Source organism: Excalfactoria chinensis, chromosome Z (genome assembly GCF_039878825.1).
Source record: "Excalfactoria chinensis isolate bCotChi1 chromosome Z, bCotChi1.hap2, whole genome shotgun sequence".
NCBI lineage: Eukaryota > Metazoa > Chordata > Aves > Galliformes > Phasianidae > Excalfactoria > Excalfactoria chinensis.
The window spans coordinates 62,196,576-62,475,550 of NC_092857.1; the positions used below are offsets into that span (position 1 = coordinate 62,196,576).

The 278,975-nt window shown below is 44.7% G+C and overlaps 7 protein-coding genes across 17 annotated transcripts; 4 read left to right on the forward strand and 3 right to left on the reverse strand.

The window, feature by feature from the left end:
* Positions 1-3,911: 3,911 nt before the first annotated feature.
* Positions 3,912-39,319, reverse strand: ACO1 (aconitase 1). 3 transcript variants are annotated; one of them, XM_072360056.1, is made up of 21 exons: positions 39,185-39,319; positions 27,843-27,963; positions 25,485-25,653; positions 22,727-22,864; positions 20,924-20,993; positions 20,634-20,817; positions 19,860-19,999; positions 18,942-19,113; positions 18,391-18,491; positions 17,250-17,366; positions 15,800-15,959; positions 11,261-11,396; positions 10,679-10,763; positions 10,293-10,449; positions 9,604-9,728; positions 9,388-9,492; positions 8,555-8,697; positions 7,058-7,205; positions 6,744-6,866; positions 5,517-5,702; positions 3,912-4,690 (listed from the first exon to the last, which is right to left on the reverse strand). In XM_072360056.1, exons 2-21 carry the CDS (start codon positions 27,937-27,939, stop codon positions 4,577-4,579), a joined length of 2,670 nt encoding a protein of 889 aa, XP_072216157.1. In that variant the 5' UTR covers positions 27,940-27,963; positions 39,185-39,319; the 3' UTR covers positions 3,912-4,576. The 3 variants fall into 3 exon arrangements, with proteins under 3 accessions (XP_072216157.1, XP_072216158.1, XP_072216159.1); XM_072360057.1 differs by lacking the exon at positions 39,185-39,319 and adding an exon at positions 38,816-39,023; XM_072360058.1 differs by lacking the exon at positions 39,185-39,319 and adding an exon at positions 31,241-31,329.
* Positions 39,320-59,180: 19,861 nt separating this feature from the next.
* DGKQ (diacylglycerol kinase theta) lies at positions 59,181-129,238 on the forward strand. Its single transcript, XM_072359435.1, is given in 24 exon segments — positions 59,181-59,446; positions 76,380-76,459; positions 82,390-82,489; positions 85,802-85,887; positions 86,643-86,768; positions 88,082-88,235; positions 91,005-91,073; positions 96,313-96,413; positions 97,720-97,943; positions 98,735-98,825; positions 100,280-100,334; positions 101,342-101,403; positions 101,542-101,692; positions 102,362-102,400; positions 103,651-103,766; positions 111,353-111,504; positions 112,787-112,935; positions 113,890-114,071; positions 115,328-115,428; positions 119,188-119,334; positions 120,025-120,136; positions 121,194-121,346; positions 122,424-122,451; positions 122,454-129,238. Coding segments are annotated over 24 exon segments (2,793 nt in total). The 5' UTR covers positions 59,181-59,238; the 3' UTR covers positions 122,561-129,238.
* A 4,967-nt stretch (positions 129,239-134,205) lies between these two features.
* TDRD7 (tudor domain containing 7) lies at positions 134,206-168,676 on the forward strand. Of its 5 annotated transcripts, none has more exons than XM_072359734.1 (17): positions 134,206-134,387; positions 136,441-136,662; positions 140,835-140,976; positions 141,639-141,852; positions 145,210-145,295; positions 147,519-147,736; positions 155,618-156,198; positions 158,884-159,067; positions 159,587-159,698; positions 160,458-160,660; positions 160,818-160,952; positions 162,304-162,387; positions 162,518-162,652; positions 163,506-163,616; positions 165,101-165,576; positions 165,978-166,138; positions 168,190-168,676. In XM_072359734.1, the coding sequence occupies exons 2-17, from the start codon at positions 136,456-136,458 to the stop codon at positions 168,408-168,410; spliced, it is 3,270 nt and encodes a 1,089-aa protein (XP_072215835.1). In that variant the 5' UTR covers positions 134,206-134,387; positions 136,441-136,455; the 3' UTR covers positions 168,411-168,676. The 5 variants fall into 5 exon arrangements, with proteins under 5 accessions (XP_072215835.1, XP_072215834.1, XP_072215836.1 ...); XM_072359733.1 differs by having other exon boundaries at positions 134,206-134,377; XM_072359735.1 differs by lacking the exon at positions 134,206-134,387 and adding an exon at positions 134,623-134,779.
* On the forward strand, positions 166,022-185,817 carry TMOD1 (tropomodulin 1). 5 transcript variants are annotated; one of them, XM_072359743.1, is made up of 10 exons: positions 166,022-166,138; positions 173,598-173,761; positions 175,600-175,756; positions 177,634-177,753; positions 178,676-178,765; positions 179,367-179,497; positions 180,955-181,062; positions 181,557-181,700; positions 182,607-182,751; positions 185,679-185,817. In XM_072359743.1, exons 2-10 carry the CDS (start codon positions 173,642-173,644, stop codon positions 185,741-185,743), a joined length of 1,080 nt encoding a protein of 359 aa, XP_072215844.1. In that variant the 5' UTR covers positions 166,022-166,138; positions 173,598-173,641; the 3' UTR covers positions 185,744-185,817. The 5 variants fall into 5 exon arrangements, with proteins under 5 accessions (XP_072215844.1, XP_072215845.1, XP_072215841.1 ...); XM_072359744.1 differs by lacking the exon at positions 166,022-166,138 and adding an exon at positions 170,152-170,173; XM_072359740.1 differs by lacking the exon at positions 166,022-166,138 and adding an exon at positions 170,367-170,483.
* A 6,735-nt stretch (positions 185,818-192,552) lies between these two features.
* On the reverse strand, positions 192,553-206,404 carry TSTD2 (thiosulfate sulfurtransferase like domain containing 2). Its single transcript, XM_072359738.1, has 9 exons — positions 206,216-206,404; positions 205,876-206,147; positions 203,585-203,693; positions 199,933-200,058; positions 197,484-197,589; positions 195,293-195,411; positions 194,484-194,642; positions 193,706-193,844; positions 192,553-192,812 (listed from the first exon to the last, which is right to left on the reverse strand). The coding sequence occupies exons 1-9, from the start codon at positions 206,318-206,320 to the stop codon at positions 192,553-192,555; spliced, it is 1,395 nt and encodes a 464-aa protein (XP_072215839.1). The 5' UTR covers positions 206,321-206,404.
* On the forward strand, positions 206,366-236,223 carry NCBP1 (nuclear cap binding protein subunit 1). Its single transcript, XM_072359737.1, has 23 exons — positions 206,366-206,512; positions 206,659-206,744; positions 207,005-207,105; positions 208,305-208,461; positions 210,405-210,512; positions 211,049-211,170; positions 211,689-211,758; positions 213,353-213,568; positions 214,507-214,604; positions 215,645-215,708; positions 220,077-220,187; positions 221,939-222,003; positions 222,615-222,677; positions 223,985-224,059; positions 225,580-225,683; positions 226,190-226,312; positions 226,647-226,749; positions 227,696-227,789; positions 230,286-230,389; positions 230,646-230,760; positions 232,789-232,920; positions 233,332-233,445; positions 233,927-236,223. The coding sequence occupies exons 1-23, from the start codon at positions 206,470-206,472 to the stop codon at positions 234,038-234,040; spliced, it is 2,382 nt and encodes a 793-aa protein (XP_072215838.1). The 5' UTR covers positions 206,366-206,469; the 3' UTR covers positions 234,041-236,223.
* A 932-nt stretch (positions 236,224-237,155) lies between these two features.
* XPA (XPA, DNA damage recognition and repair factor) lies at positions 237,156-243,069 on the reverse strand. Its single transcript, XM_072359364.1, has 6 exons — positions 242,830-243,069; positions 242,341-242,463; positions 240,537-240,642; positions 239,184-239,349; positions 238,897-239,014; positions 237,156-237,895 (listed from the first exon to the last, which is right to left on the reverse strand). Exons 1-6 carry the CDS (start codon positions 242,987-242,989, stop codon positions 237,747-237,749), a joined length of 822 nt encoding a protein of 273 aa, XP_072215465.1. The 5' UTR covers positions 242,990-243,069; the 3' UTR covers positions 237,156-237,746.
* Between the last annotated feature and the right edge of the window lie 35,906 nt (positions 243,070-278,975).

Sequence of the window (278,975 nt, forward strand, 5' to 3'; positions counted from 1 at the left end):
CAGCGTTCCTGCAGTTCCTCTTCTGGTATCAGAAAGCCTCTTTCTTGAAGTTCAGTATCTTTGTTACTGATCTTTTTCACACTTTTACAAGTCATTCTTTGCAGATTTTTTTCCAAGAAGCTCAGAATTTATTCCTTTTTCTCTGCTGTTAATTTTATCCTAGACTATTCGTAATACCTTGATTCCCTCTAGCGCATTTATTATGAACTCAAAATAAATGTGTATAGCAATCTACTCTGCATATATAGTTAATGAGTACTGGAATGCACAGCTGTGGAAGATACTTTCAATAGCAAACAATTCAGGAGCTCAGGATCCTGCTTTAGGTGTCATTTGAGGGAACTTAGTTATCTTTAGATGGAACATCTAACTATGAGGAGTTTGTGCTCTTCTTCCCTGAGAAAATGAAGTAAAGTTTGGGGAAGAATGCCTAATAAAATCGACACCCCTGGGCATAGAGGCTGTTAAAGGTTAGAATTCTTGTAAAAATACCCAATCCCAGAGCAAAACTGGAATCATTAAGTAACTTTATACCCATTGCTGAGTATAAATCGAAACTCATGATTCGATTCATTAACTTGCAAAACAATCCTTGATTTCATCATGTTTGCTGCCAACATCTGAGCAGTCTGAGATCCTATTTGAGGTAATTCCTTCCTGTTCACTGATTGTACGCTGGTTGTGTACAGTTTGATCAGAGACCCCGTGATTCGTTGTGCAGAAATACCATCTCACTGGGCTGCGTAAGTCCCAACGGAGATGTCAAACACAGCTTTCTGTATTGAGCAATGTAATGTTTAATGTAAAGGAAAGGATGTTTCTGAAAGCCAGTGCCTGTAGCAGATTCCCTCCTTCTGGTTATGTATTCCATTCTGCTTCTGCAACATGAAGCGATGTATTGACAGCTGTACTTGATTTTCAAAGCCATAAAAGGGAAGAGTAAGCAGCATGAACTTATTATCAGGTGGGATAAAGGTCAGGGTGTGAAAAGAGCTGTAAACCTTAATGTAAAGCAGGCTCCAAGGTTTTAAATGGAGATAGAGATTGGCAACTACACTGAAAAATCTGCAGTTACAGCATAAAACCAAGTATTCCTTTACTGATAACACAAAGACTCTCCAGCCACCCAGCTGCTGAAAGTGTTCAGTCACACGTGCTTGTCTGAAGGAGGTTATTTAAAACTGCGGGTCTAATTTCAAGCACTGGCCATTTAACTTTTTGTGTTTTATTTTTTTTTTCAATATTATATTGCTGTTTCTAGCTCTTCCTTCCACAGAAGTCAGTACTTGAGTACTACAGGTGCATGGGAGAGCTCCTAGAGCAGGCACTGTGCTGGAGGTGCAGCTCAGCCACAGGGCCCGTCATGTCCAGATCCAAGACTTACACGTTACAGAAGTTGCATCCAGCAGCAAAATGTGGATCAGGTCTGAACTGTTAACAAGACATCTTGTTATGCATCTGTTATAACTATGAAACCTACTCCACCATTACATGGGTTTTCTACTTTGACTCCATTCCATTTTCTCATTTTTGGATTTGGGATGTTATTTTTGAGTCGCACAACCTCACTAGCTTCACTGACACCGAATCTGATGCACAGTGGTGCAGTTACAGTAGAGTTAAAGCAGCGTTTTGACATACTGATTGATAAGGTTGGTCTTACTGCACAAAAGTCAGATTTCCGTTTACTGCCACTGTAGCAACATCTAATGACTTGCTGTGACAGCATGAGCAAGAGGGGAGAGCTGTGCAAAAAAGAAACTGAGCTGTAAGACATCTGCCATGGCAACAAATGAAGTCTGAATAGAGCCATATTACTGTTTTTGTCCGTACATCTATCTTTTTCACACTATTTTTGCTCCGGATTGTTAAAGACAAGTTGTTGCTGTCTCTAAGCTATGTGATGCATAAGATTTTCCTTCAGTACCTTTAAGCTGAGAGAGTGCTGATGCACCTTTCTACGTGTTGCTCACCTTAGTTAGCCCCATGGGAGAAAAGGCAGTGCCCTGTAAGATGGGTGAAGGCTCAATTTTGATGGTGAGTAGTATTTACGCTGTTATCCTGTTGTCCTCACGTGTTGGCATTTGATATCACTCAAGATACCAATACAAATTCTGCAGGTCTCCTGTCAGAGCACAGAATTAGATTTGAGTCTAAATATCAGTGTTTAAATGCCTTCTCCCTCCCTCCATCTCAGTCTTTGCTTAGAAAAACAGAAGTTGATCCAGAAGCAAGTAAGAAACTGTTAAATCCGTACACTTCAAAGCATTTAATCTTCAGTGTTTCTGGAACCAAAATGACGCACAGGTTACTTTTTATGGTTCACCACAGAATTGCAGGAGTTGGAAGGGACCTCAAGAGGTCAGCAAGTCCAGCCCCCAATAATAGTGCAGTAATGTATCTATGTAGAAGAATTATAATCTTAAACACTTAACTCTGAAGGAAAAATCACCTTGAACAACAAACAACTCAGATTCCAAAAGTTGCTTAAGCTAGCAAGATCCCAGTCAGTGAGATCTCAAGCTTTCTTTTAAACATTGCCATATGGCATTAAAAGCAATAAACTTCCTAGGCACTGTTGTGTGTTCTGTCCTGGTCCCTATCCTTTATTGTGAGAGCTGTGTGCACAGTACAGGAAGTCAGCAATTCAGTCCTACAATGAGTCCTTTATTCTGGGCTTTGATTTTAACCCAGTAAACTTCTTCATACAGCTGCTTCCGAAAAGAAACGTGGAAGAATGGATGATTTACAGTATGATAATGCCTCCCCTTCACAAATGTTAGGAACAAAGACTTTGAAAAACACTGGCATGTCATCAGGTCACCGATTTATTTTTTCCACAGTTTGAACCAAAAGTTGCATATTTCTTACCAAACGGCGCTGAAGATGATGACCACATTAACAGCTCTCAAGATGTTTCACAGAATGGCAGAGGTTAGCAGGAATCTCCTGAGGTCATCCTCTCCAACGTCTCTGCTCCCACCTGCAGCAAGATGCTCAGCACTTTGTCCATATGCCTTTTGGATACCACCACCAATGGAGCACCCAGAACCCCTCAGGGCAACCTGTGAATGCGTGCGGTCACCCTCAATGAGAAACTGTTTCTTGAACTTCAGACAGAACCTCCTGTGTCTTACTGTGTGCCCATTGCTTCCAGTCCTGTTGCTGTACCAATAAGAGCCTGCATCCATTTTCTGTGTGCTCTCTCCTTAGGTATCTGTACACACAGCTGGCCCTACACCTAAGCTGAACAGACCCAGCCTTTCTTTCTCTCAGGGAGTCCATAACTAGAGATATCCATACCTCAAGTGTGGCCTCAGCAGTGCTGTTGTCATCAATAGGCTGTTGCAGGTACAATGTAATTACTGTCCCCTCCTCAAGTCCTTTCATTTCCTCCAAAACTAATTGCATTGCTCCCCACCCCAACACAGCAGGAGCAAAGAGCGCTGGAAATACAAGTATTAAAGAGATTACTCTGAAAGAATTTCTCCACTGTTAATTGTTTTGGCAGTTGCTCTACATACAGTTAGGAATGAGAGTTAGTGCTATCACCTTGTTATCACTGTACACAGGCATGACTTCAGTGACCTATTACTATGATCACTGGTTGCTCAGTGTCATAAACTTGCTGATGTAGATCTTGAAAGTGTGGTAAATTATTTTCTTGAGGACACAAAACAGGGGAAGGCATTAGATCAGCAGTATCATGCTGAGCTACAGAAGACTGTTGGTGTTGGACAGTTTTCATTGCCACCCTGTCTCATGTTGATTATTCAGAGAAGCAAGTGAGAATTAAAACATGACAGGCTACAATTGGTGGGGTCCTGCTCCAGTAGGGACAATGAGGAAATAAATCCGAAGCTTTCTTCTATATCTTAGTACCTAGGATAACACGAAACAACACATTGAACTCCTTGAAAATAAGTTTAATTTTATCCATTAGAAATGTTATCCCCAGAGGTCCACCTTTTCACAAAGGCTTAGATTTTAAAGGAACAGAGTTCACATTTTCTTTTGAATTAACAAACAGCTAGATGATTAATTTCAGTATTAGATTCAGAATCTGCTCACAACTGAATAAGAAAGGAAGTCAATATCAGATAATCAGGAAGGAATAGAAATTAAACATATACTGTCCGTTAGTTTCCGGACCACTAATATAACGCAGAACAGAACTTAGCAGTCAAAGGAAATGGCACAAATACATATAACCAGCATACGATCTTCAATAGTTCCACAGATTCTGTCAGTATTTTAATGACTTTTGCAGAATGTTCTAAGGTAAGTCAAGCCAACTGCAACTTTCAATTGCCGTTCAAAACTAATAACAAGTTGTTTTATAAATGGGCAAAACAGTGACGAGTTTCCTGATACACAGAATCATTCAGCATGGTCAGCAAGCCTTCCAAAAGGCTTGTTTAAAAGAAGAAAAAGAAGAAACAAACAAACAAAAAAAAATCCAACAAACCACTGTTCACTTCATGGTTCACTCTTCTGACTTCATTATTACTGATTAGTTTTGTCGTGCTCAACAGAAGCAGGCCTGGACCTGCAAGGCTGTGCTCAGTACTTTAGATTACGATGCCATCTTACGAATCATGTAGTTCAGAATGCCGCCATTGTGGAAGTAAGTGAGCTCCACGTCAGTGTCAAACCTCATGATGGCGTGAAAGGTTTTCCCAGTATCCAGCTGTTGAGGTCAAAGAAAGTTGTTCAATCAGTAGAACTAACCACATGACAGTAAGATACAGGCTACTATGATAGTTTTCTAATCTTCACAGCTCAAATGAACAGCAACTGGACACCAGTATGTTATTATTTTAAGACAAGGTGCCACACCAGACCACAGCCAACTGCCTCAGAGCAAGTTGGCTTGAAACAAGCCATAATAAGCAGAATATGGAGACTCCTTGCACTGCACTTACTGTCTCTAACAGATTTAAGGTCAACACAAGCCTAGTGGCATGTAAGCTGACCACTCAATCAAGCAGTTATAGTAACTGTTAATGTTTTTACGAGTAGTCATTCTCCTGGCTTAGCTACAGCAGCAAAACTAACTGTATTAGCATTCACTGGAGCTCTGCATGGGAAGGAGAAAAGCAGAAAGACAGGAGCAGGAAGTGAATCAAACTACATCAGTTATGCTGAAAGCTGTTTTCATCAGTTACTTTACAAAGAACTGTTGAACACACTGGGATCTATGCTTTCCCCATTTCAGGACATTAATTAGGCCTACATAGACAGCAGTTGTAGGCTACCCAAGGACACAGGACTGCTTTGTGCTGAATGAAGCAGTTTGGGAATGCTGCTTTTATCTCCCATCGTTGCTCTTTCAGAGTTACTGCTTTTTCAGAATAACAGTGTCAGGGATTGGAAAGAACATCAAAAGGTCACCTAGCCTGATCCCCTGCCCTCAATTGTTTTGCCTTCCTGAAAAGAGAGATTACTGGAAAAGACAGTGATTGAAGAGACAGTTAATTCAAGAGAAACCATGGCAGCCCTCAGGCATTTCATACCTTGATCTGGATATTCATCTGTGGTTTTAGATTTTCAGGAATTACAATTGTGTAGCGTTCTCTTCCAGTCAGTCCTAAAGTCCTCGCATCCTCCCCAGGTAAATATTGCAGAGGAATCACTCCCATCCCTACAAGGTTGCTCCGATGAATTCTCTCATAGCTTTCAGCAAGCACAGCCTTGACGCCCTGGGAAGTACACGATGGGTTATACTTATCCACATAGCTCAGCATAGACTTTCTGTTCTCATAGGAATAAAAACGGTATGTTTGAGGTCTCCACCTTTCATTTACCAACTACTGCTAGCTAGGTACTGCTGCTCAGTGGACTGACCACTATAACTTGATTATATGTCAACTTTCAAACATCTTAAAAAAAAAAGATTGTCAAAAAAGTACAAGCACTTTTTTGGGAATGCTGTGTAAATTTCCTGTATGTTTTTGTAGACTTCTTTGTGATATATGTAGAGTACCTGCCATTATTCTTGTAATTTTTGCTACTTCAGGATTCTCCTCCTATCCTACATGTTCCAGGGTGCAGTGTTATTGATCTTTACATGTCTACGTGCAAATACAGTTTACAAAAAATTCACCATTACAATAGTAATTTTAAAACCTTGGGCAAATGAAATCCTAAACACTAACCCTATTAACACGTTGTTTAAAAATGCACAGCAACACTGCATGTAAAAATTGCATACCAAGAAAACTTGAATCTCTTTGAAAAGTCTGCTGAATAATGCAGGACAGGATACAGAACAAGACAGATACTCCACTGTGCCTGGATTTATACCATGATCCTATAACAGTACTGATAGGAATTCCTGAAACCTTCATGGGGAAGCAATGATAAATTTCAAGTTCACTAATACTCCACTTAATACACTTTATATCTTCTCTGATAAGCAAGATGAAGAAAGAAGCCTAAAGCATACCCAAGGTTTATTGAGCTGTATGATGCAAGACTAAAGAAAATGGCCTTTCTGGTGTATGGAAAGCTAGCTGAAGTTCCGTCACATTTTCCTGCCTGAATGGGCTATATGAATATTTAAATATATTTGCAAATCTACTATGGCACTTGGACTCAGCTTATACTTCAGAATAGCTTCTGATATCAAGAATGAGAATAAGCTACCTAGGACAGTGTTGTAAGCTACTCTTCCTGAAGGAAAAAAACATGAATGAACTTCTCAGTATTACCCTCCTCCTAGTTTTACTTTAGTTACTTACCAGGAGGAACGGCCCTTTGGCTGCCCAGTCTCTTGAGCTTCCTGCACCATATTCCTTCCCAGCCAGCACAATCAAAGGATGTCCAGCCTGCTTGTATCTTTCTGCAGCATCAAACACGTCCAGCTGCAATGAAAATATCAAACACATTATATACTACTGTGGGTGGAAATGAGAAAATTGTGTTTTCTTCTTGTCCCCACATTATCTTTACTTACGAGGCACTGGAGTAAATGACTTAAGCTGTAAGAAGGAAAGCCAATGCTAATCCAACCTACTACCAAGGAGCCTCTTTTTAAAGCAGTGAGTATACTTACTGTTTCTCCTGAAGGGAAATGGACAGTCTGAGGTCCCTGTTTATCAATAAATTTGTTCACCAGACGAATGTTTGCAAATGTTCCTCTGGCCATGACAGCATCATTCCCTCTGCGAGAACCATAGGAATTGAACTCTCGAGGAGTCAAGCTATTAATGGAAAAGAAAAACAAGACAGCGTTGGTGTAAATACAGTCATGAGCAACTGTCCCTGAGGCAGCTATGGATTGCTCTCACCATGGAAGCAGCACCCAGTTCTCTGGTGTTTCTACAGTTATTTAAAGAAGAAAAAAAGAATAGAAGTCTGCCTACTTAGCCTGGACACAGAAAGCAGCTTTACTGGTATTCTCATCCTGTGCCCTAAAAAACATATCTGACAGTGATGCAGAGATACAGCTGTGTTGGGTCAGAAGAAGCAATAAGATCCTTTCTTACGAACTGTGAAACAGCTTTTCTCAGCTTCACTTAACAGCTGACTACTGAAATTCATGACAGTTATTTATATTACCACAACATCTAGAAACAAGATAAAGACATCACTGTGATCAATACCTGTAAGGCAAAGAGAGAGTTTGCTGGAAGTTATAACTGAGGGAGAAAAATTTTGTTCGAAAATATGGATGTGGGAATGAAGGGAGACTCCATCCTAGTCAGTAAAGAAAAAAAAAAGATCACAATAACATGACATAAAATGGAACTGTTTATACTGGACTACATTCAGAATGGAGCTAAGATTTCCAAGTGGGCCAAAGAATCCAAAAGCATTAATCATCAGTAGACCGTACAGTTTTAATCAATTTTCTCTCCAAATTTATTAAATCTAATGAAAATACTTAATTCCAAACTGTCAGAACTGTTCCTCAGAACTCCACAGAATTTGCCAGAAGAGCTAAACCAGCCAATAAACATCATATTACATGTGAAGAGTGAACAGGGAGATTCAGTAAGGCCTGGATTTGTCTTAAATTGAATCCACAGTACTGAACTGACAGGCTGTCCATAGCAAAAGAACAGTTTACAGATGCTTATGGGCTGAACACAATAGCTCTGCCAGTCATTGCAGCTGCACTGAAACCTAAACTTCTGTAGTTCATGATACCCTAGCTATATGAAATTGCTGTACATGCTATAAATGAATGTAGAACCAGTTTCTGGCCCCAAGGACTATGGCCATTCTGCTTTGATAGGGGACAAAATAACTCATTCCTTTATTTATGAATTGACTTTCTAAAAAAAACTAGTCTGAGCCATCGTCTTCCATACAAATATCTTCAGTTCTCAAGTCGAATAGATCTGCATACCCTACACAAGCTTTTAGAACCCGTGTCAAATGCTGAAACAACACAGGAATGCTTCCCCCTCTTATTTTACACATTCTCCAGGTACCACCCAAAGTATACAAGTGTCTATGAACAGACAGCTAATAGCATACCCATAACATGGTATAGTAACTGTGGCTTGTTTCCAGTTTGTAACAGGAACAAGGATGTACTGCTTACCCTCTGCTGGTCAAATAACGGGCTGCAGGACTATTCCTTGCTATATTCCCAGCTGGAGATATGTGGTCCGTTGTCACAGAATCTCCAAAATTCAACAGGACATAAGCATCTTCTATAGTTTTGGGCGTCTGCAGAGCCAAAGTCTAAGCCACCACAAGTACAAAGAACATGACTTTAAAATGACACGCAATTCCCTTACCTTTCTCAAAAAGACACAATACACAGAAAAAATCTGCAAAATAGAGCTTCTCTTCTCATGTAAGTCAGGATAAAGAAAAAAATTGTATGGGAGACATAGACGTTCTTAAACCAAGTATGATGTCCTGACTGCCTGTCAGCAAACATGTGTATGTATAAAATAGATGAGGCAAAAAAGTTAGCTGAGGGCTTCAACAGCACATGCATGAACACAGGAAAATCCACGATTCCTGGATATCTTTACACACTGAAATTTGCATTTTCTTTTAAACGGTGCTGAAGCTGCATCTGAGTTCTGAATTACTTAGTGCAAAATGCAGGCAAGAAGATCTATGGCCTCCTTTCCTATTCTTTCATTTGCTTTGATACTACTTAAGACTACCCCATCTTAACAAGAAAGGGGAATTTTCAAAAACCTTGAAGCAATAGAGAATTCCTGCAATTTTTTAGATTTGCTTGTGCCTTTGTACTGAAGTGAATACAATAAGTGTGATGATAACATCTCAGAAATGAAGTCTCAGCAGGCTATCATAGATGCTTTCAGGACCCTTGGTGTGCTTCTGCTTCATCCTCCAGATTAGTCACAGTTGCTACTAAGGACAAACAGTTGTTTCTAAGGAGAAACGCACACTTACCAGACCATCAAAGAAAGGTGGGGACTTGATATATGTTGACTTTGGATTCCAAGTATACAGCTTGTCTGAGGGAGCATCTAAGGCATTCCAAGATTCATTTACTGTCTGAAAAACACATAAACATTCCATTTCTAAGTTTCCACAAGCAACAGATTTGATTTCTGCAAAAGATAGCACAGCATATAAATGAAACCACTTCCCTGAGAATTAGTTTACCTCTATTTTTTGGTAGACCTCCTTGAACATCCCAGGAATAACAAACTGACGCTCAACAGCCTGTATCTCATCTCGTGTTGGCCAGATGTCTTTCAGGAAAATCTTCTTCCCTGAAGCATTTATTCCTGTATAAATTGACAATGTTATACCTACTACATACATATTTCATTAAGAAAAATAAACAGAAGTGTATATTGCACCCTTCAGTTGTGTGTTCCTTCTAACCCTACAAAAACTCACAAGAAACACCCTTATTCAACTACAGGAGCCTGACAGACAATAACCTCGTGAACTTGATGCCTGTACACATGCCTACTTTTGTGATTTCTACTGGTCTTTCAGAATATTTGTACAATAATTTAGGTTAGAAAAGATCTTTAAAGGGTTGCCTAGTTGAACTGCCTACTCAAAGAAAGTCTACTAGATCAGGCTGCTGATGAAAAACCACCACCCATATATAACCAAAACATCTCCCACAGAATTAGAATATAGGGCAAACATAGCTTTCCCCTTCCTCCAACACAGACTCTGTTTTTACATTTTTACTTGTTGTCTGACTATTGCATGCTTAATATCTCAGATGTACTCACACACTTCAAGTACCTGCTTGGGGTAAACGTTTCCTAAAAGCTTAATTCCAATTACTTCCATTTATAAGGTATGAGAAGAAGCATTCCATAATGTCTTACCCAAAGGCTCTTTCTCAAAGTCAATCCGGACAGTTCCTGCAATGGCGTAGGCTATCACTAGTGGTGGAGAGGCTAGGTAGTTAGCACGGGTGTTGGGATGCACACGCCCTTCAAAGTTCCTGTTGCCAGACAAAACACCCACTGCTACGAGGTCTCCCTGCAAGGGTTTGAAACAAGAAAGATGGTGAAGCATGTTTGCAGAGTTGCATCATGCTGCAACATCAATAAGAGGACAAAGAACTGTCTCCTTCCAGATGATCCCCAAGTACCTCCCACAGAAAATGAACTGCATTTACTTCATACACACCTGACAAGGTTTAGCTCAATACTGCACAGAGAATAACTTACCTATGTTAGATGCACATGAAAATCTGACTGATGCATACCTGTATAATGGCTTCAACAACAGAGTCTGGCAGGGGTCCACTATTGCCAATACAAGTCATACAGCCATAACCCACTACATCAAACCTAGACAGAACATGAAAATCATCAAGGAATTAAAAAACTATTTTGGAGCTAGGTGTTTAACTCCTTAATGACTGGTAAGGCTTACTTTCAGAAGACATACTTTTTAACAAATCCACTACTGCTGAAAACAGCATTTTTAAGAAGATTACTTTATTATTGCAGTGATGCTCCATGTATACAGAGCAAAGAGCTGCTGTTATCTAGCAAGATAAACAACAACATATTGCCATTTTAAAACATTGCTATTTTAAAACATTTATTCTTGAAAAAGAATCTATTTTCCTGCAGAGGAACATGAGTCTTCAGAAAGGCAGCAAGCCCTTTCCCCCACTTGGCACTAAGTCAGCCAGTGCAACAGCAATGCATTAATTCATGCAGGAGCATGTTGTAGCGCATCTGCCATATCTTTTAATCTGTACAGATAAAGAGTTATTCCACTGCAACACTTGGCAGTGCTTACAGTTAAGCACTGGACAACAGTAAGAAAAAAAACTCACCCTAGCTGAGAAAGGTAACTCATGACTCCACTCTCTCTCAGATAGTAAGTGACAACGCCACTTCCTGGGGACAGGCTAGTTTTAATGTAAGGCTTCACAGTCAAACCAGCTTCAACAGCTTTCTTGGCAAGCAATCCTGAAAAATGCAAAGGATAGTTCCAGTTTTTCCTGGAAGTGAATAGTTTGATCAACAGGCTAATAGCAGCATAATTAAATAGCTGGAAAGCAGAGACTACAGCACTCATTCCAGGGTAACCAGCTAGAGTGCAAGTGCACTGTGGAACTATAAATCCAGTCTGCAATTTCTGTTTCATTAAAACGTCACAGGAAATTACCTTCAACAAAACACACACAGATGGGGGCAGCATGCAGACATTCAGAACTCAAATGGTAAACAAACACTAGCCATAAGACAAACATCTCACCAAAAACACAATGAAGGACTGTTACCTTCCTACCTCTGGAAGTTTAGTGCTAAATTAACAACCAACCTTTCGGTGCACACATACAAATTGCTTCTAAGCGCAGCATCTGGTTCTCATAATAATTTGTTAACAGAGTGCTATTTTACCAGCTCTTATTTGCAATGTGCATAGAGATGATCTAGCGGAATCGACATGTTGCCAGAAACATATTTATTCTGACCTTCTTCTATTTAAATTAGTAGTTCACATACAGAGGAATGTTCAGAAAACAAACCCTCTCCATCTCCTTACCAGGACAGTAAGACTTTTAAATGGAAAGGTTTTTCCTCACACACCTTTGTTGTATCTGCTTTGATACAACATGAGCTCCAGCAGAAAGATTATCATTGCACTAGCTTGTTTTTTGTCAGCTGTTTGACATTCTGCTAGACATGTCCTGGTGACCTCCTCTTATTTTGTGAGAAGGCACAGACTGTTACGTTTGCAGGCCTAACAGTAGATCCTATATCAAAAAAAAAACAACCCCATTCTTGAAATTGCTGAGGCCACCTCACTGTCAGAGATCACTGTTGTAAACTGGAGGTCTTGGATGCTCAGTAACCATGAACAGATGATCGTCCTAAGGCCTGAGAGGCTGACAACCCCTCTGAAAGCACCGGCTTCTGCTTTCCTGAAAATACCAGCTCTGAAAAGAAGGCAAAAATCAAACTCCAAACCAGGCAACAAAATGACAGAAACTTAAATTACTCTGAGAAATCCTAATCCAATGCTTTTTCAAAGTCAGAGTAGGCTGTGAAGGCTACTACAGGACATGCACATTGTCCCTACAGATATACAGCCCTCCCATAGGATAGGATATACTTCTGTAGATTGAAAGAACTACCCATATTTTGGATTTCTTGTAGCGCTGTATGTTTATTTAATTTCAAACTCCACTTTGAATAAGGAATTATCATCTTTCCTGACGGTTTTCAACAAGGTAGTGTATAAACAGTTACCAGAGACTGAGAGAACTGATCTTTCCCTGCTTGACAAAGCCAAAGAGTAAGGCAGCAAAAGTTACAGCTCCTAGTGAATCTGAGTGAATATGTTGAGATCCTTGGTACTGCATTTTTTCAAGGTGCTGTGTATTACACTGTACTGAATGCATTCAGAATACTAACTCGACAGTATTTGCAGACACTTTAGTGCATTAAACGTTTTGAGCTAGCAAGCTAATTAGGCTGAAAGACCAGAATCTCCTTGCCACAGCAAAGAGGAGTAAGATGCACACCATTAGCCTGGAAGCCAAAGGCTTGAGGAAACTATACTACACTGGTGGAACAACTGAGGGATACACCCACCTAGAACTAAAGGAAAAAAACTGAGTAAAGATAGTCTGCCTGAAGGAAACCCGCTTCTCAACCCTCAGAAGAAAGAAACACAGCTCAACAACTGTGAACATTATCCAGATGGATCTGATCCAGTTGTCCCATTAAGGGCAAGTGAACCAGGAAACATTAACACTGTTCCTCTCAAAGGTGCAAGAAGGAGAGACCACTTGTGATGCTGCTGGAGAGCTGAAGATGGAAGAAAACAAATCACAAATTCTTGCAGATGAAAACAAATGTTTACCTCATGTTTCTTCCAAGGAGAGCTCTGACAAATAAAGTATCTTCTCAGCCATCAGCTTTCCACAGAATCTCTGGGTACTGGTTGAGAGTGACCAATTTAAGACCACTGGATAGTCTTACTTATTTACTGTGCTGTAATCTATGAATAAATGTTTAAGGTTTAAGTACTGGGTAGGAAAGGACCTTTGAGAGTTTTTCAGACTGAAACCAAGAAATTTTGATTCATTGATTTAATCTGCACAGATTCACCAAAATAAAGTGTGACTGCAAAAGGCCTTCCTCACTTCCTGAATTTCCAACAGGGGAAGAAGCACTTGCTGCTCATAGGAAGGTACTTCAGTTGCTCCAAAATGAACCGACTCCCACAGTATTCCGGTGGAAGGGATGGAGAGCCCAATAACATAAGCCCTGGCAACATAGAAGATGAGGACGACAGAAAACATTCTGATCTTTCTTTCTAGTTGTTTTCAGGCACTTCAGGTATCTTTAAGGTAGCTAGCATTGCTGAGTAGTAGAAATACAGATAAAAAATATTTGAGTTGTATCAAATATATCAAAGATAAATAAGAATATGATTATTCTATTTACATATAGCTGCAACATATCTTTTTTTAGTCAGCCTAAGGTGTAGCATTAGACTGACCAACATACATTCTAATAACAACACTAGTCTCTAGCAATTTAAAGTCTTACTTCCTGTATCTTCCTGTCTTTCAACCTCAAAATGACAGCAGCTCTTCCCCTTTGCATTTTTTTAGTTACTCTTCTACTGTAACTGTGCTTCAAGAGAGATTATCCACAGCTACTTGAACAATGCAAACCAAGAGTTACCCAGTAGAAACAGGCTCTGGCTGCACCTGCCTTGCAGAGATTTCTGAACACAAACCAGCAGCCTAGGTACCCAGCCCATAGGGGAGCAGCAGCAGAGCAGAAGAGGAGCCTGCTGCTGGCAGAAAAGGAAGAAAGCCACCACCTGAGCCCCAAAGAGCACTTCTCCAACGCCACCAGACCATGCTGCTGCAGCAGGGAGGGAAAAGTACCAGCCTTTGGCCCCCACCCTGCTACCACCAAATAGCAGCCAGACTTTGGGTACCATTTCTGCTCCTCCACCACACAACGCTCTGTCTTTCATAGCACCCAGTTTTACAGCTGGCTCACCACCATTGGAGCTTCTCCAGATCCCACAAGCAACAGAGCTGCAGGCTCCTGGGCCACCCTGTATTTCCATAATCAATCCTTTGCAATGTGGGCAGCTGCCATTCTTAGGACACCTGCATGGTAGCCCTGGGCAACCCAGCACTACTCAACTTGCACCTGCAGCTCCAACAGGGCAGATACAGGTAATGATCTTGTGCCTCAGTAAAAACAGTGGGGACAGACACACCAATACAGGTTCCTAACTTACTAATTCACAGTTCTAGAAATAATATGTGTGAGTAATAAACCTTCTCAGTGTCATCATGACCTTTTATTTCTCTATTTATTTAATGGTTCTGCAAATGAAATGGCTTCAGCTGCCATGTCCTTTTAATCATGCTTTCATTAATTTACTTGATGGTGAAATAGCAGCTTGAATTTATGTTACACCTCTCAAGAGGAAGCAGAAGTAATGGTTCTAACATCAACTGGATGACTTTCTGTAAGAGTTAAGTTCTAGATTCTTAGCAGTAGAGATGTACAAATTAATAACAACAACAACCAAATACTATTAATTTCAAGAGACAGTTTCCCTTATGAACCCTTTCAACTGCTATCAACCATGAGTTTTACTATGGCATTGCTGATAGCTACAATGGGATACGTCCAATCACTTCAAAACATCTGAAGATCACCTTAAAGATACAATACATTGCTGAAACATGAGCTGCATCTTACTGACAGACAAATGTATAAGGGAGCTTGTTTGGTACAGCTATCTTAGCTCAACTTTTATCTATTCATATTCGCACCAATTGTATTATATTATAGTATTTGGTGATAAGCAAGAGAGTGGGAGAAACAAAGTCCACTTATGACCACTTCTTGGATACAGTTCATGTGAAAATGACAAGGCTCTGGAAGACAGAAATTCCAGAACACATTTTTCCTCATTTACTTGTCCCTACCTGCCCTCAGACACTTGTTCAGATAGCTAAGCATACACTTCATACACTGTTGATAGATAAGAGCACCTCCAGATTTAAGCTAACAGACCCTTCTTCACTGACCCTTTCTTTCAGAAGCCCCTCCCCAGCTCCAATCACAGAACTACAGAGCAGATTTTGTACATCTAATCAGGTGTCAAAGGTGCTGGTTAATTCAGCTCCAGTTTGACCTGGAGAGAAAATAGTGCAGGAAAAATACACTTAACTTCAACCCACATTTCTGTTACTCCTTAGGGACTAATCTCAATTCTAGTTTGCCAAATGATGAAAACAGAGTTAGCATTGTCTTTGTCTTCACAGAACACAGCCAGAGACATAGAAAGACTACTGCGCATAAAATCATGCAGATATACTTACCTGCTCCCAACATGACTGAGGGGTTACTGGTATTAGTACAGCTTGTAATGGCAGCAATCACTACCGAACCATGACCCAGCTCGAAGTCACAGCCCTCAAAGTTAAACTTGATTACACTGTTGTGTCGATCTGGAGCAATCTGGAATCCCTTGAAACCTTGCTGTAAGATGAAAAAGAAAGAATCAAAAAAGATCCCTCTAATGTCAATATTTTGACTGGAAATCAGCTGCAGACTTCATGGATGAGAAGTGTCAGCAGTCACACCACTGCTCGCATTGGTGGTGGAGGTTTGCATATTTGGTAAAAGTGGTGGGCAAAGATAATTTCTATGGCTCTATATCCCATTCTCTTTTTAACTGGTAAAACAGATAACTTTCAAAGCAAAAGTATTTGTGTTTTCCTCCTGCATAAATTTATCCCCCTTTAGTTTGCTCAGATGCTTCTGACCTACTTGGTCTGGATTCCTGATCACATATTGCAAAGCAAAGATTCCCCAAGACAGTCTTGCTATACAGTCTTATTCTGAGATTTTAGCCCTAATACGTAAGACTTAACCAGTGAATAACAACAAATGCAAATATATGTTACAGGATGATTTGAGAGGCAAAAGTCTGACAACTGATAAAAAGCAGGAATATACCATTTGCAGCATAAAGCAGTAAGTTTTGAGATTTGGAAGGATAAGGTCCTTTAATGCAATTATAAATATGTAACAATCACTGCAGTTTAAACTTCTTGATTTAAATCATTAAAGGTCTGCACTGCTGTTTTAGCAGGTAGAGTTATTGATATGATATCCCTCCCTGATAACCTTGTACAAGTAAAGACTCAAACTTATTTTATAAGCTTACAAGTCTAGGCATAATAACTTGAACTAAAATCTTGTTTTTCTTTCAATGACCATTTTTCATTGTATGATGTAGAGAGAAATATTTAATTCTCCAGATGTCTTTTTTTCTGTCATCCACATCGATGTCAAAGAGACAAAGAGACACAAGTAGCTTTGAACTGCTGAATCTAGCTTGAGTAGTGTATGCAAAACTACCTTGTAGAGCTCAAGTCTTAACACACTTTGAAAGCTCTGATGTTGAGCTGGCCAGTCATCACACAGGTTAGTACAGCAGCTACATGATCCAGACTACAAAAATAACCCAATGCAGCTTTTTTTTTTGTTTAAGAGATCCCTATCACACACTGAACCTGTGTTAGGTTTAAGACTGGTCTAAAATCAGAAGGAATTCTACTTCAATAGGATTGCAACAGCTTCAGGTGAAAGAACATTCAAAAGGAACACTGACATCATTTTCTATACTGAATCAAAACACCAGTCATATACTTTCACTCAATTTTCAACAGAAAAGCAAGGAACAAACTAGTCAACCCCAGAATGTAGTTCCTAAACTATTTTAGAAGCATGTATTAGGTTGTACACACATATGTTCCCAGTCACCTTTGCTCCCAGACAAGTTTCGAAGTCTTTCTTCATATCTGACACAGCAACTTTGTCCTGGGGTCTTTTTGGTCCACTGCAGCAAGGCACAACAGTATGAAGATCCAACTCAACAACCTATTCAGTAAGAATAGCAGAGAGGGATTCAGCACTTATGACAAGCAGAAGCCAGTCAAGTCAAAGGTGATCTTAGCATTCATTCAGCAGAGAAGCCTGCACATTTTTATATCTGTAGAAATTAGGAGAGGTATATGAGATGGGAAAGATCAGAAGAGAAGGCACAGTTCTACACTGAGACCCTGCTAGCTCCCAGGTGTGGCTCCCAATCATTGAAAACTCAATGTGTCACAATTATCTGAACAATGCTGATGGTGTAAAAAATTCTGTCCTTTCACATACTAGCAGCAGGATCCTTTTCAGAAAACAATGCTGTGGAGAAATTCTGATACTGGCATAAACCAGAACAGGCTATTTATGTGCACCCTAGGGAAAATATTCAGAGCCTATTAGGAAACACAAGAAATTATCATAGTTTCTTATTCCCCACCCATGTTTCAACTTTGTTTTTATAATGTTTCGTTCTATTTTTATTTATTTATTTTTTTTATAAGCATGCAAAACTGACCATAAGTTACAAAACTGGAACTAATCTTAGAGTTGCCTAGATACAGACCGTGATCTCGATTTTGTTGCACAGAAAACAGATTGTCTGGTATGCAGTTAGCAAACGAAGCTTCTAACTGTCCTTATCATGCAGTAAAATACATTGCTGAACGTAAAAAGGGAAAAAATGAGACAAGGCCTACAGAGAATACATCTGAATTATCTTTAAAAGCTCTGCTAATTTCTGGACCAGAGTTCTTAAAAATACATTAATCCAGTCACACAATCTGCAGTAGCTAGAGTTCAGCAGACAGTTAGTCTATACTGATGATCAAATTATCGTATCTGGAGACTGAGCTAGCTGGCTTAATTCCGAACTCAGTGGAATAAGACAGCTGTACAGATAATGTCAAAGGAACAGAAAGAGTACCTTTATTAGTTTCAGTTTCTTTAAAAAAGAGACAACAATCATTAAAATATGGCAAAGCATAAAAAAGAAAAAAAAAAAAAAAGGAGTGAAAAGACAGTAATTTCTAACCTGTGAGAAGTCTGGATCCTGAGAGGAGTTCTTGAAATCTCTCAGCATTCCCACAGCCTCAAGGTACTTTTTAGTGCACAGAACTTTCTCTTTATCACGGCCTATAGCAAAAGCCAGATTAAAGGAGAAAAAACAAAAAAAAAAAAACCACAAGTGGACCTGAGAAAGTACAACGTGACAGAAAGTAAAGCAGACTATTTCATACTGTTCACACTACACTGTGCACGAAAGGACTCTTTCAACACATGTACTAGGGACTCACTAGAAACAAAGAAATTGAGCAGACAGTGGCTTTTGCAGAACAAAAGCAGTTTAGGTTCCTGCTTCTGTAATCTGGACAGCTCATGTTCAAGGAGGGCTAAGCTGACAGTTACAAGACAACCTAAAATTTTGTTCTTCCTCATTATAGGTACTAACACTAAAAGCAAGAAACAAGCTGAGTAATCAAATACATGATAAAAACAAATGATAAAAGATTCAAGCTTAAAAGGCTTCACCATGTATACTTTAGGCTTCTACACCTTTAATTCATGTCTCTTCTTGTAACTAACCTGTTTGCACCAGGTATCCAATGCTAATATCATCCACTGGGAAATAGGCGGCTGTTGCTCCATACTCTGGACACATATTGGCAATGGTGGCTCGGTCAGCAATTGACAGCTGGGCTACACCAGGACCAAAAAACTCCACAAATTTACCCACAACTCCAACTTGGCGAAGGTGCTGTTATAAAAAATACAGTGACTGCATCATCAACAGGTACCAAGAGACTTCTATAAAAATTCTATACACATTTTAAAGCAGGAAATTATATGTAGCAAGCTATATTAGAAAAACAAGGACACAGAGCTGTAAAGTCCCAAGAAGATAAAACGCAGGCATACACTGTCCCTTCTGAACACAGTCTTCCTCTCACGCGTAAACACAGTTATTTGAAGATAGACACAAATTTATCTTAATTTGACTCTCTGTGGAGAAAAGAGTATGCACTTTTTTGCCAGTGAATTCTTGCAGACAGGGGAACAAAAACACAAATCAAACAAATCAAATGTCTGAAAATATACAACATTTGGATCAGCTCAAAAAAAAAATTAACTTTCCCCAGCTGGAGGTTCTCTCTAGAGCCATTAATGCATGATGAACATATCTACCAGATTGCTGAGCTTCAACTCAACACTACTGCTGACTCAGTTAATACTCTGAATTCAGTCACAAGCCACAGAGTGAATAAATACATTACGAGCATGTGAGCAAAATGCCCGTAAATCAAAGAACTCAAACTGCAATACCTACTGTTTTCAGCTTCTATATTGCTTCATTTTAAGTGTGACCTTCAAAAGAGAGCCCTTCTGTTTATTTTGAGATAATAAAGAATCGAGCACTTTGTACAAATACTGCTGTTCCAAAATGGGCCTACAACATGAGGAATTAAACAGGCCTTTAGGTATCAGCAGAGAGCTGTTCATTACCTTGGTAATGGTGAGCACTATGTCAGTGGATGTTACCAATGGCTGAGGGTTTCCTAGCAGTTTATAGCCAACCACTTCTGGAAGCACCATGCTGATCGGTTGGCCCAACATCACTGCTTCTGCTTCAATGCCACCAACACCTGGAAGCAATAGAACTAAATCATCAGACCATCCGAAAGACACAAAAGAGTCAAATAAACCCATGAGATAAGTATTTTATGGTGACTTGATTTAAGGTGAGAGAAGGCAGAAAGTAAAACAGGACTGAGACTTCTACGAACAGATATTTGTCTTCTTCAGTTTTTGCAAGGCAGTTTTGCTTTTTGGTTGTTTTTCTCTGCAAGGTTAAGCTTCAGTTTCATACTTTTAGACTTGATCCTCAGCCATCAGATGACATATGAGATAAATCTAAGTACCTCACTCTGATGAAACTTTCACAGTAAGCGTGTAGAAATTTCATTTAATGACTTAACCATGTCATGAATAAATAAAGAAAAAAAAAAACCCTGACATGGCACAGAACATTGGTGTGCTGTTTGTGAAATATATTTTAACTACTGGTTATCAATCAAAGGCAGAAAAGTTGTTTTACAGGAAAGAAAGTTTACTATACTCAAAGGTACAGGTCATTCCCTGCTCATGGAATTGGGTAGGATCCTTGAGGTCCATTCCTAACCCAAGCTATTCTACGTTTCTATAATTTTGAAGCATACAGACTGTTCTAAAGAATACTGATCAGCCACCAGACTATTCACTGAGAGCTACTGCACATACCCCAGCCAAGTACTCCCAAGCCATCTACCATGGTGGTGTGTGAGTCAGTGCCCACCACACTGTCGGGATAGTAGTAGCCATCCTGATCCATCACCACTCTTGCTAAGTATTCCAGGTTGACTTGGTGGATGATCCCAGAGCCTGGAGGAATAATCCTCATGTTTTTAAAAGCCTGAGAGCCCCACTGAAACAAAAAAATAGAGTCAAACATTTTTAACACATGTGAGCACTGGACAAATTTATGTTTGTTCCATCTTTGGTCATGCAAATAAGATTAACTAGTTCAGTACCTTTAAGAACTCAAACCTTTCTTTGTTCCTTTCAAATTCCAAATCCTGATTCTTTTGCAAGCTGTCTGATCTGAAAATGAAAATAATCATCTGTCACAATCAAAAGGGTTCACCTGACACTTATGTGTGGTCAAATATGCCCAAATGGTGAGAGAAGAGTTATTAGCTAATTTTAATGCTGATCAATCTCAGCTTTTAATGTCATCACAGCAGCAAAACAAAGGTAATCAATGTTGCTTGTATTATTCAAGAAGTTTAGTTTAAATCTGAGCACTAGTCTGCATATCATACAGATGGCTGGCTTGAAACTTGTATTTTGGGAAAACATAGATAACACACTAGAGCAGTGTGAAGTTCTCAAGGCCTCAAAAAATACAAGGAAATCAGAAAAGCAGAAAACTGGAACACAACTACCTTGCAGCTTAAATTAAGCAATAGCTACCCCTGTGGTTTAAGACAGAAAGGGTTAACAAAGTTTCCACTTACACCAGCTCTCTAACCTAGGGCTGAAGAGTTTGAAAGAACTAAAGCACAGGACTGGCCAATGTTCTCTACACACATACAAGGTCCTAGTAGAATTAAAAGAAGGCTGGGACAAAAAAGTAACTATTAGAAAAAAGGATATCCAAGTCCTGTATATGACTGATAAAATGAAAGTTATTAAAACAGACAGAAAAAAAAATGATCAAAACAGTGTGAAAGTAGAAAAAAAAATTGCACTACTTCCCAAGGATCTAATAAAAATGATACAGATGTCAGTTACAAACTTTAAAATGTTAGGATTCACAATAACACCTCTACAAAAACTTAAGGGGAGTTTATTTTTGACTGGAGTGCATGTCAAAATTTTTTGGCCTTTTTTCTCCCATCAGTTATGAAACAGAAAGGAAGAAAAAGGTTACATTTACAAACTTTCCGTCAACATTCTGCTCTGAAACAAGTTCTGTGTTACATCTCTGCTCAGAAGCTCAGTATTTTTATTCAGCAGAGCCCTTGAAATATTGGCAGTGCTAAAATGTCCGTTGCATTCTGTAATTTCTACTTGAAATTTTTTTGAGCTCTGCTTCAAAAGTATCTCTTACAGAGGACAATAAATACAGAGCATTTATGCAGGCAAGGCAACTGCAGACTAACAAACATCAGAAGTCTGGTACGCAGAAGGAAATCACAAGGAAACATGCAGTGGCAGGATCTGCCTCAAGGAGTATTTGGGTAGGCTCACGTTTACATATTAGGGTAAAAGGAACCCCTCTGTAGAGGTCTCAGATTTAGCTGCAAGTCTAGTGAATATTTGTCTGCCTGTAGCACTTTCAGAATCAGCTTGCATTGTACTTCTTTCCTATACTTATAGCAGTCATACTAATCAATATCTTGTGCTCTTTCCTGTGGAGGCAGAGAATCAGCAAACAGCTGAGTCAGGGCAGCTCAGGTCTACTCTTACACAAATAAGGAAGGAAAGAGACAGTCTAGCCTATCCTTTCCAGGAAGCCCCACAAGGTCAAAAAGTGCAAGTGGAAAAAAGCTATTTTTGAACAACTAATAACAATGTAGTATTATTATGGAAAACTTTGATCACTACAGGTCTGGACTGAGCCTGTTTCTATTAACATTCAGTCCAGGCTTGCGCTGCTGAGAAAGGCACTACAGAAAGAGTAAAATTTCTATTTTCTTCATAGCAGTCAATGCACTGCTTTAACTTCATCACTTCTCAGGTTCTACAATGTAGTTCAAATGCACAGAATATCAACAATTACATTACCAGCTTACTAACATTAAGAACTAATAGATGTTTTGTATCCTTACCGCCTGTTAAAATCAACCTGGATGGAGTGATCTATCACTAAGTCAGCCGGACAGATAGGATTGATTTTTTCAGGATCCCCACCAAGTTTCTTCACAGCATCACGCATTGCAGCAAAGTCAACAACAGCAGGTACCCCACTATAACAGAAGATAATTGGGCAATGTGAAAGGAGGAAAAAAAGGCAAAACAAACTCTGTCTAAACCCTCAGACTCAGAACAGACACATACAACCATGCAGGAAGCAAACTGTGGCCTCACCCTAAGCCTTGGGATCATTACATCAGAGACCGTACTCTTAGGAAGGTGAATTAAGAAGAACAGGAGAGACAGAATTGCATCCACATTCTGAGTGCTGTAACAGTGAAAAACTAAGACCAAATTCTAAGTTCATCAAGGAGATCAAAATGCTTGGCTGGGACTCTAAGAAAAATAGTTCAATTCACCAATTCCTTTGGGACCTTGAATTTGTTTATCTTCTTTTGCTCTGTTTTTCTCTCCTTTCCAGTATGCTTTAAAGGAAAACAAAAGGTTTTTTTTTCACTCCACCTGCCCCAACCAACAGTATCCTCCTTTCCATTCTCAGCTGTGTTTTTTCAGCTGATTTCAAGGCAAAGACCATCTCTTCCAAGGTCTGGGAAATGCAGGAGAACCTTCTCCCTGATTTGAAAAGTACCTTCCACACTTCTGCTGGTATTACTGGCAGAACAGGGTATTCAAGACTTCTTAAAGAACAAAGGACATGACTACAGAACACCACTATTTTCAGAAGTGGATTTAATTTTCTTGCATATCACCATGCTATCAACAATTGTGCTAGTTGCTGAGACAAAAAAGTTGTGCCTGTAATGATTTAAAATCATTCAGTATCTCATAAAGAACAAGTTTCTGCAAGAATAGTCCAAAGTAGCAAGAATTTGTTCTCAACTCCTGATTATAAGAATGCTATTAAAAGTTTAAAACATAGCAGAAACACTGCAGGAAGAATCTGGGGGTCCCCTCTGGTCCAACACCCTTCTCAAGCAGGGCCCTCTAAAGCAGGTTGCCTAGACTTATGGCTCCAAGGACAGGAACTCTGCAGTGTCTCCTGGCAATCTGTGCCAATGCTCCTCCTCCCTCAAAGATAGTAAGAAAGCATTTACTCACATTCAGAGGGAACCATTATTTTTTGTCAGTCTGTCACTGGCACTGCAGGTAAGAGCCTTGCTCCACTCCCTTTGCACTCTCCATCCAGGCACGTCCATAAACTGATAAGAACCACCACCCCATCCCCCTCCCCGAGCCTTCTTTTCTCCAAGCAAAAAAAGGCTCCACATTTTCTAGCACTCAACACTATAAGCTGTTGATGTTCAGTAGCTTGAAACAGGTTTTGTTGTGGGGTTTTTTTGTTAGGTTTTTTTTCATTGCAAAATATGTACACATCATGGAAAGTAGCAGATGCTGCATTATGGGTGGATTTGAGGGAGGGCAGAGGTGGCAGCAGGTGAGAGGGAGGTTTATTTACCAACTTACAAAACTCATGTAACTGAAAAGAAACAGAGACAATACTCAACTATATACTCAGAGGAACTCAGCACAATTACAGAACAGTGAGATCTAGTAAATTCAGTAATCCTAATCCATGACCTACGAATGTAATTGTTATACGGCTTCTGTAAGGCTGCCAAAGGCCTCGTTTTCTAAAAGCTCCCACACTCAGGAGCATGTTCAAGACCTTGTTTTTTATACAGCTGTTCTGCAGACTTCAAGCAAAATTTTTTTAACTCAGTTGGAGAGAAAGGAGTATGAAAGTAAAGCAATAACAAGGGGAACAAAGCTTGCGTGTAAACTATTTCCTCCGTATTCTTTTATTCAAGGTTAGCAACAACCAAGAAACAAAAATAAGTATCTAGGAAATCAGCACTTTTCTTAAATTGAAGCTATGCTAGTTTTCCAAACATCGTCAGAAGTTGAGCTGCATTGGGCCTCCAGCACATGTCCAACCTTTGGGGAAATATGACAGGCAAGACACTTTACATTCCTGAAGACAAAAATAAGTGACAGCTTAGCAGCTCAGGGCTTACCACAGAAGAACTGAAATCTCTGCTTCTGTACAAAGGTACAGGCCAAAGGTACAAAGTAAAGTGGACTTTCACGTCAAAAGCCCTATTAAAAACAGTTAGAAGTTACTGTTTCACTTGAAAATTTACTTTCCACATCTATCAGGGACACACTGACATATGGGTATTACCACCACTGCAATAACAGGGCCCCGTTTCAGAGTCCATCAGGTAGGAATCTCAACCGACATTTTTTGGGGAAAAGTAGACATTCATTTTTTCAAAAATCCTCAAAAATATATGTTTGGATTAATAGTGATTTAGAATAGAAAGCAATGATGGGTCTTATAAGTGAGGACTGAGAAGTGTAAAATATTAAAAGCAAGAGCCCCTCCAAAAATAAATTAAAAAAAAGAAAACAAGGGGAAAAAAAATGAAACCAGCAAAATCTCTTATTCCAAATTTCTTCATTTGCATGCAAATGTATCTGTCTTATTTTCTCTCCATTTTTAAGGAACTTCATGAAGATATATATTTCTGCACCTCAGAAGTGCTTCATCTATGCTTTAATTACATGTATTTGCCTCATAATAACATGCAGGAAAGCTGAACATAGTCCCTCCTAACATTTCATTGCTATTATTTCTTTCAGCTCAACCCCTCCATCCCAAGCTGAGCACTGCTGCAGTTTCTTACTAGCTGTGGAGACCATCAGACTCACGTGAAATCTTGCAGAATAACTCGTGCGGGCTTAAATGGCACTTCAACATTCTTGTGCTGCATCACCTTCCAGTTGAGAATATTCTCAACATCTTCCTTCTTCACCAGGAATTCATCACAGTTTCGGATTGCTGCTTCCAAGAGCACTCGAATAGAAAATGGAAGACGTGCTGCATGGGCAAGAGGTAATAAACAAGTAGTATGTAAATGCAATAGAAAAACACAATTTTCTACCTAAAATAACTGAAAATAGCCACTCCAAAAGTAATGACGCCTATTTATTTCCACAGAGACTACAACAGATACAAAGAGAACAATAACGCTGTTGTAGGAGAAAGGTTGTCTTCTCTCTGGCCTGACTGTAGAACCCTGAGCCTTCAGCTTAGTCAGCATGTTGTCAATGTTGATGGTATGTCCAGGTACCATGAACTCCAGAAGGATCACCCCTTTCCTATCCCAAAAGCCAGCACACATCACTTTACCTGCTGAGGGCTGCATCTTGAACTTTTTCTTCTATGGGCTACTCACACACCATCCCTCCACAGAATGCCATTTTGACTATGGCTTATGGAGGTGACACCCCATCCTGTCACCAGTATTATCATCCATGAAACTGTTCCTTTCACCCTCATACTGGTTAAATAGGTCCTGACAGACTTGTTTGCAGTATTCTTTCCATTCCTATCTAAGTAATCCTGGGACCCACCTGCCAAAACTTTGTGATATTCCAACACTGCCACCACTGTCTCCAAGGTATTGGAGCCGACATTCAGCTCCGTACACAGATCCCTGATTGCAATCCACCAATTCACATGGATGACCTGATCAAGATACTCTTCATTTCAAGGCGTGACAGCTGTGCAAGGCCATTCAAAACGTGGCTTGTCTTTCACATCACTGCTGCAACTGCTGAAACACATCACTCACCACCTCACTGTGCTCATGCCCACTGTTTGGTGTCCATAAACATTCAGAAAGCATCAGTGAATGCCATTGGATGCAATGTTTTCCCACAGAGAGGAATTCAGTGACACACCTTTGCTTCATCTTCCACACCAGACACCATTCTGTCAGACCGCCCTTCTGCTGCCATTTGTTGCACAGCAACAAAATGAAAGGGAATATTGGTGGGAAGATTCAACAACCACTGCCCTACCACCAACATCTGCCCATGATATCAGGAGTCAACATAATAAAATAGGAAGCATTACTTTTGGTTCATTCCTTGTATACGTGAGATGTTACCAAAGATTAGAATAGCTTTAACAGCTCTACCATAAGTAATGGGTATGAAGAATAGAGAAAAGTTTATCTGCAATAATGGATGTTCGAGATCCTCTCTTTAAATATTTCAATTAAAAAACAAAAGCAAAAACAACCTGAGAAGTCTATTGTAACATTCTATCCAAGGTCCTGGAGACAAATAAGTCATCTAATCACTTAGAATCACTTGCACTTGTGGTTTTTTTGTTGGTTGGTAATTCACCACCACTGTCAGCTGGTACGTTATTCCATCATTCTGCTGGACTGTGAGAATTTCAACCATGTTGTTTTCTTTACAGAACATGGAGCTTATTCCTCTTGGGATTTTGAAATAAGTCAACTGCTAATAACTTACATGCATGCATTTGCCTGTTTCTCAAGACTCATCTCTGCTTTCCGGAGACCAGGTCCAGTGTTACTCCTGGACCTGGAGTCCTCAATCCTCATTTACGTACTATCTGCGCTTGCAATGGATATGTATTTAACATTCAAACAAAACATTCCTCCTCTTCCAAGCCTGTTTCCTGAATTCTTCCTAATCACTTGCTTTCTCTTTAAAAGAAGAGAAATGCTCCACACATAGGCAGCTAAAAGCTATGGATACTGGCTTTCTATGTCAGCGGCATGGGTTGCAAGGTTTTTACCAGTGACACACAGAAGTTGCCTAAGTGTATTCCTGAAGAGTCAGTGAGAAAAAGCTAGAAACAATTCTCACCTGTATTCATTGCTCCTTTTATATTTGAACAATTTTTCTGGATGACTTTGCCATATCACAATCAGGTTGTTTCCAGCCTTTCACAGCTGTGGAGTGAAAACTTAGATCTGTCTAGCCCTCCTCATTCATTTTGGAAAAACACAACTGCAACATGCAGTTTGCATGCACAACATGTTGAGAAAAATAACCCTATCAACTTGTTGGTACTTCTGTAATTCTGAGTTTCCAAAAATAAACTCTACTTTTTTGTTTTCAAGAAATAATTCCTGACTTCATAGTTCTCTCAATGACATTCACAGATTCGTTATCATCCAATGCTGCAGTGTCTCTGGTACTGTTCATCAAAGCTAACCAAATGCTTTCCCCTTGTAGTCAACGTACCATATCTCACATCTCCCAGTTTGCTCAGATTAAAGAACTTCTTCAGAGGCTGTTTAGCATCGAGTGGCTCCACAATCTGTATAAAGGGGTTGCTCATGGTTGTTAAAGACACCTCGTGTCCCTAAAATACAAAAGAAAAAGAATTAGCACTATTTTCACAGTCTCTGTCCCACGTGCAAAAGACACACTCTATAGCCCCACAAAAGGTCTGTCCCACATACCTGCAAAGCCTATGCCAGATAAAAGAAAATTAAAGCTGACTTCACTGTAAACATCCTGAGATCATTTCTATGGCTATCCTAGCAGTTCAATGGGCAGAATACTTCACTAGGATATAGGACTTTTAACATGCACTTACATAAGACAAGGTGTCCATGAATATTTCCAATATCAATGCCAACAAACACAAAAATGAGCTGAATTCACACTGGAAATATCTCTCAATTTTCAGAAAAGTTTAGCTGCATGTGAACTACCTACTGAGACAGTCCCTAGGACACTAACACCTGAATTATATCCAAAGCTCTTTTGGGAACACTGCTTTAGGCTAATATATGTAATATATGCCTGGGAACAAGCCAATGATAAGTTACTGTATTCATGCATCACTGCTCCTATCTTCTTTCAAGTAACATTTATCTCTCTGTGTCTCAGTCCACGCAGGAGGTGTTCCAACTGCTTGTGTAGGATTCTTAAAGCACTCCAGCACAATTCACATCTCACAGATTTTCAAGTTAACAACAGTTTGGAGTGAGACAGGTAGAGACAGGGAAAAATGAAGGTCTGGGGAATAAAGTATTAGGATATTGTATAAGAAAGGAAAATACCCAGTATTCCATCACACAGAACAAGGGAAACTTCTAAAGAAAATATTGAGTGTCCAAGGAAGTTAGAAAGGTAGGATAATGAACAGATTGCAACCATTAAAACAACTGAAATTAAAATGAGGCATTGCTTACTACAGACTACAAAGCTGTACTAGGAAATTCACAGAAGCTTCCCTCTTCTGGGAAAAAAAAAAAGAAAGAAAAAAAAGCTTGTTCCACAGCATTCACAGACAACTTACCTTGATTTCTTTGCAATATTTTTTTTGTCCTTGCATAAGGTCAAAGACCATTTACTTTTTGCAATGGAGCCTATACTGCCCTAAAATTCCAGCTGCTACTGACATATCACCTCTCACATTCCCAACTACAAGCCATTTTCCAAGATTCCTTTTCCCAGCTCTACAATACCAGTCCCTCATACAGATTCATCACATTTTGGTCATCCTCTTCTTTGGCAAGCACAAATCATGTCCTGCCTGGTCAAAGTGACACAAACTACTCTTACAGTCTTGTAAGCTCCATGGAGCCCCAAGCAAGAATTAAAGCATACAGAATAAATACCAAAGTGCAACATTGCAGAAAATTTCACAGCACAAATCTGTCAGCAGTCTACTATTATTTCCAAATAAATTGTAAACAAAGTGGCCAAAGCACTGCACTCAAGTTGCTGACCGGCCTGAAAGTTGTGAGGAAGTAATACTTCAAAGGCTAAGTCCACTAAAAAACAAAATCATAAAACCACAGAATGAATCCTAGAATGGTTTGACTTGGAAGGGACCTTAAAAGATCATGAAGTTCCAACATCCTCCTGTAGGCAGGGTTGCCACCCACTGGATCAAGCTGCCTAGCCTCTTTCCTGTCTATAAGTTCATTTTAATACTGGGAGGCCACAATGAGGTCTCCCCAAAGCCTTCCTTTCTCCAGGCAGAAGAAGCCCAGCTCCCTCAATCCTTCTTCATAGGTTATGTCATAAGCAACTTGCTGATGGTATACTCAGTCCCATTACCTAGGTCTATGATGGGGATATTGAAAACCACTGGGCCCAAGACAGAATGCTGGGGGACACCATTCATCACCAACATCCACCTGCACATAGAGCCACTGACCACAGTCCTCTGGTTGCAACTATCCAGCCAATTCCTGCTCCATCAAGTAGTTCAGCCTCAAGATCCATATTCTTCCAATTTAGGGATAAGAATGTGGCGTGGGCCCATACTGAAGGCTTTGCACAAGTTCAAGTAGGTGACATCCTTTGCCCACTCATTCAATCACAGAAGGCCACCAGACTGACTGAAGTAATAATTGCAGTGGATACAGATTAACTTAAGATTGCAACAGAGTATTTATTCTTTCTTTTTTTTTTTTGCCTGCACTGGAACGTAAATATGACGCGGTTAGCCAGCATCTGCCTGCCAAACACAGGCTCAGTATGCAGGGGTCACAATGCACGGCCACAGCAACAGCTGAACATACAGACTGAAGAAAGCACTGGACCTACTGCCTGACGGCCTCCAAACTGTTTGCACAGAGGTCACATCTGAAATGGGGTTCTCCACGCTCACTCTCAGGAAGGCAGAAATGCAAACGAAGAGCTTTCTCATGGTAACAGCCACAAGTATCCACACAAGCCACATTTCTCCTGGCTCTGGAGGACAGCATTCACTGCAACCTACACCTAGGTCTCTGACTAGCCAGTCTCTAGACACCCATTCCCCCACCTCTGTGCAATTCTAGACATTCTCCTATGACTTCAGTGGCTTCACATGACTGATACATCTAAGAAAGGGTCAGAAGGGAAGGAACATAAAATTCCCTTCAGGCTGCTTTGCAGAGCAAAAGGAAACTATTCTAAACTCATTTTAGCATCTTCAAGGCTACATAAATGTGCAGTGGATCAGAAAACTAAGAAAATTTTACAGAATTAGATTTCAGAGCATAAGCATGCTAAGACTGGGGGCCAGACGCCATAACAGCTACAGCAAAAATAATTTCAGGCAAACTCAGAGAAAAAGAGAAAATTAGCGAGAGAAGCTTTTGAGTAGAGAAAAAAGACAAGAGTTAACAGAACGTATCATAATGGAGAAGGCCACCACAAACCCAATGACTTGCATAAAAACTGCCACATGTTCAAGAAGCTTCCTTCTGCCTCACAAAATCCATGTCTTCGTGACTACATACTTGAAGTTGGATCTGTAATAAGGATGTTTAGCATTTAGGCATTACCTGTACAAATCTGCCACTTTGCAGTATGGTAAACTCCACTTTCTTCAATCGTAACCTACTGAAGCAGCAACATTCCTTTCTTTGTACATTCCCATTCAAATACCATCTGCCAGGACACACATTCTCATTACTTTAGCCTTTTCAAAGGTTCTATGGTTTGTATAAAGCGAACAAGATAAACCACAATTTTACTTCAGTGTTTCCTGTGACAACTAACACAGATCTGCAAACAGTGGTATTGGTTTATATTAATGCTGAACATCTTTAAGTCTAAACTCCTCCATTATTAATACCGCTACCCATTCAGCATGCTATGCCAATGCAGTTGCTCAGCACTGTGTCACTCACCTTCACATCCCATTGGGGTATATCTAGAATTTTCCCACAGACCGGGCATCAGCTCCTCACAAGAAGTCTTTTCAGGCTTTCTTGTATCCCAGCCCCAGAACTCTCTCCCCCGCAGAAGCAAAAGTGCAGAAAGATTCTAAGCACAGGCATGGAAACCGTGAATACCAAGAGGGGAAAATTTATTTGGACTAACCCATAACTTTCCAAATATAAAACAAGGAAGCTGTTTTTCATGCATGTAACATTTGCCCTTCCAAGCAGAGAATGAACTCTTAACTAAAACAGCTGTTCCTTAAAGTAACACCAGATATTATGTAGGAAGATTCAAATCTCTCCAGCAACAAAACTTTGTATTGTGATACAAAGCACTCATGCTAGCAAAATACATATATGTCATCCTCACTCCATCTGTACTGAGTCGATCAGTAAACTCAGAATCCACCATGATTGATCAGACATTCCCTTGCACCAACAGACTAGTGGGACATTGGGTTGCAATGCACATGCAGATCTCTGTGGTAGACCACATCATTGGATGACCACCTCAGCAAAATGCTATCCTGGTTTCAGCAGAACTAGAGTTAATTTTCTTCACAGTGGTTGGTATGATGCTGTGTTCTGGATTCAGGAGAAAAACAATGTTGATACCACATTGGTGTTTCAGTTGTTGCTGAGCGGTGCTTGCACTGAATGAAAGCCTTTTTTGCTCTTCATTCTGCCTTGCCAGTGAGGAGCTGAGGCTGCATAAGGAGCTGGCAGGGGGACTGAATCAGTCCAGCTGACCCAAAGGGGTCAATGCTCTACATCATATAAATTCACGATGAACCATTAAAAAAATGTGGGGAATTGACTGAACAGGAAGCCACTTTGCAGGACTGAGCAGGCATTGGTCATTGAGACTTGCATTGTACATCACTTTTTCTACACATATATAGCTATCACTACTATTACTTTCTCTTCCTTTTCTGTCTTATTTAATTGTCTTTATCTCAGCCAAAGAGTTATGCCTTTTTTTTTCCCCCTGCGATTTTCTCTCCCATCCCATTGCATGGAAGTGAGAGAACAGCCTGCTGGTGCTCAGCTGCCTGCTGTGGTTAAGCCACAACAAACTCTTTAATTTCATCTTTGGTTTCTCAGCTATTGCTTTCAAATTATCCAGAGGTGCCTCCATTACAAATGGGCAAAGATGAGAAGAGAGAACTGGAGAAGGCTGAGGTACTCGACAAGTTCCTTGTCTCATTCTTCACTGGCAGTCAGGTTTCCCACAGATCCTATGTCCCTAAACCTCAAGGCAGGGGCTGGGGGGAAAAAAAATCCCCCCCATCGTAAGCAAAGAACAAGTTTGAAACTGCCATATGAGGCTGACCATGTACAAGTCTATGAGACCAAACAACACATCTCAGGGTCCTGAAGGAATAGGCCAATGTGATTGCCAAACCGCACTCCATCAAATTCAAAAAGTCATGGATGTCAGGTGAAATCCTCAGTGACTGGAAAAAGGAAGAAGTACCTCACAGTTTTAAGAAAGGGAGAAAGGAAGGCCCCTCCCAAGCTTCACCATTGTGCTTAGGAAGATCGTGGAAAAGATCCTCCTGGAAGCCATGGTAAGGCAACATAGGGATCTGGGGCAACCAGCATGGCTTCACCGATAGTGGATTGTGGCCTCCAGTGATGGAGTGACAAAGAAGAGCAACTGATGTCATCTACCTGGACATGTGCAAAACCTTCAATATGATCCCACACCATGTTCTTACCTCTAAATTAGAAATAAACGGATTTGGAGAGTTATTCAATGGATAAGGAATTGGTTGAATAGTTGCTGCCAGAGGGTTGTGGTCAATCGCTCTGTGTCCAGCTGCATACAGGTGATGAGTGGTGTCCCACAGGGATCCACCTTGGGAGTTTTCAGCATCTTAACCAATGATACAGACAGTGGGATCAAGTGTACCCTCAGCAAGATTTCCAGTGACATCAAGATGAGTGGCGCAGTTCACACATGCATGCCATCCAAAGGGACTAGATAAGCTTGGAACCTACTGAGATTCAACAAGGCAACCTGCAAGGTGTTACAGTTGGGTCTGGGCAATCCCAAGTATGCGTACAGATCAGGAGAACTCAGAAAGGAACCCTGGGGAAAACGACTTGAGGGATGAAAAGCTTTAAAAGAGCCAACAGTGCGTGCTCGTAGCTCAAAAGGCCTACTGTATCCTTGGCTGCATCAAAAGAGGTGTGGCCAACAGAGCAAGGGAGGTGACTGTCTCCCTCTGCTCCGCCCTTGTGAGGCCCCACCTGGAGCAATGCACCCAGACCTAGGATCCACAGCACAAGAAAGACATGGATTTTCTGGAATAGGTCCAGAGGAGGGCCATAAAAGTAACAGGAGGGCTAGAGCATCTTCCATCTAAGAAAGGTTGAGGGAGCTGGGTTTATTCTGCCTGGAGAAAGCTTTGACAAGACCTTGCTGTGGCCTTCAGTACTTGTTATAACCTGGGGAGAGAACAACTTTTTACATGGTCTGTCAGTGATAGGACAAGGTAGAACAGTATTAGACTAAAGCAGCGGAGATTCTGATTAGATAATAGGAAGATATTCTTCATCCAGAGGGTGGTGAGGTGCTGAACAGGTTGATCAAAGAAGCTGTGGATACCCCAAACCTGGAGGTGTTCAAAGCCAGGCTGGGTAGGACCCTGGGGAGCCTAATCTGATGCTTGGCAACCCTGCTAACAGGAGGGTGTTGGAACTACATGATCTAAGCTCCTTTCAGAGCTATGCTGTTCCAGGATTCTAAGATTTTAAACATCAGCTCATAAAACTAAGCACCTAATGGTTGGACCAACTGAAGTAAACGTCAATTACCACAAGTTCTTTTCCCTGGGCAGCTGTAAATTGAACATCACCAGTAGGAGAAATGAGATAGCATAGAATCACCTATTGGGCAGATTAAATTGAGCACCTTACAGGATGCTAAATTCACCAAATGCAATGGTGGGAGACTCAGACCTGCAAAGATTATGGGAATTCATGAAGAAACTTCCAACTGAAAACTGGGAAAAGGAGAGGTTAGCTGGCAGGACTGCTTTGGGGCAGAAGACATGGATCACTGACAGCTGCAGCAGCGCATACAACCCATGCTCAACCTGATCACATCTGTACCATCTGTACCAGCAGTTGTGATAACTGTTCCCCCTCCAGACAGTCCAAGTTACTTATCTTAGTTTTGTCCACTCACCTAACTGATGTTTTGTGTGCATATGTGGATGTAAAAATCTAAGGGGAGCTGCTGCAGAGCAGCAGATTACTGAGTTGTAAATCCATCAAGAAAATACCAAGCATGCCACTTCTGACATTGCTAAGAATTATGTATTGCTGAAGAGCACTTCTTAAACCTAGACTTACTGCTTTGTTCCCTAACAAAAAGAGTCTGCAATTTACATAGCTCTACTTACGGTTTCACATTCTGCTCAGTAATGCTCTTAATTAAAGGTGTTGATGACAACTTCCAATTTACCTGTGTGACAGAACTCCTACCTGTGAACCAAGATCAAGTGGAAGAGCACAGAAAGTATTCTTGCCTGTGTTAGTACTGGATGATCTTCAAGGTCCCTTAATCCCACACCACTTTGTGATTCTGTGATCCCTTGGCAGGTCCAGTAGGCGGGAAACTTCAGTCATGCTGGAATTTCAACATGTTCTATACGTACCTATCCTGCTTGAAAGAACGTTTTAAGTGTGCTGCCAAAAGTCTCCAAGCTTGATATGGAAAGACAGCCTGTTCAGCATGAGTAAGGGATCTGCAGCAGTAACACTTGGGTAAGCAAACCCATTCACAATTCAAGTCAGTTGTGGGGAGGGGGAATACAGATAGTTGTGTGGTAGAAAATAATTAGTTGAAAAAATCCAAGTTGCTTAAGAAAAATGTTTGTGTTATCCTGGCATCTATTTAAAAAAAAATTAAAAAAAAAAAATAGAACATCAAAAGCATAAAAGTGAAATGGCTCAGCATTTGGACAAAGTTCAACGCCACTACTAGAACAAGCAGAGTCTTGTTTTGTACAGTATCTAGCTATAATTATATTTGTATACACAGAACAGATGAGCACGACTACAGCTGCAATAAGCACACAGGTTTCTTGTTCTGATTTAAAATGCTCTTACTGTTGAATACTTGTTCTACCTGCGACAGATAAGGCCACTGTATAAGAACCACGCAGTGCTGCCCTGCTGTAAACTACCAGCAGTCAGACTTGAGTACTAGCAGAGCCTTAAGAAAGAATACATTTCTCCATTGCACAGTGAGGTCCTTAAAGAGAAGTCCACTAACTTTTCAACAGCTGAGAAACTATTCTGCTGGTATAAACCATGACACTATTGTGCCCTGGAAGAAAATGCAGCAATCTGTAATGGAGTTTATTTAAAAAAACTCTGCACAACATTTCAGGGAGCCCATTTCAGCTTAAAGGCTCAAAAGGAACTTTGTCCTGGAACTCAAGTGAGACCCTGAACTGCTGACTTTATTGCTTCCTCTTGATATCTAAGACTTTGACTGCAACACTGAAGTGTATATGTTTTCAAAGCCACAACGTGCGACACTTCAAGAACAGTGGGAAGTGTGTATTCCTATAAATGATATACTTCACCAGCTATCATAAACCTTCTGAGAATTTCACTTTGTTAGCAGTGCTGTAGTACATGCACAGGAACTGAAGATTTAGTTCAGGGACTGTGTTTCTGAAAACAAGCCTTCATCTTCTTACAGAAACTCCAACTCCAAGCAGGCTGGAAATTTAGATATGTCCAGTTTTAAGATATTAAACTCCCTCAAGTCATCCCTCTGGAAAGTTACCTCCTCCTCCCTCACTTAACAAAGCACACTTCTTGCTCAAAGGATCATTGAAACACTTCCCTTGCACACATCTCACCAGCTTTTGATGATCCAGGCAAGTACACATTATCTAGTATCTTCAGACCGCCTCCAGAACACAATCTAACCATACGGTTAGCAAAATCCAGATCCTAATTAAGCAGGCAAGAGTGTTAAGGGAACGCTATGCCAGCAGACTCACCAGCAAATGTCCTAGTAGACTAGAGACTATTTTTTTTTTCCCCGTAGGAAAACAAGCAACATTACACTTACATAGGAATTTTGACGTAACAGCACACCAAAACCTGAATCTTTAAATATTTCTTTCTCCTTAAAGAGCAACTTTAACCTATTTCCTACCTCTGCACAAACTTGCTGCTCACTTCCCCTGTCTTGGCAGTCCTGGACCATTCATTAATAAAATGCAGCATGGACTAGTTTTAACAAAGAATTGGCTTTCAGTGTTAGTACAAAAAATAAATACATCCAGCAGCACACGCAGAAGCATGTTCACAGCAATAAGTTAACATGGAAGCACTGCAAGAGAGCTGGAAATACAGAGTTCTATGAGCACCTGGAAAAGTTTAGTCCGAAATTTAGTTTCCATTTCAGAATGGGGGATTAAAATCAAAAATAAAAAGACATTTTGTTACTGGTTTTGTTTCAAAAGCCTCGCTTGAAGGTTGGGAGGACAACAGCAAAGAGCACGAGGAGGGAAAAGAAATAGGGGGTACTGCCAATTAACTCTCTTCTCACTACAGTACCACCATTTGAGTTCTGTAAACTGCTGCTTCTGCACCCCTTGGAGCCCTTCTGTGAGAAGTACCATTGCTGCAGAACAATCACAGATGTGTATGTAGGTGGAAGGATGAAGAACTGGTGAAAGAATTATTAATGTTGTGAAACAAATCTGGCACCATCAGGAAGAAGTCCCAGTTTTTCAGATCGTGGCAATTTGCACTCTGGAAATACAGCAAGAGATTGCTTATTAATACATCTCCCGCTTAAAATCTCAGCAACTCTTTGACTGTTCATACAGACAAATCCAACTTTCAACCCCCTTGGTTTCAGTCTGCGAGCAGCAGAACAGCTGGGTATCTAATAGCATTCCATCAGTTCCAACCAGCTGTTACCAGAGCTTACCAGCCATGATCCCAGAGGAACCAAATGAAGTTTCAACAAAACATTCCTAATTGGCTTTTTCAGAACAGTTTTACACAAAAAGACCAGGAAAAAAAAATAAAATAGAAGAAGAAAATAAAAAGAGAATATTTTGCAAGCTTTTGTAGTCCTTGCCCTAAAATTATTCTATGTCCTGATGCCTAAGGCAACACCCCAAATATCTAGAGAAAATGTTCTTAGCTACAGCTATGGCCACTCCACAAGCTGCACAGAAGGTAATAGATGTAAACAATTCTTCTATTCACATAAACAGGGGAAAATAGAAAGAAAGACTCATCTTTACTTTCTCATTGTTTCTATGAGGGAAAAAGACCACTCTAAGTAATCTGACACAGATCATTATTGCAGGTAGGGAGAAAATTTCCAGCTACTGCACAGTAAAAGCCCACAGTGAGAATATGTGTCAAAGAATACTAGCAAAACAAATTTCCCACTATGTTTACTGCTTAAATACCAATAATATTTATTCTGTGCATCTTCTGCAATTACTGCATAAGCACCTCAATAATTACCAGAAACACTTCATTAGAAACAGCAAAGTGGGGGTGCACCATTTGCTGTCTGACCCTCAATCCAAAGGAATCAGAGAGAAGGCAAAGGTCAAATTAAAACATCGCATGACTAGAAATGAAGTTTGAAAGACCTGAAGTCTTTGGTCCAGCACTCATCTACATTATATTCTCTGTGACACATTGCTGTAAGAAAGTGTCCGTTCTCCTACACATATTGAAAAGCTCTATACAGGAGCCTTCTCTTCTTAAACAGCCCAGGACCACCAAAGTACTGACGATTTTTCAAGTAACTCCTCACACACATCAAAAACCTGGAGGGCATAAGAGTCAGCCACATTCCCTACTTCACGTGCATTAAATTCTCCCTACGCCCTTTGAAGAACCAACAATCCCCAGAAGTTCATTAGGACATTCTGATGAACTACAATTGCTTTTAAGCCAACTGCAACAAAATAAACATCCCAGTGTTAATATTTGACCCTAGGGTGGTCTTCCTCTACTTTGGCATTATGGATTTGTAACGAGCCAGCCTGAACAATGGCAGCAGCACAGCGCACTCACAGATACTAATGCAATTCCATGTGCTTGGTGACAGAACCCTCTGTTTCAGACCAGGTTTCCTGCTGACACTAAAGCATACTTAAGTCTCTGCTCTTTTCCCCGGTCTCACACCCACACCAGCTTGGAAACTAAACATCAAAGTACAACGTCCAGTTAATAAATAAGAGGGAGCTGCTGCGGCGTTATGAAACGCAGCAGCATAGCGGGCAGACCCGGTGGGTCGTACGGGACACGAACCCACCCAAAGGCCGGAGCAGAGCAGAGCAGAGCCCGCAGCAGAGCAGAGCCCGCCCGTCCGCAGCCCCGCAGCCGCCGTGACCGTTCCCGCAGCCGAGCGCTCGCAGCCGCCCCGCGTGTCACGAGGGCAGCCAGCCACCTTAGCACAGCCTTCCCCCCGTCCCTGCTCCTCCCACCCCCCGTGCCTTTCCTCCATCCTTCCCGCTCCTCGCCCATCCATACCGCACGCCTTTTGCTTGTTCTTTTCACGACGCAGCAGCTCCAGGCTGTGTGTGCTCCAGACACACGCGGCGCGCTCCCCTACACCGAGCACAAGCAGACAAGGCCAAACCCTCCCGGCTCGCAGCCCCCGTGGCCCCGCCGCCGTTAAGCGGCCGTGCAGGAGCAGCAGGCTGCCCTCAGCGCGGCCTGGGCCGCAGGATGGCCGCTCCCCGCCCGCTCGCCTCCAGGGCGGGTCCGCGCCGCCACCGCCCGCGGCCGGCAGGGCCCGGCGCAGCACGGAGGGAGGGAGGGCGAGCGGCTCGGGGCAGCCCCGGGCAGAGTCCGCTGCTAAGCGTGGAGCGCGGCGGCCCCACCAAGCGCCGCACTCACCGAGCAGCTCGGAGGAACAGAGCACCGCCGCTTCCCCGCTGCCGCCGACGGCCTCAGGAGAGATGGGGCGGGAGCAGGCCGGTTCCGCCCGCACTCTCACAGGAGGCGGCGGCCGCGGCCCGCCCTCGCTCCCCGCCTACCGCCCGCCCCCGCGGCCGATGAAGCGGGTTGGTCTGCGCTCTCCTGATCGGCCTTTCTCCCCCGCTGGCCTTCAGCCTTTGGAGGACGGGTGTCTCTCTGGTGCAGAGCTCCAGCTCTGCTCTTCGGGAGTCAGCGCTGCGGGCCGGGCCCGGCGGAGCTCTCGGAAGGCTGGTCTGCACGCGTGACACCAAGTCCAGCCCTCAGGCCGTGGCGAAGAGCTCGCTGTCCCGGCTGTCACCATGCTACCTGTTACATACAGGCTGACCGAGATGGTGATGCCAGCCCTGAGGGAGATGCAGGAGTGCAGCGTCCCAGGGGACCGCATAACTGAATGATGTGGGGCCCTTCTAAGTGTGTAGCATGCCTGTGATGGAATAGGGTGCATTTGGGCCTTGAATAAGGCTTATTAAAGTGCGTCTAACTATAACAGAAGCATTAGATAAAGAAGAACGGGGGAGATAGAGATCTCTAAGAGTTGCATTGTTGTGTTCTTCTAGCAGGGAGGTGGACTGACCTAGGTTTGCAAATCCACTTGGTGTGGGTTAAGGTGAAATAACACTCTAGGTCCTTACATACATGTAGACTCACAGAACCGCTTGGGTCTGAAGAGAACTTAAAGCCCACCCAGTTCCAACCCCATGCTGTGGGCAGGGCTGCCCCCCACCAGCTCAGGCTGCCCAGGGCACATCCACTCTGACCTTGAGTACCTCCAGGGATGGGGCAACACAGCTGCTCTGGGCAGCTGTGCCACGGCCTACTGCTCTGAGTTTTCTCATGATTTCCTAGTAGTATCTTATCTAAATCTTTGTTTTGTACACACCCCTACTTACTGGCCTCAGTTCCCAGATTTCTGGAATCTCTTCTCACTCCAGTCCCAGAATTGGTTCTCAGGCATCATTCCGGACCCTTGGCTTCCTTCAGTTCCTGGAGTGGCTAAGACACCAGCTAAGTCTGAGGAAGACCGAGCTATTTCCCATGGTTTTACTGTATCTTGGAACACTGTCCAGGCTCACTGCTCAGTCACATGGGACTTGTGCCTTATATGGATAAAAAGAGCTTAGATGGACTCATCCCCTCCATGCATGAAAAGAGCTTAGACATCTTACCTGTCTATGGGGAGCATCTGCTGGGAAGGGCTGCTGGCACCTAGTGCAAGGCTAGAGATGGCTCTTCTGATTGTTTGTGGGGTAGTTTTCCTGCATGCTGACCTGCACTGGCAGATGTTCCTGCCTACAGACTGCTGCTTTGGGACATGTGGACCAGAGAAAATAAATGTTAGGATCTCAGGGTCCAGCAAAGAAGATACACTGGTTATTGTTTTGTTTTAACTGAATGCTGCAGTCCTGGCTCTGGCACACTTGATATTGGTTTCAGTGGTATATTTATGTTTCTTAGGGTCTCTCCGTCCTTAAACCTGCTGTTGTACTGATACCACTAGATGTCCCATCATCTACAAAATATAGTACTTTTGAGTTATCAATCTTTTACAGGGTGACTTGCTTTGTGTTCAGCGTAAATATCTCATGGAGTAATGTATATGTTCCCACTTCTCTTTTAGGATTAAATGGGTTTTGAGAACATTTGATTGGCATTGACAGATGGTTAGCTTTGGCTTGGAGATGGACATTTATTCATAATCTTGTCTTCCAACCTTTTGCTGGAGAGATTCACTAAACTGGGTTTTTCAGGATGGAGTCACAGTTGTAATTTGACAGTAGAAGGAGAAAGCCAATGTCTTCTTCAGGATGCTACAAAATAGTGATGATTTTGGTAGCAGGAGAAGATGGAGAACTTTTGAAGCCTCTTAGTGCCTTCCTTAGGATTTTGGATGATGCATTAATTGTCAGCATTCTTGATTTTTGTGCATATTTAATTATACTAATGATAGAATTTCAGTACATTCCTTTTGTTGTGATAAACTCTGGAAATAACTCTTTGGCCACTTCTCTTTAAAGAAAAGGACTTTGATTTTTGTTGCTGTTTCCAACAAAACAGAACCTATGTTCAACACCAAGTTCTGATTGATTGATGAAATCCTTCATACCTAGAATGCCAGAGCAATTGCTGCAAAATCTAATTAAGATCTCTTGACAGGAAAACAAATTATAGTAAAACAGAAGGTCAGCAACAAAAATAAGTAATCTGATTGTCAGCTCTAACTTCCCTCAGTCAATATCTGCAAGGTTTGTAATTTCTGTTCCATGTGGAAAAAGGCTACAAGACCCGCTGTGGGTGGGAAGCCTTCTTCGTGCAGGCAGAGGTAGCACTTCTGTAACATTGCTGATTGTGTGCAAGGACACAGGGGCTGTGATGGGATTGAAAGATAGGCTGTTCCTTCAAGGGTTTATAGTAATGCTCTCTGAGGGTTATTGTAGGTTGGCTTTTGCAGTAAAGAGTGTTGGAGGCTGTTATTCCACTTAGCAGTTAAGTTGGTAGTAATGTGGTTCAGGCAATTTAATGACCGTGGTTTTGTCTCTCTCCAAAGATTGCTAGGAGGTGAGTAGTAGGTTAACTCCATCGTTTGTCTATTCACTGAAATAGATTCTTGGATTAATGAGCAGATTGCAAGGACCTCCAACAGTTTTCTTGGGCAATTGTGCACTGTACTGAATCTGGGTTAAAGTTAAAAAAGAAACAAAAACAACAAGAAACAGAAAAAACCAACTTCCTTCAGTTCCTGCACCCAGGATGGACACAAATAGGAGTGTCATGCTTTTCATACTGCAATGCTGGGAGTCCCAGTGCTCCTCATGATTTCCTGTTTTTCAGGGTTTTGTGTGATATAATTTCCTGAGAGATGAGGAACTCTGTGTCAGTTCTTCGTCCTCCTCATTACTGGGCAAATCAATTCACAAGAGGCTGTTCTGACTTCAAATTGCTTCTAGAAGAGTGTTCTCTGAAGCTATTCACCAAGCGGTATACTAGGAGCCCAAGGAGTGTATCATATCTGTTCAGTTCCAAGCTGATTTGGTGGATTAGTGGACAAAAGCCTGTGAGCTAGCAGTGTGCATGACAGCCTAGGAAGCCAGCTGTACACTGTGCTACAGACAAGGGGTTGGTCGAGCAAGCTAGGCTATTCTTCCCCTATACTCCATCCTCATGAGACCCAACAGATAGTCTAGTTCTGTGTTCAGCTCTGGAGCTTATATCATAAGACAATCATGGACCTATTAGAGCAGATCCAGAGGAGGACAACAAGGGTGACCAGAGGGCTGAAGCACCACTCATGTAAATATAGGCTGAAAGAGTTGTGGCTGTGCAGCCTAGGGAAGAGTTGGTTCTGGATAGATGTCACTGATGCATTCTAGTATCTAAATGGGCCTAGAAGAAAGATGGAGACTCATTATCATGGAGTGTAGTGAAAGGAATATGTATAACGATTTTAAATAAAAAGAGGGTAGAATTAGATTAGGGCATTAGGAAGTGGATAGGAAGGCACTGGCACAGGCTGTAAACGCCCCTCCCTGGAGGCATTCAAGACCAGCCTGGATGGGGCTTTGAGTAAGCTGGTCTAGGCAGGGGTGGAACTACAGGATCCTTAAGGTCTCTTTCAATCCAGATCATTGTATGGTTCAATAACTTCACTGTCACACCTGTAAACTCATCTCATTTCTTCTTATCCTTGCAGGTGGAGAAAACCCGCTGAGTCTGGTGCAGGGAAGCAAGCAGCAGACTCAATATGAGTGATTAAACAAGCGTCCACTTTATTGCCTGAAAAGCCATACTTTTATAGCAGACAGACAAGGGTGTTCGAAAATCACACAGACTAATTGGAGGAAAGCTACTGCAATTACAACCCTAAAACCCCCCTTCAAAGCTGCGAGCCATTCATTCTTTTCCTAGAGGTGTCCTTGGTTCTCATGTTTATCCTGCTCCGCAGCTGCTGCTCTGTGAAGTCCTTATCTTGATCCATAGCTGCTGCTCTGTAAAATCCTTCTTGTACTGCAACATATCCTGTCAAGAAGTTACAGATAAGTGAGGTTCTCACAGGGAAGCTTTCAGCTCATTACAGCCTGGAAGCCTTTGCATAAAGCATTTAGCAGATTTCTGTGATGTGCATATTCCACCTCCAGCCTCAGCTGATCACTGAGGTTGCATCAACCTTCTGACTGCTGTCACCTGTTTCGAGCTAGGCTAAGACTGGTCACGGGTTACCTAGATCTACCTGTGCCCATGACAGGGGCAGCCACACCATAGGGCCCCCGGCCCGAAAGGGAAGGGAAAAGTTGATTCTGAAACACATCAGAACATCATGTGGGATAATGGGAGTCAAGGAGATACGTCTTTTCCTTTTTTTTTTCTTTTCTGTGGACTGCCTTCAATGGGCATGTGGGGAGGGGGCGGCACCGGAGGGGAGGTCAGGAAGGCGACGGGGTTTTGCCCGGTTCCCTGCAAGGGGACAGCGTGGTGGGAACTTCCCGTGTCCTGCAGCCCGTCGGTGAGATTGGGACTTGGTTTTCTCCTTGTTGAAACTCTCTCGTTGTTGTTTATTGTCATTGGGTTCATTAAACTGCCGTTCGTTCTCAGATCATTCCTTTTTTTTCCTATTTTTCCCTCCAAGACACATTCACAATCTCCCTTCCCCGCTCTCAGATCGCACATGGCCCAGCCAAGGTTTTTTTGTTTGTTTGTTTTTGGTTTTTTCTTGGATTATTAAATATAAGCTAAGAAAACAATTAGGAATGCAGAAATTCTTGTACCTGCCAGGTTACTCTGGCAAGCAGCTTAATACAACTGGAGCTAAGAGTTCAACAGTATTGACTGATTAAAAATTGTAAGTCTGCCTTTAACACAAACTGGGGAAAACAATGTTGTACCACCCAAATAGGAATCGGCAGCAATACTCAGATTCAATCCTTTGAAATCCAGTGATGAGGATAAGCCACGTGTTGCTGTTACAAAAATGCCGACGCTTTTGGAAAAGGCAAAAAGTTGATCACATGAGACGGAACAATTAAATTTAGTAATAATTTTATTGTACTTTTGGAAACAGAAATCAGAGGAACAGAGGAAGCAAAGTGTATTATCTGTGCTGTAGAGAATACAAACTGCTTCTTCAATTCCTGATTCAAAAGCCGGATTTAGCCAAATTAGGAATCCCTGAACTGAATGGTCATCTGAATGCTAGGTGAGGAGCAATTTGTACACACACAGGAAAGCCAAGCTTCTCCTCAAGCGCAGATCCCTTTCTTCTTATCTCACTAAACACAAAGGTGATGAAATGATGCAGTGATGAAGAAGGAAGAGCTGCTTGGCAGAAGTGGTACCTGAGATGATAAACAGATGTGTAGAACAGGAGATCTGCATGGGTGTTGGATCATGAGAAATGCTTTTCTGCATCATGAGAACGGCCTCTCGCATGACTTGATAGAAGCTGAAGGACGGAGGCTTGAGTGGATGTAAGCTCAAGAAGAGAGAGCAGAGGAGGCCGTGGAGCTGCTTGCCTCCGGCATCAGAGTGACGAGGGTGTTTCATTTGCAGCCCTGAGAGAGACTGAAGGGACATGCAGGGCTGGCCCACTGGTTGGCAGAGGCTGTCTCAACCTGTCAGACTTCACCCAACTGAGCACAGTCCAGTCTCTGTCTTGTTTTTTTTGTGCCTGGTGCCAACCGCTTGTGTCTTGCTCACCTCACGCTGAGGGCACACCGCCATGCCAGAAGCTGAAGGCTTGTCTTCTGCTTCCCCATAGGGGGCTCCAGACAGTCACTGCAATGTTGGCTACTTCTGCATATTCCTTTGCTCAGGGGCATCTTCCCACCAGTCCCGCAGAACAAAGCCTTCAGTGTCCCAAGACAGAGCATCCTCTGGCGACAAGGAGGGGCTAGGATCAAAGTGCCCCTCACGCCTGGCACCTGCAGACACAGCAGAAGCTGGAATCCAGGACTGTGCCTCCCCGGATGGTGTGCTTACCGGGCCTTTAGCAGCCTCTGCCACAGGGCTGTCTTCCCCCTACTCGTCCTCGTCCATCAGGCTATTGCAGGTGGAGCAGCAAAGACAGTAGGACATCGTGTCCCCTGTCATGCCAGGCAATGTCCCTTCTTCATCATCCTTGTTATCCAGCATGTCCTGAAGAGTGCCAGCTGCTCTGGCACCATCTTCTGCTGCCTGTTCTGCCTCCAGGGAATGTGATGCAGGGGCGCTGACAGCATCACCGGTGCCCTCCTGAGCACTGGGAGCTGGTGGTGTCTGATCTGTGGGGCTGCTCCCAGCCTGGGGGGTCAGCACCTGGGCTGCTTGTGCTGCTGTTTCCTCGGTGCTGGTGGCTGCACGTTGCCTTGGACTTGTTGGTTTCTGGCACGGTCCGGTGGCTATGGGACGCCTTCTGTGTGCCAAGTTGTAGAACTTGCGTGTGGCATGTGCAGGCCTGAGTGGGGGTTCAGGGACATACATGGATGGTCCACAAGTTGGCTGAGGCTGACTCCCCCCCCCTGAAATGTCACTGTGGGTGAATGTGTCCTCGAGCTCCAGCCCATCCACCTGAGAGAGAAGCAGAGCAGAAACTGAGTTAGTAGGCGCCTTTCCCTGCACAACCCACTTGTCCCTGCTGACAGGGCAAGGCCCTGCACGGAGCCTGAGGGCAGCACTCGGTTCAATGATTGCTGCAGCCCTGTTCCCTCGTGCCAAGCTGCCAGAGAGCTGCTCACTGTGACGCGCCCTCACGCCCCAGTTGTCGCCTGCAACAGCCCCTGACACACTCGGGCAGCTGCCTGGCCATGGTAGGGCTCAACCTGCCACACTTCCCTGCAGTGAGCATGATCCTGACCCTGCCCCCACTTACTTCACACCTGCTGCCCACCACCTGCATCTTGCTCACCTCGTGCTGAAGGTTTTCAGGCTCTGGAGATGCTGGAGGCAGGGCCTCTGCCCCAGGAAATGATGTGCTCACAGGCTCCTCGCCTGCCACTGCCACAGCATCTCTCTCAGCGGTGTCTTTCCCTTCTTCCTGCTCATCTGTCAGAACAGCACTGCAGGTGGAACAGCAAAGACAGCAGGGCAGGAACCTGCCCCCTCTCCTGGCGGAGCAGGCCCTCTCTTTGCTGTCCTTGGCATCCAGTATGGCCTCAGAAGTGCCAGCACCTTCGGCACCGTCATCTGCTGCCTGCTCTGCTGCCAGGTAGCGTGATGTAGAGACCCTGTCAGCCTGAGAATCAACCCTGTCAGCCTGAGAATCAACAGCACCTTCGGCACCATCGTCTGCTGCCTGCTCTGCTACCAGGGAGCGTGATGTAGAGACCCTGTCAGCCTGAGAAGTGCCAGCACCTTCGGCACCATCGTCTGCTGCCTGCTCTGCTGCCAGGGAGCGTGATGTAGAGACCCTGTCAGCATCTCCGGTGCCCTCCTGAGCGCTGGCAGTAGGTTGCTTCTCATCCTCGGGGCCTTTCTCAGCCTCAGGGACCAGCACCTGGGTTGTTGCTAATGGTGTTCTCACAGTGCTGGTGGGTGCACGTTGCCCAGGCTGTGCTGGTTTCATCCAGGGCCCTGGTCGTGAGGCTCCCAGACGCATCCAGTAGGTCAAATCGAGGCACTTGCGTGTCCTCTCTGCAGGCTTGAGGGGGAGTGCAGAGACAGACAGATCTGCCTGCCAGCCCTCAAGGCCTGGGACAGCCGCTCTGCTGGTGGCAGCTCCCACAGCACCTGCTCTGCCTCTCGGAAAGCTCCCGGAGGCTACTGGTGGCAGTGTGGGCAACCTGGGAACTTGTCCCCCAGCAGTGGCTGCGTTCCGGGGCACAGCCGTCAGTGGCACCGCCCGCAGTGGGAGAGGCGGCAAAGCTGACAGAGGCCGTCTCCCTTCTCCAGAGCCATTGCCGCGGGGCAGTCCCTGCCCGAGCTCCGGTCTGTCCGCCTGCAAGAGAAGCCGGGGGGAAACCCGAAGTTAGCGGGCTCCTTTCCTCTCACGCCGCACCGGTCCCTGTCGGAACGGCCCCGCTGCAGCCGGCTCATCCTGCTGGGAGCGGTCCCCGCCAGCAGCTGCCACCTGCTGGTTGGCCGCTCCCCGCACTCGGAAGACCTTCCCGTTTCCCTTGGGCTCCCTACCTGTGCACGGCGGCTCCCAGAGCCTCGTGCTCTCGCCATGTGGGGCAGTGGTGGCAGATGGATCCCACGGACGACCGAATCCTGGCTCCGGCTGCCAGACAGCACAGCTTGCTGCGGCCTGCGGCCCACCTGTGTAGGGAGAAGAAGGCCTGGGATGCAGGTGGCCGCATTACCACCAGCGTCCCTGGCGAAGCCCCCGTGCGGAGGCCGCTCCTGGACACGGACGGCCTCGGTGCTTCGGGTGCCGTGGCATCCCTCTCCCTCCCAGCACATCCCGCACCTGGCGCTGTTCCCGCACGCTCGGCAGGCCTTTCTCGGCCTGGGAGCGGGCCTTCTGGTCCTGCTCCTTCGCCATCTCTGTATCCGCTCACGGAGACAAAGCTACAGGCACCCAGGGAAGCTGCTACCTCCTCACGGAGCTGCTCGCCTGAGAGTGAGCAGCACGGGGACTCTGGCCCCTGAAGGCACCGACACGCCGCCATGTCACAATGGCCTTTGGGTGTGGCTGCCCGTGCATCACAAAGTCCCGGCAGTTGCCATGGAGACCCCACACGCCCTCCTGGCAGCCCCCACATGGTCAGCATCTCCACGCATCCCTTCTCACACCGTCACAGAATCTCTGGCGTTGGAAGGGACCTCTGCAGGCCGCTGGATCCAAGCCTTCTGCCAAAGCAGCGTGGTGCCATCAGCCAACTTGCCGAGAGTGCACTGAATGCCAGCATTTACGGCACTGATAAAGACACTGAAGTGCACCACACCCAGGACTGTCCCCTGCGGGACACTGCTTGTTACTGACCTCCACACAACCCTCTGTCTGTGACCTCTCAGTCAACTCCTTACCCAATGAACAGTCCACCCTTCAAATCCCCATCTGATCGACTTAGAGAGAAGGATGCGGTGGGGGACCATGGCGACAGCCTTGCAGTAGATAGATGACATCACTTGCCTTCCCCTTCTCCACTGATGCCGTCACTCCGTCACAGAAGGCCTCCAGATTGCTCAGGCAAGATGTGCCCTTGGCAAAGCTGTGCTGGCTGTCTCAGATCATCTCTTCATGTCGTATGTGCCTTAGCACGGCAAGTTGGAGGATCTGCTCCATGATCTTCCCGGGCACAAAGATGAGGCTCACCGGCCTGCAGTTCCCCATGTCCTCCTTCCTCTCCTTATAAATGGGAGTGATGTATTCCCTTTTTCCAGGCCCCACGGCCCTCTCCCGTTAGCCTCAGCTCTTCAAATACGATGGAGAGCGGCTCGGCAACTGCAAGAGCCAGCTCCCTTGGGACCTTAGCATGCATGTCATCCAGCCCCGTGGACTTGTACACATTCTGTCTCATGCCTCAGTTTCAGACTTGCTCTGCCCTTACAGCGCGGGGCAGTTTGCTCCCCCAGTTCCCACCTACACGTTCAGGTTGAGGGATGTGACTATCCCAGCTGCCAGCGAAGACTGAGGCGACGTACTACCTGTAGTAGACCCCAACCACCGGCTGTCCTTTATCAGCCCCATCCCTAAGTTTAACCCACAGGTGCTCCATCTGTTGCTCATGTTTCTCAGAGGCAGCTCCTCACAGGCTATCCGCTCCTTAACATGGTGGGAAACTGCCCTGCCCCTCCTACCTTGCCTGTCCCTTCCACAAAATGGACAGCCCTCAATGATCAGATTCCTGTTACACGAATCATCCCACCGTGCTTCCGTGGTGGCAATAAAATCAAAGTTCTCCAAGTGCACTGCGGTCTTCGACTCCCTTTGCTTATTTCCCATGCACAGCTGTTGGTACAGAGGCACTTCAGCCGGGCTGTCAGACTCACTGCCTCCGCCTCAGGAATGTCCACAGAAGTGGTCAGTGTTGCTGAAAACACTGCAGGGCCCTGGACACCGTTTGGAAAATTGTGGTATTCTGGGAATGGGTTGAAACGGACCATAATAATCAAATTGTTTCAACCCCCTGCTGTGTGCATGGTCACCAACCACCAGACCGGGCTGCCCAGAGCCACGTCCAGCCTGGCCTTGAATGCCTCCAGGGATGGGGCATCCACAGCCTCCTTGGGCAACCTGTTCCAGTGCGTCACCACCCTCTGAGTGAAAAACATCCTCCTCATATCCAACCTAAACCTCCCCGTCTCAGTTTAAAACCATTTCCCCTTGTCCTGTCACTATCCACCCTCGTAAACAGCTGATCCCCCTCTTGTTTACGCATTCCCATCAAGTACACTGTGAGGTCTCCCCAGTGCCGTCTCCAAGCTAAACAAGCCCGTTCCCTCAGCCTGTCCTCATAGGAGAGGTGCTCCAGCCCTCTGATCATCTTAGTGACCCTCCTCTGGACCCACTCCAAGAGCTCCATGCTTTCTGTGCTGGCTGCCCCAGGCCTGGATGCAGTAGTCCAGATGGGGCCTCACAAGAGCTGAGTAGCGCGGGACTATCACCTCCCTCTCCCTGCTGGCCACCCTTCTTTTAATGCTGCCCAGAACATAGTTGGCCTTCTGGGCTGCCAGTACGCACTGTGGGCTCCTGTCCAGATTCTCATCCAACTGGAATAAGTCCTTCTCCACACGGCTACACTCAATGAGATCTTCCTCCAATTTGTATAAGCACCCTGCACTTGGCCTTGTTGAACCTCATTAGACTCTCATGGGCCCAATTCTCCAGCCTCTCCAGGTCCCTCTGGATGGCTTCCCTCCCCTCCAATGTACCCACTGCACCGCTCAGCTTGGAATCACCTGCAAACCTGCTGAGGGTGTGCTCAGTGCCATCGTCTGTCATTGATGATGCTGAAGAGCAGCAGTCCCAAGAGCAACCCCTGAGGGACGCTGCTGATGACCGGCCTCCACCCTGACATGGAACCACTGATCACAACCATTGAGCTGCATCCAGCTGACCAGTTCCTTATCCACCAAACCGTCCATCCTTCACATCCATACCTCCACAGCTTAGAGAGAAGGATGTGCTGAGGGACCGTGTCAAAGGCTTTGCAGAAGCCTGGGAAGATGATATCTGTCACCCTTCCATTGGCCACCAATGCCGTCACTCCATCATAGAGGGCCACCAGATTGGTCAGGCAAGATGTGCCCTTGGTGAAGCCATGCTGGCTGTCTCAGATCACCTCTTTGCATCCTATGTGCCTGAATATAGCTTCTATGAGGATCTATCTGCTCCAAGATCTTCCCAGGCACAGAGGTGAGGCTCGCCAACCAGTAGTTCCCTGGGTCTTCCTTTCTCCCTTTCATAAACATGGGGGAAATTCCCCTTTTCCCAGTCACTGGGGATTTCACCAGACAGCCATGATTTTTCAAATATGATGGAGAGCAGCTCGGTAACCACATCAGCCATCTCTCTCAGAACCCTCGGGTGAAGATCATCCCGCCCCATGGACTTACACAGGTTCAGTATCACAAGCCGGTCTCAGTCATGTTCTGCTGTTACAGTGGGACAGAATCTACTACCCATACCCTCACGCAGGGGATTGTCTGCCTGATCAGGTGGCCTGTAGCATACCACATCCACTGCATGCCCGTTACTGGACTGATCCTTGATCTTAACCCACAAGCTCTCAGCCTGATTGTGGCTCTCACAATCCCAAATGCTCCTCAACCTTCCAACCTCCCCCTCCCTCAGAGCGTGTGGCCTGGGGCCCGCCAGGTCCCGTGGCAAAGTGCCTTTTCTTTTTCCTTTGCTCTTCTGTGTCTCTTTTTCTTTCTTGTCCCAGGGCCTGTGCCCCCTGTCATGGACTGATATGTAGGGATAACCCCGTGACAAAACACAGCAAATGTAAGTCATAAACACCTACATGTTACAGCATATAAACATACAGCTGAGGAGTTTGACATGAATAAATATCCTACATCTTACTCAATCATTTAAATCTTTAAAAACTAGCATTCTACGGGTGGCTTCTAGCATGGAAGCTGAGCATCCTGAAGGGTAACACATTTGAATTGCTGTGCCCTAATGGATTTTCACATCTATAAAAGAAGATGTATTAATGACATCCCCACGCTTTTGAGTCTGATGCAGCTCAGCATTATTTCCCTGATCGCAGGAAAGAGTTGTTCACAGGAGCCTCATCTTCCCAACTCTTGTGCCTCATCCAGTCACGTCTTGAAAAGTTCCCAGAACAGGGCATAAGCTCTGCAGATAACCTGCTTCTCCGCTGGAATATCTTTGCAGCAGGAAAGTATGTCCTTATAACCAGATTGAGGGCCTCTTGTTTGAAATTAGCCCTATTTTCTCTCATCCTCCCAGCACTCATCACTGTAAAGAGCCTTTCTAAGTCTCCTCAGAAACCTCACTATAGATAGTAGGGAACTGCCACGAGGACCCTTCGAAGGATGAGTAGTTCCCGTTCCTTCGCCTTTCCTCCCAGGGTAAGTGCTTCAGCCCCAACCATCCTGGTGGTTCTCCACTGCAATTTCTCCAATTTGTCAGTGCTCTTTCCCATCTCCCTGCTGCACAGCCCCAGTTCTCAGCCTGTCTTCATATGAGAGCTGTTCTATCTCTGGGATCATTTTTGTGATCATTTTTATTTTTTCCTGCATGTTTTGAGCACCTCCACCCCCCCAAACGTGTTCCTAAGTGTCCCAACTCTCTCTCTCAGTCTTTCACCCCTTGCAGTTGAATATGTAAATTATTCAAGCCTTTAAGGCTCGTCATTCCAATTTGCAGTAGTGCTTTACAGCGTGCCTTTGGAAGAGCTCCCGGAGCCTCCACAGCGTTGAACGGAACGGTCTGCCTGCAACTAATACCAAGCAGCCCAGCCCGGCCCTGGGATGGCACCTATTGCTCAGCAACAACCGCCACGTCGCTGCGTTGCTGACGCTGTCTCGGAACCAGGACCGTCCCATCCCGCACGTCCAGGCAGCAATGGAACCCAAATCCCTGGCCTAGGGATTGGCTCGAGCCGCCACCGCCCTTCCGCGCAGAGCAGCAAGGAGGGAAGCGCCGAACGCGCCTCGGCTGCCGTCATGGTTCCCCGCGACGTGCCGGAGGCGCCGTGAAAGCGGAGCGCGTCGCACGGGGCTGTTTGTTCACCGCCGCGGGGCCACGAGCAGCAGAGCGGTTCAGCGGGACGGCTCGGGTGCCCGAGGGTGAGCAGCCCCGAGGCGACCTCCGGCAGCGGGCGGCGCACCCGCGGTGCGGGTGCCGGCTCACAGCAGGGCGCTTTGTGTCGTGCCCGTGGAACGCCTGGGCTACCCGGCTCCGGCACGGCAGCCCCGCAGTGTCCAGGACGATGGAGAAGAAACAGTGCTCGAGCCGAGCTGCTCGTAAAGGAGCCCCCGGTTCAACCGATGCTGTTCTTCCGGAGTCCCCGACCATGTCTTCCCTGAGGACGGAGCCAGATGACCGAGAGTCGTTAGAGGAGACCCGCGGTCTCCGGACCGGTGAGTACGCAGGCGGCGCTGGGCCCGGTCGGCCTCGGCCCGGGCTCCGGGCTCCATGGCGGGCCGCGGTCGGGGCTCGATGGGCAACACCGGAGCCAGGGCACGGCTCTTCGCCTGCAGTGTGCCAGCCCCAAAGCCCTTCCCTCCTGGAGCGGGGACAAAAGTCATTTTTTAGGAGCTGGGGATGATGATCGGTGACCGCAGCAGGTCTCCACTGGGGCAGACATTCCTGAGGCTGCCAGGAGGCTTAGCTTGTATGGCTGTGCGACGTGTGAGCGCACGGTCTGTTCCTCTGCACATCTAACTGGCCTGGCCTGCGAATTCTTTTCCCACCACAGTGCCTGGCTGCATGTAGGAAACCTTTTGCTCAGTGCTCAGGCCGTTGTGCTGGGGCAGCCCCTCCCCATGTGCAGCCCTGCAGATAGATGCACACCGCGTAACGGCGCTGCCTGCACAGCTGGCCTACCGCAGCTCCCTGCTGTGAGCAGGAGAGCTACAAATGTCTGGGTCCCTGTTGGCCGGCCCACCCCCCTGCTCACCGTGGGCTTGGAGAGGGCAAGACTGAGTTCCTCCCTTGTTCTGCATCACCAGGAGTCCGGCCGCACAAGGCAGCTCTCCATCCTTCTCTGCAAGGATGCCATGAAGATTGCAGGGTACAGGGCGATGAAGAAGGAAGTGCGCAACATCCTCCTGCCTCTCTTCTTCCACCTGCACGACCAGGACCAGAGCGTGGCTCAGGTGGGCATTTCTAAGCCGTGCAGTCACTGGAGGAAGGAGGTGCTGACAGCCGTCAGGACGGCCTGAGCATCGGAAGGATCTGTGCTGCACCCCCAGCAGCATCCAGTGGCGGTCGCCCCACGCATCTGCCTGAGCGCAGAACAGATCCCTTTCCCCAGCTACTGCATCTTCCTTTCCGCCAGAGCCCAGGAAAGCCCCGAGCCGTGGCAAGGTGCAGGACGCACAGGCCCTGTTCATCGGAGGCATCCCCGGTCTCTGTTCTTTCTGCAGGCCTCTCGGGAAGCCCTTCTTTGCGCGGCCAAGCTGCTGAGGCACAAGCACCTCAAACATCTGGTGAAGAACGCGCAGCTGCAGAGCATTGGCGAGTGCCTGGTGAGGACAAGCGCCCCAGTGCCCCCGAGACCTGGCCCAAACGAGGCCTGCCAGCCCCTCAAGCGCGTGGTGGCTCGGGCTCTTCTCCGGCCTCCTCTCCTCCTGGAGGCCCTTCCTGCTCCTGCCGGTTGGCTGTCGGGGCCGGCATCCCGGCAGGCGGAGGCGGCGGAGGCCCGTCCCAGGCACGGCGTCCGCCTGCCCGAGGGGAGAGTCTGCGCCCGCCCCATCCACGTGTGCTGTCTTGCAGCTGGCGCGCCACGGCGGCAGTGCCGACCGATTCCTGGAGCAGAGCCTGCCCTACCTGCGGAGCCCCCAGGAGCCCCTGCAAGAGGCGGCCGTCAAGTTCATCGGTGAGCCGCGAGCCTCGGCCCTTCCGCGCCCTCCGGCGGCCCTGCCCGTGCGGTCCCTCCGCTGGGCTTCCCGGAAAGACACATCCCATCCCATCCCATCCCATCCCATCCCATTCTATGATTCTACGATTCACATCACAGAATGTGACTGATGAATTTTCTAATTCAAGCATTTTAACAACTCGTGCATGTAGCTGGATTTTCAAGTATCTTGGAGTAAGTGAGAATAACGTGCTGCACTCATCTCAATTGAGGGTTGATTTCTGTTTGGACACTCATGAATTCTTCAGGAATCCTGCAGAATGTAATGACACCTTCAGCTTTCTCACAGCACCAATTTGATATCACTGCCAAATCAATGAGAGATCCCCAAAATGGTGCAATTATAGAAGCTCTAGTAAATGATGTAAGATCTGCTAAAATCTGGAGAGTTAATAAATTCATTTAATACATCTTTAAACTTTGTTCTTGTATCATTGGCAATGCTGTCTTGCAGAAACTGGTATGAAGAACTGACTGGATGTCCAGGGTGGAAGAACTGTAGTGAAAGGTTCAAACACGGTGGCTGGTCAACAGTGGCATTCTCCAGGGCTCTGTCTTGGATCCCATTTTTTTACATCTTTACGAGTGATTTGAACAAGGGGATTAAGTACACCCTTAGTAAGCTTGCAGATAGCAGCAAGTTTGGCAGGACTGTTGTCCTACCTGAGAATTAGAGGGTATTTGCATCAGCTAGATGAGTGAAGTCCAGCTCTTCACAGTCATCCAGCCACTCAGCCCCATGCCTATAGTGCTGCATGGGGTTATTGTGACCAAAGTGCAGGACCCGGCACTTGGCCTTGCTGAACCTCATCCCATTCACCCCAGCCCAGCCATCCAGCCTATCCAGATCCCTCTGGAGGGCCTCCCTACTCTCAGGCAGATTGACACCACCTCCCAGCTTGGTGTCATCTGCAAACTTACTGAAGGTACACTCAATGCCCTCATCTAAGTCATCAGTAAAGATATTAAACAAGATGGGGCTCCAGTACTGACCCCTGGGGTCACCACTTGTAATGGGTCACTAGCCAGACTTAACTCCATTAACCACTACCTGTTGGACACGACTCTACCCTTACCCAAAGAAGGGTATACCTGTCCCGGCCAGGGGCAGCCAGTTTCCTCAGGAGAATACTGTGAGAGGCTGTATCAAAGGCTTTGCTGAAGTCCAGGTAGACTGCATCAACAGCCGTACCCTCATCTACCAGTCTGGTCTCCCAGTCGTAGAAGGAGATGAGGTTGGTCAAGCACAACCTGCCTTTCACAAACCTGTGCTGTCTGGGCCTGATCCCCTGAACGTCATGCACATGTCGTGCGATCTCATCCAAGATGATCTATTTGTTCCATAACTTTCCCCAGTACCCAGGTCAGACTGATAGGCCTGTAGTTCCCCAGATCCTCCTCATGGCCTTCTTGTGGATGGGAGTCACATCAACAAGCCTCCAGTCCTCCAGGACCTCTCCAGATAACCAGGAGTGCTGGTAGATGGCAGTCTTAGCAGTTAAGGCTGAAGCAAAGAATGTGCCCGGTATCTCCTCGGTGTCCTCCTTTACCAGAACAAAAACGTGTAATGGGAAAGAGACTAAAAAGATGCAGAAACGTGAGAAACTGGGATAAGGCTGCATGCTGCACTGTATTTTCATCATTGAGAAACATGGAAGGCTTTCATAGAAAACAGTATCTTTGATTTTGTTCCAGTAGGGCTTGAGCTATGTATTCTCATTTGTCAGTATGCTGAGTCACTCACTGCTTTTTAGCAAAGAAAATCAGAGTGGTTGTTCCCCAGTTGTGACGAGCAAGAATAAACAGACATCTGTGGTGAGGCTCCATGAGGCAGTAGCACAGCTTGAACGTCACAGTCCGCTTCGTCACCTGCCTCAGCTGGGTAGCAGGATCATTGATTGGGCGTTCCAGGAATGTGTGAGGAACTGAGAACAGTCCAGAAAGCCTCCTAAACATCGTGTTGCTTGTAAAATTGGCTTCTCCATCTGGGATACAAAGCTGCATAAGTACGAGGCAGGTGTCTGCATCAGTGCCCTCAATTGCTCGTATACATACGCCACTCCGAGGCAGAAAATGATGAACTTTGTAAGAAACCTGTACGTTCCAAAAAACAGAGCGGCCTGCAGTCCTTTACACAGCACTCCTAAAACAAAGAGCAGCTTCAGGTTGGCAGGTGCCAAGGGAAAAACTTGGTGCAGTGTCCAGAGTCTGTTGGACTGCCCGGCCTATCATCTACACTATGAGGGTCAAAGCGCTGCAGTGCTCTGCAGAGAAGGAATCCTTTTTATTCTGTGAACATGAAGAAATTCAGATTGGTTCAGATTGCCCACGTTCTCCACCAGTAACTGGCACAGAGTTATCTCTAGATCCATCTGTGTCCACAACAAGGTGCACAGCAGGCCCACAGCTCAGCGGCCTGGAAGAGGGGTGGGGGAAGAGGGAGAAGGGGAAGGGAACGAGATGGGAAGCAATTCCAATAATTGCTGGGTTCAGAATAATTCAGTCAAAACATTCGGTGCAAGGTAGAACTTTTTACAGAAGGAGAGAGACACTGAATGCTAATAGAAATGCTTGGAGAACTACAGTTACGTTCCCAGCTGAGGGCTATCCATCATCCGTCTGCCAGACAATGAACAGTCTTGGTTTACAGAGTTGCAGGTAAATGCTGGCTTGCAGTACCAGGTTATCTCCTTTGAGAGGAAAAACAAGGCCAGGATTGGAAATTCAGTTTCTTGTGACTGGACAGGTTCTTTAAAGAGAGTGTGCATCAAGGAAAGTTCTCCTCCATTTCTGAATCTGTCAATCTTTATTCACCTGAATAGCCATCCTTACGCTGTTACTACACCCTGAAACAGTCGAGCGTAATAAAAAGAGACCAACGGCGTTCCATTCTCATGCAAACTTTGGGCAAGAAATGCCACAGTGTCTAAATGGATGGCCTTAGATTGGGAATTGTGGTTGTTTCTGTCTGTCACTGCAACGGGAGAGGTTGAGACGATGGATCAGCGCAGCCAAGAAAAGGATGCTCAGATGTGTACACAGAGCAGATGTGTACACAGACAAAATACAACCATGCTGAATTCTGACCCTTTGCATTTTATTATTATTTTTTCCCCATGCACTGTCTTCCTTGGCCATATTTAGCTAAATTTACTGAATAAGAGATGCCATTAGCACAGCCTGTGTTGTTTCCAGCAGCTTGGTGAGTCTCAGTGAAGAAGAAACCAATCTTCCATGCAATACGTTTTTTAAACGCCCCTTTTTATGTGCTTTGGTTCTGTTTACTATGGATACTTTCATTAAGGCTTCTGTATTGCAAGCACTGATAACTTAGTTAAAGTAGAATTAGACAGTAACATCAGTAAGTGTTGGTAGGAAGAGTTCCCCAGCAGAAACTGAACAAAGTCAAGGCAAACTCTGCAGGCAAATAGTTCTGTGTGCTTTGAAGGATGTGTTTTAGTGCCATTCACAGAAACATCTCAGTCCCCAGTATGTAAATTTCTCTGGTGTGGACAGAACCGTAAACGAACTGCGTTGATCTCCATGTGCATTTTTAATGCAATACTTGGAGCAGCAGAACTCAGTGCAGCGATTTTGACAGTGAGAAATGCAACTCCTGTAAAGTCTAAAAGCACGAGGATCAAACAGAATAAGCAACAAGTCCAGAAAATAGCCAGCTCTGTAGGCTGTATCAGCTTTTATCTTGCAGCTGTCAATCAGGAAACAATAAGCATGCAGTTGAAGCAATATTTTGCAGTATTCCATATCCAGCCAGAGGATGATGCATTCAGCTGCTCACACATTAACTCAGAGTTGGCTTGCAGGAGCTGTATACGTTTTTTGTTAAAGATAGATAAGCTAATACAAAGTTTGATCCCACAATTAAGAAAAGCCTGTAAACAAATGACAGCGCTGGCCACAAACTGAGCACATCATAAGGCAGTGGGATTTGAAGACGATGCTTTTTAAGCTGTTTGATATATCGTACAGACATCGCACAGCATACGGATCTTCCTTTAATCATGACTGGTACATCTCAAATTTAAGAGAGCAGTCGTGCAGAAATGGATCTTGGGGTTCTGTTTGATGGCCAGTTGAATCTGAGCCAAAGATAGTGAAGGGTCTAGAGAGCAAGACCCATGCAGACTGGCTGTTTTGCAGTCTGATGACGGCTTCAGATCCTTCTGATTTTGCTGTACACACTGTGTATGCCTAACACTTCACTGGATCGAAATATCCTGTTGTTTCAGGACCTGCAGATATCCATGTATTTCAGTTCAGGAATACTTGTTAGCGTTAAAAATTCAGTACTAAGAATCCCCAACAACAGTAAAAAGAAGCCTATCTGCATCTAACCAATGCAAGACAATAATGGCTGATCAGTATCTTTTTGCTGTGAATCCCCTCAATGCCAAAGGCCAAGTACTTTTGCCTACAGTACATAATAAAACAATCAGGTCAGAAGTGGTTTAGCATTACTTTTTATTTCCATTTTTTATTTTCTTGATAGATCAAGGAGCATTTTTGAGGCTGCATCATCATTTTTTCTGGAAAACAAATGGAAAGAACAATCTGTTACAAGCACCTACTTTTTTTGGGTGTTTTTCTGACAAGCAAAGTCAAATTACTGGTCAAGGAACTGAATGGAATGTAGTTCTCCAGATTGCTCATGACACAAATGCCTTCCTGATAGAAATACGTAATTAAGTAGTGAGTTGTAAGGGGTCATTAGTGGTCATCTAGACCAGTACTAGGACTGCTGCTAAAGCGTCTGTCTCCTTCCTTACAGATACCCTTCTAGATACTGGCAGTCTGATCTCAGGTCTCCTGCAGCCTTCTCCCTGCTGCCCCGGCAGGGGGCAGCACAGCGCCGCTCCGCAAGGCCCCAAGCGGCGCCGCCTCCGCCCGCCGCCCCCCGCCTCCCTCCCGCCGCCGCCGCTCCGGGCGGAAGCGAGCCGAGCGGCGGCTGTTGCCGCGGCGGCTGCCGCGCGTGGAGGAGCGGGAATGGCGGACGGGGTTCGTTCGCTGCTTGGCGGCAGCCCGGCCTCCAGCCCGGTGCCGGGCAGGCGGGGTTGCGTCTCGTCGTCGTTCTCCTCCTCTTCGTCCGCCATCCCGCCGGGTCACAGCTTCCGCAGGGTGACCCTCACCAAGCCCACCTTCTGCCACTACTGCACCGACTTCATCTGGGGGCTGGCCGGATACCAGTGCGAGGGTAAGGGCGGGCGGCGCGGCCCTTCCGGGGGGGCGGTTGGCCGCGGAGGGGCATCGGCCGCGCGCCGTCGGCGGTGCCACGCGTGCCGGTACGGGGCGAGCCGCTGCTCCGCGCCCAGCGCCGGCCGAGCTGTTGTGCCGGCCGGGCCGCCGGCTGTCCGCCTCTGCCTTCAACCCCCCCGAGTTCTTCACAGATGCGCGTCGCGGTTCGGGGTGTTTTCCTAGTTGGGAAAGCGCACCCGGCCGGTGGATGCAGCCCCGGCTGCGCGCAGGGCCGCCCGCGGTCAAACCCTGCTCGGCGGAGCGCCGTCACGGTGCTCTCTGACCGGCGGGGCCGGCACCTGACCGCGCTCCGCTGCTCGGCCGGCCCTGGCAGTCCGCTCTGCCCCTTTGGTTTTGCTGTTCTCAGACGCTGCGTGCTGCGTTCTGCTTTGCTCTTCTGGTACCGTACGACCGAATGACGAACCTGACGGAACCCTGATGTGTTCTGCTCGTACCGGCTGCCTTTACCAGCTGTGTGCCTGCCTGGCTGCCTTGTGCAGTTCCCAGCTGGTTACTGCGCGCTGATGCGTTTTCCTTTGTGGTATTAAACAGGATCGGTTTATAGTAATTATCTCCTTGCCACATTTGCAGCCACTGGTGGAATTTGATCATTGTTCTGTGGAAAGTAATAAAGGGTGACCTCTAGGAGTGCCACGTTGATTATAAAACATAACCCACCCTGCTTTTAGTGAAGGAACTGTGCTCAGCAGCTTGAAGAACGAGGTGGGTTATCGCTGTCGGCTCAGGTCTTCTCTGCAGAGAAGCAGGGCTCGCAGGTGTAATGGCAGCGGGGCTGATCTCTGCTTTATTTGGACTCCTTTTTGTGTGCAGGCTTCAGAATGAACCTTGTCAGTGAACTTCCTGCAGGTAAACTGGCTGCAGCTTGTCTCCCACATCCTACATCTTCAAGTGCTCAGGCCTGATGGCCTTCTGCGTGATGCCTGTAGTGTGGAATAACCCCCTTCTTTCATTGCTCATCACTGCAGCAGCTCTTCCCTGCTGAGTGTCCCAGCCTGGCCCTGGGCACGCTCCCATCACTCAACAACAACCAGAACATTGCTGTCCTCTTGACACTGTCTGAGCTGAAGCCAAGACAGTGAATCACCTGGTCTGTGTTTTTTTACTAAGCCTGCCAGTTACTGAACACGGACTGGCATGTGCTCATGTTGGTTGTGTGGCTATTTAGCAAAGCAAAGTATAGCGAGTTCTTAACGTGTTCACAGCTGTGAGGGCTACAAAGAGTGCTTCTCTTCTTTTTTTACTGCACTGCCTGAAAAATACGTAAGAGATGCTCTGAAACCCTTCATATGTTGTAGAGTTATAGAGTCAGTAAGGTGGGAGAAAACCTCTGTGATCATCAAGTCCAACAGTCAGCTCATCAGAATCACAGGACGGCCTGGGTTGAAAAGAACCACAGCGATTATCTGGTTCCAACCCCCTGCTATGTGCAGGTCACCAACCAGCAGACCAGGCTGCCCAGAGCCACATCCAGCCTGGCCTTGAATGCCTGCAGGGATGGGGCATTCACAGCCTACCAGTGCATCCTTTTCACCCTCTGGGTGAAAAACTTCTTCCTAATATCCAACCCACACCTCCCTATCTCAGTTTAAGATCATTCCCCCAAGTCCTATCACTATCAGCTCAGGTAAGCAGCCATTCTTCTCCCTCCTGTTTATATGCTCCCTTCAGATACTGGAAGGACCAGCACCATGCCCACTCGCAGATTGATAAGAGTCACTGAAGTTGGATAAGGCCTTTAATACCATCGAGTCCAACCACCAAACCATCACCGGCATAACCACTAAACCACCTGTTGGTGCCCTGCACCATCCTGCATTTAATGCCTCTGTTTTAAAGGAGAGCTCCCTCCAGCCCTGAGGAGCCTGTTGGGTTATTGCCAGAGCTTCACAGGTGAAAGGGGGCAATCCTGCAGAGAACTGCAGCTCTTTTGCTAGAGCAGCACAAGTATTTCTTTAAATGGTGTTGTGGGTTGAGGTTTCTCACACTGACCATGCCCATTTGGATCTGAAGATGTCACTATTTTATGCTTTTGTGCACAGATCGTAGTAATCTCAGCCGACTGGACTTTTTTTGTTATTATTTTTCCTTCAGATTTGTTTTCCATAAGCCCTTTCTAAACGACTCTTTATTTTCCTTGCCACTTCACTCTCTGTAGCTGTCACTTCCTTTGATAAATGTGTGTGCGTGAAAGAATAAGCGATGTTTGGATTGTAACGTGAACAATGACTCTCTTATATTGCTCTCTCTGACACTGCTCTTGCTTTCCAGAGCCTGGTTGTTTCACTTTTGAGTAGGTTTTACATTTCCTCGGGCTCAGCAAGGAAGAAGCACCGTGACTGGGTTTCTGTGCATGTCTGTGTGCACCTTGTAAGTTCCATGCATGCAAGTGCACAAAGTTTGGAACAAAGAGCTGAGTTCCTGCAGGCAGTGCATAGTGGAACAAGCGTCACACACTTGGAAAAGAGTTGCTGAGGTTCTTTTAAGGAAAAACTTGGAGGTTTGAGTTGCTCTTCAGTCACCTGTGAATATCTTTCTTTTCACAGTGGTTTTTCTTCTGCTATAGAAGAGTTTAAAGAAGATGTATGTGAGGGAAATTGAATCTGTACATTCTGGACACTACAAATACTTCCAATGCTAGGAATCTTTCTAACGTGAAATTACTTTGTTTTACTTAGCCTAAAGGTAACGTATCGTATAAGGGGTTTAAATGAAGCTACTGTCAGGGTCTATTGTGTATCTTTTGTGCCTGTTTCTACTGGAAAAGGTCGCGTGATGAGAAGAGGCATCCTTGATTTCTGTTTGTTTGGGGCTCCTTTTATGCTTTGTATTCTAAGCAGAACATCCATGCTTACTCCAAGGAGCAGAAATGCCCATTTCTCCTAAGCTGTTCCTGTTGGTGATAACACTTCAGCTTCTGCAGAATGAAATGCGAGTGGTGACATGGGGTTCTGCTTCTGTCATAAAAGCTCACTGGAAGACATAGCCATAAGGGAGTCTTCTAGGCAAAGCTGCTGTCTTTGGATATGCATGTCCCAGTTGTGGCTGAGCTAGGCTGTGTCTTAATGCTGTTGGACAGCGTGGGAGTGTTCAGACCGTGACTCCTCATCATGCTGGAGATGCACACTCTGGATGTCTTCCCAATGCAGTCTCTTCCACTGAAAGACTGCTGCAACTAATTGCAGTCAGAGAGGGTGGATGTGTAAGCACTCTGATCCTGGTTCGGCCTGAGGCTGGGAGTTCCATCTGCAGGGAATTTCCCTCTTTGGGCATATGGAAATAATAGTGGGGAAGAGAAATGGTCCCCTTGAGCTCTCATCTCTTCTGGTTAGTTCTGTTGTCCTAATGGGCAGCTGGAACATCCTTGACCCTGCTGGTTTAGTTCAGCTCCGTTTTGAGGGAAGTAAATAAAAAATGAAAGCCTTAATGCTTGCAGCTCAAACGAAAAACAAATTATTCTGTCTTCTGATGAGCTTGGCTTGCTTTTGGTGCTTCTTAAAATAAAAGCTGCAAGGAGGTCAAACCACAGTAAAGTCTTGCTTCCATCCCAAGATCAGTAGGAACTTTCAGAACTTGTTTCTTATTCTGTGGTGTATTCCTTTGTCAGTGGCAAGGCCCTTCAGAGGAACAATAGATGTGTTTGATGTTGAGTTTGTTGCTGAGACATGGGCGAGTGGATGCGCCTCTGCTGTGTTTAAAACTCCATGTAAGGCTGAATCTGTCTGAGGAGCAAACACAAATCCTGTCCAAACAAACAAACCAGTGCCCGAAAGAAGCCCTGAGACAGAGACTTAACTCCGCTGGTGTCAAGCTAAGTCAGGTGTTGGGGAAGAGGGTTTGTGGCAGCGACCAGCATCCTGAAAGTGCAACTGAACTACTGTCTGGGTTTGAGGAATAAGCCGCTTTGTACTCAGTAGATTTTATGCTTTTCCTCCACGTCCCCTGACTGTAATTAAGGGATAAGTCTGAAAGTCCCTATTTGGTGCAAAGGAATGGCATAGGGATCTTTCTGAGGATATGCAGTTTGTGTCCTTGGAAGTCATGTTTTCTGTTGAGTCCCACATCTGAGTCCAGAAACTAAATTAGGTAGGAAATAGTTGGCTGCAGAAGGTGTCAAAGCCAGTAATGCAAGACCGGACTTTGCGCAGCACTTCTATATCATCTCTGTTAGTGCCTTGGTCTTGCTTGGTGATAAGTGACAAAGGCAGACGAGGGTGCTCAGCAATCCATCACGTTGCAGAGCAGCAGAGGGCTGCAGCTTGCTCTCTGCAGGTTTCCTTTCCAGACCTCTTTCACGTTCTGGTGCTCCTTGGTCATCTTCTAGTCTTACACCCTCTGGTTCCTTCCTGCTTGCAACCAAATTTTTCATCCTTCCTCTGTTGATTTCCCAAGTTCTTAGTGAAGGCTCTGAAAATCCCTTTATTCTTGCAGTTGTGTAGATGAATGCCTGGCTAGTTTCTGTTGTGTTCTTTTTTTTTTTTTCCTTCTTTCCCGATAAACAAAGCACACTGAACTCAGGTTTGTTCTGCAAAGCCTTTTCCAAGCACCGCACCTGAGTGCTTTAACAGCATTAAATAATAATAATAAAGCAACAACAGTTGGATAGGCAGAAAGGTCAGTGCTTCCTGACTACAAAAGCACCCTCTGCTCCTGCTCTCTGTGGTGCTTGCCAGCTGTGTGTGTACTGCTTCCAGGTCAGGTCTGGATTCTTGCTGAGAATCAATGCGTTCTGCTAGCAGCCTCCTCCTCCCTGGAGATGTGCATTCCCTGCTCTGGAATGTAGGAGTTTGTATTGAAGTGCAGTGCATCTCCTCCAGTGACGCACATCTCTCTGCCATCACTCTGTGTTCCTTTGGGCTTAGCCACCCTCACTTTATTTTAGCAGTGATTTTACCTTTATTACAGCGTTTTCCTAAAATAAGCTATGGTAGCATTAGGCATGGTGTCCCGGGGTGGGTTTCCTACATGAGATAACCTCATGAAGCAACCATTTGTATTGGCAGTTACCTTACTGCAAGGCACGTGCTGTCAGCAGCAGGCTTTTACTACCTGAGTGCAGACGCTGCTCTTAAGGTCTTTTTGCTTGTTCCAAATTCCAGGCTCTAGGACAAAGAATTTACCTGCATTATTTTCAGCGGGCAGGCTCGTGTCATGTCTGCTTCCTCCTCTTTGATTACATACACTTTATAACTCATCCCATCAGACACCTCTCTCTTACTTTGGAGCTATTTGCTCAGGTGGCAGCTTTTTTTCCTGGCTTAGCTCTGGCTCAGGTTGAACCCGATGACCTTTCTTTTTCCTTATGTTGCTTCTCTCCCAATGCTGCTTCTGATGCTGCATTTTATTCCTTCACTTTGTCATCCCTCTGGACGACTTGTTGCCCAGGGGCTCCATCCTGCTCTGTCTCAAAGTATTTCCCTGCTTATAGAAATCCCTTTGGAGAAACTGCATTTGAAGCACCTGTTGAAACCATCTGCGTAAGTAATGTATTTACTTCGACTTAGCTACAGTGGGGAATAAGCAGGATATATGTCTAGCATGCAGATCTTCCTGAGTGATAAAACAGTGTTTTTTTGATCACCTCTCCTTTATTTTTTTTCTCCAAAGCTTGTGCTCAATGGCACCTTTCAGCTGCTGTAAGGAAGCATATGCAAGCAAAGAGCAAGACCCAATCTTTGCATATCACAGTATGATAAGGAACTCACTGGAAGCCTGCTTCTCTTTTTTTTAAATATGCCCAGAATATTCTTCCCTTAAAACTGTATTTTTGCCCACTTGTGGAAGTGCCGAGTTTGTTACTCACTGCAGCAGTCAGCCTCTAATTTCATTTCCTGTTTCAAGTATTTTTATTGTCTCGAATCCCAAAGAATATGGGTGCATGTTTGCATGTCTACACTCATACATATATATACGCATATGTATATTCACATATAGATGCGTGTTTACGTGAATATATATTTAAAATAACTTGTGTTTATGTTCTTGTATATGTTTTTATTCCTTTTTCCACATTTGAGTGATCTGCATGCAGGCAGGGCTAGCATTATAAACACTGTGTGTGCTGATGTGGTTTGCCTGCTTGGCTTCTTTTTGAATACCACTTGTATGACTTACAGGTGATGCCTCTTACTATGTAAAAATAACATCATTTGAGATTTTAAAGCAACTGAAAACGAGAAAAAAGGTATGACTGCAGCAGGCTGTAATTTAATCCCTGGAGGTTTTACATACAGAAGAATGGTGGAGGCATTCTGAATACTTTGCTAAGCAGCAATGCTTGGGAGAAGCTGGATGATTTGAGCTCCTAGAGTTACACTAGGAGCAGTGTGTTCTTTGGTGAGATGGTGCTAGATTACAGTGATAAGAAGGTAGGACTTCCAGTTTTAAGTGCAGCAACTGATAGCAAAAAAATCTCTTTTCCTCATTGTGTTTTTACCGTGGCAGAATGTTCTCTGCTTTAATGCTGTGGCTTTTTCATGATGTAATTCAGGAAATTAGTGTCCCCTTTTCACAGTGCATTCTCTGTAGAGAGTGGAGATAAGAACTGGTACATCTTGCTAAGTGCTGAGTGTAGGTGTGCCCTACTAACCAGCTCCTTTAGTGTTTTTAAGGAGAATGCTGCCCTGTGCTGAAGTCATTGCATGGTTGGGAGCTTCAAAAGAAGGCAGAAGAATACAAGGAAATTGCTGAGATTCCTCTGAGTATGAAGAGGGCACGAGGGAAGGATCTGAAGGATGGAGCTGAAAATGTTACTCCTGTCTGTAGCTGTAGGGGATCTCTCAGGTTAAAAAAAGAAAAACAAAACAGAGTTTTTGGCAGTGAAAGATTTTCTTTGGAGCTTCCTGAAGGTGCCAGAGTAAGTTTGAAGGCATCATAAATACCGGTTTGCAGGGGAAATTGATTAGGGCAGGAAGTCTTGCACTGTTATCTGCTATAACAAAACAGCCTTTAGTGCAAAACAGAGGTGTGTGTTGAGCAGCATGGCTTAGGAAACAGCTCTTTCAGGTTGGCCAACCCTCAAAACAGTATTAATATAGAGGACTGGAAAAGGGGATTTCAGTCATTTTGGGTATTCACAAATATTTAGGGAATTTAAAGGTTTTGTGGTGCTCTTGCAACTTAATGCAGAAGGTTTTGATAGCCACAGAGGCCATTGCCTGCACTGATGACATGGTGCCGTGCTGGGACAGTTGTGCTGGGCTTGTGTGCACATGAATTGGGTGCAGCAGGTCTGCATTTGCTGCTGGAAAGCTGCCACAGTGTCAGTGACAGCCCTTTGAAAACACAATGACAACAGTTTAAGGAAAAATGACTACAACAGCCCCCCCTAGATGAGCTTGGGATTACAGCATGAAGAGCACTCTAGATCGCAATGCTTGGGGAGCTGGCTGGATGGTGGGGAGACTGAATTATGCAAACAGTAGATGCTGGTTCTGTGCTGTTGACTGGCATGGCTGCAGTTTCTCTTTTAGTGGTGATGAAAAACCCATGCCTCCTTTTCCCAGCGTCAGCTGAGCCCATCAGACCTTCCCAGCACAATCCTTGGCCAGAGCAGGCAAGAAAGTAGGAGGTAGAGTCCTGTGATGTTAAAAATACCCTTCAAAACAGTTATGTGTACTCATGTCTGTGCTAGTTATGGCCCGCCTTGTTCTAATCCTTTTAACTTCTTCTTGTCCCAGAGTAATTCCTCCTTTGGTGAGTGTGTTCAGATTTCATGAAAGTATTGTGTTTTTCATCCCAGTGCTGTTGTTCAGGAGGAGCAAGAAGATTATTTAAGAAGTAAATCCTTCTCTTCCTTCCCCTGGTACTTAATGATTGCTTATTCGGTTATAGTTGTTAAGTAATTTTGCTGAAATGTAACCCGATTTTATTTTATTTTTTAATAAATAAAGCATTGTGGGAAGCTGCAGAAATCTTTCAGTATGTTTTGGTAATATATGTGTAGAAATTAACCACTGATACTGTTACGTAATAAATGAAGAGCCAGTGCCAAAGCGTGCTCCAGAACGTGTCCTGCAAGGTCTGATTCAATGAGAAGTGAACACAACAGAGCAGAAACAACAACAAGAAACAGAATAAACAGAATCTTGAGGCCAGTTGGCCCCTCTTTAAGAATGATTTTAATTCCTGAGGGGTTGATTTCTGATTTACTTATTTTTTTGTGAACTGAGCTGTGGCTCTCTGAAAGGTATGATGTACTTCTGGGCGGTGTATATAACATCTCGACATTGCAGCTCTCTGTTCTCCACTTAGATGGCAATGTTCAGCTTCTGTGAATTACATATGAACTTAAATCGTGTGAAGGCGACTGTTCCTTAAATTCGAGACAAGTGCAGTCCCAGGTCTCACGGGTGATTCAGGAGGAGCTGAAATGCACACACTTTCTTAACAGGAATCTTGTTAAAATGCCTGCGATTCGTAATAACATCAAGGATGGCAATTCAAAAAAGGTGGCATTGAGTTTGGAAGCCTTTCTGTAAATAGTGCCTTGTGAATGTTTTGTTTTCCCCCTCTCATCTGGCCTTACGTGAATGAATCTATTTTCTAGCCCTTATCAGTACCCACATAATAACCACATTAAAGGAAGTATTGAGTGTACTTACCCAGCTGGCACAGGAGCCTGTTTCTTTGCGTATATGTGTAAAAATGGTTTCTAGATCCATTTTTTGTTTGTATTTCATAGTTCTATGCACTTTTGTCTGTGATGCACTTTGGAAATAGAGCCCTATAGGAATGAGAGGTGGGGTTGCCACGGCAACTGTTCTTTTTCTTTCCTCCTTTGTCATTATAAAGTGTTGAGATGTGCTAGGTAATACTGAAATTACCCACATTAAAAGAGTAAGAGCACTGACCTTGGGTTGCAAATAATAATAATTTCACCTGCGTTTAAGATATAATTGTTGCTTCTGCTAAAATTAGAAGTGTGCAATGGAGGTGCTGTTGTAGTTAGCATTACCAGTGGTTTTTATCCTACTCTTTTCATGTTGTTTTGTTGGTGGTGTTGTTTTTTTTTTTTAATTGCATCTTCACATTCTGTGCTTGCTTTCTAAGCCATGGTTATCTGCACCTGCTAGGGACCATAGCCCTCCTGCATTCTGGCTGTCTTGCTGAGAGGATGAGGCTTATTTCACATGATTATTTTTCTTTTCTTGCTTCATTCAAAGACTTCAGTGTGTTGTGGAGGGAAATCTTGCTTTTTTTTTTTTCCACTGAGAAAAACTCATTCTGGATTGTTGTGCATGCGATGCACATGCGCTGTGCATCAGTGCCCCTTGCGATGTGCCCTGTGGCTGCAGGGCTGCACTGAGACCTTTCTGCATGTTGCAGTGTTCAGAACATCTCCACATCTTGGTGTTTTGCGAGGGATCCCAGGCAGTTGTTTTTCAATACCATAGTTTACTTCCAAGGTGACACCATGGCGTGCACAGCCCTACCATGCCTTAAATTCAGTTACTTTCTGCTCTGTTCGCTTAACTCAAATTCTGCTTTTTAAGACCTGTTTGTGTGATTCTGTTATTTTTCCATTCCTAGCTTGGAGATGTTTTGGCTGGAATTATGCATAAAATTGCAGGAGCATTAACAGGACTGTTTTTTTTCCTATTTTGTAGGGGACCTCAGTGTTATCTACCTGAGTTTTCAGCAGGTATTTACTGGAGTGTGACACTGACACTGTGGAGTGTGAAAGTAATGCAGGGAACCGTGTACTCTACATGTATATGAGTGCTGGAAACTTACAATATTTATACTGGCACCATAATTGTGATGAAGATTTAGTTAAAAGGATGCTTACAGTATATGTCATATTGTTCCAGTGGAGTTGCTTAAAACTTGAAGGCTGGGGTACAACTGCCTTGTGCTTCTTACTGTGTTGTTTTCCTCTCTATTCTGAGCTCTTTGTTTTGACCAGTAACTGTGAGTCAGCTGGAGAAGGATATTAAACAATTGACAAAGTTTCTCTTTGTAAAGCATTACCCTAAAATCCAAGAAGCTGTTGCACATAACTGCTGCAGAGTGCCAAGTGCCGTGTTCTCAGTGTTTATGACTCTGGTGTGCATATCCTACAGATTGGCCAAGCCTTCCTCATCACTGTCCTGTTCTTAACCATTGCATGTTCCTCTCCTCCTGATTTTCCACTTTGGTTACAGGTACTGCAGAGCTGCCACTTCCCTTCTACAGGGAAGAGGAAGGACCTTTCTTGATAGGAATGTAGCTGGTGGGCTGCTGGGATTTCTGCTGACTGTGTTTACAGCTTAGGAAAGCCTCCTGACCAGGTGGAAATGGCATCTTTTGCCACCAGTGTAGCTTGCTTGTGTTGGTGTTATTGGCTGTCCAGAGCATGCAGCTCTGATGGAGCAGAGCACATGGTATCAGTGTCTCTCTTACATTTGCAGCTGTAGGCATTCTGGTTCTGCTTGCACAGTGGAATTTTGGAGGCCTGCTTTGGTTGAAGTCAGGAAATGGAGAGCTGTGAGGATGAAGGATGCGTAGCTGACAGGCGGAGGCCTTGTAGTTCATCTGTCAGTTCAGGCTTACTGTACCAGGCAAGATGGAGAAACAGAGTAGGGTTTGTTGTTAGATCCTGGAGTGTTTGCAGCTGACTGATGAGAGCCAGAGAAAGGTCACTGATGTAGCACAGAGGCTTCGTAAGGTTGCCATAACGCAAGCAAGCCTGCTGTAACCAAATCGGTGTTGTTTTGATCGACAGTTCACGTGTATCACTGAATTCATTTAACTGCTTTGTTATGCAGTGGCTTGTCTTGTTTTTGCTTGACTTGTTGCCATGTTATTTCCGAACAGCAAATCTGACGTACAAATGGATAGGAATTCAAATGTGCTGCCTTGAAATTGCAGAGCTCGGGTGTTACAAAAGCATTTCTTTTGTATTTGTACCTATTTATAGAGCTTGCTGTCATGTAGACAGTTTTGGAAACGTAAAATACCACAAGATTCCCACTGTGCGGGCAGAAAATGCATTTGACTAGATAGGGCATATGCTCGTAGCTCTGTTTAAAGCCAAGGCAGGCATGACTGATTAGTTGGTAAGACAAAGAGAATCTCGGAAAGGATGAAATAAGTGTATAAGTGATGTGTAAGATGCTCATTAAAAGCCAAGAAAATCAAAATAGGTGTCTTGTTTTCGTGTAGGTTTTCAGAGGAAGAGAATCCTTGGTGTGGTCTAACTGAGCTGTAGGTCCCATAGCTCCTCACTGCTGTGGGAGAAGGGGGATACTTTTAAAACTTGACTTCTTAAAGGTTTTTTTTATTCCTCCAGTGACGGCTTCTTGGTGGCATTAACAAGCATTGCACAACAGACTTCTAAGCTTATCCCAGGTTGTGTTTTGCCTAAGAGAGTGCACCAGTATTGCATACAGGTCTTTGCACGTTCCTGCTGAAATGAGAAATAAGCTGGCAAGACCTATGGTTGCATCCAGCATTCCTTTCAGTGAATAGTCGCAGTATTCAGACTGGCCTGTGGTCACAATCCTGAAGAGAAAAGCTCAATGTGTCTTTGTGGGCAAGCTGTTACAATGAAAAAGGAGCTCGTAGTTGTGTAACAAGTACAAAATTTAATCCTGCTAACTTCCTCTGGAAAGAGAGTGATGCTTTCGAGTTACTCACCTAAACAGCAAAATCCAGGAGCAAGCGCTCCTGTTTGTACAGGCTGTCTGATACCAGTCTGTTTCACTTGTTAAAGAATGTAAAATAAGATACATATATATATATATTATATATATATAATCTCCTCAGAGCTATTGTCTTCTAATTATCAGTGGATCTCTGGATCCTGCTGAGCAGAACAGCCAGTTTGCAGGACCCAGGACCACTGAAGGGTGAGTGGAAAAGCCCCTGGATAACCTGTGGTTTTGGCCTGTGTCATGCCAGGAACAAACTCTGTAAGAGCTGGAAAGGAGGAGGAAATGGCCTACCTGATCTTGACCAAAATAAAACTGTGTTTGGATTAAGAGTGGCTTGGCCTCAGTTGTCTTGGTGCTTGTATGCCCTTTAGGTCTCACCAGTCCGTTGTTTGAAAGGCAGAGACTGAGTTGGTTTGCGTAACGTCTTTGTAGCTCTAGTTTACTCCATGGCTTTGCTGAGCAGTCTTTTCTCTTGAGACGAGAGAGGTAAGAATAACCATCTGAAAGACCAGGGATGATTTCCCACTTTGTGTTTTCTGCTACGCATTCTGCTTTGTCAGAATCTGCCCAAGATAAGTCCTTTGGAACTGTCAAAATCACTACCACCCAGCCTCACTGACATACCTACCATAAAAAGAGCTAGGTAAGGAGAATAAGTGGTTCTTCAGGGCTTCAGTGTGTAGAGGAAGAACTGCTGCACGTGTGTTGTGATAGGGAGAATGAAGCACTGGGCTCCTAACAGCAGCACTTCTGAGGATGTGGAGTGGGCTGTCTACAGTCTCTCCTGGGTGGATTTTTATAGCAGGTTTTGCTGACACTTGTTGGGAATGGAGCACGGGCTGAGCCCCTGAGTCATTTTTCTGTAAAAGATTAGTGTGTTATCTCCATGCATTCAGACCTGTTATGACTCATCTTGTGCAGGAGGACACGTGTTTCGGTAGGTATCACTGTAACACCTGCTGTTGGACAAAAGTTGTCCACAATTTAAACTAGTAGAAGCATCTTTTTTTTCCTTTAATCCTGCACATTTTCCACATGTTCCAGAAAATGTAAGCAGCGTTTCCCAGTCTACCCAAAGGCTGTGGAACCATCACAGAGGTGAAACTGTAGGACCAGGCAGAGTGCTGTAGTGTGAGTCAGTTGTTTGCTGTAAGCACAACCTGTTCTTTGTCTCACTTATCTGAACATCTGACTAGAAGATAGATGTAACCAGGGTACTGCAGATGGGAAGGACCTCTCTGGAGCTGAAGGCTGGCACTGGGGATGTGTGAAATGCTGAAATAAAGCAACATGCGCTGCAGGCCTGCTTGTAGGTGGTAAAGGCAAACAGTGAACGTGACTCTTAAAGATGTCAGACAATGCATCCTATAAGCCCTCTGAAACAGTTTTCTTCCAAGGCCTAAATTTACCAGGATGCCCCAGAGAATTATCTCTTTTCATTTAGTTTTATTTATATTCACAGTAATGAGTTGAGTATGGGCTTTAATGCCTTGTGCTTAAATTTTTCTGGAAATGAGAAACGTATTGTGTGCTGATAGCTAAGGAAACAATCCTGAGCTTCTAGCCCGTTTGTGGCTAAGCTAATGTTTGTTTTAAGGACAAGAATAAGCCATTGAGTTAACTAGGTCACTCAGTAACCATCTGTAAGCATTGCTAAGAGTTTGGAAGGAACTTTGGTGCAGAGTTAGGACTTGCTCAGCTAAGCTCAGTGAAAACTAGTGAGCTTATGGCACTTGTGCAGAGTGAAAGAGAACTATTTGTCTGTACTGAGGAGCTGTGTTGCCACTTCATGATGGGAAACAAGCCCTCCCGATGCTGTCCCTGTGACAGGCAGCTGGCCAAGGCATCGTGGTGTTTTTCAGGAGTTAATGGCATTTGCTGTGGGTCTCTTGTGTGTTCGGGGCATGCGTATAGAGAGCTCCCTGCAGCAGGAAGGTGCTGCTGCCTTCAGATGCATGAGGTCTCTGTCAGTCCTTAGCCTGACCTGTCATGTGCAACAAGAAGGGTGATGGCTCCTGTGTGATTAGGGGACCTGCAAAACCCGTGGCTCAAACCAGACAGGAGCACACAGCAAGAGGGACCTGCTGAAAAAGAAGAGTGCATTACCAATTACTGATGCTTGTGATGTGAATTTGGGACAAAAGTGTGCAGGAGCAGACTGCCGGGATGAGTCCAAACTGCAGTCTAGGACCTGTTAGGGTAAGCCCTGCTTCAGCAAAGTTATGGAGGGTGTGACTGGTGGGGGAATTGAAATTTACTTTGGTTGTGCTCTTGTTAAGCTCAAACCGTGTGCCTGCTGAAATGAGAGGAATGCTCTTGGGTACAAATGCATGTGTGAGTTGGGCCAGAGAGCCTTGTGTTAAACTTATAACGCTCCCAGGAGAGGAGCCAGTGCACTTTGGTCTTTGTATTGACTTTCCTTGGTCCTATCTGGGGAGCAATTTGGTATCTCTACTTATAGAGCAACAAGTGCTAAACATTTTCATATTTAGCAAATGCAAAACCAGATTCTTATAAATAAAACTATCGAAGTTAAAAAAGGAAAGACTATTAAGTTTGTTATTCATACGTGTTATTTATAAAAGGTCACACTACTCTGAATTATGTTAAACATCTCAAAACCTTCTAGGATTCTGCTCTAAACTGTGCTCTGTTCACAAGTGGGAGAAGATGGGGTGTTGAATATGGCATTTTACATGATCCTCACTGGGCCTTCGCTTGCATAGAGCACACTGATGCATTGCTGGAGTCTATACAGGACAAAACAGACCTCTTTCCTCATCCCACTTTTGAAACCTGCCATGAATTCTGACAGGAGAACAGGAAGGGAAAAAAGGCTGTGTGACAAAGTGCAGCATTTTAGAGGTTTCAGCTGCCTTTGCTGTTCTAGCTGGAGTTACACTGCAGTGCTCTGGTCCTGTGCCCTGCCATCCAGGGCAGGGGAGAAATGTTTTGTTTCCTTGCAGTGTTTGCTGGAAAGCTTTATGTCCTGCCTCATTGCCGTACACTGCCCTTTTCTGTGGTGCCCACGGGGCCACCTGGCATCTTGCTGTCCATTGCAAACATGTAGTTTATCATGTGGTTGAAGTCTCCAGTTCCTGGACAGAAGAGAATGGAGCAACAAGGACAAGCTGTCAGATGTGATTGCTGAACCTGGATATAGTGAGGTGCTCAGAGCAGTAGCTCATTAACCCTCTTCCTATAGAATACCCTCTTTGTTTCCTTTTAAATGTTTTTTCCCCTCAAAACTTTGTTCCTTCTACCTTGATTTCCCTTACTAGGCCTTCATTTTTTTACTTCCCTAAGCTCACCCCTTTGTTACCTCTTTGTTGATTCTTTCTGATCCCTATCTGTACCATTGAGCCAGGAGTACCGTCAACCATAGAGACAGATGTGACACTTACAGCAGCCAACAACAGGTTTTATCTCTTCTCTTCCCACTCTACTTTTCATTACTACGTAGGTCACAGTCTTGAGCTGCCAATGATGAATGTCTGAGCGCAGCAGTGACTTGCAGTGTAATTTTTTTTCCTGACTTGAAGACTAAAGAAAAGCAAATATCAGCCTACTAAGCACATTAGAATGTGAAAGGGGTCATTCTGGTCTTTGTGCCATCAAAAGGACAGGTTATTTGCATGGACTGGCAGTAAACCATGTAAATAAGCGAACACGAATTAAGATTGTTGTGTTGGCCTGTGAGGAAAAGGTGGAGGACTCTAAAGCCATCACTGCTTGGCTTTAGTTCCTGGTTAGTGTGAGGTTGTGGTGACCTGCGGAGCAGCCCTCAGACTCACAAGAGTCAGAATGCAAGGTAGGTTATTTAAGGTATATACACCAGCACACTTGGGGGCTTGTGCCACCCCAATTGCACAACTGGTGTCTCTCAAGCAGTCATATTTATACCACACAAAATGCACACTCATGATTCCACAAAAGCAGGTATTGCTCTAGGCTGTGGGTTGTCCTATGCTAACTAATTCCTTGAATGTTTTCTTGCTTTTCATTTCTTGGACATGTACAGTGTATAGTCAAGTCAGTTGGAATGACTTTTTCTTTATGCTGATTGATCCAGTTTCTTATCTGAAGGTTTCAGGTCTGGAATTCCAGGAGCTTCTTCCTTTGCAATGTGCTATTGATAAGCGAAAGCCTTGCCCCCATTCTACCAAACTCCCCCAAGTCCTGCCTATTTCTGCTGAGCTACACCCCAAACTCTGCCTCTGAAGTAAGGGTTCCTCCCTTCTTTAATTCCTATGGAATTCAAGCAAGACTCCCCCCCCCTGCAGTACACGTAGAGGGGGCCTCCTTGTACAACCCCCCTGTACAGGAATCATCCTAGGGTTTCTACCTTTACTCACGGGCATGAATAAAAGAATCCTTTGGTTTCCTGTGCATACCACAGTATCATGTAAATCCATTCTATGGAGCTAGGGAAGATACCATCCCCATGAGAAATGGTACTGCAGATGCCATTTTGGTAAAAAAAAAACTGTTTAGAACCACAGAGTCATTTGAGTTGGAAAGGACTTTTACAGGTTATCTAGTCCAACTGCCCTGCAATGAGGAGGGACATCTACAGCCCCATCAGGTGCTCAGAGTCCAGCCTGACCTTGTCTCCAGGGACAAGACACTTAGTAAAGCGTTGGTGGAATTTTAAACCTGTTGCTGCCAAAGTAGTAATAGGAGTGGTAGTAGTAATAGTTTATAAGAAGAAACTCTTGTGTTTCAAAGCTGTACATAAAACTGGTGACTTTTGTCTCTTTCATCCACTGTGCTGTGTTCCAGAGCTGTGTTTCCTCCCATGTATTCCTGACACATGCACTTTCTTTTAGTAGAGTTTGCTCTCAAGCATGTCCTTCTAGTTTGGCCGCTTCAAAGAGCTATTTTAGGCTGTCGGCTGCTTAAAATCTCTCCTGAAAACTAAAAAGTCATTTTGGTGGTTATGGAGAGAATGGGAGGGAAGGAGCTGCTGCTGGCCTGTGATGAATTTGTATGAGCTCTCTTGTTTTTTATCATCAGCATCTTGGTAGCGAAACTGGTTGGAGTTCATGCGCCGTGAGAGATGTGACAGTTGTGTACGTACTCATAGCTAATGGAGAGCAAATGTGACTAGAATGATTTGTTCCCATTGTGTTCCACCACACGTGATATTTGTTTGTTTGTTTTCCTATTTGTTCGTGTTTCACCACAAATATCCCTTCCTTGTGAGAGACTTAATCACTGTTCTCTTTCGATTTCCAGTTTGCAACTTCATGTCCCATGAGAAGTGCCTCAAGAATGTCAACATACCTTGTTCATGTATTGCTCCCAGCCTTGTAAGGGTGAGTAAGCACACACTGTTATGTCTCTTTTTTGTCATAAGGGCACAAATTTATCACTAAGTAGTATGTGAAGTACGGTTGTGGCTTGCTGATGTTGTAATGATTGAATCAATTGTGTTAGTCATCACTGAAGCTTTTACTGCTGCTTAGAGGCAAAGTCTGACATTTCCTTGAAAACTTCCCTGCTGCAGGCGGCTGTAGACAGTCTGTCTTTGAAGAGCAATTATGTGCATTCTTTAACTACTACTAGACATTTAAAATTGTGTCATTACCTGGAAATCTCTCAGTAATGGCGTGGGGTGACTGATGGATATCAGTGCTCTCAGGAAACCGTAACGTGTGTATCATACTTAAAGAACTCAGTGTAACTCACTTCTTTTCTTGTTTACAGTAAGTGCATCTTACTGGGAAAATGCTAATTTTCTCTGCCTAGTGAAGGGGCAGTGTTTGGCTTCTGTTGATCATTGATCTTAAGAATTTGCATGCTTATTGTGCCTAGAGAATAAAGTCTTTGCATTAAAAGCACAGGATTTTAGAGTCAAATCAGGGCTTCACTAAATGGTAAGAGTTCACATGGATTTATTTTGGTTAGTAATAAAATCTTGGCTTTTTAGATGCACTGTGACTTTTTCTCCCACACAACTTTGTAAGAATTGCTTGTGAAAAAGGGACTGAAAGATAATAATATTGTCAGCTGTAAGAGTCTAAAATGTCACCACCTGGAAAAGGGGTGATGGAAAGAGTAGAGGGGAAGAAGCAGGTGAGAACCTTCCTGTACAAGTTGAGAAACGTTACAAGTATAGTAAGGAGCCATGATCAAACGTCAAATGCAGCATTATAAAATAGAAATGCGTAAGTTGGGAATGTTACAGACCTCCCTGACTAAAATCAGAGTTATGAGATATTCATTGTGTGGATCTGTGATCTGGTGAAGGGAAGCTGTATTCCCTTCTTTGTACACAGAAAAGCTTTACGGATTTCTTTGCATTGTGGAAACCTGGTTAGGGGATGGAAGGTTTAAAACAGCACGTAACTGGAGGTTACAGGAAGTTAGCCAGTCATTTGTATTTAATGTGCTTTGTCTTAGATGTTAATGCACTTCAGCCTTTGCTACGCACTTCATCTTCCCCACACATTTTCATTTTGAGAAGTATAATTTAGATTGGCAAAAAGAGAGGAGGCTGATACACAGAACGTTGCCAGTGAAATAATGAGAAGTGCTGCTGTCAGTCTTACACAATAAAGGGATGTGCAGATAGTGAGAAATGCTATTGCTAAGAATTAGCATCTATTACTGTTTCAGTGTGCTGGCAGTCATTGTAGCATGGGAAAAGGAATGGTGACTCAGACTGTGCAGGGATCTTTGCAGGAGTGGTACATAGCCAACTGAGGAGCATTTCTTTTTTCCATAGGCATTTAGACACTTGTGATTGCTTCTTTTGTGAATTTGCTGTAAATTTTAGTTCTTCAAAATAACATTTGTTCTAAGGGTGCCCTTAGAGACGTGCCATGTCTGCATCCAACCCCATATCCTTCTTGATGAATCCACTCTTCAGGCTGCCTAAAGGAGCTTTTTTCTACTCTGTTGTTAATCCTTCTCACCTGCACGTGCTGTTCCAGATTGGATCCAGGTCACGATGTTTTGAAATGAAATGTCACAGATCAGTCTTCTGAACGCATTTGTGTTTTCATGGTTTGCCAGGGATGTGAGTTGTTTCGCTGGTGAGATCTCTGCAACTCCTTCAAGTTCAGACACTTCTCCCTGTGTCCTCACAGGTATTTGCCTACCCTGAGGCATTTGTTAGGAAAGAAATATCTGAACGAAAGACAAAATGACAATGAAAACAAAAGCTTGAGAGGGTGTAAAATATGAAGTTTCCTTTGTTAGGTTGGAATGAGTTGCAAATTTGTGGCCTCTTAAATTTACCATACAAATGTGTTGTATGGGGTGTTTTGTATATTACTATACTTCAAAGTAAAATGGAAATGATAGTATAATAAAAGTAGTTCTAATGAAATGAAGCATTTGTGATGTTTGTTTCTCCTGGAATATGTTGATGCATTGCTGCAGAACCCAGTTTGGGAGAATCATTACAGTAGTTGGAGGTGTTACAAGTTCTGCCTGGGGAAAGTGTGTCAGGGAATGCTTGGTAAACATGTTCACTGCTTTCCATATCAGACTGTTGTACAAGACAGGCTGAAATGCAGTGTTTGTAATTAAGCTGGTTGGCGTACTGTTGTTAAGACTCATCTTAATTGTTGTGTGTTTGGCCTGCGTCTGACTGTGGACTTAATGCCCCACTTATCTTGTATGTAAGTGCTTTTGGAAGAAGTGGGGGAGGAGTTAGATCTGTAACATGAAATTAAAGACAAAAAATGAATGCTTAATAATTTGCTTATGCTATATGAAAAATAATTGCATGGAGAAATTTGTTTTCTTCTTTATTCTTTTGTTCCACTGCTGTGAAAGGACTTTGTTAGTTATGTGTGTGCTTTCTCACCTGTTCTTCTGTGCTTCTCCTACCTGCTGTAGGAGACCTGCTTTATTTAGCAGGTGGATTAGACTCAATGATCTCTACTGCTGTTCTGTGGTTCAGGGATTCTGTTTCTACCATAGCAATGGTTGGACTCCAGACTGATCTGATTTTGTCAGGGAGCTTCTTGGACATCCCCAACTACCTTCTGCAAGCAGGTCTGACCGCCAGGTCTTCAACACTTGGTCCATAGCTGCATTGTGATTCAAATGCAGCTGCACAGAGCATGCCAGCCACATGCCATAATTTAGCAGCCGAATAAGGTGTAAAATTGTCTGCTGGTTAATGGAATCATGGAATCACTCAGGTTAGAAAAGACCTTAAAGATCATCAAGTCCAACCTTGACCTAACCATACTACCCCAACTGTAATAACCCTCCGCTAAATCATGACCCTGAGCACCACATCCAAATGGTTTTTAAACACATCCAGGGATGGCGACTCAGCCACCTCCCTGGGGGCCTATTCCAGCACTTAACAACCCTATCTGTAAAGAAGTTTTTCCTGATATCCAACCTAAAACGTATCCTGGCACAACTTGAGGCCATTTCCCCTCGTCCTGTCACCCTGTCATGGAATGTTACTGAGTTTGTTTCTGCTAATTCATGATGTTGATCTTGATAGGAGTTAGTTTCCACTGTAGCAATAAAAGGAAGGAGTGATGGTTCTTTGCATATCAGCTTCTCTTTCCAGTATAAGGAAAGCTAGTACAAACAACTCATAATTGCAGCGCAAAGCTCTTACATGGATCTTACTTCATAATAGAAGTACAACAGGTTCCTGATTTGAAATGTAATTTAGTTTGCTGTGCAGTTCCCACCCTTTGGAGTCCTTGAGAGTTAATTTGTGTATGGGTAGCTAAGGTCTGGTGTTCTATCATGGACATCTGTAGCATGAAGAAATGGTTTCTGGATGTAGTGAGGCTACGTGTGGATATGTGCTTTATTCCCTTGCATTAGCACCAATTAATGTTTTGGTAACTAATTCTGTGTATTTAAATTACTTTTCTCTCCTGTTCTACAGTAAGTTTTGTTTCAGTTGGTATTCTTAAGTCTAAGCTTTAGATTTCTGTAGAATCAGACTTCATTGCTGGCTGATACAAACTGTTATAGAAGTGCCTAGCACTGATGCTTTGGATTTCTTACCAGGTGGCAGCAAAAAGCGTCGGGACTGGGAACATCCTGTACATCAGTGCAAGGTCATCCTGGAGATTATGCTGGAGCGTTAGCATTATATTTTCTGTTGATGGATTTCTGATCAATACTGTGAGGGCACCTAGATGTCACTCAGTGGTACTGTTAGTAGAAATTTTCTGTATCTTTCTCAGGAAATTGGTTTTAGCGGTTTGCCTAGAGTAATTTAAGGAGCTGAATTGAAGAAGAAGTTTCAGTTCTCATCAATTATTCACTTTCTTTCTGTAAGCCTCCGTCCATGTCTGTAGTTTGCTGCGCTTGTACAGGTGAATGTGAGTTAATGAATGATAGATAACATTTTGTATGGTGACATGGTGCCTCACCGGCTTTCCTTGTCTTAAGAGTTGGGTATTGTTTATATGTAGGGTGCTTGGATCTTCTTCAACGTAATGTAATGAGCTGATAGGAAAAAGCAGCGTGTGATTGATCAGCTGGCACATTGTGTTGTACTGGCTCTTTTCCATGTTTTTTTTTCCATCATCCCATCCCCTTTTCCAGCAGGCTCTGCAGTAGTTTTATACATATAATGTCTAGGGCAAATTAGAGGGAGCAGTCATAATAAACAAAGCTTTTTTGACTTGTTTCTTAAAGCAAGAAGTGGAAGGAAACTATTCTCTTTTTCTTTTTTCCGCCCCAAGCTCCAATCAGTGTTTCTTTTCTTTTGGGCGCTGATTCGAGTCTTCAGAGGAACATCACCAGGGCCAGAATAGAATTTAGGCTGCAGAATTTAGACTTGTCTCCTTCCCTTTGCCCTTCTGGGTAAGTGTGTCCAGGCTCTAGAGAAGTTTGTCTCCTGTCAAAGTTCGTTCTTGCAGGCTTTCCCAAAATAAACACTGCTTTGTGCAAAACTGTTTTGATCTGCAGTGTCCTTCTTCTTCAGATAACTTCTCTTGCTTATTTAACACAGTGGCAGTAAGGAAAAGCCTGCATTTCTGTGCTGGCTGTAAGATAAAATAGCCAGACTGAAGGCAGGGGAAGATTTAAATTTCAAATGCTGATTGTTGAAAGGATTGCAAGTCCACTCTGGGTGTCCAAAGCACGTTACTGGGCTAACAAAGGTCTCTTAATTTGCCTCTTGATTAAACTTCCACAATATTCTTTTCCTCTCAGGTTACATCTGGCAGAGTTTTATCGTGCTGATTTCACTGTGCATGCTCAAAGTACAGGGTTATTTAGCATAATTGCCTGCACTTCCAGGGACAGAAATGCAAGTGGGAATCAAGCCTTTGTAAGTTGTAGGGACATTTTAGGTCCCCAAACTCTGTTTCAGGATCTGTCAGATTTATTGCTAGTTTTTCACAGGAAAACTGGCAAGAGCCAGGAAATAAATGGGGTATGTTTGTCAGGAAGGGCTTCAGGGTTACAAAATACAAGATTAAGAATCTGAAAAGTTACTGACCTAAATCATGGCACAAACTTAAGGAAGTTGTTTGGCTTCTGACATCTTAAAGATGCAGCTACGCTTCTCTCTTACAACGTAGATGTCAGTTTTGACAAAGGTATGCATCTTGTAGGGTCTCTGGAACAGGTATAAAGCTCAGGTGCATTCCTTCATAGAATCACAGAATGCTTTTTGGACACATTCACCTTTTAGAAACTGTCTTGAATGTGTCTTTGGGATATTTTGTCTGAGGATATGTGTGTATGCAGTTGTGATTGTTTAATGGTCTTTGATTCACTGTGGGTCGGAGAGGCCTTAAAGGTCATTTAGTTCCAGTCCTGCTGCCATGGGCAGGGATGCCATGTTAGTGTTCATTTTTCTTCTTTCTTTCATTATCGTTTTCTGCCTTCCACCTCGCACTGATTCTGTAGCTTCCAGTCTTTGATATGGACTGTGGCACTAAAAGTGTCTTTAGGGTATTTTGTCTGTGTGCAGCAATCACTCTTTAATGGTCTTTGATTCAATTAAGAGTACTTAAGAGGTCAGGTGAGGTTTCAGGTAAGTTGTTTGAACACAAAGGAAGTCTATGGCATTCATGGCACTGTGAATCATCAGGACTGGCACCTAAAGCTACATTCATTTATTTACATATTTAAATGTAGATGTATGTAGATGGTTGTACATATAATTTTTGTTCTCAGTTTTACTTAAGTACACATTATATTTGCTACCCCATTTTGCACAAAGGAAGAGCTTCTGTCAGCTATAAATACTGTTCTGAAAGCTGCAGTCGATGATGGGTCATGTGTTCTTCTTTGACAGGTTCCAGTTGCACACTGTTTTGGGCCTCCAGGGCATTACAAAAGAAAGTTCTGCACAGTGTGCAGGAAGTCACTGGAGTCACCTGCCTTTCGATGCGAAGGTAATTTAAAATGCTCAGTTTGTGTAGCCATCCAGTAATTTGTATGTCGTCCAGTGATGTATGCTTTGCATACCCTGCTTGTGTGTGTACGTATACATACGTATGTACATACATGTGTGTACACATATATATATATATATAATCATAATGCCTTTACTGTGTTTTTCAGATTTTGTTATCCATTCGTTGGCAATGGAAATGCGTACATTAAATTTAAGGCACCACAAACCTGTAGTGTTGATGATGTGATTCTGTGATTCTATGTGATTTCAGGATATGCTGATTTGAAACATATGTTGGCACAAGTACTTCACTGATTTTGATGGGAGGCAACTCCTTAATTCTCCTTTGACACTCCTGTCACAAACTTCTCTTGATCTTAATCAGGTTGATGTTGTGAGGTTGAATAGAATGTGGTGTTTTAAATGAATACTAGCTGTGAACTGTTTTTTTCTTTTGGCTTTGTTTCGTTTTTTGGGGGATTGTTGTTATTGTTTTTAGGATTGAAAGCCTCCTGGGGTGGATTTGGGATGGTTTCAGGATGGGTCTTGTGCTGCAGATACTGTCTTATTTGATGCAGTCACTTAGGCGTAACTGTAGGGAAAATGTTTCTTCTTGATCCAAGAATGTAGACTTCAAATGATGCAGTGTTTTGGGTTTTTCGTTTTTTTGGTTTGGGTTATTTTGCTTCTGCTTTTATATGGTGAATTCCATCACAAATCTAAAATTTGTTCTACTGACGAAGTGGAATCTGTCACTTAATACAATTACCACGTGAGCTGGCTGCCTTGGTGGGATGATCAAGGAGCAGCAGATACCACAGAGTCTTTTCCCATGGCGTATCATCATTAGCCTTTGAAACTGGTGTGGGACATGACATAAACCAAGAATTGGAAAAGAAAATTTTCTCCTGTTTGTGTCTTAACATTTGGAAATAGCTTTAGCTTAGTGATCTGTTCTAATGCAAGCTTTCTAAATTTTACCTTCATCTTCTTAAGATCTTAGTTATATTATATTGCCTTTGTACCTGTTGCAAGTGAATATGTTTTTTTTTTTCAGAGGTTTCCATGAAATATGTGAAATCCCATTGCAGTTAGTTAATACAAATGTGTAGGCACTTTTTAGAGTCCATTGAAGATTCTGAATGATGTTCTGTGGATTCAGTGGATTGTTCTTGTTTTGCTTGGTGTGATTTTGCTGTTCCACGTTCTGACTACCAATAGCTCTGCAATTTTTGTCTCCTTGGCTTCTCAAAAATGTAGCTCAACTGAGATTAATCACATGTACCAAAAAGAAATGATCCTTCCCTTCCTCTCCAAAAGTGCTTCTAGAATTTGCTTTAGAAATCAGCTTTCAAATAGGAATGTAGATGTTAGACTTGCTTCCTTTTTTGATGATTCGTAATGGCTGTGTGTACAAGCCTGCTGTTGTTTATGATCTGCTCTGATGCTTAGGTTTGAAGAATTTGTCTTGGGAAACTTGGCTTAACTATGACAGAAAGTGCTGAACAAATGAACTAAACAAATGTCTGACGTAGCTGGATGCACTTTCAAAGCAATTGACATAGGTTGCATTAAGCTCTCCATGTCTTGCAATATCTTTTTTTTTTTGCTTTGTGTTGTTTTGTTAAAGGAAAGTTATCAGACAAATACTGCTCACCGTGTCTGTGTGATAGGGCATCTCTTTTCAGAAGCAAGCACATAGGTATCTTAGCTCCTGACAAGAATGGATACCAAATACTCTTTTTTCTTGCTTAAGAAGTGTATGAGCCAGTCTCTACTGACAATTACTAATTGCTGTGGATAGCTGTTCGTGCTGTAGAATGCACTAAAAACTCTTCAGCTCGGGCTCAGGATGCTGGCTGTTCCGTTTCATTTTCTTTCCAAGAAGGAATGGAAATAGAGGAGGAAAAGAGAGACTAACACAAACGTTTGTTAACATTGGTCGCTTTGTAGTAGTTTATTTTTAAACATCAGTCAGGAACAGTAAATTTTTACTTAATGAATGGGTCTTATTTATTTTTTGAGGAGCGTGGGTAGTATTTTAAAGCTTGTCCTGTCAAGGTTGTATTTCTGAAATGCATTCACAGCACTTCCATGATAAAGCTGAACAGAAAACCTTCTTCTTTGACGTAAAGAACAGAATGGGTTATGGAAGTGCTGCTAAAGATAGAACTGGTAGGGTGTTGATTCGAATCAGTCTTTACATGTGAGCAACCTTATCTTTCCCATCAGTGGGATTGCTGCCTAAGGGTTCAACTCCTGTGGCACTTCTGCCCCTCATATGCACGCGTTTTCTTTCTAGCTGTGAGTGGAGGTTGGAGGGAGCTCTTTCAAAGTAGGTATTACACTTTAGGAAGTTGAACACTGTTTTCAGAATGCTTTCTGGTAGCAGAGATAACATTCACAGTTCTGCCTTTTCAGTCTTTGGGTTACACTCTTCAGACTATTGCAGCATGCTTGGATCAGTCAACTGTTTTACAGGGGGAAAATTACATTTGGAGAGTCTTGACTCCTACCTCTTACTTTTGTTTACTGGACCAAGAAGCTGGATGCCTTCCCAGAGCACTTGTGTAGAGAAGTCTTTATAAAGCAGCTAGAGATATATCTTTTTCATACATCTGTGTGTCTTCTGTAGAGAAGTACCATAGCTTAGACAGGTCTCTAGGATGAACGTACCTGTTTGTTCTGGTTGAGTTTAAAATTCAGTGCTCAGTGTGTCATCCAGTGATGAAGAGGTTTTATTTCCTGAGCCAATGAGGCATTCAGGCTGTTGTACTCTACCCAGGAAGGAAGATACCTCGTGTGTTGGGGTTCCATTGGGTTTTGGAAGGGTTTGGAGCACACTTTCAGGTATATAATATACATTAGGCTCAACACTTGGTGTTCAGATGCAGAACTTTCTGTTCCTGCTTCTAACATTGAGTTCTTTGGATTTGATTAAATCAGAGTGGAATTCAGCATGATAAAAAAAAAGCATGATAGCATGCAGCTTTCCCCATAAAAAGGTGATACAAAGCTATAATAAGCCAAACAGTTGTTACAAATTCAGCTTGCTGTATGGAAGAAAAAGGGCAAGTAGTAGATCTAAGCAAAGTTATCTCAGCCTTTCCTCGTATTTGCTGCATTAACACAAAGGAAGTGGAGCAACACTCAAGGTAGTGCTGGTAATCTTTTATTGCCTACCATAGCTGAACAGAAAAGAGCATGAAGGGATGAAAATGTGTTGCAGGAAGGTACTGGAGGAGGAACAGAGGAGCTGCGGGAACCAAGGGATTCTGACTTAGAGATTTTCTTGTTTTCATCTTTTCAGTCTGTGAGCTGCACGTCCACACAGATTGCATCCTGTTTGCTTGCAGCGACTGCCGGCAGTGTCACCAGGATGGGCACCAGGACCACGTAAGTGTCAGTTTGCCTGATGCAGAAAGTGCTCGCACATTTTCACTGCAAAAATAAGGGTTAGAGGTGTAGGAGACAAAAGTCCTGACGGCTTGGTTTGTTGTTTTCTGGGTTGTTCTTTACTTTGCACAGGCTGACAGATTACAAAGCTCTTTTGCAGCCCTGTCTCTAGACAAAGACTTCTGGCTATGGAATGTGCTGCAGATAGTGAGATGAACTTAGATTCTCAAGGTTTACAGAACTCTTGCTGGAAAGTCTGTGCACTGTGTACAGTGTCCTAATTAAAAGCTGTAACCAGTATGTGGTGTCTTTCTAAGTGCTTACATTGTGGAAGCTGGAATGAAATTATGTTTTTCCTGTAGAGTAGGCTGTTCCCATTACGACATTCCTGTCTTCCTGCAGTCCGTCAGAGATGAGACTTCCTGACTTCCCACTGTCTAGTGTGTGCACAGCACTGCTCTTACAGGACTTATGTTTTAGTCTTTAAGAGTGTTTCTTTTCGGTGGACTGCAAATACAAAGCAGCATATAGTAAATGTTTGGTAGTTTGGTAAGTTCTTTCTATGATTCAAGATATAATACAAGATTGTTGAGGGTCTTATTTTTAGTAAAAACAACAACAACAACAACAACAACAACAACAAATGCTCCAGATTGTTTTCTTAGGGCTTTTTGAATTACTCGTTTTAAATTAGTTTGAAGATGTTTCTATAGCTGTTGTCAGATGCAATGCTAATCTGTGATGTTTTCTACCAGGACACTTACCATCACCACTGGAGGGAGGGAAACCTTCCTTCAGGAGCTCGTTGTGAAGTCTGCAAAAAAACCTGTGGCTCTTCCGAGGTGCTGTCTGGCATGAGATGTGAATGGTGTGGCATCCTGGTATGTTGTGCTGTTGGCCATATTTGTGGGAACCAGATATATTGTCGTATATAGAAAATGTGTGCGTATATTGAATGCTTTTGTGTGTCTGTGTTTGTGTGTGTATGTATCAGTTGGTGCCATGCCTGCCCATAGCAGGGGAATTTAAGCTAGATGGTCCTTAAGGTTCCTTCCAACCTGTTTATGAAGTAGGAAGAAAACATTTTGTTCTTTGTTTCTCGTTAGCCACTAAAATGAGCAGTTTGCAAAGTCAAACTTCACGTATGAGCAGTGGAGTTAAAATTGAACGGAGCCTAACTTATGCTTACAGATTTCAGCTTGTAAGCCTGCAGTTAATTCTGATGCACAAAAGCTGAAGGTCTTTTAGTTCACATGTGTTACAAAAGGTCAAAGAGTTACGTTCCAATATTCACATTCCTCTGCCAGTGCTGAACAGTCCTAACCTGGAATTTCATTTTTAAGTAGTGAATAAATACCAGGTTCTGTCTTTTTTTCCCTTCCAAATGACTGACAGTTCCTGTGCAGGACAACTTTGTCCTTCAGTATCTTTCATGAATGCCAGTCTGCTGTGTAGATCAGAATTAGTCCCTCAACTGAATACTACCTTTTGTTTAAAGATAATTGCAGTGTAAGCTAGTACCAGGTGCAGGTGGGAACCAAGATATGCATCTGGTGGACTAAATCAATCTGTCGCATAACGCATGGTGAAGCACACAATGTAATAATCATTTAAAATGAAAGCTTGATGCTTTGCCATATTTCAGGTATTGTTTGAATTGTTTATTTGCTTATTTATTTTAAAAGCAGTGATTTTGTATTTGGAATCCGATTCATGATTTCTCAGGTGGCAGGAGCTGTCTGCAAACAGCCTCACAAATGTGACATGCGGCACGGCCGCAGTTACAGAGCATGCATATTCAGCAGTAGCGGAGGGTCTAGGACAATTAAAAAGGCAGAAACAGTAGAGCTCCAAGCATATCTTACCCCAGAATCTTACCTAGTCTTTGCCAGCAAGTTGCTTATATGCTTACACTAATAGCAGGTTACTGCTATTTAAAAGTTCTTCAGTTTAAGCAGCGTGCCTTTCTCACGTAGATTTGTCGTGCTTGCAGTTTCTTCACTGTGAAACTTTAACAGCTTAATGGAACAGATTAAAATCTAGTGTGATAAAACGACTGATGTAAAGAAAATGATTTACAAAAGGTTCATAAACATCCTACCCAAATTTTTGCCGTTGCAGAGCGTATTTTGTTATATGCATGTTTGCTTTCATGGTGTTTCGGAAGATGTTTAACTGATGCTCGTGGTTACAGGCTCATGCTGCTTGCTATGTGGTTGTCACACCAGAATGTACCTTTGGAAGATTAAGGAGTATGATCCTTCCTCCAAGCTGCGTGCAGTTATTTTCTCGCAACTTCAGCAAACTGCACTGTTTTAGAATATCAGAAAACCTGCAAACAGAATCAGGTAAAAGCTTTTCAGTAAACACTTACTGATACACCTGTTCTTTCTTTAGCTTGTGATTTGTAAGAACATTGTTATTTGCCCCTCTTTAAGTGTTTGCCCTTCTGGGACCTGTGTGCTGGAAGTCATGTATTTGTCAGGGTAATGTTCTGCTGCCATCTAGAGTGTGTGTTTGTTTAACAGCTCTTTAGGATCAAGGGAATTCTTTGGAACCACTGAAGTATTTTTTGATTGATATTTTGATTCTGTTTCTGAATACAATATACAAGGCAGGTAAAATACAGTCCTGAAAGTCAGATGTTTACAGCTGCTCTTTTCTCAGCATGGCGGGTTGTTGTTGAGCTTTTTGCTCTGAGCTTCTTCCTAGGATTGCGTTCAGTGTGCTTGTTGGCAGTTATGTGCTGGCATATTCAGAAGGTACAGCAGCAGTGATACTACTGCAGGAGGTACATGACCCTAAGCCTACATAATGTATATGCACTGAAGTGACCTTTAAAAGTGTACAGGGCTAGAGGGAATCTTATGTGGCTTGTTTGTTGATGGACCTGACTTTACTCAGTGAATTACTTTTCTTTTTAATGAATTTGCTTCCTCGCCAGGGGAAGGTGAAGTACAGCACATACTTGGAAGTGGTGCAGTCTGTAATTCTTCCAACTTGATACCAGGAATAAGTAATGCAGATGAGCTCGTTTATACTAGGAAAGTCCTTATGAATCTTGATTTGTGTGTTGTTTGGTATTTGACAAGCTTCCCAAAAGCTTTAGTGAAGGAACATTTATGCTATTAACAAAAGTTAATCAAGAGCCTTTTAAACAGCTTGTTTTGGTATGATGTCTGTGATTTTAAACAAGTTTATCTTTTAAACAGCGGTGTACTCTTTTAGTTTGTCAGATTTAAGCTCTTTTTTTCTTAATTTATAACTCACTTCTAAACAAAACTTGAATGCAGACCATCTTGGGGGGGAGCATCCGAGGTTATAGCTGCTCTTTCTAGTTTCTTCTTCATTATTTTAAATGATGGAAGAGAAAGATTTTCACTTTGGTGTATAGGGTACTTGTTAACCATACCAATTTTATTATACGCATTCAAGTTTATTGTAGTAACAATGTTGTTTGCATTCCTTCAATTAAAGTGTAGGTCGTGTCCTTTGAATCAGAAGAATGCTGTGTCGATCAGCCCTTAGCTGGTGGTCAGGGACGGGCTTGAGGGGAAGGGGAGGTACCATGGTGCCCTTCTACAATAATGCTGTGTGGGTGGATTGATCAGTTGTCAGTATGCCCTCCCTCAGCGACCTCAGTACTTCCATGTTAAAGAAAAAAGTACATTAAAAACAACAACAACAACTCAAAAGCATTACTGTTGTTTATTCTTGACGTCTGTTGAAGCATTAACCAGATGTTCTGTAACTTACTTGGTCTCTACTTCAGGGCTCCTGCTGAGTACACTTCTTCACGTGTTGTAATTCTGCTTCTTGGAAGTATTTCCTCCATCAGGATTCTGATTTCCCTAACACCTTTATTAGTCTGAAGCTCTATCTTAATACTTTTGTGTTTATTTTTCATGTTTTGGTTTGGTTGTGTTTTTTTTTCCCATATTTTATTCCCTGATTTCCTGCGTTCTGCCTCTATGTCTGTTGTTTATAGAATCACAGAATGGCTTTGGCTGGAGTGGACCTCAAGGATCATGTATCTCCAGCCCTCCCGCTGCAGGCAGGGCCACCAACCTCCACATTTCATACCAGACCAGGCTGCCCAGGGCCCCATCCAACCTGACCTTGAACACCTGCAGGGATGGATTGGGGAATCCACAGCCTCTGTGGGCAGCTGTTCCAGCACCTCATCAGTCTCATAGTAAAGAACTTGCCCCTGATACCCAACCTAAATCTTCCCTCCTTCAACTCAAAGCCATTTCCCCTTGTCCTGCTATTTTCTGCCCTTTCAAAGAGTTCACAAAGTTAATCTGACTTGCAGACCAATCAGGACTGGCTGAGAATTTCAGCTGGTGGTAGTATGAAAACCAGGATAGCATCAGTACATTGGGTTGGCTTTTGTGGCAATGCTGCTTCCCTTAGAGAAGAAAAATATATCACTATTTGGATTTACACCAGTTTCCTTTAATGGACTGGAGTGTTGGGAATGATAACGCAGTCAGGATGTTATCTTTGTAGAATCAAATTTAAATGTTAGTAGGCTTTCTTATGGTCTTTTTAAAGTATTGAATGTGTGATTGTGCAGGCTGTGTTATAATGGGAGATGTTATCTTCCAGCTTCTGCTGAGGGAGGTGAGCTGCTTTCAAAGTCCGCTTCTGGAGCGCAGTAGTTTCTCACTTCATGTCTGCAAATTTGTTTTTCCACTTATGGAAATTACTTATATAATATCCGTGCTTTTGACTGGCAAGCTGCTACTACGGCTCCTGCACTGATTTGACAAAAGGTGAAACTTATTTGTGGAATTACTGTATGTGATTTGGTATTAGGCAGATGTCACAGTCTGAGAAAGGGATGAAACGCACTGATGGCAGTATCAGAGCTAACAGTGGAAGGGCTTCACATATGCTGTCAATGTAGTTACACAACAATGCAACGGGTAATGTTTTATTAACACTTTGTATAATATGGATCTTTATTCTAAAATAGCCAGAAGAAAACAAGCTTCTTTCTTCTGACTGGACTCTTTTGTGTCAGTCATCTATGGAAACCTGAAGCAGCAACTACTTTTATTTACCTAGTTCAGATAAAAGAGTCCTCCCTTAAAATATTCCTTTTTTCACAGATGAAGGGGATGATGTTGATGGGTCAACACAGGGACCAGCAAAAGATGTCCAAATTTCAACAGATTCAAGTAAGTAGAGTTGCAGTACGTGGTAAATATTCATTTGTTCTAGGATTTAATTCATTTAATCTTAATTTATTTTATAGCCATTCTGCTAGTGCCAGGAATCAGTTTGAGGTCCAGCACACATCCAGGGTTCTTATCATCTCATCTCTGCTTTCCACTGGCAGATTACCAGAAGCGATTCATTACCCCATCAAATCAGCCACGAAATTTAGCTTTCCTGAATTTCCTTTCTGCTCTTCAGTAATTCAGCACACAATTACTTCTGAAAAGAACATGCGACATAAATCCCAACTAGCCATTTCACTCAGCGTGGTAACCAACTAAAGGCAGGAAAATAATTTATAGGATGGACATCGTGTCTTTTCAAAACTTCTTCCTTTGAGATAGCTGGATCTGGATCTTATTAAGATGCTGGGTGCATTTATAGCTTTGATCAAGCATGCTATAGTAGAAATGAATGTGTTCCTCTGTAGCAGGATTGAGCCAGGCTGGCAACTTCCAAAGCATTTTGTAAGTGCATTAATTCTCATGTTTTCTGGGCTTTGTGTATTAGTCAAACCTTTGCTTTTCAGATGTTGACGCCAGCCATGATTTAAGGGGCATCCCAGTCCCTGTATTGTTACCAGTAAGCAGAAAAGCATGATACTTGATACCTGATGTAGCTGCCTGGGTTGCTGTAGAAACAGAAATTCAAAATAGGATTCTTATTATTTTTTAATTATTTTATTTTTGTTCGTTTGTTTAAAGCTCTTTCAACAAAAAGTCTTTAGATTAATACTAGACGAAAATTTGGATTAGTGGCTTGCAATCTGCTTTGTTACTTCGCTCTCATAGTAGGATAATTGATAATATGTTAAGTCAATCACGAAACTTAGGTACTGAAACCAAAGGCATAAGAAGGTCAGAACAACCATCCTTCACTTTGAGATGATAGATATTAAAGATCTGCTGAAAAAAAATTACAAACAGGTTTGAAAATGGACTCAGTTCTCATTCCTGGGAGCATGGGCCTCCTCCTGAGAGTTTGTCTATGTGGTGAACAAACATGTAACTCGAGAACTGAATGTTACAGTAATAGAAAGATTAACGTGATGTGAATGCTCTTTCTGGTGCAGTTACTTGCATTACATGGAAACAAGAGCTCACCCCAGAATATATGCTTGATTAAGCTGCACCTGTAGCTGGGATTAGGGGTGGGATTAAAAGTGCTCCTCAGGGGTACTTTTCAGAAGTGTGCAACACCTGTCCTGTCTGAGGTGGGATGTTGAATTTGATTTGAACCAGAGCAGATCTTCTTGGTTTCCACAGCACACAGTGCATTGGTCCCAGCTAAGTTGCTACCACAGATGTGTCCTCTCAAGCTCGAGACGCCTGAGGCAGCTTTAAGCTCGTTCACCTTATATCATGGTAGTATGAAGACACAGTGGGGGCAGTGGCTTGTTTTATACATGCAACAAATTGACCCCAGAGGAGCCGCCTCAATAGCTCCTGAAATGAAAAACGAGTCATTGCAGACTCTTACGTTTGTGTCAATGTGCAGGGATCTGGGAATGTGGAAGGACATCAGATTCTGCTTGCCAGTAATCAATAAAACACTGAGAGCACTTGAATTCTACATAGTAAGGCCTCAGCAGCTTTTATTTACTTTAAAGCTTAGCCATTATAGGTAGTGCTTGATTGATGATGTTTCTCCACGTCCTCTACTTTTTTTCTCAAAAAAGCTTATGTTTGATGGTACTTTGAGAGGCATTAACTAGCAAGCTGAAATGCTGTACAGGATGTGAAAACTTCTTCCACAAGTTAATCTGCATTTGAAGATGTTTTTGAGGTACTGGCTTGAATGCTGGAAAAGGCTGTAAGAGTTGATTTCCTTTCCTCGGCTGTAACTGCTTGGAAAAGAAAAGCAAGTCTTCTGAAAAATCACATGCTGCATTTGTTTTGTTTCCCTTTTCCTCTGCAGTGCTTTTCTTTCTTTCTTCTTCCCTCCAGCCCTCTTTGTCTGCCTTTCTGACACTTGATATGGACTGCTACTGTTCTCACTTCTGAGCTGTGTGCTCAGGTTTTTTTTGTAAGCTGTCCATCACTAGCATCTCCCAGTTCCCCTCTCTCCCCAGGAGCAACCTTTACTCCCCAGCTTTGCTGCCTGTTTGGTTTGGTTCTCTCTGAGTCACCCGGTCCCTCTCTTGCTCTATGAATGTTTTCCTCTCACCCTTGATGTCTCCTACCAGCTGGTGGTCAAAACATTTACTACTGTAGGTATTTTTTTAGGGAGGTCAAGCATTTTTCCTAGACATACTTTCTGAAAATTTAAGGAGTTTTTCTGGCAAGTATCTTTAAGAGGGAATATTGTAGGATCTCCCTGTGTCATCATTACCAGAAGGGTGTGGAAAGAATATAGCTGATGTTATTACCAGTCTTAAGGGTCCTTGTGACGAGACTTGTCAGCAGATCTCATTGCTGCTTCTCCCTCTTTTTTCTTTGCTTTCTTTTTTTTTTTCTTATCTGTTTTCTGTGTGTCAGAACCATTTGATAGTGTTCTAAAGTGGCACGTAACATTCTTTTATTGGTTTTAACCAAGACACTGACTTAGTGCTTGTTTATGTCTCCTCCCAAGCCTCCTGACAGAGCAGAGGAAGCCTTCACTGTAGTTCTTCATGCAGGAATACACCATTTTCAGCAGTGAGCAAGGGCAGCATGTATGGGTGTTTAGGGATTTTTCCTCTAAAGATGCTTAGCAAAATGTTCAGCTGCCATAAAAGGAGGCATTGTACTCTGCTAAAACCAATTCCAGGTAACTGTACCTGTCCCATGTTTTTCTGAAATCCAGTTTAAAATGGCCCAAAATTCACACATGTTGAGCACTGTATGAGATCAGAAGGCGTGCAGACAGCACACATTTTGTTTGGAAGGATGGATCTTGGTAAGCAGCATAGCTACAATTTCACTCTTTTCAGATTAAGTTCCACCAATACGTTTGATAGAATCCTGTATTTTTCTTGAATGGCAAAAACTGTCATCTTGTGCTCTGTGCCGTGAGACACACATCAGTCTTTTCAGAGGCTGTCCCCTCTGCAGGGTTTTATTTTAAGTGCAGGGATGTGAGTCAAGAAATGCTATTTATCTCTATTTTTTTCCCCAGTAAAACTTGGTACTTTAGCCTCATAAAAGTAGTTTCATAGTTCGGTAAGTTAGGCCTGCAGTTGACCTTGTAGTCGTCTTCCCCTTGAGAAGGGTAATCATGAAGAACAGCCCTGGTTTTGAGCTGAGAGTTCTGGCTGAGCTGGAGGTGATGTTCTGTTTTCTACAGTGAGCGACTCTGTGGTACACAGCTGCTTATTGAGGCTAGCCCATAAGAATCATAAGTAATAATCAATAAAATGTTTTCCAGAGAAAAAATGTGATATTCTGTAGTCTGGTGCATTTAAAGAAACATGAAAGTTCTCAAGCAAAAGCATTCTGCAGTGAAATGTTAACATTGTAAATTCGGCAATAACTCCTTGAAATTATAACATTTCAGTGCATCTGTTGTATATATGTTATAATTTTTTATACCAGAAAGTGAGACGTGCACCTCATTTCTATCATAGAATCATTCTCTTAAACTTTGTATTTGGAGCAGAAGAGTGAAAGAGCATTCTTTAATGATAAAAGTGATTATAGTTGATCTTCTTTTCCAAGGTTAGTTCGATGTATCCAGACTCACAGAAGACACCCAGTAACTTTCATGATGTGGATTTGTACTTGAATTAGTCCAGAAATGGTCTTCCAGATGACTGTGGTTAAATGAGTAGCTGTTTGGCTTTTTGTTTGTTCCCAGAAGCTCATCTGCAAGAGAGGCAGCTTTCATCAGGTTCTAGTAAAACTGGCCCCATAAGGAGGACAGTAGAAAAGAAGTGAGAAGTGTTGTGGCTTTTTTTTTCCTCCTCATAAATAGAAATTGTTTGATATGATAAATAACTTTATTATAAGAAAGCAGGATTGAGTGTACTGCAAAGCTGCGTAAGGAACATCCTTGAGATCCAAATTCTTCCCTGCAAACCAGTTTGAGTCAAGACAGCCCTTTGTACTGTTTGTCTCATCTTACAAAGCGGAAAGCTCGTAAAAACCTTCAGATAAAATTACTGAGCATTCTGTCAGCACATCTAGTATCTTACAAGCAGGCTACAAAGGCAGATTGAATGAAAACAAGCACTAAAACTTGGATGTCTGTTTTTATTCTCAGATGGTTGTCTACCATCTGGATTGCTAGAGAAAACAGTAGAGATACTGTTATGAAAGTTTAAACTCAGAACCTTGGTTGTGCCTCAGTAACATGTTTGTTGTGTTTTCCCAAGCCATATTAGCCCAAGATAAGGTCACCCAGGACACAGTGTCTTGTGGTTTAAATCTGTTCATGCTGCAGTAACCGTGCACTGTGACAGATACGTGTTTCTAAAATAATCTCACTTTTTCTGACGTTAACCCAGCAGTTTTAAAATGAGTAGTAGATCATTTTTTTACTATTAAAAAGCTGTGAACATCTTTTACCCTCTCAGCGCGGTGGTAATAGGATAGTTCAGAAGTGAGAATCGGTTGTACTGAAATGTGCTCATACTGTGACCAAAACAAAAGAGGAATGACGTCCCGTGTCCAGTTGGGTTTTGAGCATCTTCAAGAATGGAGACATACAACTTCTCTAGACAACATGTTCCAGTAATTTACCAATCTCACAGTGCATTTAAACCCAAGAAAAAATGTTTGTCTATTGCCTCTTATATCTGTTCAAATCTACACCCTTCTGTTACAAACTTAAAGATGTGGGTAAGACTCCCTGAGCATTCATTCTCTGCTATGGACACTCACAACTTCTCCTCATATGAGAGATACTCCTGTCCCTCTGTCCCTTCATCATCTTTATGAGCCATTCTGGACTTGGTACGGTACATGTCCTTCCTGTCCTGCTCACACTGTTGAACTGGCCAATAATAAGGGCAGTCATGAATGGTGAGAATGACGAAGTGATGACCCTGATAACCAAAATTCTGTGTTATTTAAGGTACCCTTCTATATTTTTCCATAAATGTATGTCTGTTCTAAATGTGCACTGACAGAACAAAGAAGTTCAGGCTTGTAAGTTGTGATGAAAAAAGCAATTAACTGGGTTAAAAGCTGGTTTTGAATAGTTCCATTGTATGATTCCTGTGCAGGTAGCTCAATGACTTGAGGGGTGTGTTATTGAAATACAGTAATTGTTTTCATCCAGGTAAACAAACATTAAAGATATTTGATGGGAGCGACGCAGTGAAACGCAATCAATTTCGACTGATTTCAGTTCCAAGGATTGCAAAAAATGAAGAAGTTGTGGTAAGGTACCCAGTGAAGGTCAATACTGCAGTGTCATGAAGGAGCAAATAATTTGTATATTGCAATATTCAAAGGCTATTGATTGTACAAATGTAACTCAACAGCAAAATCTGCAAGTGGTCTAGAATATTTTAATGTAACTTGATTTCTTCGCGTCGTGCTCTTACTGTAATACATCTGTAGATACTGTTGTCTAGAGTCTGTTGTAGCATATGCAGCATGTTAAGCAGTCTTTCTCCTTCCTGTTATGACACTGAAGTCTGATCTTACCGATGTGAGCTGGATGTATTCAGGATATATACATATATACTGTACTAGATAATCAGCTGCTTAGATCTCATTCCTCTTCTGTAGATCGGAAGTCTCCATTAATAGTTTGAAGTTGATGCTGCATAGCCACCACTGTTGTGCTTTCAGTGCTGACGTTCATTGCTCGATTGTGAAAGCAGTGAATTATTGATTACATAAAGTCTGCTGTCCAGCTGTTTCAGTGTTCTTTGCTGGGTGGGAAGATGACTCTCCTCATCCATGTGTTCTGTATAGATCTTGATTTATGACTTAAGTAGAGACCCCATGCTGTACAGAGAGTGTATGGAGAGTTGCACCTTTGAATGGTAAGGACTCCCAAGTCATAAAGCAGTTGTCATGGGGAGTCTGTAGGATACATTACCTCAGAATTACTGAAGCTTGAAGCTCATTGAAATTGTTGTCCTGATAATGTGCTTAAAATCAGCGAGAGTTCTGAGAATCACTTTTAATGTTCTACATATCAATAGTCTCCATTGAAAACTGCCCAGCAGGATGAATGTGCTTTTATTTAGGATTGTTACTTTTAAGCACATTTTGTCAGGCTGCTGCATATAATTCTAGGTCAGATTACAGCCAGTGTTCCTAAGACTTACTGGGCTGTGCACACTGCAGAGTGTGTGTGCAAAATCAAGCATAACTTGTGGGGTTGACTTTGCCTGCACTGCACGTCAGCTTTATTGGTGCTGAATTTTGCTTTTAAACATGGAGTTTAAGTGACTGTCACTTGAGAAAAGTACTGTGCTCAGATCAGTGCTTCCCACCGATTCCTTCCCTCTGGTAACTCAGGGTTGGTTGTTTTGTTGTTGTGTGTTTTTTTTTAATGTCTTCCCATGAAAATCTGTTTTTAAAGCTTTGTTGTTGTTTTTCTTTCTTATTCTGAGCTTAAAAAGTGTTGTAAAGGTTGATTCTGCAAGTAGCGTATTTGTGAATGTCAGCGACTGTGTGAGTATTGCTGTGCCATTTCATGGAAACGATAATTTATCTTTCTGTGTTGTAGGAAGCTGCTTTGAGAGCATACTATATAAATGATGACCAGCAGGAGTACGAGCTGCAGACCTTTACGCAGCAGGCACTGCTGTCTGATGACATTATCAACAGGAACGATGCTGCAGAGGACAGCAACATGGGCTCAGTATTCCGAGAGTCTGTTCCTGAAGCTTGGATTATTAGAGCCAAACCAAAGGATGAGGAGGTGATCAGAATTTATCCTGCCTGGCTGCAGTGAGTGTTTGTCTCTTTTACTATCAAGTTGTCTCGCTTAGCTGCGTTTGTCCTTTGTAGCTGTACAGAAAGTAACAGACATTGAGATCTCATTAGTGTAACAAAGTGTATTTGTCTTTTGTGCTGGTGGATTCTTTTGCTTTCTTTTCTGAGAAAGTAGTATGCACATTATTCACTGCAGTGCATGGGAGCCTGCTCGTGGGCTCTTCTAGATGTGCAGAACAAGTTATGTTCGGTCCTCTTACTGTGCATCTCACCAAAAAGATGGAACTTTACCTGAACTGCATCTGCGAACAAATGAGGACAGATACACATTGTTTGACAGCTTGATGTTCTACTGGGAGAAGTGTTAATAACAAAGAATTTAGTACAGCTTCTGGTGTGAGAATAGGAGGAAAAGCAAAACGTCTGTTCCATTTGCCACTGACATGGTACATTCTCAGTGTTTTTAGCAGTGAAGACTAGCTGATGACCTATCCGTTTCTTATGAGCAGTGAAATAAAATGTAAACGTTTGCTAATCTTAGTACTGCAGCTACATTGCCAGACTTCACCCAAGACCTTCTGTTAGTTCTGTGTATAGGAACAGATTCATTTGCAGTGCTGCAGTTTTAGTGACTGGTTCAAGTGTTTGCTTGAATTGGGGCCGATACTGAATTTGACTAAAAGAACATCTTTTAAAAGTAATCTCTTCCTAACTCTTAGTGAATTTGCCATCTAGTTTAAAAAGGGGGTGTGATTAGGTGAAATTATTGTCCTGAAAAATGTAAGTGTTGCTTTCTTTCTTCCTAGGGAGGGAATGGCATACATTTCTCTTCGAGTAAATAAGGATAGCACTACACAGACTGTGATCAAAGAAGTGCTTCCTTTACTTGGAAGGCAGGTAAATACAAGATAGTAAACATGTCTCTGTGTCACCTGGGTGACCTTCAGATCCTCAGAGGAGGATTTTTATTGCTCCGCTTGTTGTTAATGTTGCTATTGTTAACACTTTCTAGGCAGTTCTTTGTGGATGTTTCAGTCTTTCAGCAGGGGACCTAGTTGCTCTTTACTGAAAGTTACCATCAGTCTTCCCCATTCAAGCACATTTACTTGTAATGCAAGTTTTGTTGTATGCAGTATGCTTTTTCTGTCTGCATATGTCTTTAAATACTTAAAATACAGTTCTATATAATTACACTGCTTATCTTATCTTGCTGGGGAATTTCAGCAGTCATTGCTAAGACACTCATGTTTGTCTCTGCAAAGAATAAACTCAAGGCTGAATGGCACCCACATGGTTTACCTTCTGTGTTCCTTCCAGCCTCACTGGAGAATGGTTACATGCATCTTGTGTCTCTTGAAGATGCACATGGTTTCCATAGAATATGATCTCTTTTCAGTCTCTGTCTTTTATGGTTGGTGCCAAGATAGTACAACTTCTATGAAACACGTTGGTAGTATTTATGAGTGTGCCAAGACAGTGTCAGCCTGAATCAAACACACAGCTGTGGAGACGTGAATCTGTAGCTTGTGCATTTTGTTCAGCAGTTTGTGAGCTCACCAGCAATCAGCACATTTCCTCTGCTGCAGGGAGCAGCCATGCTCACAGAGGGCAGCCATCATCTTCTGCAGTTACTTACAGGGCACTTTGGGGCACGCACGTGGCTGCCTGTTGGGAGCTATTGGTACAGGGGTAAACCTGTGCCTTTGTGTACACGCTGTGAAGCTCTTTTTGCATCACAGGATAATTCTAGAATTTGTTTGTAAGTTTTCTTTGGGTGTTGCAAACCCTCTAACAGAACTTGGAAATTCTTGTCTGAAACCTCTTTTTACCTGGACAAAAGCATAAGTTGAATGAGATAGTTAGCCTTGGAAAATGTCTTCAGATGTCTGTATTTGGGAAGCTAGTTTGCAGTTGTGAGAGATTTAGTTCTTTGGAGCATTTGGCAGTTTTCTCTGATACTGTTGGTTTTTAAAGGGTTTTCTCATCAAGGTCATCAAATTTCAGGCAAAGCCAGGGTAGTAGATGAGGCTTTTAAGATCTTGATCCATGGCATGCAAACTGAGTTCATTGTGCCTCTAAGTCTGAAATGAAGATTTGCTCAGTCCTGAGCATCATGTATGTCCAGGGTGACAGAAATCCTTGCAAGTGATAGAACTCCTGGCCTTTATTCTCCAACGTTCAAGGCAATCAGGTGTTCCCTGCAATGTTAGGGATTGATTTTAATTGAGATTGATTTTAAGATGTTTAATTTTCCATGCTTTGTGTGCACGGTGGATAACATAACGTGTGAGGATCAAGCAAAACTGTGTCATGTTTGGAAACAGTTGTTTGTGTGCTCCATCTTTTGGCAGGCGGAGTGCCTCCAGAATTTCAAAGTGGTAGAAGTGCTTATGGGCAGTAAGCAAGGTAAGTGAAGGAGCACTGACCAGAGTGATCTTGAAGCACTTATTCTAACAGTTACAGTTAGTTATCTTTTTAAATGACATGCCTTCATAAATGAAACTTCATCATGTTGGAAGTGATGTAGATTATTTTCAGTCATGCTTATCCTGTGGGCATTCAGTTCCCTCCTGTGTCTTCATCATCATGCAGAGATTAATTACTGGTTTCTGATGGATGTTAATACTTTGTTCTGGGGAGCTACCTTTGACCTGCATAAATGTCCTAACTGTGGTTATTAAGGAATGCTTATGTGTAACGTTCATTTGTCTCCCTTCCTTCTCTTCTGTCTTGGCACTTGCCCTCATACAAGACCAAATTCAAGTCCTGAGGCAGTTCAGGGGACACTTTTTTCAGGTTTCCTTAGTCAGTCTGAGGAGCGTCTCTGTGCTTTATGAAATACTGTAATGTGCAGCCTGAGCACTGCTCAACAAGTCTGTGATCCCACAGGAACTGAGCAGACGTTATGCTGGTTTGCATCTATTTGTGCTACATTCTTTCATTTGTAAGTCATCGTGGAGACAGAAATAAAGCCAATGAAGTGTATAAAGAAGTAAGTAAATAATAAATAAATAATTAAGCAGTGATGTGCCAATGAAGAGTCAAGCAATGTGCCCTCACAGCCTAGAAAGCCAAACATTTCATGGGCTGCATCAAAAGAAGTGTGGCCAGCAGGTGGAGGGATGCTCTGCAGTGGTGAGGCCTCACCTGGAGCTCTACATGGGGAGTCCTCAGTACAGGAGAGACATGGAGCTGTTGGAGCACATCCAGAGAATGGCCACAAAAATAGAGTATGGAAGTTGGTTGTTTTCAGGGAATTGTTTCTCGTCAGAGAATGTAGTTTTAAAGTCTAACATGTACTCCATGTTCTGAATTTTCCCTAAAATTTTGGTGGTGTTCTTTTGTGTTTCATTTGAGCTTGATATCAACATACATTGCTTTCACACATTGACTGGTGTTCCTTCTGTCTCTAGTTCAGCGCATGGTGTTGGACAGTCAGGAGCTGATTCTGAACAGACTCGAAGACATAAGAAAGGTATGAAGTTTGTCGCTGTTTATGATCCATCCAGAGAGGATGCAGTCACTAAGTGCAGAGTCAGCTGGGGTTTTGTTGCCCGATAACCTCTGACAAAATGTCATGTCATCTGTGTATGTATTTTCTTTATTTTTGCAGATTTCCATACGTCAGATGAATCAAACAAGGTTTTACATAGTGGAAAATAGTAAATCCACGGTACAAGTGAATATGTTTGTTGGTGGGCTTCCACCCCAGCTTTCTCCTGAAGAGTACATGAATATTCTCAAGGACGAATTAGCTATCAAGAGTAAGTAAATGGGGATCTGCTCACCTTTATATACAAAGGTCATGATTCAAAGGATGACCGCTACGTTACTTGAGTGATATGTGTCTGTACCAGTTATTTAGTGAAAATAATACCACTTTTTAGAAGTGAACCAAATATACCTTACACTTTATGGCAGTGCAGTTTAATTCTTTATGTATAAACGTTCCTTGCCTGTATTTAACTATCCTTGGTATTGCCCATGCCCTCTGTCTCTGGTCACAGGGAGACGTGAGCTCTGTGTGTGCAGATACAGACAAGCACTCAGTGAAGAGATTTTCTTTTCGCTTTTCCAAGAAGTGAAATCGATTTTACTCTTCCAACCATGTGTTCTGTAAACAGAGCCAGGAGTGTATCACACTTCTTGTTTCAGGAGAGGAAGCGTTTTTACCAGTCTTTTTATATGACTTCAAGAGGAATTAAACTAAATGCCTGGGATTGTACAGAGCCATCTTTTATGAAAATCAGTTTAGCGTTTCTGAGTCGTAAAGTAAACTTAGCAGAGGGAAAGTGTTAGCTGGAGATTCTCTATGTATTTGTATAACTTTTAATATTTATTTATGTTATATTTATGTAACTTTTTAAAATATTTTAAATATTTACCCTAAGCGTACCCGAGGTTTTATGTGTTTATGTTTTTGCCCTTTGCAGCAAATGTAGTATCTCTGAGTCATGTTTATCAAGCACAAGGTAAGCATTAAGATTTTAAGTATTGCAAACAAAGTCTGTTTTCAGAACTGTAGTCTTGCAGTACTAAGCTCAGAGTACTTTACTCGTACCTCAGCCCTGTAGATTAAATGTAACACATTATATCGCATTATATTTATGGAAAGCAGGGGATAAGAGTTACCTTATTAATAAAAGGTTGGCTTTGTGCCACCGGTACCAGAACGTGGTAATAATCTGTCATAAAAATAAGGAAGTTTGCAGTGCTCCTAAAGCACTTCTGAGTGCTTTCTCTTCATTTTGGCTTTGAAACACTGAAATCGATGCTGCTCTTTAATTTCGTGGGTCAGTTTGACACAGATCACAGTTCAGCATAATGCTGGAAATCTGAAGAGAATCATTGTGCTGATCTCTGTGTTCTTCCTTGGAAAAGGCTTTTCTGAGCTGCTGCTTTGCTTTTGCTTTACAAATATTATCTGACTGAGATTTGGCAGGGCTGCTGAGAGCTGCTGAAGCACTGCCTCTGTGCAGCACTGCTGCAGCAGTCGGGTGCAGGTCAGCATCTGGTTCAGCTCACAAAGAAAAGCGTGCAGTTTCTTTCCAGAACTTTCAGGTGTTGGTGTCCATGTGCTATGGGAGGCTTACCTTCCCAGTAGCTGTTAATTGCATCTTTCTGCAGGGTGGTTTTGAAGGCTGACATGTGCTTCCTTTGTGTGTTTGCAATCTCCACATAGTAAATACTGACTTCTCATTAGGAAGAGCACAAAGCTGTCAGCTGTGTCTCCGTATCTGTGAAAGGAGAATAGTAGTGTTTGTGATAGAACCCACCTCACCACTCCATTTAACCAAGTCTTCCTGCCTGCATGTGTTTGTTCTAATGTTACTGCTAGCATGTACGTAAAATACATAAGTAAATGCTGTAAAAATTGTGAGTTTTTTTTCACTTCCTGAATATTTTTGTTTCTGATGCTTTCTGACTCTCATTTCTGTTGTCATAGCAGCCAATTTTGTTGCCAGCTTACATTTCATATGCAGTCCGTTATGTCTTTGGTCTTGTCCTGCCATGTCTTTAAAGTCTGTCCTCTTGACTGGGTATCTTACTTCAAACTAACTTGCCAGTATTTTATCTTCATTTGTTTTTCTTTGTCCTGGCTTCCAATGGAAGACCTAACTGTAAAGGCCTTGATACCCCGAGTAAACATGTGCTGTGATTCAACGCTGTTGATTTTCTAATAATAGGAAATACAAAAAGCAGCCCCAACATGTCTTTACAGGCGCTGTCGTGCTCGAAATTTCGTGCTTTTCTGAAGCTGAAAGAATATATATGCTAGCTAAGGATACGACTGTCAATGACAAGCCCCTGAACGCTGTGGTGATTCCAGAAGTTATGGTAAGAGATGTGGCTGAACTGGTGTCTCAAACTAAAAATGTTTTACCTTCATGTCTTTCAAGGGAGGCCCTGCGGTGACGCTGAGCCAAGCAGTGGGATGAGGAATCGTACTGGAGAGTTTGTACTTCATGCATTGGTTTTATTTCTGTTACTTAAGTCACTTGTCCTGCTGCTGAATTGTGAAGAACTACGTGCATAAGTACACAGCTGTAAAGGGAGGAAAAGCAGAATGTTCATTTTTCTGGTGTTTATTTCAAAGATCAGAAAGTTGGGCACAGTTTTACTTGAATTCCATAGCAGTTAAAAAACAAAAACTAAAAAACACCTCTTTCTGAAAGAAAATTTGCACCTTCATGCAGAGATTAGGCTTTGTGCAAGAGTCCTTCATAGATTCACACTTGATTTTGTTATGTTTTTGTGTTTACAGTCCACTTTCCTATGAGTCACATGGTTTCCTAGCAGGCTTTGTTTTAATGAAGCAGATTCAGGATAGAGAGTGGGAAATGGTTCACTGGGCAAAGTCATTTTGAACCCAGGTAACGTAGGTTGTGTCTAGAAGTCAGTGTAGCCCTAATTACTTTCTGCTGAGCATCTTGCACTTACTGTCTTTCTGGAGTCGTACTGTGGCAAAAGAACTGAAAGTCTTAGTTTGACCTCTTTAAAACTTCACAGAAGGATGGAAACTTCACAGCAGTGGGAACTGTGAGATTGCTGCAGGTGGGAGGATCTCAAGTGCAGTAGCAAGGCTGATAGCCGCATACCTGCATGCTTATTATATTAAGACTCCTGAGCTTGTCAGAGTTTTTCTGGTGGCTAATTTTTTTGTGTACAGTGCTTACATGTAGCTGGCAATATTACCTGATTACCTGAGAACCCCTTGTGCTTATACGTGCTGTAGGTGTTGCATTTTGTGAGACAGTTAGAAACAAATCTGATTTCTTAGTAGGTTCCAACTCTTCCTGCTGCCAGAAGCAGAACAAAAAGATGGGAGCACAAAGATAAGCCTCAGTGTGTTGTGTAGTGTGTGAAGGTGAATTAATCTGCTGTATGTGTCTGGATTTCTGACCTTAGATTTGTCGAAGTGACAATACGGATAATGCTGCCATCATTCATCTGATGCAAGTTGTTTCTTAGCAAATCTGTTTCAGGGGACTGCTTGGTTGAATTTCCAATGTATAGGAAGGAGAGAAGGACTGTACATGTACATGTACATTTTCTTTCCATTTGAGCACGTACTGTTTACACGTAGGTCACTCCAAAAGTAATGCCTCCTGTTTATTTTCATGGACACTACAACTAGATACAAAGAGCACATTAACACTGTATCTCAGAGAAGATTCCCAGACACAAACACTGTTTTTCATCATAGTCACCATCATTAGCTGTTCATTTTTGCCTGTGATGAACCAAAGCCTGAGTGCTGTGCTCATAAATATCTGCACCAATGGAGCTGACCCTCCCCTCCCCAGTTTCATAGCTGCTGTGACAGTTTTCTTGCCAGGAAGATGTTGCCCATGCAGTCCATATTTCATTAGCCCAAACAGATGGAAGCCATAAGTTGCCAAATCCAGACTATGCTGTGGGTGTATCAGGACAGTTGCACCATGATTGGCAGTGTACGTCATGCTGCTGTGAGGCCTGGTGTTAGTGTGTTGCAGGAGAAAGATCGTGTTTTTCTGCAGCCTGACTCTGGTAGTTCAACCTTTCATCTTACTCAGCCGTGACGTGGTGGTCAGAGTTGATGGTATGTCCAGGTTCCAGCAACTCCAGAAGGATCATCCCTTTCCTATCCAAAAGACAGCACACATCACTTTACCTGCTCAGGGCTCCATCTAAAACTTTATCTTTGCTGGGAATTCACGTGACACCACTCCATGCCCTGCCATTTTGACTCTGACTCTTAGACCAGTTGTTATCACTGATAAAGAAGTGATCCAGGAAAATGTTACCTTCAACTTGTATTCGTTCAGTAGGTTGTGATAAACTTGCACATGATGTTCCTTCTGTCCCTCTGAGAGCATTGTGGGACTCCCCTGCCAAAAACTCTGGAGATATTGCTGATGCTGCCGCACTGATGCTCAGCTTTTGAAACAGTTCCCTGGTCATAATTCACCAATTTGCTTGGGTGAGCTGATTGAGATGCTTTTCATTTTGTGGCATGGTAGTTGTGCATGGCTGTCCCGGACATGGCTTGTCTTCCACATCGCTATTCCCTTCTGCTGCCAGCTGTCACACAGCAACTACATTTAGTGGGAATGTTCGACCTTTACTGCCATACCTCCAACATCTGCCTCTGTCACGGGCCAAAGTAATAAAATGGGAGGCATGACTTCTGGAGCAGCAGTCATGTTTTGTCCTCTCACTCAAATGGGCCAAGAGTAAACATGAGTATCATTTCAAGTGCCGTTTGTGCTTAGGCCACACAGCTGTTGCTGTTGGCTAATTAGCCGGTGTATACTAAAGAGTGCTTGTTGATCCTGCTCTGGTAGCAGTTGGGCTGGATGAGCTGCTGAGGTCCTTCCAGCTTCCTGTTCTGTAGCACTGTCAGCCTTTGTTTGTCTTGTATGTAGGCAACCATTTAAATGCAGCAACAGGAAACGCTCTTACGAGAATTAAGGAGAATAGTGACGTATGCTCTGCTTGTCCTTCATCTTGTGAATGAAGGACGAAGGGACTGGGAATGAAGTTCTGATGTGTAGGCTGAGAAGGGGAACTGGTGGTAAGTGATAAGTGGTCATGGTGCTTTGGTTACTGAGTGATTTTTCCAAATCTTGGCTTCAGACAAACAGAACAAAAGAAGCCTCCTTAGTGCTGTGTGAAAGCACAGAAGTAAAGGAGCACGTGGGCATCTGTCATTCTCCCAGTGTGAGCTCTACTCGACACTGGTTTTGGTGCACCTACTAAAGAGCCAGCCCGGTTCTCACATGGCATGGTCACATCCGCCAGCAGCTGTTAATCACCCTGTTGGCCCTGCAAGGAGTTACTTCCCACCCTTCTGCTGGTTTCCTCCAAGATAAGAAGCAGCTGCTGGAGGTGCTGCAGTGTGGCACAGCTGCTGCCCTGATCTCTCTGACACCTCGACTACAGCGGTGGGTTCAAGGCCTCCTTTCTGGCCAGGTGTGCGGGGATCTGGTGCTAGGGGATGCAAGCTGGAGTCCTTGTGTGTGGGATGTTCTGCAGGGATTCTTCTTGCAAAAGTTCGGTTTTTGTGTTGCTGATACATTTCCAGAGCTCCTGGAAAGCAGCTCGTCGGCCTGGAAGGATTGGCCTTAAGTGTTGTGCTGGCAGGCCTGGGGTACAGAACGCCTTGTTCCTTGTTGTCGTGTGATGTGATTACACAGCATGCACAACAGAGAGGGGATTAGCATGAGTAATAGATATCTTGCTGGAGCCTGAAGCTGCGTTGTGCAGATCCTGACAAATGAAACACCGTGCAGTGACTTGCAGAGTGCCCCAATCACATGCAGTGAATTCCCTCCTGAGTGCCGGCCAGCACAGCCCCGCTGCAGGCACTGCTCCTCCAGCACAGTGAGGAAGGGAAGGGACTCCTCAGCAGTGAGTCATGCATCCCTGCTCGGAGCATCCCGCTCAGCTTTGCAGGGAGCAGAGCACAGCTCTCCTTGGGGCCTGTGCCCTGTGGGCAGTGCTGCAGCGGCTCTGCTCTCCTGTGCAAGCCTGCAAGCTTGTTCTGGGACTTCTAACCTACGTAAAAGGTGTTTTCTTACAAGTTGGTCCTTCAGTGGGATTTAGCAGCACTTCTTACCCTTTAAGCCATAAGCAGTGGTGAGAAGCACCTTAAATGTAAGGGCAACACTTCTGCCCTTGCTAGGATACTTTGTTTAGTCTGCATAGCCACTTTTCAGTCCTAAATGGTTATAACTGGGGATTTACGCTGGAAGATACTTGAACAAGGATGTGTTTGTATGGTCGGACCCTTCAGTTTATGCTGTGTGCAGATATCTTGTTTGTTCCAGGCATTCTTTGCAGCTGCTTCTGACTCCTAACAGCAGTCGAGGTAGATGTTGCCCTGTTATTTTTTCTGGTACAGTATTGACACTTGGGAAACAGGAAATTCAGATGGCAGTTTTGTGGAAACTGTACATACGTATTTGCAGCGTTACGAGTGCTGGAGCAAGATCTCACACCACATGTCTGGGCCCCGGACCACGGCAGAAGTTCCAGATAGCCTGTATTGCTCAGAAAGCTGAAAAGATTGGAGGTGAAATCCTCAAATGTAAGAAGTAAAAAAGGTCTGAAGAGATAAAAACAGCTTTTCCCTGCAGCAGCACGCTGCCTTTCGCTGCTGGCAGAGCTCTCAGAGGAGCCTTCACAGTGGCTGATAGAGCTACGAAAAGGGCTTGACTGAACAGCCAGCCTTTGTTTACTGTTTGTATAATGCCTGTGGTGGCTTGAGGGGAGGAAATCCACCCCTCTCTTTGGATGTGAGGATCCTTGAGCTGCTGACCTTGCAATGCAAGAAGTGCTTCCTTTTTGCTGCAGTGGCATGCAGTGATTAGTTTAGATTTCCTTTACTGGCTACACGTGTCCTTTCCATATACTTAACAGACATAAATGTATCATGGTTTTGGTCCATTGGGTTTTGTTCAGTGCTTTCCCTTATCCAGTGAAGCCTGAAGATGCAGGTGAGGCTCATTTGGACCCGTCATTCTTCACAGTGTGGGTGAGGGTGGTTACTCAGGGAAGCAGCGGGGTTGTCTCTCCGTGTGTCATCAGTCTTGCCAGCTTTGTCTCACCACTCTTGTTCTACCGGCAGCTCAAAAATGTTCTGGGCTCTTCTGACTCTCTTGCCCCCTAAAATAGTCACGTCTGTGGCCAAGAATGTCTCTTTTTTGTTGAACGTAAAGCAAGAGGAAGGAAGAGGCAAGAGAAGAAATGTGTTTCACCTCTGTCACCCTTCTCACTTGCTTGGCATTACACTTCTGCTGTGTTTTCTCCTTGTGCCTAGCAGTCACAACTGATGGAGTAGGATGATTCTCATGCAAGCAGGGACACAGAGGAGACAGATTTTTATGCAGCTGCAGTATCTTAATGCATCTGTCAGAGGGTTAGTGCCTGGCTCCTCCACAGAAGCACCATTTGAGGAAAGTTCTTGAATCAGTATTCAAACCCCAAAATACTGTTTGGCTCTCCAGCATCTGCGCTGGCTCACATGCTGCAGCAGCATGGCTGTCTCAGCAGTGGATGCCAGTTTCCTTCCCCACCTTTACTTGATAAAGTGGTCTCATTTCTGTAGCTTGAGGTTCAGTTCACAGTCCTGGTAGTTAGCCCGGGCAGCAGCTCCGAGCTGTGTGCTCTTTCCTCCCTCTGTTGCTGTTCAGATCTCTTCACATGTTTGCCAGTTGTTGTCATGCTGCTTCTCCACTGACCCCTGAATCATTCATGTCTAAGCTGACTTCTCTTTAGCACTGTTGTTTTTTTCCTGGGTCCTGTCAGCTGTGTGACAAATGAGCGTTCCCTGAATGCTGTCCAGTTTGTAAGTACAAATTACCGTGACTCAGAGTCTGTAGCAGACATTTCTCTTTCAAAGCACACTTGCTGAAATGCCTGGTGGACTGTTAATGTATGCCCACCTCACAGCTTGGTTTACCTGCTCACTGTGACGGGATGAATAAAAGACGCCTTCATGCTTCTTGGTCTTTCTGGAGCCATAAATCGTGTTTCTGCGTGGATGATGCAATGTTTGAAGACCAGTCTAGAAGGGATATTTCTCCCCATCATCCCCATGCAATGGATTGGCTGTCTCATTCAATCGCCACGTGCTACTTGCAGGCATTACGCTCACTGTGGCTCCTGGAAGGACATCAGGGTGCCCACAGCACTTCTGTGTTTGCAGAGCCCTTCAGCAGACTTCCACAGTGGTGTAAGGAAGGTGCCTCAGAATGCTATGGACCTCCTGAGATCATCTAGTCCAACACCACTGCTGAAGCAGGTTTCCTTCAGTAGGTTGCACAGTAGGTTGCACCTGACCTGTACTGATGCATGCGGTTATTCTTTCCAAGGTGTAGAACTCTACGTGTGCCTTTGTTGAACCTCATTAAGGTTCCTCTCCATCCAGCTCTCCAGCCTGTCCAGGTACATCATCATACTTCTCCCAGCTGTATATCATCAGCAACTTGATGAAGGTAGACTCTTGTTGTACTAAGAGACATGGTTTAGTGTACTGGTACTGGTGGCAAGTTGTCATGAGTCAGCAACACAACGCAGAGTTCTCATGCCAGGAAGGTTTCTTTATTGCTGTGCTGATTGTGATCATGATGTGTATCCCAGTCACCATGTGTATCCCCAATTACTCTTCTAAGCAAGCCTTTTATATTCTAACACGTGTATTCAGTACATTTCTACTAACAATTCATTAGCTAGAAAGCAAGCAAGTTCCATAACAAGTCTTCATAATCAGCAGAGAGTTTATCTTATGCCTACATACAAAACACCCATGTTTGTTCAGACCTTCTGTCTCCTTTCCAGAGCCTCACTATCAGCAGGTCAGCATTCAACAAGGCCGAGCTGACCTCTCCATCTCCCACAGTAGGTGGATGTTTGGACTGAGTGATCTTGGGGGTCTTTTCCAACCTTGGTGATAGTGTTTTTCTCTCCCTTCCTGTGGGTCATTGATGAAGATGTTGCACAAAACCGGTTCCAGTTCCAGCCCTTGGGCGGCAGTGCTAGCTGCAGCCTCCAGGTCACGCTTCTCCAAGCTCTGACAGTGAACCAGTTTTCAGTCCTCCTCATTGTCCCCTCATCTATCCCACACTTCCCAAGCTTACTCACAAGATGTCATAGGAAACAGGGTTAGAAGCCTTTCTGAAGTCAAGGTGTGCAACATTCGCTGCTCTCCCCTCATCTGTCCAGCCAGTCGTGTCATCCACAAGGGCTGACAGAGTGGTCAAGCATGATTTCCCCTTGAATTCCAGTAACCTTTTCTGATAACCTTACCTTGCACTTGCTTGGAGGTGACATCTGGAACAAGTTGTTCCATCACCTTCTCAAGGTGAGACTTACTGGCACATAGTTTCCCAGTTCTCCTTGCCATTATAGAAGCCTGAAGTGACACTGACTTTCCTCCAGTCTTACTGATTTAAAATAAGTATTTTTAAAAGAAGCTGTCAGCCTTTTAACTAATCATCTTTAAATTGTTTTTCCTTGTAAATCAACATGTATTTTAAGACAACTGCAAAATTTAAGTCAAAAGTTTCGATTGTTTTTGAAAGCAGTTCTGTCTTTGCAACGAAAGATCCTGGAAATGACCTTATCCTTCACACTGTTCTTTGTCATGTCATTACTGAATATGTGGAAGAAAGGCTATTTGCAATACCTTCGTTTTTAACATCAGGCCGGACTAATAGTTTGAGTGTAGCTGGAGTGGGTTAAGGAAAGATTTCTCCAGAAAGGCAATATCAGCAGATAGCCTTGTTGATTGTCGAGGTGTTGAGCCTTTCTTTTTGTATTGAATCTGGATTTCATTTCACTAAGCATCAAGGAATTATAAGGAAATACTTTTTGAGATGCAGTAGTGAATCTTCCTGCCTGGTCTTGGTTTTGGCTGATCTTTCCTTTTCTTCACTCAGGCTTCCAAGATACCACAGAACTGCTGGCCACTTCTTGTCTTTGTGAATCCAAAAAGCGGTGGTCTGAAAGGTCGGGATCTGCTCTACTGTTTTAGAAAGCTGCTGAATCCACATCAGGTCTTTGAGCTTACCAATGGTGGTCCTTTGCCTGGGTAAGTTGTGATGTTTTTTCTAGTTATTGATGTGACTTTGTTAGGTATTTTGTGGTGTTTTTTTCTTAAGGAAAGATCAGATTCTGTTCTTATAAGGATATTAATTGTGTCCTTTGCATGGATGGCAAAGTGGTGGATCGGACTGGTTCTTATTGGTATTTAAACAGACTTTCCTCTTCTCTATAGAGAACAGATTAGTTCCTGGTGTATATGCTTTAATCAAGTCTAACAGATGCCAGGTCCTGAGGAAGTCACATGTCCCTTACAATAATGCAAATATGCTTATCACTGAAAACAAGAATATTTTATAAGTAAACGGATGCCAAAAGCAAGATGTCACATTGCCTTACAAAAATGCTGATTTTTGCTTTTATTTCCTCTAACATGCTGTGGAAACAAACAGGGAAGTATAACAACATTTTCTATTTTGACTCTTGAAAGTTAGCCACAATTGCAGAATTAATGGGGCCTGCCTGATCACAGCTGCATCGTTTCTCAGTCTGAGGAGCAGAACAGAATGGGATTGCAGGGAGGCAGTAACCATCTACTGGGCTCAGCCAGCACCGTTTTGTTTGCACTTCATAAAACTGAAAGCAATGTTTGCAGCCTACTTGGAGTGGAGTAGCCTTGTTACGCAGTGCAGTTTTAACAAGGAACTCTTGTGACACAGCCTTCAAAACAAACGCTTTCGAGAGAGAAACGTAGCTGGTGCAGGCAGCGAGTAAAACAAGTTGCACAAACTTTTCGGTCTGAGTTCCGTAGTTCTGTTGTCTTTCTAGCGTTAGTTGAAGCTGCAGCTGTGGTAGTTAGTTCATTTTGCTTTACCCGCCGAGTATTTCTGTAGACGCACAGCAAAATGCTTCTGCTTGCTTACTGCTTGTCGTGAGGTGCGAGTAGAAATTACTTCGCAGGACGTTGTGTTGTGTATAGGATGACAGGCCAAAAAAGAGTGAGAACAAACAAAATAGTTCTATGAAGAAAAAGCGCTATCAAAATTCCACACCTGGCACCACAGGAATGACTACGTAAAAAAAAATCAAAGCCTCTGCAACGATTGAAAGCTCTGTGGGTGTTCAGATGGGAGCTGTCAACAATCTGGCCTGTTTGGTGAGGAAATAAGTGGTTAATAATTGATCTCCAGCTGCAAAAAGCCATAGGGGAGGGTGGTTTTCACTCTTTTTTAAGAATTCAGCAGCAATGTTACATAACACAGGTAGAGACTGCTTTGTTTTGTACTGCATTGTAATGCTTCTTTTCCCCTTTGCTTTGTTTCTAAATGGAGGTTTCATATGTTCTCCAAAGTCCCCTCTTTCCGAGTGCTGGTGTGCGGAGGTGATGGCACCGTGGGTTGGGTTCTGGGTGCGCTGGAGGAGATCAGACACAAGCTGGTGTGCTCAGAGCCTTCTGTTGCCATCCTGCCTCTGGGAACAGGTGAGAACTGGGACAAGCGCTGTGTTGAGAACTACTCAGTACGTGATGAAGGCCCCGTCTTCACTCTCCGTGGCTTTTCTGTGTTGTGTTTGGGAGCTTTAATTGCTGGGAAGAGTGACTGTCATAGGCGTAAGCTCTAGGTAATGAACATAGGAACATGTATTTGGAGGCAAACAGCAGAAACATCTTCCCACGTAGTTTGGGGTTGTATTAGCTTTTACTTTCTTGCAGCGCTGAGGTTTGAGTTCAGCAGATATTGACCTGCATTCTTTAAAAGCTTGTTTTCTAGTATAGTGTGGATCTGATCTCTCATACCCAGTTTGAAGGGGTGCCTGCACTAGGTTAAATGCATGTATGTCTTCAGTAAATATTCCCTTCATTTTGTCTCTCAGGAAGTTATCCAACTGGGATGTGGTTCAGAGAGAGGCATTCACTGGCCCAGAGTATGGGCCAGCCCACAGTGCTAGCTCACTGCTGACTGGTCTGCATGCAGCATTGGTCCAGCAGCTGGAAATCCAGGTGGATCTCCATTTGAGGCTTTGTGACTGCTCATCCTCCAGAAGGTTTGTCTTCATTTATCCACCTGACAAACCACTGCTGAGGACGCCAGGACTCAGTTGTAGCCAGCTGCAAATAGCAAGCACAGGGATCATCTCATCAGTTAGTTATGATTCCTGAGTGAGAAGGGGCTGCAATATTGCTGTGGCTGTGACTGAGTGGGTAGCTCTTAGAGAGGGCAGAATATTCTCCCCTTGACAACCACTGCTGCACTGCACACACACAGCTGCAACGCTGGGGTATGTTTTATGGTTGACTGACTTTTCAGTCCAGCTGTGCTGCTTTCATGACTTACCTGGAGCACTTTGTGGTTACTTGATTTACAGAGCAGAGCCGAAGGAGCTGTTGGTGCTTTTAGCTAACGTACAAATGCTGTCATGTTTCAATGCTGCCCAGGTAATGACTTAGGACGAGTCTTGCGCTGGGGAGCTGGCTACAGTGGGGAGGACCCCTACTCCATTTTGATTTCTGTGGATGAGGCAGACGACGTTCTGATGGATCGCTGGACTATTCTCTTGGATGCTGAAGAGCCTGCTGAAGGTGCAGAGAATGGCATGGCAGAACCTGAGCCCCCAAAGGTGAGATGAGGTTTGGCTCAGTTTTAACTCTCAGAAACACTTGTTCTCTTGAGAGTCACAAGGAGTGTAATTATTAGCATGGTTTATCTTCTGTTGCTCACTTGTCTCTGCTTGGGCCTGACTGAGCAGTTTCTTAGTGGAGGTAGCGCTGTGTCTGGATGTAGCTCTTCAGTTCAGGTGGGATGGCTGGTCACAGAACGCCTTTCTTTATTGCTTGGCAAAGAGTATCTGATGGCACATTAGTGTAAAGATTTACACGTCAGTGGCATGCCTTTTTGCTTTGCGTAGGAAGAAATGTATTTCTCAAGTAAGGAAAGCCAAACACTTCCCACAAGACCAGTGAAACTGGAGTGTTGAGCAGAAGAACTGCAAATCTAAAAAAGATGGCTTTGATCTTCTTGTTTCAGCTCAAAAAACAACTGCAAGTCATAGAAATACAGAGGCGGTGAATCCTCCTGTCGTCGTGCTGCTGTTGGGTGTCTGCATATACAGCATGTTTTATATTCTTGCAGGGGGAGGCCCTGAACTTTGGGTTGCATTTCTTGTTTAGTCCAGTTGCTGGAAAGTCACAGGCATTGTCTGTCAGAGAACTTAAGCTGCTCATGTTTGTGGTCTTTTTATTTGGTGGAGACAGGGATGGGATCGCCCTGAGTGTGCCTGATCTGCTTCTTAAAGACTAACGGTGTGAGAATCAAGGGCTGGCATAGACAAGCTGTGGAACGAGCTGGCATACAAAGGAAGAATTGGTAGGAAAAAACAGTAGAGATCTGCAGAACCTTGAGGTTGTTATATGGGGAGCTATTTAAAATGCAGCTGAGCAGGTGAAGTCAAGTTCCGTGCTCATGTGGCAGAAGGTTGCTGCCCAAAGTAATGGCAGTGTTGGTGTGTAAGTTATGTGCAGTTGTTGCATAGAATCACTTTGAGAAGTTGGGTTGGCTTAATTTCTGCCTTATCTTTATGTCTGCGTTATTATGCTTGTTTCTTGAAATTAAGAGTAAGCCTTGGAATTCGTGATAGTTTGGAAATAATGACAACACGTATAAACAGCTGCTTTATTTTTAGTGCTGTGTTTCTGGAAAGTGCTCCTGCATCTGTCACAGCGCGAGTAACTTGGAAGAATCATCCACAGCTCTTCCTTTAGTTGGGAACTTTTGGAACCTCTTCTGCATTTAGAAATGTAAGCCTTGAGGAAATAATACAAATAATAATAAGGTTTTTTTTCCTTTTTTTTTCTTTCTTTTCTTTTTTTTTTGCAGATTGTACAGATGAACAATTACTGCGGTCTTGGCATTGATGCAGAGCTGAGCTTGGACTTTCATCATGCTAGAGAAGAAGAACCAGGGAAATTTAATAGCAGGTAATCAGAACAAGGGGGAAGGGTAAGTCATGTAGCATCCCAGATTCGTGCTGTGGCTGATAATCTTGCTACAGGTATTCACAGATAACACACAGATTTCAGTGAAATCTGAAGGTAGTGTAAATGTCTTTTGTTGAAAGCCTTTAACAGGCGAGAGGGCGATGCTGCTGCACACTGTACGTTCTGCACCCTTGCGTGGTGCTGTGGTAGTATCTGCCTGCTGGTCATTCGGAGTCTTAAAATATCTCTGAGTCTCAAGTGAGGCAATGCAGTGAAGTTTTGTACTGGGGTCAGAGCAATCCTGGCTGCATGTGCAGACTGGGAGAAGAACTCCTTGGGAGCTGACCTGATGAGAAGAGCTTAGGAGTCCTGGTGGATGAAAACTGACCATGAGCAGGCAGTGTGTTCTTACAGCTTGGAAAGCAAATGGTATCCTGGGCTCCATCAGGAGAAGGGTGGCCAGCAGGGACAAGTTGGTGATTGTCCCTCTCTGCTCTGCCCTCATGAGGCCCCATCTGGAGTGCTGTGCCCTGGTCTGGGGTCCTCAGTACAGGAAAGGTGTGGGGCTGTTAGAGGGTCCGGAGGAGGGCCATGAAGATGGTCAGAGGGGCTGGAGCACCTCCCTTACAAAGAGGCTGAGGGAGCTGAGCTTGTTCAGGCTGGAGGAGAGGAGGTGGCAAAGGGACCTCATTTCAGCCTTCCAGTATTTAAAGGGAGATTATAAACAGGAGGGAAATCAAAGTTTTAAACAGGTAGATTGTGACGGGACAGGATAGCCCTAAAACCAGAGCAATTTGAAACTAAAGGAGGGGAGATTTGGGTTAGGTGTTGGGGGGAAGGTTTTCACTTACAGGGTGGTGAGGTACTGGAGCAGATTGCCCAGAGAAGTTGTGGATGCCCCATCCACAGAACCAGGTTGGATGGGACCCTGGGCAACCTGATCCAGTGTTTGGCCGGGGGGTTGGCTAGTGAAACTTGGTAGGAGGTACCTGGAACTTGATGATACTTGAGGTCCCTTCCAACCCAAGCCATTCTTTGATAAAAAGAAGGTGTGGAAAGGAGCCCTCTGTCCTTCCTGGCATGTAGATCAATCAATAACAGCACTTCTTTTTATTCCTGTAATTACTGAACCTGGTGAGGGAGAAAAATCACCTTTGTGTAATGAATCAGTACCTCTTGCAGAAATTGTTCTTGACTGCTCTTTATTCCCTTACGTTTGCGAGCTGATATCTCCTATGCTGTCTCCCAGTTGCTAGAACAAGCCATTACAGCTGCGTAGTATTCCAGTCTCATCTATTAAGAACGTTCTTTGATCTGTTCTGTGAGCAGTGATACGCAGTCTCACCTCTCTTGCATGTTTTATCAGTGCAGATGTTGCTCACGTATTTCCTAACGCATTGAATAAGATACTGGTCTTGACCTTTACATACTGACACAGTGTTTAAGAGTTATGCTTTGATCTTTATTTCTCTGTCTGCTTTTAATCTCTCTCACCTTGAGCATCACACGGTGTGCTATATCTGCAGTGCAGTGGGCAGTGACTTGATATCGTTCTTGCAGAACTTCAACGTGCATATGTGGACATGGTGCAAGCATGCCTTGGGGAAAACAGTGCTTTGGTGGTTTGGGTGGTTTTTTTTGCAAATCTGAAAGGCTGCAAGGTTCTGTGATTCAGGGTCTGAGAAAGAAGTGAGAGATACAAATGGGTGCTGAACTGTTGTTGTGCAGGGGACAAGCAGCTTGTGCAGACTAATGGTGCTGACACAACTGCTGCCTTTCGGTGTCTGTAATGGCGTTTGTTAAGTTGCTGCTCTCCCCTTTCCACAGGTTGGTCAGCATCCCGAGAGCTGTGAGCTCCCTGTTCTCCTGCCCTGCGGTGTCTTTGCAAGCTCAAGGCTCCATTCCAGGGTCTGGTAGCTCACAGTGCAACAGTGACCTCTTGCAGGGAGATCAGCTGCAAACACAGCAAGGTTGTTGAGTGTCAGGTTTTATGAGAGCATTCCCACAGTGTAAAACTGAGGATTGAGGCATCTGCCTTATTTCCTGGTATTCGTAGTATTTGAACATTGGCTGCGTTTGTAGTGCGGTGGTTGCAGAAAAACAAACCAAAGGGCCATTCCTGAGCTGAATAGGCCAAGTCTCCTCGCTTAGCAGAGCAATGGGATGTTGCCTCAGTATCTGTACTCCAAAGCTTTCCAAATAATTCTGGGGTGACATAATGGTGCAAGTGTTGCAGCTGAGCTTACGCAGAGGCTCACAGGCTGTGAACCCTGCACAGAAAGCCCTGCCCTCCTCCCTCATCCCCAGTGTCACTCACAGCAGTGGCTGCAGTGTGAGCCTTACATCGCAGCATAGACCTTGAAGCTACTGAGCACAAATAAAGTCCTTCAAAGTTGGCTTGTCTTTCCTACCTTGCCAATTAAATGTGGTGAAGCCACTATCTGCACACTATATGTAACCCAGGGTTTACTTTAGGAAATGATGCTGCTTTCTACTAAGCTGCAAGTTAGTCTGTCTGTTGTCTATGTCCTAATACAGTTCCTAGCTGAAATGGAATACATACACAGGAATGTAGTGATAGGCTTCGGTGTTTGGTAGTTTTTGCTCCTTGCTGTGTGCCGTGGGATGCCATATCCAACGTGTCCTGTGGACTCGGAGGTCTATAGCACAGTCTTTACTAGTAATTGAGAACTGTGTCTGCACTTTCCGCTCTGTGTCATGTCCTTTTAGTTTCTGAGGGCTTCTCTCTTGGTGTAACTGAAGTTCTTATTTCTTGGGGGTACTTGAAGTGTTCTGTTTCTTACCTATATTATGTTTCAGTTGTAATTAATGCATTCAAATTAGACGAAGCCTGTTGTAGCACAGACACATCTCTTGGCCTTGTCTGGAGTGGAAGCTTGTGTTAAATGGTCTTACATCAGGTACCCTTATCTCAGTACTTCTTAAAACCGATAACTTGTGCGGTGAATCATTCCCAGTATCATAGTTGGAAAGAACTAAACAGTCTCTGTCTGGAGAGCGGACTGTAAGCCCCGTGCTAAACTGTCTTCACCACATGAACGTAACTCAGACGTAATGCTGGGGATGTTCTGCGGGTTGGATTCCAGCGACAGCTCTGTGCTAATAGGGTCAAGTAGTGGAAATTCATGCTTTTTATTTCAAGGCTTTTTAAGGTTGCTATGTATCCCAGTGTTTCCATTATAGAAGAAAAGACCAGCGTTTGTTTACATAACTCTTCAAATATTTTGACATCTCTAGGGATGCCGTAAAATCTTCCTCATCTTTTTTTTTACTCCAAAATTAGATACCACAGATTCAGTCGCTGATTAACACTACGAAGCATGCTTTCAATTTCCACAGCTGAGCCTGGTTTAAATGAATGAGCAATATGTAAAGCCCAAACTCAGAAGTTTTTGTGCCTTAATTTTATGCTTTGATTCTTCTGTCAGTGCATGATGAAATGGCTTAAAATGTTCCGCGAGGATTCCTAAGTCTTAATACAGCAAGGCGATACTGCAACAGAAATACATTTTTTCAGCCCAGAAGTTTACTTCTCTAAGAGACATTGCCTCCCCGTGTCTCTGTGTCTCCACAGGCCTTCACTGTGCAGTTCCTCTCTTAATTAAAGATATATTAAGTAGCAGTACTCTGTAGTAAAGCTAGAAGAACTCAAAGAGGATTTTAGTTGAAGGACTCTTTAAACGTACCTGCTGGAGAACGGTGCTGGTGTGTGTTGACCTGATGCTTGTCTGCTCCTAGGTTTCACAACAAAGGAGTTTACGTGAAAGTCGGGCTGCAGAAGATAAGCCATACCAGAAACCTTCATAAGGACATAAAGCTTCAGGTTGACCAGCGAGAGGTGGAGCTACCAAATATAGAAGGACTCATTTTTATTAACATACCCAGGTAAAAATGAAAGTAACCTTTGTGGAGACCTGCCTGCTTATGCATGTGGCAGGGGTGCTTTCTGTTTGAGTATCTTCGCTGTATGGACTGCATGGACTGGCAGGTCATTGTTAAAGGGTGGTTTTGGTTACTGCCAAGCTCAGGGCTTGCAATGGTCCCTGAGGAGTCTCAGCACCATTCTAGTAGTGTTTTTTTTCTGACCACACTCCAATAAAAGGTGTTACTACCTTGCTTTCCCAGTGCAAACCCCTGTACACTTCTCGTGTGTCCTAACAGTAATCAGGAACTGTGTCATCACTGGAGACAGTGATATTCTGTGTGGGATATTCTGTGGTTCACTTGTATTTATATCCACAAACAGAAATGTGCTCACATGCATATACTCTTGCATATGTTGCATATGAGAGCTGTGGAGAAGATCAGAGTTAGCACAGAGCAGTGAATGCACCTAAAGAATCAGCAAATTATAGGAATGAGGAAGGTCAGTACTGCACAGAATGCAAAACCTTCTCTGTCTCCTCAATGATCTCAGCAGAATACTTCTGAATTTTAGAAGAGCATTTCTTGCTCTTAGTGCAGGAAAGCTTGACTGTCTCCCTCCCTCTGGAGAGGAACAGAGTGCTGAGCTTTTGCACCCTGACAGAGCAGGGGTCCCAGGTTTGGTGGTCACTGTGTGTGTTCTCTGCGCAGCTGGGGGTCCGGAGCTGATCTCTGGGGCACTGACAGTGATGACCGCTTTGAGAAGCCACGCATTGATGATGGGCTGCTGGAAGTTGTTGGTGTGACTGGCGTTGTTCACATGGTAGGTTGTCACCCCGCTGCAAGTAGAGGAAATACATTTCAGTGAGCCTCTCTGGTAAATACACTTTCTCAGACTGATTTACTGTCATAATAAACTGCATCTTAAAAGTCAACAGTCCTAACAAGTATGCATCACTGCCAGAATTATACCATCATTTGTTCAGTTTCTTGTTACGAAGAAATGGTTATAGACCGTAAACAGAACACGTGGCAGCATGAGCTGTCTGCAAACAAATGTTCAAGAGTCAGCTGTAACTGCTGTGCCCATTGCCGGGCCGCAGGGCCCCTTGGTAGCCTGTGTGTTAGCCTGCTTGGAAGACCCATATTTAGATGTAAGACAACAGCAGATTGGATGGAAAGCAAAGAAACTCATGGCTGCATGAGAATTATGAAGAACGTGTTAAAAGAGCGTGGTTCAAAGGTTACACATGTAAGTAGGTAAGTAGGTATAAGTTTGTAACACAAGTATGCATATACAAAGATGTTGTGGAATGCATTACTTTTGTGTTAAGGTTTTGGCCTTCATGTTTGGTATCTGCACATATGCACCAAGACACATCTTAGAAGCAGAGCTAACTTCTGTGGTTAACACTGATCCATTAGTTGAAGATGAATATGGAGTTGGGTATGGCAGGACTCCTTCTCTGTGTTTAATGATAAGGTCCTTTCAGATTTTAGAGTTCCACGTGCACCACAGTCTGTGCCTGGTTAGGTGTTCTGAAAATTCCCTTACTACTTTATGGAGGAGGGAAGTAAGAGCAAACAGGACTTTTCTGAGTGCGTGCTCCATTGCCAACAGGAAAATCCAAATGACTCCACTGTGTAAGTTATGTGGCCTCTGGCAGCATGCAGACACTGAGTTGTCCATAAAGTAACTTAAATAACTAATTTTGCATCAGTGGAGGCATCCTATGCTGACTTCACTTAAGCAATTCCTGTACTTGAAACTTAAAATATCAGTGAGAATAAAATTGTGTCCACCCAGATCTAGTGCAGCTAACATTTGTGCTTCTTGTTTGTTGGGGTGATTGATAATCTTGGCTTTTACTTCTAAACAGGGTCAAGTCCAAAGTGGTTTTCGTTCAGGCATCCGCATAGCCCAGGGCTCATATTTCCGTGTAACGCTCCTAAAGCCAATTCCAGTTCAAGTTGATGGAGAGCCCTGGATTCAAGCTCCAGGACAGATTATTATTTCTGCTGCGGGACCAAAGGTAAGGGCTGTATGCTTGTTTCAAAAAACCAGCTCTGTTCTTTCAGTTGTGTTATTCTGTTATGTTGCTCGTTGGTTCTGTTCTGATAACTTGGAGGAGCCGGTCAGCACAGCGTAGTAATTGTTGGGTACGTAAATAGTCATATCTGCAGAGTTGTTTGACAGCCTTCTCCAGTGGCTCAGATGAGGATTGCGTTCAAGAAAGTAGCACCTGAACTTCAGCCAAGTAACTCCATTTTTTCCCTTATTGGGATCTGCAGGCAGTGTTGCTTACCCTGAAGTTGATGGTATTTGTGAGGGCTGTGGTAGGACTCCAATGAGTGAGGACAAAAGAGTGTGCTGGCCATGATGGTGGAGGGGAGATCTGAGCAGCAAAGGAGAAAACTGAATAATGGAGGAGGAGAGACCTGAGAAAAAGAGGCTTTTGAGTTCGTTAGCATCTGCTTATCCCTAATATCTCAGTGTGTATATACAGAACAAAAAGAGCGTAAACTGCCTAAGCATTGACTTCTGTTTTCATGTTGAAATTGTACAGTAAGCATTTTGTCTGCAACATTAAGGAAACCTTTCTAATTCACAGAAATTTGTTGCTATGGGCAGTCTTAGAGACCGCATATCCCCGTTGGGAGAGCTACCATAAAAAAGGCACTTTTAGACAAAAAAAAAAAGGGTTACAAGGAGGGTGATAATTCAGATGTTTGGGAATATGTTAAACCTGAGGGTTGGGGGTGGGGAGGAGGAGAGTGCAGAGTTAAGTTGGCCTTCCAATGGGAAATATTTCTGTCCTTAAGGCTGGTGACTGTCAGTGTTGTCTGTATGTGTGTGTATTTATATGCTTGTACATTGATACATATGCACATACATCTATACACACTGTGTGCATATACCTACATGTGCCTGTTTGTGTAATCAGCATTTAATCCTAGCACTTTGTAAGGACAGGTGCTTCACTCAGCTGTGTGTTTTGTTTTTTGCAGTTCCAACACTTTACTCATGTATCAGTTGTCTTAGATCTGCTAATGGCTTACTCCAGATTTTTGAATGCTCATTCATTTTCATTGAAAACTTTGCATTTTAGGTTCATATGTTGAAAAAATCCAAGCAGAAAAAAAAAAAACTGGAAGCCTGAGAGAGGTGAGAGTGGACAGCATGTCAGCAGCCAAGGGGGATGAACGGAGACCTGCGCTCAGAAGCGATGCAGCACAACTACTGTAGATGCCAAGACAGTGCAGTAAAACTGAGTGCAGATAACTGGTGAAGAAGCGTTGTTTATGAGCGTGCCTTCATTACATTTTGATAGTACTGGGTTCTACTTAGTCTTTCAGAGATAGTGCCTCGCCGTTACAAGTAACTGTTAAATACCACTTGCCTCGTTTGAGATGTTTTCTTTGGGTTGCTCTTCCATAAACTGTTGCCCAGTTTTTTATGTGTGTGGACACCGAGGCCAAACAAAGATTGAGATGCCAAGATTTCTGCTTTCACAAAGACTCTTCCCATCCTCTCTGCTTTTTCTTTTAGAAAACTGTTTCATAGAAAAACTCGATGCATCTTTCCATAAATGAAACTGTGTTGATTTAAGTTAACGCCTACAGTAACCTTAAAACCAAGAAATGTAAAACATGAGCTGCTGAGAGCTCCTTGGATCAGTCCAAATAACACAGCTGAGACAGCACTACCTTAGAAGAGAGGAAATACAGGACACAGGAGAGATGATTTCTCTAAAGCCTGTTGTATTAGGAAGAAAGGAAGCACTAGAACAGTTGAGTCCTGCTATTTCAGACAGTTTATTTCAACAGCAGTTGTACAGAATGGATGAAGGGCAAACATTCTCAGATTAAGTTGAAAACAAAGCCTATTTAAAAGACATTTGAATTTCAGCAGCTACGACTCTAAAGTAGAAAAGGAACAAGAATACTTGGGGCACTATTGCAGTATACTATTTTCTGTCACTAAGAACATTATCTTTAACAGCAGGCTTTCCTTGTTGTCTTTTCTTGTATTATCTCACATTCACTTATTTGTTGGGCTGTTATTTAAAAACAAGCTCCAAGACTTGTACCTAATTAGCGTAAAGCAAGTAGCATACAGCGTTCTCTGAAGTGAATTAGCACAGCAGTAGAGCAGAGCTGAAGTGAAATGCACATTAGTTTCACTCAGATTTAGGAGGTACTGAAGTCTGTAGAGCACATGTAACATTCTGTAGGGTTCAGGACAGTGGGAATATATCTGCCATGAAAACTCACCCAGTCAGCTTTTTTGAGTACTTTGTGTGTTGTTGGTAGTTGTGGGCCCAGCAACTCAGTGACTTTTACCTTCACTTGGGATGAGTGTGTGCTCTTCTGAGTTCAGCTCTGTCTCATCTCTGTGAGACTGGCATCAGCTCTCTTTGCCTACCTGCCTGCTGCCACTGCAGGGATCCAGCAGCTCTTTCACAGCTTCCTGCTAGAGGCTAGAACTAGAGCAGATGCATTAGTCCTGTACTACACTACATATACCTGCTGTCCGTGTCCACAGTCACATTGGTCTTGTCCCACTTCAGTTCTACAACAAGTGAACCTTTCCCTTCATCCATTGTTCACTGTGCAGGAGGAGACAGTCTGGATCTTCATCTCCTGATCACTAGACATGGGATTGTCTCTGCTTCAGAACCTGAACAGGAAGGATCCACTGGAGCTCTTGTGGCATCCTGGTACCAGCATTCCAAGCAGCAGGAGCATGTTGTACTTCAGGCTGTGCTTTCAAGCTCATAAGTTAGAGAAGAAATCTTAAACACATTGCTGCTAATAGTTGTCAGGAAAGCCAAAGAAACTGCTTTTTGTCCTTGTGGTAGCTGAAACTGTATGGTCTTTCCAGTTGCTGACTCAAACGTGGAGAGCAAAGCTTTGCTTTTTGTTACAGAAGACACACACGAGCTCTTAAGCTTGTTGGTACTGACTGTCTTCTTCAGCTCAACTAAATAAACCCGTCTGGCTGTTTTTCTAGGCACACATCATCCTGCAGCATGTAACTGACAGTGTTTTGTGTTCTTGGCTTGCTAAGGGCCTGGCTGAAATAACATGAAACTCCTGGGCCAGAGTATTTTAATCGAAGGGCCCCATGCTGTGACATATCCTTCCGTGGGGATTTTCCATCTCTAACAAGGCTGACTCAGGGCGGTGTTGTGGTAGCAAGGTGACACAAACAGCCTTGTCCAGCTGCCCAGGTGGATCCTGCTGATGCATACAAAGGCTTTTGGTTTTCTTCTTTCCTTCTCTTTCCTCTTTTTTCCATAAACTGATTCCCACATGTTGTTTGAATAGATTAAGTAGATGAGTGCCAAGCTGGAATGAAAATGTATCCTAAGAAAAACACACTTGGCATTTATGGTCTCTCTGCATCATAAAATGATTCTTAGTATGTTTTGAAGGCAAAATAGATTCCTGGGCAGTTGAGATAGGAAAACTCTTGTAAAGTTTTTAAGAAAAGAAACTGTTGGGCATCTCTGTTAAGTTTCAGGTACTGTAAAGGCCAGCATATCAAAGGGATCATACATTTGTTTGTTTTTTGTTTGTTTGTTTTACATTTTTATCACACTGGGTATCTCAAAAGGCCTAATATCTTCTTCCATAGCCTGTAAAACTTCCTTGAAGAGAGGTGCTAACTCTTTACACTTAATATGAAACATCTTGACTTTGCCTTTATGTGGAGCATAACGAAGAAGTACAGTTAATATCACAGTGGGCAGATATATGGTTCTGAGAACTCAGTGGAAAGAGGAGTGCTGTTCAAATGCTTGCTGAGGTCTTAGCTTTAGACAAGTTTACAGTAAGGAAAGCAATGGGAAGGAGGCTCCAGTTGCCCAGGCAGGTATTGATCAGTCAGAAATCATAACTATAGACAGAGAGGAGGCTCAAGCTTTTCTGTCCAGGCACAATCCTTCATCCTCTCTCTGTTCTGTCTTCTCACCCACAACCATGGCCAGCACACGCAGTACTTCTACTGTCTCCCGAGGTGCCATCTCCTGACCCCTCACTTGGTGTCTCACCAAGGTTTCCTAGCATGAAGAGAGAGAGAGGTCATTGAAGCCATGGTGCTTTTCAAGTGTCCTGGTGCAGCAGACAAGAAAGATAGTGGTCAGTTGGCTAACATCTGCTTTTAAGTATATTGAATTAGGGGAACAAAATCTGAAGGGTTATCCCTGAGATGTAGATACTGCATCAGAAAATTTGATGTTTTTTTCTCCCCTGAATTTTAGACTTGATTTTTGTAGTTTAAATTGCTGATGCTTTCGTTGTATTGATTTTTATATGAAAACGGGGTATTTTATCAAAAACACTTTGTGTGTGTGTATGTTTACATACATGCTTATACATACACACACATTCTTAATGCAGTCTTTTCTAATGTCCCATGGTAGCGTGGTTTTGCAGCTTTTGCTGTGTTGCGGCACTGTGGTAGCACTCACTTGTGCTCCTTTCTCTCACCCTTGTGGTCAGGAGACAGGACAGCTTTCCTGCTGCACCTGCTGGGCCACCAGCATGTACTCATAATGGATTTGTAGTTCCAAGTATGATATGACAGCAATAGAGCCAAAGCACAACTGTATTCAGAGCACAGTATCTGCATGTGTTCCATCTGAGCTCCTCATGTTTTTTCTGCATTTTAATCATTTTAGTGTGTTTAACGTCAATGGCAGTGGCTAATGTAGTGTTTTAAAAGCCAGAAGCTGTAGCATAGTCAATATAAATAAGGAACCAAACTAAATGAACCGCTGCAGGCCGTTGCTCATTAATCTGCATAGTTACCCTTTTCAAAGTACTGCACAGATTGTGTCTCCTTCAAAGTGCAAGTAGTGCTCTTGTTCTGAGCACCAGCTCTGTGGTGGCACTGAGGGCTCAGGTGTGCATGGTATTTTGCAGCACAGCCTGATTTCATGTAACTTTCTCTGTTCCAAATGAAACCTCATTTTGTGGGAGGAGAATGTAAGGTGAACTGTGGTGGCACCAAAAATGTGCTTCTGTTGGAGACAGATGTTGCTGCATGGGTGTTCTTCAGTGTGTGAGCAGGTATACCATGTGTTGCACAGCCACCAGCCCACACCCTAGCACTGAAACCAAGAGAGCAACCAAGAGTCCTTCATTCTGCACCCCATACCTCTCTTGTACCACAGTGACAGTAAATGTGCATCTTCCCCCCCTGCTAAATTGCTGTCCTGCCCTTTGGACTCAACCTTTATGCTAAAACTGGTGACAGAGGCATGAGCACCAGGTGCTGTGTGTGCGCAAAGGGCATGGGAATGGGTTTATGCTGTCCTTCCATTTCTGTGTTAGCTTCTGCTCCAGCCATTTCACTGCTGTGCAGCAAAGGTTCAGCAGCTGCAGGGATTCACAGGGCAGCACCGCCTCATTTTCAGCCCATGACCTTGTGTTCCTCAGTGCATGTATCACTTCATGTACTTTTTGCACTTAGCAGAAGAGGTTAGGTAGTCTTAGGGTTAGATAGGCAAGTTAGATAGGCCTAGGGTGTAGCAAAATGGCAGTGTTTGTACTCTTTTGTAAATATGGGGATGATTCTGCAGATCTAAAGATGCACTTTCAGGTAATGGTGAACGCAAGTTGGTAGAATGCAACTGTTTAAAACTTCAGGAGCTTCTCTGACCACAGTGCTCCTTGGTCTCCATCTCTGATTCTGTTCTCGAGAGCTCCGCTTGGGAACAAGAGATGGCATCTTCCCCACATTGCAGTATGTATTTATATCTGACTGAAAGTTCACATGTATTTTTAAACAATTACAAATTGGCTGCTAGTCTAAGGTTTAGGCTTGTTAGTCTGATTTTATAGTGCTTTTTAAAGTGATGTTAAGGTTTATTTATAATGTCAGCGTTTTCTGACTTGATGCTTCCTCGGCTTGTAGGAGAGGTCCAGCTCAGAGCCTCTGTTCCTTTGCTGCTAGCTGTTTTGTTGAACAGTGTAGCCATTTTGTGTATGGGATGCAGTGAAATAAATGCAATTTACTGATTTTAACCTGCAGCCAGTCCAGCAGCTTCGATGTTTACAGGACAGTGACTACTGATTGTAAACCCACACACATCAGTTGATGCCATGCACCCTTTTTGCATCCTGGAAGCACTGTTTCAGCTTCCTGTGACAGCTAATGAAATAGCTGCCTTTTGGTTTAGACTCCTTGCTATGTCCCTTTAAAGAGATTTACATGTGGTTATAACTTTCCTGATGTAGATTCATAAGACAGACTTTGTACCGTTACAAGTGTTGTATTGAACTTGTTTTCCAAAATATTGGCTTTATTTTTTGTGAAGATAATTTATCACAATGTTTATGAGCAGTTTGGTGTTATTAAAGAGATTGGTCCAAAGCCCTGAAGTAAATGTATTAAAGATGTATCACAGAGCAAAGCATTTTTAGTAGGACAGTGGTGTTAGTGTAGCTACCCCTCTCAGCTCTCCTAGCAACACTCCCGTTTAACATGTCACCCTGGCTCAAGTGTGTTGCTTAGGAGAAAACTTGATTTCAGAAGATGTGGCTTCATTTACATTGTGCATGTCCCAGTTTCCCTTCTGGCAGCAATTTCAAATGTAAACACCAGCTGTAGCAGGCTGAACTTTTCCCCAGTACAAATCACTCAGTTAAAGAGCCTGCCCTGGTGCCTAACGGCAGGGGTGCAGCAGGTCTGGTGATGGTCTGGCCCTTAGAGCTGCCTCTCTCTGTCCAAAGGATGTGTCACCCACTGGTCTTTTTGCTTTCCAAAGGAAATAAGGCTCAAACCAGATCCTTCCCTGTGTTGACAGTTGCAGCTTGCCTAGCCATGGCATCTCTTCCTTTGTGCTGCTGATCTTGCCAAAGTGGGTAGCAAGAGGTGCTTGAAGAATTACTGAGAATTTATTGTGTTACTTTTAGGTGCTTATGATGCCTTCACTGCTACTTTAAAAGAAAACTGTGGGGATTTGTATCATAGCAATAGCTGTATAACTCTAGCTTTCTGAACATGCCAAAAAGAAGTAGTACCTTGAGGTAGTTGATTTAGCAATGCTGTAGATAGTAGCAACCAATACCTTGAAGAAGCTGCAAGTTCTAATAGGAGCGTCTCTGCTTTGAATGTAAAGCATCACAGAGTTTGTCATTTGCTGGAGATTTCAGTGTCTCTCCTATTTGCAAACCACCCATGACACGTTAATACTTCTCAGACTCTGCCTTGGCTATCGCTTAAATAACTGTATTTCACCTCTTGTCACTTAAATCGGCCAACTCCAAGTGGATTTCCAGTGAATGCCATTTTAATATCAAGATACTTTTACGTGTCTAATAACATCTCTTGTGAATGTTCTAATACATTGGCAGCAAATTAGGTTGGCCCAACAAGATGGGATAGGCTGACCACCAAACAGATCAGCTGTTGTCTAGTGCTTACTCTTTGTGCACTTACCTAATAGTTCTGGAAAAAAAAGAAAAAAATAAATAAATAAAGCCTAAGTGTTTTTAATTCAAGTGCTCAAAAACTGTTTCCACATTGTGTGCCTCAAACTAGTGATGCATTACCACGCCTTTACTTGTGCACTGGTCTCAGAAACAGGGTTTGTATCAGTGTAACTTGTTTCTCAGTGTCTGCCTTGCAAATCACTATGCTGTGCTAACTTGTCTACAAATAACATATCTAATGTACTAATTGATTTAAAAGAAAGTTATTTATAGAAGATGGGCTTTCCTCATATATTTAAACGTCTCTTTGTCCTTGGGTTATATTCATAGAATAATTCTGTATATATTTTGCAATATGTTTGTGTTTAATCTGATTGTACATTTTGCACTGATTTGAAATTGTGTATTCTAAGTGTTATTTACAAGTTCCAGAGATCTATAACTAGAATTTGTCTGTGAAAAATACAACATCTGTTCTGCCCTGGTTGTTTGTGGAGTAGTCATGCTTCTTTAAAAAGAGCAAGGTACACTTATTCATCAAGAAACACACTTACTTTCAGGCGGGCTCTTCTGCTGTGGAGTGTTCTGCCGTGCTGCAGGAGGCTGGTCATGCACCATGGGAGGGTGGCTGTGTGTTCTAGCAGTCTTGTTCATTTCTTTGCTGTTGGTTGCTGCCATTAATAGCTACACACAGCTGTGGTGTGCAGCACTCAGCAGTGGTCAGGCACTTCTGGAGCCATTATTTCTGTGGGTCACACTTACTCCAGCTGCTGAGATCTGAGATAGCACAGTGGGTGTTGTGTTGTTTTGAGTTACTTCAGTGACGATCCCAACTGTCCTGAGAAAAGAGGGTAAGCAAATGAAGTACCAGCCTGCACATGGGGAAAAAAAAAACCTTAAATTTTCATGATTTAGCTAAGCTGCATGCCAACTAGCCTGCTTTAACAATGGAAGGGAGATGTCCCTTTCTCTGCTACTAGAAAAGTAGCATTTTCCATTTATTCAGGCCTGAGCAATGTTGGGGCACACTAAAACAGACTGCTCTTCAAATTATATGCACTTTAACTTTTGCATATATGTTTACAGATGCAGCCTGACATCTATTTCAAATATGCAATAATGGGAGCCAGACAGGCTGCCCAGTGGGTTTAACACATGTACCTTGAAGGTCCAAGGGCATTTCTGTGGGTGCTCTGTGCAGGGAAGTCCAGACGAATGCTGTGGTGCAGCTTTGCTGTAGGTGTCCTGTGCTTCGGGATACACACAGCTTAAACTAAAGTACTCTGGTAAAGGACATAATGAAATGCAGGAAAGAGGCATGGGAGGAGGAGCTTCCTGATGGGACTCCAGGCAGCCCCAAAATTCCCTGTCAGAGTTGGGAAACAAGTGAATATTTGGGTATCCAGATGACTGCACCCCTTGTTTAAGAGCATGATGCACACTTGAAGTGCGCTGTGGAAATTAAAATAAATAAATAAATAAATAAATAAATAAAATGAAAAAAGAAAAAAAAGAAAAGAGAAGAGAAGAGAAAAGAAAAGAAAAGAAAAGAAAAGAAAAGAAAAGAAAAGAAAAGAAAAGAAAAGAAAAGAAAAGAAAAGAAAAGAAAAGAAAAGAAAAGAAAAGAAAAGAAGAAAAGAGAAATTCAGTAGCAAACCCAGAAGGCAGCTGGAGCCACTTTGCCACTTCATCTCCTTCCCTCTCATCTTTCAGGCTTCCTTGGGTTGTAAGTGAGCAAAACGCGGATTTTTTTCAGTATCTTTAAATCTGTGGTGATGGTGTGTCAGCATCTCTGTTCATAGGCTGTCTGCAACCTGCACAAAGCCCCAGTTACACCTGCCTGCAGAGGTGGGTTTCTGTTTATCAATATGTGCCAACTGTGTTCCAAGCTTTATGCTGAGTGTTGGCACACAACCAGGGAGTGTCACTGCAGCACCAAAGCACAAACCTAAATTCTGGTGATTCTGTTTGCATACAAGCAAATCCACTTGCTGCTAGGAACAGCTTTACCATTTTGGTAACTACAGTCACTGTTACATTGGAGATTGCTGCCCTCTTGCTTTCCAGCTGAAGATAGCAAAACCCAATGGCAAATCAGAAAAAGCTTTCAGGAGACCCTGGAGGGCCCAATGGTTGAAATACTATAAGAGTGACAGAGCACCATAGTTACACAAAAACACCTGTGCTGTATCTGTTTGGTCTGTGGATGCATAACTGGTTCTGTTTTTTCCTAAAGTCGCCCTCCTTTCAAACCATGAAATGTTTGGAGAGGGAAAAATAGGCAGTTGGGGTGTTAAATGTCAAGTTTGTGAAGCCATTCTACTGTGTGACTCCACAGCTTTGCTCAGTGGCCCCTCACACGCCATGTCTCCCTACTAGGACTTACTACTGAACCTGAACATCCAGGACCAGTGCTGAGCATAGAGCTGCAGCCACCCACGTGCAGCACAGAGAGCACTGGCTGGCAGCTTCTGAGTGCAAAGAGGAGAACCTGAGTGTTGGTGTACTGCCTAAAGTGGAGTGAAGGTGGACCCTTTTTCCACCACAGTATCCCAGAGTACCCTTTGCTGCTGAAACACATGTCACTGGCAGGACTTCGAGGGTCTCACAAGGCAGCTCCCAGAGCAGTATGCGGAACCACAGGCTGAGGTGCTGCCCCAGGGATGTCTTGCCTGTCCCCAGCAGCTGCTGTCCCCAGGATCCAAGGAGCAACGAGGAATACAGGGAGCTCCACCAGCACCAATGTAAGTAGGAGCTGTTGTGCAGATTGTCCAAATTCAGTTCCCCTGCTTCTGCTTGGACCACAGCAGCAGCAAAACTGAGAGCCAAGGCCAGAAAAATCTCACAGCAAAACACCACAGGACTGCTCTGAGGACAGAGAAGTGGGCTGCTCCTGCTATGTACATCTGTAACAGGCCTGCACCTGCTTCCCAAGACACCAGGATGATATGAGGGCACTGCTCTTTGCCACACTAATCATAGCCTTGGGCCCTCAAGCAGTCCATGACAGCTGAACTTAGCCAATACTTGGCTGATGCTGACAGCCCCGTGAACCACAGGGCATTACAGCACAGTGTGGCTGAGGCTGAGCACAGCCACCATGAGTGGCAACACATACTTGCTCTGCACCGTCAGCTGACAGCATGGGGAAGAGGTAAACAACCCACAAAGAGAAATGATGGCCCAGCAGCTCCATAAGCCGCCTGGATTAGAGATGCTCACACACAAGGGCTTGTAAGCAGCACAGAGTGCTATCCCAGCAAAACGGCACCTCCAGCCTCATCCCAGCTTGGCCCAACACATCCGGGCAGCTGCTGGCTTCATGTGCACCATAAAAAGCACAGAAATGCTAACGCTGCAAGGGCTGAGGTAGGCAGAGGGCAAAGAAGAGGCTGCTACAGAGAAACAGGACCACCCATTCCAGAAGGTCACAATTCTGGCAGCTGCAACCAGAGATCTCCTCAGGGTACCCTCCCACTCCCTGCAGCAACAATTCCACACACGCAGCACTCACAGCAGCCTAACCAGCACAAGGTACAGAGGGATGCTCCTCAGCTCCCTGCTCCTGGTGGCTGCACTACTTCTGGTAAAAGCCAAGATGCCATTGGCCTTCTTGGCTGCCTAGGCACACGGCTGGCTCATCTTCAGCCTGTTCTCCACTAACAACCCCAGATCCTTTTAATCCGTGCAGCTTACCAGCCACTCTGCTCCAAGCCCACAGTGCTGCCTGGGGTTGTGGCCAAAGAGCAGGACCTGGTGCTTGGTCTTGTTGGACCTCATCCTCTTGGCCTTAACCTAGCAGTCAGCCTGTCTAGATTCCTCGTGAATATATATATATATATATGAATATCTATATATGCCAGAATTCCTTCCTGCTATTGGTGGGATGTGATCTGTTTCACAGACTGAGAGCTCAACTAGCACTTTCTGTTAAGTCTATTGAGTTGTATGTACTCGAGGACACGGTATGGGAAGTTCAACAGTGTCTGCAGAAAAGGAACAATCGGGGACCGAAATCCAGAGGAAATTTTAGTTGTTGTAATACTCCCAGTACGGACTTACAAAAAAGAGAGCCAAGAATGATACCATGCTAAAAGTCAAACTAAAACCAGTAAGAATCAAACAATATCCTTTGAAATTAGAAGCTGGAATGGTCTTAGAACCATTGATGAATACTTTTATGCAACAAGCACTGTTATGAAAATGTCAGGGTATCATACTGGCATTTTGCTGGCCAAGCATCCTTGTACTCAAGACCAGCACAAGACAAGAAAGAAATCAATAAAATCATAGAGAAGGTTCACACAGCAGTACAAAACCCCACATACCTTGTTGTCAGCAATAACTGAGCATTTTAAAAAGACAGTTTCTTTTGCATTCCTTTTGATGGAGAAATCAGAATGTACCCACTCCCACATGGGAGAGTTCTGCCTCCTCAAAGGAAGTGCAGCCACACTGGGCTGTGTTGTTTGATAACTTACTTGACAACAACTGGAGAGACTGGCTAAGTATCCTTTCATCACCCTTGCTACATGCAGAGGAGATCCTACTTGGCAAAAAAAACTGAACAAGAGGCAAACACAGATGTATGGAATTTGTAGGGACCAGCTGGGTACTCAGCTCAGTATCTCAGGAAAAAGAAAAACAAAGAAAAAAGAAAAAGAAACAGAAAAAGGAAAAAGAAGAAGAAGAAGATGAAGATGAAGAAGAAAGCTGCAATCTGTACAAGACGATGCATTTTTGGCAGGGATTTGGTGTGTGACAAAGAGAATTAGGAGCAGAAAGGAAACAAGCTATTTGCTGAACAGCTTCTTGCCCATCTAAGCAGAGCCACAAAAGTTTTCAGGGACGGCTGGATGGTGCAGATGCTGGGTACCAAACTGCAGTCTGCTTGCCATGCTGTTACATGCTGCTGTCCAGGGAGAACACTGGGATGGATGCCAGAACATCAGAAAGGATTTGATCCCATTAAAACTGAATTAATGAGAGCTGCTCTAAGCCTGCCAGATAACTCTACGAAAAGGAGCTGAAGCACAGGCACTGCTGCTCTGAAACCAGAAGTATGGCCTAGAGCCTTAGAGCTATCCACAGGTAAAAGGGTAAATATCTGCACAGATTTTGAATGTGTTGTTGGAGAGCTCCACACACGGAGCTACACGAAAAAGTCACGGACTACGGTCCTTTAAACAGTGGCCAGAAGCTCTCAAACCGTTGTAAACTGTTTAGAAACCAAGAGAAGCTGCGCCTCCGAGCGACAAACTCCACCAGACAAGGAAGGCGAACGCACTCAAACGAAGCCTCCAACCCTTCCCCGCCCAGCGCCCCGCCTCCACCACAGCCCCAAGATGGCCGCCCCGCCTCCGCCACAGCCCCAAGATGGCCGCCCCGCCCGCCGCCCCGCCCCGCCCCGCCCGCTGCCCCGTGGCTGTGCGGAAGGATCGCCGCGCATGCTCTCGGGGCGGAGCTTGCGCCTCGTCCCGGCGGCGGGGCAGGGCTGTGAGGAGCGAGTTGGACGCCAAGAAGCGGTTGAGCCGCGCACGGGGCTCTGGCCCTCCCGGGCTGGACGGGTAGGCCGTGCCCGGCAGCGGGAAGCTGCTCCGCGGTGAAAGCGATTCTGCAGGTAGCGAGGGGTGCGTGCCTTCGGGGAGCGCTCGGCCCGGTGCGTCGGTTCTGGGCGGTTGCGGCGCTTCCCCGCGCTCCCTCGGAAGTTTGTGTGGGGACCGGGAGCTTTGCGGGGTTGCCGTTGCTCTGCTGCTCGTGCAGCGCGGCTCGCCTCCGTACCGACACCTGAACGGATGCACAGCTACCTCAGGGCTGCTGCTCGCGGTGTGTGCGGTGCTGTGTGCGGTTCAGTTCGGCTCCGCCGTGTTACTGCAGCCTGGAGCCATCCTGACTCCGCGCCACTCCTTGTTGGACTTTCCTCTCGTTGAGCCAGCCCTTCAGCCTGCTGTCCCGAGTCATTGGGTGTTCTTCCTTCTCACCTTTGCCCAGGTGTAACTTTTCCTGCACAGCTGTTAATGCAGTAAGTTCAGTGCGAGAAGGAAAGCTTGCAAAAGGCACGCTGAGGAAACCAGAACCTGAGTATGTTGTTTAAATGGAGGAGTAAAGCAGCAGCCCCCAGTGCTGTGTCAGCCTCCGGGAGGTGTGTGTGTGTGTGTGTGGGATGGTTTCATGTCACCAGAGGGTTACTGCTGTGTGTGTGACTGCAGCCTGCCCTGCTGCAGGACTAGGGGCCGTCTGCCTTCAGGGCCGAAATTGGCAGACTGGGATTTCTCTGTCCCTATCTGCTGACCTGTTCTTATACAATGCATTTAGCTCCGCTGTGTAAGCGAACCTTTTTAAGTACACAGATGTGCAGTGCTGTGTGCCTGTGTGGGTGTATGGGTGTGTAAATACAAGCACATGTGAACAGTGGCCAGCTGAGGTCAGTAAGACCTGGGTGAGCATTAAGTAAAGAGGCTCAAGGAGCCCAGGCAGTGTCCAGAAGGAAGAAGTGTGTGCTTCTTCTTTCTTGCTGAGCAGCTGAGCTGGGCCGTCATGTGCTTGGGGTTCACCAAGGCAGGATGCCGTTAATGCATCTGTGCAGACTGAAAATTGCTAAGGATTGGCATTCCTTTTCCTGTTCAGCTTGGTGTAGTGCCCAGGGTGATTTCTCCTCCAAAAAAAAAAGGGAAAAAGGCCTTCCCCAAAATGCATCTTCGCTGTTGTATCACAGGATAGAATCACAAAATAGCCAAGGTTGGAAAAGACCTCCAGTATCATCCATTCCAGCTGTCCGCTTACCACCAATATTTTCCCACTAAACCATGTTCCTTAGTACTTCTGTGCATGTTTCTAGAACACTTCCAGGGACAGTGACTCCCCTGTCTCTCTGTGCAGGCCATGCCAGTGCCTCACCAATCCTTCTGAGATTACATTTTGCCTGATATCCAAACTGAACCTCCCCTGGTGCAACTGAAGGCCATCACCTGTTGTTAGTTCCATGGGAGGACAACCCCTACCTCGCCACAACCTCCTTTCAGACAGTTGTAGGGAGTGATAATGTTTTCCCTGAGCTTCTCTTCTCCAGACTAAACAATTCCAGTTCTCTCAGCTGATCCCTATGGGACTTCTGTTCTAGCCCCTTACCAGCTTTGTTGCTCTTCTCTGTACACAGTCCAGGACCTCTGTCTTTTCTTGTAGTGAGGGCCCAAATTGCTTCCATCTGTGCAGTACTGTCTTTAAGCATTGGAATAGGGTTTGATTTGCTGGGTTGCTTCCTCTTGGATACATTTTTATGTAGCAGCTGAGGAGTCGCTGCCTGGAGAAGGGGAGGTGTAGTTAGTTATCTTCACTGAATGTGCTCGCCAGACTTCAGGCCTGCGTGGGCTGCCCTCAGGTCTGTACACAGCACTTTTCTTCCTCTGCACTGCTGGGCTGGATGGGTGGTCAGCAGTGTCTGAGGCTTGTGACAGCAAGTCTTGGTATGGTGGGAGGCCTGCCTTTGGCACAGCTGCCATGTTATGCGAGGTAGCTGCCATTTTGCTCAGTTTGGCCATGCTGCACTGTGACCACCGTGGTGCTCATACTGCCCTGTGGGTCCCAGAGCTGTTAAATCCTTGTTCATTAGGGGGGAGGCTGAGTAAAAAAAGCTGCTGCCAGTAGTCTGTGAATGTAAAATTGCTTTTCTCTTTTGTGATATAGGCATTATAGGTGAAGATGCAGGAGCCTGACCTGGTTGCAAAAGCACTGCGATCTGTTCTTCTTTCCTGTAAACATGGCATACCCCTGCCAGAGCTTCAGAGTGAATACAGATCACTAACTGGTGAATGGATTCCCTTCAGACACCTAGGGTATGCCACATTGGAAGCCTACGTGGCAAGCATCCCCGGAGTGGTCAGGATCGAAAGAAGTAAAACAGGAGAGGTAAGAATCTGTGATAATCAAGAGAACTGCAGCAGGCTGGAAATGGCTTTCATGTTTGTGAAGTATGAAAGTTCATAATTGTACCTCATCCCTTGTCATGGATTATTGGAGGCAAACACTGTAAAGTGTGTGGTGCACTAATGCTGTCAGAGGTAGGAGCTGTGACACAGAGTAGATGCTCTGATCTGTGTGCAGATCAGAAAGTAGTGTTTGCAAAAGGTGGAAGATTATGGAGATTTCCCCCTTATGGAGGAGTTCTTCCTGGAAAGGCACTTTGATAGCAGAGCCGTGATCCCCATCTCAAACTTCCTTCCTTTGGGGCTATATTAGTGGGTTGTCCTGAGACCTGACAGAAAGTTAAGTCTCATGCATGTGTCTGGAATGTATTTTCAGGCTGGGGTTCTGGACACTTTTTTTTTTTTCCTACAGCAAAGCTGTAGTAGTCTCTGTTGTGTACAAACCTGATATCAGTTTCTGAAGGTTTAGCACTCTTTTTGTTGTGAGTTGCAGTGCTGCAAGCTCTCAGTACAGATGTCATGGTTCCACTGTTTGTTTTTTGTTGTGGAGGAGGTGAATCCCTGCTCTACGGAAGAGTTCGGTGTTATGGAAGGGTTTTCCCTTATTCCTTGGCCTTGCTGGTATAGTCTGCTTCGCCCAGTGGGTTTCTTGTTTGGAAGCAGCTTGCTGAAACTGCAGATCTTATCTGAGAGCGTGGAGCTCCTGGTTGCACATCTGCTGGTTTGCTTCTCTTACCAGGTAAACACTGATTTTGGCAGGAACTGTGGCTGTCATACCAGATCTGGAGAGGTGGTGATAATGGCCTTACTGGGCTGGGTTGAGGTGGCATCTGGGAGCTGAGAATTAGGTCTTCATGGTTATATGTTACGTGTGTGGAGAGATATTGTGGAATTGTTTTGGTTTTCCTGGAAATGCACCTTTTCTTTAAGCAAAGGGTTCCCTTGCTGCCTTTTTGCAACTGTTAGAATTTGCCTTTTTACAGCAGGTAACTAAGTCAGAGGTTCTTTTTTGCTTGCTCCAAGGTTGTGTTGACTACAGCTATACCAATAAACATGAATTCGTATGCCTCTGGGACTGTGATGTGGCAACTTAAAGCATTCTCACAGTGGCTTCGGCAGATAGCCATCTGTTTCTAACTTGGGCCTTGCAGGATATAATCTGTTATCCTCCCTTTCCCTTGAGAGCCTTGCTTATCCTCTAATGCAGTGTGTCCTGAGAACCTTGTGGACACTTGAGTAGTGCTGGAGACATTCACTTCTCTGAGGCAACTGTAAGGAAAGATTGAAATGTAGCTATAAGAGGTAGAAAGGGGGGCTACTAAACAGGGCTGGAGGTAGTTCAGCAGAAATCATTTTGATTTTGTCATGCTGACTATGCTTTGTATGACTGAAGCAGCTAAAGGGAAGCAAAGGCCTGGGGCAGAAGAGGCTCGTGAAGACAGAGCTCATATTGCTGTTGTGTGACCTTATTGCAACTGTCTAGAAAGTGACCTGGGGAGACACTGAGCAGAGGGTGATGTGTGCAGTTGTGCCCTATCTGGACAGGCAGCATGGGGCACAGCGTGAGCTCTGTGCACATTAGCAGGGCTGTGATCACATTGGGGTCACGGAGACCCGTTGTGGTAGCTGATGCAACTGGCTGTTGGGAAGTCTGGGATGGTGAAGGGGAGTTAGCATAAGCCTCTCCTATTTGAGAGTGATGGGGGTGAACAGAGCTCTGCTGTGGGACTGATGATGAAGCAGCAAGAGCTTCTTTGTTGGGAGCTCTGGGCAGACCAGCGCATGGGTTCTCTTGTAACCTTGGTGATCAGGAAGATGTAGTAGATGAAGCAGATGATGCCTTCCTTAGATATCTGCAAGAATCCTCACTTTTGTTGGTCCTGGTTCTCATGGAGGACTAGAACTACTGGGTAAGAACACCCTCCTGACACAAACAGTAACTTATGAGGGGAAATAAAAAGAAAAAGAGAAAAAGAGTTCTTAAAAGCAAGGAAGAAGTGCTCAGGGGTGTAAAGCCTGTGGACAGCCTTGCCTACAGTGACCACAGGATGATGGTATTCAGGATTGTGAAAGGAGGGGAATGAGGCAAAAGGTAGCATCATGGTGCAGAACCTGAAAAGAGCAGACTTTGCCTTGTTCAAGAGTCTGTCTGGAAGAACCCCATAGGATGTTGAAGAGTGAAAAGAACCCCATAATAAATGAAAATCCTGTAGAGAAGAGCAGTTCAGGAGAAGTAGCCCATTTTCATCTACCATCTCCTGACTGAGGAGTTTTCCATTCCTCTAGGGAGGAAAAACAAGCAAAGGCTGTAGGAGACTGGCATGAATGAACGAGCTGCTGCTCACTAAACTTAAGAAGGAAGTATGGATGAAGTAGGAACAGGGAGAAGTAAATATCCAAAGCATGTGGGCATGGGGATAGGCAAGACTGCATTGTTGACTACTTCAACAATGTAAAACCCAAGGAAGAATGCCATCCCTTTCAGAACAACTCCCAGAGCGCTTCCACTTCGGACAGTATGCTTCTGAAGGAAGACTGAAATAGCTGGTCCAGGTGACAGGAGAAAGCAGAGGAACAGCAGAAAAATGAGAATAGCTGAAGCAACTGAAGAGCTACAGCGGTTGGCTGTGCTGCGTGTTACAGCAGCTTTACAAAGACCCTGCTCAGAGCATGGAGCACAAGTTGTCACACAGACGCCTTTGAAAAGGTGAAGCATTAAGGATTTCAGATTCATCTTTCCACAAAGCTGGGGTAGGACCTGCTCTGCCAAAGCCCACTGTAGGACCAAATTGTTGTCTTATTTCAGCAAGTCTTTTGGAAGTAAACTGTGGGCAAGTTCTACAAGAACAGGCAGCTCCTGAGCAGTTATAAAAACAAGTGAGCCTGACACCTTCACAGCAGAATTGGTAACAAAAGTCACTCTGTGTGCAGTAGTGTTACAGAGCGTGATCTCATAATAAAGCTACACTGCAGTCATTGTAAAGGAATACAGTTGGTAGGAGCTGATGACTTGCAGATTTGAAATGCACAAAGGCTTAGCAGAAAGCCACACAGAGCAGGTTCATCATGCAGTCAATAATGCACATTGTGATGGAGTTGTACCTTATGTGCTGGAGTCCAGCTTAATCTTTCAGCTTAGGAATGTTTCACAGTACTCAGGGAGGTACTGAAAACCTCATGTTCTGAATTAACACTGGAATGCAGGTGTGAAGAGCTATGCTACTTGTTTAATGGCTAAAAGGGAGAGCTGGAACTGGAGGAGCAAGGAAAAAAAAAAATAACAACAGTCCATTCCTAAGTGGTGGCTGGAAGAAGCAAGAATCCCAGGCAGAAATCCACTGTTACATATCTTGGTGCTACAGTGAAGGCCTCTTTGTAAAGACTGCAGCAAATAACTGCTTTGCAAGCATACTTCACTGATCCCTGGTTGTCTTGTAGTACCTCCTCAAGCTCAGATACACTATATTTTATACACCCATTGGACCAATCCTGACATACAGAGCATGAAACAAATGCTTCAGGAGGCATGCATGAGTGAGCTGGGAACTCTGGATCTGAATTCTGCTGCAGGAGTGGGCAGGAGTCAATCAGAAGAAGTGAGAGAAAGTGGAAAGGCTCTGGTTAAGGAGGAGAGGCAGAGCTCGAGGTGAGGAGAGGCTGAGGGGCTGGAAGTCCCATGAGTGATGGTTTGGAGGGCTGGGCCTGCTTGTCTCTTGGCTGTGGATATTGAGCAGCTGCTGGAAGCTCCTGCAGAGTCAATGTGTACTGACTGGGAAGGTGTGAGGAGACCATTGGGAATCTGCCATATTGGTTGGGGATGAAGGAAGTGCAGGGCAGTGTTGTAGAGTGGGATCTTGGATTTGTAGGATGCAGGAGAGAAGCTGGACTGCTGCCAGGTGGGCTGCAAGCTAAAGCAAAAGGGGATGAAGAGCCTTGGGTGGGTTTGGCTATTTGCTCTACTATTTTCTGAGGTGCATTGTGGTAGGAGGAGATCCTCAGAAGCCTTTGTTTCTGAAAGTTCTATTGAATCACCCACTGGCCTCTGTGAGCTATTGATTACAGGAAGTGGAAATCGCTGTCAGTCTTTTTATGACTGTGGGTGAGCTTGGACCTCAGTGCCTGTTTCTACTCCTTTCCCTTTCCTGCCCTAAACAGGTGACTTGCCATGCTGTTGTCTGCCCTGAGACCATGCAAATTGCTCAACTTGTAGCCCGGCAGAGCAGTTTGAAGAAGAAAACAGGAAAGCAAGTGAACTGCCGGATGAGACTGAAGAATACATCTCCAGTCACACCAGTAGGTAAGCCCCAGGCAGCTGCAAAAGGCCTGCTTTCACTAAAGACTTGTGCATATTTAGAAGCAAAAGTCTTTGCATTCAGGTGTGCTGCTGAAGGTAGGGAGATGTATGTTCTCACTGGAAGGTTCCAAATAATGGGGTGTGATGCTGACAGCAGTATCAGTGCTTACAAGCCACTGTCTGTGAGAGAGGCTTTCTTTCGCACACTCTTGAAACAGAAATGTTTTGGAAAGACACTTGCCTTCATTTCCATTTGGCAGTGCTTTTGTGGGAGAAATGTCTGAGATATGTGTGAGTAGACTGGTGGTAAGCCTGCTTGATTTTAAGGGATAAGCTAGCCCTTGGAGGGGTGACAGAGCTGAACTGTGCCCCCATGATGAGGAGCAGCCTGGGCAGCATCAGCTGCGGATGTTTCTGTAGTTCCTGTTCTGAGTACCTTGGTGCCCCAGCATAGCTGCTGCCCAGGTTTGCCTGCTGATGAGCTGAAGAAACCCAGCCCTAATGCCCAGCTTTGGGCATCTGTCCCAAAGTGGCCAAGTACAGGATCTCTAGTTCTGCTTGTACTGCAGTGCAACCTGTTTGTATGTCTTAGCTGTTGTCTGTAAGGAGAGCTTGCATGGAGCAGAGGAGGGCATTTCTGATGGCCACGTCTGGAAACTCTTTAGGAAAGCCGGAAGGAGCTTTGCGGCGGCCCAGGTCACTGAGCACACTGGAGGAAAGCAACAAGAAAACCATCCCTCGTGTGCCGAGAGGCAGAGGTGCACTGTGCAGCACAACAAATCCTACCGTGGAGAGTGCCTGGTCTGCCCCACCTGCAGCCACTGGGAGGGGGTTGCCCAGAGAGATCCCCATGCAGAGACATGTCACACTTGTCAACAGGTCAGTGGGATATGCGGGGACACGGGATGGTGCTTGTATGCTTCTGTGTCCAAGAATTTTCTGGACTGTGGGAATGTGGGAATCAAAGATTTGTGTGCAGGGGATGCTGAGTGCTGATGATTGTTTTCCTGCAGCAGGCTCCTTTTTGCCCTCTGCCTACCTCAGCCCTTGCAGTGTTAGCATTTCTGTGCTTTTTATGGTGCACATGAAGCCAGCAGCTGCCCGGATGTGTTGGGCCAAGCTGGGATGAGGCCGGAGGTGCCTTTTTGCTGGGATAGCACTCTGTGCTGCTTACAAGCCCTTGTGTGTGAGCATCTCTAATCCAGGCGGCTTATGGAGCTGCTGGGCCATCATTTCTCTTTGTGGGTTGTTTACCTCTTCCCCATGCTGTCAGCTGATGGTGCAGAGCAAGTATGTGTTGCCACTCATGGTGGCTGTGCTCAGCCTCAGCCACACTGTGCTGTAATGCCCTGTGGTTCACGGGGCTGTCAGCATCAGCCAAGTATTGGCTAAGTTCAGCTGTCATGGACTGCTTGAGGGCCCAAGGCTATGATTAGCGTGGCAAAGAGCAGTGCCCTCATATCATCCTGGTGTCTTGGGAAGCAGGTGCAGGCCTGTTACAGATGTACATAGCAGGAGCAGCCCACTTCTCTGTCCTCAGAGCAGTCCTGTGGTGTTTTGCTGTGAGATTTTTCTGGCCTTGGCTCTCAGGTTTGCTGCTGCTTGGTCATGGGTGAAAGGGAACTTCTTCCCACTCTGTCATGCCTAGACAATGTGGGAGAGATGTTAAAGGTAGCTGTGATTCTGGCAGGTTGTTTCCTGCTGCCATCCCAGGTCACCTTGCAGGTGCTGTTGTCGTGTAACAGCAATCAGATATCAATCTAAGTCCATGCCAGTGTGGTGCCATGGACCTGCAAGTCCACAGAATGAGAAAGACTTCACCTGTAAATCATACTGTAGGAGACATTGAAGTTGGAAAACAGTGACACAAATGAAAGCAGATGGAGGTGCTTGGTGTCCCCCTTGCCTCAATCAGCAGACAGTGTTTGCTGGTGGCTGACAACCAGCCCCACTCCTGGGATTGGTCTTTGGCCCTTGGACAGTACGGAGTAGGACGGCGTGGGCCTTACTAAGGTAAGGGGCTTAGGCATGGAAAAGCATGCATTCCCTCCTCTCTGAAGAAATGTGCCTCTGAAGAAGCCTGCCTTTCAGCTATGCATGGGTGCTTGGCAGGACAGCATGTCTAATCATGTCTTTGTGTTGGGCTGTGCTGCTGTCTTGTCTTATTAGGTAGCATGTCTGGGAGGCCTCTTGATGGAAGCACTTTTCAACAACTAGAGTGCATGAGGCCTTGCAAGCAGTTGAATTTTCTGTATCTGCATGCTGGGAAGTAGCATGTTGGCCTTATGACTGTTTGGTTCTGTGCCAGGCATGCTTGGTTCTGGACTGTTCTTCACTAATTTGCACAAAGAACTGAATCCTTTCAGCAGTACAGTACCTGCTAGTTATCCCTGCACTTGGGTCATCTCTGTCACCTGAAGTGCAGCAGTGGTGTGATGGGACACCACTGGACTGGAACACAACTGATTTCTGTTGTGAGGCAGCAGTCACTCCCAGAGTCTCTGTTAACCATGTGACTAGCTTATGGGACTGTTTTCTCAGGTGTCTGTCCAGTCTGGAGTTCTCAATGTTGGTGAATAAACACATGGAGAGATGGTTGAAGGAGGGAGGAATTCTGTCCTTTTAGGGCCTACATGGCCAGGCACAGACACCTTTGAAGCAGTCACTGCTACCAGTTTGTGTGAGGGTGTTGGCTGTGGTGTGCAAAAGGACGTTGGCTATCTTTTTGTTTTCATGTTGCAAACAAAGTATTGAAGAGACTCTTCAGATAAGAAGAGTTGTGTATGAATGTCTGTCTGGGTTTGATGTGGGTGACCTGCGCTTTAATACTTTTAAGTCAAATGTGCTTGTCCTTGAGTCGCTGATCTGTGCTCTTCTGCTATAGAAAATGCTGCACTTGACAGTGGTTGTCCCATCTATTAATACTGTAGGAACTGTCCCTGAATAGAAGTACTATTTTTGGTTGAGGTGACATCCTGTGCGTGGTGGAGGAGCAGGTTTGTCATTTCATGAGGACAGAAGGAAAGTGAAGGGTACTCGATTTTGTTAGATCTTGGAAAGGCAATATTGGTGGTAGGTGAGCGGTTGGGTTAGAAGATCTTAGTAGTGGTCTTTTCCAACCTTAATGGTTATGTGATTAGAAAGGAGTGAATGTAAGAGACCTTTTTCTGCTTTGTGATTGTGCTCTGACTAAGGGTCAGCTTGAAGACACGTAAGATTACCTTTATAACATGCTAGCCTTAGCTTTCTCTTGGCTATTGTTGCTAGCTTCAGCATAGCACTTGATAGCTGTACTATCTTCAAACATCCCAGGTGGAGCTTGGAAAGTCTCCTTTGATGTTTCTGTGCCTGGTAATTTCTTCCAGAGTTGTCTGTGGACTCTACAGGTGGTTGTTGTCCACATGTACTCCTTGGGAAGGGACTACCTGCAGAGCCTGCTTAGTGCATGTACAGCGGGTGCTCTAGCCTGAAGCTTCCTGGGTTTGCAGCAATTTGCCATGCTTCTGTGGAGAGCTATTTTAGTGCATTTGCTGCTACCTATGCTCCACTGCAATTCTTCCTTGCATAAATGCCTTTGGAAGGTGTTTGGTCTTGATCTTTGAACTCTTCTCTGAAACTCTTGCTCCCTCTTGCTTGCAGTGTAAGTGATGCAGTACATGCTGTTGTGACCTCTTTGCCGTCAGAAGCTCGTGCTGAATGTGCTCCCAGGGAACAGAAACAGATTGAGAGCTTGTTGTTTAGAATTAGGGGTAGGAGTAATAAAGACCAACTGGTGATAGGGGTGTACTGTATATTTTTTAGTGTGTTCCTGACTTCTGAAGCTGAAGGCTTTCAGGAGATGTAACAGTCAAGAAGATGGACATGTTCAGTTCAACAGCAAGACTTAGACACTGGCCAAAAGACCAAATCGTGAGGGGAATATATCAAATGTAATTAATGAGCTTAATCTGTGCTATTAGGCCCACATTATCTGTTTTTGCAAATGTCTTCCTCCTGAGTGTTTTGTTCCTCTCAGTGATCAGCATAGTTAAGTCACACTGGAAACTAGCTGTTGATTGCCTTGCTGTTGCTAGCCAAGGTGTCTTCCTTGTCAGGACAATGGGAGTTTGATCCTATGTAGAGAACTAGTTAGAAGTTTGTGGAATACATACCATCTCACATGCATGTCTTATAAGCAAATAGAATGCTCTTCGAAGTCAAGAAAGTGATTTAAAGCAATTTTCTTTTCAATTTCAGGTCTGAGAAGAGACCAACTGTCTCACCACGGTTTCAGAAGGAGCTGCAGGTTCACCTGTCCAGGAGGTCTTCTGTTGATTCAAATGGTAATCTTCCCCATTAAGTGTTGTTTTCTTGTTCACATTGCTGGTGTTAGAATGGGTATATTGCTAAGAAAAGCCTGTCTTGCTACTTGTTTTGAATGAAGATAGATTTGGGTAAAATACCAAGCTTCATGAGTGAAGCTCTCACTTTGGTTTCATGGTGCTGGGAAAATAGACGTGCCTGTAGAATCATAGAATCACAGTGTGGGAAAGGACTTATAAGATCATCTAGTCCAACCATCCTCCCATCACTGTTGCTACCACAAGCCACTAAACCAGATCTCATAGCTCCTCATCCAGACGCCTCTTGAACACTTCAGGGATGGCAACTGCACCAGCTCCCTGGGCAGCCATTCCAGTGCCTGACCACTCTCTGAGAGAAAAAGTTTTTCCTTATGTCTGATCTAAACCTCATCTTGTGGCCATTTCCTCAGGTCCTGTTTGTTGCCTGGGAGAGGAGGCCAAACCCCTCCACATTACAGCCTCCCTTCAGGAAGTTGTAGAGTACAGTGAGGTCTCCCCTGAACCTCCTCTTCTACAGACTAAACAATCTGAGTTCCCTCAGCTGCTCCTCATAAGACTTCACCAGCTCCAAACTCTTTACCGGTTTCATTTCCCTTCTCTGAATGTGTTCCAGGGCCTTAGTGTCTTTCTCATAGTGAGGAGCCCAAAACTGGACACAGTACTCAAGGTGCGGCCTCACCAGAGTTGAGTACAGGGGGATGATTACCTCTCTGCTCCTGCTAGCCACTATTTCTTATACAGGCCAGGATGCTGATGGCCCTCTTGGCCACCTGGGCACACTGTCTGTTCATGTTCAGCTGAGCATCAACCAACACCCCCAGGTCCCTTTCCTCTTCACAGTCACCCCTGCCAGCTCCTTCAGCACCCAAGAGTGGAGCCCATCTGGTCCCATGGATTTGTGACAGACCAGGTGGAGGAGGAGCTCTCTCACTGTCTCCACCCGAATCACTGGGGGTGTATTTTGCGTAGCACCCAAGACTTCCAGATCAGGGCATAAAGTGTCATAGGATAACTGATCTGCCTATTAAAGGCAGACATAAAGAAGGCGTTGAGGACCTCAGCCTTCTCCTTATCCTCAGTGGTCACGTTCTCCGCTGCATCAAGTAAAGGATGAACATTTTCTTTGGATCTTCTTTTACCACAGATAAATTTGTATAAGGATTTCTTATTCTCTTTTACTGCAATGGCCAATCTGAGTTAACGTTGGGCTTTTGCCTTCCTAATTTCCTCCCTGCATACATTAGCAGCTTTCTTGTAACCTCTGTCTTTTATTTCAGTCTTGTAGGAGAATCATTGTGTAGTAAATGTCAAAGCCAGTCACAGTATGAGCTTTGGAAATGGAGGAGAAGTATGCTTCACTTCAATGCCAGGGTATAGATAAATTAGTGGAGGGTGGAATCCTGGCTTTTGGGAGTAAACAGCCACTTGAAGGCCAGCACACTACCATAGCTGTTTAGAACATGTCCTTCTACCTGCCTGAATCCCAGCAGTTTTGTTGTTGGTTGGCTTGTCAAATGATGATCACTTTCTTTGGGACTTGCCAGGCTGATTTGTGAAGCTATGGGTCTGGTAGCAAGTGCTCCACTCTACAAGAGCAGAAAAGTTAGTAAGGTGAGCTTCCAAGTGGAGGTAATGACGTTCCTTCTCCTATAGGTGGTACACAAAGCCACATAAAGTAGCTGGACATTCAAAGAATCACAGAATTGTAAGGGTTGGAAGAGACCTCCAGCGATCATTGAGTCAAGACTGTGTGGATTCAGACTTTTACTCAGGACGTATCTTAGAATAAAAAGTGAATCTTTGGTTTATTTTGTATATCTCTTAATTTGGATGAATATACTTAGGTATTTTGCTTTATCTTTGTTGTGTGTGTACTTGGAAAAAAAAAAAAACATCCCGTGTCTGTCCTGGGAGTTGGCCTCATTGCTGCTGAGAGGCTGCACTGTTGCCAAAGATTTTTGCGTCCTCTTCCAGAATCCTTTCTGAAAAAAGGTTTAATACCCGCCTATGAAAAGAACTACAACAATTGAAAGTTCTGTTTCAGCTGTGTCTGAATGTGTGAGGCTTCCATGTGTCTTTCTAATGGAAAGTGACTTGAAACAGTTATACAAGAGAGTAGTGTTTTAGAATTGGTGTTACACAGGCAACTCCCATGATTAATTTTTAAGTAGGTTAAAATCTGTCTCTGTTTTTATTTAACAGATAACTTGAATACATCTGTTGTGGAGACACATACTGTTGCCTCTGGCCGTTCTGTTCCCAACGTCAATAAAATTCAAAACCGCATTAAGGAGATTTTGAGCAAGTACAAAAATGGTGTTTGGATGTCGAAGATAGCACAGATTTATGAGGAAGCATACACGGAGGAGCTTAGTACAACAGTGCTTCGTCAGCTTGAGCACTGGCCACATGTGTGCTCAGTAAGTATTGAATATCCTTTTTTTATTTTTTTTTTTAAGGATGCCAACACCTTTCAGATTCGAGTGCTTGTTTGACAGAAGTTATTTTTAATGTGTAACAGTTAAAATTAAAAAAAATACAATGCCTTTGAAACAGCACTCAAAAAAATCACTAGTAGGAGCTGGTATCAGGGAGCCCGCACCTAGAGGTTGTCTCACTACCAGCTTAAGATTCTTCAATCACTGTGCTTTTGTGTTTCCCCCTGCGCTGATGGTTCCATTCAGGGTACAATGCTACTTTGCTTCAAGGCTTTCTTTCTTTAACTTGTCAGTCCTGTCAGTACATGCTTCCAATTTCAGCACCAAACCAATACAACGGAAGGATATTAATGAGAATCTAGTCTCCTTGAGGTGACTTTTCATTCCATGTTGCAAAGTATTTTACATTAAATGCAAAGTAAGGGTTCCAGTGATCCTGAATACTTGCTCTTCAGTAGTTGCAGTATTTGCATGCTATTAGAGCATGGTGTTCTAACACAAACATAAAGTTTATTTGTCATATCTTATTACAGACATCAGGAACTTACTGTAAACAGCAGTGATTTGTTTTGATGGTTAATAACATCTCCTGTGTTATCTGTAGAGCAGACTCTTCTGAGTTACTTAATTCAAGCAGCAGATTTTAGTCTTCTCTTTTCAAGGTGGTATTGTTAAAGATAATGCTGTTACTAATTTGTGAATTACTTCTGCCTCTTTTGATACTTTACATTGGGAGCATCTACCTGCCTCAGAACAGGAAAATCCCTGGTGTTTCTCTCAGCACCTTCTTGAACAGACAACACACATACTCTTATTGAATGTATACTGATCAGTAGTAGCTAAGTTACAAACCATGAAGCAGTGAACTTTGTAAGATGGTTTCATTGTCACCAAAGTAAAGATTTGAGGTCTCTGCCCTGGGCAAGGTCACTTCTTAGTAATTCACATCTCTAAATTTTTCTCTAGAATGAAGTAATTTTGTTTTTTTCCTTCCAGAGAAATACTCATTTCTTTCTGTCTTTAGATTACAGTCAGGAATAGTGGAAAAACTTTGTGTCAAGTGAGCTGAAGTCTCCAGAAATCACTGTACATTACAGGCTTTTTAATGGCCTTGCTTTCAGTCTGGGGGACCTACAGAAGATTGAAGTTAACTGTGTTCTCCATTGGCATGTTACTTCCTCTCTTTAGGTTAGTTTGCTTGAGCATCTTACTTGTAGTATCACATTTTGTACAACCAAACAGAAAAGTACAAAGTATTTGTTTACTGTCTATTGCTTACAGATTGTAGCCAAGCTTCAATGAGTAATTGGGCTGGGGCTAAATACACTCACTGTTCATCCTTAGGTAGAGTCTTTGCCGAACTGGCAGTCCTCCATCAGGAAGAGGAAGGACTTTTTCAACAGTTCTATTAGTCAGATCTTCAGTTTTGTGGAACTGTCTGCTCCCATGAGTGCAAAACCTCATAACTCCTATGTCAGGATGGTGCTGGTCAGGTTCCAAAGGCTGTCTTGTCAGAGATCACAGAATCACTAAGGTTGGAAAAGACCTACAAGATCATCCAGTCCAACCATCCACCCTTCAGCAGTATTTCTCACTAGACCATGTCTCTCAACACAGCATCCAGACGTTCCTTGAACACCATCAGGGTTGGTGATTCCACCACCTCCCTGGGCATCTCGTTCCACTGCCTGACCACTCATTCAGAGATGTAGTATTTCCTAATGTCCAGCCTAAATCTCCCCTGGCACAGCTTGAAGCCATTCCCTCGAGCCCTGTCACCAGTTACACAAGAGAAGAGGCCAACCCCCAGCTCACAACAGCCTCCCTTAGTTATAGAGAGCAATAAGGTCTCCCCTGAGCCTCTTCTTCTTCAGACTGTTACCTGCTGGTAACATGCATGATTGTAAATAAATGGGTAAAAGAAAGGGAAAATACTCATGGGGTTTTGTTTGTTTTGAAGTAGTCATTACAAGTTAAAAGTTCATCATTGCAAACAGGAAGTGGAATTGTAGAATGGTTTGGGTTGGGTGGGACCTTTAAGATCACATAGTTCTGACATCTCTGCTGTAGGCAGGAATATCTCCCACTGGACCAGGGTGCTCACAGCCCCATCCAACCTGGTCTTGAACACCTCCAAGTGTGGAAATACATGCAGCTTCTCTGAGCAACCTGTTCCAGTGTCTTACCACCCTTGCAGTAAAGAATTTTCTTCCTCTTATCTAGTCTAAATCTACCCTCTTCCAACCTGAATAAATTTCTCCTTGTCCTGTCACTACCTGCTCTTATAAGAAGTCCCTCCCCAGCTTTTCTGTAGGCCCCCTTCATGTACTGGAAGGCTGCTGTAAGATCCCTTCTCCAAGCAGAAGAGCCCTAGTTCTCTTGGTCTGCCTTCATAGGGCAGGTTCTCCAGCCCTCTGATCATCTTTGTGGCTCTCCTTTGGACTGCCTTCAACAGCTGTGTCCTTCTCTTGTGTTGGGAACCCCAGAGCTGGTCACCTCCAGGTAGGATCTCACAAGAGCAAAGTAGAGGGGCAGAATCACCTTCCTGGACTGCTGATCACATTTCTCTTGATGCAACTCAGGATACAGTTGGCCTTCTGGGCAGCAAGTGCACATTGCTGGCTCATGTTGAATCTCTCATTAACTGACATCTCCAAATCCTTATCAGGTCTCATTTCATGAAATACTTACTGAAATAGGGACGTTTTCCTGCCTATAAATATTGTCTCAGTCAGCATCTATGCTGTCTTCTAAACATAGCTGGAAAACCTCAGAGTTATTGTTGGAGCTAAGAGGCTTAAAGGTCTCTAAGGATCTTCTCTTTTTGGTCTGCTGTCAATCATTAGCCTGTAAGGTTTAGTAGTCTGTCAGGTGTCATTTATTCACCTCTGTGAAACACTAGTTAAGCAGAGCTAACCAGGAGACACAGAGTGTAAAAAGGTAGCCTTGTGTTTCTAGCTTCATTCAGTATGATCTGCAGTGCATTGCAACACAGCTTCCTAGAGCAGATTATTGTCACAAGGTTTTGGTGGGAGGGCTGCCCTCTATAAGCAGAGGCCAGTGCTACCTGGGATGCTGTGGATGCCCCGTCCCTGGAGGTGTTCAAAGCCAGGTTGGATGGGGTCCCGTGCAACCTGATCTAGTAAACATGGATGTTCAGTGGCCCTGCCAGGCAGGGGGGTTGGAGCTTCATGATCCTTTAGGTCCCTTCCAACCTGGGTCATTCTGTGATACCCCTTGTCAGGGCCAAGCAGCTCCAGCTGCTCCAGAAGGAACCTACCACTGCCAGAGCTGGGCCATGAGCAGCTCTGGGTGTGCTCTGGAGAGTAGAGAAAAGGAAAACTGCTGTGCAGTGGCAACTGGGGAAGAGGGTGACCACGCTGGGGTGTTGCTTGGGGAGCTGCAGCTTCTGGGAAGCCCACATGAGATCAGCTGGGGAAGTATGGCACCCATGTGGAGCAGGGGCAGAGGGTGACCCTGGAGGAGTGGGAGAGACAAAGCACTGTGGGTGAGGTCTCCCTGTGCTGTGCCTGTTTTGCCCACAGTGACAATTGGTGAGCAGTCTCTGTATGCTTATCTCCACACTTGATCCCTTTTCCATCATGTTCTCTTCCCCTTTCCATTTGAAGAAGAAGAGTGAGAATGGTGTGGAGGAGTTTAGCTGCCTGTCATTGTGAAAACACCCCCCAGAGAGGTGATGAGAAAAGCTTTTGCTCAAACTAAGGAAGAGAAAGCAAAGGGGAGAGAATATAGAGCTAGACTTTTCTTGGTGTTACATGCACAGTAATAGGACAGAGAGCAGAAATGCTGCAGCTCAAAACATTCACAAGAGTTTGGAAGAGCTCTTTTTTCAGAAATGTAAGCCTGATGAAGTTCTGGGTTCCCTACCCTCCAAGACTTTCTCTGCTAAAATGCAGGGGGCTTTGCGTGACCAGAGTTACTGGACCCTGCTTTGAGCAAGCAGTTGTATTGCATGGCCACCAGAGGTCCCTTCTGGTTTAAATTTCAGTTTTTGATTGCTGCAGGTCTTCTGCATTTTGCAAGCCATACTTTACACTGAACCCACAGTTACTTCTCAGTAGTGATAGTGCTTATCTTTGTAGCTATATTCTGTTCTGGAGTAACTCTTCATGGAGAAAAAAATTTGATCTGTGCATGGGTAAAATGCTGTGCTTGTTGAGGGGATTTTGTATTTGCTAAGGGAGTTTAAAGTGTTTTGAAAATACGAATCCACTGCCTGCCGTCCTTTCTAGCCTAATTTCATTAGGTTGTTGTTTTGTTTTCTTTTTTAAAAAAGGATTTTTAAATCTCCTCTTAATGTGAGATTGCATTTAGAGTTTGCTATGTTGCATCTGTTTAGATTCAGATAGTGATGAGCGTCTTTACCATAGCTAGTACAAAGAACAAAGCTTACACCTAAGATTTTATTCTTAAATAGTCTGTACATGTACTCTGAACTTTCTTCTCCTTTGTTCATTGGTCACATAGCAAGGACTTTCCAGATAGTGGTATTCCATTCTTTTAATTTTTTTTCCTCACTATAAAACCAACAGGTGTCTTTCTCTTAGTAGATGCCACTTTGGCTTAAAATGCAGTGATGTAAATCTATTTTAAATGTTTTAAATCCAGAGCAGAGGAATGGCTCCTCAGTGTTACTATGTTCTAGAATAGGCAAGTTCAGTTCTTTTCTCTTGCAGGGCTGATGATCACACGAAGTTTAGCATGCAGCCTGGAGAAAAGGAAGTATTTAGTTACAGTAAAGTTACTTTAACTAAAAGTATGTAGAGAAAAGGAAGTGAAAGTATTTTGTTAGTTTTCCAAAACATAAAGGAGGAAATGGAAGCATATATGGAAGAAATGAAATCAAATGCAGAATTAAATGTCAAGAATCAACCAGCACAGGTTGCAGTGAGGAAATTTCTGTTTGTCTATGGTGAAAAATTCTTTAGTGTGTGGAAAGTTGATGGTCTCTATCTTTGGAAACCTTCTGAATTTCATTGAACGAGGACAGGAACAATTTGATTTGTGTTTGGTGTCACCCCAGTTTATGTAGGCTGGACTGGAGACCTCCAGAATTCCCTTGAACAATTTTCTTGCATTACTGGAAAATGATGAAATGTGTAGGTTCTTCCTGATGTGAATTGGTTTCACCTCTTTTATCCTTTCTATTGTATATCTGTATATGTTTTGCAATCACTTTTATCAAGGTAAATAGCAGAGATGCTTATGCACATGATGCAAGTTACACGGGTGGATTGAAGTACTTGATATAATTTTTGTGTATTCTTACATTATCCCAGATACATTCTCTTCAGTATATGGATATCTGTAGAACACTGCCTTTCACCTCCATCCAGTTAAGAGTAATCTTGCATGTGTCCTTGGCTTAGTGAGCCTATTTGGAAAGATTCAGGCCCAAAAGCTTGTGGATTCAGCATGGATTCCTGAAGCTGAGGATTCAGCCTTCTTGTTTTAACTCTTGTAATTAACTCAGCCTTCCTGAGGATCTGCCTTCTTGTAGAATCATAGAATCACATAGAGGTCTCCCCTGAGCCTCCTCCCGCCTAGACAATCCCAGCTCCCTGAGTCAGTCCCCATAAGAGCTGTGCTCCAGACCCCTCACCAGCTTCGTTGTCCTTCTCTGGACATGTTCCAGGGCCTCCATATCCTTCTTGTAGTGAGGAGCCCAAAACTGAACAGAGTACTCAAGGTGCAGCCTCACCAGAGCTGAGTACAAGGGGATGATTATCTCTCTGCATCTGCTGGCCACACTGTTTTTTACGGACTGGGATGCTGTTGGCCCTCTTGGCCACCTGGGCACACTGTTGGCTTACGTTCAGCCAACCTGAAGTTCTGAGGTCAGGCTGATGGGCCAGTAGTTCCCCGGGTCCTCCTTACTGCCCTTCATGTCATCTTCTTGCTGAGGTTCTTGCAGGAAATATTACCATGCAGGTTTTCCCTGATAAAGAAAGGTACAGATATGCTGCCTTGATTGTACAAGACTTCTAAAACATTTACAATGTCACGGTTAATTTTTATATGAGTAAAAACTTCTGCCACTTTTGGATATTATCTATTCTTGTGTATAGAAGATGAGCAAGACCAATCCCTAAGATCCGTGTACTAGTCTAGACAAAGCAATGCACAGATAGTATTATAAATGCTCTTGTATGGCTTATGGATTAACCCATCAGGCAGCTGAGCACAACACAGCCATTTGCTCATTCCTTGCTGCTTGGTGGTAAAGGGGACAGAACCGGGGAGAGGCAAGAATTCTTGGGTTTAAATAAGAAGTTAATAGGAAAGGGGGGGTAAAAAATGTTGAAAAGAAAAAAAAGAAAATTAATACATAGCGCAGTTGCTCACAGCTAGCTGACTGATGCCCAGCGGGCACCTGAGCAGCGGTAGCCTCACTCCAGCCCATTCACCCTAGTGTTTATTGCTGATACAGAATACTCCTTTGGTCCACTTGGGTCAGCTGTGCTGGTTTTGTCCCCTTCCAGATCCTTCTGCACCCCCAATGTTGCTGCTGGCAGGGCAGTGTGAAAAGCAGCAAAGTCTTTGTGTGAACACTGTTCTGCAGCAACTAAAATGTGTATATCAATGCCATTTTTGTAATAAAACCAAAACAGAGCATTGTATCAGCTGCTATGAAGAAAAATGTCTATCCGAGGATAAGCAGTAGCCCTTAACAGGTTTTACTTACTCTCTGAACTGAGCAGCGTATATCAATTCGATCTCAGTGTGAAGAGCTGTGTGTAAGAGAAGGTGCATGGTTCTTTTCACAGTAGTGGTCATCATTCTCATTTTTTTCCAATGTATTGGAACTAAGTTCTTGCCTCTCTTGATAGACATACACAGTTGTTGTGTAAGTTAATACTTCTAAATCACTGTGTTATGCTCTCAGTCTGCTAAGACAAAACAGCAAAGAGTGATTTTTGCAAGGCTTATGAAGTTGCTGATACTACGATAAAGGCAAATACTAGACCTGAAGAGTAGCAGATAATCTAGCTGTTGAACTTGTTTATTCTAGGAGTTGCTTTTGTTTCATGATCAACATGAAAACACTGATGGCTTTTATTGCCTTATTTCTACATAAATATTCCTTCTAAGCCATAGCTAGCTTATCTTAGTTGAAGCTGTGGGGCTACTGTGTTTGTTTCTGTGGTTTCCAAATGGTGTTTTCAAGGCTGTGGCTCAGACCATGTGAGATGATCATTACTGAAGTGGACAGAGAGTGGAGATGTGGACTTGTAAAACATCTGGATCTGGAGGGAGACTGAGGGCATGGTTTGAAGTGGCTTAATCAGATTTAAATGAAAGTTATTACAGTCCAGAATTCTTCTCCTTAATTTCACAACTCATTTAAAGAAAATGTTTTTCCCTGAGTGCAATGGAGGATTGCTTTTGCAGTGCTGCGTGGCAGTATCTGAAGTGTACAATCAAATCTCCTTTTCCATAGTGAACTGAAATAGAAACTTTGGTTGTTACGTGCTTATCTGTGTGGAAGAGATCAGGAAGGGAGGTTATTGTGCAGAACACTTAACTTTGTGGAGTGTGCCGTCATCATCTGCTCCTTCTTGAAAAAATGGAAGTCTGTACATTACAGTCAGGACTTGTTTTCAACTAAGTAGATTTCATATTTCCTCTCTACTATAGCAGTGTGTGCTTGATATTCCTCCCAAACAGGAGAAGGAAGCATTGCAAGAAATTATTTTGCTGTACTAATTGCCTCAAGCTTAGATCCTCACAGATGCCCACTTCCAAGTCTGTATAAAATGCATGCTCTATAAATGTAATCGTCAAAATGCTCTAGACTTAAAAGATGCAGCTCATTATTGACTCTTCTTTTTGTTTCCCAAGGTGGAGAAAGTATGCACAGGTGATCAGACATACGGAATTGTTTATCCTGCTAAAATAGTACCACCAGCAGTGAAAAGTGATACAGAGCAAGACAAGGCATTTCAGAATGTTACACCCTCAAAAGTAGACCCAGTGTTAAAAACGAGCACGGAGACTGAGTCTGCTTCATGTAGTAGTGACTTCAAGCAAAATGTTGTTAATATCTTGGTGAAGTATCCCAGTGGTCTTTGGGCTGATGCGCTTCCCAAATTGTACCAAGACGCTTACCAACAAAAATTTCCAGAAGGCATTCTAAATAATCTACAGTTGCTCTCAGATATATGCGTAGTGGACTTTGTATCTAATGCCCCTCAAAAGGCCATCCTCTATGTTAAAACCCAAAGTTGCACCGATGAGAATCTGAATGTCACTGCGAAAGTCCGGATCCCTGATGGTGCGAAGGCCACAGCTGAACAACAGCATGAATCCAAGGAGCAGTATCCAGAAAGCATATCATCTGTTCCTCCTTTGATCATACCTTCAGAAGGACCTGTATCTGTCTTGGTGATAGAAGTGAATGACACGAATGAGCTTATCATTAGGCAAGACCTTTTTTTTTTCTTCTTTCAATCCATGTAGAGTGTAGGTCTTTGGGACTTTGTTATTTATGCATGCTAACAATTAAGTCTAAGAATCTTTGTGTGTTGTGTTTAAATGGGAGCTTAAATTCTGGTGGGCTGGTAGATTTTACCATTAGCTCGACTGAGAGTCAAAGCAGATAGGACTTGCTTGTTGGAGGGCTTCTTTGAAATAATCTTACTGTAGCACTTGGTGATATTCAGATAATAATCTAACACCCGTCAAAGCAATTTTTTAGGTTTCTAACTAACTTGCTTTGGAGTTGGTATGAGTTGGGTTTGTTCAGATTGTGCTGCAGTTTTCTCTTCTGGGGACAGAGGAGCTTCCATCAAACTATTCTAGTTCTTGATGTGTGGTGGTTAATAGTATGGTCTAAGAAGTCCACTGTAGTTTCTGTATCAGTATTATTTAAGGAAATGGTATGATAAACTTTCTGTATGTCGTTACCAGGATAAAAAAACGTAAGTTCTAGGAAGATTTAAAAAAGAATAAGAAAAAAGAAACAGAAACAGAAAGTTTACCTTTTTCTGGGGGTTAATTCTGAAACTTATTTCAAATTCCAATTCATGTAGGCTTGTTTGTCACTTCAGAACATGAATTTTGTAGCTGTCAAGTAATATAGTACATTGTACTGTCTGTCTACAGTTTCATCTTACACTAGGTGGATCCTAGCCAGGACCTTTGAGCACAGCTGAACTGAGTAGGAACACTTGTGATTTACTTACAGATCCTCTTGTTAATCGTCTAGTATCCTTTTCCTCATTACTGGCTGTAAATAGCACGCTAGCCTTAAGGCTGAAATGGAGGTATCCTTCTTTTCTAGCTGTCATTGATGTATTGGCAGACTCAGCACTGAAATTTCTTCCTGTCAGTGTAGTTCACGGAGGTGGTAGAATCATAAGGGCCGATGATTTTGTGAAAATCCCCACACTTGAGACTTAAGTTAGAAATTCTTGTTTGAGAATGTTGCCATCTTTGTTTCAGCTGCTAGCCTAGTTCCTGTGTTGTGCTTTCTCTCCGTAGTTTTTCTTTGTGTGTAGATGGGTGTTCTCAGGATTGTATTTCTTTTGTTGTTGTTTTGGGGGTCTTACCCATGACCTTTTTTGAAGGCTCTGTTTCAGAACACTAAATCTGGCAGCCTTCCTGTTGTATCCATTTTTTTTTTGTCCCAGGTGAGGGAAAGGAGCTCAGTTCAGGCTAGGAGGTATTGGTTCTGTGTATCTCAGGAATGAGAAATGTAATAAATCTCTGGTTGCAGCTGCATCCTGGCTCTGGACAACTCAATCCTTTCATTTAATGAGCACGGCTGGAGGGAATAAAATGGAATACTCTGGGTCCCATGGGTTGAGCTGTGACACTGATGAGCTGATACTGCTTGTTTTAAACTTCCTCTGGAGCAGCAACTCCCAAATTTTGTACCAGAGTTTTTGTACAATATTAAACATTAAAATTCCTTGACTTGTCAGCTTGCTGTGGGTGATTGCTGCTGATCAGTGGCTTCTTAACCTCAGTGCAGGACTGAGTGCTGGCAGATCTGCCTACTTTGTGTGCCAGGTCACGTAACTTCAGGACAGAATTAGACTTCAAGGGAAAAGATTCTTGCCTTTGCAAGAAAAATCAATGCATATCTGTCCTGTGTTTCTGAATGGAAAATGTCCTAGTTTGTTTCACTGTGGAAACATACACCCCCAGTTCCTTTCACAGTGAGGGACCAGGCTTTCCTTAGTATACAGTTCAGAATAAGTGATGCGGAATGCAGACTCATCTGGCCACCTGCGTGTAACATACTTTTTTGGAGGTTGTTTTCCAATATTCTTTTCTAAAAATTATGAAAAATAGGTTTTTCTCAGTTGGCTTTTAACACACAAAATCATCGTCAGTAGATGCTTAGCTGCTGCTGGAAAGTAGCAGGGCAGGGGGGGTCTGTGCTTTCCTAAACTTTCCGTTGTGATGCTTCTCCTGTCCACATAAATATCCTGCTGAAACCAATGTCAAGAAGTAAATCTCCAAGCATTGTATACCTGTTCGTGTTGCCTGTCAAATATGGAAATATGTTTTCCTTCTGTCTGCTGCATTCTGATCTGTTCCTGATGTGTTCAGAATATTATTAAAGAGGATTCATGTGGCAGACTGCTTCAGTGTGAACTGAAGATCAGCTGCCTGATCTTGGAATTGTTCTGAAGGCTGAGAGTCAACAGCTTGGGGCTTGGCAGGGCTGTGTAAAGCTATTTTAGATGCCCTGTGCTTTCATAAGCCATAGCAAAAACATATTTAAGATAATATTTGCTAGTAACTCAGGTACTACAACAGTTATTTTGTACTTCATAATCTGCTTTTAAGGTTAAATTCTTCTGTGTGGTTGTAATGATCAAGTAAGATGTCTTTCTAAAGATTGGTTGAGCGTGTTAGGTTTTGTATTGCTGGACAGCATTTAACTCTGAACAATAATACTCTATTTTGTCAGCTAGTATTTTCCTGTAGCCCAGTTTGGATACAGTTGTGCTTAGAATGTGTTTGGGTATTTATGCATAATTTGTTCATGTATGAATTTAGAGGTTCTTAGGTTTTAATTAATCTTCTTGACATTTCATCCTAACTGTTGTTTGTTTGTTTGTTCGTTTGGTGCTTTTATACTGAAATGATTGTAGATATGTGGGCAAAGATTATTCTGGTGCTCAGGAACAAATGGAAGATAAAATGAAAGCATACTACAGTAAGAATTCCACTGTGTCACAGATTACTTTTCCAAGCGTTGGGCAACATGTTGTTGTACACACTGAAGAAGCCTGGCTCCGTGCTCAGATAATTTCTGTGGAGGACAAAAAATTAAAGGCGAGTGATTCTTTGTTTTGACATCTGTAGTAAGACTTGAAACAATTGTGTTTCTTGGATGTGCAGTCCGTTCTCAAGCATTCTGCGTTGCTTACATTCTTTGCCAACCTGAAGTACTTCTGTTTTTGATCAAATGAGAAATGAAAAGCGTTTTAAAAGTTTCTTTTAAGTTGTATGATTGTCAAAATTAAATGGTCATCTGCAAGTTGAAAGTACCACCTTTGTTCATGCAGTTTGAAGTAATGTGCTGAGTCCTTCCAGCGCTGCTCCTGTGGAGAGATTCTGTTGGAGGTGATAGTTTTACAGAAACTTTGAGAAGGCTTTTCTGGAAAACACTGAACATCCAGACAGGGAAATTAATGTGAAATTCATGGTGTTATATAGCAACAGTACAGTGAAAATTGATGTGCCCGTTCAGTGGATTCACAGAGCGCATTGTAGCTGGGCACATTTTCCATAAACTCAAGAATGTATATTTAAAAGCATAATAATCTTATTCATCTCTTTTTCTATTGTCAGGTATACTATGTTGACCATGGCTTCAGTGAGGTTATTGAAAGCAACAGGACATACAAACTCCACAAACAGTTCTGTTCAGTTCCATTTCAAGTTACAAAGTGTAAACTGGCAGGTAAGAGAAAACCAGTGTTGATTCTACAGGATTCTATGGATTGAAATGCCTGGGAGCTTTGATGCTTGTCTAGGTGCTCTGAATACTAGAATCCATCCAGAATAGCTAGGTACAGTCTCAAGCAGATACAGATAGGCACAGATAGGACTCTTCTTCACATTCTTATTTAAAGAAACCTTGATAACAGAAGACCCCAGTCTTCTAATGAAACTTAGTTATTTTTGCTCTTATCTTGGATATATTACCTTGAGGATATGCAAACCTAAAGAAAACACCCACTGTTGTATGAAATAGTATACTAGCTTAACTCTTTTTACCACAAATGTGAATTAATATGATTTCTGGTCTCATTCCTTTATTTTAAAGTGATCCTTCTCCACTTAACGCTTGCAAACTTCCTTGACCCTGATGGAAATAACTTCCTAAAACTAGTGGGCATTTCTGACTTTTTAAGCACATTTTATTTTGTTTTCAGTATATGAAATGGACAAGAATGACTTCTAATGTATTTTTTTTCACTTGGATGCGTTTATTTATTTTGTCTACATATTTGCCTTGATTCTTTGATTCTTTCTGAAGAGGATCTTCTTTTCCCCTTTGAAGGCAGCTTTCTGCCCTAAGAAGGGAGACATTGAATAGAATGCAAGTGTTAGTCCAGTACAGCATTCCAACTGCATTCTGATTCCCCTTTCAAACAGTCCTTGTTAATATATTTCCCTTCAATAAATCGATTCATAAAAATAAAGGTCTGTCTTACAGGGCTGGAAGCATTCCATGATGATCCTCTCCTAGTAAAGGCTGTAGAATCACAGACATACTGCAAAATATTTGCTGTGGAAATACTGGAAAGGAGTGATATTCCTCTCTTTGTTTTGTATGACACTTCTGGAGAAGATGATATCAACATCAATGCAACTTGTCTAAAGGCTTTGTATGACAAGTCTTTTGAACTGAACCTACAGGTACTCTATGCCTGCTTCCTATTGAATTCATTAAAAATCATTGACCACAAAGATTTTTTAATGGACAAAAAAACAGTGCTCACAGATTTGCTAACTTTGTGTTGTTGTTGTTTTTTTGTTTTGTTTTTTTTTTTTACCTTTCTTATTAAAATCTTAGACAGATACACTGTATACAGGTGTCACAGTAACCAGTATTCTCTCAGATGGAAACCTATATTGTCAGCTGCCATCTGAAGGCTTGTCTAGGCTTTCCAAAGTCTTGCAGAAGATAGAAGACTATTTACTTCAGAAGGTAAGTAATCAGTGAGGAGAGATGTCACATCACAAGGCTTTTTTCCAGTGTATCAGTCCCAGCACACTCTGAAGTGACAGTAAAAGGACTGTCCAAGTTAGAACCAAGGTCTGTATTTTTCAGCTTGACTTCAAAATTTGTCGGCTTTGATCTTAAGTGCTGCATTTCTGCACCCTTAGCTTTTAGATGTGGGTTGATTCAAACAGAGCTGATGTGTAGGAGGTGTCTTCGAAATAATAATGTTGCTGTGAAGTAGACATGTGGCAAAGAAGTCTGATATCCTGCCTGCCCTTTATAGATATGCAGCAAACCTTAGTAGACTCAAGGGTTTATGCAAAAGTGAAGAAATCTGAAGAGAATCTAATTTTTTCAGTATCCAGCTGAAATCATAAAATGCAGATCCTTGAAAAGTCAGACAATGATAGAACCACTTATTGTAAATCTACCTTTTCAGAATGTTTTTACGTGTATTCCTGTTTTGGAGCGTGCTCTATTTGGAAACATTCCAGTATGTTTTGGTTGTCACGAGTCAGTTTAAAGCAAACTGAATAATGCAGGAAGCAGTATAAAGTATACACTGAAAGGCTTAGCAACACAAAGGCAGACAACTAGTTGGATTTTCCAGACAAAGTATACTAAAGTATGCAATACTTTACATTGCTGTAAAGGACAGAAGCAATTTTGACTCCACAACTTGTCTTGAGAACTTAGTGACATTAAGATATGTGTGAGTCTCCAATGGGAGTCTCTTCACGCTTTTTCTAATGCAGCATTTGACTTGTTGTGTTACTTAGGATCATCACAAAGACCTGTGAGGCTTTATTTGAGTAAATAGTAAATTTGTTTTGTTAAATACCTTGGCAATTCTGTGAAGTTATTTATAAGTTAGGAACTTCTAAAGTTAGCTATTCCACAATAGTACAGCTTTTCAGAACATCAAGGTAGTGGTTGCTGATTTTTATATTCTTCACTTCCAAATGTGTTTTTGCTGGCAATTCATAGAATCATTATGGTTGCAAAAGACCACTAAGATCACCAAGTCCAACCATCAACACGTCCCCACAATGCCTGCTAAGCCATGTCTGTAAGTGCCACTTATCCACGTTTCTTGAACATCTCCCAGGGACAGTAACTCCACCACTTCCCTGGGCTATAAACACCTCAGAATTAAAGCTTTACTTACTGACTGGAGAAGCTTGAAAATGTGATAGGAAATACTTCTGAGGCTAGAAAAAAAAAGCTTTATATTTGAGATGAATCAATTGCTTTCCGTAACTATTTGTTCTATGAGTGGCTTTTGAGGTGTCAGTGAGGGTTCTATGTATTTTAACTTTTGGTTTTGAATTTGCAGGAGACATCTGAATTTAATGTGTCACAACCCTTCTGTGGCAAAATCTGCTTGTTTCTTTGCAAAGGAAAATGGACACGTGTAGAGGTAAGGAGGTATTCAAAGAATGGCAAAAGTTTTCCTACAGAGGAAAGACTCTTCTTACTGTTTACCAAAATCTATATTCTTACTTTCCTTGAATCGTCTCACAGTATATCATCTTCCTGTCTTATTTCAGATAACAATAATTCACAGTAGACGGGCTCTTGGTGTTCGCTTCATCGATACTGGAAGAGTTGCATATGTAAAAGTATCAGACCTTAGAGAAATCCCATCACAGTTCCTGAGAGAAGTGATCAAAATCCCTCCCCAGGTATAAAGATAGGTTAAAATTAACCTATCTTAGATTTCTTAGCAGTGTTTTAGAGTTTACATACACACTTACAGGTGCATGTAAGGAATTTTCTTTGTTTAATAGTGTTCAGCATTGGAGTGTATTTCATTCTGCATCTTCGCCCCAAAATAGGTTGTGATGTAGTTCTGTGTACTGAGAGGACGCTCTGTTAATTTGTATGAGTAATGATACTGGTTCTGCATGTCATACCTGAGGGCTGCTCACAAAGTAACACATCCTGTTTCATTACCTTGGCCCATGTTGTCAGAGGTGGATGTTGATGGTATGGCAGTCGAGGTTGAACCTTCCCACCAATATCCCATTCTGCATTGTTGCCTCGTGACAGATGTCAGCAAAGGGGCAGTCTGACAGAATGGTGTCTGACATAGAAGTGTGGATGGTGCAAAGATATGGAACTGAATTCCTCCATGCAGAATAAAATGGCAGCCATTGGCATTCATCAACAATTAGTGAACATCTCTGGAGTCCAAACAGTGAACATGAGCACAACGATGCAATGGTGGTGTGTTTCAGCAGTCACAAAAGCAACTGTGCATAACTTCTGCATATTGTTATGAGCACAGCATGAGGACTCTTGTTCATCACCAATGGTGACCACGTTGAAAAACAGTGTTTTGTAGCTGAGAATTTACTCTGTAAAACAGTGTTATTGTGCTCTTTGTGCCTGCTGCACTTTCCATGGAAATAAATAGGAGGAATTACTTTTGGAGTAACCTACATATTACTGAATCTATGACTATTAAGTAATGTTCTGTAAATAGAAATTTATGGACTGGTTTCCATGTCATTTTATACTTCATTCTTTTCTTAGGCTATAAAATGCTGCTTAGCAGATCTGCCCCCTGACACTGGCATGTGGACTCCTGAGGCTGTGCTGTGGCTGAGAGACCATGTAATGGACTATCCCGAATTCAGCATGCGGGTAAATAGTCGAAATGCTTGTGTGACCTGAAATCCATAGAGGGAATAACTCTGAAACTTAAATGTTCATCAGAACTTAACGTCTGTTGTGAAGTCTAATAGCTTGTGGACAGCTCTTGGTTATGTTTGCTATATGAAGTCCTTTTCCTGTGACATTTAGAACAAGAATACCTGGCTTGTTAGAAGTCTTTTTCCTCCCAAGAATGTAGCAGCTGATGATCTAATTTTCCTATGCCAGTCCAGATATATGCAGTTAGTTATCTTATCAACTGATAAGAAACAGTTTTTGTTTCATCATAAGAGAATATGTATGTGCTTTGTCAATCTTAAATTCTTTCCATGCATCTTACAAGAGGGTAACATTTTCTTATTAGCCCTGGAAAGCACCTCTGGTTTGTTTGTTTTTTTGATCCAGTGTGGTTTTGTTAGTATATACTATTGTTTACTTATTAGCTTGTGTTATATTTGAAATGATATTTTTCCACTGGCAATGCTTTGTGTCCAGTTCAGTTAGCTAAAAACATCCTTCTGAAAGAAGTCTTTTTCCTACCTAGAGTCTAAACAGAGCTAATTTCCTCCTAAATATCTGACTTATCCAAATATTGTCATAGCAGTTTGAAAATGTGCTTTGTAGCTTTCCTGTAAGTTTTTGCTTCCTTTAACATGAGGCTGTGCAATTAAAACATAACTCACATAGTCTAGGACTTGTGACTGTTGCAACTGGATTCTAAATATCCTCTTGAAGGATAGTTTGAGTATGATAGTATTTTTTGCTTGTTTCAATAATGGAAAAGAGGCTCATGCTTAAATTTTGGAAAGCTTTTATTCCTGTCTCCCATTTGGTGGCTGTAGGTAGCAGTTATTGGCTTGGGTTAGTAGAGGAAGACAAGAAAAATTGTCAGAAGAATCTGTAAACAAATGTTACTGGCTTTCTCAAGTTACAGTTTCAGTGCTTATTATCAGTAATGCTAGCTGCTGTCAGTAATGTCTGTTGTTAACTAGGACAATATTTTTCTGCTAGTGCTTGAAAATTATCTGCGATCCAAACATGGAAGCTTTTTTCATCTTCATAGCACACGCAGTTCACTAGGTTTCGTCTAATAGCAGGACAAGAAGGGATTTCTGAAGGATTAGGTGTTAATAGCACTGCTTAGTTGTTCTGACTCTATGGGCAATGGCTGATATTTTCCAGAAAACTACAATCATACACATTCATGTCAAACAACACGGAGATTGAACCTCATGGGCAGAACAAAACTCAATTCAAGTTTTGTGTCTGCTTTATATTAGCAGGATAGCAGCTTTTAGCAGCTTAATATCCTTCGATTTCATTAACCTATTTGAAAGAACCTTGAAAATCCTTCTGTGCATATAGAATGCAATGAACTGTTTCTGTTTTCTGTATAAAGATGTTGTCTTCGGTACAAAACAGGTGTGAATTTATTAATTGATAACTGGAAGTTAAACTGTACTTTCTTTTTAAAGGTGGTTAAGCAGGATGGTTCAAAGGGAATTGCACACGTTTATTTGTTTGCTCCAGAGGATGTCTCAAACATAGATCGTAGCATCAACCGACGGATTATAAATGCAGACTTGTGGAAGCATCAGAAAGATGTTTTCTTGAGCGTCGCACCCACAGGGGCCAGCTCTACCAAAGTGACAGGTGATGCAGCTCTACAGTTAAACCAGGGAAGGTCAGAGAAGAGGGATTCGCTGGAGCCCAGAGGTGCAGAGTCTTCCACTGATATGCCACCACCTCTACCCTTGACTGAGGTGGGAGGGTTCATGGATGTCTATGTGTCAGTGGCCTGCCATCCAGGTCACTTCATTGTCCAGCCTTGGAAAGAGATGCACAATCTGGAAGGCCTAATGGAGGAAATGATCCTGTACTACAGCATGGCAGAAGAGAGACCAGTGAACATTGGAACGAACAAGTTATATGCAGCTAAAATTGAAAATAGGTAAGTATATACTTAAATTAAAAGCCAAATCTTTGAAGGCAAGCTTTTATATGTAGCATTACTGAACTGTTGTTAAGTCATCATGCCTGGCTGTTACAGAGTTAGTGACAGGATTGCATATTTCTCTTTAACTCTTGGCCTCACTGCAGTTCCTTTGGGAAATGCTCTATGTCCTGTGTTGTTAACGAGGTGGCAGATGTCTGACGGTAGCTGAGAGATGAGGGCAGTAAATGAGATTGCCGTCACTTTGTATTTCCAGACAGTGTTTGGAAGGATGTTCAGATAGTACCAGATCTGGGAAGCTTGAGATGCGTTGATTAAAATCTTGTGGTTACCTGTAGCTTTTCTGGCACCTTGCAGCGTGTTGGTACAAACGGTGTGTATTTTCTTCCTTTTTCAAGGTGGTACAGAGTGGTTGTAAAAGAAATTCTTAGAAAAGGCTTTTTGTCGGTGTACATGCTGGACTATGGCAAACATGAAGTTATCAGCATGCATAAATTACAGCCACTCCTGGACAAATTCAGGAAGCTTCCTTTCCAAGCTGTAAAAGCTCAGCTTGCAGGTATGTGTTAATCAGATTTCTTTTTCTGAGGGAGCGGGGAGGAACAAGCATGGTTATGTCTTACATCAGTGGGGATACCGGGCATGTAAAGGGGACAAAGCCAAGTGTTAGTGGCATTATTTGTTATTAAAAGTAAGCTTGTTCTTGCTTGCAAAAACCTGCTCAGTGCATGCATGTCTTTGCCGTCAACTTGGCATTAACAAAAGGCTCTATTTTTCTTCCTTATGTAAGTAGTGATGGTTCAGTTTTACTACTTATTTAATCCAGTGCTCTTAATTAGCATGTATAAATCAAACATTGTTTAAACTTTCACAGCAGCTACTTTTCAGTGTCATAAATGTTTATCAGTTAATACTTATGGGGGCTCTTAGGCAAAGTACACTGGGAAATCAAGACCAAGTGGTTTTGGGGTCTTCAAACATCGTAGATCGTATGATGTATCTGTTGAGGGAAAACTCATGTTCTGGTTATTCTGGTTACATAAAGTTAGGGAAAAGATGCAGAGTTCCTGGATAAGATTCCTTTTGCATCTTGCCCACTTTTACCATTTTCCAGTGCGTATCTGGAAGCTGAAGTTGCCTGAAATAAATCAGACTCCATCAATCTTATAATAATGCAACTGATAAAATTGGGCAGAGAGAGAGTACAAGTAAAATGAAAGCAATCAAACTCGGTTGCTCTCTTCCTTACGTCTCCAGTTTTTTATTTAATTTTTGCATTGCTCTCAGGCATGTGTCTCTTGTTACTTGATGATTTCCATGTTTGCTCACCACGATTTAAACAAAGCCTGGGTTACAGAATACAGTTGCTCAAAAGCATAGAACCACAGAATGGTTTGGGTTGGAAGGGAACTTCAAGATCACCTATGGGCTATGGGCAGGGATGCCTCCCACTAGACCAGGTTGCTCCAAGAACCTGACAGGGTTGCTGGCAGGGTTGCAGTCTGACAGGGCAGCACAAAGTTAGTGCTCTGCTGCTTGCCTTCTGTGGATCTGCACACCTTCAGTGTGAACTTCAGGCTTGCTTTCAGCTGGCCAAGAGCTTGGATGTGTCCCCATTAGGCTGGGGTTGCAGGAGGTCAGTGTGGAAATAACTTGTGGCTCTGTCTTTGTGCTGGGGTAGTACAGGCTCCAACCAAGAGAGCCTGCAAGTCATCGGGTGTTGCTGCCTCACAGCATCCCAGGTAGTGAGCTGAGCTGGCCTGTTCTTTTACTTTTACTTTTTTTTTTCATTTTTCCTGCAACTTGTAAGGATTTTATGTGCTTGTGGCGTTCTGCCCTGTTAGCTGCTGATACAGTACAAGCAGTGTGTTGTCACTTTGCTGTTTTGTTTCTTTTAACCATAACTTACTGCTTGGGAATTTATGCAGAGTGTGTGGAGCCTGTTGTGTCTATATGCTGTGCACCGGCAGTGACACAGGGAGGCTAAATGCCTGCTCTGCAGGAGTCACTTCTTGGTGGATCACAACCATATGCAAAAGCCTGCTTAGGTTACAGCGTTGGTCCCCCAAGCAGAGCAGCCTTTGTGAGATGCAGATTCCCTCCCTAACAAAATAGCAGGACTTGCGAGGCATTTGGGTTGCGTTTCCCTTCAGTTCTATCTGCAGGAGTAGTTTGGGATTTGAAGGTTTTTTAGGAGCCGTTGCTTCTTTAAGATGGAGAAGATCTAAATCAGGTTTGTCACTTGAGCGGACTCAGGCAGAATACCAATTAGTGCTTTCTTTTGTGGGGATCTTTAGTTTCCTTTCTGTCTACGTAACACGACATGATCATCTGTGGCAGCTGCTGTTAGTGAGTTAATGCATTTGCCTTCCACTTCTGCAAAGCTGCTCACAGCTTTAGACTCCGAGGAGAAGAAATGTTAACAGTCTCTGTAATAACTGTGTGGGAGATGAGTAAGCTTGTGCTTGTTTTTTAGATTTAAGCTGCCTTCACTACTTGAATATCAATTTTCTCAAGTCTTTAACCCCCCCACGCCGTCTCTTGGTAACCTCCATCACTCGTGTTGGTATAGCCTACAAATGAGGTTCTCCTTTGCTTTGTGTGTTCTAGGAGTGAAAAGCCAGCAGTGGTCGGAAGAGGCGTCGATAATATTTCGGCATCGCGTAGAGAAGAGGCCCTTGGTGGCACAGATACAGGCAATTAATGAGAGCACTAACTCTTGGGATCGAAAAATAGTCACTTACTTAGTGGACACGTCCCTTCCGTACGCCGACGTATGGATTCATGACTTTGTGTCTGAGAGCCTTGCAGAGCTCTCAGAAGCAGATTAATCGCCACTTGTGAAATGTAGCAGCTCAGATTCTGTAGCAATAAAATAAGTAACGGGCTTCAGAGAGGAATTTAAACCGTTCTTACATTGCCTTGACGAGAGTAAGGGGATAAACTTCAAAAACACGTGTTCTGTGAAAAAGATTTGCTTAACAAGTTTGCTTTCTGTTGACTTCAGTTGACTTTATGAAGTTTTGCACTTTGTTTACTACTGTAATACCAGAATGTTTGGGTGGAAATACTAAATAAAGAAAAAGTTATTTATCAATAGAACAGCGCTGAACTGTTCTGGAGGCTTTTTTTTTTCCCCCCTTAATTTTGGTGGGCTTCTCATCTCGTAGCTATTAAAGCATAATGATTGCCATTGCTGGGTTTTCCCTTATTTATTTTGTTAAGTAGAATTTTTCTCACTTGGGAAACAAGGAAGCAACCCGCTGCGTTTCTGGATCCTATGACTAAGACATACTTTATTGATCTCCCTCTTCCTTAACTTTCCAGGAAGCTGTAGCAAGTAAGTGTCCTGCAAGCACCCCCCATCAGTGCTTGCCCGTACTCTGAGCACAGCATTGCTTTTCTGCCCACTTTTACATTGGAATGGCCTTGGAGGTACTTTGGGGTAACGCAGACATTGCTGTGTTTCATTGCCTGTTGCCTAGACGCTGCCAGCATGGCGCCTGCGTGGGTAAGGGAGAATGGTCAGAAGGGAAGTACAGCTCAGAAACGTGCAGTGCTACACCTATAGAAAAGGAAAGAGCCTGGCAGATCCTCAGGAGAATGAAGATGCTTTTTGAGGTTCTTCTCTTATCCCGCCGCTCACAGTTGTAGCTGGTGGCTGCTCTAGCATCTCAACAGCCTTAAGAAGCAAAACCTGTGTTCATTTAGCATCGTTGCTTTTGCACAAATGAAGTCTGGAGTCTTCAATCCAGCTGCTTTGTATCAGCCAACTCAACACCATCATAGAGAATTACTTTGTGCATGCAGGAGCATCCTGGTTTGGTCTGGAATAGAGCTAATTTTCTTCATAACAGCTGCTGTGTGTTGGGTTTGGGATGAAATGAGTGTGATAACACACGGGTGTTTAGCTGTTGCTGAGCAGCACTGCACAGAGCCAAGGACGTTTTAGCTCCTGGTGCTGCCCAGCAGTGAGGGGGCACAGGGAGCTGGAGGGGCACAGAACCAGGACAGCTGACCCACAGTGGCCGGGGGGATGCCCTGTACCATGTGCTGCCATGTGAAAGCTATAAAACAGGGCGAGCTAGCTGGGGGCTGCTGCTGCTGCTTGGGACTGGTGAGGCATCGGTCAGCAGCTGGTGAGCAACTGCATTGTGCATCATTTGCTTCTTGTTTTTTTCCTTTCTTCTTTTGTTTCTCTCTTACTCAACTGTCTTTATCCCAACCTATGAGTTCTTAGACTCCCTCACTGTGGGGCAGTGAGTGAATGGCTGCATGCTGTTCAGCTGCCTGCAGAGCTGAACCACAACCCTTTTGGCACTCCAAAACAGGGCTCGGAGGGTTCTGGTAACAATAGGTCTGACCAGAGCATGACAGAGAGAACACAATGCCTTATATGTGTTGTATTTGTTCAACAGTCGGCTGTTTGCAACGTTGATCTCTTTGCTCTCAACGTTATTCTGTGTCACGCCACTTTTTGCTCCCTGTTGCGCTGCCTGTTGCCGCTGGGGCTGGATGAAGGATGCTGCTCCTTTCCTTGGTGCCGTGCTGCCTAGCACTCAGCTGTGATACGAACACTGGCCAAGAGCACTCAGTATGTCATCCTTGTGCTTTGGGAACCTGCTCGTGGAGACTTCAGTTATTGCCCTAATTACTTTTTCTTCTGTGGGAATCAATCTGGTGGGGATGAGGAGTGGCTCCTTCCCCTTTCCTCCTGGCCAAGCACAGTAACTCCAGATTACTCTGAACAGGCTTGGGCTGCTCAAACCAGCACATTCCTATTGCTTTCTCCGGCAGGAGAAGCGCCCGGCAGCGCAGCTGTGTGACGGCCGGGCTGCGGGGTGGGGGATGAGCGGAGCGGGGCGGAGCGGGAGGCGAAGGCGGTTCCGCACGCGGTGCCTCCGGTACGTGCGCTCCGGGTGCGCCGCGCGGTGCTGGCTCGGAGGGCTCCGCTCCTTTCGCAGCCCGACCCGCGTGCTCTGCTGCTCCGCGGCGCGGTTTCCCTCCCTCGCGGGGTCGGGAACGGGTGAATCTGGAGCCCCCGGAGACGGACACGCTGCGAAGACCGGCGCTGCTCCGCGTCTCCCTGGGGCAGCGGCGATGTGCGGGCGGTGAGGCGCGGCGTGCGGCGATGCGCTGCCCGGAGTGCCGCAGCGTTGGCCAGAGCAGGGCAGAAGCCGCGCTCGCTCCTGCGTGCAGCTGCTGCCGGCGGGGTTAGCGGCAGCGTGGGTCGGAGGATGCCGAGTTTCCCGAGGAACGTTTGCAGTTGCACAGTGGGAGCTGAGCGGATGGCGCTGTTTGTGACTCAGGTGTGAGCCGGGGCTTTTCATGGGTATTAGAGCTCGAGCAATTAGGGAACAGAGAGCGGCTGCGTGAGAGCCTGGCGCTAAGGAGGAGGACACGGAGCCGTGTATACAGGGGCAGCGATGCAGCTGCGTAGGACGGCGATGGGACTTTGTTTGACCCCACCACGTGTTGCCTGGTCGCCACTGCGTTGTGTTGCATTAACAGCGCGCTGATAATGAAGGCTGCTTAATGAGAGCCGGTGCTGAGCTGCTTGGCTTGCAGGCAGTGGGGCATGCTGGGGAGAGAAGGGCTGGGAAGAACAGGTGTGCTCTGACAGGTCCAGAATGATACCTTCCAGATGCTGCTTGTCAAATATCTTGAAGTTTTCACGTTGTGCCTCACGTTAACAGCTGCTGGCCACAAAGGTTTTGTCAGTCCAGAGGAAATGCAGATCTTCAGGCTGAGCTTCTGCCATCATCAGGATGAAGATGTGCCTGATGGACGCTGCTCACTGAGCAGGGGTGTCCGTGACACTGTGTGCTCTGCTCTGTTGAGAACTGGGATGATTGAACTGGGATGATTGAACTTGATGATCCTGAAGCTTTTTTCCAGACCTACATAATGCTGTGATGCTTGGCTACTCTGTAAGCTGCACACGTGCTTCTTGACATAAGAAAGCTGCAAAGCAAGATAGGATAACAGCCTCCTGGAGGCTGGGTTACGCACTGCTGCAGAAGCAAGTGGCTTAGCCAAGGTGACCTTCAACCATGACTGAGCTCGTGGTGGCTTAACAGCGTATTGCTGGGGAAGGCAGCTAAACCAGCTTGCACTGAACCAGGATGTGAGTTCAGATGTGAATCACAGCAGCAAGAACATTGCTTCAGCGGGGTAAATAAAGTGGATGCAGAAGGTAGTTGTTGTTTTATTCTTGTCAGAAGTGGGGATCAGCTTGCAGCCCGGTTCCCATCCTGGCTTTTGGAGGAGGAATCTGTGCAGCTGTACAGTCCTCTGAAATCTTCTAAAGCCCAATTGTGGAAATGTTAGATGGGAAGGCAACTCTGGAACCTGTTTGTCTGTCATCCTCCTCTAAGCAGGCCCAGTCCCAAAGCTCACTTAAGCTGCTCAGGTCCTTCTACAGGTGAGCTTTGCAAACCCGAGTGGTGATCCCACCAGCTCTCTAGGCCCTGTCCAAGATCTGCATCACTTTGTGGCAAGGATTTTTTCACACATCCTCATTTAGAATTCCTCTTACCGCAGATCATCCCTGTTGCCCCCTGCACTTCTCCCATGCACCTCCCAGAGAAACCTGGTTCTGTCCTGCAAGTTCCTTCCTTTTGGACAGCAGATGGCTGCATGAGAGTCCTCTGCTGCTTTGTGTCCTGATTTCAGCTGAGACAGCACCGATTTCCTTTGTGGTGTCTGATGTGATGCTGTGCTTTAGCTCTGGGAGAAAAGCAGTTGATAACACACCAGTGTTTTAGCTGTGGCTGAGCAGTGCTGCACAGAGCCAAGGTTGTTTAAGCTTTTGGTGCTGTCCTGACAGTGAGGGGGCTGCAGGGCACGAGGAGGTGGGTGGACAGAGCTGTGGGACCAACCACAACATCTTCCCTCTGCGGAATGAAGATGTCTGGGTCTCTCCTCCTCATACAGACTGCATTTCTCTCTGCTCATCCTGGCGGCCCTGCACTGTATCCCTTCAGCTCACCCAGACCTCTGTTGTGCTGCAGGCATCACACTGGATGTAGAATACAGATGCAGCTCCACTGTTGCTCACTAGAGAGGAATAACCTCTGTGGGCAGTACAGACAGCCAGGGTCCCCTGCAGGACCAGCTGACACCCTGCTTGGGTCCGCCCAAGAAGGGATGCTGGCTCCAGGTGTGGTGCTTGTACATTGCATTTCGCCTCCATGACAGCACACCTGCGTTTGTATCCCTTGTGAGCAGCAGTCAGCAGTTGTCCACGTGTTGCAGAACCGGGGAAGACCTGCTTTTTGTGTGGCTGCAGTCCGTCCCAATAGTAGTGGCAGAGGTGTTGGTTGACGGTGGCTTGTGTTTCTTGTGCTGTAATGATAACTCCCTGGTGTGGGCCAGGGAGAGCTGCTCCAGGTGGGTGCTTAGCATGTGCTGGGAGATGAGCTGCCTGCTGGCACAGCCAGGAGTGAGGCATCATTCCTCAGCCCCAGGTGCTGAGTGTCAGGAATGCGGGGACTGCAGCCCTGCCAGGAGAGGCCGAGCATCCAAGCAGATGCCGGCTCTAAATTTAAGGGCTTGCCGTCGAGCTGTGTACGTGTTAATGTGCCCTTTTGTGGCCAAGCTAAAGATAATTCTCCTATCTGGAACAGCAGCTGCCCTGCAAGTTGTGTAGAGAAACCGCCCTGCTAAGGAAAACTTGCTTTAAATAAGTTTGGTATCCTCTGCAGGTCTGAGCCAGAAAATGGCCATGGGGCTCCAGAGGGCTCCTTGAGCACTGCCACTGCCCAAAGGGTGGGCTTTGGGGAGCAGCAGTGCAGCGTTCCCACAGAGGAGGCTCACACTGCAAGACCGCAGGGCGAGGTGCGTCCAGCACCATGGAAATGGGCAGGGGGCCCTGAGCAATCTGACCCAGCTCTGCAGATAGCCACGCTTAGAGCATAAATCTTGTGCAACTCTGTGATAGCCAGCACTCCCCCGCCAGCAGGGCTGCCGGGTCATGTTTCATGCAGGCAGTGCTATGCTCTGTGTTTGCATTTCAGGTCCTGCTTCGGCACAGGAGTGAGATTCACCAGACTGCTTTAAGATGTCTTACAGAAAGGAGCTAGAGAAATACCGGGACCTGGATGAAGACAAGATCCTCGGAGCCCTGACGGAGGAGGAGCTCAGGAAGTTGGAGAATGAACTGGAAGAGCTGGACCCTGATGTAAGTCGCTTTTAAATGAGACCTCCTTGGTGGTAAATCCCACGTAGCTGTGGGCAGATGAGCTGTGCTAGTGCCCTGTTCTGTGACCGAATCCTCTGCAGAGCCTGCACTTGGTGCAAGGATGGAGGAGAAGCAGAAGCAGTTGTGCCACCGCCAGCACTGGCTTTGTATGGGGCTTTGTTTTATGCTGTTCCCCTGCCCGTTCCCAGCATGCACACTTCAATGTGACAGCGCTGTACCAATGTCTGGCTCAGCAATTAACGGCCAGACTGTTGGAAAACTTGCCTGTTGTTGCACGGTTGTTGCTCTGCACCACTTTTTGCAGCGTGGCGTTGGCCACTTGGGCTTCTCCCACTGTCCTGACACCCTTGTGTTTTGGCAAGATCTGCCTTGATACATGGGAGCCTGCGGAAGCTGCTTAGTCACCTTGGAGGGGGCATTTGGGTGTTGTGGGCTGGGTTTTGTTTTCACATTAGACTCCAGGTGGTTGATATGTCCCTACGCACAGGCAAAAAAAAAGCAAACCTGCAGGATGGGCCAGTTGCTTTATCTCTTCCTGACTTTGGCAAGAGCTGCATAAATACACACACCGGACATCATAATGCCAAGCAGCTAATTAATGCCCTTTGGATGCAGAGCTGTCCTGTGCCCATGTGTGGAGCCAGCTGTCGGGCTGCTGGCTTACGGCAGCACCAGGTGATGAGGCTGGGCACTGCCAAGTGAGAAACTGCTCCTGTGATGTGCAGTCAGTGTTAGTGGGGGAAACGATGGGTAGCGCTGATTGCATCATTGGTGTTTTTAATTGCAAATGTCAGCACCGAAGAATAATGAAGGGGTGTCAGGCTGTCTTTTATGATTATGTGTGTGCGCCGGTAGGCTCACCTGGCACAGCACAAAGCTTGGGAAGCTGTGCCTGATCAGCACCAGGTTTGGATGTGTCTGTTTTCCTATTAGTTCTTCATAGGGTTTTCACTGCAGTAGGTTTAAATTAAAGTCGGTTAGGTAGGTGGGCTCAGAAAAATGAGCATCTTGTTTAAAATCACCTTGGATGTCTTAAAGAATAAATGGTGACTTCTCTCCAGCGAAGCTTTAAAGAACATGCCTAGTGCCAAATCCGGGAACAGTCTTACTTATTGCATTAAGGCTGTTCTATATTTAAATATAAGCAGGTGCTTACGTGCCGTATGTGTCAGGCACAAAGCAACTTCCCATGGCGGCTCATGCGGCTGAGTAATAAGAAGGCAGCCTGGAAAGAGGGCCGGGGCTCTCGGGGCTTTGTTCTGCAGTGGAGCTGCATGTGTAGCCATTCTGGTGTGACCTTCTATGCCAGACCTTGCCTGTAGTTGTGTGAAGGGTCACAACTGGCTGCAGAGAGCACTGCAGCTCTTTTCCTCTGTGTGACAGACGTGGGGGGTTGCCTGAGCTGATCCTTATGGGACCTGTGTGCACAGCCTCCACCTCCGTGTCCGTGCTGGCACATGAGCAGGCACAGAGAAGACACGCTGAGCTTAGAAGGCAGCAGGCAGTAAGCATGTGGGAAGGGGGCAGAAAAGAGTGGCTGAGAGCCCCTAGAGAAGAGGTGGTAGTTGCTGTTGTAGAGAAGCATCCACTTGTCAGCACGGAGATCTTGCAGTAGAGCTGGAATCTGCAATTTCATGCTGAAGTCTTCAATAGGGTGGGGGTCAGCAGGGTAGGATGGAGAGAGCCTGTGGTGCAGGGAGAAGCAAACTGTGCAGTGGTGCAGAAGAAAAGTGGCATAAAGAAGGAGGTGAAGAAGGGCAGGAGTGTGATGGACCAGGCCTGCAGGGATAACCTGTGTTCCTCCCTTTTGTGCACAGAATGCGTTGCTGCCAGCAGGGCTCCGGCAGAGAGATCAGACGCAAAAGCCGCCAACAGGCCCGTTCAAAAGGGAAGAACTGATGGCCCACCTAGAGCAGCAGGCGAAAGACATTAAAGACAGAGAGGACTTGGTGCCTTTCACTGGTGAAAAGAGAGGTATGGTCATGCATTGCACTGTGGTGAGGGCGGGATGGCAGGGAAGCCTGCAATGCACACACAGCAGGACTACCCCCTCCTCCTGTGGGTGCTGCTCTGCCTTCCACCACCGCTGCTTGTGCTCCGTGCTTGCACCTTGAGTTCCTCTTGATACAGAGGAGCAGCACAGCTCTGCTCAGATTCTGATGGTTTCCTTCTGGCCTTCATCATGCCCTAACAGTCCCAGCCTTGTTTTCTGGTCTCTCACAACTTGCATGCCTCTGCCTTCCTGCATCATCCCTGCAGCAGCACCATCTCCTTGGCTGCTCTGCCTCGTCTCTTTTCTCTTCTCCATCTGATTACCCAGATGACTTCCCTGCTCCCACTGGCACTGTGAGCGTGACCTGACACAGGATGTGGTCTGGTCTATCCTTGTCACTGTGCTCCAGGAGCTTCACAGCAGCCATCTTTTGCTGCATGCAATCCTCCTCCCAGCAGAAGAGCTGCCGATATGCAGTTCTCTGCTGGAAACAAAACACAACTGTGTGAACATGGGCAGCCTGCTCTGCTGGTTGGCAACCATGCACACAGCAGGGGGCTTGAAACCAGATGATCTTTGAGGTCCTTTTCAACCCAGGCCATTCTATGATTCAATGAACACGTGGTGAGCCTCCCCCAAAGCTGCCCACTCCATCTCCTTAGTGATCGCCATGCCTCACTGAGGGGAGGACTGCCTTAAATCAGTCAGTTTGACAGAAAAGGGCGTTCTCCTTGGAAGACAGATGAAAAGATGGAACTGAGCGCTGTCAGGAAGATTTAGCAGCAGTCAGCGTGCCTGAGCCCAGCTGTGGCCACCACCCCTGCTAGTCGTGCTGCTTCACTGCCAGACATAGCACCGTGTCTGCTGGCCCTGCTTCTTATGTGGTACAGCGCGGCCAAGAGAGCGAGCTTCCTGAAACTAAACCCCGGTGGTTATAGTAAAAGGAGCTGGCAGAGCTGAGCTTGCCCAGTGCTTACTGTTTCTTACCCAACTGACCAGATAACACATGCAGCCTGCAAGCTGCCAGGCTGCTCCCAACCTTGCTGCTGCCCTGTGGTGCATAGGCACACGGCCTGCTGTGCGGAGCAGCTTTGCCTCATGCGAGGAGTAGGGTGCAGGGGAGGAGATGAGCCATTTCACTGCTTATTGCCACCCCCATCTCACCACAGGAGAGCCCTCCTGCAGCTGCTCCTTCCCTGGGGCTAAATTTAGCTCCTCTGTGCCTGCACATCCCTGTGAGCAGGATCTTTGTTTCTCCCCTCCGGTCTCTGGCTCTGGTTTCAGAGAGGAGATGAAAATAGCCCTGTCCGGCGTGCCGGGCCTTGCACTTGCTATCTGTGCAGCCATGCTGGGCTCTGAAGGGAAGGCCGGTACGGCCCTGCCACACAGCTCCTGCCCTCCCAGAGCCTTCCCAACACAGGAGGACGAGGGTTAGGGGAGGAAAATGTGATGGAAAAAGGCTCAAGGACTGAGATAGTGGCAGGGAGATCACTCACCAATTATGGCCACAGGTCAAACAGACGCAGCGTACAGAGATGAATGTGATTTACTGCCTATTGCTAAGAGATAAGAGCAGTCAGATCCAAAAGCAAACTAAAATCGCCTCCCACCACCCGTCCCCATATTCCCCTTCCCACAAGCAGCACAGAGGAGCGGGGGCTGCAGTCAGTGCCTAACACTTCAATTTTGCTGCTACTCTATAGTCACTCTCTCCTAGGTCTGGCTGTCCCCACTGCCTTTCACACCATGCAATTCCCACCCCACAGAAACACGCTGGCAGGAGGAGCAAAACAGAGCCCTGCAGCTGTGGGACAGGTGCTGCAGCTATGCCGAGTGTGACCTCACTTTGCATTTATAGGAAAAGCTTGGATCCCCAAGCAGAAGCCCATGGATCCCGTTCTGGAAAGCGTGACTCTGGAGCCAGAGCTGGAGGAAGCCCTTGCTAATGCCTCTGATGCGGAGCTCTGTGACATTGCTGGTAAAACAGCTTCTCTTTGTTTTCCTTTTCCACTGTGCTCCTACCATCCTTTAAGGCCTTCCTCTGTCTTTCTGAGTGCCAGATCTCCAAGGCAAGAAATACTCCAAGAAATACTGTCTGGGGCACTTAGTTCTGCACTTCTGGGGAGATGCTTGAAGTGGCAGAGGGACTGGTATGATCTAAGCTGTGCTGATGGCTCAGTATTGGCAGTGCTGCTTTTCCAAGTTTACTAAGACTGTGAAACAGCTCCTGCCTATCTAGCAGGGCTTGCTGTCAGCCGGGACGCACTGGCTCCTGTCATTGACAAGCCCAGTGGGATACAGTCCTTGTGGGTGGCTCCTAACAAGCCTTGGATGGGATCCTGTGCCTTTGGTGTGCTGGGGAAGGCAGAAGTGGGAGGATGCCTTTTGGTGTGAGTGCCTTTGGGCAAGATACAGTAAGTGCCACACAGCAGTTCCCTGTCACTTGCTGGTGTAAACTCCAGCCCTGCGTGCCTGTGCATGGCTGTGACAGCCAGCCCTTTCCCTGCCTGCAGCCTCAATACTCACAGCACTGGTGGGTAGACGGACTGCATTTTCAGACCAACAATGTGTGCAAAGTGCTGAGCCTGCAAATAAATGGCTTTTCCTAGAAGCTAGCCTAGAACCGGAAGATTTGGGTGCCTGGCAGTGAAAACACTCAAAGTTGCCATCCTCAGCCAAACTGCCATCTGTGAGTCAAGCTGCACCACCATGAATAAGAGAGCATTTGAGCCTTGTATGTCTGTGACAGCTGGGGGCTTGGTCCCACCTCTGCATCTTGTTCTGTGTCTGGACAGGGAAATGCAGTGTGCTGCTGACTCTATCTTGAACAGCGCAGGCGTGTCAGCCTTCTGGCTGTGGAGCTTGCAACGGATTTTGTTCACCTTTTGTTTTATTTCTAGCTATCCTTGGCATGCACACCTTGATGAGCAACCAGCAGTACTACGAGGCACTGGGCAGCAGCACCATCGTGAACAAAGAAGGACTTAACAGTAAGTGATCCAGCATGCCTTGCAGGCTGCAGCATTTGCCTGCCAGCTTGGATGCAGAGGTGAAGTGGGAATTATTTTTAGGCCGAGGGTTGGGTTTTTATTTTCACTGGACTCCTGCCACCCCTGCCAGGCTCGTGTGTGAGCAAAGGTCCTCTCTTTGGCTGGAGCACAGTTGCTACAGCTGCCCGGCCTTGGGCTGGTGCCCACCAGAGAGACGTTTCCTTTGCAGCCTGCCATCTCCTGGTGTTTGCTCTGCTCCTACCAGCACTCCTCAGCCCTGGCCCCATCCAGGAGGGTGCACAGCTCACATGGGTGGCATACCCACTGTCACCTGGCTCTGGTCCCCAGGAGCACATGGCAGCAGACACCAGCGGCCCCATGCTGGTTGTCTCCAGTGCAAGGGAGCATCCTTGGATGCACAAGAGCATGTGCAAGGCTGGTAAGTGTTAGTGCAGTCTTTCATCTCAGGTCTGCTGCTCAGGTTATACTTCTCTCTTCCAGTGCTGCGCTACAAAGAGGAGAAATGCACCTAAAGAGGACATGCCATTACATTGCCATTTTCTGGTGCTTACATTTTCCCTTTCTCGCTTTTCACTTACAGGCGTGATTAAGCCCACAAAGTACAAACCAGTTCCTGATGAGGAGCCAAACTCAACAGATGTGGAAGAAACTCTGAAACGAATACAGAGCAACGACCCTGATCTTGAGGAGGTCAACCTGAACAATATTATGGTATGTGCACCTGCCTGCTCTCCTCTCTAACAGCACCAAACATTTGATATGAAGAGGGCAAAGACCAAGCCTGCTTTGCTGCATGGGGTGATACCATAACCCTGCACTTGGCCAGATGATAAACCCTAGTGATACCCACCTTTTGGGCAGGGGGAATTGGAGCCTGCTGTGGGATAATGATGCAGAGCTGCTGCCTGGAGGAGCTGAGCTGCGCTGGGGGCAGGTGCAGAAAGCTGTCTCCAGCCTGTCTGGGTTTCAAGTGTCCCTGGTTCTTTTAGTGATTTAGTCAGCTGCATTTGGTAGAGGTAGAGACAATTTTCTATAAGGTAAAGTGGTGGGAAGAAAATGGCTTTGTAGTCTCCATGCTTGCCATGAGAACAAGAATTATGTAACATGGTCCGTCTCCCACCTGTCCCTTCTTTGGGACTCCTTCTTGCAGAAAGCAGACCAGGGCACAGCACTGCTCCTTGTGTGGCTCCTGGGCACGTACATATACAGATAGAATGTGTATGTACATTGTATATGTACATTCTGCCTGTTTCCTGTCTCGATGACCCCCAGCCCACGGGGTCTGCTGAATTTTGATGCATTCAAGTGGCAGGAGTGTGTGTGTCGAGAACATTTGTGCTGTGAATGTCTGGGGTGGACACCAGCCTTGGGTTCTGGTAGGAAGACAGGTGGTTTTGGTGTTAGATCCATGGTTTGGGGACAGTTAGTAAAACTGGGAGATGATGGTAAAGGAGGTAATAAGCTGCCGACTGCAAATGGCTTTGACTGTGGATGATGTGGTGTGGTGGGATCCAATGGCATGAAGCTACAGCTTAAAATCTGAATGGTGAACATTCTGAGAAGGGTACCTGAAATGCTCATAAAGCAAAAACTGCTCATTGTGGATGAACTGAGAATAAGCAACGTGGATTTCCTTTCTGTTCTGGGCATGGCGAATGTTAGTCTGTAGAATGTTTTATGGCAACATTTATATTGCTCTGTAGCAATCAGAAGTGACCATAGTTTGCACTAGAGGGAAAACAGATCTTTCTGAATCAGGCCCCCACAGATGGAAGGTTTCTGGAATGTAATCTGGATGTCATTCATCTAGAAAGCATAGGAGCAGTGCTGTGTGGGTTTATGCATCCTAGCTATGTGCGTCTTCATGAGTTCATGTGTATGTAAGTTTCAGGAGAGTTAAATTGAACAGCGAAGAAACTGCGTCTTCAAACTAAGGCAGAGTGGGAAACAGGATAGAGACATCACCATGTTCCTTAAGCCGTGCAATTATAGCAAGAGAGCTTATAAAAGCACTTATCAGTCCCTTCCTAAATCACTTTGGGGCACCTAGTAAGTTGATCTCAATGAGTTTTTTGGGATATAGTTCAAATGTGTTGCATATCTTTGATACCAAATGTATCGCATATCTCTCATGACCTAACACAGGTCCTCTGCTTTCCTTTTTGCAGAATATCCCCGTACCAACTTTAAAAGCCTTTGCTGAAGCCCTGAAGACTAACAGCTACGTGAAGAAGTTCAGCATAGTTGGAACGAGGAGCAATGATCCTGTTGCTTTTGTAAGTGTGGTGCCACGCTGTGTTGGCTGCTTGTGGTAGAGCTGCAGAGCTGCTTGTTCTTGGACAGGGTGTTTTCAGAGCCAGGTGGGCAATACTTGCCGCTAGTGGCAGTATGGTTGTAGCGTCGTATGGAAGAAACCTTGGGCAGGTTGAAGGTTTTCCAAAGCCATGGTGCTGGCTTTGGAAGAGGGGTGGGCAAGAAGGGCTATCACAGGGCGGGCACAGGCGGGGGCTGTCCTTTTTTGGGGTGGGTCTGAACATTTCTGCATACAAGGCATTGCTGTGGCCTCCAGCATGCTCAGGTTCAACAGTTCCCTCAGGATTAGAGAGAATCCCCCTCATCTTTCACAGAACTCTCCCTTGTGGTGGCAGTGACACCCCAGAGCATACCAGCTCTTCCAGGTATCCTCCGGAGAAGAGGGGAGTGAACCCCCTCTGCTGTAGAGCACTCTGACACTGCCTGTGTCATCCCAGCTCTTTGCTTCTGCGTGCAGGCACTGGCAGAAATGCTGAAGGTCAATAACACGCTGAAGAGCCTGAATGTGGAGTCAAACTTTATCTCTGGGTCTGGCATCCTGGCTCTTGTTGAAGCACTTCAGAGTAACACATCCCTCATAGAGCTCCGAATCGACAACCAGGTAAAGCACGGACAAGCAGGAGATCTGGTCAAGTAGCGGTATCCTGCTAGCAGGAAGTCAAGTGGCTGGTCACAGGGGAGGGTGAAAAGCAGCCTTCTGCTGCTGCCAGTTTGTTTTGGGGAGGCTTTAGCTCCTTGTTTGCACTGCAGGTCTGCTGCTATCTACAACAGTTAACAAAGCAGACTTCTGCATTCCTCCCTGCCTTGGGAGAGCAGTAATACACCTGCCCGACTGTGCTCTGAGCATTTAATTTAGCTGGAAGCCTAATGGTTGATCAGTAAAGCTACAGTGTTTACTGCAGTGTAGGAAAAGAGCAGGTACAGATCAAGAGGGCTGCGGAGTGCGCAGTGGTCTCAGCAAATTTGTCTTCTGCAGAAATGTAAGGGGTGGAAATAAAGCTGCTGAGCCATTAGGAGCTCCGGGTTGGGTGATCGAGAGATCAAAAAGATGGGTTCCCTAAGCACCATGTAGGTGCTGCAGGTCTTTTCAACAGATGTAGTCTTTGTGCAGAACCCGAAGGTGCTGGAAGAGCTGGAATACTTGATTTTACCAGACCAGGCCAGCAGGTGTCCAGCAGCTCCAAGTCAGAAGTGCCAAATGGACCAACTCCACAAAAGGGAAGGAGTAAAACAGCAGATATAACTGCTCGTTCTGAGCCTGAGCAGCGTGACAGGGACTGGGAGCCTCCAGGCAGGGGGGACAAAAACATGTGCAAGTTTCCTATGACAATAAAATACATGAACAGTAGGGGTAGTAGCAATAGTAAGGGAGAAGCAGAACCATCCGGTCCTTCCCCTGGCCAGCTGGTGGCAGCAGAAGGCTGTGGTGAAGGCACTCACTGCATTGTGCAGCAGGAATGGAAGCACGTCTGTCCTCACTTGCTTTTCTGTTTTCTGTTTTCAAAAGAGCCAACCTTTGGGCAACAAGGTAGAAATGGAAATCGCAAACATGCTGGAAAGAAACACCACCCTGCTGAAGTTTGGGTACCATTTCACTCAGCAAGGTCCCCGGCTCCGCGCATCCAATGCCATGATGAATAACAATGACCTAGGTGAGTGGGCTGGCTGCAAGCCCTGCAGCTACTGTGGGCAATCCCTTGTGGGAGGAGGACAGCCACTCACTTGTAGGCTCTGCTGGGTGTACTTGAGTCAGATACCACCTCCCCGGGGGCCTGATGATTCCTTGATCCTTAAGGAGGAACATCCTCCTCCTGCCAGTTCCCAAATGCCACAGAACCAGTCATGGCTGCTGCTGGCGTTGCAATGGAAAGTGCTCTTAACCTGGAGATGCTGTGCAGCCCGAAATCGTGGATATGTGTTTCTGGATTGTAATAGTGGCCCTTGTTGGGAAGGAATGAGAGCTGTAAATGTGCCTTGGCAATGACATCCATGATACGGCATATGGCAGCGCTTGTGATTCCTGCCAACTGCTTGTCTTCCTCCAATTTCATTTCCACTTTAACAAGGAGATGAAAAATATTAGAGATGCAATTGGAACACACTGGGACTTGGCCCCTTCTCCTCCGTAAAGCAAACTGGAAGTATTTATAGGCACAGGTGGCTTTCAGTTCTATTAATACTCCCAATGAAGTGATCAGAACTGCTTGTGAAGCAAAACATGGTAAGTCTGTAAAGTGCTCTTTAAGCAGATGCATGTGACAGAGGGTTGCCGTTGCCCAGCTGACCGGCTGCCATAGAGCACTGGATATCTGTGCAACAGATAAAGATTGGCAGTGCTAGCCCAGGTGGGTAGATGAGGTGGTTACAGACATAACCACCAAACCCTTCTGAGCAGTGACAGACAAGATGGTGGGACGAGCAGTTGTTTGCAGACTGGTTGTTTGGCTTGTGCTCTGGGACAGACCCTTCCTTGGAAGTCTGCACAGTGCCCAGGGACAAAGCCAGCGCCTGCCCTGCCTTAGCAGCTAGGGAGATTCCTGCTAGGAAGTGGGGCCATCTGAGGACAGACCTGATGTTCAAATGGCAGTGATGGAGAAATGGTGAAAACTTAGAACCCCGCATTTTAATCTGCATGTGATTTACCATTTATGGGGTCTGCTGATCATTTGTGAGTTAAATTCAGCTCAGAAAGCACAACAAATGCTAAGCAGTTGTCATACTCAGAAATAAATGTAGTGTGATTTTTGTCGGCTTTCATTTTGTTTTAAATAATGAAGCCATCTTGCTTCAGGCAGTACCATGTGCTTACTAGACATAACCAAGCACAGACCCACGTTAATTCCTCACTGACCACACAGAATACTTACTAGTCCGAGTCGCCTGACTCGGAGCCGTCCCGGACCGATCAGCAGCGACTGACCGCGTGGTTCAGGGGGGATCTACATGCAGACGGCGTTCCTGCTACTGTCCTCTCACCCTCCTGGGAACAAAGGCAAGGAATTGGAGGATGTAGGTCGGTGGCATAAGGCCCCTGCTCGACGATGCAGGCGTGCCCACCCAGTGAGTCCTCAGCCCCCCCAGCTGCCCCTGCAGAACAGGTACAGTGCTCTGCAGGGACAACTGGACAATGGTGGTGATGGTGGATCTCCTCAGTTGGTGCTTTCCAGATCTAACCAGTCTTCTCCTAAAATTAATACATCGTCAAATAGGAAAACACAACGGGTCATTGTCATTGGTGACTCTGCTGAAGGGAGCAGAAGGGCCAATATGTAGCCCAGACCCTCTGCATAGGGAGGTCTGCTGCCTCCCGGGTGCCCGAGTAAAGGATGTAAAGAAGAAACTTCCTTCCCTAGTCCGTCCCACTGATTACTGTCCTCTGTTGTTGTTTCAGGTTGGTAGGGATAATTTACACAGAACTTCCCAAAGGACTCTGAAAAAGGATTTCAGAGCCCTGGGGAGACAGGTAAAGTGTTTGGGAGCACAAGTTGTGTTCTCCTCTTTCCCTCCAGCTATAGGGAACAATGAGGGACTTAATATAATGGGCCAGCGGATTAATACCTGGCTCCAAGCTTGGTGTTCTCGGCAGGGATTCGGGTTCTGTGACTTGGCCTCTGTCTGCAGGAGACTGGACCAGCTAGAGACCAATAGGAGTGGCTTCTCCCAGCATTCAAAAAGGGTCTTAGGCCGAGAGTTGGGCAGATTCATTCACAGGGCTTTAAACTAGGTATGAAGGGGGATGGGTGTGTAGCTGGGGTCGCTAACACAAAGTTGGTGCGTAGCGACTCAGTGCTTGCAGGAGAGGGACGTGCTTGTAAGAACCCATGGTCTTGTGCCTTCGTGACGGAGGAGGATGACTCTATGAAGGGGAAAGGGGGTAAAGGAAGGTCTTCTAGGGATAAGCCTGATGAAGTGGTATTGGGTTAGGAGCAAGGCGAGAGGCTCAGCTGAGGTGCGCCTATACCAATGCATGCAGCATGGGAAACAAGAAGAGTTGGAAGCCATTGTGAGGCAGGCAAACTATGACCTAGTTGCCATAACGGAAACATGGTGGGATTGCTCCCATGACTGGAGTGCTGCGATGGATGGCTACAAGCTCTTCAGGAAGGATAGGTGAGGAAGGAGGGGTGGTGGTATGGCTCTCTATGTCAGGGATTGCTTTCATGCTGCAGAGCTTGCGACTGGGGACGATGTGGGTGAATCCCTATGGGTAAAGATCAGAGGAAGGTCTGATAAGGCCGACATCCTGGTGGGTGTCTGTTAGAGAGCGACAAACCAGGATGAAGAGGCAGACGAGCTGTTCTATAAGCAGCTGGCTGGAGAGCTGGGCCGAAGCCAACGGGATGAGGTTCAACAAGACCAACTGCCGAGTCCTGCACTTTGGCCACAACAACCCCAGGCAGCGCTACAGGCTTGGGGCAGAGTGGCTGGAGGACTGTGCTGAGGAAATGGGGGTACTGATTGATGCTCGGCTGAACATGAGCTTCCTGGCAGGAAGCGTTTCTAAGGTCCTTCTCACAGTGGCAAAGCCACTCACATCTTCCCATTGCCACGGCTGACTCCTCTTCCTCTTCTTTTTCAGTGAGGAAGAGAAGACTTGCAGAGTTGAACGGGCCTATTTTTCCCAAGTGCAGAACTGGAGTGTAGCTCCCAGCCACGGAGGTCATTCCCAGCGGGTCTGTGCTACTGTGACAACCTAAAGGCAAAAACGAAGTGCCTTGACAGAGTTATTTGTGGTGCCTCGGTTCTGTTTCATGCACTAACAGTTTGAAGTACCTAGTGGCTGTAGTTGAAGATTTTTATCCGGTAGCACTGATGTTGATGTTTTCTGTAGAGCTGGAAACTGTTCAAGCCAGTAACCTGCCAATGTTATGCAACCTCAGCTGAGCGTACATCCCGGTGTAAAAGTAACTACGTCAACCTGGGACCTTATTTTTCTATAAACTTTCTGCACAGTGTTCCACAGAGGTAGGATGTAGCATATATGCATGAGTGAGAGATACAACTGTTCCACACACATTACAGAAGTATTAGAAAAATACTTTATTTTTTATTTTTTTCCCCCCGAAATGATCGCAATTAACTACAGAGGAGCAACTAGTTTAACAAGCACTTCTGTTATTCAGAAACATGGCTAAATCAGTGTACTTTTCTTTTTTAACCAACGTTTTGCTGAGTCAGTTATTTAGATGTGCTGCTTTTCAAACGAATCCCCACGTTTCTTAGAAAAGATTGATCCCCACCCACAGCCACGCAGTTACGTTGAACTTAAGGCCACCAGTTGTGAAATAAGAGTCTCAAAAACTGAGCGCTGGAGAATGCGTTAGCATCATTCCACCCTGCGTGTGTCTGAGTAAAAGCATCACTTCTAGGGATATGATGCATATCCCGAGTTTAGTTTGGCTCTTTCATGCCAATCAGTAAACAAGAGTCCTCTCTTCTAATCCCCACTGTTTCATAACATTAAAAGTGCATGTCCAGATTCTCACTGGAAACAACTCAAATCCCCTTTCTCCGCTGCTTTGTCAAGATGACCCTTAAATTCTGCTATGCTGCGGATTGTTTTGCTTAGTGCCACCCTTAGCACGTGCATAAGCATCAGTGCAAGGGTAAGTAAGCACTGTGTCCTCAGAAAGCTGCTAACAAACATTAATATCCTGACTCTAAACTTAGACTGCCCACAGCCTGAAAGCTTTCTGTCATTCACAGAGGAGTAATTAACTCCCCCTGGGGATACGCGCCTCCCAGACATGCAGTGTAGTGGATCCCATCCCACATCCCTGTTAAGATTCTGACTGATAGGAAGACTCACTGGGCAAAAGCATTGCCACGCAAAAGCCTTATTCTTAGTCTGACGACAACACATCCTAGCGAGAGTTCTGACTGGAGATAATCTATCTGCACACATCTGTTAGAAGTAGTTCTGCAGCCTCTTACACACACCCCAGCAAAAGCCCCACGGATTTCTACAGAGCTTATGCACAGACACCATTCACTTTGGCCCTGGCCAACAGAGCAGAGAAACGCTGTAATTCCATCAATGTGGGAAACATATTTGTCGCTTTTCAAAGCTTAATAAATGTGCCAGCAATGCCAAATAAAACGTGTTCCTATAGCTTCTTCCTCCCTCCCCCCAGGCCTGCAAGTTCCATTTCATAAAATGAAAATAATACATAAGAAAATGGCTTGAAGATATTAAACAACAAAAAAGAAACTGGCAGAAAACCTCTTTCTATCCATATGTGCCATTCCATTCACCAAGGTCAGCTGAAACAGCTACTCAGATCATAGAATGGCTTGGGTTGGAATGGACCTCAAGGATCACCAAACTTCAACCCCCCTGCTGCATGCAGAGCCACCAACCTCCTTATCTAATTTAGACCAGGCTGCCCCATCCAACCTGGCCTTGAAGACCTCCAGAGATGGAGCATCCACAGCCTCTCCAGGCCCTAGCAGGATGAACACGAAACAGAGCGGGTGCTCCTCAGAAGATGAGACCCAGGACAGGCCTAAGATGCGTGACAGAATCAGGTGCTTCAGCAATTCAGCAGTGATACAAGAGGCGCCTCTCATTCAGCATCCTATTGACACTCAACCTCTACGCTAACTGAAATTCCACTTGCCCAGGCACTTGTTGATGAACGTTGTGTGAACATACCAGAAAAAGCAGTTATGGATCTCTTTAAGAAAATGATGGAAGACATAAATCTAAATGAAGACTGTAAAGCTCCTTTAAGAGACAAGGATTTGTCCACAGAACGTCAGATGGCTGACAAGTACATTTCTGCAACTGCCAAATCTGGTGGACTGAAAAACAGTAAACATGAATGCACCCCATCCTCAACAAGGGTGCATTCATGAATTCCAATCTGGAATCGCTGAGGAAAAGCTTCTTAACTGTCCTGAGTCTTTGAGAGTGCCTTTAACCAGCTACCCAGTTAGCTATGTTAACAGTTTCGGACACGAAGGCCTTGGACTTCTATTGGATGCCTTGTAAAGGCTTCTGGACAAGAAACAGCAGAAAATATCAATTAGAAGAATCTACATGTACTTATCCAGTGCCTTACAACAAATACGGATTGCAAAGGATTCTAGGAGATGAAAGAAGTCTCTTACTTTTATCAAGAGCAACTGATGCAAGCATATGATGACAGAAACAGTGAAAATACTTTCTGCTGTGTACGCAGGTTTGCATGGAATGGGTTCAGCAGCCTCACGGACTTCAGAACTGCATAAACACACCTCACTGTGGGAAATCCTGGTGGCACCCAGGGACCCAGACATGCAAGGAGATGCAGGGAGCACCGTCATGAATGTGACAGCAGCATTCAGTCTTCAGCAACAAAAGCCCCTTAAGAAGCATCTTGTCCTGTTTTGCCAGAATAGCATCCACATTAACCACACAGTCCAAACACAGGCTGATGGAACCAGCCCTGGTAACTCAGCTGGTCCTTATGGAACTGCTTTGATAAACATGCATGTCAGAGAACATAAGTGAGCTAACTAACCACTGTGAAGCAGAGATGTGGCTGTGCCGAGAAGCACCAGACTTTGTGGTGAAAGGCATCACGCTGTGCAGCAGCAGTTACGAAACAGTGACTCTGAGGAGCAAGTGGATCAATGTTTCATCTCAGCAGCTCTCCAGCAAAAAGGGAAGAAAGCCACTGGGTGACCGGACAGTCCTGCCTCACTCACCTACCCTGGAGCTGACATGCCTTCTCTAAGGCATTACCACCAGCACACAGCAATTCATACCTGTATTAATCCCAGAAAAGCAATGCAGAAAACAGGATAAAAAGGCTGTCTGTGGGACTAAGCATGTATCTTACCCTTCCCCTCACCTCTCTGCAGCAGAGGGAACCTCTGTCTGTATGTGTCAAACCCTTCTCCACTATTGCTGTAGGGCAGAAAGGGCCAGAACAGGCCCTGTGACTCTGAGGTAGGTAGGATCTCCAGCTGCCAGCTCTCAGGAAAGTTGTACCTGGTAGCCAGGTCTGCCACATGGCAGACAGTTAACTGCGTTTCATCATTTACTGCTGTAAAATTAAGCACCAACAACACACAAATGAAGTGTATTTGTGCAGTGCTTTAAAAGCTATGATGGAAGCACTAAAGGTTATTTATCATTATACCATTTTCAGAGGATCACATATTAAATATAGTCTTCCTTGCTTTATTCTGTACTGAGAAGCGGTACAGAAACAGCCTTCCAAATGGATTACACTGTTCCAGATTTGCTGATAGACTATAAACTATAAAATGTTTTAAACTTTTCAAGTTAATACCTGTCAAGAAGAAACAGTATTGTATGCAAGTTGAGCACTTCCACCAGTGCTCTACATCAGTCCTGCAAAGAGAACTTGTGTATTTTTCCACTAATATTCCAACCTTTCCCAGAAGTAAACTAGCCAGCAAAGCTCTGGGGGGGAGTGGTTAAGATACCAGGGGACTACAAGTCCTGCTTTAGCTTCTGCTGACAACCTTCACTGGCACTAACAAGGGTAGCCAAGGTGACAAGACAATAGCCTTTTTTATGAAAAAAGGTGCGGACTGCTTAAACAAATGGATTGGAGAATCCGAACAGCAGCTTTGTTTATCCTTTGATAGGCCTCTCAGGTGAGACCTTCTATTATTTTCTTTGACGAAGTTGATGGTCTTGCTCCTATTCAGTCCAGTAAGCAAGATGAAATTCATAGTTTAGTGTTATTAACATTGCTGGCACTTACATATAGCTGATACAGCAGAAGGGAGATCGCAGTAAACAGAAGCACCAAGAGATTATAGATTCCAGAGATCCTGCTTTACGAAGACCTGAGCACTTGGATCTAGAGTTGAAATCTTGCCAGATAAAGAGGCTAGAAGAAAATCTGCAAGACTCTTACCCACAGTTGGGCACTTTTCTTGATGAGCTGGCTGAAGCACGTGTTGGATCCTCTATTTCTGCATGCTGAATACACCCTGTGTGCCCTTCACTGACACTCTCCTCAGAGAGAGTATTGAAGTCATGTATTAAATAGAAGATTTTCTCAGGGCTGTGCAGAAGACCGTACCAGCATCACAAGGGTGGTGGCTTCACCTGCACGAGTACCATTACCTGTTATTAAGCCACCTTTCAGAAACACACTAGACAGAATTCTAGAAGCCTTGCAAAGGTTATTTCCACATGTACACCTTGCATAAAAGGACCAAAAGCAAGAAAGTATAGAACAGGCATGTCTAACCCGTGACATGGAAGAGACAGTAATTAGCCCCTCAGATTTGTCTCAGAGGAATCTGAGACAGGCTCCTCAAAGATGCTGTGGTACATCCACACCGATGCTCACAGCATGGGAAATAAGCAGGATGGACACCACGGTGCAATTAGAAAACTGTAGCCTAATAGCTATTACAGAAATGTGGTGAAACAAATCACCCAAGTGGAACGCTAAAATTGAGGACTACAAGCTTTTTAGAAGAGATAAGCAGGGAAGGAGGGGTGAAGGAGTTGCCCTCTATGTTAAGAAATGGATAGATGGCAAAGAGCTGCCTCTGAAAAACAACCATGAACAGATTGAGAGCTTGTGGGGTAAAATTTAAGGCCAGACCAATAAAGGGCATCTGGTGATTGGTGTCTTCTACAGGCTCCGGATCAAGGGAAGCCTGCCAGGCAGCACCCCGACATGTTCAACATGGAGAGCCTGGAGCGGGCTGAGCTTGGTGAGAGCCTCCTCACCTGGATCCAGACACTTAATACTGAGGCACCATGCCAGACTGTGGAAGATTTAACGAGTGGGGTTGTGATGGCCCAGGTTCTTCAAAAAATAGATCCAGTGGAACGTGTTCAGAGGAGGGCTACGAAGCTGGTGAGGGGTCTGGAGCACAAGCCTTGTGAGGAGCGGCTGAGGGAACTGGGATTGTTCAGCCTGGAGAAGAGGAGGCTCAGGGGAGACCTTATTGCTCTCTATAACTTCCTGAAGGGAGGTTGTGGTGAGCTGGGGGTTGGCCTCTTCTCTCATGTAATTAGTGATAGAACTAGAGGGAATGGTTTCAAGCTGTGACAGGGGACGTTCAGGCTGGACATTAGGAAGTATTACTTCTTGGAAAGGGTGGTCAGGCACTGGAATGCACTGCCCAGGGAGGTGGTGGAGTCACCGACCATGGGAGTGTTCAAGAAACGTTTGGATGTTGCGTTGAGGAATATGATTTAGCTGGGAAGTATTGGTAATGGTTGGACTAGATGATCTTCTAGGTCTTTTCCAACCTTGAAAATTCTGTGATTCTGTGAAAGGGACCTCAAAGATGATCTAATTCCAACCCAGCACAGGAAGACAACTGTTTCCTGGGCTGCATCAAAAGACAGGTGGCCAGCAGAGCAAGGGAGGTTACTGTTCCCCTCTGCCCCCATAAGGCCCCATCTGGAGTAATGCATCCAGGCCTGTGGTCACCAGCACAAGAAAGACAAGGAAAGGTTGAAGGGACTTCAATCCAAAAGCCGTTCTGTTTCTATGATACCAAAACTCAACCTGTATTTGCAAAGCACAAACGCTCCCAACAACTTGAATTGTTTAACGTGGGTAACAAATCTTATTGCTTTTTCAGACACTCACATACCACCATCACTTCCACTGCCATAACTTGTATTACGACAGTCTCTGTCCTCCCCTCTCTTTGTGTCTCAGTAGCAACATGCTTCAAGCTGTTATTTCTTTCTAGTGTAAGCACAGCTGAGTCCTGGATACTTAATATATTCATAAGCTGAGGGAAAAAAGCGCAGACAAAAGCATCAAAATGAGAATCACTTCTGCTGGCCATCCCACAGGTCATAAGCAAATACAGCTGGGCAGACAGTACCCATGTGCAACACATGTCCTTGGCCTTTGCTGCAGTTGTGACAAGGGTCCTTACTCTGCCTTCAAGCTTTTACACCGGATTAAATCTGTGACTTTATGTAACTACCCCTTTCTTCTCACTGCTATAACGCAGGAGGTAGGTGCAGATGGTACGTATGTGGAAAATATCTGGTGATTTAGCCAGATACTCATAAATCTGGAGTCCTCACAATGCTTGCACTATCTACTACAGCAAATACATCATTAATGGAGAGGCCAGAATGGTCCACCTTCATGGAAGAACAGTGGATTTATTATTAATTTTTTTGTCCCTTCAGTTTCTTTCAAATTATGAGCAGCTATGCCCCATCACACAATCTCTTATGCAAAATCCCCATGGTAGAGGCCTGGCTACAAGACTACGCAGGGAGAAGAATCCAGTGGCACTAGTAATAGATTGTATGCTCAGGTATATAATATGTTCAAGTAATGGATATTTTTTCAGGATACCAAAGTGGGTTATAAACAGGACTTTCCAAGCCAACAGACTTTTGTGATTTCTTGGTGATCCAGTTGAGTAACAGATAGGGATTTGGTTTTAGAAGCCCTTCAAATTAGCATGAGTGCCAGATCAGCTAATGAAACACCTTAATCTTCTCCTGTGCCCCGTGTCCCTTGTGAGATACGTTCAATGGGTACCCTTGGCCGTCTCTTTGTACATTCACATTCCTCCTTTAGTGCCTGTCCTGGAGCCCCTGAGGTCACCTGAAGCTCTTTCTCCTGACAAAGTGGGCAGCAAGCTGTAAGACCTTTCTTGCGACAACTCAGACACGTCAGGACAAGCTGCCGGCAGTGCTGGCTGGAACAAAGTTTATACTGGTCCCACAGCGTCCCACAGTATCTGCATGCTGGAAGGAGTTAAACAAACAAACAAACACATTAAGACCCACACTGCTGCTTCTGACCCTCATGCAGTAAGTTCTCTATGGCATCAGGAGGCTGGAATCTCATTTAAATGACGATCCATTGTCTTTCTGCTTTAGTTTTATGTTCTAAAGACATATTTCATTTTTAAACTTCTAATTTTGGTGTTAAAAAAAAGTCACCTTAGGACAAGGAAAAAGCTATTGCTTCCTGTAGTTCAGATCAGACATGATCAGACATGTGACTGCAGTACTGCTCCCTAAAGGAAAGCTAAAGCCAGGTTTCTTCTATTACCTGGCAACTGAAAAGACAGCAACAGGTATTTCATTTGAAATAGCTGAAGCACGACTACAGCCAGTAGACTAGGTGAAATTCTTAGCAACTTCAAGTAGAAATCACTGAAATGCTGCAGGCTACAGAAGGCTTCATCCAAGCATGAAAATAACTAAGTGCCACCACTTTCCCAGCACCCGTCAGTCCATGCTGATGTTCTCTGAGATCACTGGAATAGAGACCACCTGACAGCAGATCTTTTAACACTTCCATCACCAAATGTACTCTGATCATGTGGGCAACAAACAGGTACCAACACTTTTGTTAGACATCTCCATAGCTCTACTTAACAGCACCTCTGCAGGAGATGCTTCATTTTACTGCCCAGATTAAGGAACTGTTTAATGTCCCTTTTGCTCTTATTTCTGTTTTATGTGTCAAAACCACAGAGTTGATTATCATAATGGAAAGTGACTGTACCGACAGATCAAAGAGAGTGAAGATGAAATATACAGACCAATCAGGCTCCCCGTGTTCTACACATCTCAGTGGAACCCACTGCAGTAACTTCTCAGCCTTCTGTACTTCTGTTATCTGATCTTACCTGAGATGACATCTTCATTGGAACAAATGGCATAACGATCGTCAAATACAAACAACTTCCCCCTGTAGAATCCATCTGGAAATTCCTCCAAGTACTTATGAATTCCACCTTTCAGCTGGTAGACTTCTTTGCACACTGCCTGTTCAAAGCACAATAGCAGAAATGCTGAAGGAGACAGCAGCAGTGGGCCTGTGCCAGAGCTACAAAATCAAACTTGAAGACAGTAGGGGTTCACTGAAAATAAGCAGTTTCTCAGTGACCGTCAGATAGCAACATGTGTGCCCATAAATCTAGTCAGTGCCACGGGGCAGCTCTCACAATGCTGGCTAGTTGACATAATTTAGAACATATAGCACAAATAGAACAGTGCAGTTCCAGCTCCATTGCACTGGAAAATCGCTGACAAGCTGATTTGAACCACAATGAAATGCTCAAGCAGTGCTGCAAGAAGTACAAGTGTAGCCTAGGTAGAGCTTGCAGAAACACAAAGCTCTCAAACTCTCCTAAAACGGTCAAGGCACTTATAAATAAATGCCTTTTCTCAAGAAATGGGTTACTGTTTTCACACCTACAACTGTAAGCCCATGCACATCATGCTGAGACACAATATAACATCTGTGTCCTGGGTAGGCACCATGAAGCAGATGCGAGATGTGAGAAACCCCACATTGAGCAGTTTATACCTGTAAGCATTTACCAGTAAAATGGTAAACCGGACAGGCTGCCCTTCAAGCAGTCTCAACTCCTCAACACTATCACACTCAGAACGGTATCTCACCTTGCTCCGCAGGTATGCAGAGCCTCTTTCGCAACGAATGCCTCCTGTGCAGTACATCAGGACACGTTTGTTTTTAAACAGCTTCAGGTTTTCATCAACATAGCTGGGAAAATAGCTGAACTTCCTGATATCTGGAGCCAGACAGCCCTGAAAGCGTCCCTGCAACAAAACAGATAAGTATGTGAATAGGATATAAGCTCTCTTACGTGGTAAGGTCTGTATCTCAGACCAGAAGAAATAACTAATTCTGGGACCAGATCAACCAAATTACTGCAGACACCCAACACTACACCTACTTAAAGCTGCTCCTCAACTGTGATTATGCATCAAAATAGCTGTTAAAATTGTTAACAAAATTCTGTATATGTTTCTTCTCATTCAAACATAAACAAGGAATCTAGTCAGAACACAACTGTCAGAAAGAGGATGAACTGCTTGTGTAACAATGCAGAATAGCTGGGAAATGGAATACAAAGGCAGGACAACCCCATCTGTGACATATGGGACAAGGCAAGAATGTGGGAAAACAATCCTTACAAATTATACTAATTTTAGTTCAAACTGTCTGATACTCTGTACTCATGTTGTACAGACCACTTTGTCTCTTCCACACTCCAAGATGTTTAAGTACCCTGCCAGGCAGGCTCCATTCTAGGAGTTCCACTGCCTGTATCTAAACATTACTGCTAAGCTGATCTTGTTACGTGTTCCAGACAGTGTGACCAGTCTTGGTAAAGTTACATCCCCCAGACATGGGCTGCTTCTCTGCAGCACCTCTAGCACTCAGCAAGAAGCAAGCAAACACTTACTATTTTACTTTCATAGAAGTTCCTACAATCCAGCAAGATGGTATCACATTGTCCTTGACTGGACTGAGACAGATAATGTTCTACTTCTCTGTGAAACTCCTGAGGGGTCAAATGGATTCCTTTAGAGTAAAGAGAAAGAAAACAAACACAAAGTTTTGAGAACCAGAACTACAACACAGTAATCATATATCATCTCGCTGATTCAGATTCTCCTCAGATTTCCAGTCAAAAGCCAAAACAGAAATTTTTCTGTGACAATTTAAGAAGTTATCATATCAACTCATCTAGGCAAGCTTATCCATGTTCAGCTTCCAATTGCAATTCTTTCCAAAGAAACCACAGTTATTTCTATTCCATGTGACAGAAAAAGCAGCAGACAGTTGGCTGTCTGTATGGTTGTCCTTGTTACATCTCCTTAGCAACTCTTACTACTCTAAAGAAATAACAAAATACGTTTCCTTCCACTTGGCTCATCTTTCACTGCATTTAGATGTGCTGAAGCTTACAAAGGAGCATCATTTTACCTGAAATTCACATCTGTTGATCAAAATGGAAAATTACTGTAATGGTTCACCTGCTTTAGGGTTGCTCAGGACTAAGAACTCCCAACTTACTGGAAAACAAAAAGCCTCATTCACTAAAATCCCTTAACATACCAAAAAATAACCCTACAAGCAAATCACCAAAGGGGGGTAGAGGGAGGGGGGGGAAACAAACCAAAAACATCTGCCAAAACTGCAGATAAACACCGGGGAGAGAGGAAGTCACAAAAACACGTTGCAGAAATTTGCCACCAACAAAAACTGCCGGAGGAAAAACGTGCTCTGCTAATTGTTATTTGCAGTGCTACTGCTCACTATTCAAGTGCACAGTAACACAAGTGCAACTTAGGACCAATCGGAGGAGCTTTATGAAGTGAGAGAAAGTTTGGACTGCAGCTCCCCCTCTGCTCCCCTGTTCTCCGTGATGCAAGTGCATAAATTCAATATATCACTTCAGAAAAAAAAGTACAGGGTGAGGAAAAACAGTGCTAACAAAGGCAGGTATCCATGCCTGATAGCGACGGATTAATTATTAACAAATAATTGTTATTAAGAGCTCCCGAGAAGCGGCCTCCGTAGCTTGTTAATTGCCACAACTGTAAGTAATCAAATGGTGAATAAGATAGAGGCGGCTCCTGACATAGCCCAGACAAGTGAAATATCCAGTAATGTTTAAGCTCAGAAATGGGGCAATGCAACGATCACAGACTGTTAGCTTTTGGTTCAAGGGAATGCTCTTTTTCTTGAGTAACATCTTAGCCAGACCTCTTAATCTTAAATATAAATAATTTTACCAACACTTCATCATCTATTTAAGCGTCCTGAGAGTAGACACATAGCCATGTGTAGACGCATAACTATGTGTCTTTCCAGTCTCAATCCATACTAAACATTGATAGGAAACAGAAAACGAATGTTGTTTGTGTCAGGAGCTGTCATGGATCTGATTCAGAAGCTGTTTCTGCTGCGCTGTGACAGACAGGAGTGTGGCTGTTACCTTCAACACACAGAAAGGCAGGTAACTACCAAATGAAGAAAGATGTATATACTCAAGAGTGAGCTCCAGCAGGATTCTTGCACTTTCTAGAAGGAAAAAAAAAAATGCTAAATGCAGGTCTCTGCATCCACAGCAAGAGAATCCACTGGATCAAAAGGACTGCAGGCTAATGACAATAAGAGCACTGGAGCTCTTCATAACTATCAATTCTTCGAAGCAGTCACAAACACCTATAAAATATTCTGAATAAATGTACTCATGGACTGAGCATCCTTCCTATGTCATACTAAACCTAATCGCACTCTACACTGACTTTAGCAGGTGTTCAGTGACAGATGATGAAAGAACAAAGCTCTTACCTACCCCCAATACAAGGTGATTGCTTGATGTCCTCTGAACTGTTAGTTTGCTACAAAAAAAGTCAGTTAATTCAAGGCTTTTTGAAGCAGCCAAACACTTAGGAAACCAAAACCCAGGCCAGCAAACTTATGGTATACCATAAATTTTAACTGCTAGTTAGAGATCAATTTCTGCACTCATTTTTTCTGCATCCTGGCCGCTGTGCAAAAGGAAGTGTTTCTTTGTGAAGATACTTTATTCTCATTTACTTCTCTCAAGTGAGATCCTCTTATTTTTCACAGAATCTACTCACCAGTTTCTTTATAAGAGACTTCTTTTGGATCAATGCCCAGTGGTACAATTTCTTTGAATACTCCAACTCGAAGATCTGGGAAACAGTGAGCTCCTCCTGCACTAGTCTAGGAAATAAAACACAGGAATAATCCAATACAGTTTCCAGGTGTGAAGATTAAACTTATCCACTTACTTTAATTTGTACAATGCACTATTACTTGAAATTGTCTCAGTGGCTGAGAGAAGACAACTGCCAAAATCTAGAGGGCTAGGGATCAGCTTACTCCCACCACCAACAGACAAGTGTCTTTGTCCCAGTGACCACCCAGCCTGTGTCAGTCTCCATCTGTTAGGAGTCAGCAAGCAGTGATAAGGCTGAGAAAACTGTTCTTTCTTAATTAGAAACATGGTTGTTAACATCTATGATGAGAAGGTCAAAGCTTCTGACCCTGACAGACATGGTAAATAAATAATCTCTTCTTGTGACAGATAATTTTGGTGGATCTGGGCCTGCAGACCTCTTCAGATCCTCTGACCCCCACAAGCAAGCATGGGCGCACCTCCTGTCACATATGCAAAGGGAACTGCAGCGGTTCAGTTTTGAAAAAGACATGCGGAAGGTAAGTCAGGTGCTTTAACAGCAGTCTGCTCCCCCTGCCACTCAACCTTTGGAGATCATGGCAAACCGTTTCTGGTAGGCAACCCCCTGCAGAGGACAGGACCTAAGTGTAGGAATAAGTCTCAAATATGGTTTAGAAACCATTAAACACAAAAACACACTAATTAGAGTGCAGTGGGGCACTTCGCCAGATCTCACAGAAATCGGTTTGCAGCAACTACAGTGGCCACTGAGTACTTTCATAGCCACAGGCAATGCTCACTTGTTTGTTCCCATCTTCTTGGCACAGGAACTCGAAACACTCACTCGCTTGAGTATTTGGCATGCAGAGGAATCAAAGCACATAAAAGACCAATATGGACTAATGCATGAGTGCTGGTGCCTGCAGAGATCATGCAGGACTGCAGATTTTTCCAAGGTAAAATTCCATCTATATTTTGTTTTTGCAACTGCACAGTAGCAGGTCAGGTTTGCCTCTGTGCTTCATACAAACTCAATACACAAACTGCTAAGGTTGAATCAGTGCTGCAGTTCTATGTGGGATTTGAGAGTCGCAAGTTTCACTAACATTTTTCAGTTTACTTATTTATGCAGAATACAGCACTACTCCCTGCAAGAAAAACTATGTGGAAAAGAAAACAGCAGTAAAAACAAAAGCAGCTTTTCTTCCCCTCAGAAAAACTACATGCAGCGAAGGGTTAGCAAAAGCCCACCAGAAAGCCATATGGTGCACACAGGCGCCACCATCATCTGAAGACAGTAATCAGCATATAGGTTCAGGCTTAAGTAGAGTTATGCGCTAAGTGCAGTAAGGAGGAAACTCTTGACTCCACTTATACATATGTATACTTATTTATTTATGTATTTATATATAATATTTTTCCCTACAAAATATCCACGTCAAAACACATCAACATGGAATTGACACTGTACCTTATAAGGACATCAAAGCCTGTACAACACCTAAACCAGTAGGTAAGGACTATGAAAATACTTTGCATGCGTTGAGAAGCCCAGGTTTTGACAGTTAAGTAAGAGTAATTGCTTGCTAAAGAACAGCAGATTAAAAGCATGTTCCCTCCTCCACCTGTACACAGCCCACAAGGCTTTGCAATGGATGCCATCCCTGCTTACAGTAACTGCTACTGCTGCTTGCACCAGCAGATTTCTAAACAAAGTTTAGGAACACCTATCTTAGGTCAGCACAAAGACAGCAGAACTGCTACTGAGCCACAGAAGTATTGAGACAAATGAGCCTTGTTCACAAGCTTGCACACAAGTTGCACAGAAGCTTGCATATTCCTCTGCTTTATGTCCGTACATACTTGGTAAACTCTCACCAAATACAGCTTAAGTTACAAAGGTTGATCAACAACTTGAACTTAGGAACTTTGGACTTCACTGCGCAGGCTTAGTAGGCTAATAAATACTAAATTCTGTGCCCTGGGCAGCATTAAGTTGGAGTTAATTACACGTGACGCAAGATACAAAGGGGAGGAGTTTACGTATCAGGGGAAACACATATTTGGCAAACAGGGAAGTCTAAAACCTCCAAGTGCTTCAGCCAATGAGGAAAGGAAAAGGGACCACACAGTCAGGAGGCAGGGATACAAACGAGGCTGTGGAAGCACTTTGAGACCCCAAGAGGAAATGCCCCTCTCCCTTTATTTGAATAAAGAAAGCCAAAGACTCTCCTCTGTCTATTTTTTGGGGAAATAAAAGATTATTGACATGCCTATTTGAGCAGAATTTTTCCCATCAAGTATATTATTAATAACCAGTGTGCTCATTTTTTAAAAATAAAATGTCCTGCATTAACAATGCCTATGCAGAAAATAGTTTTTCATACCTTGAAATCGTCTCGACACAAAATGTCTTTGAAGAGAGGCTGAGCAAGCATAACTTCAATGTAGAGATTGGTAGCTACTTTGCTTCCACCAACTGTTCCATTAATTCCTTCCGAAGCAACTCGTACCTAGAAGGCAAGAGAAGAAGAAAAGGCCTACAGCTTAGTACCAACAGAAACAGATTGTGGTGAAAATGAGCAAAATATGATTCAGTTATGAAAGGCAGACATAGAAGTAGGTTTGGAAAAGAGACTAATGAGGCAGGGAAGGAGACAAAAATGATTACAGTGAAGTTGAGCAGAAAAAAAAAAATAGTAGAACATAAACTGGAATTTAAAAAAAAAAAAAAAAAAAAAAAGCAGTAGCTGCCTTTAAGCTGTTCCAAAAGACTGGTAAGTTTGAGCAATAAACAGAGATGATAACTGGTTAACTGGTAGGGCTGCCCCAGGCAACCCAACAGGCTCCCAAGCAACCCTACATGCTTGAGTTGGAGTAGCTGAAAACTGCCTGATGGAAAGGGACCTTGGTGTACTGATGGATAGTCAGCTGAATATGAGTCAGCAGTGTGCACAGGTGGCCAAGAAGGCCAATGGCATCCTGGCTTGTATCAGGGATGGTGTGGTGAGCAGGACTAGGGAAGTCATCCTGTACCTGGCATTGGCACTTCAAGTACTGTGTTCAGTTTTGGGGACCCCAGTACAGAAAGGACACTGAGGTGCTGAAGCAGGTCCAGAGAAGGGCAACAAGGCTGGGGAAGGGCTTGGAGAATATGGCCTATGAGGAGTGTCTGAAGGAACTGGGGCTGTTTAGTCTGGGGAAAAGGAGACTGAGGGGAGACCTGATTGCTCTCTTCCAATACCTGAGAGGTGCTCACAGTGAGAGCGGGGCTGGTCTCACTGGTGACAGGAGGGGAAATGGGCCCCAAGTTGTGCCAGGGGAAGTTTAGTTGGCTATCAGGAAACATTTCCTTACAGAAGGGGTTGTTAAATACTGCAATAGGCTCCCCAGGGAGGTTGTTGAGTCACTATCCCTAGATGTGCTTAAAAACCGTTAGGATGTGATGCTCAGGGACATGATTTAGAGGAGGGCTGTTAAGATTTGGGGTAGTATGGTTGGGTTGTGGTTGAACTTGATCTCTAAGGTCTTTTTCAACCTGAGCAATTCTATGATTAACAAGCAAATACTGCAGTCAGCATTCAAATTCCTACTGAAAGTCTGCTTCAGGAATAGCAGTGGGATTTTGCTGAATGACTCAGATAGCTGAAAGGAAAATGTGAGAATGTATAATACAGCATGCAATACTAAATGTCAGCATGAGTCATTTTACCTACATCACTGACACAAACGAAAACTTCTGAGGTGGAGTGAAAAAAAAAAAAAAAAAAGGACTGAACACAGGAATGGAAAGAAAAAAAAAAGCATTTACAAAGGCGACTGCTGAAACAAACTGGAAAGGGAAAGAAAAAAAAGCCACTTTCCTCCTCCCCTGTCCGGCCACCAGAAAAGATACCGAGTCAAAGAAAAGAAGTTAGTGGACATCAGAGGACATTTCACCCTCAGACTCTGCAGATGTGGACTAAGGGAGATGCCTTCTTTTCATTCCTTTTGAGTAAGGAAGGTTGGGTCTGTAGAACGTAGAGCACTGAATCCATTCTTCCTTAAAGATACCCACCAGCAGCAGTAATGCACTTGAACACAACATGGCTTATCTTAGGGCACAGAGGCTGGTCTTCTACTATTGGCATAGAAAGAAAAGCTATTCAGGAAGACAGGTCAAATATCAAAGTAGTGTCCTGATCTGAGCTGCCCTCTTGAAAAAAGTCTTCCTCTCTTAGGAACACCAGCTTTGGAACCCAGAATTTGCCTCTGCCCGTAGCCTCCAGTAGCCAGCTAGATGAGCCAAGTGGACATAATTTGCTCTCCACAAAATGAAACTGAAGCCGAGAAAAGTGAGAAAATAACCTGACATGCCAATGAGTGCCAAGCAGGCATTCCCTTTATTACAGCACTGAGTGCGTAATATGTACATGAGCACTGAGAGAAGCAGAGACTCCATATTTAAGGGTATAGTGTATACATACTCATTACACTCCAAAGACATGGGCAAAAATCCCCATTTACTCATCTCTTGTGAGGCCCCATTTGGAATGCTACATCCAGGCCTGGGGACTCCACCACAAGAAAGACATGGAACTCTTGGAGTAGGTCCAGGGCAGAGCCACTAAGATGGTCAGAGGGCTGCAGCACCTCTCCAGAAGGCTGAGGGAACTGGGCTTGTTTAGCTTGGAGAAGAGAAGGCTCCAGGGAGACCTCATTGTGGCCTTCCAATATTTGAAGGGAGCATATAATCAGGAGTAAGAATGGCTGTTTACAAGGGTAGACAGTGATAGGACAAGGGGGAATGGTTTTAAACTAAGACAGGGGAAATTTAAGTTGGACATTAGGAGGAAATTTTTCACAGATAGGGTGGTGGCGCACTGGAACAGGTTGCCCAAGGAGGTTGTGGATGCCTCATCCCTGCAGGCATTCCAGGCCAGGCTGGATGTGGCTCTGGGAAGCCTGGTCTGGTGGGTGGTGACCCTGCCCATGGCAGGGCCTTTTCAACCCAGGCCATTGTATGACTCTGAAATTCCAAGAAATAATTAACACCTCTGGTGGCCATGGGATGAAGCCAAATAGTCATTCTCACTATAAATTTCCAACCTTTTAAGGGGGGCAGGGGGTAGACCAAACAGGTTCTGACTGATGTTACATTGAGCTGAGGCATCTGTTTTGCCATCTTACCTTCAACAACAGGACACCTCTATTCTACTTTCTTATCCTCACTTGACAAGTTTCACAGCCTCCACATTTTGTACTTGAGCTTACATTTATGCAAACATCCTGTCCTTCAGCTTGTATCTGCTCAAGTTATGCAAAAGGCTGTTCTCACAATATGGAAAAGCTGTTCTCATGATTCAAAATGAACACCATGTAGGAAGGAGCACTGCTATGTTGTGGTGTGACCGAAGCAGTTAGTCGCTCGCTTCTCACTCTTGACAATTCTGAGTTACAACTTGGTGCCATGACCCTAACCACTGCATTTGGTAGTGACACACTTAGCAGACCCCAGTCTGTGTGTGCTGCATGTCCAGCCTGGCCTTCAGGGCATGCTGCAATGCACTTGTTACCTCATCACAAGGTAAAATGAGCATCATTAATCACAGAGCCTACAGTACGTCACTCACTCACATGTTCATATCTTAATGGCTTATCAAGAAATGCACACATAAACATTCTTTTAGTTTAACAGTACGAACGTTGAACAGGCTTCAAAAAATAAAAAGTGCATGAATGATCAAAATGAGCTAACTCTTCGTGCATGGAGACTGCAACAACATGCTACACGTGCACCGCAGTCTTAACACCACGCAATTAATGTTTCCCAGCATTCTAAGGGACATAACACTATCCGCAGCTTCTTTTTCTGTTCTAGCTCTAACAAACTGTATTCTAAATGATTCTTTATAGAGCCAGAGTGCCTTTCTTAATGAAACTGTAACAGACTAGCATCTTGTGGTGCAAAACACTTGCTGCCTCACAAGCCACATCATACAGGAGTAAACAAAGAGTATGCTTTCCTGTAAGGAATAAGACCGCTGCCTAGAACTTTACCTTGCCAGTGAGATGCAGATGCTGGCACAAAGCCTTCTGCCAAGCACAGAGTTTCTCTGGATCCTTCACCTCACAGTAGCAGTAATACAGAAGTACTTCTCCCACCTTGCTGCCCAGAACACAGAAAAGATGAACAAGTAGAAAAAGGATGTTAGAGTTGAAAGCACAAACCCTTTTGTCATGGTTTTGCAATGTTGTAATTTTGCTATCAGTATTCCACATCATAACATCATGATAAAGCATGGATAATTTTAACGAATTTGCTGCTCACAAAAGAAGACTGAATGTCCCAGAGAACATCACGGTCAGTCATATGACACGGACTCTATATAATCTCACTTCGGTGCTGAACTCGCTCTCTTGGATCCTGCCAGCCAGGTGGGAGCCATGTGGGAGCGTTCCAGCCGTTTCGCCTAGAGTTACAGTAGGCCTCTCGGTTTCGGGACTCACTCTCTCCTATTTTACTTGATTCGTTAGCCTTAATTCCAATTATATTGCATTATATTGTGTTATCCTGTATTCCGATATAGTATTTAGTAAATAAGTGTGCCTTCTTAGATTGTTGCTGCTGTATTTATTTTCTTTTTTCCCTTTTTCCCTTTTCCTTTTGGGATAGTGGCCTGCAGGCCATCTGTTCCCCTGTCACGGGCACAGGTAGATTTTTGGTTAACCCGTGACACCTTTAAAAAGCAGATGATTTTCTCCTGGTGGATGTAATAGGGGAAAAAACACAAAATTCTGGAGAGGTTAGCACTGCTGAGTCTAACTCATTTCCAAGAGAAAATATATAAACTAAGGGTAGCTCCAAAATTCCTTCTTCTATGAACTAAGGTGAGGCGTCCCACTTTCTGGCTTGCCTGGGCCAGACTGAGTGAAGCAGAATCATCTTGGGCCACATGTATGTAAGGCTGCACCAAAATTAAGGCCTCCTGTAATACTCTCAGCAAATACAGCCCATGCGAAGAGCACAATAACACTATTAAACCAAGTTATCACTTACAAAACACTGTTTTTCAGCGCTGTCACCAGCATTAGCTACACATTTCACTAACGATGAACAAGAGTCTGCATGCCAAGCCTGTAAAAATCTGCACCAGTCGAGGCAATCCACTGCGGAAACACACCACCCAGTGCCTCACTGTGCTCACATCCACTGTTTGGTCTCCATAAATGTTCAGTAAGAGTAAATGAATGCCAGTGGGTGCCATTTTTTCTGCATGGATGTCACGGAGTTCTCTCTAGCGCTCACTCTGTGACAGCGGGAACAAACCCAGGGAGAGAAGGAACAAAAGTACCTCCCTTCACTAACTGCACGGTGCGGCCCGACCACGTGTGCTCCGGGAGAGGGGAAGGGAAGGGAGATTGGAATGGGTCTAGGAGGGAAAAATGGAAAAAAAAAAAGAACGATCTGAGAACGAACGGCATTTTAATGAACCCAATGACAATAAACAACAACGAGAGAGTTTCAACAAGGAGAAAACCAAGTCCCAGTCTCACCGACGGGCTGCGGGAGGCGGGAAGTTCCGACCACACTGTCTCCTCGCAGGGAACCGGGACAAAAACCCCGTCGCCTTCCCGCCCTCCCCTCCGGTGCCTCCTCCCCACATGCCCATTTAAGGCAGTCCACAGAAAAAAAAACTTGTCCCCTTAACTCCCATTATCCCACATGATGTTCTGATGGGGAATACCAACACCAACCAAATGACAAAACCATAACAATGGAGAAATTAAATCCCACACCTTTGCTCCATATGCACTTCCATGGCAGAGGACGTTCTGTCAGACTGCCCCTCTGCTTGCATCTGTCACACAGCAACAGCATGGAGCATCGACAGGAAAATTCAACCCCTACTGCCATGCCACTGATATCACAAGCAAACATCACAAAATAGGAGGCATTAATTTTGGAGCAGTCCTCATAGAGTGTATAGAACCGTTTATGTATTTAAGTGTCAAACTTTACTCTGACATAAAACTAGCGGAACATTTGAGCTTGCTTTTGTGAAACTGGCACATCAGACTTGTTCAAAGGCAGTGGCTGCCATTCTTGGTGAGCTCTCAACGTGTACACCAGAGATTTATGATGAAATTTTACTCTCCCTGTGTTTCCTCCTTCACAACAGCTGTTCACAGCTGTGCCAGCCGCCAAAAAGCAAAGACATGAATAAAGCGTGACTGTAAAGAGACGGATGTTTCTCTGTGCTAAGAGGGGGGCTCATAAATGTCCGGTAAAGAAACACGATTAGATTTCTTGAGTCGAACACCTCATGGCAACTCCACGCCGGCCTTACCTGGTCAGCTCCTCCCTGCGGAGGCCGCTGGTGTCGGGCAGCGCCTCGCAGAGCTCTCCACAGGACTGCCTTCCCGCCCGCTCAACGGACACCGCCCTGCCGACGGGCCCGGTCGCCTGCCGCTCCACGTCCCCACCGTGCTGCGTACCGACGTGCCGGTGGATGCCGCGGCGCTCGCGGAACGTCTGCCGGCAGCAGCTCCACCACACGGCCGCCCCGCCGCCCGGATAGGCGGCCGGCACCTCTTTCGCCTTGACGAACAGGGAGAACGCCTGCAAGGCAGCCGGCCGTTAACCACAGGCGGCGGCAGGCCAGCACCCCGTGCCCGCCCCCTACGTACCTTCCTGCGGGCGGAGGCGCGCTGCTTCCTAGCGGCGGCCGCCTGAGAGCCGGCGCCACACCGAGAAACGGCCGCCGGCCCGGGCTGCGCCTCGCCCGGCGCCATCTCGGTCTGCTGGCCCGACCCCCGGAAGAGCTGCCGGGCAGAAAGCGGAACCGGAAGCGGAGGCGAGGCCGACGGAAACGGGCGGGGAAGGAGCGCGGTCGTCTTAGTCCCGCGCGGCGCGGCCCGGTTCTCGCTTCTCGCTCAGCGCCATGTCGCGGCGGAGGCACAGCGACGACAGCGATGACAGCGATGGTGAGCGCTGGACGCACCCGCCGCTTCTCCCTTCCCGGCCCTGAGCGGGCACGGGCTGCGGTGGGCGGCCGGGCGGGACGGGACGGGACGGGTGGGCGGAAGATGAGGGGCGAGCGGTTAACGGTGCGCTCGGTGTGTTGGAGCAGGACAGCCGCACAAACGGCGGAGGATGTCGGAGCCGTCGGAGATCGAGGAGAGGCTCGAGTCGCTCATCTGCAGAGTAGGGGAGAAGGTAGGACCGGCGGCCGCGTGGTGGCGGGGCGGATAAGCGCCCGGCTCGGGTCTGATGTTGGGGCTGGAGCCTCGTCGTGAGGGGGGGCGGGAGGCAGGCGGCAAGGATCGCCTGCCCTCATATGAGCTGTGGGAAGAGCTGAGCGCAGCGCGGGCTGACCTGAACGATGCTCTCACTGTGTGTGGTTTTTATCTGTTAGACTTCGTGTTGTCTAGTTGACGCTGGAATGTTTATTTATTTGTTTATTTTGCCTTCTGTAGAGTAATTCATCCCTGGAGAGCAACTTGGAGGGCTTAGCTGGTGTGTTGGAAGCTGATCTGCCAAATTACAAAAGCAAGATACTAAGAATCCTGTGTACTGTGTACGTATGCAGAAGATTGGGGGGGACTGAGAGGTGCTTGCTTTCCTTGTGCTGGGTGTGCAAGTTGAAGCGTTTAAAGTAATCTGAGCATTCTGTGGTGGCGTTTTTAGTTCTCAATTGTTGTTACCATATTGAGTTGGCTTCCCTACAAACAGAAGAAATAGAAGAGATGAACTCGCTGAGTTCTGAGGGTAATTTAAGGAAAATATTTCCTTGCCATATGTTAACTTGAAATGTTTACAGGGCTTCAAGCAGAAGAGAATCAATACTGCTCCCCAGCAACAGCAAAAGCACAATGCTGGGTAACACCCTGCCTCGCAAAGAAATAGAGGCATTGAACCTGTAGGTTACTAATACCTCTTGCTTGTGATGCCTTCCTGTGGCCTGTTCCTCTGCTCTGGCCATGTGGTGCTGCTGATTAACGAGCCCATCCTAGGGAGCACAGAGGGGCTGCTGGCAGCACTCCAGTTACTCCCTAGTGAGTAACAGGAGCAGAGTAGCCCTGCATGGAGATGGGCTTGTGGAGGGGGCTTCCACAGTGCATGAGGGCAGTGTGAAGGAAGTGGAGTGGGAAAATTTTCCAGCAGCTTGTGCTGTAGCTTTGTGCTTTGTTTTAAATATGGTAGAAATGTTGATATAATGATGTCATTTTTTCCTATAGTGGTAAAATGTATTTGAAAATATAGTGTACAGATATGCAAAAGAGGTTGAGGAAAACTAACTGTTTTCAATAGGACCCAGCATTTTCTGTTTTTTCCCGACAATCTCCCTAAATCATTGCTTTGACTCAAGAAACTTAGGATCAAAGTTATCAGTGTAAAATATGTAAATCTTGTGTAGTCTTAAAAGAGTGTTCTGCATCTTTGAATAAATGCTATCACGTTATTTGGCCACACCTCTGGAACACTTAGCAATTAGAAATAAATAGAAAGCAAATTATTGAAATTAGTTGCAAGTGACATCTGATTTCCTAAATGTAATTCTCCTTCCCCTCCCACCCCCCTGGAAAAAAAAGACAGTCTGAAAGTATTAACCATAATCTGTAGCAGCAACTACAGATTATGCTAACGTTTTTTTTTTTTTGTTACTTCCACGTGAAACAAGTTTAGCTTACTATAAGCAAGTTCTGAGCTGGTATGCTGTTGCTGGTTGGCTTATGATGAATAAATGCTAACACTGTGTTTCTCTTTCTGTGTCAGTGCACGTCTGTTACCAGAAAAGCTTACTGTTTACACAACACTAGTTGGGTTGCTGAATGCCAGGAACTACAACTTTGGTGGGGAATTTGTAGAAGCCATGATTCGTCAGCTTAAAGAATGTCTGAAAGTCAATATGTACAATGAAGCTGTGCATTTAGTAAGTGTCTCTTTGTGCTAGATGTTTTCCTCACTTTTTTTCTCTCCTCCCTTTCACCTTTCCATGAGAAACTTGGCCTTTCTGCATGTATTACAGTCTTTAAATTTCATCGATGCTTGGTTTTATATAGATATACTGAGAGGAAACGTACGTTATATGAGGAGTACTTCCTTCCCAAGGGGAGAAAAATCATGTCACAGTTTCAAATTGTGTTTCAAATGTGTATTTCCTCAGTTGCAAATTAATTTGCAGCCAAGGGAGGTCGTTCTACTCTTGCCAGCCTTTTCTGCAGCAAAATATAAAAAGTGGATGAAACTCGTGCTTTTTGTTATTTTGTATTAGTTGCTCCTTAGGCTCCCATGGAGGGGAAAAAAAAGGCTTTAAAAAAAAAGGTTTTAAAAGTAGTGTTTCATGACTGCTACCAGACCTGTGTTATTTGTCCCCCAGATAGGGGTAGTCATCTAGCAGACAATTGTTAGTGCTTTCTCTGAAGCCACTTGCTCAGCTCTCACTGAGAGCTCTCACTTCAGAGATCTCATAAGAGAGAAGACCGGTTGCAAGCTACTGTGCTTCTTTTAAAGCCCATAGGTGAAAATTACATTTCTAGTATATCAATACACCTTGTCAAGAGACTGCTGTTTGACAGCGGGACCTCTTTGGTAATAGAGTACTCATTACACTGTTGAATGTCTTGTCCTTTGACTTTGGCTTTGCCGTCTCTAGTTTTACTTACTCACAAACAACTTGTGAGAGAATGATAGTTAACAGGGTGGCAGTGGAAGGCTATTCTCAGCTTTGTCAGAGAAACATCTAAGACTATTCTTTGCAATTAATATTAGGAAAATAAAAATTGGGTACTTTTCTCTGTTGCAGTTACGCTTTCAGCACTGCTCTGTGCTTAGCTCAAATTTTCTTTCCCAAGGCTTCTTCCCAGTGGTAGGCCTTCAAGAAAAAATGCTCTTTTTTGGGTGTATTTTGCTGTGGTGGTTTTTTTGTTTGTTTGTTTAGGCTTCTGTTTGTGTGTGTGAGTACACCCTTAAGAAAAAATAAGCCTTAAAAAAAAAGAGATTGTCATTGTTAGAATTCAGTTGTTTCTTGAGATTGCTGTGATAAAACCAAGTTATACCAAGACAGGACACAAAGCAATCAAAAGATTGATGAGGGAGGAAAGAAGAGAAGAAAACTGTTCCCAGTATAACATGTACCGCTGCAGTACCCCAAACTTTTTCTACTTAAATTGTCATTTATGCCAGTCTGGATTTCTTGTTAGTATGCCTCCAAATCAATGATGTATTCCTGCCATGGGAAATGTTTTCATTGCCAAGGCTGATTCCTAGCCTTTGTCACCTTTCTGAGACCTGACAACACAGTCAGCTTTTGCATCAGGTTTCCCTCTGTAGCTATCTGTATTTATGAGCAAGTAACTATAGAAATTTGTCTCATCTGAAAGACTCTAAATGATGTATAGATTCAACCCTGCCATTTCTGGTTCACCTCTGGACTCGTGAAGAAATTGATCAATCCAACTTCATTATTTAAGTGGTTTTTGTTGTTGTTGCTTTGTGTTGTTTTTTTGTTTTTTTTTTTACACTTGGGGAAGAGAAAATGGGGTTGTTGTTGTTCTGTATGTTTTGTTACATGTTTGCATGCCTTTAAATGCATATTGTTTCACACCCTGCCATTATTAGGAGCTGTAGTGTTAGAGTTATTACAGATGTTACAGACATTGTGGACCTCATGGACATTATAATGAGCAAATTGTTCAACTGTGCTTACATTGTTCCTTGTGGTTGCCAGGTACTGTACGGTATGCAGTATTTCTACCTTCCTAGTACTGAATGATTACCTGTACCTTTGGTTATAGTTGTTCAAGTAGTGTTTATCTTGAGCAGTCAGCTAAAATACTTTCATTGAAAACACTTTTTTTTTTTTGTCTTTTTTAGGTGCGTTTTCTGTCTGATCTTGTGAATTGTCACGTCATAGCTGCACCTTCGATGGTAGCTATGTTTGAGAACTTTGTGAGTGTGACACAGGAGGAAGACGTACCACAAGTAAGCCAAAGATTTGTAGGCTCCTCCACGGATGTTTTCAAGGGCTTCATTACTTTACCATTACTTTGATACTTATGCTTGATGCAGGAGGGTTTTAGAGACAGCAACCTAGATGGACTGGCATCTGCATGTTCCTTGATATGAGTGAAAGTGGCCCTTAGGATGGTACTTATGTATAGTAAGGAAGCATGGGCCTCCATAGTGAGGTATCTGCACTGAATTAATCTTACTTTATCTTGGCAGCTACACAATGCCTGGCTTGTTCTGCCATGTTTGTTTACACTCAAAATATAAAGATAATCTGCAGAAAGACTGTGAAAGTGGTTGTATTCAAGCCTTATTGTCATAGTTCAAGTTAAAAGTTGTACATTTCTAGCAGTAACATATGTTTTTTTCTTCATTACTTGCCTATTGAGTCTTTAGCTGCTGATCTTTGTGTCACCACAAAGCAGTAGTTTAAATTAAAATGGAATGTATTAGGAAATCTTCTAGAGCTTAGTTGTATGCTTCAGTCTCAGAATATTTCTTTTCTGTAGGTACGATGTGACTGGTATATGTTTGCATTTCTGTCATCTTTACCTTGGGTTGGAAAGGAATTGTATGAGAAAAAGGATGCTGAGATGGATCGTCTCTTATCACAAACTGAAAGTTATCTGAAGTAAGTTGTAAAATATTCTTTTAGGCACTTTTTCAGGATAACAATAACCTTGATTAGTGTTCATTTAAAAAATACCAGGTCCTAGGTCTAAGCTGTTTTTGCTGGGGGTGGAGGAGAGAATGCATGGGGAAATGGAAGAACACTGAAAAAATGGACAGATGCAGTAATCTACCTTTTTAATTTTAGAAGTTTAGTTGCATTGTCTAGTGCTAGGGTATGGTGACAGTCTTGTCCAGCTTGTGCTGGGACAGCTGTAGCAGTAACTGCTGCAAATACTAGAAGGTTACCTTAGTACTGTGCAGTGAGACTAGATTTTGTCTAGGTGATTCAAGTTAAGATTGCTTTCAGGATATGATTACAGAGATGATAATTAAAACTCTTCTTTTTTTCCTTTTGCATACTAGACTTCAACAACTGAAGAGATTAAGTAGTAGGGTACTTTTTTTTTTTTTTTTCCCCTTATTGTGACTGTACTAAAAATGCTGTTAAGGGTTAGGTTTTCTTTTCTGTGTAAACAGACGCCGCCAGAAGATTCACGTTCCAATGTTACAAGTTTGGACTGCTGATAAACCGCATCCACAGGAAGAGGTAAGTGGATTCTGTATTACATTCTTTGAGAAAGTCTGAAAAACTGTTGTGATAGAAGCACAGACAGCTTCTATTCAGACAGCTAGAAGATTAAGAGGTACCTCTGAAAGTGTTCATGCTGTGAATTGTCATTATTTTAAACAAGTTCTAGATAAGGATTTCCTGTCTTAGACCTAAGTTGTGGCATGTTATGGGGTGAGTGGAAGAGCATTTTCTCTTGTTTGCCAACAAGCCCATAAGTAGAATGCTTTTGGAACTGCAAATAGAAGGCTTCATGCTACTTTTGTGAAAAGCAAAGTGTAATTCCATGCCCCATAGTGTCTTCTCTTTGCTAGGAAGGTGTCTTTAAAGTGGCTTTGCTTTCTTAGCACTAGGAAGTATTAAACAAATGTACAGAAACTGTACTCAGCAGCTTCTGTGCCATCTTTCTTCAATTAAAGTAAAAATACTACAGAGTAGAGGTGGCATCTGTCTAGCTTGGGGTAGAGTTTACCTTCTCTGTTTTTGGTTTTTGTTGTTCTTCTTCCTCATCCCCCAAGTTTGGGGACAAACTTGGTTGAAAAGTGTGATTAAAAATTAAGTTTATCTTCTGGGAATTTTTTGACTAGTAATCTTTTGTACATTTTTCACTGTTCTGATTAAATCAGATCCCTGTTTTTAAATCTTAACAGTCTTAACAACTGTCTTGTTAATGCCAATTTGAAGAAATAGGATTTCTGATAATGACTGTTTCATCATGAGTACTGTTCCTGCTCAATGTCTGTTTTCTCATTTAGTTTAGTAAAAAAGAAATTAGCAGAACGCATTTTAACCATTGTGTTCTCCAGTGTACCTTCAGTGTAACTTTTCATATCAGGTGCTAGTTGTTAGTATTTTTTTCCATTTCATAGAGTGATGCAAATTACTTCTTTGTGGAGATATTTCACCTTGAAATGTGCATTCAGTAAGGCCACTGTCAGATTGCTAGAGTTTGTGGCCTCCAGACTTCTTGAGCCTGCTTTTAGCAGGGGCATTGGCAGCAGTTGGACAAAGTAGACCTGTAGCTAGTATTACAATTAGATGTTTGTACCATTTCTGAGAGAGTGGTGGGGCTTCCAATTGATTTGAAAATCATAGCAAATATATTTAATTGTTGGTACTATTGCATTTGTCTTCAATATGCAGCAGCTGGTACTTTTGAACATGGTGGTTCTCCAGAATGTCTCTTCACTTTTAAGTACAGATGCTAAATCTCTTTGAATACCACTTGTGAGCACTGACTGAAATGACTGTAGTCTTGCAGATGTGTTCAAAGGGTGGCTATCATGCTTGCCTGGACTGTCTTTTGCTGTGTAAGAACAGTGGTCAAATTTTGTTAACAGAATATTTGGTGAAATTGGGAGCAGCTCTGATTTTAGTTTTTGGTTTATTTCTTGGTTTAATAAATACTAGGTCCCACAAGAAGTAATTTAAGAAATTTGTTATGTTGTTTTGTTTTTGTTTTTGTTTTTTTTTTTCCTGAATCTAAGGCATACATTTCTGATTACACCATGAGCTGCAACTTTTGTTATTGGATTCAGCACATCTGATGTTTTTCACTGTTTTTTCCCTTCAGTATTTAGACTGCCTCTGGTCTCAGATTCAGAAGTTGAAAAAAGACCGCTGGCAAGAACGGCACATTCTGAGGCCCTACCTGGCTTTTGATAGCATTCTTTGTGAAGCACTGCAACACAATCTGCCACCATTCACTCCTCCACCTCACACTGAAGACTCAGTATATCCCATGCCAAGGGTAATTTTTAGGATGTTTGACTACACTGATGACCCTGAGGTACGTAACCCCTGCAGGGGAGGGTGAACTGATTTTGCAGGTAGTGTCATGGTACAATCCAGGTCAAGATATGATGTCCTTTCTCCCAGAATAGTTAGTGCTTTGAAGATCTGCACTAATTATACGTCAGTATGTCTGCTGAAATGAACTGGATGACAAGGTTACAGTGCGAAGGAAGTCTATGAGGAGCAGAATTTAGGGAGTGAAATTTTTCCAATGCTTGGATTCCGAATTACAGTGCTGAATAAATTCTCTTATGTCTCTCATAACAGCAATCACAGAGATGGCATTTCTTTCTTTAAAGATTTTGATCTTTTGTCTGACTGGGTATTTATTGCAATCTTTAGGAAGTACAGTTTACTTCTCTGTTAAAACGAGATGATGTACATTGTGGGGGAAAAGAAGTGTGATTTGTTGGAGTAGGTGGAAGGTCCATCTAGCCCCCACAGACTACCTCCAGCAGTAGTCTGCAGCAGATGCATAGATAAAAGTGTATAGGAATGAGAAGGAGTATGTACTGTTTTCCCTTAGAACCTTTATAAGTCCCTTTGCTTTAGGTCTACTACCTTCATTTTTTGGCCAGTGGTTTTTGCAGTCAATGAGATAATGACTTTATTCTCTCTGCTCTATTCTGCCCTTTCTTATCATATCCTTACTCACGAATGCTTCTGAGCAGCCTGTTAGTGGACTGCCTGATTGCTCTTTAGATCAAGGGAAGAACTGGGTGCGCCGTGAACTTGTGATTATTTTCTCTAATTTTGTTTCCCTCTGTATTGAATCCTTGTATTCACTTTGTTTTAAATACAGGTCGTCAGTGTGCATTCCCAGTAGAATACAAGGCAGTTGAGAACTCGCCATGTTTGTTCTATAAATGGCTAACTGTAGTAGCACTGCAGTAATCTTTCATGAGTCATCACCTGTTTTTTTTCTCTAACTAGGGCCCTGTCATGCCTGGCAGCCATTCTGTTGAACGATTTGTAATAGAAGAGAACCTTCACTGCATCATCAAATCCCACTGGAAAGAGAGAAAGACTTGGTAGGAAGAGCTTTGCACTGTGGAGCCCAGGCACTTTTTGTATAGGAACTTTGGCTTTGGTAGCATCAGGGATATTCAGAATCCTGGACTGGTTAAACAAGAGCTTGAGATTAAACATTCCCTAGAGATCTGATGAACTTGATTCACTACAGTTATCTGTATTGAAACTGTTACTTGGAATACTGTGGGGCTGTAGTGGTAGTGAAGAGTCCATCTGATCACAGGGTTGGAGTGGCTGCGACCCCCTGGTAAAGGAATGTGTTGATAATAAAGAATATGCTGCTAAAATTGACACAGACTCACCTACCTCTTTATGCTCCCATGAAGCCCAATGGAGTGTGTGGTCATATTATACTTCCTGGAATGTTAGAGAAGCTGATTTGTTGAGATGCAGTGAACCTTTAGTTAGTTTATCTATAGCTGGTATTCATGAAAGTGCTTTTGCTGCTTGCTTCTTACTGCAGTCTTATTTTTGGGATTACATGGGAGAGATAACTCATCTAACTCTGAGCAGCCATTACAGAGACAGCAGATTTCTGTTGTTTGAGTTTGGAAGTGCCAGGAACCAGTCAAGCCATGTTTCTTCCTTTCTGCTTTGGCAAAGGCTGATGTAGGTAGTTGATAAGCGAGGTTGTTTGCCATTGGTAATTAGTTGTCTGTGTCATACTTCTGTGTGAAAGCCACCAAAGTTGGTATAGTGTGTAAAAATGGTCAGAACCAATGTTTAATACTATTTGGTAAAGTTATTTGCTTGCAGTTTTTTTTATTCTCTTGAATTGAGGTTGTTGCAGGCACTGGAATAATCTCTTATTCCTCTGACAAAGTAAAAGAGGAAAATTTAGTTTGCCAGAGGTAAAAATGTGCTAGTGTGATCTTGTGCTGATTATTTTGTGTTATTGGAAGACTTTAGAAGGGATTTTGGTTGATGATTTTTGCGTGACTTCCTGCTGAGAATTAAACATTTCCTATAACTGTGTTAGTTAATCTTTACATTACGTTTGCTGTGTTACGCTGAACTAAATGTGTCTGTTCTTTTGCAGTGCTGCTCAGCTGTTGAGCTATCCAGGAAATAACAAGATACCCTTGAACTATCATATAGTCGAGGTATGTATTTTATAAGTTATCTCTTTTGTGGCTCTTTTTTTTGCTAATGAGAAGTCCCAATTAGCTTGATGATAATTCAGTTAAATTATTTTGATTTGGGATTCAACCAGAGCCTTGTTGAATGCAAGCAGTGGCTTTAATGGGCAAGTTAAGTTGCATGCAATGCAACTGTTAATTTTATTATTTTTGTTGCTACTTTTAACTCGGTGGGGAGGGGGGAACTGGTGTTGGTTTTTGTTTGTTTTTCAAATTGACTCTGTTGTCCTGGTCCTGAAAAGAGCTTGAAATGAAACAGTGGCTTGCTTCTTCCAGGGCACCTTTCATTGTAGATGATGTATCAGAAAAACAGTACAGATTTTTCTCTTGCTGCCTGCTTTCAGAAGTCTGTTTCTAGGATGCAGGGCTGTTAAAACCTTGTTCGTGTCATCTAAAGGCTTTATGAAGAACTAACTATAAGTAGAATTTTTGTAGTTAATTATGACAATAAATACATCTTTAGAAAATTTATTCTAATAGGATGGGATTGAGAATTCCTGCTGGCAACAAAATGACAAATGTTCTAAATGCTGTTAAGTTGTGTTACTTATGGTCATGTTCTTTTTGTAATGTTGACTTTGTTCTGGTTGAACTGGATGATCTTTTAGGTCTTTTCCAGCCTTGGTGATTCTATGATCCTATGATTCTGAATCTTCATGCTGGCAGTAATTTTCTGCCTTAACATTAAGATATCTTCATTTGCCGTTTGTATCCGCAGGAACTGTGTATGGCTGGGTGCTTTATGCTCACTTATACTTTACTGTTAGCAGTTACAGTTCCCAAACACATGAGTTGAATGGCTTGTGTCATTGATTTGATACCTTGCAGTGTATGAGAATAAAAAAAAGTCTGCATAGATGAAATGTCTGCACAGGAATGCAAGATCGGTGTATGAACTGTATGACTGTAACTGTCAGAATTCTCTTTTTTTCTGCAGTTTCCAGTTCTTTTAGAACTTTAATTTTATTGCCCATGACTGTGAATTTTTAATGAAATTTGAGAAGTTTTAAGGCTTAGCGTGCATTTTACAGGCTTCTGAACAGTGTGCTTGCTACTGTTCCTTTATAAGGTCTCTCCCAGTAGTCAGGTTAGTATTTTGTTGCTTTCAACAGCAGTTCAGCAGAATTTTCTCTTTAGTTTCTGTAATACAACACAGAACAGTAGAAATAACATAGTCTAACAAATACAGGAAAGTGTTATATAAGATTTAGAAAGTAGCAGAGTGACAGAAGTAAATGTAGCCTGATGCTGCTCAGTACCTTCCCAAAATGCACTTGTTTTTGAGGTCCGTGATGCTCCCTGTTGTAGTCTGTCAGATCAAGCATGGAATGCTCCATGCACAGGACTTTGAAATGTGTTGCCTTTATCTCAGCAGTTTCCTATTAAAGTTTACATGGGTAATATTGGTGGCTGTGAACAGATTGTCTGCACAGTGTCACTAGGCTGTTAAACTGGTATGACCTGTTGTACTTCTAAAGCTTTTGGTACAGCTTGGGCCTGACAAAGTTTATATGTTCAGGTTCTCAGTGTCTTGACCTTTCTTGTCACTCAGTTGTTTCCACAAAATATGGTACTGCATGAAATGCTTTACATGAATATTTGATAATGAGCATGTGATGAATATCAGAATTACCACCTAAAGCAGTATCTCAAATAGCTAATGACCTGTCATCCAAATGTTGTTTCCTGTCTTGAGAGCAGTGTCTCTGTACTTAACGTGTTCCCCAGTGCCTTTTTACCATACATTTCTTAACAATATAATTGAAACAGAATGGCTTGGGTTGGAAGGGACTTTAAAGCAAACCCATTTTCAGCCTCCCTGCTGTGGAAGGTTTGCCCCTCACCAGCTCAGTCTGCCTGTGGCCCTATTAATCTTGGTGTTGAGCACTTCCAGAGATGGGGCATCCACAGCTTCTCTGGGCAGCTGTGCCAGGGCCTCACCGCTTTCAGTGAAAGAATTGCCTCCTTATATCTAAACTATATTTCCCATTTTAGTTTTAAACTGTTAATCTTGTTCTGTCACTATCAGACTATGTAAAAGGTCTGTTTCTCTCCTGTTAATAAGCTTGCTTTAAGTGCTGGAAGGCTGCATTGGAGCCTTCCCTTTTCCAGGCTGAAGGCCATCTCCGTCACCCTTTTTCACTGGAGAGTTGCTCTACCTCTCTGGTAATTTTGAGTGTAGAGGGATAATGCCTTCCCTCACCCTGCTGGCCACCCACTCCTGTTTTGGTGCAGCCCAGGATATAGTTGACCTTCTAGTCTGCAAGTACATGTTGTTGCCTCAGTAAGTTCTTACTAACTAGTTCTTCTACTAATAACTGACTCAAAACAGGACATGTTTGCTACCGCCCATGCTGCCTCCAGTCTTAATTTGTTTCATGATTTCAGCTGCATCAGTGAACACTAGGTTCAGTAATGCTTCACTCCCTGCTGGTTCGTCTACTATCTGGACAAGGAAGCTGTCCTCAGTGGCACTGCAGAAATCTCCTGGATTGCTTAAAGCTGACCATTGTTGCTTTCCCAGCAGACATCCATGTGGTTGAAATTCCCCATCAGAATGGGGACAGACCACACATCTCTTGCAGACAAAGCAAGAAGACCTTATCAGTGAGCTCCTTGATCAGGGAGCCTGACCACCAGTTGTCCCTTATTGGTATGGTCCCCAGAAGCACTCAACCTGATTGTGACTGTTTTTCAGAGGCAGCTCTTCACATTCTGTGCATTTCTTAACTTATAGAGCAACTCCTTCCCCCCTCCTTCCTTGGCCTGTCTTCTGAAAACTTTGCATCCCTCAGTTGAAGTGTTTCCAGTGTTGTGGCTTGTCTCACTTCATTTCTGTGATGGCAATTACGTCATAGTTTAACTGCACCATGGTGTCATCTCCTCCTGCTTATTTTCCATGCTGCGTGCATTGGTGTAGAGGCACTTTGGGCAGGCTGTTGGCCATGTTGCCTTCCTGAAAGATCCCTCTGAGACAAATCTGAGGTTTTTCTTTGCTGCTTCCTAAAATGACAGTGTTTCTGGCTCTTCTATGTCACTTAGAAGTACAAGCTCTTCCCCCATCAGATCTTATTTAAAGTTCTCTTCGCTCAGCCAGCTTTCTGCCCGTTAAATTGTTGCTCCATCCCAACAGTTGCATTCCATCCAATGTCAGCCTACCCAATCTCTTGAAGGTGTGTCCAGAACCACAGAACCTGTAACCCTGAGCATACCATTCATGCAGCCAGTCACTGGTGTGGTCTTTTCATTGCATCCACGTGGGTCACAGTCTCCAGCCAAGAAGAATGAGGAGAACACTACCTGTGTTCCTGATATTCCTGTATCCCAAGGGAGGATCTTATAATTTTTTGTCATATCCTTGTGGCTTCCTCAGGTAACTCATCTTGAAAGAGCAGAAGTGGATAGCAGTCCTCCATCTTTATCAGACACAGAAGCTTTTTCCATGGAGTTCTTCAGCTCCTTATAGTCTTATTATGAGTCCTTCTTCAGACTATAGCATATTCTAGTCAGTGTGTTTTCATATGCTGTTTGTGAAACCTATAAATGGACAGTGATTTCTTAAACTAGTCAGAGCACTAACTGCTGCTTTAAGCTTTAGTTCTTCTGTGTTTATTCAGAAGTTTAAAGTTGTGAGGAAAATTAGCAATTGTAGTGAATCAAAGTTTTGTGATTTTGAACTAGATTTTAATCTAGTTGAGAATGGCATGCAGTTTAACCAGAAACTCAAATATGAATGTTGCAGTCGTGACTTCTTCATAGCCCTTAAAGATTGACGTAGTAGTATGAGCAAACTTGGAAATAAAAGATGAATACTGGCTGCAGGATTATTTTTTAGTCTTCTTAAAAGGATCCTCAGCCAATGGGGGTACAGGTCATATATTTCTGTCAGGTGGAATGGTGATTATTGTTTTCTGTTGCAGGCTGTGGCTATATTCATTTATTATTTTATATAAGAGAAAAGAGAAGAGTATAGTGTGAAAAAGTACAGTCTAATTTTCATGTGTTTAATGTTTATTGTTTAATAGAATCAGATTATTCCAACTTTGTTTTGCCAGCACCATTTGGTAACACTGCAGTAGAGCATAATGTAGATGTATTTCTTAGATGTGTCTAATGCTGGGACTGTGTTGTGTTAGTACAAAATGATGAGAGTAATTTAGAATGCTCTAATATGATGTAGAGTTACCACTGTCTTTGTAAGCGTCACCTTTTTCTCCCAGAACTTGTGCTTGACAGAATAATATCAGCCAATTTGAGTATGTGCTTGTTGAAGGCTGATGTTGCTGATCTGAAGCTGACTGTGCTCTGATTCTATGCCTTCCTCTCCTACAGGTTATTTTTGCAGAGTTGTTTCAGCTTCCTTCTCCACCACACATTGAGGTCATGTACACAACGCTCCTGATTGAACTGTGCAAGCTTCAGCCTGGCTCTTTACCACAAGTTGTATCCTTCCTTTGTTTCCAGAGAGCGTTTTTAAAGTGGAGTCTTTATGTCACTTGCTCTGTAGGTGAAGAAAGAGCAATAAATATTGTCAGTGATCTATTTTACAGCTGCCATATGAAGCTTTGCTTGTAATACTTGCATGAAAGAATAGCACAGCCCATGTAGCATGGGTCTAGTCTGGGTGACTGAGCAAGACTACTCAGATTTCTGAACACTACTCTGGTACTCCTTTCACCTTGCAAAGAATTTTGCTGTTCTAGTATCCTGTTAGGACTGGATAATGTGTGTCCTGATTGCATATTGAAGGCTGAGTAGGAAAGGAAGGGATAAACTTAATCTATGCTTCTGGGAACCTTGTGAGCATAGCAGATCATTTAAAATGAACCTGCCCAAGTTCCTACTCAGATGCTCTCGGTGGAAGCATTCAGAATGTCAGTAATAGTCTGTCAGCTCAAATAGAGAAGTTAAATGCTGAGGAAGGCAACGTGACCCCCAGCTCATTCTGTCTATTAAATTGTTCCTGTTCTATTGTAGTCTCGGATCATGTTAGTTCATCATTTCAAATGCCTACCCACTGGTAACTTCATTCACAAATTTTCATTATATATCGTGATACCATTACAGAATCAAAAAATCGTAGGGGTTGGAAGTGAGGTTTGGAGATCATCTGACCCAACCTCAATCTAAAGCATGTTTCCTACAGTAGTTTGCAAAGGAAAGCATGTAGGCAGGCTTTTAATGTCTCCAGAGAAGGAGAATCCACAGTCTCTGGTCAACCTGTTCCAGTGCTCTGTTACCCTCACAGTAAAGTTGTTTTTCCTCAGGTAGAACTGCTTGTGGTTTCAGTTTGTGCCACTGCTCATTGTCGTATCAGTGGGCACTACTGAAAAGACCCAAGCCCCTTCCAGTCGACACTGATCCTTTAGGTAGTTACAAGCACTGATAAGATCCCTTCAGACTTCTCTTGTCCAAGCTGAACAGCCCCATTTCTCTCAACCTTTTCTCATGTGGGCAATGCTCTGTGACCCCAGTCATCTTTGTGGCCCTCCACTGGACCCTCTCTTGAAGATCTCTGTCTTCTTTGAACCGGAGGGCCTAGAACTGGACATGGAATTCCAGATGTGGCCTCACCAGGGCAGGAAAGGGAAGGATCGCCTCCCTCAGTGCGTTAACCACACCTGTTGTAATGCACCCCAGGGTACCATTGGCCTTCTTGGCCAGAAGGGCACATTGTTTGAAAGTCACATAATGCCAGTGATTAGAGTTTGAAATGTTCCTAGAACTGTGGGTTCTCTGTGCAGAAGGTTTTTAATGTTAATAGGGATGCTGTAAAAGAATAAAGCCTTTGTTGGGCAGAGCCAATGTAGACATAGTTTTGTGAGTTTTCAGTGATGATCAAAGGTTGTTTGTGCATCAGTATCAAGAGCAGCCTGTTAAGGTACAAGGAAGGTTACAGAAGTACTTGATTGTTATCTGTTTGTGTCTGTACAGTTCCCTTGCGTGAAGAGAATTCTAAGTTTGTGTAGGAGACAGCAATCTCACTGCTGTGGAAGAGAAATTGTGCGAGATGGGAAAATGCTTTCTGGCTTCTTGTCTTTCTGTTTTTTCCTCCCTATGAATTTAGTGTGATTTACCTGCTTCTGGAATAGTCCAAAGGAGCTATCAGCTCTTGCCGTTCTATTCCAAAACTGAATGGAATTGCTTTTGATTTATCCTAGTGCTTTTTTGTTACCCTTAATAAGAAACTTCAGCTTGCGCAAGCCACAGAAATGCTCTACATGCGTTTGGATACGATGAATACAACCTGTGTTGACAGGTAAAAGTGTTTTCCAGGGATGGAAAATATTCTTACTTTTTTCTATGTGCTGGGCATTAAGGAATCTATGGCAAAAATAATCCAAAATTCTTATTATAAATCCCTAGTGCCATTCAAAACAGTTTTGGAGGGCTCTTGATATGATCAATCTAAATAGAAGTTTGGGGCCTTTCTTTCTAAAACACTCCACTAGAGTGCTGGTGAAAACTTCTGTGCATCCCAGCCTGGTATAAGTTGCACTGTATTCCCCTGTCTTGTTATGTGCATGCTACTTAGTGGTCTGGGAAATGAAGCTGTAGTACACGTGCCATCCAGAGGTAGGGGAGAGTAGTGGTTTGAGTGCAAGAGAGCAAAAATGTGAAAGCTGCTTATTCACAGTAAGTTTGTTTTTACTGTTAGCTTGTTATATCATCCATCCGTATGGTACAGTAGAACACGACAGACTCGTCCAAAATATCTGGTTTCTGATTTTCCAAACTTAGTCTTCTGACAGAAGTGTAATGCTGTACAGCCTTTGACATATAGAATATATTTACAATAAATTCTCAAGGTTTTTCTGCACTTTGAATATTTAATAAAGCATTTTTTTTCTTCTTCTTCTTACAATGAAGATTCATTAACTGGTTTTCTCACCACTTGAGCAACTTCCAGTTCCGTTGGAGCTGGGAAGATTGGTAAGTTTATCCCATATTAATATGAAACTCATATTGCAGAAACCATAAACTTTCAAACTCAGCCAGAAAGTGTCACAGTATACTGGCCGTATTAATTACTTTCCTCTAACTTTCCAGATATTTATTTATTTTTAATCTGTTCATCACCTTGTAGAGGTAGACTGTACTGATAATCCTTTCAGTGTGAATGTTCCCTAAAGAGAAGTAGAAACACAGTTTCTTTGTTTTGTCTTGTATCCTCGGTCTGTTGTTGGCTTACTTTCTGGAATGGCTCCCTTACTGTAATGATTTGCCCTTGTGCTCTGTGTGTCTGTATCCTGTACTCACTCTGTGATGTTCTGTCCTACCCTAAACATTCAGTTTCCATCATTATCTGTGAGATCTTTGAATCAGTTTTCCTCCTGCAAAATCTTAGTACCTGACATTCCAGCGGAGCTGGCCCCGCTGCCCATTCTTATGCTAAATCTTGAACTTGCATTCCTGGCAAGAGCTCAGTGGTCTCCAACAATGCCTAACCCTAGGCTTCCATGGGATTTGTATTCCAGGCACTGTGCTGGCTGCCTGCTGCCTTTCTTATATACTGCATGCTGCTGTTGCTCCCTCTCCCACTAACACTGGAGTTAAGTTCTTAATACAGTCCCAACTTCTGTAGGCTGCTACCACATATACTCTCCATGACTGATCCACCCGGCTGTCGTGGAGCAATATTCAGTCTTTCTTGAGATATTGTGACATTACCTAAGTTTCTTGTATTGTCCTCACAGCTGTATGCTTGCTCTTTAGTCCAAGTAGAATGTCGACTGACCCAATGGAGGTCTTCATAGAACCAGTATTTTCTTTGCGTGGATGCTCCTTGATGGGAATGTTTATGCGCTTTTTCTCACAAGCTGCTGTTTTTCACTAATCTCGTAACTATTTGAGATATTTCTTAATCTGAAATGCATCTGAAATTGGCCAGAAACTCAAGGAATTCCTGTGAAGGAGAAACAGACTATAAAATCACACCATGTTCTTTTCCTAGGGAAAAGGAAGGCAGAATAACCATGAGCACAAGTTGCTTTTAATCTGTTGTGGAAAGGAGAGCTACTTAAATACATCACATAAAGATGGCTTTTCAAGATTACTGATAGTAAGGAAATAGTGATGAGCTATCTCACTGTCTTAAGAATGTGTATGCTTTAGAAGGCTGTCAGGCAGTCCAGCTGTGCTTTGACCGTGATTGTTTTATATGCATCTTTTGTATAGCCACAAAGAGACTAAATCACAAACTCTTTCCCTACAAACAATCACTTTTTCTTCTTTGATAGGTCAGATTGTCTTACTCAGGACCTTGAAAAGCCCAAACCCAAATTTGTGAGAGAGGTTTTGGAAAAATGCATGCGGTAAGTAAAATCTGTAGATAGCTCTACTCTAAGTGGAGTGATCTCTGCTTCTGGGTGCTGCCACGCTCTTTGTAACGTCTCCCTTACATGTCTGTTCTTCTAACTCTGTTTCGAGTAAGGGACATGTCTGTTGGTTGTATGACTTTACTCTGATGCACTTGTTGTGGGGCACTGCTTATAGCGGATGAGGAGAAACAGGTGAAGCACGTAGCAGTGAACTGTCTGCTCTAGTTTGCTTATGTCTGTTTACAAAGAGACATTCTTCACCATGGGGATGGAGAGACGTAGAGATCAGCCAATAGTCCTGAGAAATATTTACATTTAAAGGAATGGACAGAATGTATCATTAGTTACTTTAAGAGTGGAATTTTAATTCTTGTGTCCATTTGTAAAAATACACTGAAGGTAGTCCAAAAGTACTGTCTCCTGCTTTTATTATGTTGCCCACAATGCAGGTGGTGGCAGTATGGCTGTAGGGGTTGAGCCTTCATGTCAGCATTCCATGTTGTGGCTGTGCAACAGATGGCAGTAGAGGGTCAGTCTGGCAAAATGGCGTCTGATAAGGAAGTGCATAGGGTGCAAAGGTGTGGGGTTGAATTCCTTCATGGGGAAAAGTGGCACCCATTACTACCCACACTTGCTGAATGTTTATGGACACCAGCCAGTGGATATAACCACAGCTAGGTGCAGGTGTGGTGCATTTCAGCAGTGGTGGCAACAGTAGAGGTCACATTTGCTGGTGCTGATTTTAACAAGCATGGCGTGTGGGCTCTTGTTCATAGCTGGTGAAATCGCAGAGCTAATGAGGTGACTATGCTGAAAAAATGTTTTCTGTAGCTGAGAATTTTGCTCTGCCAAATTGTGTTATTGTGCTGTTTGTATCATAATTCCTATAAGAAACTACCAGGAGGCATTACTTTCAGAGCAATTCCCCTATTATAAAAAGAAAAAAAGAAAAAAAACCCCTCAAACAAAATCCCACAGAGCCCAACAATAATACACTGCCAGAATTCCTGACATAGAGGGACAGGAGCCATAGAAAAATGTTCAAGAAGCCAGTCTGTTTCAGTACAGGCAAGTGCAATAGTAACATCTACAAAAGTAATTCAAGTTTTCTGTTGTGTTTCTCAATTTCACCAAATTAAGCCTTTGTAGGAGTGATGTAAGCTGGAAAGTAAAATCAAGAGATGTAGACATGAAGGTGTTTAATATATATATTTTTTCCTTTGGGGACTTAATAGCTTTCTGGATGACTTCTTAAGCTTTTACATGAGACATCCTACCAAGCAGCCTCTAAATCTTGTCAAAAGCAGAATGGTGTGAGGATGAAGTCCTAGTATCAAGGTACTCAAGTAGCAAGCATCTGTTAAGAATTTACTTAGATCTTACTCATGAGCTTACTTTATTCAGTACAACTGTGTTTTCTTAACATGTGAAACATAAATACCAGGGAGCCATTGTAAAGGGATGACTTTAGAATTAACCCTTTTCAATTCTACTGCTCTTAAACTTATTTGCAGACTCTCCTACCATCAGCGAATAATCGATATTGTTCCTGCAAGCTTTTCTGTTCTCAGTCCAGCAAATCCAGTGTGTATCTACAAGTATGGAGATGAAAGCAATAGTAAGTATTAAACTTCATGAGGAGCCAAGTCTGAAGTGCCTCAGCAAGGGAGCACACTAGTATTTTGAATTTAATGGAGCAGTAGAACATTCCACTAGTAATGGAGCATACAGAGACAGCAGAGAACACGAAGACTAAGGGGAAAAAAATCACTTCATGTAACCAGTAATGAGTCATGGACAGTCGTAAATGTGAAGGTTTTGTCGTCAAGATTAAGGGAAAAAAAGAAATTTAGTGTTGTAATTTAGGAACTTAAGGGAAGAAATGTGGAGCTTTTAAGATAGAAGAGTGATTTCTTGGCCTCAGCTCTAAAGATTCTACCAGAAGTTTTGAAAGACAAGGAAATCTACTGAGCAGTTTTAATACAATAACAGTGCGGACTGTGGCATTGAAACAATTCGCTGTGTGCAGCTGGGAAATGTACTTGCTTCTTTGAGAGGCAAATTAATATCAAAAGATACTCAGTTCCTTTCTAACTTTTATTTTACCTGTTTGCTGCTGTTTAGGGTCTCTCCCAGGATACACCGTGGCACTCTGTTTAACAATTGCAATTAAAAACAAGGCCAGTAATGATGAAATCTTCAGCATTTTAAAAGATGTGCCTAATCCAAACCAGGATGATGATGACGGTAAGGTATCTTCTGTTAGGTTTTGCCAGGTTGTAGTTACTATATACACTTTATGTGCTGTATGTGCACATAAGTGCAGATAAGATGTCTTGAATGCTGGCTAGTCTTCCATAGAAGATTCTACTAAGATAGAAGCACACATGGCTGAATGGGAGTGTGATTATTCACGACATGGATAGTGCTTAGTAAAATAAATGTAAAATTGCTTGCCAACTCCCTTCTCTGCCTTGCATGGCCTTATTGCAAAACTTTGCCATGAAATGAGTTAAAACCATCGATTATCTCTACTGTTTTATATGTAATACTTACAGTATCAACTTTAAATAATTTGCAGATGAAGGATTTACCTTCAATCCTTTGAAAATAGAAGTCTTTGTTCAGACTCTACTCCATCTAGCTGCAAAGTCTTTCAGCCACTCCTTCAGCGCCCTGGCAAAGTAAGTGTAACATGTGCACTTGAGGGTTGACAGAGCTGTTTAGTTCTAATAATGAAATGATGAAAAAGAATACAATGATCTGCAAGCTTTAGCAATGTTTTAGGTGCTTCTCAGTGCAGTCGGACTCTGAGAGCTGGTGGCACTTATACTGAAGGAACAGAAATGTTGCAAATGTTAAGTGAAAGATATGGAGTTAACAGAAAGGTGTATGTCATACTGAGTTTAATACTTTGTGCTTTGGAGATACTAAGTGCTTATGACCCAGGAAGGCAGTAGTCAGATGCACTTTAATGAATTACTTTTCTGTTCCTCAGTAAAAGTATGTGGTTGAGACAAAAACCTGTACATGGAAGCATTTTAGAGGCATGTTTACAATAAACTGCAGGTACTGACCTGCGGTCAGTAGTATAAGAGGCAGGCTGAGGTGAGTACACAGCCATGGTATTTTCACTGCTGCACACCAACACTGGCAGCCATGAGGTCGTTCTTTGTAGCTACTAAATGCTGAGTTGTGAATGCTGTGTAGTGTTCAGCCTAACTTTGTTAAAACAGAGGCTTTAGCAGCATGTCCTTCAAAAGGGGCAGACTGGGTAAAATTCTGAAGTTATGGAAACACATCAACAAGGCCTAAGGCTCTAAAAGCAGCACGTTTTGTCCCAGCTGAGCATAGGTAAGCACAGGAAGCATTTTTGTGTGCCTTGTACTTCTAGGAATATGAGAAATACAGTCCACCTTCCAGGAGAAGATTCACCACTGAGATTTAAGCTACTGTTAGGAGTATATCTTTGTTAGCTCAAATGGTTATATTTTGCTGTTAGGAGTTGTTCAGGAATTGCTGTATAAAGTCCCAAAACTTTCTTTTTTGGACAATCTCAGCCACTTATGTCAGATACCCTTTTGACCTGAGCCCTGCTCCTCCACTGACTGATCTACATCTGTTTAAAAGGTTTCATGAAGTCTTCAAAACGCTTGCTGAAAGTGATGAGGGAAAACTCCATGTTCTGAGAGTTGTGTATGAGGTCTGGAAGAACCATCCACAGGTGAGGCGTTACAGTGTCAATCATTAGTTGAGTTTAAACTCTGAGGTCACGTTAAATACGGCATTACAGTTTGCTTTATATCCTTTAAAACTTTCTTTGCCTTATATCAAGGAAAGTTCAAATTCTGTTTGCCATTACTAGTAGTGTTTAAAGTGAAGGCTGGACATAAACTGCCATATAGTACATACTCTATTTCTCAGTGTTACCTTTGTGGGAGAACAAAGGCTGTGTCATTCTAACTCAGGTTCATGCTGTGCTCGTTGTCATACAAGAGAACTTGTTTCTGTTCAAAACTGGAAAATGGTGTTGATGCATAGAATTGAAATAAGATGTTGATCTCGTAACGAAAGCAGGCCAGATTCTTGGAAGTGGGGAAACCTGGTTGGCCTTTAGGCTTTTTCCACTTGCTAGCAAAAGCTGTGCAGTTACTCCACAGGGATCAACCTGAAGTTGCTGTTGCATACAGGCAGAATGAACAGAGCTGCAGTCAGTGACTGTTCAGAATGGAGCAGTCAGAATGCAGAGGCATGATTGCATTCATTCTTGAATCAGAGGGAATAGCACCCTGGAAAGCCTATGGAAAGCACCTCAGCTGTTTAAACAGTTATGTTTCTTCACAGCAGTTGTTTTCTCCTCCAGCTGTCATTCTCCTAAACATAGAAATAAAAATGAGGAGCTCACGCTGAATTTGCCTGTGTTGATTATGTGTTCCTTACTGATGCTCTTGAGTTACATGGTACTGTATTAGAAAGGGGGAGCATACCTCACGGCTTCATTGTACAGACATTAAGAAACAGTTCCACTGTGAACAGGGGATAATCCTTGCATCTGCTGCTAAACCTGTGGTCTGCTTTCCATGGTTCCTAAGGGAAATTTAGTGCCTAAAAGACAAGTGGCGCCTTGTATAGATATCTTTCATGTACAGTTTTTAAATGTGTGTGTGTGTATATATATGTATATATATCAAAACCTAGTGGTTTTTTTAATATATTAGATTTCTTGCCAAAAATACTGACCTTGAAAATGCGACGATTACAATCTTGACCTACTTTTACTTTAATTGGATCAGAAGAAATTACATTACTGCAGTCTAATGTCCATATCCTTTTCCTCTTTGTTCCTTTGTACTGCAGTATGACCAAGCTGAGGTGGAGGCTTCCAAGTCATAATGAACAGTTAGGTTAGATTTCTATGAATAAATTGAAACTGTGTTAAAAAAATACCAAGTGCTGATGTTTCGAAGGCCTTGATCATGGAACCTAAATTTCCTCTCCTGTATGTACTGTAGCTGAGTCTTTTGCTGCTGCTCAGGTGCTTTCTGCTCTGTGTGTCCACAACATCTCTGGTGCACTGGCACTTGCAGAGCCAGTTTCCTTGAAGGAACTACTCCTGTTCACCCTACTCTGCTGTAAATGGGAACATCTTTAGGTGTGCTTTAAGCTATCAATGTTTTGAAGGCCATGTTGCAGATGGTGATTTTGGTAGTCACTGGTCTAGTTCAGTGTGGTTGTGGTGGTGACTTCATAAAGAGAAGTTTTGACACCAAGATGAGATGTTTTCCCCAAAATCCTAAGCTTGTTCCTTGGAAGATCAGGGGAAGTAATGAGAGATTTTTCTTGGCATTGCAGGAAGACACACAGAGCATAAGATGCTATCCTGGGATGTGAAAGTTGAGTCCTGAGTCTTCTGGTTAAGAAGACTCATTCATTTGGTTATTTTAATTTCCCTTCCTTAAAAGGAGCTTTGCTACACTTCCTTATGTCAGAGGGTCGTTATGAGGATAAATGCATTACAGGCTGCGGTTCTTAGATGTTGTGACATTCAAGCACATGAGTAACCAAGATAAGCCTTTTTTTCTGAACAGCTTGTAACTGCTTTAGTCTGCAGCTCTTCTCTCAGTTGCCTTCCAGATTACTTGCAAAACCCCTGGAATCATAGCACTACCTTCAACAAGCACTTCACTATTGGCTCTGTCCTAAAATGCAATAGTACCTGCAGGAAAGAGGTTACTGCCGTATCTGAAAACTACTGCATGTCAAGGAGAACACTCTCCAACAGCAGGCCAACAGCTGCTCTTTCTCTTTGGTGATGTGACAGTTGTGTATGCTCTGGTTTGAGCACCTTAATGTTATTATATTAGGAGTTGTGCCTGTGCTGCTTCACTTCCAGCCTTGATGCTTGTGATTTTCGTTTTTAAAAGGTAGTTATACTAATGAAGAATGATCTGTTACTTTCACAAGGAATAGAAGAAACTGTTAATCAAAACAAGAATGCTTGGTTTAGGTAGTTGATACTGATCCTTTAAGTAGCTTTAGGCTAGACAAACCTGATGTCATTTTTAGACAGTAGTGGTTATCTAAAGACTTTGAAATCACCCAATAATACTGCTGTTGAGTTCATCAAACTGTTTCTGGTTTTATGCAAGGCTGGGGTACCTCTTATGTTGCCTTTTCTTACCTTGGTAGAAATGACAGTTTTGTCTTTCACAAAATACAGATGATTGCTGTGCTTGTGGACAAGATGATTCGGACACAAATCGTTGACTGTGCTGCAGTAGCAAACTGGATCTTCTCCTCAGAGCTTGCACATGATTTTACTAGGTAACATGTGAACTTGTCTCTGAATTAGTATTTCAAGTGACCGATTTACAGCATAATTTATGAAAAGTAATGCAAGGAAAGGGTACACTTGACCTTTAGCCTTTTCTACAGAATATGTACAGAATATGGGGTTGTGTTTATATGACAAGAATCTTCCTAGCATATCATTTTGCTGTTAGTCTCTGAACATGTCAGAGTGGAAGGACACTGGGAAGTATTCCTAGACAAGAGCCATCACTCCGTGTTGTGTGTTTAGGTTTTACATCTGGGAGATCTTGCATTCCACAATTCGTAAGATGAATAAGCATGTTCTGAAGATCCACAAGGAACTGGAGGATACGAAGGCAAGATTGGCCAGACAACACAAGAGAGTGAGTAATTCGTTTGTCATTTTTAATTATCTTAAGTGAAGTTGGGCAAACCTGCACGCAGTCAAAATGATGCATAGCTGCTTTTGGGGTAGGACAGTAAATATGCCTACCAGGATGCATGTATCTGTACAAACATGTCATTTGTAGTAGAAAGACAACAAAACTGGATACATATTCGCAGTCCACATTTCTGAAGGTAGCCATAACCTAAGAATTTAGTGAAATCTGTAAGGGAATTCATATGTCTGTGCTCTGTCCAGGCTTTCTCGCAGATGTTTCTGTTTCAGTGTTAGCATGTCTTGTATTTGCATTCTCATATGGATTTCATTACCTAATTGGGAAACAGTAAGAGCAGGTAAAAACTATCTACGTATTTACAGTAAGTTCTGTTAAAGAGTGTTCTTGTGGCTTCCATGCAGAAGTGCACGGAAACAGCTGTTGGCTATTGAAAAGTTGGCTGTTACTGTTCTTCTCATGGAGGCTGCTGGATTCTGACACTGGCACCTGCCGTCTGCTTTTCCAGGTTATTTTTCTGAGCACTTCTGTGTGACATAAGTTACTGTGTGCAATAAACTGATGGGCAAGCCACTGTTGGGTTCTGTTGTCTGAGGTGGGATAGTAAAATGGGGTGAGAGTGCGTCTGTCTGGCAGCTGTTGGGACAGTACTGTTGGCTGAGTTAACACTTGTTAGTGACTGGACAAGTCAGCCTACGGACACATTGAGAGCTGCAGAGAGCAAGTTTGCTAGTCAGTGATTGGTCTTTGAACGTAAATGTTTGCACAAAGTTTTTAACTTGTTCCAAAAACTGACAGTTTTTGAAGAAATCCATGCAGGTCATTCATGCTTTCAGAAGTATCTGCAGAGGGTTCAGGAGCACCTTGCAGTCAGTTTGTCCCAGCCCCTTTGTCTTGTTCCCTTCACTCCAAGCAACAGCAGTTACAGTGTCTCAATCTACATTGATCAGCAGTTAATAAATGTCAGTAATTATTGAAGGCCTGACTGCAGTCATTGATCTTACAGTGAGGCAAAGAGCTTCTCTGGCACGCTGAAACAAATATGGCAGTATTTTTGTGTCTGTTCTCATCTCTTGCTGCAACCCTTTATTACTGAATACTTCAAATGAGTATTTTGCCAGGAAGAAGCATTTGTATGCAAGTGAATGGTCCTGCAGGCTGGTGCTCTGCTGCATCATCGTTCCTTTTAGAGGCAGTAAACTGTCAGATTTTGATGTTCCCAGCATGAAGTGGATTGCCTTACTGTGGAAGGAGTCCAAAGCTTCTCTTAGGTTGCACTCAGCATTTTAAGTTCAGTAAGTCTTTGTTGATAAGGGGGCAGAGGGTGGAAGTGAGATCCTATAAAAAAGAATATACTGAAATTCCCACTGCTCTGGTCTTTCCATTTTTTGATGCTGGCTTGGAGCAATCGCTGTCTCCTGTTAACTAGTTTCATTTGCTGTTTAATACCTAAGGCACAGTAAGTCCCTGTGTTTGTCGCAGGCTGTACATGCTCCTTTTACACATATTTGAGCTTTTTAGCTGCTAATTTGTGGGTGTTTTTACAGGGAAACAATCAGGGATATAACATCTGTATTTGAATGTGCTCAGACTGTATCCTATATCCTGCTGGGTTTTGTGTGAGACCTTGGCTATCTGAGAATGCAAGTTTGGCACCATGTTCTTGTGTTTATTTTATCAGCTCAATTAGTGAGGAGTGTTGCTGCTTTACTTTGGAGGAGTGAGGTGTTTTGGTTTGTGGGCAGTGATAAAACTACATGTTTTGGCTTTCATCCTAGTAAATATCTAAGCTTCCTCTGGATACTCTGATACCTTTTTTTCTGAGCTTTCCCATACTGGCTTTTTTCTTCCAAATGGATTTTGTGATTGTACTGAAAGTAAATGCCCTTCAGAATACAAAACCCGGCGAGCTAAAAAGCAGTCTCAGTCTCTCTGGAGCTTATGCCAGGTGGAACCAGAGGGCATTGACACTTGTCCACGTGTTGCTAGCTAGGTTTGTGTTGTCCTTTGCAGCGAGACAGTGATGATGATGACCGGAGCAGTGATCGGGAGGACGGACCTCTGGAGGAGCAGATAGAGCGCTTGCAGGAGAAGGTGGAGTCAGCACAGAGCGAGCAGAAGAATCTCTTCCTTGTTATATTCCAGGTAACGGTGGGCGAGCTCTCCTCTCTGCCAGGCTTTAAAGGTTACTGAATTTACAAGCTTTCAGTGTTGCTTGTATCTCAGACATCTTTTGCGGGGATGAGGATATAGGAAAAAGCTGAGGGGCTTTGCTGTGGGTTGGAGTTGATCCTTTGTCCCACAGCAGGCTGCAGACAAGCAGAGCAGGACCTATTCAGTTTTAAGCACACAGAAAGGGAATTATTTGACTGTGTGGATTCCTGGATGAAAAAGTAATTTCATTTATTTCCTGACACAATCCAGTGTCTGTGAAGTGAAATAGTTATTTTTGTGTTGTTATTTGAAGATTCTGTTCTCTTGATGCACTTACCTGAGGTGAGGAGCTGCTTTCATTTGATGACATTGAGTAAATTTATGTTTTCTTTCCTCTTGAAGCGCTTCATTATGTTGTTAACTGAGCACTTAGTGCGCTGTGAGACCGGTGGAATTGATGTGTTTACACCTTGGTACAAGAGCTGCATAGAAAGGCTGCAGCAGATCTTCCTGCAGGTGAGTGCCCTCTCTCTGCTCAGCTCGGGAGGTGTGGGCAGGTGCAGGAGTGCTGGTGGCTGCTGAGCACAGCAGTTGTAGTCTCTGTTAAATCAGGTAACTGCGTGACAGTTGCAGCAATAGAAATCTGTGCCTGTGTGAGCAGTGAGCATGGAAAGGTGGGTGACCGCAAGGAGCGGTGCTGTAATTCTCCCGTGGGCTGGAGCTTTATCTGGTGACAGATGTGGCTTCAGATTGACGCAAATGCCTTGGGTCCGTTACAGTATCTCTGCAGAAGTCTCTGGATATGACACCCTGCACTCAGTTCAGTGCTGACTCCAGAAGTGGAGTGCTTCCCGGCACCACATAGTAGTGTGCGCTTTCCCTCTGCCGCCAGCCCCGCATAGTGCTTTTCTAGACGTTGGTGTGTTTGCCGTGGAAATGAGAGGTGCATGGTAACTTTGACAGCATTTCACCAACAATGTTTTTTGTTATCTGCCAGCATCACCAGATAATCCAGCAGTACATGGTGACCTTCGAGAACCTCCTGTTTACAGCTGAGCTGGACCATCACATACTGGCTGTCTTTCAGCAGTTCTGTGCTCTGCAGGCCTGAGGAGTGTTCCTGGGTGAAGTCTTGTTTGCAGGACTGTAACAATTTATTTCTTCTTTTTTTTTTTTTTTAAACTTGACATGGGGATGAAAAAAACTTTTTGACTAAAAACTGGCTTTCATATGCTCCTACATAAAAACAATTCAGTTCTCTAACCAACAGCAGACTGCAAGCATCCTAAGCCTTACTAGATACAACTCATAGGGGATTGACATGAAGTAAAGCGTGAATTCTTTTAATCTGTTTTCAGTTTGGTTTGACTCTTGACTTCATGGTGGTATTTTCCTTTCTCCCCTGCGTACATAAAATTGAAAGCTGGGGGGAAGAAAAAAAAATCAATATAGGATTTGTTACCCCTGCCTGGCCCTTACATCAAAGAAACTGCAGAAATGTGAAGCAGTCTGTAGTGTTTTCTAAGCGTGAAAGGGAATGCACTTTCTAAGTGAGCAGTGTGATGAAGTCTCTAGTATGGCATAGGAACAGTGTCTTAATTTGGGGGCATGTGAAACAACGCGTTAAGCTTTTGAAGTAGTGTAGAGCATATGGATTGAGTATGTTTTTAAAATGTATTGTCTGGTGTCCTATTCCAGTAGCTATAAGCAATCAGTAGAGGAGTTTGATGGATAAATTCTGAAAAACACAATCCTTTTTGCAGTCTGGTCAAAGCTATGAACTCATCTTGGCAGTCGCTGCCGCTGCTAAATGGAAGCAGTGAGCAACACTTGGAGTGGGACAGGCTTTCTGCTTTGGCACTGCAACCCTTACTGTGTTTCAGGGCTGCCGTGCTTGCGCTGAACGAGACCTGCAGGCCTGCAGTGCTGCCAGAAATGCTTCTGTTACCCACAGTGGATAAACCAGGTGCCACTCCACGTCTGGCTTAGCAACAACTGCTTTGTGGTGGCTGTATCTGCTACGGCAACGCGCAGCTCCCGTGTCACCTGAGAACATTTTGATGCTCACTGAGGTGGTGTCTCGCCAAGAGACTCAGACTGGGGAAACACGTAACCTGAAAATAGAGTAGCCTTAGTTTTGAGTTATGCAAATAACATTACTTATATAAATGCCAAATCAGAGTGGTCTGTGTTATGATAAGCAGTGATGAATGGCAAAGACACTGCCTTAGGTGCTCAGGTCTGTACTGTACAGTGTACTTCCAAGCTGTTTATGTTCTCTTAACTTTGCGGGTGAATGTTTTTAACAATTTCATACCCAGCGCTACACAGTTCAAGCTTGAAAGCGATTAATTTTAAGTAATTTTATTCCTGTACAATTTTTTTTTATTTTTTTTTTATTTTTAGTGTTATGCTTCGTAATGCAATTCATCCCAACAGTAATAAATTGACCTCCTAATAAAGTGAGGAGAGCAAAAAGGAACATCTTTTGAGTGTTGACGTAAGCTTGTACGTGGCTTGTTGCAGTTGGATATGTCCTCACAGGCTTCAGTTCGTTACTCCTGCTTTCACTGCTCAACCCCCTCTGGTTTGACCGATCCCTCTCTTCCTTTAGGGTATACTGTTATTTGTCATAGATTTGCTTCATGCAAGGGTTCTGTCAGTTATGCGCAGTTCTGCTTCAAATCTTTCTGTTGATGTTCTTGAGCAATTAAATAGCGTTTTTGTGTTGGTTTTTTTTTTAAGGAAACATTTAGCATCGTAGAGGTTTTAATTGGGGCTTGGCTTTTTTATTCCACTGTCTCTCAGATCAGTAAGGAGCTCTGATATTAACTAGTGATGGGGATCTAAAGGACCGTAAATGTGATGTCTGTAAAAGTGACAATGTGGTTACAACGTGCAAACCTGTAACTTGCTCTGAGCCTTGACAAACAGTGGTGCTGGGGATCCAGTTGCAAATACTTGCACGTGGACAGTGTAATCCTATGACTTAAAACCAAATCTGCACTTTCACTATCGATGGAATTCTCATGATGGGCTCTGACATCTCTATAGCCTGTTGGAAACCTTTCCCCCTTTCTAAGTCCAGTAGCGTACATCTGTCTCGACTTGGGAAACTGGTGGGTCTACAGGAAGAACGAGATGCTTGTAAAGGGATACCAGCAGCTAACTTGAGAAACGTGGAACTGCTGAAGCATGGGGTGGTGGATAGTGTAAAGGTGCTGCAGAAATGTGGTGTGCTTGGAAAAAAAATGCACAGTGATTAAAGTCAAAAATAAATGAAGGTGAAGCAGGTTACTGATGTGTTTGTCCTGCCTTCCTGGGGAGCCTGTGAAGCAGAAGAGCAGAGTTACACAGATGTGAGATGCAGACAGGTGTGCTTTCATTTCCACTGTCCTGCTGCTGGTACGCTGATGCACTCCTGTACATCAGTGTGCTGTGGGCTGCCTTAACTCAGCCTGTTTGCACAGCCACGGTGTGTGTGCTGCCTGATGGTGCCAGGAGCCTGATGGTGCCAGGAGCGTGCTGACACAGATTCTCCCTCTTTGTTCCCACCTCTTTTCTTGGTTGTGCTGTTAGATGCAGGGTGGGCCCCTGGTGTTTGCTGCAGGCTGACCATCTCAGCTTGCAACAAGGCAGGTTGTTCAGCAGCCACTGCTCAGCACCATTCCTGCCCTGAGCTGCATGCGGGAGGCCTGGGACCCACAGCACATGCAGACTGATGGGCCTGCCATATTGAGGAGCCTAGAGCCTTCCTCCAAAAGCCTTGCTAGAACCTGCCACCCCTCCTCCAGCTAAATAACCAACTCCACACACGTTTCCTTTCCTGTAGAGGACCGTCTGCCCTTGGTGGGACCATGGACCATGGGAGAGCTGCTGAGAAGTGAAGGTCACTCAGCAGATCTGCCAGCCTTCCTCCCTGCCCTGTTTCAGGGGGGTCCGGGCTCCCCTTATTGCCTCACAGGCTTTCACACTGAGTAAATACGGAACAGCTGAGAGGGTGTTCCCTCACGGTGGCCACTTTCACACATTTTCACATCCCCTGGTCGCTGTGTGTAAGCAGTGAAGATACGAGAATCTGAGGAATTTGAACCTGGACCAAAGTCCACCTCATGCAAACAAACAATGCTGGGTCCATTTTAGACAGGCCTGCCCTGGAGTGCTGCCCCCCACCTGCCCGCCAATAGATTTGTACCAGAAACCACTCAGAGACACCAAAATGGTAAATGAAGACATGCTTTTACTTTAATAAGAGTCATCTTTTTGGTCCAAAACGTGAAAGAAATCAGTATACTTAAGCCTTCACAGTACAGAACATGGCAGCAGCCTCTGAACGCTGCAGCACAGTGCTTTCCTTTGAAAATCCCCATGAAACAGGAAACCTCCATCAAGATGGAGGCCTCCATCTCCACCAGCAGGGAGAACCAGCCTTGTGGCACACTCTAACCGCTAGGGTGGAGCTTAGGAACTGGCTGCCCAAGACACAGAGGAGCAAACCGACATCAGCCAACAGCTGGAGCAACTACAGAGACTTCCTTTGGCTCTGTTGGAAGCAAGAGTCAAGGGAAAATCACCTTGTTTAAATTTCATCAGCATGTAAAATGGGTGTAACAGTGCCAGCTTCCTGCAAGGCAGCCATTCCCAGCCTGTTACACATGTGCACGCCGTACCTCAAGATCTAGCTGAGAAGTCTTAACCTTCTGTACAGAACTGACTGCATTATTCATGGAGCTTGATAGCAGCCTGTTCCCAATCGCCATTTCTTTAATAAAGAATACCATTAAAAATGATAATTAATTTTAACAATCAGATCCACGTTACATCTTTTCATAAGTTAATTCATGGCCACATACAGTACACGTCTTCTTGTATGTATCTTCGTCAATGTTTTCTTCTGGTCCGTATTCATGCTCATGGATGCTAGCTGTCTTCATCCACAAACTGCTCCTCACCGCACGGCGAAGCTCTGAAATTGTAAGGTGTTTTTTGGGTGGGTTTTGAAGTATTAGTTAACATAACTCGAGCCGCCCACCTTTCCAAGGCCTGCACTCGGGCAGTCTGCTAGCTGACTGTCTTCCATGAATGAGGAGGTAAATCTGGTATTGCAAGAACAAGTTTTGATTTGCCTTGCAGCCAACCTAACCTCACCTCGTTTGCATAGCTTTAAAGGAGAGGAGCAACCAGGACAATATCTCACAGGAGTTTTCTGTCTGGAGAGAGCACGTGTTACCTGCTGCCTTTTTAGGCGCTGCCCTTCAATGGCATCTAGGAAGGATGGGTGGAACGAGGAGGAAAGCATTCCACAGAAAACCCCTTTTTAAAGCCCCCTCCTGGTCCCACAGGACTGAGAGGAGCTTCCCATTCTGCTCGCAGCATGTTCCCTAAGCTTTATGCCCCGCAGTGCGAGCTGGGCGTGCAGCTGCAGCAGGGAAGGTGCGACCAAACCGAGCTCAGATCTGCGTGCTGCAAGTGAGTAGCAAGAATATCAAGCAGCAAAGGGCGGTAACGTTTTCAAACAAGTCAGTCAGGGTGCAACCACTGTCATGTCAAGGCCTGTCTCCTTGCCCTGTGCTCCACCATCTTGGCTGCAGCCTGCTGCAATTCCCATGCTTGCTCAATCCTGTGTTCTGCCTCCTCCAGGCTGTTAATGAGAACCTGGAGCTGAGCAGGCACAATATGGGCAATGCAGACACTGTGTGAAGCAACAGTTTCTGCTAAGGAACAAACGTGCCGCCTTAAAGACAGCATGTCGGAGCTGAAAGCACTGGTCAGAACTGCTCTATCTGAAAACTGTTCCAAATGTTATCTCGGAATAGTAAAGGATGACAACCACTAAAAACATGGGCTGGGCCATGACAGACCTCCATTTTGTCTTACTGAAAACTGACCGTCTGGGGCAGATGGAGGAACGAGCTGTCAGAGAACTGCTGAAGTACTGTGTTATCTAAGCCAAGTTCACCCATTTACCTTTAACTTTCTTATCAAACTTCTTCTGTTTCATCTTCTCTCTGCTGTCGCGGCGTTGCTCCTTTGCTTCTTGCAAGGCTTCCTCATTCCCCCATACTTCCAGTGCACGCTTGATTACCTGCAGGGTGGACACAAACGTGTTTCTTTTTGCCCCAAAATGACAGAAGTATCTAACTCGTAATTGAACATTCCCACCCTTACACCCAGAAATCTGGGTTGTCAGATCTGAATTATCAGCAAAGTCAGACGGAGGTAAAGAGTTGGAAACGTCCCAGGTTTCTCTATACCTGCAGTTTTAAGTAAAGTTTCATGTCTCCCCACCGAGGATTATGAGGGTTTTTCTTCACAATGAACCTAAGCACCGGCTCCCTCTTGTCTAAGTCACAGTCCTTAAGGAGATACTCTTCTTTTGCTTCTGTCCTTGTGATGAGCTTATGTTTATCTTCGGCATCTCTGCAAGACCATAAAGTAACAATGAGAAAGCTGCCCAGGAAAACCAGGCACTATTCAGTCTCCCAAGTCCCCATCGAGTCTGCACGCATTCCTCAAATTCCAGCAGAGCAACAGCCCCCATCCATCCCCTCCATTTTAATGCAGGCAGCTCATGGCGAGTTCCAAGGGCCCAGCTGAGCTGCAGGACGGGTTTCCCGGGATCGAGTCCCGTTCCACCCAACAGGCCGAGCGTCTTTTGTCTGAAACCCGAAGGGCTTCCTTTGGTTTTTATTTTCTCACAAGGAACGTAACCCCAGCTCCGATCACCCCCCCGAGCCACAGCGCACACTGCGTGCCGCCGGATCCCGGCTAGCAGCGCAGACAGCTTCCCACCGCCAGGCAGAGAGCAGCATGAAAACCCAGATCTGCCAATATGAAACCGCAGGGCGTGCAGATGAGAAGCTGTCTGCCCATTCATCACTTAATGGGGTGTGTGTGTGGGGGGGGGAAATGTGACACCATCCTGTCCTGAGCGCGGCTGGGACCGCGCGGTGCGGAGCAGCCCGGCCGGGCAGGAAACGCTGCAGCCGGCAGCAACGGAGCTATGCGTGCGCCCGCACGGCCGGCAGCGCGCACAGCTCGGGGTTCACAGCACGCAGCCGTGTAGCACCGCTCGGCCCCAGAGCCGCGGCACGGAAGGCAGCACGAAGGCAGCACGAAGGCAGCCCCGCGCCCTCCCGTCCCGCTCTGCCTCCGCGCTGCCGCGGCTGCACGTGGCTACCTGCCGGCGGAGCTCCCGCAGCCATCTTTTATTCCCCACCCATTCATGGCTGAACCGGCGGCTGTTGGCTCTATGCAGTGCCCCAGCCATCTCCGCGGCGCTTCCAGCACTTTCTCCGCGCTAAGGGGACGCCACGGGGCGCACCGGACGCGCCCCCCCCCCCCCCCCGCCCCATCCCGACCCCGCCGTGCCCCCCATGCCGCCATGCGGCGCTAAGCCCCCCCGCACAGGGTACGAGCACGGCTGTGCCCGGCCCGCTCCCCGCAGTGCCGCACCCGCGGGGCAGCGCCGCCTGCTCCCCCGTTTCGCAAGGCCGGGCACAAAGGTCGGCGCTGCACCCCGGGCACCTGACGGTAACTACGTGCTGCCGCGCTCCGGGTTGGAGGCTACACGTAAGGAAAGGAGGCTCGCCCAACGCCTGCAGTACCTGCAATTATCGCACGTGGCCCAATCAAAGTGCTGCATTAGGTACGAGTCCATGAATTCTTTGCCACAGTCTCCGCAGATGAGATAGTCAAATTCTAGCACGGGCGCTAATGGAAAGAAAAACCTCGTGTTTTTTTTCTCTTTTCCGGTAAAGAACTACCGCGTTAAACACAACGAAAGCGAGTGGTACGGCAAGCAGCTTTACTACAGATTTAATTGTATTTCACACCAATCGTTACAGACCGACTCCGGTTCTCTCTTATCACGATACAATACATTGCGAACCCTCCGCCGTGCGCCCACGCCCTCCCCGGCGCAGTTCTGCCCTTGCTGGAAGTTTCGCTGCCCGGAGCGTCATGTTTCACATCCCGCAGCACGCGGCGCTCCGGGTTAACAATGGCTATGAAGGACAAGGACGCCCCGCTCCCTCGCGGCGCATCACGCCCGCTCCCACCGCTCCCTCCCCACGGCCGCACATGGCGGCCACGCGGCACGGCGCCGTGCGGAGGGCTCGGGGGAGGGGGCGGATGAGAGGAGGGCGGCGGGGGCGGCCGGGGAGCCGAGCCGGCATTGCGATGGCCTCAGCTCGGCCGCCCGGCGCCCGCACAACGCGCCCGCCTCTCCCGAGGGCTCCGCGTACGCCCGGTGCGGGGCACGGCTCCGTGCTTCGGCCGGCAGCAGCGGGGGTGGATGGCCAGAGAGCTGCTAGGAGTGGAATGGGGATGGAGCTCCACTACAATCCTCTCCCCAAGCCCTCTCAGCACTGCTCCAAGCCCAGGCTCAGTTCTGCGCCGGCCGGGTGCTGCTCCTCGCAGGGTGCTCGGCGCCGTCCGCTCGTGCTCCGCGTGACACCGACGGGGAACTGCTGCTGCTACGGGGGGGGCTCGTTTAAAACGGAAAGAAAGCAAAAATAATAAACCCCACGCCTTACACAGCTCTCATTCACAGGCAGCGCTGCAACAGGGGAAAGATATTAATAAAACCTGAAAGAGAAGGTTAATTCGCGGCGTGAGGCTCCATTCATTTTTAATAGCGGCCGCGCCGGGAGCGGATGGCGCCCAGCCGACATCCGACCCGGCTGAGCCCGTCCGCATGGCGAGCGCTTACATCACGTTTCGTAATGTAGCGCAGCCCAGCAGAAAGGCGCCTTATGAGGACAATGACATCATGGATTACACAGCACCAACCGCCCGCTGCGAAGGCATCCCGCATCCCCACGGCTTTACCCGGGAAAGGAAAAAAAAAGTAAAAAAAATAAGTAAAATTATCTAAAAAAGAAAAAAAGGAAAAAAACCCATCCTTAGCAGCACGGGGCTGCGCGTTGCCGTCACGAACCCGGCTAACAAAGGACACTGCACCACGGCGCTGCGGCTGATCCAGCGCAGAACAAAGCGAGACAAAGGCATTCCCAGAACAGAAACTGCCGTCTATTTCGGGATCGCGACGCCTCCATTTGCTGCCGCCGGGCTGAGTATCGCGACGCAATATGTCGCCATCCATTGCGGCGCTGCCACGCGGGGCGGATTCGCCCCCATCGCAAATCCGGAATCGCGAAATAAAAAGGCAGGAGCGGCTCTTACCGGCTGGGCATCGCCCCGTGCCCCACTTTCCCGTTCCGCAGTGCCGCCGGGCGCAGCGCAGCACAGCACAGCGGTGTGCACGGCGCGGCGCGCCAGGCAGAATGGGGGGGAGGGAGAGCGGGGAGGGAACTAAAAAACCCGGGAAGGGGGGTAAAAAAAAACCCGCGGAACCGCCCTGCCCGCGTCCCCCCGCGCCGCCCTCCTTCCCCGCCCCCGCGCCGTTACCGGGGGGATGCACGATCCTCTCGGCGGCGCCGCGCTGCTGCTGCTGTTCCTCCTCCTCCTCCTGCAGGAAGAATCCCCCTCCCGTGTCCACGACCTTGGGCGGGCCCCGCACCCGCGCACCGCCTGCGGAAGACAAACCGCGCGCCGCCTCAGCGCCCGCCGCCGCCGCCAGGGGGCGCCCGAGCGCAGCTCCGGCTCCCCACCCCCACCCAACCCCCCCCCCGCAGCGCGGGGAGGCGCGGAAAGCGCGCGCGCGCGAAGTCTCCCTGCCCCCACGGGTGGGGGATGGGTTCCTCGCGCGCGCCCCCCCCCGGCCGCTCTTCCCTTCCCAGCCGCCCCCCCCTCTCCCCCCCCCGCCGTTTCCAACCGCCTTCCGCGCTCCCCCCCCCCTCCCGCCGCCTCCTCCCGCCGCCCGACGGCTCCGCTCCCCCCACCCCCCACCCCGCACCCCGCCGTTAGGGCTCGGCGCGCCGCCCGCCGCCATCCGACCTGCGGCGGGGTAGGGTCGGGCCGCCAGCCGCGCCTGCCGCAGCGCCAGCGCCCGCCGCCGGTTCCGCTCCATCCGCGCCAGCGCCGCCGCCGAGATGGACGGCCGCTCGCCCTCCGCGCCCTCCGCGCCTTCATCCGGGCCGGGCTCCACGCCGGCCATGGCGGCGGAGCGGAGGAGCCGCGCCGGTCCCCCCCGCTCCGGAGCGCGGCTCGCCCTTCCCTCACCGAGCCGCCGCCGCACTGCGCCTGCGCAGAGGAGGAGGCGGGGGAGGGGAGGAAAGGGGCGAGGCCCGCGCGCATGCGCGCTCCCCTCGCCCCGCCTCCCCGCCCCGCCGCCTCGCCGGGGGTGCCGGGAAGCGCGGAGGGGGGGCAGGGACGGGCGGCCCAACGGGGCGGGGGCTGCGGCCTGCGTGGCGCCGGGCGCGGGGGGCACCGCCCGGCCCGAGGGGCTCCGGAGGGCGGGGGAGGGGAGCGCGCGGCCCGGCCATTTCCGCGAGGCGTTCGAGCGCTTTCTGCGGGGCCGGCGGAGCAATGCGGTTAAAAAAGAAAAAAAAGGGAAAAAAAAGGGGATAAAAAAAGCGCCTCGAGGCGCAGCGCCGTCACGGTGACCCCTTTGTCCTCAGCCCGCCCGGCACCGCCGCGCTGAGGGAGCGGGCCGCGCTGCCCCATCGCCTCCACAAGCACAGCGACCCGACACCGCGCGGCTGCTTCTTTCCTGAATAAAAGCAGGGACCGAACGGCAGTTCAAGCACAACCCCCGGCTCTCTGCCCACACGCGGCCCCGTTCCCGCTCCCACCGCCCCGCTCCGGCCCCTCACCCGCACGCGGCCATGCCCGCCGCCCCGCCGCGCGCGGCCCTTCCCGGCTTTGTCATGCTAATGCGGCCGCGTCCCCACGGCCGAGCGGCCCGTCCTTGAAGGCGGAATGAAGACATCGCGCGGCCGCCATTACCTGCCCGGCCCGGCACGTGCGCTCGGCTCCGTCCCGCGGTCGGGCTGTGGGTGACGGCCGCGGGTTTAGCGCAGCGCCGCGGACATTTTGTGGTGCTGAGCCGCGGGCCGGCGGCGCGTCCCGGATCCCTCCCTGTGTGCGATGAATCGCCGAGTCATCGCCCGCCGCCCGCCTGCAGCACGCTGCCGTTCTGCAGGAAGCCGGAAAGTACCGCAATGGGCATGTCCCGGTGCCTCCCAGCCGGGCAGGCTGGGGCGGGAGCGAACTCGATAGCTGAGCGCATGTAAATCGGCGGCGCTGCCCCTCAGGAAATGGCCCCGCCGACGGCAGGCGTTGGGGCTGTGCCGCTTTCGGCCGCCGCGGCGTTTAGCAGGTATTCTGCAGGTATTTAGTTCGGCTGGCGGCCGGGTGAGCGCCGCGCTGGCACTGAGATGTGGAAATGGGAGTTCTTTGTTTGGAAAAACAACCGCGGGTTTCGAGAACGATTAGCCGCATGTGCTTTGAAAACAGCCCTATCTGTTTGCATTTCTTGCGGTTGCCTTATCTCCTGAATGCCTCCCGCGTCCCGTCGGAGCCCAAGAGCCGGGAGAAGTGAACTTTGGAGCCCTGCTCTTTGTGTCGTTCCCCGAGCTGAGGCTGCGTTTGGTACCATGAGAGGGTTTTGAGCATAGGAGGATATTGCTGTTATGCAACCAAATCGGCATTAGGATTAGAAGAATCCATAAACAAAAGCAAATTCGGAGAGGCAAGGCACTTAAACAGCATAGGCCGTGCAGAGCAGACGGAGCTTGACTGAGGAAACAGAGCAATGCTCCATGGGTTTTCCTTTCCCTCAGGATCACCCTGAGTGGGCAATCTGAGCGGCTGCACATGAGTTAATAATAATACAATCGTCGAATCCTTTAAGTTGGAAGAGACCTTTGAAGGGCATCTCACTTAGTCCAGCTCTCCTGCACTGAACAGGGTCACCCACAGCTCCATCAGTGCTCAGAGCCCCATCCCCTGACCTTGGGAGGACCTTGCAGGGACACAGCATCCACCACTGGACAACCTGTGTGTCACTGCCCTTATTGTAAAAACTCCTTATATCCAATGTAAATTTCCCTTCTTTCAATTTGAAATCATTTCCCCTTGTCCTGACACAGCAGGCCCTGCTATAGAATCTGTCCCCTTCCTTCTTACAGCCACCCTGTAGATACTGAGCGGTCACTCAGCTCTCCTGGAGAACAGGGGAGGCAACCACAGAACCATGGAACATCCCAAGATGGAAGAGACCCATAAAGGTCATTGTCTCCAACTCCTACTGCCACATGGGAGCACCCAAAAATCAAACCATACCATCATTAGGTTGACCATACTTAGATAGCTCTTCAGGTATGGCATGCCAGGCAGTTTATGGCTGTGGTTACTTGGCTGCTGGTAGCCAGTCGTGGATGTCCTTGATCAGCATGCATTAACTCATGGCCATAGAATAGAGCATCACTGAGCAGCTGAGTGTGGGGAAGCAGCTTCACACACGGCACTTGACAACTCAGCATTTTCTTGGAGGAGAGAAAGGGTGAGCAGTAAGACAGCAGTGCCTGCTGGCAACACAACCATTGTGGAGCTGGCACTGCAACCTGTCTGCTGGCAACACTACCTTTGTCAAGGACGTGGGTCATCTGTGAAGAACTGTGGGTGTCTAGGCAGTAAAAAAAAAGAGTAAATTCAAGATACACAAATCATGTACGTGGGGAAGCCTAGACCTAACTGTACCTAAGTGGTATCTGAAACGGTTGCTGCCCCTTAGTTGTGTTTTCTCCTTCTCAGAAGGGAATACTGGAGGTGGGGAAGGAAACTGGAAAACAAGCAGGAGTGCTGAGCTGCCTGGTACCACCTCTCATGAAAAGCAGTTTGGTAGGCCTGGGCCCTGCACCCTGAAAATAAATTACTCAGAAAGGACGTGCCTAAGGCCTGTCTCATCCCAAGGGCTCAAAGAGAATGCACTTGACTGGCTGTCCAAGTATGCGTGGTCTGGTGTGCAGTGGTAGGAAGCCACGTGAGAAGGTCCCCCTTGCACAGTGCCCTGGGAGCAATGCACACCACATCCCTGCTCAGTGTGTGCTGCAGATAGAAGGTGTTTGTCTGGGGCATGGGCAAGATTGTCCAGGCAATGGGGAGAGCCCATGTAGTCAGTGAATGAACACCCTCTGACGATGCAGCAGTCCCCCTGCGCTGGAAATAGCTGGGGGGCTGTGGGGGTGTTGTGGAGGAGGAAGCTCAGACTTGCCTCATTTTTCATTTTCCCTCAGTGTTTGCCTGTGGCCAGCGGAGGAAACAGGACTGAGCGGATCTGGTATCCCAGACAGTGTGCCTCTTCCTCCTATTCTCTGAGAATCAGCCTCTGCTGATATTTACTATCTGGAGCCCTGTGTGATGGGTTCATCTGTACTGGGAGTCACTTGCGGAGCAGCTGCTGTGCCGCATTTACATTTCCCCTCACAATATATTTATTCCTGTGTCCACAAAGTATTAATAGCAATCTGCATGCGGCTGCATATCTACAACAAAACCTTTTATTTGTCCTTGAGTGAAAATGTATCCTCCACGAGAAACACCCAAAGTCATCTCGTTTTCCTTGGGTCGGTCTACTGAAGGGAGTGGCAATGCAGAAAAATCTCTCCCCTCTCCCTCTGATGGCTCAGGTGGATGCATGAATTTTAGCCGCATCTGAGTTGTGCAGTCAGCAGCTGAGCGGCCAATATGCACAGGCTGATTAAGTGGTTGGCTGCTTCCTCTTAGCATGACTAAGGAATTGGATTTTGCCCAATGATTTCAAACGTTTTTTTATTGGAGAGAAGACATTTATTGCATCCTTGGGGACATGAGGAAAAAAATAAAAAATAAAAAACCTTGCCCTTTGAGATGAGGCTTCCATTGGGTTTTTACTTTGATGCACCTATTTCTCGGCACTACCCTAAATAAATAAATGGCAAAGCATTCCTAGCTTCTTGGTGAAAACAGAAGCATGCGACCTGGGGGAAATGAAGGGAGTGCAGCTGCCTGGGTGCCCGACTGCGCCCACCTCTGCCATAGCGCCTGGGTCAGAGACGCACTGAGTCATCGTGGTGCACAGAGTGGGGCAATCAGGCTAAATTGATTCTCATCTCCCTGCGAGATTTCCTCGTTTGTTCGCTAGCTGTAGGAGGGGATTTCCATAGTAATGCGACCTGTCTCCGTGCTCCATTAATCGTCTCCCAACTGATGTAGATCGTCCCGGTTGAACAGATAGATAATGGAGAAGTGTTGAGTGCTTGAGCGACGCATCTGAAAGGAACAGGTAGGCAGGAATTGAAGTGCAAATGTTTAAAGACAAAACCCGACATTCTTCCCGGACAGGATGTCTTTATGCAAGTTTACTGTTATTTTCTAGCTACAGAACACGATGGGATGCGACATTATAATGTAAATGTTTTATTTTTTAGTGTTGCACGTGACTTCTCTGGTAAGTTACTTTTCCTGAACAGGACTCTAATGACCTTTAATACCAACAGCAGTCACTGACTTCATGCGTGTGAATACGAGTATGTGAAGTTATGATGAAAAATGCTGTTTTTTACGGTGTCAGAGGTCACCACAAAGCTGACTGCACATTTCTATTGCGGGTCGGTTAGTCCAGAAAAAGAAATGCTCCTCCAGGATTTTGCCAAGGAAAATCCATCTTCCATCCACATAAAGAGTGGGAAAATGTGGCGAAGCAACAAACGAGAACAGAACTAGGAAGGGCAACATCTTTTTTGATGCCATCTTCAATGGGAAGACTAACGAAAATAGCAGGAAGGTAGGAAAGAATGCCTTTTTCCCCCTCCCTCCTCCCCCCCCTCCCAAACTAAGGCACCGTGAGGTTTTTCTTGCCTCACCCACGACCCGTAGGCAACGTCACAGAAAACGGGTTTGAAAACCATTTCTTAACTGCCGTGAGTTCTGTGAATTCCGAGTTGAGCAATAAAGTTAAAAGAGGAAAGGGAAAAAAAAAGAAAAGAAAGCCATCGGGCTGGAATTCCTTAACAGCAGCACCCTGCTAATGACCCTTTTGTCCTTAAAGCACCACTCAACCTCTGCTTTTACATCCCGGCTTGTTTTGTTCTGCGGGAATATTCACATATCACATGAAAGGGATGTGTGAACAAACGCATTTTTCCCCCCTATCAATATTCCTATTTTGTCAGTTACTTAATGCATGTAGGAACCTTTCCCATAGCAACACAGAAACCTTAAGAAACTTTGCCTAATTCTTTAATTACCTTTTTCTTTCTATTAAGAGGAGCTCGGGCATTTCTGAGACAGAAAATCAATACATCATCTATTATATTATTCTCGGGAACGGGAGATCTGGCCGTACTGATGGTGAAAGGCCGAGTGTTCTGGAATAAAGTGTAGACTTCTGATCTTCCTGAAGTAATTAAGGAGATTGAGAATGTAAGTATTTATAAAGAAACTTCAGGTTTATGTTTCACATGATTCAAAGTGGTTTTTTTCTTTGTTTGTTTCTTTTTTTTCTCAGTTGTTGCAATACCATAAAGAGATCATTTCTGTGATTCCAAGTCAGCCTTAGTTGTTCTAATGTGCGTAGTAGCTGGAAGAGAAAGCCACGCAATGGCTGAAGAAGTTGGCTGTGGCAAGAAAATCACATCTCACTTCCCAGGATTTCAGAGAGATGAGTCTCCTTCAATAGCTGCAAACCTCTGCAAAACGTTTTGGTGCCTGCTGTGCACTGGTTTGATCAGATCTTGGTGATTTCCTCCTGCATGCAATCCAGGGCCTGGCTCTGCTCTTCACGATGGATGATGCTACCCGGAACTGTGTCTGATTCATTGTGCTGAAGGAGGAGAGAATGGGGATGTGGAGTTGATCTTCATAACTGGCCTATGTATTTTGGGTAACATGTAACGTGTTATATTTATTCTAGGCTCACAGCAACCGAGTTGTGAGAAAAACGTGGAACCGACATATGGCTTAGAACTGCTAGCAATGCAGGGCTGGCAGGAGGTACTTCTGAGGTGCCACACCATCCACGACATTCGAATTTTAAATGTGATCTGAGTGTGTCCTCTGTGTGTGACCTGACAGTAATTATTGATCAGGGTCTTAAGACGCTGCTTTGAATTCCTTGGGTCACTTGATTTTGTCGTCTTTGTTTTGCTTGCCTAGGGGAAAGGTTGTTTGTGCTGGGAGGGGAGGAATAGCACCGGCCACAGCACTTCGACATGTACCATGAACAGATTTATTCCTTGGGACAAAAAAAAGGAGGGGGTTTCAAAGGTTCTGATACCCCTGTATAAACCAAAGCAGTTGGCAAGGAAAACTGGAAGAGTTAGTGATGCTCTTGACTACTATCTTACAGGTCTGAGACTATAGCTGCACTGCTGTGTTAATTCCCCTTCGTCTAAGTGTTCCTGACTGCTCCGTGCTTTGCCCCGAGCGGAAAGGTAAAGAGATCCTTCCATTTGTATCAGACATGGCTTTTTTCCTGGGTTGGCTTTCTTTGTGGCGTAGGTACGCCGAACTCTGCCGCTTTCCAGAGGCCCTTTTTCAGAAGGTTGCGGTATGTCCAGCGATTGCCCGGGGCTCGGGGCCATTTGGGGGAAGGGAGCGCTGGGGGAGGGGAATCTTTGTCTCTTCCCGGGCAGATTTGAGATCTTGCGAAAGCGCACCGCTTTTGTTGCAGGAGACTACAGTTTCCCTCAGCCAAAGTTTTAATTACATCAGGGGTCAAAGGCTCGCTGTTTTCAACCCCCGGTTTGAATGCGGAGGCAATGGAACGGTTCGCCTTTGAGCGAAGGCATTCACACTTCCCCGCACATCTGCCCGCTCCGTGTCACACGCCGCTGCCCACCATTGTGCCGCGCCCGGCGCTGCGGCCCCACGCTGCGAGGAATGCGAGCCGGGTCGGGCTGAGCCTCTGCGCGGTGATAAACCTCGGTTCTGGCCTGCCAAAGTTTGTGTCTTCCTCAGATCACTTCTTTTTGTTGTTGCTGTTTGTTTCTGAAACAGAACTTCGTTTCGCTTCGTCCGTTCTGAAGTTTGCAGGGGGTCCCGAGTTCCGCATATTTATCGGGGCTGTCACGGAAGTATTGATGAGTTTCTCGTTTGTTTATTCATTCGTTTATTTACAGCTTCTCTGTGAAAGCGGTAGGTGGTCACAGACGGAGATGAAGTGTTGGGAACACCCAATGTGATCATTAGCTGCTCTGTGCCATTCAGGCCCGTAGGGATCACCTCAAAGGTCCGCAGGCTCCAGCAGGTATCTGCATTGCAGCCCCACCTTTTAGCAAAGCTATCTGATGGCACCTTCCAAAGCACGGCGCCCTGATAACATGAACGTGTCTTTTGAAATGTTTATTTTTTCATTCATTTTGTCTGTTCACTTGGTGCTGTGAAACTCCCGTGACAATCACTCCCCCGAGGGACTCATAGCTCTGAACTGAGCCCTGGCAAACATAAAATACGCATACAGAAATGCGCGTGCATCCATAAAAAAGCTATGTAACACACACGTAAGCAGGTTAAAGCACACCAGTGCACATGCACGCAGCACAAAATCGCCTTCACTTGGGCAGCACGGTGCCGGCAGAGCTCCTCACGTGGCGCAGGAGCCGTGCTGACTCACGCGCTCACTCGGGAAATCCCGGCATGCTTTCTGGCTGCTTCTCGTTCAAACGATTCCTCCCTGTCTTCTGCTTTTGGGAAGCGAGCCTCACTCTGCATCTCACACCCCGGCACTCTGGTGCTGTGATTCCTACTCAGCACAAAGCTAGCACAGCTAACTTGACCAGAGCTGCCTGTAGGTTACCTAGGTGTACCCATGCTGTACTTCTGACTGCTCTTACATCTCACGACTGTCACACCCTGACTTTTGTGTTCATAGAACGCTGTGCTCAGGCTGCTTTTCAAACACACAACTAAACAGATGCTCCGAGGGGGATCTGTAGAGATCTGCAAACACGACTCCTTTCACGAAAGCCACATTGCTGTCTTTTCATCCCCTTGCAGACGCCTGTTAACTTCTGCCATAGGATGTAATGAGACCTCTGATAGATGGACAACACTTCATGTTCTGCCATTGTCTTTCCTGAGGAATTCCCTGAAAATTTTGAACACCACAATGTAAAGATCTGTTTTGCCCTAAACTAGAGCAAGTATTACTTCGATTTAATCAATGGAGGCTTTAGTGAATAAACAACATGCAGTCTTGCCGCTGTACCGAGAAAGCACCGGCAGCGTACAGCGCACGCGCGTGCATATTCAAAGAGGCTGAGTGAGTGCGCCGTGTAAGGCAGCAGATGCATTAACTGCTTGCTTTAATTAATATCCGCGTCCATGACCACGAGAGGGTGCTCGTGTCTCTGTGGGTGAGCGCTGCTGCTTTTTCGTCCTCTGAGGAACTGGGACGACGGATTCCAGCGCACCAGGAATGAGAGTGAATTGAGAGTTGAACCCTGTCAGTTATTTAAGTGGGGCACAGCGCCTGGCCGTGCGGGTCCCACTCCGGTGTGTTCCTTTTAACTGGGGGATGCCTAAACCAGGCACTGTCTTCTGCCGTACGTCTTCAGCACATGGTGCTTTTTACACTGAAACAGTAAAGACAATAACAAAGGCTTTAATTTAGCTGAGCTGCAAGCGTTGAAGTTAAAAGGTACCTACTAAAACGCTTTGCATTTGATACCAAAGTAATGCTCTTCCAAACGTAACAAGAGTTTTCATGTTTGGTACAGTCAAGGTTTTGCAGCTGGAAAACCTTCTGCAAAAAGAATGGATGCTCCTTTCAGTCTCGTGTGCTGCCCCACTCTTTGAAACATCTTGTTTCGCAGTCCTGCAGCTCTCACTTGTCTCGTGTTGCTCTCTGTCTCGCACTTTGCTGTAGTGCATCACCCTCAGCAGCTTCACTGCTGTCTGGGCACTCTGAGCTGGCAGTTCCACCCAAAGCTGCTGGGTCTCCCTTTGGTCAGTCCAGTTTCTATCCATCTTGTTCTTAAAGTGCCACTGAGATTCACAACCGAGCGCTGGTGTGCTGTCAGAGCACCGCTGCCCACCTAGCTGCCAGGCAGGGAAATACAGCGAGCAGCGATTCACTATGCAGGTGAAGGCTGAGCAGTGTGATGCTGCGAGGCTGCCCTATCTTTATGCATGCTGCCAGTGTCCTGTGCAATGTGTGCTGAAACCACAACAACTTCCAAGCAGCCCACCCATTGTATTGTGCAGGAATGCCTTTTACATATCGGGCAGACCTTTGAGTTGTTTCCTTTTTTTATCTTATTCTATTTCTTCTAAATCATGTTCCTTCTCATTTATTGAACAATAGGTGCAAATAATGGTTTGGTTCTCTGGGTGTTCACACTTGCTGACAAGAAACTATCGAGATTGGAGGAGGGAGTTTTGTCATGTTGCATTCGATTACTCATGCTGCAGCTCATGCTGTGCAGTTCTGAATGAGGCAGCCAGCTCCTGGCTGATGCTTTTTCCTCCTCTCAGAATGAAAGGAGGTAGCCTTGAGATGTAACAACCGCAGCGAAAGCCACCGTACTCCTGAATTAGCCCAAACTGCAGCTGTGTCATCCTGGATCTGGGAGCCTGGGGCTTTCCCACAGGGCAGCACTGCCATCCGACATGACAGAGAGGTGAAGACAGAGCCATTCTTACCAAGGCACAGCGCTGGGATGCTGCTGTCAGAAGCATCTGCATCTCTCCAAGGGCTGGCAGTGCTGTGCTGCTCTGCCATGTTACGGGTGCCCTGACAGACATGATGCTGCTCCAAAATGTGCGTTCACTGCAGTTGGCACTGTTTCTTCTTAACAGTTTAAGTTCTGTTTGGTTGAAGTGCATTTTGTAGACTTTCATAATGATGTGTTTTGATTAAAAATACAGTTTTTTTTAAGGCGGACAGATCAGAAAAGCACATAATTTCTCAGCACTTTGTATGGCAAACAGGGTGCACTCCTCTGTATTTAATGTGATTTTCAGACAGCTCTGAAGGGTCTCATGTGCATGTGCTACGGTCTCCTTGAGACTGCAGTGAGATCTTCTCAGTGAGATCTTGTCAGCTGTATCTGGCATCATTGCTGCCAAGAGCTGCTGGCCGGTGAGTACAAGAGCACAATGATTAGGATTGCAGTTCTGGTTAGCAAAACTTATCTGGACACCCATCAGAAGCAAGCAGATTAATTGATCAGAGCCTGCTGCTGACTCAAGGGTTCTTAAAGCACCTGGAGTCCATACATCAAATTAATTGTAAATCTTACATATGTAGGTTGCTCCAAAAGTAATGCTTCCTATTTGTTCCAATTGAAATGACATTGGATACAAAGAGCACACTTTGATAGAAGAAATTCTCAGCTACAGAACACGTTTTGTCAGCACAGTAGCCATTAGCTTGGCATTTTCATCAGTAATGAAGAAGAACCTGCATGCTGTGCTGGTTAACATGGAGCTCACCCACTGCCCGTCACCACTGCTGAAACACACCACCCACCCTTCCCTGTGCTCACATCTGCTGTTTGGTGCACAGGAGTTTTCACCAGGTGTCACTGGGCACCATTTTGTCCTCATAGAGGAATTCAGTGACACACCTGTACTTCATACACACTTCCAGGGCAGACACCATTCAGTCAGACTGCTGCTCTGCTGCCATCTGTCACACAGCAACAACATGGGATGGAATATGGGTGGGAAGGTGCAATCTCTACTGCTGTACCACCAACATCCATTCTGATGTCATGGGCCAACATCACAAATTAGGAGGCATTATTTTCAGAGCAGCCCTTGTACAAAGCGGTTTGTGGGTGTGTTGTGGTGGTGCATTGCTTTTCTATTTCCAGCCACCATCCCTGCAGACTATCAGTGTGTAGCACGGTTCTGTTCAGATTGTTAAGGGGTGGAAAAAGAGAGCAGCTCAAAATGAGCCACGGCACTGTACCATGTATTGTGTGCTAGAGACCTCAGGATCTGGGGAGCAATACTAGAATCATGAATCCTCAGCAAGTCCTCCTTTTTCCATACGTAAGTTTTTCCAATCCAAAAACCAGAATCTGGTGTGGGTTGGGTTTGTTTTCTTTTTCCAGCATCTGTGGGTGTCTGGTAGTCTATTCAAAGAGTGTAACTTAGCAATAAGTATCTCAGCATGCATTGTTAGAATAAAGGAATCCTTAGTAAGGACCAAGAAGTGTAGATTCGTTTTGTTTTGTTTTAACAACCAGTGGATACTAAAGACCTGGAAGATTCCAAGCCCCGGCCCTTGGTGTCTGTAGTCAGCCTTCATGTGCTCAGCCAGTCCTGGGTGTCCCAGGCACATCTGTAAAACCCTTCCCTCTGTGCTCAGTAAATCCACATGGGTACACAATGATCACCGTGCAAGTGCTGCATGACATGTATCCAAAATATCATCTGGTAGAAATATGGGAGCCTCATATAAAAATATTAAGGATTATGACATCGTTACCTCAGCCAAGATGATGATTTTGGGTGAAGATCCTGTGCTGAATTTGTGTCTGAGGCAATTTGGTTTCATCCACAGGGTGTAAAGTATCCTTCACAAGATAACATTTGGCCGCTGTTACAAGGTCTTCCTACCCCCAGGCAGATCAACACCTCTAGCCAACTTGGTGTCATCTGCAAACTTAGTGAGGGCGCACTCACTGCCCTTATCCAGGTTATCACTAAAGACATTGAACAGGACAGGCCCCAGCACGGAGCACAGGGGAACACCACTTGTGACAGGTTGCCAGCTGCATTTCATTCTGTTTATCACCAGTCACCCCTGGTCAACTTCTGTCATTTCTGAGATCTCCAGCTGCATTAAAATGAGCACAGGAGCAGAACTCCTTGGTTGCAAGAGAGTCAAAGACAATTTACATTACAGTTGGGCTGCTCTTGAGTAGTTAGATCCGGCCCAACTCACAGTGCGTTCAGCTGCTAAATTATTCTGAATTCAATTGGTAACTACCTGAGACAGACCAGAAACTGGAGAAATAAGCGAGGCAATAAATACATAAATAAATAAATAAGTGCATTCTTTGAACGGCCATCATCGTTACCTGTGTGGTCAGTAAGCAAGCAGAAGGATGGATCTCTCCAGGTTTACAAAGTGCTCTCAAATACATGCTCAGCTTCATGAAGTTTTATCTGAGTGACAGAAGATGCTCTTCAGGGCTTGTTAGTCTTACAGCAGCGAATGCCTCCTTTCACTTCCTCCAGAAAGAGCAAATTGCAGAAGTGAGACAGAGAGAAATAATGTTGTTACAGGGGGTGTGGAGATTTTAATGAAGAAATCCAGCTGAACTTGTGGGTCTGAGCTCTGCGTGCCCACTGTACCTCTTGTTTTAGTTCCAACAAGCGTGTCTGGCAGTGATGATTTTGCTCACCCCTTGCAGACATGCAAAAATATGGGCTTCTTATCTAGAGCGGTCCTTTAAATTGTGCATGACGTAAACCAGGGATTGAGGGGAACTGTATGCATTATTTGTCCCGTGTTTTAGAAGGGCTGAATCACAGGAGCTGCTCTATGTCAGGGCTACAGGAAGTGTCAGTGCCTATTCCCACCTTTCCCAGTTGAACAGGAGTCCCTCGCTGCGGTAGACCTGGTGTTGCAGATCCTGCTGTACATCAGTGGGACACTGAGCTTGGAGTACAGCTGGAAGGGGATTCCTCCATTTAAAGGATGATTGCAAGCAAGACGCTGCTTCTCTTTTCCCCAAAATATCCCCTAGAGGGCACTACTCGAGGGCTGCTGCATGCAGGATCCTATGGATGGCTGCTGACAGCTTCCAACACACTTACCGGTCAGCCCAGGTTATGTGGATGCTTTGTCTTACACTTAGCTCAGTGGGCATGAAACTCAGTTTGGTCTACAACCAAACCGGAACATGCTGTTTCAAATAGACAGCCTCCGAAATGGTATGAAATAAGAGTTTTCAGCCTAGCTATCATTTGTACCAGGGAAAAGGCAAAACCTGTGAGATTTGTGGGAATCACTGATGCAGATTATCACAAGGCAAGATGGTAGAGAAGTGGCTGGAGGTACTGCAGCATGTGTGCTAGACACAGCATCTCCCAGATCCTTTCCAGGACTGCAGGGCAGGCAGCAGAGGTTCTTCATGACTGATGGAGCTGAAGGTTAAGTGCCACACCACACAAGAAGTCTGTGGGCTGATGTCTCAGCCACACACAGAGGATGTTCTTCTGTCAAAAACACTCATGTATTTGACTAAACGTGGATGAGCAGTTTTTCCTTACATCCAACCCTTTCTTGCACCTTGTGCCCATGTTCTTCTCCCCATCACCAGCAACCTCTGGGAAGAGTCTGGCTCTTGTTTGCTCTGTAATGTTCTGTAATGCCCTTAAGGTGCTTGAGGGCTATAATCAGATCACCCTCAGCTATCTCTTTTTCCACACTAAGAGGTGTTTTTTTCACACAAAGCACTATCTGTGTTTTGCAGAATGGCCTCAGCTGAGAATATCTTTTGCACAGAGGAGGACGTGGCAGTCTCCATCCAGAAGCACAGAAGCAGCACGCATCTCTAGATGACACAAGGCAACCTGCAGCCTGGAGGTAAGGGTGGCCAGCTTTGAGATATTATAGCTGTCTTTATTATACCAGTACACACAGCTCCCTAAGGGGACAAAAAGACACGCTTGTGGAGGCTCAGCACAAGACATCAGCGCATGTTATAGGTGATGCTGCATGAAGGTGAGGCCTGGCAATGAGCAGCTGCAGCTCTCCGTGTATGGCTCAGCATGGGCAGGGGTATCACACACCTCTCTGCTCTGCATCACTATTTGGCTGTTTGCTGAGTCGTGGTATATTCCTCCCAGCTACAGTAATATTTGCTTTACGGATTTTGTAGCTTTACTCTTTTACTCTGACTTTATCCATAGACTTCTGTGAATTTGTCCTATGTGTTTCTTGAGGTAGGCAAAGCTGCCAGAGATAGAACATCTAACAGTAATGGCTCACATGGTTCAGCTGTGTCTGCTAAGAAGGAATGCCTCCTTGTGAAGGAGGTGAAGCTGCCATCTGCTGGTCTCGTTCGTTGCCTCTTTGCTCTTTCACTGAGGCATGAGCCGACGTTTCCTGCTGATCTCTTTGCTTTCCACAGCTGATGGGATCTGCCTTCGTATTTGTCATCTCTTCACATCATTGTGTCTCCATACAGCCGACTGATGAAGAAACTTTTCTGTCTTCTGATCATCCTTTCATACATTTCTGTCCTTTCCAGTTCTTCCATCTCTTTTTTGAGTTGAAGACATAGAGGTCAAATATTGCTCAGAGGCACTGAAAGAGGAATATGAAGGTAGAGGCACTGGAAGATGTGTTTGGATATGCTTAATGAGGAACAGAGAACAGGCTAGTTGCTAATTGTTTATCCAATGCTATCGCCAGCTGGTTGAAGTCTTCCCAGTGATGTAGGTGAAAATGGTGACCTGCACAAGGCCTCCACTACATTGCTGTCACCTTCTCCTTTATCCAGGTCCTGGTCCCATAGGCAGCTTCAGTAAAGGTCCCAGTGGTGCTGTAACTCTTTCCGTATTGCCTAATTCATTGCCTGTCAAGACATGTTTGAAACAGCCCTGTCTGCAGCCCTGAGGACAAGACCTGTGTTGTTAACAGAGTGCTCTTAAAGAAAAATGGCTACTTTTATTTCCTCCCTCATTTTATTTATTTGTTTGTTTGTTTGTTTGTTTGTTTATTCACTCTTGCCCGTAATGATCAAGATAGAGAAGCTAAATATTGCTCAGTGGCTTATGTTGTATGATAAATATTGTCTGTTTCGAGGTGCTATCTGAAAGATGTGCTGTGCTCCTTTTTCAAATGTTCTGGGCCATCCCTGTGGTTCAAGGCATGATGGTGATACTTCAGACCAACATATAACACTGTGCAGCTCAGTACTGCCTTGAGAGCTGCACCACCCGTGATAAGAGACAATGAAACACGTGCCACTTTGCCCTTGAGTCCCTCCCTGTCCCCCAGTTCTGCTCTACAACCCATTTTTTTTTCCCACCTGAATGCCATCTCTGTGCTTTCCTTTAACTTCCACCAGATCCTGCAGGGGTCTGGTTTTACAGGAGAGTTTCCTCCTCTGGCTGCACACCTGAGAAAGAGCTTTAACAAAACTAGAAGATGGCCAGAGATCTTGTGTTCCTGATATTCCTTGCAGCAAATAGATATCCACCGGGGAAATCAGGTTGTTTTCTTATCTCAGGAGCTGCTGTAGATGAGCTTCCTTCAAATCCTTACTGGAAGCGAGCCACCGCTGCTGGTGGCAATTAAAACACATGCCATGAAAGGAACTGGTGGAGTTATGACAGTGTTGGTGAAATGCTGGTCCCCACAAAGACCATGCCCACCCCCACCAGCCTGGACCATGACGTGGTTCATCCTCCATCACTCTGGAGCTGGGCAGCTTCCCACTGCCAGGTCAGAACCAGCACCTGGGCCTGGCTGAAGGCATGGGTAACGAAAAGTAAAACAGAGAGAAACAAACAGCAGAACTCTTCCCAGAAGAGCAAACAGGCCTGGAAGGGCTTGTGAGAGGCAAGAAGGCAGCACACAGTGATGGCAGTGCAGTTTCTATCAGCTGAATATACATTAGATGACCCTGGCTGCATCTGTTATCAGCAGATCACCACACCACCACATTGCCAGCTGCACCCGCAGAGTCTGTGTGAGCTTTGCTTGGAATTAAGAGCCAGACTTTGTTTGTGCAACAGTCATTTATTTCTGCTTTCTTTACTTGTTGACCAGCATAGGCTCTGCTTATGGTTCTGGGCTCTTCCAGGACTGGGGAGAACACGAGGTGCTGCTGGCCCTTCTCTTTGGCTGCACAGGCGCACAGTGGAGTTGGTGAGCCCACTGATGAGCTCTGCTTTGCTGCAGGTTGGCTTGCAGCTGCAGCTCCAGGCCAACCCTGTCCAGCCCAAGTGGCACAGGCTTTGCAGGATGATGTTCTTTACGGCCTTTTCTGTCCACCACTGTGCCACATGGATGGTGACCAGCTCCCAGCAAAGTCAGAGCTGCACAGGGTCAAGGAGCTCCTGGTTCTGCCTGAAAAGCACCACGAGGACATTGGGCAGAAGACCACTCAGTACAGCCCTGGTTTTCAGCTCTGCATCCCTTTACTCTGCTGGGAATGGCAGAGAGGATGCTGCAGTTCCACAGGTGTTCAGAGCAAAGCCTTCCTGGAAGCCTGCAGCTTCCAGGTGTGAAACAGTGAAACTGAAGGAAGTTATCATCTCTCTGTACAGACACCTTAATGGTGTTCATATCCAACCTGTAGAGTGGGCAGCCCACACCCAGCTTTGCCCACTACAAGATGCAACCACAGCAGAAGTGGTGTCCACAGGCCATGGCATAGATGATGCCCACTCACGTGTCACAGCAGATGGGATACGGCACCTCCTCCTGGGCCATAGTGTCAGCTCAGTGCAGCCAGCTGGAGAGAGCTGAGGATGCATATGATACACTCCAGCCCCGTCCTTGCTCCTCATGCCTTACATCAGGGGAGGGGAGAGCGGGGCATGTTGTTCCAGTTTGGGAAGGCTGATTAAGCTGCTTTGAGTCAATAGTCACATATCCAGATTAAATGGTGATGGTCTTGATGGGCGGACATTCAGAGATGTAAATAACTGACTGGATGAACAGACAAATGATGGTTTGGTTAATGGGTCATATCTGCCTGGGCACAGGGGACCTAGGCCAAAGGTGGAGTCTAGGGCCAGCAGAGGAGCAGAAAGTATTTGTGCCTTGGGTATCCTGCTCTCTGGTCCTGGTGAGACAAGCATTCAGAAGAGCCATTCTGCAGTACTGGTACACCAGGTCTTCATCACAGTGTCCACAAAGAGAGCAACAGACAGTTCTCAACCTGTCTGATTGCTGCTGAGGGCACGGTTTGTACTTGCTTCACTTCTGCCTCTCTCGCTGCTTCACGGCTCATTTGGCTGAGCTGTTCATACAGAATAGCATGTTAGACCAGCTCTGTGCTGGGAGTGCTGCAGGAAGGCACTAGATGGCTGGGAAAGGGATGGGCGAAGGGGACTCTGCTTTCAGCATCCACACTGCCTGCCTGCCACGCTGTTGAGCTTGTTTGTTTTGCTCACCCATATGGAATAATAATAATGTTTCAAGTCAAAGAAGCACACCTATGAAACCAGCCCTTTCTGGTCAGTGACTCTGCCCCCAAGCTTCCCACAGCACGTCCAACCAGCGTGCTGCAACTCTTTGCTTTGTGTCAGACAAGGAAGAATGAGAATAGCACGTGCCTGATATTTGGTGATATATTGGTATATTCAGTACTGATATATATTGATGCATATTTGGTGGTATATTGACATGTTTGGTAATATATGAATATATTTGGTGATGATGACTGAGCAGAGGAGATACCTCCAGAGCTCCATTTTCAACCTCCTTTCAGCCTCTTGGAGGAGCTCCCAGAGGACAATTGCTCTCTCACAGCTGCCAGGGAGCACCCAGATGAGCTGAGCGCACTCATGAGCCTGGCCCAGAGCTCACATTGATTGCTGAGCTGTTGGAGAGCACTGCACAGACCTCTGGCTGCTCAGGCTGCACTGCTGGCCCCAGTCTGACTACAGTCTGACAGACTCACACATGAACCAAGACCAGCTTCAGGAATCCTTGGTGGAAGTACAGTATGTTGGACATAATTCCACTGCTCGGAAACATTCCTTACATGCTTTTTATTACTCGATATTTACATCATTTCTCTCCATGTTTATGTTCGTGCGCTTCCTAACAGGCATCTATTTGCAGAACAGAGTATGAGAAGTGCACATGTAGTGGCTGGTTTCAGAAGGATGGGACAGGGCACACCTTGCAGACCTTTTAAACTTAATTAGGAAGAGTTGTGGGGTGAAACAGCTGCACCCACATTTTCTTTTTCTCTGTTTCCCACTGCTTTTCACTGCTATGGTGTGGGATACACTTTTTTTGTGTATAGAGCAAAGTTCAGCTGAGCCTTAAGAGCACGGCGGTATGGCAGATGGAAACCATTCCCAGCTGCCAGCTGATCTGGTTGCCCTTGGTGCAGTGCAGTGCGGGGCTGCAGGCTGCTGAAAGGAGAACACTCTGCCAAAGCAACAGGTGCTGTGTCAGCGTTAGGGGTTTTGTCTTTGTGTGGTTATAGCTGCCCCTCTAGTCTACGCTTAGGAAAGGCGATCTTCCTTCTTCATGGCGTGGTAACGAATAGGCTGTCCTGAAGCTTTTTGCTTTTTTGCTGGTTTGCTCTGGCTCCTGCAGCAGCACCGGGCAAGCCAGGAGGTTTAGTTGTCTCTGAGAAGGGAGATGAATGTGAGGGTGCTACCAAAGGCAGAAAGGAAAGGAACAAAAAGGGCCGCATCTCCTGTGCAGCCCTCCTGCTCAAATCCCACCACAAACCATTTTTATTTTATTTTATTTTATTTTATTTTATTTTATTTTATTTTATTTTATTTTATTTTATTTTATTTTATTTTATTTTATTAATATAGAAAATGATTTATTTTCTAATGAAATGGGTGAGGGGTTTGATTCATCACTTGTGATCCTCCAAAACCACAAGCTGTTTGTGTAAGCTGCTCGCTGATTAAACTCCGCACACTGCTGTAAATCAAGTTCTGCATTTCCCCAGAGGTGACTGGAAGTGATCTTGCTGAGCTCTCCAGCATTAAGGCCACATTATTTCCTTCCATCCAAGGTGTTTTCCAGGATTGCACAAAGCAAGTGGAGTTTGGAAGAAGTCTTATTTCACATTTTGGAGATGAGCAACTTCTGGGTTATTTTCAAGCTTGTTGGTAACCAGAATGGTACATTACTCATCTGTTCTTGTTAAATGGGATTCAGCAATGGCTGAAGTCCCAGGAACTCGTGTATGAAGAATACAAACAAGATGGTTCTTTTGCTTCCTTGTGCTTTTACACTGTATTGTACCTCTGCATGGTTTTAAGGTGCCAGGAATGGATCCAGAAGGCAATCACATTGCTTTGTGTTCCTGTGTTTGGGCAGGTTGTTACTACATAGGCATCAGCAGCAGAAGGAGAAATCCAGATACATGCATCCCCCTGTCTGAGTGGCTCCTTATAGACAAAATAATTGCTTGTAGTTAAATTGGATATACGTATCTTCCATTTGTAAGGTAATATATACACAGCCACATCTGATTAAGTGACATTCTGCCCATTATTGCCTTTTATTAAACAAAAAGAAACTGGAAGGTAAGTCTTATAATAGTGAATTGGAAATAAATGATAAAAACTGGGTTCCTTTCTCCCCATACAATTTTGTTCAAGTGTCATATATACATGGATGTGGATGTGACAGTTACTGGCCACAATAACCCCATGCAGCGCTATAGGCTTGGGGCTGAGTGGCTGGATGACTGTGAAGAGGAAAGGGACCTGGGGGTGTTTGTTGGCTGATGCATGGCTGAACATGAGCCAACAGTGTGCCCAGGTGGCCAAGAGGGCCAACAGCATCCTGGCTTGCATTAGAAACAGTGTGGCCAGCAGGAGCAGGGAGGTAATTGTCCCCCTGTACTCAGCTCTGGTGAGGCCACATCTTGAGTACTGTGTTCAGTTTTGGGCTCCTCACTACAAGAAAGACATTAAAGCCATAAAGAAAGAAGGAGGCAAATGGACCAGGTGAACGACTGGCAGCATGATGTTGTCATGCTCAGGGTTTTGGGTACTGTGATGCTGGACACAGCTTTGAGATACCAGGCGTACTGACACTGGATGAAATGAAGCTGACCAAGAAGGGCAAGAATTCTGGACAGCACGCTGGCTGGGCTGATTAATGGAGCTTCATACTGGATTTGGTGGGAGAAGACAGTCTATTTCCAAGCAGTAGAGAAGAGCCTGGAAACACTGTCACTTTTGGAAACAGCCAAGAGAAAGCCTGTAGGGTTGCCTGGGGTTGTTGTGATCAAAATGCAGGACCCGACACTTGGTCCTGTCCTTGGAGGATAGACAGACACTCTATCCTTGGAGGATAGAGGTGATTATCCCCCTCTGTTCTGTCCCTGTGAGGCCCCATCTGGAGCGGCCATCCTGCCCGTGGCATGGAGGTTGGAAATAGGTGATCTTTAAGATCTTTTCCACCTCAACCCATTCTCTGACTCAGTAATTCCGTGATTCTATAATTCTCTGCTAAAATGAATTTAGCTCCGCTAAGAGTGCTCAACTCCTCAGGGGTGCACCAGCACACATGGAAACAAGGGAGGAGATACTCCTTGTTAGTTATCCTGCCTGCAGTCAGGCTCAGACTGCTGCCATCAGGGTTGTCTCTGTACTTCCTTGTGTGCAGAATTCTCCTTGGGATGGGAAAGGAAGTGCTACTGGTCACTACTGGTGACCTGGAGCACAAAGTTCTCAGGTGCACAGCAAGCTGACACGCAACCCTTATCTCATACCAAGGAAGCTGAATGTAAAAGGGAGAGGGCAGTCATAAACTGTTCTTTGACACATCTTGCTTTGAGTTCTGGGTTCTGTGTTCTGCATATCAAGAGAATGGATTGTACTCACCGGATCACAAAGATCCATAAGTCTTTACCTTAAAGGTAATGTTGGCTAATGGCTAATGGCTAATGGCTAATGGCCTTCGAGCCATGTTGGCTGTCCCAAGGGCTGCTAATGGGAAAACACAATTTCAGCTTGAACTTTGGGGTATCTATTAACAATGGGGTTTATTTACTCCTAGGCACTGGGGCTTTTTGTTGTTGTTTTTTGTTATTTGCTTGGTTGGGTTTTGTTTGTTTGTTCATAATGCATATGTAACTTAAATAGCTCTCATTTTATGCTTGTTGCATGTCTAATTCAATAGGACAAGTGGGTTGTAGATACATCATAAAGGCACCGACCCTTTCCATCAGTATTAATACTATTACAGGGCACAATGACTACCTGCTGTTTTGGACACAACAGTAGTGCAGGTCAAACTGCCAGCTCTTGATTATGTAATTACCTCTGTGCTGATAATGTGAGGCCTAAGTTCTGGTTGTTTTGTCTGTGATGCATTTAGAGCACCACAAACACAAAAGTCTGTCAGAGGGGGAGGTAAAATTGCCACAGAATTACAGTCATTCAGATTTATAATAGTCAATGAGTCTGCTCATTGCTCTGGAAGTATTTGGAGTGTGATAAAGAGTTATGTACATGTTTGAAGTTCATGTAAAGTGTAGAATCTGGATGAGGAGAGAAGAGTGCGGCTCCTTCATTTTTGGTTTAGAGTGTCTAGGGCATGACAGCATACATCCTGGTATTTGATCTTCCAGTTGTTGTCATGTGAAGTTGAAACTCTTTGCCTTTGGAGTGCATTTCTGAAGAGAGCTGGTTGCAAGCCATAGTGTACTGTCCAAGCCAATTTCCAGGTGAGTGCTGTGGGAGACAGAGTCAAAGTCTAGGCAGGCTACATCAACAGCCTTTCCCTCACCCATCAGGCGGGTCATTGATTGCAGAAGGAGTTCTGGTTGGTCAGACAGGATCATGAACCCATGCTGTCTGGGTCCGATCCCCCAGCAGTCCCACATATGCCGTATGATCTCACTCAAGATGATCTGATCCATAACCTTCCCTGGCACTGAGGTCAGGCTAACAGGCCTGTAGCTCCCTAGATCCGCCTTATGACCCTTCTTGTAGGTGGCAGTCACTGGCAAGCCCCCAATCCTCTGGGACCTCTCCAGTTGAAACACTGGCAGATGATGGAAAGGGGCTTGGTAATCACCCCCACCAGATCCCTCAGCACCACTGAGTGGATCCCAATTGACCCCATGGTCCTGTGGTAATCCATCCAGGTGGAGTAGTAGGTGTCTCACTGTTTCCTCCTGAATTGTGGGGGTTTAATCTGCGCTCCATCCAAGATTTCCAGGTCAGGGAGTGGAGTGCCCTGAGGATAACTGATAGATGCAAAGAAGGCAGTGAGAACCTCAGCCTTTTCCTTTATCCTCAGCGGTCGTGTTGTCCTCCACACCCAGAAAAGGATGGAGATTCTCCTTAGTCCTCCTCTTACTGCTAACATATCTGTAAAAAAGGTTTTTTCTTTTCTTTTACTACAATGAACAGGTTGAGTTCAAGCTGGGCTTTTGCCATTCTGATTTTATAGCAGCTTCTTTGTAGGGCAGGATATGGCAACTCCTTGTTAAGCTGGGTATTCTACTGCATGACCATGACATCACTGCATGCTTCTGGTTTCGAGGTGAAGTGCAAAGTGTACCTTCTGATCAGTAAAGCCTTTGTATTCTGCCATCTCAGATGTGTTCACGTGAGGTCCTTTGTTTTAGCAGGGTAAGCTGCTCAAGGTCCATCTCCTACAGCAGACTTCTAACTTAACAGACCTTCCACTTCCCTTGTCTGAGCCAGTGGAGCTTCAGTCTTTGATCCCCAAAGTTTTTGTACACTTGAGACACGTATTTGAGTGGGGAGGAAAGCAAGCAAGGAGACCAGCCATGATGGCAAGTGCATTGCTCCTGCACTGTCATTTTATATACAATGTTTTACACTGTGATAGCATACACAATTAATTACTGATTTGGTAGTAACAGGGGTTACATTAAATATGAGTTGGAACACCCCAGAAAAGAACCCTAATTCTTTTGTCTGCCCTGTACATGTAAGTAAGCAAACAGCCCAAGCAAACCCAACCCCTGGCATTGCAGACAGTGAAAGAAGCAGAGATCCAAAGTTGACTCTGCACTAAAAATGTTTTATTCTGAGAGCAATTGTAGGACAACTCCCAGCAGCTGCCCCTGTCCCATGGGTTTGAGATCTACTGTGGCCATGCAGTGACTGATCCAATTGTTTAATTCTGTCAGACTATGAATACTTCTCCAAGATTAAAACATGCCCCTTTTCTCAGAAGGAAGAATGATATGACAGCACTGTATCTATGGTGGCATAATGTTGAAAGTTTCCACAGGCAAGAGCTTACATTTGTTGTTTAGTTTGTAGTAGAGTCATTCAAAGTATGATTAAATATGTTTATATTTTAACACAGGTGAAATCCACAACCTTTAGCTACTGGAAGACCTTCCTAGCTATTCATGTAACTCACACAGTGCTAACAGCCAGTGGAAATGAAAGTCAAGGGAAGTGGGAGACAGGAAAAGACCCCTCCAGAAGGAAGGTGGTGCTGGGTTTGAAGGATTCTCTGAAACACCAACAGGGAGCATTCCCTGTCCAGTAAGCAGCAGAGTGAAGCTGATGATGATCTACAGGAAGAATCCGATATAGAGGTCAACTATAGGAGTAATATTTCCTACAATGTAAAACCAAACTTTTCATGTCACATTATTACAGAATGACTGAGTTCAGAAGGGACCTCTGGAGGTTATCTGGTGCAACCTCCCTGTTCAAAGAGGGCCATCTAGAGATGCTTGCCTAGGATCATATCCTTTTGAAGATCTCCAAGCAGGGAGACTCCAAAACATCTCTGAGCAATCTATGCTGTTGCTCAGGCACCCGCACAGAAAAGAAGTGCTTCCCAGTGTTCAGAGGGAGCCTCCTGTGTTCCAGTTTGTGCCCATGGTTTCGTCTCTTGACACCACTAGAAGGAGCCTGGCTTCATCTTTGTTGTGGCCTCCCTTCTGGTGTTTATAACATTGATGAGACTCATCCTGAGCCTTAGGCTGAAAAGTTACATTTTTTTCCTAGCATTTCCTAATAAGAGAGGTGCTCCACTGTCATCATCACCTTGGTGGCCGTAACCTTTCCACTATGTCTATGCCTCTCTTGCACTGCAGCCTAGAACTGTGACCTGACAGGTGACCTGATAGAGGCCTTCCAATATCTAAAGGGGAGCTACGAGGTAGAAGGGAGCAGACCCTTCAGCAGGGTCTGCTGTGATAAGACAAGGGGAAATGGTTTCAAACTAAAGGAGGGGAGACTTGGGCGGGGTATAAGGAAAAAGTCTTTTATAATAAGGGTGGTGAGGCACTGGCACAGGTTGCCCAGAGGTGTGCTGGATGCCACGTCCCTGGAGACATTCAGGGTCAGACTGGACCTGGCTCTGAGCAAGCTGATCAAACTGTGGATATCCCTGCTCATTGCAGGGGAGTTGGACTGGGTGACCTATAAGGGTCCCTTCCAACTCTAAGGATTCTATGATTCTGTGAACAGGACACAGCACTCCAGGTGCAGCCTCACTGATGCTGAGAAGAACTAAGTAGAGCCGCTGGTGATACTTGACCTAACGCAGCCAAGAATGCCATTAGCCTTCTCAGTGGGCAGGGCATATCACTGAGCTACATTTAACGTGGTGTCTGTCAGCACTCCTAGGTTCTTTTCTTCCAAGCTCCTTTCTAGTTAGGGCATCCCTCAGAACATAGCAATGCCTGGAGCCGATCCTCCCCAGGAACAGGACTTTGCATTTCTTGCTGAACTTCATGAAGTTATTTCATCCCATTTCCCCAGTACACCGAGGACCCTCTGGATGGCAGTATGACCCTCTGTTAAGTAAGGCCCTCCACAAGTTCCACCTCACCTGTTAATACACTGAGGCTGCACTCTACCCTAACACCTCAAGCATCAAAGATACTAAGTGGGAATGAACCCAGTGTTGATCTTTGGGGTACTTTACTCACTGCTGGCTTCCAACTAGACTTTGCACTATTGGCCATTGCCCTCACAGTCCAGCTGTTCAGCCAGTTATCAGTCCCCCTCACTGTCTACCCAATCAGCCCATACTTCAGCAGCTTCCCTATGGTGAACAGCATAAAAGAATCAGAGAATCACCAAGGTTGGAAAAGACCTCAAAGAGCATCCAGTCCAACTGTCCACATTATCACCAGTATTTCCTGCTAAACCATGCCCCTCAGTATAGCATCACAGAGTCATCAAGGTTGGAAAAGACCCCTAAGCTCGTACTGACACCCAGGAAGGCAATATGTACTGCTCTTCTTTCATCCATTAAGTAGGTAATTTCATAGAATCCTAATTCCACAAGGATCCAGCCTGACGTAATCTTGTTTATTATAACTCTTACTTCATTACTGAAATTTATCAGGTTGGTCAAGTATGATTTTCCTTTGGAGAATACATGATGATTACTCCTTATGATTTCCCAGCCATACACATACCTGGAAGATGCTCCTGAGGTTACCTGCTCCATCACATTCTGAGCTGAACTATATCCGGCCCATAGTTGCTCAGGTCCTCTTCTTGCCTTTCAAGAAGACAGGAGTGACACTTGCCTTCCTCCCATCTTTGAGTACTCAGTTGCCACAGTCGACCAAAGATGAAGAAGTTAACCTCACCATCAGCTCTGCCGGCCCTCTCACCACTAGAGGGTGCCTCCCATCCAGGCCCACCAAGTTAGAAATGTCCAGTTTTCTTAAGTATGTATCTGGCTTTTGTGACATGCATTGGAAAATGCATTCAAATGTATTCGAAAATACTCTTAAAATAATTTTTGTTAGGGCCCGATAGCTTACAGTGTTCATCAGTTATATAAGATACCTTTGGATTTGTCAGTATGTTCTTACCTGAGAAAGCAAGAAAGCACTGAAACCTCATGTTTTAGAGACAGATGCAGAAAATGACAGTCTGATTTTCTCAATACTCCATCATGGCAAACTGAACTTAAAAATGCATGTAAGGATGAGGTCATGCTGTGACGGATGAGTCAGTTTTTTGTGCTGAAACTCTGCAGCATCACCATCCAATCTGCTAGTTTTATGTTTCTGTTGCTGTCTTTTTTAAATATGTTTTAATTAAAATATACATTTTAAAAGAAGTTTTGATACTTATCATGTATTACATCTCATATTATATATTTTACATGTGGCCCTTTATGTGCAGCCTAAGACAATTCCTCTTCACTCAATGAGGCCCTGGCAAGCCAGAAGGTTGGACACGCTTTTTCTACTGCATGCAATGATTTGCAAGTGCCATGTGAGTTTGAGCACGTTAGCTTTCATGCTAGAAATTTAGCTAAACCAAAGAAAGACTGTGTTTGTCTGTGTGTGTGTGAGCTCTACACCTGAAGTAATCTGAATGGAAGCTCCCTACTGCAGCAGCCAGATGCTGCAGGCTATGCAGCGCCTTAAGGATTAGTGTCCTGCTATTCATTTTGGTCTTTTCAGAGTGACAAGCAGTGTAATACTTTAGCTGCAGAGCTTTGGCAGGCATACTGTGGGTATTACTCACCACGCACCTTTGTCAGTACGTCAGGTTAAAGCACACCCAACCTGTGGATAAATCCAGATTTCTTTGCAGCATGTAGCTCCTTTCAGTAGTACACATTTTGTCCCAAGATAATAAAAGTGTCAGTACTCCTTTTCTTCTAATTAGTGAAGCTATGTTTACAAGGTACTGCCAGTCCACTTCCTTCATATTATCTATTTTATTGTCTGGTGAACAATATGTGAACTTTCAAACTCTAGGGTTTTATAAAAGATGGATTTCCCTGCTAGTTTTCATACATGACAAAGACTTTTTGCTGGTGCCAGTATGAAATGAAGAGTGGGTGTTCTATTTTATAATGAAAAGGTATTCATAACAGCAGGCATGATAACAAAACACTTATTCTCAGGCTGAGTCAACACCAAAATGTGTGTCCAAAAAAAGTAGCGCTTTGCAAACATTACTTTTGTAGCTAAACTGATGATACACAGACCTCACAGATGAACTGCAAGAGATGCTGGAAAACTGAATGGTCCATCAACTCCAAGGATGCTGCTGCACCAACATCTGGCTGGCAACCATTTACAACTGCTGCATCTCAGGAGTCAGCACCTGGCTGGGATTGTTCAACATCTCCACCAACAGAACAGAAGAGAGGATGAAGGGCACTGGGGATGGTGCCAAACCAGAGGAGCACTGCACGTACTGCAAGGCAGTGCTGCCCTTCAGAGGACCTCAGCAGGCTGCAGAAAATGGGCTCCTGATAGCCAACTGGAGCACAGTGTTCTGCCCCTGGATGGGACGAGCCCATAGCAGTGCAGGACGGGACCAGCAGCCTGTAGAGCTCTGCAGCCCTGGTGGACAGCCAGCATGTGTTATACAAGGTCTCTGTGGCCTCACTGGCTGACCAGGGACTGAGTGATACTTGCAAGCTTATAGATGCTCTCCCACTGCTTCTTAACGCTCATTGGGTTGCTTCTAGAATGGAGTCCACTTTCTGAACCTCCAGTTTAAGAGAGATTTTTCAGTAAATGATGACAGATCTTCCCAACCAGAGAAGTGTAAACCCGGGAAAGCATGCAGAGAGATGGTGGGATCTCCATGTTTGGGATACTCAGTACTCAGTGGGAATGTAGGAGCCTCACCTATCTTTGTTGTAAGCCCTGTTGGAGCCAGGTTGGACAGCAGTGGTGCCTTCTGGTCTAAATCATTCTCAGTTCCTTTGATTGCATTTTGCATTACACTCGCAGAATGAGTGAAATTGAGGCAGACAATTAGTTTTGACTTATTCTGTTCCTGCCAGCTTTGCACTCTCCTTTGGACGTTCTTCATTTCTGGAGGGAGAGTGGCTCTATATGGCTGTTTCCTGTGCATAATGTCCTGGCACTGTACAGGTCATACCAGAAATCTTAGTCCTATCTCAGTGAAGTGTGAATGAAAATCATGTATTAAAACACAAAAAAGAAGCATCAGAAAAAGGTTAAAAGAATAGTCATTACTGACAATCAAGGGAACTACTAATAGCAACAAGCACTAAGAAATGCAGCTTCTTACACCATGTCCAGAAGGCCTGCACTCAGATGAGTTTGGGACTTAGCAACAGCAGACAGTATGCAGAGATCCTCTACACAGAGATCAAAAGGAAGTCAAAGGGGTAAAACTTCACTTCTGTGTCCTGGCAGATGTGAAATGAAATTGAAACAAGAACTGCAGTTATACCTTGAGGCAGCCAAAAATGGTAGTTTAGGTTTGGCAAATGGCCTTTCTTCCTACTAGCAACACACAGGTAATTGCCTACCTATTTGAATCCTCCTCCTAAACAGATACACAGTGTTGGAGAAGATGCTGTATCAGAAAAACAGCTGAGGAAGTATAGGTGGAAATCTTGTGTGTCCACTTGTTTTATATGTCAGAGGCTGAATAATAAACATTGGGCTGTTGAGTTACACTTAGTTTTTCAAGAAAGTCCTACACTTGGTATTCATGTGAGTAAAACCCTGGGTTAAATGAATTACCCTCATGATTATTGAGAAAGTCATTTGTAAGACATGGTTGACACTAGCCTGGGAGGGTACTGTAAGGCTAAAAGTACTGTCAGTACAAGCTGTCAGTACTGGCAAGGGTTGCTCCCTATATTATGGTGCAGTAAAAGATAGAAAACTTTAAGCCTGCACAGAAACAAGGTGGTTGTTCTTTATGCAAATTGCTGGGCCAAAAAAGTGTGAGCAGTTGGGGAGTGCAGTTTGGGCTTCAACCAAGGCAGAGGTTGGTTAGAGGCAGAAGCCCATCCTCACACTGGGGCATCAACTTCAGCTGGGAGACCAGGCGCTTTCCCTCTTTCCACATCCACATTTCCCACCTTTAGTACCTGAGGGCTGAAATGTGCGGGGTCACTAAGAGAGAAAAGCAGAGCTGATCTTGGTGAGGTGAGTCTGCTCAGCACCAGAGAGAGCACAGGCTTGTTTCTGGGTGTTTGGGAAAGCGCACACATAAAGCCATAGAACAAAGTGGTAACTCTGACAGTGTCAACCTTTGAAACTGTACTGTACCTGATACCTGTTTGTGCAGCTCTTCCTGCTCACCACAGCACGCTCACAGCTTGCAGGCTCACTGATGGATACAGGTGGTTTTAACCAAACACACTGATTTCAGCTTTAACCTCATCCTGCTGTGGACAGGTGCACACTGAACTCACTGCAGTTGAAGTTGGAGAGCCTGGAATACCTGCTTCCATGGACACTGCCCACTGCAGACAGCCTGCTTGCTGGCCTTGGGTCTAAAGCAAGATTTCGCAGTTGTCAGCTCCGCTGTAGGTAAAAACAGAAGTATGAAGCAGGGAATAAAAGTGAGGTGCAGTAAGAATAAGAAGATGTGCCAACATTTCTGGTGTCAGCATGCTGCTGTGGAGTAAGTGGATGTGACTGGTTGACCTGGAGTTTGCAAGAAGCTCACAGAAATGCATGTCAGAAACCCGCAGTTAGCAAGAGCAGCAACACAAACAATTCTCCAGCATTTGTTCCTCAGCTGTACTTGTTTAGACAAACCAGACAAAAAGTACCTGATTTAGTCTGAAGAGAGAAGCCAGAGTCCAAGGTAAACATGTATGGGCAGCACTTTTGAGTAGCTTGACTTTCAAGTTTCCTGAGAGCAGTCATGCCCACAGAGTCGGTAATGAGAAGGAATTTGTTTGCTGAAGGATTTCTGGGGCTCAGTGCTTCTTTTCCAGGTGGGGGCATTCAGACAACTGATGAATGAAGCGTTTTCTGTCTGGGACAGTAAATATTTAACTGGAAAGTTTAGAAAGATCTGCGTTTCTGAGTTTTCAAGGCCTCTCCAGGGGAGAAAAAAACCACACACACACAAAAAAGAAAGCAAAACCTTAAAAAAAAAACAGCATATTTTCTGCAGGCACGAAACAAAAATCAGAGAAAGGAGGAAAGAGAGTGGGAGACACGGGGAACTCAGAAAGGCTGTGCTCCCCTACAGCGTGCTGTGGTCCAGCATCACCTTCTTCACAGCATGTGCAGTAAACCCACTGTCTCAACATCTGCAACACACTGCAGAGCATTTCTGTTTCCCTGTTCATCTTATTCTACCACCCATTAGTCACGTGAGATCCTATCACTGAATGTTCAGTGTTTTCATTCCCGAGGAAACCAAACAACACAAAAAGTGATCAGCTTAGAAATCCCAAACTGATGAGAAAGGGTACTTTCTACATGAAAATGTCTTTCTCAGGTTTTCCCAGTGTTGCGCCTATCAGGTTTTGCATATGGGAGTGGTACCACCAAATTGGGCATGCAAACTTCAGAGCAGCTGGGTTGCCAAGGACTTGCTGGGATGGTGCATACAGAGCCCCAGCATGATGGGCTCTGGGGCTTGGTCCAGGTGATTTAGGGTTTCCAGTGATTTCAGTAGGAATTGGAGTTGCTCTCAGGAAGACGAATGTTGAAACCAGCAATATTCTCCCACTCGGTAACAAGGATTCATTTTCTGCAGCTCCAGACAAAGCCTTCAGCTGTTGTTCTTTGACTGACCTTACTGCCTAAGAAGAGCTGTCTTTCATTGCCTTCTAAGATGACTGAGATAAGTGCTGTGTGCACCTGAGGCCACGGCACGTTTGGTAGTCAAGCAGAGTGGAGAGCCCCACAGAGATCTGCACGCTCCACTGCTGCAACAAACTCAAGGGCCTTCTCCTTTCTAGCATGATGCACACACCGTTGCTGGTGCAATGCCTGCTTAGCTGTGCTCTCACAAGTAGGCTGGAACCCACACTAAACCACTCAAGGACTCATCCGAGTGAGGACTGGGAAGAGAAGCACCTGGGAACAAAGTGTTCTCGGGGAGAGGTTGCAGTCTGCTGTCCTGAGAGCAGTGCACTTCTTCCAAGGTAACCATTGGCAAGAGCAGTGCTGGAAGGGCAGAAGTGAAAAAGCAGAGATGAGATCTATCAAGAAATTTAAACGGGCTTGCTCTTGCTGTGAGCATTCCTCTGGAGCAGGTCTGTGTCGATCTTGATGGATGGGTGCTAGCAGATTTTCCAGGCTCCTTCTGTAGGATGATTCACTTTCTTATTGAAGGTGATCAGAAATGGTCCTTTTGGGTTACCAAAACTCTTAAGAGGTGAAAGTGAAAGGGGTTGGGATTATTTAGGCTGGTCAAGGGGGTACCAGGCTGCTGCCTAATGGAGCTATAGAGAAGACAGGCAGACTCATCACACAGGTCCACAGGAGAAGAGAAAGAGGCAAAGCACACAGCAGGGAAAGTTCTGGTTGGACACAGGGAAAAGATTCCTTCTCACAAGAGTGGTGCTGCTCTGCAACAGCCATTAGAGAAGTGGTGGGACCTCTGTCCTTGGGGATACTCCAGATTGAGAGGGCAACGTGACAGCTTTGGTGAGCCTTGCTTTGAGTAGAATGTTGAGCTGAAGGCCGTGAGACACAGACCCTAAGGTCATCCACAGTGATCCTTCTGTGATCCAGCACAGAGAGGGAATGCACACAAGTCTAACGCCAGCACATGAGAACACAGGCTCGCATGCATGTAAACAAGTTATGGCAGCTGCTGGCCCTCTGTGCCCCATGAATGTAAGACTCATGGCTTGCTGCATAGGAAGTGTCCCCCACTCCTCAACAGTGCAGACACACCACAGCTAACACGTTCTGCTAGCTGATCTGGAATCAGAAGGTGAACAGCTCTTCGGCTGTGCCCAACAGCCACGTGTAAGAAGTGTATGTCATCCTTGCTAGTGTTTGGTTCCTGTCATGCCACTGTTCTGTGCAAGAACAGCCATGTCACTGCCAACAACCTTTGGATGAGACGTGTGTTAGCAGAAATTTATCTATGCTCTGCAGGAGGAGGCGTGCAGGATGCAGGGAAGCCCAGGACAGACAAGACAGGGCAGGAAAGTCAGTAATAAAATTGTTGGAAGTGTCCATAGACTTGGGAAGGACTTGATGAGCCTACAGTGGGATACCATGCTGAGGCCTGTATGCGTACAACAAGTAGGGAAAACAAAAGCCAGGAAGCCTGGGCAACTTGTGGCTGTGCTGAAGAGGTAGAAATTGTCATTGGAGCTAAATGGATGAATGGAAACCTTGTGATAGGCATGAGCTTATGCTCCTCCACTGCCTGGAGCCGGCTTTGAGCCACCTACAAGCATGGCAAGGATGGTGTAGGTAGGCTTTGGGAGGTTATAGTGGATGTTCAACAGTAAACTACTGGGTAAATAGGGCTGTCACTGGCAATGACTTTTAGCCTTGAAACTAGTCTCTTAACCAACAATGTCTCTCAATAATGACTAGTCTCTTAACCAATGATGTAAATCCTGCATCAGATTTCTCAACTATTTTCCAAACTTTCCTTCAAAAGTTTAGATCTTTGCACAGTGTTTGCCACTTCTGAGAACTCCCCTCTCTCCTTCACCCTCAGCCTTCCCTGGGCCTACCTGAACACCTGTTCCTCCCCTTTTCATAGAAGCACAGATTGGCCGAGGTTGGAAGGAACCTCAAGGATCATGAATTCCCACTGCAGGCAGAGCTACCTGCCTCCACATTTCATACCAGACCAGGCTGCCCAGGGCCCCATTCAACCTGGCCTTGAACGCCTCCAGGAATGGGGCATCCACAGCCTCTCTAGGCAGCTGTTCCAGCACATCACCACCCTCATAGTAAATAATTTCCCCTGATATCTGACCTAAATCTTCCCTCCTACAACTTAAAACCATTCCCCCTTAAACCATTTTCCTTGTGATGGAAGCTGGACAGAACATCAGAGCATTACACAACAGTCAGTCTTCAGTCCTCAGCACTGTGGGGCAGGAACTGCAAGCACTATGGGATTGATTACTCAGTGGTTTCCTGGGGGTGGCAGACAGGGCAGACACAACAGAGCTGAGGACTAGGTCATTGGGAGTCCTCCCTGGAAGTGTTGGAGGTATGCTAATCCCAGGCACACAGTGGGTGCTTAAAAGAGACATCACCAGAGTGTTGAAACTAAATGATCTTTTTTGAGGTCCCTTCCAACCCAAGCCACTCTGTGATTCCATGGTTCTATAAGAGACAAAGGAGAATGTCAATAGAGGCAACACACAACAAACAATGAATCCTCTCCCAAGGTTTTCAAATGCCAGGTTTTTAAACGCCATGTTCTCCTTCCTTTCTCCTTGGAGCAGGATGCTCGCAGTGCACGGCTGCTGTGTACCAGGTTGTGTTCTGCCTGCTCATCACAAATGTGCTGTTACAAAGAGTTCAGTGAAGAGACTGCTTTCCTTCTGTTATTTTTCTGATTCAGGATTTTTGCACCCAAGGCAAAGATTAGGGTGGCAATGCACCTAGAAGTACTCAATGCATCCACCTGGCTTGTACTTTTACATGTTATCACAAGCACAAGCTGCCATTTACCTCTCAGTATTTCCCACCCCATAACAGATATGCCCCAGATAAGACAGTGACAAGCTAAATACACTGCATGCATTCAAAGGCCTGCCCACCAGCAGGTCTTGAAGCTCATCATATGAGCTTTTGGGCTTCTCTCCTTTCAAAGCCCACAGAGCTTTGCCAGCACTCCTTATGTAAATGGAAGATTTATGCGCACACACACCCATGCATGTGCAGTCATCCCTTCTGCTCTCTAAAAGGCTGTCAGATATTTCAGTTTTTCCAGCTGAGGCCTCTCTTCCCAGTCACAAACTGCTGGATAAATGCTGAGGATTTCATGTATCTGCCTGTTACAGGTTTACCAGTGGTGGTTGGCCCTGTGTTGTTTCCAAAAGTGTTAAGCATGTGGATTTTAGGAACTGCCTTTCAGACTATGTCCCATTGCCCTGCACTCCTATAACGCCCTCAGGGTGGGAGCATTGCCACTACATTGTGCACCATGACTGGACCCCCACTTTTAAACTGACCCATGTCACAGCATGAAGGAAACTGGAAGTTGTTTCCATCCCATCACCCTGCCACATCACCTGCTATCTCTGCCAGAGTGAAGTAACTCTATTAAGAAAATGGCACTTCGTGTTTCTTACAGTGCACTGTGCAACATCCTACTACTGCGCACTGCAGCCAAGTGAGGCTGTCCCTGTAGCACACTCACCAGGGGAGCACACATTCTCTGTGCTGTATGGCAGCTGGCACAGCTTGCTCTCCCTTCCCCATCCATTGAACAAAAACTGCAGAAGCTGCAGATTTCATCCTGCAGCAAAGGTGGCCAGCAGATCAGATGCGACAACCTAACATAACAACCTCAGTGAAGCAACAGCCACCTCAAGCATGCTGAAACACCTCAACCACATAAAGTTGGAGGATGCAGCTTGAAGCTTTCTCCCCTTTCTGCCTGGCTTGCGTTTGAAATCTGCAGAGGCCATGCAGGAAGCTGGGGAAATGTGACTCACACTCACTTACACCCGTGAGTGATCCTGCATTCTCACCAGTCCTGCCCAAACTCCAGCTAAAGGCTCTGAGCAAACAGGAGGATGGCAATTATAGCCGTCAAATGGCTTTGCCAGCATCTTCAACTTAATCTCACTTAAGTGACTAATTAGTATCCCTTGAAGATCTGTGATGTGCTTGTCACATGGATTACAAGGCAAAGCTACTGATAATAAAACTCAGCACAAAGTCCTGTTTCTGATGATTCCTGACACAGATTCAGCAGGCATCTGTTATCGGTACAGCACTCAAGAGCAAATCAGCCCAAGGTCTATAGAAGACACTGCTGCTGGTGGAGCAGAGGCATTGGCAGAGTGGCACAGCGTGTGTCATACCTCTAACACATCTAGGCAGCACAAGTGTCAGCAATACTTGTGCACCGGGGCTCATGCATGGGCAGACTGTGTTGGCAGCTGCCCAAGCTGAGATAGTCAGAGAACAGCAGAATCATTAAAGTTGGGAAAGACCACCAAGATCCCCAGGTCCAACCTGGCCCACCCCCACCATGCCCACTGACCATGTCCCTCAGTGACACATCTACACGGTTCCTCAACGCCTCCAGCGATGGTGACGCTCCCACCTCCCTGTGCAGCCCATTCCAGTGCCTCACCACTCTTTCAGAGAAGAAATTCTTCCTCATATCCAACCTGAACCTCCCCTGACACAGCTCGAAGCCATTCTCTCTCATCCTGTCACTAGTTATGTGGGAGCAGAAGCTGACTCCCACCTCAGCACAAGCTTCCAGAAAGCTGTGGGGAGCAATAAGGTCTCCTGACCCTCCTCTTCTGCAGACAGAACAATCCCAGCTCCCTCAGCCACTTCTCACACACCAGAGGGGCACGTTGGTGACAATTTCAGTTGCCATCAAAACATCCCTGCTGGATGGAGCACTGTGAATTTTAATGCTGCATTAACTGACAGAAAGTAGGTTTTGAATGGAAATGTGGGAAAGAAAAAAGCTCCGTTTCACTGCTAAGTCCAATTCATTTTACGTATTCAGCTCCTATACACGGCGTGTTGAAAACAACTTGTGAATGATTATTGGTACACCAACTCAGAGGCTCAGCTGAGCAGAAACACCTCAACCCAGAGCACCAACACAAGCAGAAAGGTGGAACAAGCACAGGGCACAAGGAGATGGGAAAGGGAGAGCAGCACGACAGCACTGCTCATCTGTTAAGTCTGAATTGCTGTCTGCAGGTTTTTACATGTATTTCCAAAAGGAAAGCTTTAAAAAGGAACCAGAAGAATGATAGCATATGAACAAAACACTGAAGGAAAAAAAAATAGGGAGAGTAGTGTGGAGCCTAGAGATGCAAGAAGTATCTCCAATGGTAAAGCATCTCTACTAACAGGTAACCCCTCTGCAGCTTAAAGCAGTCAGACATTTTGGAGTCTGCAAAGGAAAATCTGCAGCAGGGAACATGTCTGCAGGAAGCTCCTGCAGGGTTGGCTGCATTTCTTTTAAGGGTTAGGACTTTGCTTTTATACTTGGTGAAAATCATGATGTTGACTGAAGCCAAAATTCACAGATGGGAGAGGAAAAATGACAGCAGCCTGTTCATGAGGAAGGATTATTCTGTCACATAGGATACAATAGAACCTTCCTCTTTTACTACTTCAACAAGTTTTATTTCATGCTGGAATTCCTGCTTCAGAAAGGCACTGTCATGGGAAACAGATTCTGCCTGCAGACCAAACACTGCTCAGGATATCGCTTCCACCTCCGTGTGCTATTCAGCATTAACGCAGCTCTAAGCAAAATCACAAGTCTATTGAAATTTCTTTCTTCATCTCCCCCTTTCTTTTCAGTAAGCGTGTAACAAGGATACAATTGTCTGAAAGCTCAGTGGTAGAACAGAATGAAGACTTCAGATGTGCCTCGATGATTTAGATGCTATTTAGATAGCCCTAAGTCTTGGAAAAGAGTTCACTGGAGGTCTTCCATTGTGTTGAGCTCATCCGCAGGTCTTGAGATACTGCTGCAAAGGCACTGGAATGCCTCTAGCATACGACCCTTCTGTGGATGTCCCACCTAGGATTATCCAGACTCTGGTATATAACCCTTAGTAAACCAATGGATCACAAGCCTTTGTCTTTGAGCATATGCAGTTTGTGTTGGGCAGC

What these genes read in the sequence shown, in the direction of transcription:
- TMOD1 (XM_072359743.1), top strand. Translation starts at nt 173,642, where the DNA reads ATGTCTTACAGAAAGGAGCTAGAGAAATACCGGGACCTGGATGAAGAC. An exon ending in GAACAAAGAAGGACTTAACA is followed by an intron (nt 178,766 to 179,366) that starts GTAAGTGATCCA and finishes TTTCACTTACAG; the next exon opens with GCGTGATTAAGCCCACAAAG. An exon ending in TCAACCTGAACAATATTATG is followed by an intron (nt 179,498 to 180,954) that starts GTATGTGCACCT and finishes TCCTTTTTGCAG; the next exon opens with AATATCCCCGTACCAACTTT.
- TSTD2 (XM_072359738.1), bottom strand. Translation starts at nt 206,320, where the DNA reads ATGGCGCCGGGCGAGGCGCAGCCCGGGCCGGCGGCCGTTTCTCGGTGT. An exon ending in CGCAGGGAGGAGCTGACCAG is followed by an intron (nt 203,694 to 205,875) that starts GTAAGGCCGGCG and finishes TGTTCTGGGCAG; the next exon opens with CAAGGTGGGAGAAGTACTTC. An exon ending in ATCTGCATCTCACTGGCAAG is followed by an intron (nt 200,059 to 203,584) that starts GTAAAGTTCTAG and finishes CTTGCCTTCTAG; the next exon opens with GTACGAGTTGCTTCGGAAGG.
- NCBP1 (XM_072359737.1), top strand. Translation starts at nt 206,470, where the DNA reads ATGTCGCGGCGGAGGCACAGCGACGACAGCGATGACAGCGATG. An exon ending in TGGCCAGACAACACAAGAGA is followed by an intron (nt 230,761 to 232,788) that starts GTGAGTAATTCG and finishes TGTCCTTTGCAG; the next exon opens with CGAGACAGTGATGATGATGA. An exon ending in TGCAGCAGATCTTCCTGCAG is followed by an intron (nt 233,446 to 233,926) that starts GTGAGTGCCCTC and finishes GTTATCTGCCAG; the next exon opens with CATCACCAGATAATCCAGCA.
- XPA (XM_072359364.1), bottom strand. Translation starts at nt 242,989, where the DNA reads ATGGCCGGCGTGGAGCCCGGCCCGGATGAAGGCGCGGAGGGCGCGGAG. An exon ending in CCGACCCTACCCCGCCGCAG is followed by an intron (nt 242,464 to 242,829) that starts GTCGGATGGCGG and finishes TGTCTTCCGCAG; the next exon opens with GCGGTGCGCGGGTGCGGGGC. An exon ending in GAGGATCGTGCATCCCCCCG is followed by an intron (nt 240,643 to 242,340) that starts GTAACGGCGCGG and finishes TCTTTCCATTAG; the next exon opens with CGCCCGTGCTAGAATTTGAC.
- ACO1 (XM_072360056.1), bottom strand. Translation starts at nt 27,939, where the DNA reads ATGAGCAACCCCTTTATACAGATTGTGGAGCCACTCGATGCTAAACAG. An exon ending in CACCTTTCTTTGATGGTCTG is followed by an intron (nt 8,698 to 9,387) that starts GTAAGTGTGCGT and finishes GTGGTGGCTTAG; the next exon opens with ACTTTGGCTCTGCAGACGCC. An exon ending in ATTTCCCTTCAGGAGAAACA is followed by an intron (nt 6,867 to 7,057) that starts GTAAGTATACTC and finishes TTTTCATTGCAG; the next exon opens with CTGGACGTGTTTGATGCTGC.
- TDRD7 (XM_072359732.1), top strand. Translation starts at nt 137,194, where the DNA reads ATGTCATGGTTCCACTGTTTGTTTTTTGTTGTGGAGGAGGTGAATCCC. An exon ending in TGATCAAAATCCCTCCCCAG is followed by an intron (nt 162,653 to 163,505) that starts GTATAAAGATAG and finishes TTCTTTTCTTAG; the next exon opens with GCTATAAAATGCTGCTTAGC. An exon ending in TGTAAAAGCTCAGCTTGCAG is followed by an intron (nt 166,139 to 168,189) that starts GTATGTGTTAAT and finishes TGTGTGTTCTAG; the next exon opens with GAGTGAAAAGCCAGCAGTGG.